The sequence below is a fragment of the Maylandia zebra genome, linkage group LG22 (assembly GCF_041146795.1).
Source record: "Maylandia zebra isolate NMK-2024a linkage group LG22, Mzebra_GT3a, whole genome shotgun sequence".
Lineage (NCBI taxonomy): Eukaryota > Metazoa > Chordata > Actinopteri > Cichliformes > Cichlidae > Maylandia > Maylandia zebra.
The window spans coordinates 15,584,303-15,872,660 of record NC_135187.1 but is presented as its reverse complement, the minus strand read 5'-3'; the positions used below and the strand labels follow the sequence as shown (position 1 = coordinate 15,872,660).

Below are 288,358 nucleotides of genomic sequence, written 5' to 3'. Positions count from 1 at the left end.
AACAATCAGAAATCAGCTTTTCTAATTAAAATTAATTTGGTATGTGAGAGGACAACAGGCTTTAAAAAGTTGTCTCACTAAGCCAAAGTTTTAAACTCATGCAAAATCGTTTACGCCAGACCTTCCCAAAGTGTGGGGCCCACCCCCTGGGGGGGGCGCAGAGCCATTGTAGGGGGGGCGCGGTATGAAAAGGGGGAAAAAAACAAAAAAACAACGCTTAGATACTGTTAGCATAATGGACAAGTTTTTTGACGGGGCTCCCACACAAACGCAAAGCAGGAGATGAAGCATCGCTGACTATGTTTCCAAACCAACTTCATTCTAAGCCAAAGACTAGAAAATATGATGAAGCATATCTTCCCTTTGGTTTCACCTACACAAGTGCCAAGGTAGGTCTCCCCTGCAGAATTGGTTTTCCCTGCATCAGGAGCAGCGCTGGGCTGTTTAAATCACGGACAAACAGTGTCCCACATTCTTGATTTTTAGTTCACAAACACTTGTTGTAAAGACTAACTACTCCTGACATGTTGGAGATGTTAGCTCTTTATACAGTAAAGTTACAGTGGGATACAAATAACATCAGGCTGATCCTGCCACGATTTGTTCCCGTGGTTCAAATCCTGGACAAACAGTATCCCACAGCTGTTTATGTTTTTGAACCCATTTTGCACAGAGGCATTTTTTGAAAAATGTATTGATAGCAATGTTGAATATTATTACACAGGAAAAAAACAACTACATGTAAAATAATCAAACCGTGACGCCTCTGCCTTTGTAAATGGAGGGACAGTAACTGCGTGTGTGTATGTAAGTGTGTAAAACCTGCAGATAGAGAAATACTGTTAATCTGAATATCTGCCATTCTGCAATTCATCTCATGTAAACAATAACGTGGCGCACAGCGTGACGTGAAAAAAGGCACATACCTTTGACATTGCGTGATGAACTCTATATTCCTCGTCCACACGTAAACGCAGAAAAGGAGTTTTTAAAATCTCCGTTTTCGGTGACTCCAAACGCCGTTTACATGTGGACGAAACAGCTGCGTTTTCAAAAATACCAGTGTAGGAGCGGACGTAGCGTAAAAGGGTTAGTAGTTTACTTTCTTACTACCTGTAATTTATTGCAGATCACTTGTATTTGGTTAATTGTTTACTAAATGTTTGAGGTGTGAAATAAACCGCAATGGAGCAAAATATGGGTGTGTGTGGTTGGAGGATGTGTTTGTGCGTGTGCGCGCGTGGGGAGGGGGGGGGGTTTCGAACATTTTTCTTGTAAAACAAAGGGGGGCCCAGCAAAAAAAGTTTGGGAACCACTGGTTTACGCGATAAGAGTGTCCACTCTGTTTCACTACCGTGCAACTCAAAGTGGAATGTCGCAAAAATAAATAAATAAACAAATATATATGTGTGTGTGTTTGTGTGTGTATATACATATATATACAGGATATTTACAGGATATGTCATGTATTTCCTGTGTCATCCATAAAATATTTACAAGATTTGACAAGGGCTTCAGCCAGCTGGCAGAACTGTGAACTGCCATGTTGTCCAAGGACAATGAGAATAGCAAAACAACACCAAAAAACCCCAAACAAACTAAAAGTACTACACATGGAAAATGTTATAATATTGCTGTAGGTGTGTGTGGCAGTACTCTGCACTTAATTCTAAGCAGTAACCACTTATGTGTTTGACAAAATTAAGACACTTTTTAGCCAGTAATTTAAATTTATAGTAAGACGCCTGAGGATTCAGTAGCTTGTAAAACCACCTTGAACAGCAATAACTTGAAGTAATCATTTTCTTTATAACTTTATCAGTGTCTCACAGTCATTGTGGATTTTTGTTTATGCACCACTCTATTAATGTCCTGCCACAGCATTTCAGGCAGGTTAAGCTCTGGACTTTGACAGGATGACAGGACTATTGCAACACCTTTATTTTATTTATTTTTTTTATTGTGTCAACCATTCTGTTGTAGATTTGCTTCTGTGCTGTGAAGCATCATTGTCCTGTTGCATGAATTTCAACCAAGCTTTAACTGTCAGACAGATGGCTTCACATTTGACTAGAAAACCTCGGTGTACAGAGGTGTTTACGGACAACACAATGATTGCAAGGTGCTCAGGTCCTGTGGCTACAAAGCAAGCTCACCCCTCCAGTACCATGCGCAACAACAGGTATGAGGTGTTTGTGCTGAAATACTGTGTTTGGTTTTCTCCAAAAAGTAATGTTGTATACAATTTTCAGTCATCTTCATTTTGGTCTTTTCTGTCCAAAGGACATTGTTGCAGAAATCTTGTGTTTATTATGATGCAACTTTGCAGTCTGATCTCATGGTAAATTTGCTGCTGGGTTGTATCTTTTAATGCACACCTGAATGTTTCAGACAAGTTATCTTATCATATAGAATCCTGTGATTTTTTTTATTTTTTAATAATATAACTGTATAAGTGCTAAAAAACTGTTTGTGTAAATGGTAGATTCTGGTTATGTGAGGAGATATGGTGTTACTGTTTTACAAAAGAAAACAATGTGTCATCAGGAACACTAAGAATATCATAAATACAGTGATTTATTCCAAATCAGCTCCACTGAATAACTATTTGATTTTATTATTTATTGAAACATTTTGTCATTTAATAAATTCTGAACCAATACAAATTTAGATATTCAAGATAATCAGATGTATTTATCTTCCACATCCAATATAATTATGTTAATTGTTAACAATTATTAACATATCCTTATAACAAATACTTCTCAAATTACTGAAAATTTAGGTTTTACAGTTAGTTAAGCTTTCATCTAAAAAGGTTTTGAATTATTTTAAAGGTAGATTGTCTTTATAGTCAAAGTATTTGACATCTAAAATGCAGCTGAAATGAAATGTTTTGCATTGGGAGTATAACCCACATTGCAATTATTTCTACAGATAAATAATTTTTCATCCAACTCTAGGTCAGGCCAACCTGGCACCAAATGAAAAGTTAGTATAACAAAGCATGAAGCTCATAGTGAAACATGATAGAAATATTCAGGTGCGCAGATGCTCTGCCTTTTCAGGAACTGGAGACAAGATGAACTACACACTGACAAGAAAGGAGTTCCACTCCATTCTTCAGTGGCATGCCATCCCCTCTGGCTTGAAATTGTCTGAAAAAAATGATTCATTTTGCAGCCGGACAATTGGCCTAGACATACAGTGACACTGTGCCATGCCTGTTTGAAGTCCTGGGAAGGCAAAGAGTACTGACATGCGTGGCTTTCCCCTTACAGTCAGTAGACATCAGGCTCACCAAACATCTTTGGGAATATTTCAGAAGGCAATAACTAAAAGCTACTCAAATCTGACTTCCAATCAAATGAGCTTGAACTATTTGGATTCCTATTTTCAGAAACTTGTATAATCAACCAGTCTGCTAGGAAAGAGTATTTTAGTGTTATACAGTACTGAGGGATTCAGAATTTTTTGAAAAAGTGAAAGGTTTTTGGAATATTAGAAAAAAAAATCTTTTATTCACTGAATATTTAGATCATTTAAAAAAAGTTAGGCAATCGGTAAAACTCCAACAGATGTAGCAAAACTGCAGACATTCTGTACTTAAGTAAAAGTACAGATACAAGAATTAAAAAATACTAATAAAGCACAGTGGCTCGCAAAAGTATTCGGCCCCCTTGAACTTTCCAGCATTTTGTCACATTACAGCCACAAACATGAATTTTACTGGAATTCCACATGAAAGACCGATACAAAGTGGTGTACACGTGAGAAGTGGAACGAAAATCCTACATGATTCCAAACATTTTTTACAAATAAATAGCTGAAAAGTGGGGTGTGTGTAATTATTCAGCCCCCTGAGTCAATACTTTGTAGAACCACCTTTTGCTGCAATTACAGCTGCCAGTCTTTTAGGGTATGTCTCTACCAGCTTTGCACATCTACAGACTGAAATCCTTGCCCATTCTTCTTTGCAAAACAGCTCCAGCTCAGTCAGATTAGATGGACAGCGTTTGTGAACAGCAGTTTCCAGATCTTGCCACAGATTCTCGATTGGATTTAGATCTGGACTTTGCTGCAGTTGATATTCTTAATGTATAGGCCTAGATCAGCTGACCTGTGCTGCTACTGGTCTCAGGTTTACTGTTACATACAGATTTACAAAACTGTATTTAAGAAGATGTAAACAGATGTTTCATAAGTTGTCCTGGTTGATTTCCATGCTGTTTTAATACTACACTGCATAATGTAGGTATGATGGTGAAATTCAACAAATGAATGTAAGCATCATCAGCTTAGCTTCAAACTCATCTCTCATGTCATTTACTTGATGTAACCTAACTGAAGCACCACAGCCACTGTGCACCAGTAACACACTGTTCTTTACTTTCACTGTACAGCAAACTAACCTGCACTAATTTGCATAGTATTTCATGGAGCATGTAAATAACACACTATAGGGTTTTTTTTGCAGCATATTTCACAACATGAAAAACATAATGTCACATGTACAGACCCAACATCTGATCTAACAAATGAGGACTTACATGTAAGCTTTAAATTTCCAGTTAATCAAATACCACAGAGCAGTCCATAACTCTCTTCTATAACCTCTCTTCTTGCTTTCCTCTTATCTTGCGCTCCCTTTATGTCAGCTCCTCTTTTATAAGGCTGCTACATGCTAAAGTACAGTGACCGCAACCTATGGACATCTGCCGTTCTAGTGTTATGTCAAAAATCAAACAACTTAACTCCTGACTATAACACGTGGTTTTGACTCTTTCATCTCTTTGTATGCCATAACCCCTAGTGATTAATACACAAACAGATTGTCTTTCATGTGTTACTGTTTAGGCTCAAATCGGTTTGAAGTTTGAAGGCCCACAGTGATGTCAAATAATAACTCCCTTCAAATGCGTGAAGCCAAAGGTTTTTAAAGATATAAGGAGTCGAAAGTATAGATACTTTTTTCTCTGTTTTTAATAATTCAGCTCATCCGCATAATGGCCCTTCATATCTCACTTTTGTATTTTTAATGAGACACCAAACAATATTTTGGAGGCTATCAACATGCTAAAAACCTGATGTACACTAGAATCTTGCTAATTCTTTTAACACATTCATCATTTTGATTTGCACAACTGCAAGTGAATGACGGTGTTGCACTAGGACATCCTTGTTAACATGATAATTATATTCCATTAAAATTCCTCATGCATAAACACAACATAAACACGCTTAAGCAAGCTTACCCCACTTGACAGACAACAAATGTCACTTTGTATATTGTCACGTACAATAATGAGTCACTGCATCACAACTATACCTTTTAATACTGCGTGTATGTCACCCTCTGGCCACCAAAATAGTTCTGACATGTCAAAGCATGGACTTCACAAGACCTCTGAAGGTGTCCTGTGCTATCAGTCACAAAGATGTTAGCAGCGGATACTTTAAGTAGCAATCTGGGATCACCATGGATTGGACTTGCTTTTACAGCAAATTCCACAAATGCTCAACTGGATTGAAATATAAGGAATTTGGAGGTCAAGTGAACACCCTGAAGGTTCTGTCAGGTTTGTGGAACTTTTCCTAAATAAGGCTTAAAGTGTCTCTGGGGACATTAGACACCAGTGCCATTAGGGAATATCATTGCCATGAAGTGGACAATATGGTCTGCAACAATGAATAATGGACATGGAGGTGATCACTACAAGTAACATGAATGCAGGACCCCTCATTTCCTAGCAGAATAATTGCTCAGACTAGAGCTCAGAGGTGTCCTGTTTCTGTTTTGTTGTTGTTTTTTAACAGTGCCTCCTGCTGCCATTTTTCCCCATTTTAAAGGACATACCAGCACCCTGCCATGCACATGATGCAAAAGAAAATGTGATCCAACGGAATAAGCTGCTTTCATGGCCGTTTTAGTTACTTGGTCAGTGGGAAGGTGTCAACATGAGCATTTTGGATGGTCCGTGGCTATGTAACGCTAGGTGCAGCAATCTAATACAAATACAAACAATCTAATATCTTTCTATTGTTGCCAGTTCACTGGTCATCCTTTCTTAGACCTTTCAGCACTAACCACAGCATACCAAGAACATTTCACAAGACACATTATCTTGGAGATACTTTATTCACTTAAAGGATTTCAAAAGATACCCATGCAATCAATGATACCTGCTCTGCCTGCCTTACTGTAGTGGTTCTAATGTTGTTTACGTGTTTTATGTCATTTCTTAAAATGCCACAATGTAGCGTTCACAACTTCCATATTGTATTTCACTGGTTGAAATGTGGGTAAATGTTAACAAATATTTGCTTTTGGGAACAATGATATGTCATATCAGACCCTCCCCTTACTATTCATCCTATTAGATTTAAGCTGATTTGGGAACACCTGCATATGTCACAGCCCTGTGTTGTTGTTGTTTTTTGTTTGTTTGTTTTTGTTTTCTGGAGGTTTTGTCGTTATTGGTTTTTTTGTTGGTCAGGTGATTTGAAGACTGTGAATATTTTTGAGTTTGCATGTTTCGGATCTACTGTTATTCAAGATTTTGAAGTTGTCATGAACCGAAGTTCAGTACACAAGCTGGACCCAGAAGCAGAGACAACATGCACAGGAGTACGAAAAATAAACTTTATTTCAACTAAAGGTGTCCCGGAAGGGTCAAAGGAAAACACGCGAGGAACTAGAAAAACCAAGGGACCGGGGGATGATTTACGCAGGAACGCAGTAATCGGGACTGTGGGAGGCTGCAACAGAAAGAGGAAGAGAGTTACTGGGGAGTCTTACAGTCAAAGCGGGGCCGTGGGAGCCGGAGGGAGGGGTGAGGGTCCGCGGGGGAGCTCCAGGAAAGTAGAGGTGATTGGTACCGGAGGCGATCCAAACTCCAGACGGGCAGGTGGACAGGCAGGTGGCTCAAAAACACGCCGAGCTGTTACCTGAGCGCAAAGGAAAAGATTAGCATTTGTTCAGGTAAATGAGGGTTTTCACAACCGCCTTCCCGTGGGTGTACGTTACCACTGTGAGACGACTAACGGACTGGCGTGGAGCAGCTGGCTGGGCTGGATCAAATAGTCCACCTGATAATCGCCTGATAATCACCTGAGATGGGATGCAGGTGTGGAGTTAACAGCCACACCCGTGGGCATCCCATCAGCTCCTCGGACACCGGGCCGCGGACCATGACAGTAGTTCAGTTTTCTGTTTGTTTGTTTTTTAATCTTGGAATTCCTGTTTAGAGTCAGTTCATGCGATTTTGTGTCTGTGATTTTTTTTTATTTTACTCTATGCTTATTTTATTAATGGATTTTACTTTTGGCGTTCCAGTTCTTCTTTTGCCTTTTATTAAATCTAAAATCCAAATCCAATTTATTTATATAGCACAATTAAAAACAGAAGCCAAAGTGCTGTACAGAAACAAAAGGGTAAAACACAAGATAAAACCACTGACACTCACATTAAAACATAATAATACACATAATAAACATTAATATTAGTTTCAGTTCCCTCAGTGTTTCCCCATCCACTCCTACCACTGTCGCATCTTTCTGTGTTTTGTCTTCCCTTGTCTCTATCCATGTTCATTGTGAGATGTCTTGTCTCATGCTTCTTCAGAGTGTGTTACCATTATAGTTATCATCATATTAATCTCATTTTGTTATTTGCTTTTTTTGTTTTAGTTTTGTTCTTTTCCCTTTGCATCAGCTTTTCTTTCTTAACTCCCAAATGAGTCTTGTTTCTTTAAGTAGTCCAGTCTTTCCCTTAGTCTTTGTTGTAAAGTATGTTTTCTACGTTTTTCTTTTCCCTTCATAAGTATCCCTGTGTCTTTGGACTTTGTTTAAATGGGATTTATTTCAGCATTAAAAGAAACATTTTTGCTTCAGCTTTAAGCCTCCTGGGTTGAGGTCCTAGCCTCTACACTCTACACATCTTCACAGTATATGGCTCTGCGCAGAGCTTAAGTAGTCCTGAGGGGTGCACTATGAGGCACGATGAATGGGTTAGCGAGCTATGTCGACCTTAAAGTCAGAGCTTTCTGTGTCATGAAAGTGGCGCTTTTTTTCACCTGGCTAAATCAGCCTGGTAACTTATAACCTGGCCAGGAGCAAGTTATGTTCAGATGATCAGTTTTAAAATGTCTACAAATGTCTGTAATTTCAGTATAGATTCTCTGCTGGGGAAAACCCCCAAAACAAAACAAAACAAAACAAAAAACAGAGCTAATTTGGAATCACCATTTCACCTAACCCCACTAACTGCATGGCAAAAGAGAGGGTGGGTTCAAAACCAGGACCTTGAAATCACAAAACAAACAAAGTCAACCTTCCTGAGCTGCATCGGCCACAATAGTTTAATACATTACCAAGATAAAATGACCTTTTTTGTAAGAAATGACTGCTCACAGTACACCAGAACCAGATATTTTTTCAACTGAAAGGCTCTGCTTACCAGGAAAACTATGTCAAGGTCAGTGTTGCATTCATATTAACCTGAACTGAGAACAAATTCACTCATCTGCAATTTAACTGAAAGCCATAATATCACACATAGATTGTGTTTTAGCTTAAAGTTAGTTAGGCAAAAATAAATAGCCACCCTCTCTCTGTGACACACGTGCATAAGCTCAAGGGTGTAATAGATTTTTCCCATCACATCTGTAGAAAATATTCTGGACATACATGCACATCTTTGATAGGTGATTATTCAACACATATCAGGAGAAAGAGAGTTAGTGCAGATCAGTAAACACCCAAAAAGGGCTGAAGAGGGGAAATAGAAGGACAGAGAAAAAGCAAGGCAGAAATGGAGAATAGGAGAAGATGATTATGAGGTTGTACTGGCAAATGGATATTGTGAGAATCATTCAGTAAATGACAGAGAGACTGGGTAATATTTACCAAACAGTTCAATGATAGATATGCTGAATTATTCAACAAATGGTGTAGTGATGCAGAGCGATGGGAGTGCAGAGTGATGATATAAAGACAAGAAGGGGAGTAGAAGACAGAGCTATTTACAAAATGGTCAAAGGCACGTACAGCAGATGTGTCAAAAATAAGAGGAGCGAGGGCAAGCGAAGAGGAGGAGGAGAGGAAACAGGAGGAGGAGGACTGTGGGGAGGTGTGAGTAAAGGAGACGAGATGGTAATTGGGCCATCATGACTGTCACTGAAAGCAAATAAGCAAAGCCGTAATCGCAACGCACACTTGGAGACAAATTTTGTTCCTCTGCAGCAGTGCTCCTGTGGGTGTGTGGAGGGTATTATTCTCTACCTGTTTATCAATTACAGTTTCTGCTGTGTCATCAAAAGAGTATATAATGGTTTCTTTTTGTCTTTTCACTGTGTGTTTGTGTAGGCTTTTGTGTACAAGTGTGTGTGCACCTTATTGTTGCATACATATTTGCAGCTGAGTATCATACTCTTCTTTTTTGCAATTATATATATTACATAAATTACAGTGGGATGCAAAAGTTTGGGCAACCTTGTTAATAGTCATTGTTTTCCTGTATAAATCGTTGGTTGTTACAATAAAAAATGTCAGTTAAATATATCATATAGGAGACACACACAGTGATATTTGAGAAGTGAAATGAAGTTTATTGGATTTACAGAAAGTGTGCAATAATTGTTTAAACAAAATCAGGCAGGTGCAGAAATTTGGGCACTGTTGTCAGACCAAGAAAAATCTCGGATAGAAAAAAGCGACGAATGGTGAGAACAGTCAGAGTCAACCCACAGACCAGCACCAAAGACCTACAACATCATCTTGCAGCAGATGGAGTCACTGTGCATCGTTCAACCATTCGGCGCACTTTACACAAGGAGATTCTGTATGCGAGAGTGATGCAGAGGAAGCCTTTTCTCCGCCCACAGCACAAACAGAGCCACTTGTGGACTAATGAAACTAAAATTGAGTTACCTGGGCATAACAAGGGGCGTTATGCATGGAGGAAAAAGAACACAGCATTCCAAGAAAAACACCTGCTACCTACAGGAAAATATGGTGGTGGTTCCATCATGCTGTGGGGCTGTGTGGGCAGTGCAGGGACTGGGAATCTTGTCTCATTGTTGAGGGACACATGGATTCCTCTCAGTATCAGCAGATTCTGGAGACCAATGTCCAGGAATCAGTGACAAAGCTGAAGCTGCGCCGGGGCTGGATCTTTCAAGAAGACAACGACCCGAAACACTGCTCAAAATCCACTAAGGCATCATGCAGAGGAACAAGTACAACGTTCTGGAATGGCCATCTCAATCCCCAGACCTGAATATTATTGTAAATCTGTGGTGTGAGTTAAAGAGAGCTGTCCATGCTCGGAAGCCATCAAACCTGAATGAACTAGAGATATTTTGTAAAGAGCAATGGTCCAAAATACCTTCAACCACAATCCAGACTCTCATTGGAACCTACAGGAAGCGTTTAGAGGCTGTAATTTCTGCAAAAGGTGGATCTACTAAATATTGATTTCATTTCTTTTTTTGTGGTGCCCAAATTTCTGCACCTGCCCGATTTTGTTTAAACAAATATTGCACACTTTGTATAAATCCAATAAACTTCATTTCACTTCTTAAATATCACCGTGTGTGTCTCCTATATGATATATTTAACTGACATTTTTTATTGTAACAACCAACGATTTATACAGGAAAATAATGACTATTAACAAGGTTGCCCAAACTTTTGCATCCCACTGTATATTTAAAAAATATATACAGTAAATATATTATAGTTCCCAAGAAGTAAGAAAAGCATTTAGTATTAGAAACAAAATTCAAGCCACTAAAATGAACTCATTATTAGAGCCCTCTGGGGCCAAGTTAAGAAGAATCATTTTTTCCAAGTGTAATCGTTATTTCTTGTACAGTCACTTAGGGTCAAAAAGTATATACTTCATGCAAATCTGCACCAACTTACACTGGAATTTATCCAAAAATACATAAAATTCTTAATTTAAAGTATGTGCAGCATAATGAACATTACTGGGCCTCAAACCTGTTTGATCTCCAACAATTTTGTTTCCTTTTGAGTGTGGAGCAGGGAAATTATTTTACTGCTATTGGTAAATAATCATCATCGTTACCATTGCATTAATAATATAATTTACAGCATTGATATTGTATTCAGAGGTTTAAACAGTGTGTGTGTCTTTCAGAAAGACTAAGTGCAGCAGTTGACAGGAAGTTGCAGAAGTGAAAGCAGAGTCTAAGTTATTCTGAGTAGCAGGTTAGACGAGGCTATTTGAATTACTCAACCCGTTCTCACTCCCAAAGCGTAACATTTTACGCTAGGTGACAAATCGTCACCATATTACGTTTTCGGCTACCCACCACGTTTCTAAATGACGACCTCGGAAAAAGAGGAAATATGAGAACCGTCTGGACTGAACCTACACATGTTCGCTCTTTTTCTTCAAATCGCTTAGAAACACGCTATTTAACATCATTAAAGTCCTGGTTAAGGTCAGGAATAAGGTTATGGTCAGGGCTAGGGATAAGGTTAGGTTTAGGGCTGGAATACAGGGCTGGAACGTCTACTCCCGCGGGAGCATCATTGCACTGGATTCCAGCCATAACCCGCCGCGTACCATAAGAACGCCGAAGGTCTCCTTTCGCGTTCCTCAGGAACGCCGCGGGACGTGACAAAACGTCGCCATGTTACGCCTCGGGAGTGAGAATTACTAGGTTATTCAAATTGTCTGTTATACTTTTATATTCTTTTACTAAGCTCTTAGTAGAGGTTCTTGATTAAAACATTTATTCAACATAGTACATGTAGTTTCAGTTAGGATATTACACATAAGGATGAGCCTCTGGTCTGGTAAAAGGTCAGAAGTGCAACGGGTGAGATGAGAGAGCATGTAAGGTCAACACATACACACACACACACTAGTTAGACCCATTTATAGGTGAGAAGTTGGTCATGTTTGTCTCTGGAAAGAGGAACAGCGTCTGGCAGGATGTGGGGCTCGTGTTCCAGACGAGATAGAAGACAACGTTCTTTTAAACTGTGTTAAAAGTCATTGTGGTTTTGATTTGACGTATGTATGTATTCTGTCTGTGACGTATGAAGGGGCGTCGTTAATTCAAACCCTGATGCTATAAAAATCTGTGTATGCTTTGATTAAGTCGAAGATCAAGTGCTGTCTGCGTACAGTGGTCTTCCCACGCGTGTATTCATTAAAATCAATTGTTTGACCAAGATCTTCTGGACCTGGTTGTTTGTACTCTCCTTCCTCAATTATGTGAACCTTAACATGAGCAATGTGGTTTCTTCTAAATCCGCCTACATTGTAAATAAATGTGTTAATAACCTGCCTTGATGTACAGGGACTGAGGTGGATTTGCAAAGCGAGGCTTTTCTGGAACAAAATGGTAACAAAGAAAGGCGACACTTATGTGTGCAAACATACACTCACAAACACCTTGCTGTTACTAAGTGGAAGTCAGTTCTCTAATTATGTTTCCTCTCTCTGTCTGTCTGATTACCAAAATAACAATTTCAAGATTGAAGCGGTATGCGAATAATGCAGAATGTGTATCTGTGAGTATTTCTGTAATTGTATTTCTGTGTGTGAGAGAGAGATAATCAGATGCCAACCGAGCTGTGAAAGTGATTGCCGTGGAGCACAGTGTAAGAGAGGCAACAATCAAAGAAACACAGTACTTATCACACTCACACATCCACGCGAGCGCAACATACAGTTAGTTAATACAGCAGTTTTGGATCCAAGATTGCAATTTAGGATGTAATTATGATTTAGTCTTTTTCTGGTTTTCAGATGATTATCGGATTTACTTTTATCTTTGAAGAAAAAATATCAACAGCATTATTTAAAAATAGATCACAAGCAGTGACGTCATATTGTGCAATTTAGTCATACTAGAAACAAGCTAAAAAAAAAGTGCTAGGCAGTTGAAAAGGTGTCAAGTTCGCATACTGTTCTGTGTTCATATACAGTGTGCTTAACCAGATGGTGTTTCATCATTCATAGTCATTCTTTCATAAAGGTGTGCCAGCATATGCCAACCGCGATACTAACAAAAAAAGTTTAGTAAAATTTAAAAACCTTTGCAAGAATTTCCTCAGGATTTGCTACCTTGAGAATCAGTGGGTAATAGAGCATTGTAGATAGAAATAGACGAATAGGAATTGGTTTCATCTCACAAACTAAAACTACAGCAACCAAAGCGGATTTTAATCTTTGTATTTTATGATATCCTATGCCAGTGTTTACTTGTAATGCAGGAACAAAAGATTTGTTTGTCAGCTCCTTAGCTAATATGGGGTAAAGTCTCTACTTGGTGGCTTTTTGCCTCTTCAACAACATTTAAAGAAAATAGTCACAGATAAAGATGCTTGAAAATAGGTACTTCATCTATATTTCCCAAGCAGTCGCAACAGCAGATCAATCCTCTTGTTTGAGTTTGCACACATTTTATGTGGGATTACCTTCTGAATCCAGCCGTCCCTGCCCCCTAGGCTGGGTTTGTGTCTCCTCCCAGTCCTAAACTAGGAGAGCTAGACTAAATTCAAACTTCTCCTTTATAACCTTGTTACTTTTATACAATCTGCAACACACAGCATGTCACGGTCTGGCTGGCAGACCGTGGGGATGTGGGGAAAGGAGGACCCAGGCGCGGAGCTCTGAATAAAGACAGTGCGTTTATTTACAGTGAAGGTAAATATTGATGCACAATTAATCCCCGTGCTCCCCAAGACTCCCGTGTGTGTCTTCCAGTGGCGTCCGTGTTCGTGCTCCCCGCTGTCGTGACTGTGCACACCCTGTGCGTGCTGTCCTTCCTCTCCACGCTCCTCCTGCAGGGAAAACAATGGAAGCAGCCGTTAGACACTGACCCCTGCGGGAAAACACGATCAGTACTTCCTGGACTAACACTGACTTGGGAGTCTAACTCAATGATCCCACACCGGTAGGAGCTCCAAGACTCTCCTAAGTAGCTCCTCCAAAGAGCCCTGATCAGCAGCAGGTGTGTGGCTTCGGGTGTGGCCAGTCCCCTAGCAGGGCCACACCCACCAGCCCTGAAAGCGCCTGTAAACAAGTGTTCAGACACACCTGCACCCATACACACACCCACCAACACTCATATCTACAAACACGGAGAAGAGGGGCAGCAACACCAAAAATACATATAATATAACAAGTCCATAACTGGATCAGGGACCGCTCAGACCCAGGACCCTGACACAGCAAGCACACAGCCCATAGCAGAGGCCTCCATTGTGTTGTTTTGGCTGTATTTTTAGCCAGCTGTTTGTTATTTTAGTGTTTTCTCCTGGTGGTGCAAATGCAACAAGATAAAAATCTCTTCTCTTCCCTCAAGCACCTGTTGAGCTGCACATTGAAACTAACTCTCTGACCGATTGTTTCACATGTAAATGTAGCTGAAAATGCAGTTCAACTGTTGCCAAATTATTGGGTGTGGTGAATGACCCAATAATAAAGGATGTTTGTAAAATGTTGGTTACCAGTGTAATTTTAATGGGTACTATTCGGTCAGTATTTCATACTCAATCAATGAATTGATAACCGATAAAAGACAACATTTTTATTGGAAATAAAGAAACAAATGTAAAGGGCTTACACTCAACACATCTGCAAAATGGAGGAAGACACAGTTTTGTACATTTTAATAAAAATGCTTGTACAGGATACACTGTGTAGCCACAAGTATTCACTCACCTATCCAAATGATTGAATGTAGGTGGTCCAATCACTTCCATGGCCACAGGTTTATAAAATCAAGCATCTAAGCATGCAGACTCCTTCTTCAAACATTTCTGAAAGAATGGATCGCTCTCAGGAACTCAGTGAATTCAGGTACTGCGATAGAATGTCAACAAAATATATTACATTAATTAATTCACAGTGAGCTGTTAGTGGTATTTATTAGAACGTGAAAGGAATTGGAAACAACAGCAACTCTGCCATGAAGTGGTAGGCCACGCAACTCACCGAGGGGATCAGTGGATGCTGAGGCGCACAGTGCCCAGTGCCCAAGGTCACCAACTTTCAGCAGAGTCAATATCTACAGACCTCGAAACTTCATGTGGTCTTCAGTGCATAGAGCTTTTCACGGAATGGGTTTCCATGCCTGCCTGAGGCAGTTAAACAACTCCTTGGTGGCAGAGCCCCTGGTGTTGATGAGGTCCGCCCCGAGTTCCTGAAGGCTCTGGACGTTGTAGGGCTGTCCTGGTTGACACGCCTCTGCAATGTTGCGTGGAGATCAGGGGCAGTACCTGTGGACTGGCAGACCGGGGTGGTGGTCCTCATCTTTAAGAAGGGGGACCGGAGGGTGTGTTCCAACTACAGGGGGATCACACTCCTCAGCCTCCCTGGGAAAGTCTATGCCAGGGTGCTGGAAAGGAGAGTTCGTCTGCTAGTCGAACCTCGGATACAGGAGGAACAATGCGGTTTTCGTCCTGGTCGCGGAACACTGGACCAGCTCTTTATCCTCTCGAGGATACTTGAGGGTGCATGGGAGTTTGCCCAACCAGTCTACATGTGTTTTGTGGACTTGGAGAAGGCATTCGACCGTGTCCCTCGGGGTGTCCTGTGGGAGGTGTTGCGGGAGTATGGGGTGCCTGGCTCATTGCTACGGGCCATTCGATCCCTATACAACCGTTGCAAGAGCTTGGTTCGCATTGCCGGCAATAAGTCGGACTCGTTCCCGGTGGGTGATGGGCTCCGCCAGGGCTGCCCTTTGTCTCCGGTTCTGTTCATAATTTTTATGGACAGGATTTCTAGGCGCAGCCAAGTGGCGGAGGGCTTTCGCTTTGGTGGCCTCAGAATCTCACCTCTGATTTTTGCGGATGATGTGGTTCTGTTGGCTTCATCGGGTGAGGGCCTCCAGCTCGCACTGGAACGGTTCGCAGCCGAGTGTGAAGCAGCGGGAATGAGCATCAGCACCTCCAAATCTGAGGCCATGGTTCTCAGCCGGAAAAGGGTGGAGTGCCCACTCCGGGTCGGGAATGAGTTCCTGCCCCAAGTGGAGGAGTTCAAGTATCTCGGGGTCCTGTTCGCGATGATGGGAGAAGGGAGCCGGAGATCGACAGACGGATTGGGGCTGCAGCTGCAGTAATGCAGACGCTGCACCGGTCCGTCGTGGTGAAGAGGGAGCTGAGTGTAAAAGCGAAGCTCCCAATTTACCGGTCGATCTACGTCCCTACCCTCACCTATGGCCACGAGCTGTGGGTAGTGACCGAAAGAACGAGATCGCGGATACAAGCGGCAGAAATGAGCTTCCTCCGAAGGGTGGCTGGCCTCTCCCTTAGAGATAGGGTGAGAAGTTCAGCCATCCGGGAGGGGCTCAGAGTAGAGCAGCTGCTGCTCCACATCGAAAGGAGCCAGCTGAGGTGGTTCGGGCATCTGACAAGGATGCCCCCTGGGCGCCTCCTGGGTGAGGTGTTCCAGGCATGTCCCACCGGGAGGAGGCCCCGGGGCAGACCCAGGACACGCTGGAGAGATTATATCTCTCGGCTGGCCTAGGAACGCCTTGGTATTCCCCCGGATAAGCTGGAGGAGGTGGCTGGGGAGAGGGAGGTCTGGGCCTCTTTGCTTAGGCTGCTGCCCCCGCGACCCGGCCTCGGATAAAGCGGATGAAGATGGATGGATGGGTTTCCATGCCTGAGCAGCTAGATGCAAGCCTTACATCACCAAGCACAATGCAAAGCATTGAATGTATTGCAATCAGAATCTCCCATCGGGAGCACCCAATGCAGCAACCCCTATTTTGTGGGCTTGTTTTTCGAGACCTGGGTTCGACCACTTAGTTCCACTGAAAGGAACTCTTAATGTAATATCAAGACATTTTTGGACAACTTTGTGCACCCAACTTTGTGGGAACAGTTGGGCTTCTTCCTGTTCAAACATGACTGTGCACCAGAGCGCAAAGCAAGATCCTTAAAGACATGAACGAGTGAGTTTGATGTGGAAGAACTTGGCTGGCCTGCTCAGAGTCCTGACCTCAACCTGACAAAACACATCTGGGATTATTAATTAAACTGGAGACTTCAAGTCAAACCTTCTCATCCAACATCAGTGTCTGACCTCACAAATGTGCTTCTGGAAGAATGGTCAATAATCCCCATAAACACACTCCTAAACCTTGTGGAAAGTATTCCCAGAAGAGTGGAAGTTTTTATACCTCCAAAGGGTAGGCTGACATCAAACTAAACCCTGTGGATTAAGAATGTAATGCCACTGAAGTTCATATATGTGTGAAGGTAGATGAGTGAATACCTTTGGCAATCGTCACATCAGTCAAAAATACCTAGGCATATTTTTTTTGTCCATATCACCCAACCCAGTTAAGAATATACCATGATTTACATTCCTGCCTGTAAAAATATTAAAGGTTAGGGTAGAGTTCTGTAACTGTTGAGCAGAAGAAACTTTGTTATCATGTAAATCAAAGACAGCCATGTAAATATTTGTGAGTTAGTTTTGTTTTCATCCTTTTCCTGTGTCTTTTCCTTTGTGTTCCATTTAGCCGAATATGTCGTGAGTTTTGCTTTTTATTGGGTTTATTGGTACAGTGAAAAACAGTTTCACATAGTTTTCTACTCTCTGTTTCTTTCTCTTTTTCTTCTTTTGTTCTAATTCTGCCCTAGGCAATATGGCCTTTTATTTCCTGCCTTTGACAAGGAAAGCTCTGATTTGACCTTGTGCTCAAATGCACATATGACTGTGCAGTAGGTGTGTCTGTGCTACTACTATGCATTACTATGTGTGTTCTCTTTGTCCTGCTCATTTTCTGTGTGTGTGTGTGTGTGTGTGTGTGTGTGTGTGTGTGTGTGTGTGTGTGTGTGTGTGCGTGCGTGCGTGTGTGTGTGTGCGTGTGTGCATGTGTCTCTGTCCGTGATCACTTGACACCCCCCAGGGAGCTGGGAGTCAAAGGTCACATCCCTAACACTTCTCCTCTGTTCTTTCTTCCCCTCCTCGTTAAACACTGGTTAAGAGGTCGTCAATTTAGAGGAGATAATGAGCACAGGTCAATTAAGAGGGGAGATAACAAGGCAAAGTGTGATAGGGGACAACACCTGGGGGCTCCTTCACACATTAATGAGATGAGACATCGCACAGAGAGCAAGCAGTTGAGAGATGGGAGGGGGGTATTTTAGTTAGAGACTCTAACCTTCTTCAGTACAATTGCTATATATAAAAAGGAAGCTCAGATTTGACAAGGAGATTCAGTTTTTACCATGTTCGTAAATTGTTACATGAATGCAGAATATCTAAAGGTCTGGCAATCTGACATCTAGCCCCTGAACTTGTCAATTGCAAAAGATCCAACAGGCACAGCACAAACGAGCTGAATGTTGAATTATACAAATGGATGCTGTGGTAATAGTGGGGCTTATGAGATGCAACTTGAAAACCCACAGCAGTGTAATAGTAAGCATGTCAGAGCAAATGGGTCATGAGTGCATGAAGATTTGTAGAAATGGCTGCTGCAAAGAGGGATTGGTGTACATGGGTAACAACCCCCTTTTTTAAAACAATGACAACAGCTATTTCTGTCAGTTAATTTTTGTCTTTTGGACCATGCAGACAGACACAAAAGACATATATAATTAGACAGGAAGGAAAAATTGTAGTGACATGTATCTTAACCCCATACTTATTTTGTACAATCTCCCTTCTCATGCAAAACCTTTCCCATGAGAGTTGATGGCCTTCTGATGTTACGCCTTGTTATGCCTGTACTGTGGTGGGGTTTAACATGGTATTTAACGTGGCAGAAAACATGGCATTGAAATGGTTACATTTAACAACTTTGACCTTTAAAATAAATAATATATTTTCCTTTTTTAAAATCACAATAAAAAATCTTGAGTATTTAAAATAAATACATTAATTTAGTTATCTATTATCATCAAGTAAAAACTACCACAAGAATGGTGGTGGCAAACATGACAGGCTGATGACTAACACAAGACAAAAACATCAACTTACTTTAACCTACTATTCAATCAGAGTTAAATTTATCATTTCTGGGGTTGATAAAAGCTGAAGGTAAACATACAGATGAATCAGTGAATTGGAAAAAGAGGTGATTTTTGACTCGTATTGCGATTTAATATTGTGTGCAGATATGATGAAGTTTTACATATGTGTGATGAAAGCTCCCACAACAGAAACAAGTCATTTTTCCACTGTTAACCTATATTCTTAACAATCTGTATCACATATCATTCAGTTTTGCTCAAAAACTGTCCTCACATCGTGACATAAATATCACTTTTTAAACTTTTGCTTTACTGACCTTTCAGATATCCATGCTTTCTCCCACTGTGTTAAATGATAGCTTTTCCTATCTTAGAGATGCATGAAAAAAGCAGCATTTGAATACAACGATCCAGCGTAACAGTCTCTGATGCAAAATCTCCCTGTCAACTGTCTTTTCACGGAAACCTATCAAAGACCGAACATTGTGCACAAGATATTCACCGCAGCTGTCAAGATCTTGATCAGACTTACTCCGATTTTAAATACATTGAAATCTAAACATTTCTGTCATTTTTAAGCATAATAGCTGAATATCAAGACACTGCATGACCAATCAGCACTGCATTTTAAGTAGCTATTAGGGCTGCTCCTCTACTGTGTGCCAAGTTTAGGAAAACTGGCAGTATAATTTTGTCTAAACTCCAATACCCTCATGTTGTTATTCATTCCTAAAGTGTAGGGCTGGCACCATCACATTGTTGTAGATAGAGGATCCAGCAGAGTAATGGTACTGCTTTTTATCCATACCGAAACAGTGGGTGTTTTTTTAATTGTGTTTTGTATTATTCAAAAATCTTGTTTGAGGGGGCTAGGAAGTACTGTGTTTCATACTGGCACCTCTTCACATTTGGTGGGCATGTTTTCTTATATGTAGGCAGTATGTTGGGAACACTGTAATGATGGTATAAAGTGTAAAAGACCAACCAGTGAATAATGAAAGATCAGCTTTATATCAGGCAGTAGTTTTGAGTTTGCTTTTAATGAAATGGGGAACCTCATTTTCAGTCATTTTCTTGTTTGACATTCTCAAGCCTTGTAATTCATAAAACTAGAGTAGACCAATTTGCAAATCTTTGTGTATCACAAATTGTACTGAAATGGGATATGCACTGTAGGAAATTTCATCATTATTATCTCACTTGGGCTAAAAGGATTCAAAGTCATGTAGTTAGAAATGGAATTGAATTTTTCTAAAAGGTTTGTGCCAGTCTATGAGTTTCTACTGACATACTGACCTTTCTTCAATGGTGTTCATCAGGGCAAGCAAGGCAAGCATTGCTTGTCCAGTGGAATCTAAAAACAAGCCATTAATTAAGACTTACCAAAGTAAATCACAGTGTTCTGTCATAAAGTTTGATTTTTTTTTTTTCAATGTAGAACAGATGCCAGCTTCTGCCATGTACAACTAAAAAAAACAGGCAAGTTGACACAACCAACATTTGCAGATTAGCTTCTATGAGAAAATGCCTATTCTAATTTTGACACCACACATCCATCCCAGGATAGCTACTGCAAACATAATTTTATAATATATGCATTACTGTAGCTCAAACAGATAAATGCAACTTTAAACATTTGTGGCAATGATATTGCAGTATAGCAGTGGAGAGGACCATTTTTCTGCAAAATAATTACTCCTACTTCTGATTATTTGAGGTGTTTTGATAGTGTTTTACTCCAAGTACGCTAAAGAAAAAAAAACGTAAACACTCACCATTATCAGCGGATTGTAAATATTTTGATGATAACTATAGAATTTGTAATATTTTATAATTCATTAGCTATAAAGGAGTCCTAAAAGGTAAAATTATAGTTCTGCCCTCTCAGGTCCTGATCCACCTTCTCTTTAGGTAACTGTACCTAAAGAGAAGTCTTCCCAGATGCATGCTTGGCTGCCTTCATTTCCATTTGCACATCTTATTCCACTGGTATGTCACTTCGGTCGCTTCTCCATTCTTTGCTGGATTGTTGGCTACATTGAGTGGTAGTGAGATCTAGACCTGGTAGTAGTAGAAGTACGTTTTCTCCTCTTCAGTCGCAGAATTTATCTTGATATCTCGCGCTGACTTTGTACTCCCAAAGTTAGGCAGGGACCTAACCTGTCAGATCTAAATATTCGACCGTGACTAAAACCCATTTTGGATCCTAAGCTGTTGTTTTGGATTTATTTCAGCTGTTTCTTCCAGGGGCCAAAGCTCCATCTCAAACTATCCCTTGCATCATCTTTTGTCACACCAGCCTATATCCTATATATCCATAAACTCTGTCTAAGGTTCTCTTTTCCAGCCTGGTAGCTCCATATTCAACATCTTTTCTCTAATACATCAACTATTCTTCCTCTTCACATGTGCAAACCTAAACCTTGCCTTTTTAACTTTGTCTGGTGTACTTTTATATTGTCATCTTGGCCATCCTGGTCACTTCCAATGAAAATCCAACCATCTTCAACTGTGCCACCTCAGCCTTCTAGGTATTTGTCAATACATATATCTGGATGATGAAGACATCATTGCAAATCTCACTACCATCTTGTAAACTTTTTTGCTATCCTTTTGTCACGATAGGCAGTTGTTTCCACCCAATCCACACTGCCCACACTCTCGTCTTCACCTCTTCCGAGCACTGTTTATTGCTTTGAATGGTTAACACAGCTATTTAAACTGACCTACCTTTATTATCTCTACTCCTCAATTCTTCACTATTACACCTGCTTCCTCGCATTCACACACATGTAACTTGTCTTGATTTTTCAAATTCCATTCCTCTTCTCTCCAGTTCATACCTCCACCTCTCCTAACTCTTTTCAACCTTCTCCCTACTCTCACTAAAGATCACAGTGTCATCTGCAAACATCATAGTCCACAGACACTCCTGCTTGATCTCTTCTGGCCACCTGTCCATTGCAGTCACAAACAAAAATCATAATCCCACCCACATCTTGAACCCATCTGCCACTCCATCCACAAACCTCACCACTGTCTTACCGTCCTAGCACATCCTCTGCACCCCCCTCACATACTTCTCTGTCACTCCTGAATTCCTCATGTAGAACCAAAGTTTTTCTCTTAGTTCCCTATCATATGCTTTATTTAATTTCTCAAAGACACAGTGAAACAACTTTTGACTTTCTGTATGCTTCTTTATCAACACTCTAAGCAAACCTCATCTCCCTGACTATCCCATTTTTTCTTTGCTAAGCTGTTACTTTGAATACATTCCTATACTACTTCTTTCCAACACCAAGTCTTGTTCTGTGTCCTTTGTTTAGATGATACACACTAAACAGCTTCTTGGCAGTTTCCCCCAGAATTCCTTCTTCAGTTTCCACCACTAAATTGCCTCTGCTTTCAATCACTTCCTCTTCTTGATGTCCAAAGTTATCCTGGAGACTACCATCCAATACTGTCTAGCTACCTTCTGACACCACCTTGCAGTCTCCATGTTGGTGTTCAAACTGCACCTTCTCCACTCTTATTTCCCTTTGTTGCTTCTTCTTCTTAAACATCTGTTCATCATAGATATTACCATCCTTGTTTTTTTTCTGTAATCCATCACTATCAGTCCTGCATTTCTCTCCTTAACACCAAACCTTAGCAACACCACCTTGTCACCTCTGTTCCCTTCACCTACATGTCCATTAAAGTCTGCATCAGTAACCAGTTACTCCCTCCTGGTGATCCTATATAATTTCATCCAAGAATTCCTCTTTCTGATACTCTTCCAAGTGGCATACACACTAACAACATTGAACACCACCCCTTCAGTTCCCAAGTTGAACTTATCTAAACCTTCAGCTCCACTACACTTTTTTTATTACTAACCTGTCCAACTATCTTTTGGTTTCACAATCCCATCGAGAGACGATACAAAGTCTGGGAATTCTTTATTTGATTGATTTCTGTTACAGTTTTAACAAATCCAAGTCTCATTTTATTCAATAAAATCTTTGCACCTTTTCCAGGACATCTTGCGATTTGAGTCCTTTTTTGTAAATAATGACAGAAAATGTCAAGGAATAGCATTTCAGCATATATTCAAGAATAAAATTAGGAAATTAGTTAGTTTGTTTTTTATAAATGGGGAGTTTGGGGTGGGGTCTTTTCTGTAAAAATCCTGGCACATCACTGCTTTATTTCTAGTGCCAAGCTGCTGAAGTTGATGGAATTACCATAACATACTAATGTGGAAATGTGGAAGAAAACAAGAAAGAAACAATACTTATTGATGATAACAGTAGTCACAACAATAATATACTTCAAACTAAGATCAAGTATGTGTTAACTGTCTGCTTTTTTATGTGCAGCCACAAAAACCTCTCCATCTGTCCTCTAAAGCACTTTGGTGTTATCAGTTTCATATTCAAATGTTCACAGGGTTTATGAAACCAACTAGCGTTAGACGGCTAATACATCAGAAACAGTGAATTTCAGACCTCATTATCTCTGCCGTTTCAAAAAGGCCATTTCACAGGTCTTCTCATGCCCACTGAGCTGTTCAGATATCACGAATCCCTGAAATAATTAATATTCAGATTTAAGCCCTTTTAATTGCTCTAACAGCTCAATTTCCACTGTTCAGAGTTCCAAGTCAGAGCCAAAACATCAGGGTGTGGTTTCTAAGTCCTTCTAGAGTCATTTATTTCTGGGGTTTTACACTTTTCACGATTTCATGCTTAATTACCTTGAAACTAGGCTGAACATTTGAGAGGCATTCTACTAGGAAAACAGGCGATGACAGAGAACTGCGCTGCAGTTCTGAGACTCACTAAAGGGAAGCCACTGTTATACTGTGAAAGGACATACACATGCACATAAACACACACACATACAAGTGTTAAGGGACTGAGATTTCTCTACCAACTATTAAAAAAACATTTTTGTGTGCAAGTGTGTCACTGATTTAGATCTTGATGACATGTATAAGAAAGGGAATGCATGTGTGTGTGCCTCTTTGTGTGTTATTGCTCCCTGAGATATTTGATATTTAATGAGGGCAGGGAAAAGGGGGAAAGAAAGGACCATCTAGGCTTGAAGTGGTTGTTTTCTCAGTGCATTCCTGAGTATGAAATGTTTAAGGTGATGTTCTCTTTCCCTCGTGTGTGTGTTTGTGTGTTTTGAGTGGAAAGTTATGTAACCGTTTGCTTGTTTGTGACTATAATTTTGTATTATCTGTAGTCATGGGGGCTTAAATGGCTAAATACTTGTGATTTTGGTGGTGCTACTGTAACACGTTTTTTATGTTTCAGGTTAGCACACTTGTGGCGAGGCCATAAAATGACAAGTTGGAGGACATAGTTGTATTCTTGGTTGCTTTTTGTCATGGGATGTTTGCAGTAGAATTATCTTGTTGCACCATCTAATGGCTTAGAGGGGAAAAAAAGCTAGTGAATTGGGGAAAAGATTCACCTTGTAAGTCATTTTAAATTCATGAGCAACTAGAGTGTTAAAAAACTGTAATAAAAATGAATAGTTTTTATAGATTCCAATATAATTGTATTCGATTTATATTCTAAACCACTGACAAGCAACAAACCCAATTAACAAATAGCGTCAAGCAAACGAGAAAACATGTCATTTTGCACTTTGCCTGATTCAGTCACTGTCCTATATTAAAAGACTCGAGTTCTTTAGCAGTTATGAAGCTTCACATGTTCACATATTCAGAGACAATATTCAGCTTAAATCAGATCGACGCAAGCATATATACTGGCACAAAGATCATTTTCACACCTACAGTGGACTTATTTACTCTGATCTGAATCAGTGGATGAGTTTGAAAACTTGTAGCTTTTTCTCATGATTTGATTTTTTTTTTTTGATTTGATTTTCTTTTTCCAAATAGAAAACTCCAAGCAAACCAAAACGTGTCACTACAAATCATATGAGAAAGTTCTATTTGCCTATTGACTGCAGCAGGAGCAATAAAGCTAAATAAAGGCCAAAGATGCTGTGTTGTAGACTACTGGATAACATGAATTTAAATTCATTTTACAGATAATTGCTGCACTTTGTTTATTTGGCATGTCTATTGCACTTTGTTTCATTCCAGAATGAAAAAGCATACCCCCAACAGGAAGGTGTTAAGCTCAAACATGCAGTGTACAAATGGGAGTGGAGTCAGATCGAGGATCACGTTGGACTACGGTAAATTAACCATGCTGCGGTTTGTTTGAAACTACACCTAGACCACCCACCACAGTACATATGGGGAATCAGACTGCAATTACCTTGTTCACATCTGCACAGACAAACCAACTACACATCAGTGCTACTGGCTTCTACTGGCTTGCCAAACAGAGGGGTGGTGCCTCTCTTGAAGCTGTCAGTTGCTTTCAGGGCTGGTATTTTGCACCAGTTGTTCACCAATGGTTGACATACTCCACTATGACAATATCTTTTGGGTTGTACTGTCTTTTTGAGCCTCATATTTGACCTTTCTGTATCACTGTTATTGGCCCTTCTGGGAGCTAATTTCCAAATGGCAACACAAGAGTTTTTACTCTCTTATGTTTTCACCAGAAAACAAGATTGTGCTTTATATGATATTGTGTTTCTATATGACAAATTGATATATACTTTTTTCTAACATATACACTGAAAACTATAGTTTGTATGCACATGTGCAAGCATATTAACTATTGCTATGTAAAGCAACTACCAGTATAGTTGCTTTATATAGTAGAGATCTTTGCTGTCAGGTGTGCTTGGCTCACAGTGCACTTAGCTGTCATTCTAGATCCATCACAGCGATACACGCGAAAACAAAGCAAGAGGGAAAAAGTGACCCAGTGTACAGGCTGATAGAAACACATCACAAACATATTTTAGAACGAGAGAGTGCAATATTTTTCCATTTTGTTTCTTCTTTTGTAAGAGGGGGAAAAGCATACACAGAAATGTGTAAACCACTATATAAGAAGACCAGCCAGACAGGGAGCACACAAATAAGGTCTGAAACAGTTGTAAATGTCCTTTTGTGGGATATATACCTACAACCAACCAAAAAACCTATTCAGAAGTGTTTCAGATTGGCCCAAAGCACCAAAAACATGCACCATGGTGTACTGAACCACTTTCTTAGATTTACATTTAGAAAAATTACACAATAAACTAAGGTGGGGCCAGGTTTCACAATGAGCTCACCCGAAACCCTGGCTGATTGGGACCCACACCCATTTTCACACCTTGGTTCAGGTGATTAGAGGATCATCAGGGGTCCTTTTGTCCCTCTGTGGGGGAATACTCCCACTGGGTTTAAATCTGGGACTCTCCACCATTTGACCTTAGAACTGAAGAAGCTTCTCGGATGAGAGATGAAATGTCTTCAAGCAACAAGAAGTCTTCAAGAAGTCCAGACGCTTTTCTTTCCAAGCTCCTTAGACTACAATGACCTGGATGACTGAGAACCTACACAGACATGAACAATAAACTGTTTCAGCCTATATCTGTTGTTACCTAACAAACATATGGCCAGCTCTATGGTACTATAGCATCTGTATTATCTATGATATTTTTTCTATAATATAATACAGTTCTATGGAAAAGTCTTGCCCTTAATGTCTTCATATTTTGTAAGGAAAATAAGAACTACAGTAGATGCCGTGATTTATTGAAACGTGCAAATATACATAGAAATGTCTGTGAGGGTTCTCAGTCATCCAGGACATCGTAGTCTAAGGAGCTTGGAAAGAAAAAAGCGTCTGGACTTCTTTAAGTTGCTTGAACACATTTCACCTCTCATCTGAGAAGCTTCTTCTAGCCAAGGTGTGAAAACGGGTGTGGGTCACAATGAGCCAAGGTTTCGGGTGAGCTCATTGTGAAACCTAGCCCGAGCAATCATGCGATTTCCTGTGGTCAGATGGCCCAGGATGTGAGTGGGCGTTAAGGCGTCTGGGAAGGGATCTCAAAACTGGATTATAGATGGAAGACAGTTGGCGTCGTAAACCACGTAAAACACCATCTCTGTTCAAAGATGGCCTTTCACAGTGGACATAGATGGCTTCTTTCACGCTTCTTTCACTTCACTTCACCTTTTGAAAGGAGTGAAAGAAGCCGAGGTGGTGGTTTACGTGGTCAAAAGAAACAAAAAATGAGGGATAAAAGAGACTGAATGATAAAAAAAGACTTGATTCTTAAGGTCAAGTGAGTTCAGACATATTATAAATCAGAATTCATAAAGCTTTAAGTAAACTTGTATTATGCCTGACATCAGATTCAGTTCAAAACTCAAAGTCAGTGACTAAGATGAGTCTTCAGCATTGGACATATCAAAGCCCTGACCAAATAACATCCTATTTTATTCCACAGAATTTGCAAATTTGGCTGCTTACTCGCCACGATCGTATACATTTGAATTTAACAGTTCAATCTTTCAAATAACGGACAAATATTTGTGAAATTATGATACATTTGTGAATGTATTTTAACAATCTAAATATGCATATGTACAGACAGATACATTTAAAAAACAAAAAAAATTATGTTTTATTACACTTATAGTGATTTTACGTTAATTTACATTTGAAATGTAAAATCAGTCTATTTATGTGAATTTAATGATATTCTAGAAGAATAGCACAAAACTGTAAAATACACAGTAAAATAATTTTATATTACAATTTTTTTACAGTGTACAGAACATCACTTGGTTGTATTAAATGGTTGCAGACAACATATCACAAGAGTATCACACACAAATAAATATTACTGGAAAAGACGTGGGCATAGCTATTATCCTACTGGACTTAATTTGAATTCAACTATCACATACCGCACACTGTTCCAAAAAATAGTAATGTCAAATAATTTTACTGTGTATTTTACAGTTGTGTACTGTTTTTCTAGAATATCATTACATTTACATAAGTAGACTGTGATCTGACACGTCAAATGTAAAATAACTTAACATCACTGTAAATGTAATAAAACACAATTTACCTGTTTTTTTAATATATTTTTTGTACATATGAATATTTAGATTGTAAAAATACATCCAGAAATGTAGCATAATTTCACGAATATTTGTCTGTTATGTGAGAGAATGATCTGTTAAATTCAAATGTAATACTATGGAAAAATATATAAAATGATCGAAAATTAATGAGAATAATCAATCATTAAAGGAGTATTTGAATTATAATTTTGCTGAAAATTTCATGTCACCTAGGTCTGATTCAATAATTCAGAGGTAACAAGTGAAAATATAATTAATAGGAATAAAAACTAAAAAAAAACATATTGTGGCGTGTTGGGGGAACAGCTAGTTCTCTCCCATCATGCATTGGGACATGTGCTGCTCTTTAGATGTTCTTGTTTTATTGTTTATGGTTACGTTACTTTTAACTGTTATTTTCAATGTTGTGTTTATGCCGTGGTGCAGCGTCACTGACAGTTGTTGTTTTGTAGAGAGAGTGCTGTACCATGAGTGACTTCTGTTGTGCTGTTGTTGAAGCTTGAGGCACATTGTAGCACTGGCAAGTGTTTAGATAAGGAGCTCCCCCTACCAGCTTGGAGTTGAATAACAAGCTCAATCTTTCTCTGTGAGCTTCTTTGTTAAGATTTCTTTGCATGCCACAATGTGCTAATTATATATTTTGGAAAAGAAATGTAGAAGTAGGCATTGCAATTAATATAAATAACATGACGCTAAGTATCGGCCAATGAATGTGAACTAACAACAATAAGGTCGCGGGTATGGCTGCGACTGTAGGAAGAAACCCTAATATGAAGGTATTTTACTGTGCATTTTACAGTAATGTTCTGTTCTTCTAGAATATCATTAAAGTTACGTAAATAGACTTTGACTTCACATTTTGAATGTAAATTAACGTAAAATCACTGTAATGTAATACAAGATAATTTTCATGATTATTAAATGTATCTGTCTGTACATATGCATATTTAGATTGTTAAAATACATTCACAAATGTATCATGATTTCACAAATATCTGTCCATTATTTGAAAGATTGAACTGTTGAATTCAAATGTAATGCTATGGAAAAGCATATAACATGATCCCTATGAGCTTGTGTTACATCACATAAGTATTATTATCATTGCTGGTTAGGGTGATCGTGGCTCAAGAGTTGGCAGTTTGCCTTGTGATCCGAAGGTTGCCGGTTCGCGCCCCGGCTCGGACACTCTCCGTCGTTGTGTCTGTGATGAAGACTCTTCACCTACCTCCTACTAGTGATGGCCAAAGGGGCTGATGGTGTGATATGGCAGCCTCGCCTCTGTCCCAGGGCATGCAGTCCATTATTATTTAAACCAATTGTTAACTGTATATTTCTGTACATTTACGTATTATGATTCATATTGCCACATTCATTGACCTTGTTTATAGGTAATTTCATTGTTTGATCAAGTTAAAATGTTCCTAATTTAATGTCTAAAAGCACTTGGAAAAGGCAGAATCCCATGTAAAATTAGCGCAACAAACTCTATTTTCATTAGTGAAAATGACCATATTTTTATGGGACAGTTATTTTCTGTTATTTTACGGTCGTATTTTGGCGCCCCAGCTGCCGGAATATTACCGTTTTTTTAAGATGTTTTTTTTTTCCTATTTATAGATGATTTCATTGTTTAATGACATTAACATGTTCCTAATTTAATGTTTAGCGGCACTTGAAGAAGGCGAGATTCCATGTCAAATTAGCGCAACTAATTGTATTTTCATTACTGGAAATAACCGTATTTTTATGGGACAGTTATTTTCTGTAATTATACGGTCGTATTTTGGCGCCCCAGCTGCCGGGATATCACCGTTTTTTCAAGATGCATTTTCTAACAGTGCACATGTGCATAGTGAACAAGAAATGAGTACAAGCAGAGCACAGAGACCACATATATTGTGAACTCACTCTGCAGTTCTGCCTGAAAGACTTTTAACTTCTTTTTTTTTTGAGCAAACAGTATCATTAGGTCAGCACCTCTACCCCAATTATGGTGTATGTGATATCAGTGAACCCTTGTAGGACAACAAATACCTCAGTAAAGCTCTGCAATTTGTACCCAACACTTACATGACAACCACAAAAGACCAGTTTGAGCTATCTGGAGAAATCCAAGCACTTTTTTCTCCCCTGTGATGATTTTTTTCCCTAGTGTGTACCTGAGTTGTACAAGCAGTGTTCTTTCACCTGGAGTAACCTCACACGCTCCTTTACAACTTTCTCAACCATTGAGATGAGTCCTGCTGTAGACTGTAAATTTCACACTGTGACTCAGAAAAGGAGTAGTAATTATGTGGGATGTTATTTCACTACTTAAACTGGCAGCAGACAACTTTTTATTCTTATTAAGACTCTTAACATTATTATCTTAATATGTGACGATCATTTAGATAAGTTCCTTATAAGCATTGCTTGCACTGTGCAATTTCTACCATTAAGTATGAAATCTTCTAAGAAAATGAAAAAATATTCCAATGTGCAACCAAAGCATGATGGGATTTTTTTTTCCACTGTAGTAATTTGTAGCTTTCTGCAAAAGGTCAAAATAGCTGATTGTGGAACAACTGGAGTGACTGTGGGGATTCTAGGCAGCAAATGATTAGATTCCTGTTTACAGAGGAGGTGAAGAAAAATAAAAACACACAGGGTTCAAAAGCAACATTCAGTTGCTATTTTCCTACTCAAACAGCTAGTAATAAAATTTGCCCACTCATTAGTGCAATGGAACAAGAAGGTTTGGTCGTTTTAGAACAAAAGGTGATTGGGTACATAGAAAAAGTAAGAACATACCACAAAACAGCCAATAAATGTCAGTATGGATTTGTAGTATTCACAATGTAAATACTCAATGCATGAGTAAATTCTGTAAATGTATTTATTTTAATAATAATCATGTTTAATTTTGTATTTGACACTCTGAAAGGTATAAATATTTGCAATTTAAAAATCTGAGAGGATATGAAAATTCTCACTCAATTATCCTTTAAGATAAAATGGAAGCGCATTAACAATGGGTTTGCTAGTATTGATACACATTGATGTGCCCTTAAGCGAGACAATTAACCCCAAACTGCTTTGGTCACTTGACATTAAAAGACTCTGCAGGGCAGGTCTCTGAGGTTCATGCTGGTATTTGAAGGGCCAATAAGGGCAGAGCTGAAAAGAAAAATAGAAAAGCATGGATGGCTTGATAATAATCCCTGGATTAATAAATGTGGACAACACACACACACACACACACACACACACACACACACACACACACACACACACACACACGGCTGTCCAGTACCACTAGAGCAGACCTCCTTAACCCCGAGCACTTATTAACACTGTACTGAGCAAGATCTGGACAATGCATATCATCAATTCTAATTCTAGTAACCCAGCCTTTGGCTCATGCAGCCACAAAATATGCTCTCATTAAAACTGTTCAGCGTTGGCTTCTCTGTGCTGTTGTTATGGCGAACTTAGGTCAGAGGAGAAATAAGAAAGTAAAAACAAAGACCTATATTTTGAGATAAAATGTTTCATTATTCCGTTTATTCATATGAGGCACAGGCTTTTAAAAAAAAAAAATCCTTTTATCTGCACAGTTTTTTGCAAGACTTTGAAATCTGAAACAACACAAATATCACAAAAGAAATGCAATTAGGTCAGTGTTAAATGAGGCATACCGCATGTTCTAACAATATATTGCCATTACCTGAATAAACAAAGACAACAAAAATGCAACTCATGTCACATAATGACATAAGGCGGCTATTAGAAGCAGCTCTCATGTGTATAAGTTTTTGTTCAGAAGTTTATATTTCATTGCATAACATTTCTGAATTTCAGTATTGTTAAAACCCCAATAAGCTGTGTTTTCTCACTCTCTTCTCGCACCAACATCTTGTTGACTCACAGCAGGATCGTGCATTCTCTTGCCCTCTCACAGTGCTTTTAATGATTGTTTTTGTCAATAGGCTTGTTTTCTTCTTCTTTTTATTAATTCTGAATATGTTATGTCCTCAGTATTGTCTTATAAAATTGGTGTATTCAAGGGCATTGTAGTAAAGATTGAATTCCCTTTACTGTGACAAGATTTGCAGATATATATGCAACTTGTTATTGCGGTGTTATTTAATGTAATATAAGTGCACTGACTGAAGAATTTGCATCCATTTAAAACTCTGTATAACAAGTTAAATTAAAATTTTCTTTAAAATTACTTTTAAAGACAGCTTTGAATCCAATTAGAGACCTATTTGGCATCCATTTTTTTGTCTCAATTTTTTGCATAAAATAACTCTCATCTTAGCATTTTCAGCTGTCTCTAATTTTATTTTTTGTGGTGGTGATTACAATATTTGAGCTTGATAGAGATTAAAAGACCCGATGATTATAATCCTGCCTCCCTACAATATTAAATGCTTGTGACCAAACCAGGAACCTGCATAAATGAGCCGACAGATGACTTCCTCTCTTTGCATGAGTGTTTGAACTATGTGTTTGAATTATGTAAGAACAGGAGGTAGATGCATAATCAAAACTCTGAAGGCATGCAATACATTTTATTCAAAAAGACTTTAATGCACATACACATGCATATGTATGCATGCATGTCACACACTCAGACAACTACTGAAGCCTTGGCACTAGCACTGAAGATAAAGGATATTTATGGACATGGAAAGCGTATTGGAAATGGTTTTGTAATTTATGGCACGTTATGACTGAAAAATATTAAATATATAACGTATTTCACATCAAAGCTTCTTCCAAGTAATCCCGCATGACATTCTACTTGGGACTGATAATAATACAAATATTATTATTACTAATCATTGACTTTCACCGTCACATTGCATGGAAAAAAATCTGTTTTAAAAAAATGAGATGAACCATCATTACAATAGCTTAGAGAAATCTGCTCTGTGTTATATGCTATGCACAGGCCTTTGTTAATATTAAAAAGTACAACTAAACTGATCTCGTTCACTAACAGACTATGATTCTGCCTATTTGTTCTTCTCCTAAGACTGCATGATTTTGTTTACTTCGTGCAGAAGACAATGTTCTTTGGGTTTGAAAATCTTTGAAAACTTCATGCAATTTTGCACAGATAGCAGGTTGATTGTCTAGCAGACAGGTGTCGAACTCCAGGCCTCGCGGGCCAGTGTCCTGCAGGTTTTAGTTGTGTCCTTGATCCAACACAGCTGATTTAAATGGCTAAATTGCCTCCTCAAAGTCTCTTGCAGTTCTCCAGAAGCCTGGTAATGAACTAATCATTTCATTCAGGTGTGTTGACCCAGGGTAATACCTAAAACCTGCAGGACACCGGCCCTCAAGGCCTGGAGTTCGACACCCCTCATTGGAGTTATATATATATATATATATATATATATATTTATATATATTTATATATATATGGTCATAATTTATGCTGAATTGTGCGTGGCTGCATCTTTTCTGAGTGGCATTTTATTGCTTTATTTTTTTAATTTGTAACCGAGTCAACTAAGTCATGCTCCAGAAATAATCTTTTTTCCCCCTAATACTTTGATCCATCATGGGTTTATAAGCTCTGTAGTCTTATTTTGACTTCAAACAGAAAAGGGAAGGAAGTCAAGTTAGATGAGAGGAAAAGAAATCCATAGTGAAGCTTGATTCATGCTTCTCAACATTAAACCTAGCCCTCATCCTTTCTGCAACATTGTGTTTGTGAAGTAAGTACACCTATATGTCTTTTTTTGCTACCAATGCATTTGAAACTACATCTATTTGTTTCCACTTCGAAGAAAAACTGTATGCTTGTCTTCCTTTATAAGAAAGCATTGTTGCAGAATGATTTTCTGTCAATCAGTTTCTCAATTTTTTGACGAACTCTAATACCGTATATCTTATTCTAGTGTTTGACACAGTCTTCCAGGCTGGAACAATTAACCACAAAAAAAATAAATCTGAGAAGGCCATAGATTAACAACATTCTTGTTTCAGCAGGCACAGATTCAAAAATGAACACTTTTCCATGGATTGTCTACTCAACTAAATCAAACAAATCAATCAAACTTCAAATCCAAAACAAGCCACAGAGTTAAACTAAACACAGTCTTGTAAATACATATATACATGCATATATACAATAATACGGGGCTATGATTTTTCTTACTGGTTTGTGAATCATGTTCACAGTTTACAAGCTTATTTGCATTCCAAAGTTATCAGGGTTTTTTTTTAGAATCTTTCTTTTTCTAGGATACTGACATCTGAGGCAGCAACATATGCAAGAGTTGACATGACTGACATCATCACATGCTGACAGAAACAGCATGTGATGATATGAAATCCTCACCTGACTTGTTGGTTTCTTCTTATCCCACCGTTCTAAAGAGATGCACTGGAAGTTTTTATTCCTCCACCTTTGTACTTGAAATCCAGCTAACCTTTCCTCAAAATACTTTTAACTCTCTTCTAGAAAATGCATATTATAAAATCTATGAGCGCCTAAGTTTACATGCACCTACTTGGCAGTTCTTTTCAAGCAGTAAAAACCAAGATAAGAGCTAAGACCCAAGGAAAAGGACAGCATAATCCTATTTATTGATCTGCTTTAAAACAAAATTGAAGTAGCAGATCTCAAGATGACTGATCCATGTATGTGGCATGACTACAGAGTTTTAAGGCTTTGTTTTTATCTGTTGTCAGTGGAAGTTCAGTATTCTGATAAGTGTTTGATTTCTTTTGGATTCTCGAGGGTAAACTGGAGATTTTATTTGTATGTGTGTATGTGTGGAGTGAAACCCTGTAAATGTTGGTGTGGATGCTAATTTGCAAACTCAGCAGAAAGAAACAAAAGAGTGGGGTGGGAAAACAAAGGTGGAGATTGGCTTTAGGCAATGTTATAGTTTATATGGCCAGTGAAGTCCAGCTGCATTGCAGTGTGTCTGTGAGAGCTTGAGTGGAAGTGAACTATTTTAGCACCACACAGAGATGAAGCAAGCTTGCAAGAGAAACAAAACTATATTTGTCTGTGATTTTCTATCGCAGTTTTAACTCCAATATTAGAAACTGGCTAATTGCAGCTTATGTGCCTTCTCAGGTCCTTAACTTTTCATTGAGTTGGCTGCCTTTGTATTAAAATGATTTTAAAAAACTCAACTAAATTATATAAAACTATATTACATATAATCTGTTCATCCCACATGCTGACATGTTAACTCAACAGACTAGAAAAGCATCTATCCTTTTAGCACCACATCTCTGCTCAGCTCCTGCTTTCGCTTAAAAGGCCTATAACTGGTGTTTAGTCAGCAAATGCAAAAAAGGGTCAAAATATATTTAACTGTTGGTCGTTTCAAAGTTACTTAGTACCAGTGTGTAACATCTGGTGTCGATTCACAATAATCTGCACTTGGCAGGAGGCTGAAGTCCTAAAAAGAGATCGCTCGACCATGAGGATGCAGAAATCGTCAGACTGGACACTGCCTCATAACCTAAAGTCATGTGACAAAGAAGGTGCGTCCTCATGGATTTCTAAGGTTTTATGTATCAGGAAATAATAATAATAATAATAATAATAATAATAATAATAATAATAATAATAATAATAATAATAATAAATAAATATATTCCTCACCAGGATCTGAAATAAAAACAAAAATATAAGCAAACAAAATCCCAGATGAACAATGGCACATCACATAGTATTACTGTGATTAATTATTTGTTAATAAACAATAAACTACAAAATGCAGAAACAACGTGAAAAAACAAGCACATCCAGTGATTATTTAAGTTGTAGATCCACCTTAATGAGCAGTAACACACTACCCTACTCTTCTTTACACTGTTGCAGTTCATTAAGATTTACAGCTATTCGTTCATGCACAACTTTCTTAAAGTCCTGTCCCGGCATTTCAATCACGTTGAGGTCTGGACTTTGATCACTGTCCTCCTGCATGACCCAATTTTGACCAAGTTTTAGCTGTGAGATAGATGGCCTCACATTTGACTCTAGAATATTAACAGATGAGTTCATGGTCAACTCATTGACCGCAAGGTGTTTAGGTTCTATGGATGCCAAACAAGCCCAAGTCTCCCTCTACCACCATGGCTGACGTTTAGCAATAACTGCGCTAATATACTGAATTTGGTCAAAGTACATTGCTCCAAATATCTTTTAATTTGTTCAGATGCAACTTTGCCAAACTTTCCCGTCTGCCATGTTCTTTTTTACAAATGAGACACTTTCTCCTGGCAACACTTCCAAACAAGCCATACTTATTCAGCCTTTTTTATTCTACTGTCATGAATTTTAACATTTAACATGCTAACAGAGGCCTGTAGAGTCTGGTCACACTTACTGATGATCAGTTGATCAGGTGCATTTGATTAGCAAGACCTAGCTGCTTTTTTAAATTCCTATAGAAACAGTGAGAATGGATATAATCGTTCTCACACTGCTTCTTGATGTTGTTTTGTTATTTTAGTACATAGTGACACAGTATAGTTGTTTATCTCCAGTTATATTTACCCAACTTTAAGTCCTGCTAACAACGAGGTTATATTTTATCACATTATACATACTCTTGCATGTCTTTAATAAACTGATATTTTTCACTTTCCCTTTCCTTACAAACAATAGAAATCATATCTGAACAGACTGAACGGCCCTAGTGTACCGTAGTTGAAAAAAAAATGTGCAGTGGAGCTTTAAAAACAATGCCATCAAGGGCGTGTTTGGTATGTCATTCAAATTTCATTGCTGTTCAAGGCACATGTCAACACATCAAACATCTCAGATGAGGTTTGTGCAGTGTTCAGGTATGGTGCTGAATGCCTCTGTGACAAGCCCCCTGACAGCAGAGTGATTATTCCAATCACGCCCTGCCTGTAATCAATGACAGAAGGTCACACACACGCCTGAAACACACACATTCACAGACAGATTGATACACAACACGTCCAACCATACACATGCATCAAGAGTCGTGTAGTGCGTCACACCATCAGTCACACACATACATTCTGATGCAAAACAGATACAAAACAACACACAAAGACTCACACACACTGTTGGATCGATACATTAGGTCATAGCCTCAGAGATAAACCATATGGAACATCAATAGGCACATCAATCACACAATCAGAGAAAATGGCAGGGTCACTGAGGGTATGTGTGTGTATTTGAGAAAAAAAATAGAGTTTTTCTCTTGTGTGTGTTGCACTGTATTGCATGTGAGTTCATTTTTAAATGTTATAAAATAAAACTCTGCACAACAGCTGAATCTACAGGCTAATCCCAATAAAACTGTGCCATTTAAGCTGTGTAATTGTGTGACTGCCCTTGATTGTCTTGAATGAGTTGCATCGGCATGTTGGCCCATATTTAAAACTTATGAATAGTTATCAGTTATTGACTATTTGTCTAAGTTGGGGTTTTTGCATACACCTGCAGCTGCTTTCTGATTGTGTGTTTATTTGTTCACAGGTCAGGTATTGGAACGTAATTATTATTTTGACCACTGAAGTAAAGGACCTGTCAAAGTATTTTAACTCTGCAGTTTTAATACAAAGTGGTAGGATATCTTTTGCGTGTGACTTCAGAGGTTACTGGTGGAATGCTGAGAAGCAAACAAATCTTTCAGATCCATAAATCGAGGTGTGAAGGTATCTTTGGCAGGTGCCAAGAATACATATTCCTTCTTGATCCATATTTATAGCTCATAGCCCCATGTCTTTGCATTTTGAAGTGTTCTGTGATGGAGAATGAGTCATAACCGAACTTTGAGAAAAGAAAAAAACAATCAACTTGAATAAACTTATCTTCAGATCACCTTTTAGTTTCCAGTGTAACTAATTAATTAGGGATGCACTGATTGCTATTTTCGTCACGGATTCCAGATGTTTTGTGACTTGACACCACCATTTTGTTCCAATTCTAACTTTCTTTCTAAGAACTAAAATTGGCAGCATATACAAAGAAAGATCAACTTTTCTTCAATGCAACTCCTGAAACAGAGTTTCAGGAGTTTTCTTTTTTAAAGAATTCTGAAACATCCACCTGACATATTTTACCTTTCTAAACAAAAGTAAGATCAACAGATGTATATAACAAAACAACTATGAGGTACTTGCATAATTGTCCGGTATGTTTATAGCTTCACAGATAATAGGACTTTTTACTTGCCTTTATTAGCTTCTTCAAACTGGGCATGTTTAGCTGGGTGTTGGTAATTTAAGTTTCTTATTTCTTATTGTTGTTATGAATCTTTTTGTGATTGTTGCCCTACGGTTTATTTTGTGTCCTCCACACAAACAGTAAAGAACAGACTTATAGTGACAGCCACAAGCTAACTGGCTGTGATTCAGATAAAACTGAGGTTACTGTACTACTTGTAAATCTTAGAAATGTGGTATCTAACCAGATGCTTACTAGGGATGGCAATACCTTGGCCTCCAGTAACACTGTGAGGAATCTTGAAGTTGTTCTTGACCAGGATATGTAATTCAATGCGCATATTAAAAAAATACCTAGGACTGCTTTCTTCCAATATCTCCAAAATTAGAAACATCCTGTCTCAGAGTGACGCTGAAAAACCAGTTTGTGCATTTACTTGAACAGTCAGTGACTGGACTGACACGCAAACACATACCGTCATACATGTCACTACCTCAAGCACTTATCTGCACAATCTCATACACACACACACACACTGGTGTTGGTCTGTTGTTGCACTTAACCGGTTACGGCAGATGGCTGCTCCTCCCTGCCTGAGCCTGGTTCTGCTGGAGGTTTCTTCTTCTTAAAAGGGAGTTTGTCCTTGCCACTGTCACCAAAGTGCTTGCTCATGGGGGGCCATGTCATTGTTGGGGCTTTCTCTGTTTTCTTTGCATTATTGTAGAGTCTTCCACGATTCTGAATAGGTTTTTTTATTTTTATTTATCTATTTATTTTTGAGGTATGTACAGTGGCCTGGGAGGCCAAATGGTCTGTAACTTAAGAAGACACCGGCAATGAAAAAAACGCTGCAAAAGCACACAAAACACAACGGAAATAGGAAAAACGGAACCAGAAATAGGAAAAAACAGATTTCCAAAAGCACAAGGGAAGTCTTTCCGGGGAGACGATAACCCAACGGACCAGTTGCAGGAACCAAAATATGCTAAGAATTGCGCTGGGAGACACTTAAAAGAAGTGGAGGATCTATCGGTTTTGTGAGGAAAGAAAAGATGAGCGGTAAGTGTGTTAGCCTAACTATTAGCCTAAAACTCTGTCATCAGTATTATATGAATCATGATAAAACACGCCTAGCTGGGTTCCTGCAACTGGTCCGTCGGGTTATTGTCTCCCCAGAAACACTTCCATTGTGTTTTTTCCTATTTCTGTTTTCTTTTTTCCTATTTCCATTGTGTTTTGTGTGCTTTTGCAGCATTTTTCTTATTGCTGGTGTTTTCTTAAGTTGCAGTCCGTTTGGCCTCTCAGGCCACCGTAGGTATTGCCTCTTATATGCCAATCCACTGAACATTTAAATGGTTTCCATTCCGTGGAAGAAGTACATAGAACCATGGTTCTATTTTCTTTGATTTTTATTTTAATAATGTTGTGTTGTGTTAAGCTCATGAGACAAAAAATAACGCACTATAAATTTAAACCCAGCGTACCCTAAGGAGATGGAAGGACAGCCGTCATGTATTCGGATGTCACAGTTCTCATCCTCACAGTAAGAGGTGTAGAATCTGTTGTTTCCCACATCTGTCACATAGTTTCACTTGCTTCATTTCTGTTTGTCCTCCCCACTTCCTCTTGATGACTCAATCACTTTCCCCCCTTTTTGCCTTGGTCTGTATCTCACAAACATCTGGGAAACACTCAAGCATATCACATACATCCTTGATGTGGCACGCACACGTTCTGCCCATTGATATCTCCTTTGAACAAACACACTCTTGCTCACACAGTGATCATCCATTTCCCACTGAGACCCTGCGGCCGAGCCACAGTGCATGTTGCCATGGTAACTAAGTACTCTTCAAATGATGAGTTGTCTGGTAATACCACTTCCTAGGGAAAATTCATTGAATGTTTGTATATATGTATGTACTCATGTCCTGATTATGAGCACAGGTGCATCAGGGATATGTTCGCACTTCCCCTACTCTGTGCTCCTCACAGAAATGATTGCCCCTCCTGTGGCCCCTCTGTCAAAGCACTCAAACTCACTGGTGACACCACACCGGCATCAATGCAAGCTGGGTCAGCCGGCTGTCATCGTCTATAGCAGACAAACAAATTGGAACTTAATGTGCAGAAAACTGAGAATCAGGTCCCACACTTTCATAGACTCTCGCCTACTCATGCCCTCCTGGATATTATAGACAGCTGGGTGGACTTGCTATTATAGAGACATCAGTCAAAGAGAAGGATCTGTTTTTCAACCCCAGGCTCTGACCTGAACAGAAGGACCCCATTCTGATCAGTAAAGCATCACATTATAATAAACTAATGTGTGCAGTAGTGAGCATTGGAGCTGTCTTCAGTGCTCAGAATACCCAACTTTAGATAACAGAAATATATAGCCCTATATTTCTCTGTCACTAACAAATACCTAACAAATCCACAGAAATGTTTTTGCATAAATCATCAAAACAATAACCAGTCTGTTTTTCACCTGTTATCTGCTAATCCTCAGAAATCTGTTTTATCTGTCATGCTGATAGGGTCAGTTGTTTCTCTCTATTAAAGACCTGCAGTGTCAGAAAGCTGCAGCAGATTTTCTCATGACTTTTCTCACCTAGCCAAAGACCTGGTTGAGACAGCATCCCTTGGGCAGAAACTACATGTTCTTAACCACTACCACAAAAAAATGTTTCCTAAAGAAAAGTTATCTACTCTTTAAAAGCTTCCTCCAGCTTCCTGCAGCCTATTTTCAGTTTTTATGTGGCAACCAATCTCCACTATTTCTTCATTGTCCATTTTCCATGTGTCATCTTGCATTCACAGTAATTAGACAAGAAATTTAAATGCTATTTTTTCTCTACTCTAGTTCCTTTCTCATCAACAGGGCATAAGGCACTTCTTTGAACATTTAGAAACACTCTGTAAATATCTTTACTTTTGGTCCATTTCCCACTGTAAATCATATCATGGACCACTTCACTGACTATTGATTCTCTTGTCTACAGTATCCATATAGCAAAGATAATACTACTGTGATCTTAATCAAATGCACTTGATTAACTAATCAGCAGCAAGTGTATGCACCTCTATAAACGCAGAGATCTGTCAGCTGCTTTGGAGCATTCAGGTGTGTGTTAACACGATACCAAAAAGGAAAAGACATCAGCAGTGATCTTCTGGAAGCAATTGTTGCTGCCCACCAATCTTGGAAGGGTTATAAGGCCATTTTCAACCAATCTGAAGTCCATCATTCTACAGTGAGAAAGATAATTCAAAAGTAGAAAGCATTCAAGACAGCTCCCAGTCTTCCCAGGAATCAATACCCCAGCAAATTCACCCCAAGATCAGAAAAACTTCAAAAAGAGCTACATCTCAGATTCTACAAGTCTCACTTTAAGGTATTAAATATTAAAGTACATGACAGGACAATTAGAAAAACACTGAACAAGAATGGCAGTATGGCTTATTTGGAAGGGGTGCCAGGAGAAAGTCTTCTCTTTAAAATGAACATGGCAACACAGCTCAGGTTTGCAAACCACAATAATTTTGATGATTATGGCTTGTTTTGTAGCTATCTGGCACCTTGCAGTCACTAAGTTGGCCATGAACTCCTCTGTATACCAAAGCATTGTGGAGCCAAATGTGAGGCTGGGTCATGCAACGGGACATGATCCCAAACATCACAGCATCAAATTTTCAACAGAGTGACTGAAAAAGAATCAAGGTGCTGTAATGTCCCAGTCAAAGCTCAGAACTCAACCCGAATGAAATGCTGTAATGGGACCTTAAAGGCACCAGTATACCCTCTGCATTGGTCACTTCAGCTCTGCAGCAACAACAGATGATCACTTCTACTTATGCCCAAGAAGCAGCTGCAGTATTTTCCTGAATATAGGTGTTGCTACTCAGATGATACTGTCACATAAGTGCTGATATAGTATGAAAATAAGTCCAAATCAGAACCAAAGACTTTGCCAAGTGTTTTTTTACGAAGTGTTTCTTCTACAAAGTCCCTAGTATTCAAATAGTTTTCCAAATCTTCCTCTGAATATCTGTATATCTCTGACCCTATGTACTGGAATGTCATTAAAATGGCAGTAAGAACCGACACGATCACACATTTGATTGTACATAGAATTCAATCAAATTCAAATTATTTCTGCTAAAGGTAGTTAAATGAGCAGTTGAGTCCACAACCAATAATGATTTTTTTATATGTCAGTACAGATGAACAATGCATCTTTTTTTCAATAGGGGACTCGACTCTAAAAGGTAGTCAAATTGTTATGTTCTGATTATATCTCTTTTTTTAGGAATTTCTGTTTCATTTCCACGAGGTTCTGCCTGGACTCTCAATGTAAGTTAATGTAAATTCTGTGCAGGTAGATGACAAGAGATTTGAGATTTTTACCAGTTTATCAACTTAAATGTCATATTATCACAAACAGTTTTCATGTAATTGCCAACCTGACCCCATTCAATTGCAAACTGATGGCAGACTGACTCCATTTTATTGGCATTTTATCGCTGTCTGTCGTTGGTCTTGATGTACTAGACTCACTTTGAGGGTGCAAGCTGATTAAAAGGCATAGTGCCCATATTTGAAGCAACCATTTCAAAGGCAACGAGATTGCAAGTTTATTACACACGATTGCAATCACTTTGGTCATGCTGTGTTATCCCACCACTGTTGGGAATGTTATATCATGCTCCCAGAATTATCACACCTGGATTGACCACCACAGAGTTTGGATCTTAACCCCACTGAGAATCTCTGGAGATTTGCTGGAGATTATTTAGTGGTCCAGCTCTCCCATTACCAATCCAAAACCTGCTGAGAAATACAGGCAAGTTTAGATAGCAATACATGTTATGCATAAGCTTATATGTCATCACATTAAAGTTGAATTGTGCTGCCTGGTATATGTATTCTCAGTGTGTTTTTTGCTTTTGCGACCCTATGGAAAGCAAATCCATATAGTCCAGTTACAGGACCATTAAAGAACAGAAAGCCACTGATTTGTTACTTAAAGGTTACTCAAATAAATTAAAATCACATTTCAGTTACTGAAAATCAATTAAAAAATTATACAATAAAACATATTTTAGTCTTATTAAGCTTCATACCAAAACAAATTTTGCAGAACATCACATTCAGTTTTTACTAAAGATTCTTTTCTTTTTTTTGACAACATAAAGTCAACGCATTAGTGATTCATTCCTGCAGCATAAGTCAAGAAACATGGGTGTCATTACAGTGCATTTCAGCATGTGTTTTGCTTTTGAAGCTGTGTAAGCCATAATCTATCTGTCTACACTTAGTAAAGCTGATACCTTCAGTCTTCTTATTTCACGCCCATTTGACTGAGAAGTGTCACAATTCACTTTAAACACTGGGGGGTAAAAGGAAGCAGTAAGACATCAAGAGAGCTTAGAGCTGTTAAACAATTGTAAATAATAACTGATACAAAGCTCATGCAGACAGATGACATGATGAGCAACGACATACACACAGGACAAACAACAGCAAAGTGAGCAGCATGTGTGCATGAGAGAACATGATAAATGCAGGAAAGGAGGAATAAGAGCCACCACAACTTCCTGAGCTATTTGAGCTATTTGCAATGAATAATGACAATAAGTTATTCAGAGTAACCGACCAGCAAAGACTTCATCGTGTGTAGAGCCGAGGCAGGAAATAAACATCACACCAGGATCACAGAACATTGTAAAGAAGAAAAGAGAAAGGATGGCGGACCATAACAGAGGACTGAGGTGAACACAGAGGCGAGCTGGGGAGAGTGACTCATCCATCCATCTGTCTGTGTTTCTATTCCATATGTGTATCTTTTCTTCATTTTTCACTCTTTGTCTCCATCTTCCTCTTCTCACCTTCTGCCTTTCACCGGTTCACTAGTTGTCTCTTTATTTATGTCTGTGGAACTGCTTGGGTGATATTCAAATATGGAGTTCCTAAAACTGCCAAACACACAGACACACACACACACACATGCCAAACGCAGCACTGCAGACATTGAGGACAGCTACCATTCCTTGCAACTCCCACAGGCAAATGGGAACCACAATGAGGCCACTAGGAAAGCCGCAACCACCAAATACCTGCCGAGATTAAGGCAAGTCCTCAGGAGTCCACTGAATGGAAACAAGAAGATTCAGGCAATTAACACCTATGCCCTGCTGGTGATCAGATATCTTGCTGGGACAATAAGCTGGCCAAAGGAGCAGATAGAAGCCACTGGCATCGAGACAAAGGAGCTCTTTACCATGCATGGAGGTTTTCACCCCAAATCCAGCACCCTGAGACTGCACGCTAAGCAGAATGATGGAGGTCAAGGACTTGTGAGTGTCAAAACCATTGTGCAGGATGACACAATGAACATTCATTAGTGCATCAGGAAGATGGCCCCAACCGACCGTGTGCTTAGTGAATACCTCAGGCACCAGAAACCCAAGAAAGAAGAGGAACCAAGAACCATCATGGATGCACCACCAGCAGATAGAGGAAGTGGCTGACATCCAGAAGTCCTACCAGTGGCTGGACAAAGCTGGACTGGATGACAGCACAGAAGCACTAATCATGGCAGCTCAGGAACAAGCTCTGAGTACAAGATCCATAGAGAGTCTACCACAGCAGGCTGTGTAAAGATGCCCCTGAGACAATCCAGGGGCATCTTTACACAGATACCAGATACAGATGGACAAACTGGTGATGGCTAACCAACCGGACATAGTAGTGGTGGACAAGGAGAGAAAGACGGCTGTAGTGATAGATGTAGCGACACCGAATGACAGCAACATCAGGAAGAAGGAACATAAGAGGCTTGAAAAGTACCAACGGCTGAGAGAAGAACTCGAGAAGATGTGGAGAGTTAAGGAAACAATGGTCGTAGTGGTAACTGGAGCGTTCAGTGCAGTGACGCCCATGGTAGGTGAGCAGCAGATCCCAGGAACAACATCTGCGATTTCTGTCAAGAAGAGCTCAATCCTAGGAACAGCACACACAGTTACCCATTTGTTCACCAAACACACATACCCTTGAGCACATGCACATACAGGTATTCACAGTTTGAGTCACTTGCAGGAGGGACTAATTCTCTCATCATGGGCAAACTTCTCCTCTTTTTTCATCCTCTTTTTTTTCTCCACTTCTGTCTTTAGTTCTAGTACTGTACTGTCAAATTCCCCCCCCCCCTGTAGTCCTCTTTCACAATGTTCTTTTTGTTTTTCCTCCATCTTTCTTCTGGTCTTTCCTCTTCTCCTTCTATTTGTATTTTTCCTCACCTACGTCTGTATGATATTTTCTTGCATGTCCACATTCTCCTTTGTCTGGCATGGCTGGAGAAATTTTACACACAAACAAATACACATAGACACCTTAGGGATGAGAACAGTACGTGTTAGCCAACTCAGTGTAATTATTTTTTAATGAGAGATCACAGTTAAATTGGACACTGTTGAAACTGACTGCAAAGCAGCAGGAGCTGATATGGTCGGTTTTACTTTTCCAAATTTCAGCCATGCTGTCAAGTTCGTCAAACCAGATGTGACAACAATGTGAAACTTATGATTTCAAGTTTTGGAAAATTTTCAAACAGATTTGGCAGATTGTGTGCTCAATGTTCTTTTCTCAGGTTTATCTAACACTGCAAAGGTTAAGAGCCAACAAAATGCTGCTCCGCACAGTGTGCTTGTTTCAGTGCTATCAACAACCCTATGAAACACTCAGATTTTTCAAACACAGTACTTCTGCAGAAAACCAGTTAGTGAGCTTGCCAGGTTTCCTGAACTACAAAAGAAAGAAATTATTTGAAATGTAGCTGTAATTATTGAGGACATTAAGGTTAACGTTACTTATTAATTTTTTTAATCATATCTCTTTTGAAGGTTGATGGAACAATGAAAATGGGGGGAGGGAGTTATTAACATACAGACCATAAGGGGTCTTAATATGAGAGGGACATCCATAATTAGTTGGGTAAGGAGAGGTGGTAGGCAAATTTACCTTCTTCAATTGTCAGAAGGTATCCAGAGTGATTGCATCAAACTGAGAGAGTATGCTGGTGGACTGGAGGGCAACAGAGCCTCAGCAGGCAACAAAACAATAACCTCCTTTGTGATATGGTCACTGGTGTGATTAAAGACCTTTGACACCTTGCAGAGGCTTCAGCAGTGAATACAGATCAGCTGACAGAACCAGCAATAGCTTCTGAATCGGCTACTGCAAACATGGTACATTATTAACATACAGACAAGCAAGTTACATTAGAGACAGAGCTCAGAGTCACACTGAGGGCACTGCTCGCTCTCTGTTGTGCACAAAAGTAGTATCTGGTGGTGTTGTAAGTTATGTGAAACTTCTACCAAAGTGCAGTGTAGTACAGTCACAAGAAAAATTATTTGGAAGGCGATCAGAGGATTGAAATAACCACATTATTCCTTGCCAAGAATATACAAGTTGTTTGACCAAGAATATTGTTCTTCAAAATCCTGGAACTAGAAATCCTGCACAGATTTCTGAACTACATTCACACTAATTGCTTGCAGCAGATGAAATGAAAATCTCTGACTTAAGCTGGACAAAAAAAATAGCTGGTTGACATCAAAGCATGCAGCAACATTTAGTACTACATAGATGTTGGTGTGTGTGCGTGTGTGTGTGTGTGTCAGCTCCTGATTTATTGACCTCCAACAAATCTACCAGCAAACAGAAAAGGGGCTGCAAACATACCTTTTCAAATGATTTTTCATTGGTTTCTCTCAAATATTAAACAGCTCTTCTTGATTGGCAGCTTGTGATAAAATGTTCAAAATTGCCATCTCCTTCATAATAATTGAGGCATCTTTTTGTGCCAGCTGCAGGAAAACTGCTACAAATCTGAGCAGACGTGTTGTATTTTCCTTTTATTTTTACCTGAAGCCATGATGCATTTCACATTACCTGATACAGTATGGGTCATATAGCCTATCGTTGTGCAATAATTTTAAAACAAGGTGTTTACTCCTATTCGATTTGACTATTCCATTCATTCACACTGGAGGAAAGCCTCACAGCTTGCCTGTTTGATAATCACACTAGAAGTTGATTGTGTTGTTAGCTAGTGCTGTGATGGATGGTGTAGATGTCTAGTGTTCTGTTTTTGGTAGAAAGACAGGAAATGAAACATGACACACATAAAAATAAAGAATAAAAACTAGGAAAACGACAATGTCATGTCAGGTAAACCTATTCAGAAAACTGTGGGAAGGCAACTCTGAGGGTTCCTGCTGAGGAGCTCAAGACAGGAAAGTGACGTTTTAAAAGACATTTGGTAATTAATTAATCACACATATGCACACAAGGGACTCACAAAAGACGTCACTTTGCACAGGTGGGTGTATCTCATGTCTTTATAAGAATGCTATAAATTTTAGTGTTAAAGTGTGTAATGAATTCTTTTTAAATGAAATACAGTGTCTTGTCGTCAGATCTTCAGATTCCATTTATTGCAGTATGTTCAATGTAAAATCAATAAATGATATTAGACACAGTGCTCAGTTCTGGTCAGATGTGTAGGTTGCCGTTTGCAACAGTGCCATCTCGGGTCTTGGTTAACTTAATTTGTGTTTTATTTTCAACAGCAGGGATAAAGCACTGAGCAAAAAAAAAAGGTTCGTAATGTTAACGAAGTAGTCATATTCTAAATTTTATGTTGCCAATGCTTTGTTCAGTTTTAAACAAATGGACCCACATTGTTCGCTGCTATTATGCAACAAGAGCTCATTTAAACCCTGAAAAAAATATTCTAAGTGTCTCATCTGTTGATCTGATATTCTTCTCTTCCTCGCCTCTCCAGGAACTGTTTTATGTGCCATCTCTGTTTCTCACACTTGTTATTTCTTTTGCTCTGTCTTGTCTAGCTAACGGAAAGGAGGCAATTGGCAAATTTTTGGATGTGATGATTAATTTATAAACCCAGTTTATTTATCCATTTAGTTTATAGATACAAAAACCTCTCCACTTACTGGTACACATGAACAGATGTTCCTTTGAAATGACTAAATTATTATTGCTATTTACTTTTTGTTTATTATGCTATAATTAACATATTACTTGCAATTAGTTGTTTCCAGTAATGCTGTGCATCATGACAAAATGTATTTGAAGACAACAAGTAAAGAGACTAGTGCTTGTAGATGAAGCAGTCAGAGGCTAATGTTGAGCGTTTTTGCATGCAGGAAAAATATTTTCTATTTTCAAAAGTTTTTATGAAAAACTGGCAAAATGGGCCTTAAGCAGTGCACATGTTGTATTTGTGTTCACTTAATCTCAGTTACTAACAGCAGAGCAACTGCTATGTTAGCTGCAGTTGTACAAATACAGTCCAAACATAGCTTCATACCATACATGTGCAAACGTGTCATGTGTGATGTGCTGCTTATGCCAACAAGGCTTGCAGAGCTAATATTGCATTGGCTAATGACTTTGTGCAAAACAGTCTTGTAATATTTAAAGACTGTTCCACCAAGGTCTCAGTCACTCAGGCCAAGGAACCAGTCGGTGATCAACTGCAAGCAACTTTGCAGCCATTCGGTGAATGCTCCACCAACCAGTCTCTAAGACTGCGTAACTGGACCCTAAAGAATAAACTTTATTCTCATATAGAATAAACTGGGTCAAAATTAAAGAACCTTCTTAATAGAAACATGGTAATGTGTATAAAATAATATATTAATGAGTGTTTGTCTTTCCGTAAGCTTATTAACCTGCTATGCACAACTTGTAAACATGTAATAGAGTAGAGTTGTGGTAGAGTAGGAATAGCTCCCATGATGAAAGAAGGACTAAAGACAACAAAAGGAAAGCAAGTGATAGAAAGTGTAAGGCAGGAAAAGGGAAGCTCTTGAATGACATCATGACAGTGAGTGATAAAGTATGAGAAAATGAGAAAGGAAGTGGGACGAGGCAAGAAAGACCTCCACCTTTCTATCTCTGTTGTCATCTTGTACTCACCATTCATTTCCCTCTGTTTCCTCTTTCTCTGACACTCCCCTCATCCGTCACTCTCCCTATCTCCGCCAATTGCTCCTTCCTAATACTCTCCCCCTTAACTCCTCAAGGATCATTATCATTCCCTGCTTTCTCTTCCTGCTTCATTTATTCACTCTTTAACTCCCTCCGATGCATTTGTTTCCCATTTCTCTCGCCCTGACACCCTTCCCCTCCCGCTCTCACCACCTCTCTTTGATTCATTTATTCATTCTCCCGTCCTCTCCTTGTTCACCACTTGGCCTCTCTCTCTCTCTCTGCTGTATCTCCCACACTCGCTGAAGACATTGAGTAGTTTATTCATATCACTTGGTGGGAGCTTTCATTTTCTTTACAATTCATGTTCTTCCCTCTTTGTCATGCAAGATTTTCTTTTCATTTAATAATTTATGCTCCTCTTTCATTGTCAGCCTCATCTCACCTCTGGACTTTCTTTGCTTTCCACTTTTTGATGTTGAATCTCCTTTTCTTCTTGCTCTCGCTTGCTTTTTTTTTCCATGTTAACTCCTCCTTAATTGGCCATTCACTCCATAACTGGAGTCCATTGAATGTTATCTCACTTTACACTACCTTTATAACACTCTAAGTGTTGTTATTCAAGGCCTTGAACTGTAACAGCATTCTGATTCTCCGTCCCAGAGAGATTATCTAATCATCCATCTGCTGAGTTGAGTTTTTTAAATTCTTTTTCTCCTGATGCCAATACTCTTTCAAGCGTGTTTAGAATTATTTATTGCATGATCTGAAAGTCTTTTCACAGAAGACAAATATCAAATGGGAATTTATGATGTTGTTTCACGTTTTGCTATGTGCTCTTTTTTTTAATTTTCCTTTTTATTTGGAGCCACTTTGTTGTATTCCAGTTGCTTTTATTGCCATTTGTTTTGTTTCACATCCGTTTTGAATACCCACTGTGTTCAATCATGCAGTCAGTTCAGGTAGTTTATTTGCCACACTGTTACTCTCTGGAGCCAAGCATTCAAGTCTGTTTGTTTGTGTTGTCAGGTTTCTCATTAGATTCTGTGTGTGTGATTTTTACTTTGACTTTTAGCTTAATTGTGTGATTTTGTGTTTTTGAACTATTTCTCTTTTGCTTTGTTTTTGTTTTTTTTGCCTTTCAGCTCTAATTGCCTGACTGTCAACTTGTGTTTGGCCCTTGCTGTTTTCACCTTGGCTTTACCTGACCCTCGTGTCCTGTATATCAGTACATCTCCTCTTTTAACCTCATGTATACTGAAAAAACCTCATGGTTACCTGAATGTAAAGTTTGGCACTGCAGTAACGGAAGTAATTACAATTACTCGCAACCTCTCATAGTCATTGACTCCAAGCTTCTTTTTTCATTTGCCAATGTCCACAGTTATGCAGTCCTGTGTCACTCAGCTTTGACAGATATCTAAAATCCACTCATTCTTGTCTTGGCCCAATTTAGAAAAGGTCAGTCCTGCTTTTATTTCCCCCAGACTTGACCACTACATCGCACTTTACTCCAGCATCAGTCATCGTAACATGCACAGGCCACAATTAATTCAAAATGCTGCTGCCAGGCTTTTAACACATAGCAAAAGGAGCAGCCGCATAACACCGGTCCTTGCAGCTGTTCACTGGCTGGTTAGTTTTAGAATTGAATTTCAGATTTTATTCTTTCTTTTTAAAGCCCTGCACTGTCAGGCTCCTGCCTACAACTCTAAACTGTGAATTCTCTATACGCTTGGACATTACCTCAGCCCATCTAACATGGCCTTTTTAGTGGCCCCAAAGACTCGTCTGGTCACTAAAAGTGTTTGAGCTTTTGTAGTTCGGGCCCCACAGCTCCCTGCCAGCATATCTCAGTCAGGCTAACTCTGAATCTTGTTTTAAATCTCTTTTTAAACCCTGCTTTTTTATCATTTGGCTTTTTCAATTCATTAATGCTTACTTATGCTTTGTGTTTAATTAATTCCATTGCTTTAGGTGAATTTGGAACAGCTTTTAATTAAATTTTTTTTAAGTTAGTAAGTTTTTTTAAGTTTTTATTCTTAAGTTTTTATTCTTTTGCACTTGAACTTTTTGATTTTGAAAGGTTTTAGATAAATACAAAAATATAAATGGCCTGTATTTGTATAGCGCTTTACACATCCAGTCATCCACCCACTGGTGATGGCAAGCTACATTGTAGCCACAGCCACCCTGGGGCGCACTGACAGAGGCGAGGCTGCCAGACACTGGCGCCACCGGGCCCCTGTGACCACCACCAGTAGGCAACGGGTGAAGTATCTCGCCCAAGGATACAACAATAGAGACTGTCCAAGCCGGGGCTCGAACTAGCAACCTTCTGATTACAAGGCAAACTCCCAACTCTTGAGCCACGACATACAAGTAAATATGGTATGCATATGTGTGACATCTGCAAATATCTAAAATCTTAGCAGCACATTCATGTAGAACAGCAGAGAAAAATGGACCAAAACTTAGTTGGAGCTTCACAGACCTGCAGTGTTGCGTTACTAGGCCTAAGTTACTTGATTAACAGTAGTACAGTTAGTCTGTAGGAACCCATCTGCGGATATAATATATAAGGCCTCCCTATCAATATTGTTGTGCTCCCTTGAAATAATAAATTAATTGAATAATCCTCAGAAGAAATAATAAATGAATGAATAAACAAATTGAAAAATTAAAACATGGAAATGGAAAGTAAATGAGGGGAAATAATACAATGATAAATCAATACAGAAGAAAATTAAAACGTAAAAAAATCAACATCAGATTTAACAAACCAATGTCATTTTAAAAAATATTTTTATGCAATTTATTTCATATCCAGTTGTTTATCATTTACTTTCCATTTACTTTTGTTTGAGTTTGTTAGTTTGCATCACAGACCATGGATGGGGTCAAGGTGAGGTGAAATGCTGACATCACATATTCTCCATCACCTTGATTTCTGTAGACCGATTCAGCTCAATCTTGTATGGTAACTTTGCTTTAGTATGCAGAAGATAAAAGATGGAAGAAAGACTTATGAGAAATTTGCTGCACAAATCTTGCAGAAATGAAAATGTAGGTACACACATACAGGCTGACTCCATACTTAAATGAAAAAAAATTAAAGTGGCCATTGTTGAATAAAATCTGACACTTTCTGTTCATATGTCTTTTTAAATTTCTTGCTTGTTTCGCTTTGCCCTGACTGTGTAGACAGAGAAAGAAAAAGAAGAGGCCAGCAAGTGATAAAGAACTTTTATTTGATGAAACAGTAATTAATTGATTAGTTTATTAAATTAAAAACCATTTAAAATGTTTACATCTGTGTGCATATGCCTATAATCAACCCTCCTTAATCAAAAAAAAAAAGGGGGGGGGGGGGGGAAGAAAAAAAAAGAATTTATAAAAGTTTGACATTTCACAGTAAGGTCTCTCATCCCAGAGGTCATTTCTGGTGAATATGAAAGGGTGACAGTCAGAGAGATGGAGAAAGGAAAGCTACAGAGCGGGGAGCTGGAGTGGAAGCTGCTGAATATGAGGAGGAGATGGGAAAGATGTCAAGAAGACACTGAGAGTTTGACCTGAAGGTATACTGAATAATGTATGGATGAGGTGGAGGGGAGAGGTAGGAGTTGGCATCACTTCATCCCCACTCTTGTGCTTTTCTTTGTCTCTGCTCATTTACTTTTTGTCCCCCTCTTATTTTTTCCTTTTCCTCTTTTCGTCTCATCAATACCACAAAGCACTATTATTAACAGTTTTTTTTAAGTATATTCTTATTAAAATAATCAAGCTAAAATCTTCTGATACCTGCCATAAATAACACACATTTTTATGCATATAATATTGATGAGATTTTACCACAGGAAATAGTTTTTTTGAATGAAATAAACTTTAACTGAACTAATCAAAACATTGCCTGCAGCTAATAACTTCACTGAAATATTGCTAAACATACACAGCACTGTGGTAAAGTCTTGCACCACCTCTCATTTCTTTATGTATCTCTAAGAAAATTGGTGATAGATTCAGCGATTTATCGAAATGCACAGACTTTGAAGTACAGCATATAAGGCAAAAACAGAGTTTCTATAAATCAATATTTCCATAATTCAATATTTGACCTTCTTTATTCTTCGACACAGCCTGGAATCTCTTCGGAAAACTTTCTTTAAATGTTTTTAAGTAGTCTTTAGGAATAGTTCTCCAGGCGTCTTGAAGTCTCAAAGCTCTTCTTTGGGTGTTGCCTGCTTGTTGTTCTGTTCTCTGTTAAGATGATGCCGCACTGCTTCGATAATGTTGAGGTTTAGGCACCTTAGATATTGCTTTACAAAGAAAACTGGGTGCTGGTGGGAACAAGTTTTGTCTGTTTCCCACTGTTTAGTGTGTTTCTAAAAGCAGGGTAAAGGACTGTTACTCAAAAGCGTATTAAATAACATGCTACATAACCTACATAACAATGTGTCTTTTAAGGTAAGTGAAAATGATGAAATGATTTATGGGGCAAGAAACCCACCACCAACCTTTTTTTATTTTTCTTTCTTTTTTATTTTTTGGAAATCTTCCCTTATCGTTGTTGTCGGCCTGTAAACCATTAAATAATTATAGCTCATCAGGCCTGTCAAAAATACTTCATTACAACATTGTGTGAAGAGAAAATTAGGCTGATTTGAGCACAGCTTGTTAGCATGTAGATTCAACCTTTGATGAGAAGCCACAGGTAGAACTATCTTCATTTTAAGAGATCAAATATAATCATTTATTCTGATTGAAATAACAGATTTTGAAGCCTCAAACAGGCTTTGTCTCCGTTTTCTTGTCCAAATTCCATTTTTATAAAGTGACGATTGATGTAAATCATTTATCAGCTAACTAAATGTAAAGCGTAATAATCCTGATTTTCAAGGTAACTTTGGTAGAACTTCTACCAAAGTTACCTCAGTTTTGTTTTTACTCAAATTTCAGTACAGCTTTGGTGATGCATAGGGATGAACCTTTGCCTGGAGCAGGCTGCCCCATTCACATCATTTGGTTTCAACCTTTTGGTTTCCAGAGGTTTATGCTATCAGTAAGTAGATCTCCCTATTTTTCCTCTAACCTAACTTGAATACATTTGAAATATTTGCTGTAAAACTAGTTGTGGATGTGAAATGTCAATAGCATGAATCTAAGTTAAGATGAATTATCATAAAGGAAGTTAGTGAGTCATGAAGTGAAATTGCCCTCGGCTCTAATTTTTAAACCAGCATTTTTTTCTGTCAGTGCAGTTAGAAGTCTGATAAGCATGAATAGCAGATTAAATAACCCAATAAGTCACTCATTACAGTATTTTGTGGGCTATAGCGGTGCTGTGGAAGGTACACAAGCTCCAATTGTGCTGTTAGAGGAAAGGTTTTACTTACCATATTAATGAACACCCCAGGGAGAAACACAAACGAGAGAAAACATTTGAGCTAATCTGACTAAATTTCTTCACTAAACTATCATAAGGTTATGTCTTAGACTTCATAATCATAAATAAATAACAGTAACCGACTGTTGAGCCATAAAAACAAGTACTTGGTGTGTAAAGATTTGTATTTGTGTTTTATATGTTATTTGTAATTGGCCCAGAAGACATTTTACTTGGCTTTACTTGAGTCTTAAAGCAGTTCTGTTAATGCTACAGTCAGGTCCGTAATTTCTTAACTAAATAAAGTTTTAGTAGTTTTGCCTCTGCACACCACCACAGTGGGTTTTAAATCAAACAATCAAGATGTGATTGAAGTGCAGACTTTCAGCTTTAATTCGAGGGGTTTAACAAAAGTTTTTGCCTTTAGCTGTTTAATGATTGAATTGTGGTGTTTTTATACACAGTCCCACATTGTCCTAAGCTCAAACTAATTAGACAATTATTTGAATTTTATCCAATCGAATTGTTTTTGGTGGATGAAAATATTTTGCAATCAATGACTGCCTGAAGTGTAGGATCCACAGACATCACCAGATGTAATGTTTCCTCCCTGCAGATGCTATGCCAGGCCTTTACTGCAACCACTTCAGTTTGCGTGTCCCTCTGCCTTCAGTTTTATCTTCAAAAACCGAAAGCATGCTGTGATGGGTTAAGACGGACTGGGCCATTGAAGAATCTTTGCTTTGAGATATTCTTGGTTTGCTTTCGCAGAATTTTGGGGTCATTATCCATTTGGACTGTGAGGGACTGACGAATCAGGTTGGCTGTGTTTGACTAACACTGAGCAGAATTGGTACTACTTCTATCAGTATTAACATCATCAATAAATGCTCATGGCTTGGTTCCACTGGCAGTCAAACATAACCATATCGTAACATTGCCTCCAATTTCTTTGACAGACGATGTGATTATGGTTTAGATCATGCCTGGTTTCTCTCCTTGTCCACACATTTATCTTCCCATCAGTCTGGTACCAGTCTCTTTGGTTCTTTTAGATATTTTCTGACAAAGTCTAATCTGGCTTCTATTTTCTTGAGTTTAACCAGTAGTTTGCACCTCACCCTTGAGAGGTGATATCCTTTGATTGGATGTTGTAAAATTGACTTGGTTATGGTTGTGTAATTGTTTTTCTTAACAATGGAAATAATTTTGTCATTGTGCTCTTCAGTGTCCTCCTGTGGTCTGGCAGGCCTTTAGGCACTGCTGAGCTTTGACCACTCCAAAAGTTTTTGCTATTGCTCTTATGGTTTCATTTTATCCTAATGATGGCTTCCTTGACTTGAACTGACCCTATAGGCCTGATATTTCAAATTTACATTGAAAGGCTATGAAATAAAAATTAATCACTTTAAGATGCTATGCCTAATTAATTTGGCATGAAATCGCAGAGTTATAGGGCTTATCTGACCAGGAAACTGCCTAAATCCATCTTTATCGCTCTGAATTGGTTAGCTATAACCTTTAGTTATGGTAATACAAGATTTTACTTGTTACTTACTGTAAACACAGCCTGAATAGGCAGAGTAACATTTTTTATGCATTTTCTTTTAGAACATTTTGAATGTATCCTTCCACCTTGACTTTAGCTTCAACTTTCAAATTTCAAAAACAAGTTATTCCTTCTAAAAGTGCACTATGACTACTAATAAAAAATCTACAACGCACAGTATTAAAAGGGCAAGAAATGCATGAAGCATCCTGTTTGGAAATGTGTCTTAAGAATAGTTTAGGGTCTCTTTTAGGGTTGCTAGAAACCAGTGGTAAGATACATTCATCTCACAAATTGAATCAAGGTCCAATTATTTGGGAGACAGTGCACAATGAGCACATGGATGATTGCAAAGAAAGAGATTGCAGGAGGCAATAAAGTAGAAGGGAGGAGAAGTGTACTCACTGTGTGAGTGTACATCAGAGGTTTCTGCACTGAGAACAAAGGATAATGTGCTAACTGTGACTTAAGAAGATGCAAGACATATCTAACTTTAAGTGTAATAACAATAATGATAATAGTAATTGTACCTAGGGGTGCGCTACACTTAAAGGGTAGAAAACACCTGGTTCAGACTGTGAGTTTCCCTCCAGCTTAATTCTGTTTCTCTTGATAGATAAAGAGAAAGAAATATTATTAATGTTTAAACATCACACACAGTCTGTGCACACACTGAGTTTTTCTTTGATAAAACGCATACACGCACAACACAGATAAACATTCCCATACACACCAAGAACCCTATTAAAGTTTAATATACAATGCAGAGTCATAAGAAGAAACTTTACAGGCTGAAAATATAATCAGAATAACTCAATGAAAAAAGAATAAAGATACCGATAAATACAGACAGAATTACAGCAAACGAAAATCTACCAGACAAAACAGAGAGAAGCTTTTCTTGTGAATTGTTCCGACTGCTTGTCCTGATGTCCTCTCATGTGCTCGGGAGAAAATTAAAATGCTTTCCATTAGAAAAGTGGGGGGGAAGGTTATACGGTGGGGGTGTTGTGGGCTGCAGGTAAGGCTACAGAGCAAAAATCTTATCTGACTTATTCACAGAAATAGAAATAGTCTTTTGAGGACACAAAAACACACACTCACAGCCGCATACCATTATCATTGTTATTGTGGTGAGATATTATTAAGGGAATTATTATTAAAGAACTCCAGAGCCTTTATGTGAAGGACGGGGCAAGGAAAAGCTGTGTGTTTATGATGCAATGTGTGAATAATTGTGTGTGTGAGTGTGTGTGTGTGTGTGTGTAGATGCATAGTTCTATACATCTCCCCTAAAGATTACTTCTACAGAAAAACTGTGTATTTGCATCCTCTATATATACATGTATGTACAGCTAGGTTTTGGTGATAGGTGTAGGTGTTTTGTCCTCATGAAGTCTACTTTGTTCATGTGGGATATAAAAAAGAAGTGGAGGATACCTTTTAGTCTTTTCAGCTCTGACAGTAAGCTTTGAAGAGGAAAGGGCAAATGAACGTCAAAACCAAGAGTTCTCTGTCAAACCTCACTCAGTATTTCAGTAAGGAAAGAGCCTTCTGGCCTAATCACTCACGGAACCTCCATAACCGCTACATCTGTCGAGTCCAGACCAGTCATCTGACCATCTATATAACTGCTGGATGCCCCATATCAGGTATTCTCAGTGTCTTCTTGCATGAAGATCTCCTGAAATTCTCAGCTGCCCTAAAGCTAGCTTAGCCATTTAACTATATACTGACTGGGCCATGGAGATAATCACTGAACTTTGAATATCTCCTGTTAAAATTTGCTTTTGCTAATTCTAGCAGGATAAAAATCACTTATGTCATGTTGGGGCCATTTTTTCTATCAATTCTATTACCATCAAGCTAGAACATCAAAGCAACTGTAGTGTCAATATTAAAAGCCGCCCTTTATCTCTCTGAGCTAGACTCAGGTAGCTCTTACTCACTGAATATGATGGAAAACCCACAGTTGCCATTTCAAGGAAACTTCTAGATCCTGAGTGGGAGCTTGGAATCCAAACGATGCAAAGGAACTGTTCAATGGAAATCCCACTGTGCAACCCTCAGGACCCAAAGGATAAAGATATCCCTGCACCAGACTTCACAGAACATCCCCAGAGGTCTGTGCTGTACAGGTCAGAGCTATCCTTTACATTATTAATGTTGAGGGTGGGTATTTGCCATGTTTTTGTGAGTATATCTACAAAGTAGGAGGGGTATACATAAACCAGCAGGTGGGTAAATTCTCTGTGACTTTACACAGCCTTATTATGTGGAGCAGTAAGCGCCTGTCATTATACACAGTGCACCTAAGCTGAGGTGCATTTGTCTGAGGGGAAGCCACTGCTCAACGAGAAAAGATATATCTCCAAAGTATTTCACCAGCTGTGGGAGAAGAAAGCCTCTACACATTTTTTTATGATGGCTAGTGCTGTGTTTGAGAGATGTTGTGCACACAGGAACACCATTTCTTTTAAGTGCTCTGTCCCACTTCTGGTTCTTGCAGAATTTGCCAGAGAGTGGTAAGATATTTTCCACTATGAAGGCATGCATGGCTGTAATTTGGGCCTGTTGTGTATGCTTTGGTAATATGCCAATAGGTTAGGAATTCATAATAAAGAGGCTTATTAAGGGAGATCATCAGTTGCACCCCGCATCTGAGTCTTTCAAGCCCTTAGAGTGAGCTTACTTCAAGTTATTCACTGAAAAATAAGATAATAACATGTTTAATCTGTGCGTGTGTCCTGTCTGCAGTTTTGCCCAGAATACAGGAATGGGAAGTTGCATCCTGATCCTAACATAGTGAGTCTTCTAACAGCTACTCTGTGCTGGAGTAGAGTGCACATTTATTGTGAGCAGTACAGGTTTCATCCATCTATTTCTCAGTACTATGACTTGGAAATGGTTACCAGTAGTTTTTCTATTAAAATCTTTCTCATAGTTGCTCCACCAGCATCTGTAAAGGATCTCTGTGTAGTTTATGAGCATATTTTCCCAATTTAATTAGGTTTGACGACCGGACATGACCTCTATCAAGAGCTAGAAGTTTAATAAAGAGAACATTTGGTTATAGGGATAACCCTGGTTCTCTGAAAATAGACAAACAAATAGGCAATAGAGTTAGGGAGAGAAAGAGGAAGAAAGATGAGAGATCCTTTTCTCAGATAGACTGCTCTGCTAGTGACATTTGCTAGACTAGAAAGTGCAATTAAATTAATTACATTTTATGTATATAGCACTAAATCACAACAGTCACCTCAACCCAGTTTATATTGTAAGGTATAAAGCGTACAACAATACAGAGAAAGAAAAAAATCAAATGACCCCTTTCAAGCAAGCACTTGGTGACAGTGGGAAGGAAAAACGTCCGTTTTGAAAAACAAAACCTCTGACACAGCCAGGTTTAGGGAGCGGCCATCTGCCTCAAGCAGTTAGGAGTGATGGGAGTTTAAAGATTACAATTATAAAAAAGATGTTGGATATGTAGTGCATGAGGTGTTGCGCAAGTTATCTGTATATTATATATACTGTAAACAAATTGAAGGATAATAATACCGTGTTGATCAAAGTTTATAGATGTTGAACTGGTCCAGGGCAGAAAGTGGTATTCTTGGCCATTACTAGGTTAGGTAGCAGCAGATAAACACTTTTCTGAACTATGAGAGAATTATGTAACAATGAAGTGTAACTTCTATTATTTGTACGCAAAGTCAGCAAACCTTTAGACAAATTTGATTATATTTGACTTACTGTTGACTTAATATATGTCCTGATGACCACTAATATTGAAGTTAATTTAGACAATGTTTGACAATAACAAAAAAGTGCTTAGATATGTTTTAATATGGCTGCTGAGTAACAGGACTTGTTTCAGTAAGGTCTCATCAATCTGAATTTAAGGTCATGAAAGAACACTTATGAAATTGCGCCACTTTACTAACTTTATAATGGCTAAGGGATGGAAAACGACCATAATGGCTAATTTACCATGGGTTCACATTAGAGCTGCTAACGCCGAACGGCGCGATACGTGCTAACTCGCCAACGGTTATGGCGTTAACGTCATTTTAACGAGATTAACGCTGAGAGCACTAGTTCATAAGAAATATTATAAAATGAAGCTAAATGGCAAAATACACAAAGACCCTCAGAACCACCGGCAGGAAAACTCAGCATATCACAGCCTGGAAAAATCTACTGGAAATCACAACAACATTTTATGGGACTTATTTCTAAGTAAGAAATTTTCCCCAACTGCCCCACCATACTGGTTCCTTCACCTGCCACATGACACTTTAACCTGCTTACAATGACGTTCTTACAACATACATAGTGTCCGTTTTTCACCAATTATAGAGTGGAAGAGAAGAGAAGGTGTGCAGATAGTGTAGCTTTTAGACTAGTAAAGAGAAGATTACACAGTAAAACCCTGCGAAGCTGATGATATACAGACGACATACTGAGATGATGCAAAGCAGTAATTATGACTTCACTGAGGACTGGTTAGTTTTTGCTCTTATTGGAGCTGCTCAGATGAGTGGTTTAAGGAATTTCTACCTCTTTTCTATCTGTCTATCCATCCCAGCATAAAATCTAATCTCTCATAAAATGTCAGGTATCAGGTAACATCTCAATCAATGCTTATGACAACATGACATGAATAACAAAAATGCAGGATGATACATAGGCACCTGTACATCAACACACACACACACACATGCAATAGTCTGTTGCAGCCAAGCCTTCTCTCAGTGGTGTAGGTTACTCATACATAAACATGAATTACAATAAACAGAAATGATGTTTGCAAGACGTTTAAACAGGGAGACAGCAAGCTGACAGACAGACCTGCAGGGGCAGACGTTGCATACAGAGGAGATATGCAAGCATGGTGCTGAAAAATAGAAAATTTGAGTGGGTACAGGCATAAATCTTTCATTTGATGCATCTGTCCTCATACTACAGGCAGGTGACGAATTAAAGAAAAACCTCAAACCTGAAAAGAGAGGAATAATAAGAGGAAATAATGATGACATCTCAGAATTTTACAGCCTTTTTTGTCTTGTTTACTGTGAGGGTGTGTTGTTAGAAGGGAGGGTTTCTGCAAATCAGCGCATAATTGTTCAACTTTTTTTGTCTTTTGTTGAGTACTCTACTATGAAAATAACATGATTCATGCTATGGTCTCTTACCAGATCTCAGCCCAGTTCAGACTAACATTCTGTAGAGTAAGAGTGTAAAATAACACTGCTTTGTCAAAGCTGCCTCAGTTTGTGATGATGGAGAAGTCATTCCCCACTCACTCCATGTATTTTAATTCAAACAGCAATGGTGATGGCCAGGCTGACAGTTGAGGGCAGGGAGGAGTCTCCGTGGAATATGAAGTTTGCAGACAACATAATGATCTGGAGGTATGCTGTGGAGAGAAGAAGAAAGAAAGAAACACAGTAGAAGCAAGACTGAATACAGGTGTGTGAATGGGAGAGAGGAAAATAGTCAAGATGCAAGGACTAAAGGTAGTGAAGGTGGATTTAAATTCCTGGGGTCAACCATCCAAAGCAACAGACTGAACAAAGGAGGTAAAGAAGAGAGTGCAGGCAGGCTGGAGTGGATGGGGATGAGTGTCCGGGGTGATTTGTTACAGAAGGAAAGCAACAAGAGTGAAAAAGATTGTAGGTAAACCTGCTGTGATGTATGGTTTGGAAACGGCAGCAATGACAAAAATACAGGAGACAAAGCTGGACGCGACAGAATTGAAAATGATACGATTTTCAATGGAAAACACAGTGGACCAGAAAACACAGAATAAGAAATGAGTACATCAGAGGGACAGCTCAGGCCTGTCCCCATAAGCAGATGAGGATGGATGGATGAGTGGATGGATGGAGAGGCAGTGTTTAAATGGTTCCAAAATTTGCAGTGGAAATACAGTGGATATATTGGAGAAAGGATTCTGAATATGGAGCTGTCGGCAGGAGGAAAAGAGGAAGTCCTCAGAGAAGATTCACGGATGTAGTGAGGGAGTGGAAAAAAAAACCCAACGTGCATAACACAAAGGGCCAAATGTAGCGCAAACTGAGGTCTCCTGGCTGAAAAAAAGTGACTAATCCAGCTTCTTAATCTAGATTTGATAGCTTACCAAAATAATCAGTTATCTCTCTTGCTCATGTGTCAAAGCAACGTCAACTGACACCTAGTGTGTAGGGTATGGGAAGATGTAGGCAGTATCTGACGAAGCTGCATTATGCGATGCCCCGGGATCAGAACACATTCGTTACGCAGCGCTCTCCACCGCCATCATCAAAGGACTGCATAGGGGAATATCTTTTGGAAGTAGAATGACTGGAGTTCAAGAGACACGGAGAAATGATGCCAAGGCACATCGAAACCCGACATCTCGTAACACAATTCGTGTCAGTTTTTTCCTTTCATCGGTAGGTAAATGTGTCTGTAAGTTGTTACATTTCTTCTGTTTTACTGTTTATGATCTTATTGCATCTGTTTTGCCTTGAAAAGCTTTATAATTATTTCGTGTTGAGTGTGTCCATGTCTTGACCTATTCGGTAAACATCATGATGTTTAGCATTCTAGTCTGATACAGACTTTTTGTGGCCAATCAGCTCACACTTGTACACACACACACACACACACACACACACTTAAATGGTGCCCCACTGCTACATAATTTCACTGCAGGCTCAAAGGCAGAGTTAATCGGCTCTTATCAATGTTCTCATTATAAACAGAAAGATAAATTGATAATGCTAAACATAGCATAGACCAAAGATTAGAAGCCTTTGTCTTCTGACATATTGCACTACTTCATGACCCAGGGGAGGGTTGTGAAAAGATTAAAAAAAGGTTCTAAAATAATATTAGTGTGGCGCATGTAGGTGAGAAATAAGCCTCTGGCTTTGTTGCCAATCAGTCTCTTTGATCTTTACAGTGAAATAACAGTAAATTAATTGTTAGTGTCACAAGAACAAAAGATGCAGTGTTCATTATACAAATAATTTTCCTCTAAAATCAGTTAAATTAGTACATGCCATGCCCATGGGGGACATGTTTGTCTGAAAAAGAGACGATAGGAGACACGAGACCATATGTTCCTTATTAGTGTCTTTACCATCACTTATTGGGCCTATTGAAGTGGTAATGAAAATGGAAGAGGAGTTGGTTGCAGTTAAAAGAAGTTGACCAAATCACAACAACAGTTGCCTCAAGGCACTTTATATTGTAAGGTAAAGACCCTACAATAATACATAAAAAACAGAGAAAACCCCAACAATCAGATGTCCCCCTACAAGCATGCGCTTTGGCGACAGTGGGAAGGAAAAACTCCCTTGTAATAGGACGAAACCTCCAGCAGAACCAGGCTCAGGGCTAAGCAGTCATGGTTGGTCAGGGAGGGAAGATAGGACACAGACACAATGTGGAAGAGCACCAGAGACTAATAGTAAGTCATGATTAGAGGTGTATAGACACATCGTGAGTGAGAAAGGTCCCTGAAGAAGAAACACTCATACACTGCACACTGCATCATGGGAATCCACCAGCAGCCAAGACCTATTGTAATGTAACTAAGGGAGGATTCAGGGTCACCTGATCCAGCCCTAACTATATGCTTTATTAAAAAGGAAAGTTTTAAGCTTAATCTTAAAAGGAGAGAGAATGTCTGTGTCCCGAATCCAAAGCTGGTTCCACTGAAGAGGGGCCTCTTCCAACCCAAGCTATGCTGACTAATAAACTGAATCCATCCATTAACCTACTGTCCCCTCTGCTGATCCAATCTAGCAACGACCACTTATGTAGACTTTTCTGTTTTTAACTTGCACACTGACACTATAGGGTTCCCCAGTGTGTTAAAATGTGATGGCTCAGGATCATCCAGCCATTAATATTACAATTTTATATTTCAGATCTGGTAATAAAATCTTCACTTTTATGAGGAGCTTGTCAGTGGGCTCCAAACCAGTAAAAAAATGTATCCTTTTAGGATCATTCACAGCAAATTTTATTAAAGACTTCAGCCATTAGGCTTCAGCATGCTGACCTGTTCAATGTCCAAATCATTAATCCAGCAGAAATCTTGTCATTTGTGTAGCAGAAAATTAAACTAGAAAGTGCATTTTCTGAAGAAACTGCAGTGTGAATGCTTGAATCTGAATGTATGCACTGAAATGAATTAATTGCTGAATTTTAAGTTAAAAATGTTGAATGAGATGAAAAATACAGAAATTTGTACCCAGAAAAAAAAAGTGCTGAACTGCTAAAAGCTGAAAACCACACAGAAGAAGTTGGAAAATAGCTGAAAATGTTTTAAATGTAAATGAGAAAAATCTAAGAAATGAGAAAAGTAATTTAGACTAAAAACAAAAAAGAAAACATCTGAAGGAATATTAAAAGGTCATATTCTTTGAATCACTGAATGACTCAAATGTTATCCCTCCACTTTGATCCACACAGTTTAAAAAGTTTAAATGTCTGAGCTTTGAAAGACACAGTGTTGGGAAGAGAACAATGATGGTGACGTTTTGAGGGTAAAATGATGGCTGTAACACTCTGGACACAGCAGCAGTTGAAAGAGAAGTGTTTAAGATGAATCTTGGCACAGAGTGAGAGAGAGCTCGTTAAGCAGGCAGGTGTGAGCCTGGTTGCTATAGTGACCGCACCCAATGGCTCCATACACACGTACACAGACATGCACCTCACTTTTGCTGCTTAAAATGAACAGAAAAGTCAGGCCCAAACAAATTCTTCCCAAATGAAAAGTACATGTCGTATTTACAAAATTCTTTCACCGTGAGCGACAGCCATGTCTAGTCTACCTAATTCTCAGTTTTCATGCCTGTGGAGCTTATTATATGGACGTGGTGACAGTGTAAAGACACCATGCTCTTCTGATTTTCAAACGAACCTTCTGAGCCATTTTAACATTAGAGTCTATGGAAGAGTTGGAGGGAGGAGGCTGTGCATTGGTGACATTTATGAAAGAACCATAACACCTAGTACAATAGTAAACACATTGGATGAAAGAGGACAGCCATGGCTACGTTTTGAGGGTAAAATCATACCTGTAGAGCAAACGCTGTGGACACAGCAGCAGTTTTAAAAAAGATTTTAAGATTAATTTTTTTGCTCCTCTCACTCTAGCAGTTGAGCTGCCTCACTCTAGCCCCAACATTCCGTCCCATACACACCCATTATAAACTCTGAAACGGGTGAAAAAACATCATGAAACTTAAACTGGAACTGAAGAAAAAGTATAATAGATATTGAAAAGATAAATACAAGTTGAATAGTTGAATGTCTTGTCTTCGTTTTAAAGTTTGAATGGTGGCTCTATGTGAACGTATGTTGAAGTAGTAAGAGTTTAAAAATGAGTAAGTTGAATGAGAATTTGAAGGGTCTCCCCATTGAAATACATGGGAAATTTTTGTTGAATAAAGTTGAATAAAATTAAAAATATAAATGTTAAAAATGAGAAAAATAGAAGCACACCATTCCAAAAGAAGAGGAATCTAATGGTGTTTGAATGGTTTTTCTAAGTTGAACGGTTTTGAAGGAGATAGTCGGCGAAAAACGTACGGAATAGAAAATAATAATAAAGATTAGAAGAACAATACTGTGAATGCTTTTCAAGCATTCACACTAATTATTGGGAATCGACCTTTGGAGAACAGAGTCTTGCACTGTGATGAAATCTTCACTAGCGTATGTTTTGCAAAAGAAAACAGTAAAGTAAGTCTGACACTTAACGGAAAATGGAAAACAAGTTTGGAAAACACAGGAAGACTGCATGAAGAGCAGATCAGGAGAGAAATAAGGACGATATGAGGCTCCTGGCCACAGTCTTGAGAGCGCAGCAGGAGGTAGGTTTGCAGGTTTTATTTTTACCTTCCCCGAAACAAATTCGCCTGACTGGGTATGAAAGCTTTATGTTTAAAAAAATTATATCTCAATATCTGTACCCTCCACAGCTGCTCCTTAAGTCCCCAGCTTGTGTAGGATAAGAACGCATTCATCTAAAACATAATGACAGGCATTTACATCCTGCAGGAAGGCCACAGATAGGCTGTTTTCTCGAGGGAGGATTTATACACAATATAGGTTTCCTCTTCTTCACTGTTTATTAAATAAACACCCAAATGTCCATTTTGAGTACTGTTTGTTATTACTTTTATTAATTATTATCATCATTATCAACATTATTCTTCAAGTTTAGCTGTGTAACAAACTTTTCTTGGCTGTCAAAATATGTTGTTGAAATATGATTTTGCATGAAATAAAACCTAAAAACAATAACGTACAGAAAGGTAGCAGAATAAAATACAACATGAGAGAGAACATAACCTAAAAAAAAAAAAATCCCATTTCTTTTCTATAAAAAGCCATTCAACTGCACAGAGACAAAAATCTACTAAAATATACTGATTAAATGTACATACTTGCTGTGTGTATGCATGCGTGTGTGTGTGTGTGTGTGGCCAAAAATAAACTGGCCTATGTTAACACTGTACACCCCAAAATGTACACTCGATCCGTACCGCTGTTTGTGTGTTTCTTATGTGTGTGGGTGTGTGTTGTCCCTTCCTTGGCAATAAGAACATAATAAATGGAGTGCAAGCAACAGCGTCATTTGTTTCTATAACAAATTCTGACAAAGGCAAAAACATGAAAGCACTTGTTAAGGCCTCCCATTGTAAACGCTGATTTGAAATGCCATCAAACCTAAAACATAAAGTCATTGCTGAAGTAACCCAAGGCCATGTCATGCGTGTCCCGCTTCGATTGATCGGGTTAAAAGTTCCCCCGAGATTCCTCTCACCCCAACATGAACATCTATTTATAATTTAGTTATAAATGTATAAACTCTCAAATGAACAACAGAACAGATATCTGCGGCATACTTAGAGTACAGAAAGTATGAATGAACAAATTTCAATAAAGGTTTCTTTATTTCAACTTAAAAAGAACCCAAGGATTTCACTTCAAAGGAATTAGTGAAACATTATGGCATCTGAAAATACATTTGTCTCCAGTCTACTGAGAAATCCTTTTGAGTCAGATGACATGTAAAGAGAGGTAAGTGAGGAATCCCATGACAATGTTGAGAACCTTTACCAAAGATTTTCTGACTTTCTCAAAGAGTATTTAAACATTTTCTTTTAACCAACCAGAGGCCGATTTAATTTAAAGAAGCTTAACCTAAATAAAGTCTAAATAAACATGTAGATCAGCCTTTTAATGTGTGGGCTAACTGAGTTTAGCTCAGCTTTTGGGGTGCAACATTCCGTAATACAAACGCTTAACTCCCGTTTAAAACCTCCGTATTCTCTTTGTCTACTGAGAACATCTTTGTACATTCATCAAATGATGGGATGCAGGAAAAATGGAGGAGATGCTAGAGTTGTAGCAGGTGAACAAAGAAAAACAAAGGTGGGATGGAGAGGTACAGTGAATAATACATTAAAAAATAATAGATGAGAAGGAAAGAAATAAAGTTGAAGGGAGGTAAAGAGACAATATAGAGGGGATGAATCATCCACTTTAGCCTCATTTGAACTCATCCTCCCTTTATTCATCCACTTCTCTCCACATATTCTTCAAAGGCACCCATCCATCCCTCCCAGCAGGCATCCATCCCTCCTTTTCTTGTGTCTTTTAAGAATGGTGAAGCGTCCTTTCTATTTTTTTCTTTCTTTTTTTTTTGCTACATTTATTAATGTAAACATTTTTTTCATTGTTTTTTTTATCAGCAGCCGATAAAAAAAAGTAACCAAAGAATTCATTCTAAAAAGTTTTAAAAAGCACAAACATAGTTCTGAAAATAACAACAATTAGAACAATCTTTCTGAAAACAAAACAAAAACAATAAACCCCCAGATTCATCAACCACTACCTTTTTGAACTGACCCAACTGGCACGTACAGTAATATGTTAAGACCTGGTCACCGAATGAAAGGCAAACATCAGAACGAGAGATTCATTAGACTTTGTAACTTAAGGAGTTACGATGTTTTCACTTGACACGTGTTATTGGAGAAGTTAAGCAAACCCTTCTTATGCATTATCGTACAGATGATCCACTGGCAGTTTGACTGTAAAATGCAGCATACAGTGCTTAACAAATTTAGAAAAAAAAAATGACCTTACACTACCTAATGTAAAGTTAATGCCACAGCTGTCCTATATTAACAGTGCTGATAATTACCAATGGTTAACCACCGGTACGTGAAAGCTCTTTAATAAAAATATTTTAATGCTAAAATATAATTATTGTTTTTAATCTATAATTTTCAAATGTACTGCTTTAAAAAAAAAAAAAGCAGAAAAAAATAATAAAACACATTATTGTTGCAATGCAAAATTACAGTTATTTACCTGCTTTCTTAAAAAGAAAAAAGGTTTTGTGGTTGAATGATTTGCTTAATTAACTCATTCACTGCCAGCCATTGGCAGTGAATGAGTTAAACCCATTGACTCATTCACTGCAATTGACGGCTATAGACGTCAATGGCAGTGAATGAGTTAATTAATTTCTGACCACTAAGAAGAAGTCTAGTATGTCTGCTTAATAAAAACACAAATTCCTTTTATTTACCAGAAAATTTATGTAATTCTTAACTCTAAACAAGTTTTGCAAAGATTTCCAAAATATTTCCGTTTCTTGTTTGAAAGGTGGACTGATAAATTTGTTAAGTGCTGTATGCAGTTTTTTAAAAGTTAAAATACTGCTTCAAAATGAATTACTGAAGTATTAAAATTAGCCAAAAGTTCAGCTATTTCTTTTTGAGTTTTAAATAGAGAAGAGAATGAATTTTACTTTATAATTCTAAGCCTTACTTTTGGTTTAATTGGATGAGCAATGCTTAGGCTGTTAGCATCCTAGAAACCTATTAGCAGTATACTATCTCTGAAAACTTCAAAATAAAAATAAGTGAACAATTGTAATTCCAAACCAGTGATGGGAATTTTCTGAGGCAATCCACTTGGTAAAAAGAGCTACAACAAGCTACTGACAATGGTTGCAAATGCTCCGACATTCGCATCAAAATAAAACCCAACCTTAATAGCAATCCAATGTAATTTTACAGGGGGAACTATACGTGGTTCTAGTTTTACTTGGCAATGGACTGTTACCAATGCAGTAGAATTTAAAAAAAAAAGAAGCTAATTTAAACTGTTTATCTGGCATAAATGCAAAGTTAGCTGTAATGCTAACCGTCTTAGAATAATGTGTGAATAATTAACATTGCATCCACCATGATATGGGACCTGGTGACATGGCCGTGTCTCTGTTTCAATCTCCAAATTAGGTCCTTTTCTTGGCATTGTGTCTCTCATACAAGTAACTGAGGCATATGGCTCAACATTCTACAAAGTAGTGTAAATATATGCACAAAAATGAAAGTTTAGCACAGCAAGCAAACATGAAAAGTTTGAACAAACACCCGACCGATCGGTCAGGCAGAAATCGTAATCGATGACTCAGATGACTTGGTGGTGTGAGTGCATGGAAAGGAATATATCAGTTTGCTTTCCCACCTTCTGTTCTACACGACTCATTGCTTACATAACATTTTTAATGCAGACAACAAAACATATTGATTTGAAAAGTGGTACAAGTTACCAGGCACTAGGTGGAATATTCGTCATTCATGTCTTTTTGGATAAGCATAGAAAAATAGCTTCCCCCCCCCCCCCTCACATTCTTTAGCTCGTTCCTTCCTGTCTTTTATTTTTATATTGACATATTATGTCCTTCAACAGAGTCCGTTGGTGTTTTCTTCTTTTGTCGCTGTTGTTTTCTAGCAACTAAGGCAACACGGCTAGAGAAGTCATCCCATCTTTATCAAAAATAAACAAGATGGCCACCACTTTGATATAACAGCGGGACTTTCAAGGACATGACTGTTAGAAGTTTCTCACTGATGAAATTTGGTTTAAACTAAGACTCAGTTATGGAAACTGTTCCAAAAAAACAGCAACGAAATCACTGATGATGGCGTAATGTGCGATGGGTCAAATGGAGTTGCAAGCCACGTGAAACTTTTACTTCATTGAATTATTAAAACATAACTTTGCAATGTCATCTCGTGTTCTTTCAGTATTATTTAGGTCTTTCATGTAACACCTCACACCTTTAGGAAAAAAAAGCAACTTATTTTGTAGATTTCGCAGGTGCTAACATGCTACATAGAGGTAACCTAAGTTGTACCAAACTCTCAGTAATATGACATCAAACACTGTAGGCAAAAACATCTGTAGACTCAGTACAGAACAAAGGTTTATACAGTTAACTCAAAACAGTTGTTCCTTTTGATAAGATTTGGGGTTTTACTCCCTAAGTTCCTAAGTCTTTCTGTAAAACTGTGCGACCTAACAATTCGTAGACATAGAAAAAAAAAGTTACATACTGAGACCATGTTGACTTATTAACACATAAAAACACAACAAGAACATATATAAGAGAACATAAGAGAACAATATGTGACATGCTAACACAATTAGGCCATGTACTGTAAAACTGATGTGTCACATGCTATGAAACAGGTGGGTTGGTGTGCAACATGTGTGACCCCTGAGGACTGAAAAACCAACTGCAAGCCTTCATTATGTTTACATCATCATTTGGGGACGGACACATCCTTTGATCCTTACGCGTAGAAATGCAATTACACAAATGCACACATGCACACACACCCCTCCCCCTCCCTCCCTTGTTGTACCATTTCTACTAGGCGGCTGTTATAAATGTAACAAGTCTCATTAAGAAGCTCAAAAACAAGAGAAAAAAACTCACATAGGCTAATTTTTATAGTACCATTTCCTGCAAAAAGCATTTTCCTTTACAAAATACCATATTATATATGAAAGTGTAGCAAATTGCATTTTTTTTGTACGATAGCATCATCATCATCATTATTATTACCGTTATTATTATTATTATTAATATAAATGTTAAGCGGGTACTAGATGGTTGTTGGGCAGGCAGCCAGGCACATAGCTAGTATCATGGCACAGAGGAAGGTAGAAAATAATGTCACTTGGTTTAATCCAAACGGATAGAGAAAACACTTCGGCCCGGAGTTTAACCGGTTTTATCAAGTCAAACTGGCTCAGCAGTTCGAAAAAGTCCCAGCTGACTCAAAACCCGAGAACCAAGAACTTGATCAGTTTCAGAAAAAAACTGGCTAAGTGAAAGAAATCAACTGATCACTTTTTACCGAGGTAACACCAACTCAACTGCAGCCCAGCATAAACTGGTTTCAAACTAACCAGCTTTAATTAGTCAAAAAAAAAGAAAAGAATTTTGGTTTTAGATCTATTTGCACAGAGAAAAAAAACAGTCAAAAACATGCTCTGGACAAGAACAAAGCAATCCTAACCAGATCACATCTGGCTGTACCAAAATAAAACCGTCTTAATGATACATTAGACTAGTTTGGACCAGCTTTTTTTTAGTATGGTGCATAAGTAATCAGCCCAGCTCAGTTCAGTTCAGGTTAATTATTTTGCTTCTAGTTTCTTTTTTTTTTTTTGCTCTCCTTTATGGTGGCCATGCAAGTGCTGAGCTCCCAAAAGTTATCCAAAATATAACCAGTTCAACTTTTAGCCCAGCTTCCAATGCCCTTATGTGGAAATCGCATGAAGTGGCTGCTTATTAAAGGTGATTTCAACTCCATGCCTGTTGTTGAATGCCTGCCACAGAGCTGTCAAGTGGCAGTCACTCAGCAGAGGATTCGGGCAATTTCTTCAACTGCCCCTGCTATAGTTCAGCTGGATCCTACAATGATTTCTGACCATTTGACAGCCGGGTGCTTCCAGCATAAGGATGTGTTCCTTTTAGTGCCCAGGATAGGCCCATTTTGACATGAGCTAGCCTCCAGAAACATGAAGGCATACAGCTTATTCATCCAAGAACAACGCTCTTAAAGGTTTGCATGAGTCAAAGAGATCGATTAATTCCCATCTGTGTTCTCATCTAATATTTTAGAGCCAGCAACAGTTGTGACCTCTGAGCTTCTCGTGACGTCATCGCTGATGTGCGACACCTTTTTGCCTCCCAAGTCCTGGTTTGTCGCGGCATTGTCCTCTCCTTTTGCTTCTTTTTCAGTCTCCGTTTCATTGTCAGTGCCATCGCTGCCTGTGTGTTGTTTTGCTTGGTTGTCATGACACGATTCTACTACATCACCTTCGCCGGTGGTCTCATAATGACCGTCTTCATCGCGTTCCTCCTCTGTCGCAGTTTGACACTCGTGCTCCGACATTCCCGCAGCGTTCTGAATGTTACCGTCTTGCATTTGACATCTCTGTTGCGTCGTTTTGTCTGTGTACCTGTGTAAGCCTCTCTGTATGTGCGTGGTGAAATCGTATCGATCCGCGCACACGTGGAGGCAAAAACTGCACTGGTATGGTCCTTTGTCACCGTGGCAACTCATGTGCAGGGCATACATCACCTCATCTATGAAGTAGATCCCACAGTGGACACATCGATTGGTCAGGTCATCCTGTGTGGCCACCTCCACCATTTTGCGATTAGACGGGACACTTGACTGACATGTTGACAAACATTCTTTTTCTTCCTTCCCTATCTCCTCACCTGGATTCCCTCCTTCGTCTGTCCTCTCCTCCTCCTCTTTCTCTCCTTTCCAGTTACCTCTTAGCCTGTCAGTTAGCGGCGACTCCTGCCTTCGCCTTTCGGCACCATTTGTGGACACGTGCGCGTTTACAGCACTTGTATCTCTTTGTCTTATTGCGAGATCCAAAGGAGCATCGTTTTCTAATGATGATGAAGTAGGGGTTTGGACGTGAAGAGGAGGAGGAGGATAGTGAGTAGGAGCTGGAGGTGGAGGAAGAGGAGAGTAGGGAGAGGCGCAGTAAGGCACCGTGTAGCTTTGCTGATGATGTTGTACTGGAGTCACCATCGCGCTAAGATAATGAGCGTTATTTCCAAGGCTCCCGGGGCTGCTTAGATTACTGATGCTACCAGGAACCCCAGAGGCGGCTGCCATCTTATACTTGGTCCAGAACCTGAGCCAATCTGACTCCGGGGTCAACTCAGGTGAAATGGTTAATGGAAGGGGTAAGGAGAAAAGAGGGTACTGATATTTTTCAATGGGTGAACCTGGAGGTGAATAACTAGACGGTTTGGACGGACGCATGTACTTTTCAATTGGACTGCCTCTTTCCGATCCCCCTCCTCCTTTACCCCCCTCTGCTTTCGATGTTATACCTCCCTCTGTGATACCGCCATTGCCCTCCGCTCCCACTGAGGGGGCATGTGAGGGGAGGAGAAGAGGAGGCATACGCCTGTGGATCTCCAATGTTTGATTGGCCAAGAAGGCTTGCGTGGACCGCGGTGAGCGTGAGCGAGGGGAAGGCTGCTGGTTTTTGACTGACGCACAGCTCCTGTCTGTTTCCTCCCCGTTCATGCGCTCTTCGCTGGTGATGCGTTGTTGCTTGGGGGCAGGGTTTTCAGACGAAAGCGAATCGGGGTTGAGGCGTTTTCGGGTTCGACGGCGGATGATTTGCTCACCGTTGTTCTGCTTGATGATGTTTAGAGGTCTGGGTGTCTGCAAGGCAAAGGAAACACAGAAGAATGAGCAAGAGGGAAGGGAGTTAGACAGTTAGCAATATATGAAGCGGTAATTCGACTTCATCATGCTGATAACTTTGCTGAACTAATTAATAAATGTCAAGCACACATGCCCCGGTATTACTTGACTATGATAAAACTCCTACTTAATGCATAGGTGGTCTCAGAGATTAAATAACCATTGAGTATGCCTTTGGTGCAATCGACTGTGGATAAAAAATAAAGCTCTCTCTACTTTGACTAATCAGCCGAGTATAACAATTATTTAATCATAAAGCTATCATAAGCATATTTGGTGAAACATAGAAAGCAATACGCACCACAGTCAAGATCTAAAACAGTAGCTACTGGTTTTAGGTTCCCCAAAGTTCCCTAAAAAGCCCTTTGTGGCAGATTACAGTCTGACAGTCTTTCTTCTTTTATATAGATTTGAAGTATAACTAAATGCATCGCGATGAAAGAAAGACTGATGAGGTAACATATCCTCCAGATGACTGTGGTTTTTGCCCTCGCCACAAGGGGGTGCGGGCGGACTTACATCTGTTGAAAGTGCAACCCTCTCGCACTTACAGTGCACTCATCTCTTTAATCGAGTCCTATAATATGCTTTGTTTCAGCGTGAAACACTTACTGAAATGTTTTTTTTAATAAAACAGGAAAGCTAGAAACACTACAACCAATTACTAAAGCAGGTTGTGAGCTTCAAAGAAGGCTGTGTTCTGGTTACAAGTGTTTTGGTTAAAAAAAGGCAAAAGTCATGCATAATTCCAAAGAATAAAAACTGCTCATTTGCATCTAAAACACCAGATTTCTAAAACACCCCCCACTTATTTAATTCCCCACTGGGTTTAATAGTGTGAGTATAAAAAAAAATCTGAATGATGATGAAACTTTTTTTTTGATGGTGATGCTAAACACATGCCAAAAACACACACACGCACACACGCACACAGCTTGTCTAATACATTTCCAAACAAATCACTGAAAGGCTGTCTTTGCTCCTAGTAAAATAAACCGTTCAATTTAAACTGTCTTATAAGGTGCCCAATCAAAATAAATGTGTCGCTAACCCGCCATTATTCAAGAAAGACATTCACATTATGAGCAGTGACCTCTGCACAGCAATGTCAAATTCAGTTAGCATACAGGACATGGCTTTTCAAAGCTTCAAAAACAGGTTTGCAGAAATTTGTCTTTGTACTGTGTAACTGTGTTCGTATCTCCAGGTATACTTTTACATATTTAGAAAGAAACTTGTGTGTATACCAATGATGTAGGACCTTGAAATACAAAGTGCATATTTGCGGATGCAAGCCATCCACAGAAGACCGAGCAAGATATTGAGATGGATAGACACTTGGGTACAGGAAAAAAACTCCAATGCCTTCAAAATGTGTCCTGTGCCTATGCTGGGAAACTCTTGGGTGATTTCCAGTAGCCTTTTGTGTATGGAAATGTATTCTTATGTTCGTGTTGATAGCCTGTGACCGAATGTGTGTCTGTCAGAGTATGTGCATTAAGTATGCTTGTGTGGGTGTGCATGTGTGCACGCCAGTGTGTGGGTGAAAAGGGCAAAGACAATGTAATTTTCAGCGTGGAGTTTATCAGTCACTGTAGAGCAGCTACCGAAAATATTTAAGAGCAGAACAGTCACTTCTATTGCAATTTTAATATTATTATAATGATTCGGGGATACTGTGCTGTGCTTATGTAAACATATAATTAGCGCATTAATGTTAACAAGCAAAAACAATCAAATACGCTTATATAAGCAAACTCAGAAGGGCAAAACTCAGATTCAGGGACCTATTAATGCACATGCATTTCAGCGAAGTGTTTTCAGTCCTTCGTTTGGCAAGCTGGTAAAAGTTAATGAGAGAGTTGTCTCGCTGAAACTTCTTGACATATGGATCAATATCAAAAACAAGATTCCATCATTTGGCAGAGTGGCACTCGCAAAATATAGCAGCGAAATCCACAAACATTTCTCTTTTTCTGGCTTTAGAATTTGTGTTTCTAAAGACCGACTGGTGCACAGAAGGACGGATAAAGGGAAGGGGGTGTGAAATAAAGAGGGAATGGAAGACGGAAGCACGAGACACAGTGATTCAGAGCATGATTTAAATCCATTCACACTGAGAGAACCACTGAATAAACTATAAAGATGAGGAAAAGCCTTAATTTCGGAGTGGGATACTCATAATCACATTTATCTCACAATGCAAGACACAAAGCAAAAAAAACAACAACAACTGCATGGAGGTGAGACACCTAGGAAAACATAAATTAGTTTCTTGATTAAAGTTGCAGTTTGACTGACATCCAGCGGCATCCAGTAGCGCATATTCTATGAAGCTCATATGTGGTATGGAATAGGGAAGCAGCACAAGTTTTTGCTACTTCTTCTCACTCAGTCACTCACTGTTTTGTTTTTTTTGCTTCTGTTTTAGCAAGAATTTGACTCGATCTTCCTCCCTGTCCATTCCCTAATTATCCTTTCCTCCTCTTTACTTTGTTTACTTTGTATTGCCAGTGTCTTCTCACAGCAGGTGTGACCACATGGTGTTTTGCCTGTTTTAGATTGGAAAATGAAATCATATGCTTTCCTTTTAAAACTTCCTAGAAAAGCTTTTTATATATCTGTGTTGTATCTTTTCAATTACATGAGCTGTCACCTAAGTAACTGCAGAAAGTGATGCTTATTTATAGGGTTTTAATGTGTCTACAATCCTGTGGGTGCAAGTAACTCAAACAAACAGTGAGACACACACATGGCTGCTGTAATTTTGTGCACTTTTATGGTTGTAGGGGTGGCTTGGTAGAATACCTGGGCTGTGGTTGCTGCTAGCACACATCACATAAATCTGCCTTTCTGTCTGTTCCCTCCTTCTTCCTAAATGTTGCTTCTGCATTCTCTTCTAATCTCTCCCATCTTCCTCCATCTCTCACTCTTCATTCACACCCTGACCCTTCATTATCCCCGTCCTCCTTCTTACCTTAATCTTTTTCCCTTTCTTTGTCTTCCCCCCTTCCTGTTTTTCCCTCCACTTTTTTTCCTGCCCCTTTATTCATAACTCTCCCTTCCCCTCTCTCACTCTCAAGTGTTTTACTAGCTGCTATCCTCTCTAATAATGTGTGTAGAGCATATAAAACTTTTATTATGGGATATAAAATATGGCCGTCGTGAAGATTGCCAAGAGTAGAGGGAGCCGGGACGTGATTGGAGCAGCAGATGAGATGAACGGGTTGAACCAAGGACATCTGCAGGGGCAGGAAGCAGTAAACTTCAATAGCTTGTCATCCTCCGAAAGGTCTTTAAAGCGCCATTGGATAATGGCAGCATATAGCTCAGGGTTGCAACACGGTCAGTCCACTAATGCATTTATTATCACTGTGATCGATCACACAGAAACGTCCGCACTGAACTTTCGCACACTGGAAGCAGGGTTCGGCATATACAGCGACGCTCTGAAGTTGCTTTATGTTGTTAGTATTAGCAAACCGCTGCGATTAATGAGTATGCTGAAGTGTGTAATTGGCTTAAACACCTTAAGAACATATCTGAGGTGAATAATCTTGATATTCTGAAGTCAACTAAATTCCAGGCAAGTTTTTATCTCATCTGTAATTCATGCAGTCTAATTAAATTTGGGATTTCCATAGACTTTCCCTAGGCTTAGATGGTAAAGTTGATTCATTCCATCATATTTCTCACTCCATGGATCTGGCTCCCTGTGACTGCTGAAACGGTCTGTAACTCCCACCAAATCAAATATGCTTTCTCCAAAATATTACACTTTCACAGCAGGACCCACAGAATATATACAAGAATCTACCCGCGGTGTGCAGCATTTTATTTGCTCCGTATGCTAATTGGCCAGACAGGAGGAATGATAATTAGTGGTCAGAACCACCCCCGTGGAGGTAGTATAAAAAGACACCAGCAGGACCTTTATGAGGAAACGTGTATATATAGGAAGTGGATATAAGTTTGGCCATTAAGAGCATATTAACTTCTGTATAACAGGACACTTGTAGGCATTTGCCTACATTTTATTTCCTCTGCTTGCATTGTTTTTTAAAATGTAAGAGTGCAGCTGGTGAAGACAGAAACACCTGTGTGCGACTTACTGAATGTAGTTTTTGGTATAAACCACATGCGTTGCAGACGTAGCCTCCATTGGCATTTTTCCTCCACAGCGATGTCTTGGTGGTCAGACAGTTAGCGCAGAAAACTCCACTACCTCTGCGCCGCTATAGAGGAAGAAGGAGAGAGACATGTTAGAGAGTGAAAATAAAAACATGGTGTAATGAAGAAATTTGGTGAGGATAAGAAAGATGGCAAATCGCTGGAGGGAAAAAAAAGTGGGTGGGGGGGGGACAAAAATGAACTTTTTGATTCCTTTGTAATTTTCATGCCACTCAAGTGCAATAGGCTGGTAGTTAGGGTGGGAGACAGAGGGAGAGAACAGATTGGCTTGGTGGCAGAGAGATGATGGACTCTCATTTATCACACCTAATGGGAAATCCTATTGAGAACATTATTCTTCTCTACAGTGTTTTCCCTGCATAGAACAAGGTTAATAAAAAAAAAAAAAACTACCTCAGTGAAAAGAAAATGATGTAGTCGAGATGACTAAGTTGTTTTCGAATATTCGATAAGATCGAACATGGACTTATCTAAGAAAGACATGAGGCACTGCGGTAATTTTGTCACTTGAAAGACGTGGGAAGAGATGAGTTATGCTTTCACCTTGTAGCATAAAGCGTTTTAGTGTTTATCTGAACTGCAGCAGGTACTTTACAGGCAGGCGTTTGACTTTTACTGTATTAGTGTGCAAGTTCTCATATACACACCTCTGCAGTTCACAGCGCAGTGGTGCATAGAAAAGTAGTGTGTGCAAGGAGGGGTGGGGGGGTGAAAAGGCCAATTGTCGTGGCAACGTGCTCCATCACAGTAATGAGCCAATCACAACGTTTCTCCATCCCATTAAGCCTCTGGCCCCATTCACCACCTTTATGACCCTGAGAGGACAGCATACCTCATCTTTCTCCAGCGGAACTCCTCTGTCAGTTTCTCCCTCTGTCTGCCTATCTATCCTTTCCTGAAACATCCCATAATTATTCCGCTGCGATCTCCGCTCTGATCTCTTTAGCCTTTAAAGTGCTCACTATTCCAGGGTTCTCCTTTTCAGCTTCTTTTTAACTGATAATTTTTAGTTATAAAATTCTTAACTACTTGGAGTTTTCATCGCCTGCAGTACCATATCAAAAAATAATCAAATTATCCTAAAACTGGATATGATTCTGTAGAAGAAATCACAACAGGGCCTCAGGAACACTTCTGAAAACACATGGAGCATGCTGCCATCCGGACGACAACACCAAACAACACTGTGTTCTAAATGAATGTCTCTGTGGTAAAAGAGTCCTTATACTGAATGGGCCCGCCTCATGTCCAGACATGTCACCTGTGAAAAATGTCAGAGGCTTGACGATGCAACAAAGGATGTCCCACAATGCCACCAAGAAAGATGAAGAAATAATTTGGCTTTCAAAACTAGAGCAGCTGCTCTCCTCTGTTTTAAAATGTTTGCAAAGTGTTGTTATATGGAAAGGTGATGTAACACATTGGTAAGCATGGCCCGCTTACAACTTTGTTTGAAATGTGTTTCTGGCATCAAATTCAAAAGTAGCATTTAGCACAATAACATTTCACAGTTTCACAGTCTGACATGTTCACTCTGTGAAATTAAATGTAGGCTTTTAAGGATTTACAAGTCATACAAGCGTGCGGTATGAATGTTGGTAAAATCTGTATATGCAGTTTGTGTATCTGGTCTGCCATCTTCCTCTTGCTGTTGTGTTACTCCGTGTTCCCTCCAACATCATGGGGCTATGGTCCACTGGGACCTTCTCTCTGCTGTTTTGTTTTATGTTTATGACAGTGCTGAGAGCTTAGCATTTTTTAGTTTTAGTTTTTGGGCTCAGAGCATCCACTGTTCGAAGTTAAAGACATTTCAAGTTCTCACAAAAGAGTGCCACACTTCAATCAGGCTTTCTGTAGTCTCAGAGCTGCAGATGGAGGCACTACCGGCACTTCCACCGAGCATCTGTTTTTGAGCTACGAGCTAAAAGCAGAAGAGCCCAGTGGGCACAGCACTGTTCAGTTTATTTTGCAATCTAATGCACCGGAAAGATCACAGCACAATTAACCACTTAACATAACTTTGGGAACAGACGTTACACACTGAATGTGCATGGAGCATTCAGCCTGAGCAATCCAGTGCAAATACTGCACATTTGAATAGAATCATTTGACATGTTAGTGTAGGTGTGTTAAGAGCTATTGTCATAAGGAATATTCCCATTGTTATCCCCAGCAAGAACATGAGATATTCTTTGAAATCCAAGGAAAATATTTAAATCTATTTGCTTTGCTGCAAATTTAAATGCAAAAAAGTCGGATTTTTGCCAATTTGTTTTAGAAGTTTGCAGTTTTAGCTGATAAACACTAATTTATGATGATGTTCTTCATAGTATCTGGATCACACTGGAGAAACATTGTCTCTCAGTTTCAATATGTGTACAAGAATCTTGCTTCCAATGTTTCTGCATGTATTAAACACCTGAGCTAAAACTACCAGTCTTTAGGGTACACGTGTTTTCATCCATCTGACATTAGACAGCACAACACTTACATTAGCAAATCCTCTCAGCGGCACACTGAGCTTGAGTGTGTATGCCTATTCGAGTGTGGTGCACACACCATACGGTCACCACATGTACAGAGACGGAGCCAGGTGATTGATTGATGTATGCTTCCTCTGTGGATGTGTGTGTGTGTGCGTACGCGTGTGTGTATGTGTGTATAGTGTTGCAAGCCAAACAGTGCGTCTGTCATCAGAATTCAGTTTCCCTCTGAGCGCTCAAATCACTCACATATGGCCCCACAGCTGCCCCTGAGAGCAGCACACACACCTGAAAATATTGGCTTCCATTGACTAATGAAGCTAGATTTGGATGAGAAGCGGCAAGAAGTGTATGTGTGTGTGTTGGGGATATTTTGGCTACACCAATAGTAGACTACAATAATACTGCATGGTGTGTGTCTGTGTGTTTGTGTGTGTGAATGAGAGGTTCAAGTGTCAATTACACAGGAAACTACAGAAATAGCCCGCACCACCGTCCAAAATGTGCACGTGCATGCACGAATGCTCTCTCAAAATGTGGCTCCTGATATCCAACTTCCTTTTCAATCATGCATCATCAACACATCAAACGTACATACACACATTTCTATAAACATACTGTACTGTATATATATATCACATACTGCGAATACTTTGTCTGAATTTGTCTTGTTTTTCTCGGACAACTAGTTTTGTGAGCAGGGTAAATTAGTGTGTACCTACAGTGTGGGTGTGCACTTTTTCTGATTCATTACAGATACCTGGCCTCTTCCGCTCACCTCACCCTGCAGAGAAGGGCCGGCTGTAATTAGGGATCGGGGTCTTAATGACATCTATTTATCTGCGGCCTATAACAGCGTTCAATCAGCACCGCAAACAACGCCCTCTGACGCGCACACAGGCAGACAGTGCTCGTCAGAGGATCAGCGGGCCAGGAAATTAAACTCTTTATCGAGTTCTTCCTAATCAAGCCAAATTCAAACCAACAAATGCATTTCAAATTTATTTATTAACCTTTAAGGATATGTTATGGGAGAGTGCCCCGGGCCCAGATAGGATATGAAATGTTGCTATTCTTATGAACCTATAAAGACAGTTGGGACAAATACCTCTCATTAATTAATCGCCCGAGGATAAGGTCACTATAAACAGCGAGTATACATTATAATCTAGCAATGAGAAGTTGACAATATGTTCAGATTTTATCAGTCTCCTGATGCTTGTAAAAAGAAAAAAACTGAAGAAATTAAGAGTACAATCTACTCAGGGAAGGCTGCATATAAAACAACATTTATTGGTTTAATAACTTCCACAATGAGTTCGGTCAGTCAGCGCTCGAATGCACAAGCAGCTCTAGCGGAAAGCTTTTGTCTGGCATTAGAATTAATGCAAGAATGCATAAACGAGGGTACGCGATCCCGCTGCTGTTTGTTTGGGGAAACATGCAACATCTCACCGTAACATGTATATCATGACTTTAATATGTTTGCGATGCCACACCAGCTTCTCATTCAAGAGTTCGAAGTGGCTGCTTTTAAACTCAAATAGAAGTTGGCCGTTTTCATTGCCTTTTTTGGTGACTTTACTCATAAAACGGCCTAGTGAATTATAACTTAATTTTCGAGAATCTGATGTTGTACTCAACATCAAACATATGGTGTAACCACGCTGTGGCTGAGTGCTTCAGCTTTGGCTTCGAGTCCACTCTGATTTTCTCCTGAAGCCATAAATTTACAGATGTTATACCAACTGTTTACATTGCACAGTCTTTTAAATCTTTATGGAAGAAGTAGCCTGAATAGATAAGCATCCAAAGGTTTGGGTCTCATCGCAATACTGAGGCCCTCAGATTTAGTTTAGCATCTGCAACCAATGTGCACCAGCATTTTAAAACTCTGGTGGTGTAGCTTCAGTTGAAGGAATTTGGCGAGGCCAACTGGTGGCCTTCACATGGGCTGCTGTTTAAAAATTCAATGTTTGTCATCTCTCAGCATTTTTCTGTAATTTCTTCATTTTAAACATTGAGCACGGTGAAGTAAAGGTAAACACGCAAAACATTTTAAATGGTCCTTGACGAAATGTGGCGAAACAGAGAGCCACACAAGAGAGGAGACTGGGGAGAGAGAGAAGAAAGGCATCCATTTAGGCGCCCTGTGGTCTAAAATATATTTAAAAAGAGGGCTTTCCAAACAAAGTCTTTCAAAATGACATTACATTTAATTCACTTAAGTAGTAAGTCGGCCTTGCTTTTAACACACAGATGCACACACAAAAGGAGGCGCGTGCACGCACGCACACTTACACTGACTTGCATTAAATCAGTGATTATTTAATCAAGCCAGAAGACCAGCTGGAGGAATTAACTAAATTCCATACTGCCAAGACCAATATCCTATACACTGAATCAGAGAGATAGGCATGCACTCGAACACACACGCAAGTTCTTACATAAAAAGGGGAAGAAATAGTCCTTTGGATGAGGATGCAACGATAGTCTCAGATAAAGATTAGCTAAAATTTATCCTCCAGTCACACACAAACTCACTGAAAAGCATCTGGGTCCAATCTAAGAGAACCCCGTGCAGGTTCTACCCACCATTATCTGTTTGTGTGTGCAGGTCTCAGTACGTCGTTTGCATATGGCTGCAAAAGTCCATCTGTGTGGTTTTGTCTGAAACTACTGTGCCGTAAATGGGTTCTTCTAATAGAATAACTGAATTTAAGTCAAATAAATTTAACTTGGATTTAATGACTTAAATTTTGTTAGTTTATTCTTACTGAACAACGAGAAACAATAAAATGAACAAAGCACATATTTGTGCACATGCACGCTTTCTTAAATATTTATTAAAATAATTCTTTTGCCCCTCAGCAAATATTTTATCAGTTAAGACAGATGAATAACTGAGCAATGTAATTAACTGCCTCTTCACTGAGTCTCATTCTTTGCACGGGTTCCAGTTACACAGTTTCAGACTGCCGCTTGCAATCGTAGCCCTTGTTCTGCTCCACAGCCTCTGTGATCTTGGTGTGGCAGCGCATGAAGCAGTTCTCCTCCAGCTGCAGGTTCAAGGCAGTGGAGTTGGAGTATGTTAAACCAGCAGCTGAGAATCTCTGAAGAAGCAGCTCAATGATATTGTAGATCGCCACAATAGCAATATACTGATATCTTTCATGTTTACTTCTTTTTCTTTCAGCTGCTCATCCTCCTCCATCTCAGCCTACCTCTAACATCCTGTTTTATCTCACAAACTCTCTACACGCTCTCCTTCAATACATCCTGAGGTTTTCCTCTTTTTCTCCTGCCTGGCAGCGTCATCTTCAACATCCTTTGTCCAGTATATCCAATCTGCACATGTGCCCTCTCAGCCTTGCCTCTCTAACTTGGTTTCCAAACTGATCAACATGAGCTGTCCCTCTGATGTACTAATTTCTAATCTTGTCCATTCTGCTCTCTCCCAATGAAAATCATCATCTTCATCTTCAACTCTGCCTCCAGCTCCACCTTCTGTCTTTTTGTCAGTGGCACCTTTTCCAAACCATACATCATAGCAGGTCTTACTACGATCTTGTAAACCTTCCTTTTCACTCTCGCTGCTTTCCTTCTGTCACAAATCACTCCTGACACTCATCACCACCCACTCCACTCTGCCTGCACTCCCTTCTTCACCTCTCTTGTGCCCTGTCCATTGCTTTGAATGGCTGAACCCAGGTATTTAAACTCATCTACCCTCAGTGCCTATCCTTCTTGCATGTTCACCTGTCCACCTGTCTCCCTCTCATTCACACATGTATTCTGACTTGCTATATCTTCAGTGTTTTACCAAGCTCTAACTATATTTTAAGGAAATCAACATGTCAACCTGTGGCCACCAAGAGACAGAAAAACAACTACATCAAAGGGAGTAAATTTACTAACCGAGTCAGACTCCAATGAGCAAAAGCACTTTTAAAAGGACAGCTGTCCAGTAGGAGTCTCAGAGGACAAGGAGTAGTCTCTAAGCCACTTCTGAGGTTAGGGGAAAAAGGTCAAAAAACTTGGGGTAAGCTAAGACGTGCTAGGATTTCAAAGAGGATGAAGTCCTATGATAGTGACAGTGCATCAAACCCCTAGTGAAATATGCTGGTGGGAAAATTCAAATCTGGTTGAACACACGTACAGACCTGACTTCTCTCTGACCAAAAAGAAGAAGCAGGTTCAAAGACAACCTCCACCCTCTGGTTTGCATCTATGTGGAGAAGGATTCGTTCAGCATGAGGATAATATCCCCAAACACACCTCAAAGTGATGCAAGAACTACTTTAAGATCAAAGAAGACCAAGGAGTGATGACTTTCATGGACTTGGGTCCACCTGACCTCAACCCCAACAAACACCTGCAGTGCCACTGAAAAAAGCCACAGATTCCTGACATCACAAGAAGCACTTTGGATCATTGTCAAATAATGTCAGGATAATGAGGGTTGTAAGTTTAAACAAAGTTGTGAGGCATTAAGGTAGAGGGAGATGCAAATAGGGACATTCAATATCTTACAAACACATTAGAATATGACTAACATTTTAAGCGTATGTGTTCATTCTTAAGTCTTTAGCACAAAGTCGATTAAACTGTTTAAAAATCAGTTAATCTTAATCAAGTCAGATGAAATGAGAGAGATTCACACTACCAGCAATCTTTGATTCATTGCTTAAACAAACTAATTACAAGCCAAAGCCTGAGAATGTATTTTTAAGCAGGGAACAAGTTTTTTTCTTAACTTCTTAAGTGAAACCTCCTACATTTTCTGCTGATTATCTGCTCACATGATATTAGCAAGGAGGAAGAAATAGTACAGCATTAAACTTCCAAAAATGCTCTACCCCAGTAGCTCTGTGAAAGGGTACAACCGAAGGACTAATTACCCCTTGAGGAATCAAGAGACCTTTTTAAAAAAAGGATAATGATGACACACTGTAGAAAAACATTATAGTCTGTGGAGTACTTTGCCTTGACTCAGTACCTATAAGCCTGAGAGCCTGAAAGCAACAGGTTTTGCAAGTACACAGTTATGGAGCATTTGAGCAGTTTGCAATTCTAAAAGTACTTATTAAATGAGTTGTACGTGTCACTAAAGCAGCGCGAACTAATGAGGAAAGTTGAGAGGAAAAAGGAATTTGAAAGAAACTGTTGCTAGAATCAAAATTCTCTGTTTCTTATCACAATACCCACTGTTCTGTCACAGTGAGTGTGACCTTGAGCTTCCAAGCACAGCCTGTACCAATAATACGACCATCTGCTTCAGCAGCCCTCAGACACCCACCCCATTCTCCATTATCTCCCCTCTTTAAAAGCAGCACCAACAGAACTTAAAGAAAATCAAATTTCAGAGCAAAAGCGCTCAGCAGTGAGCCTACTGTGGCACTGTTTATGAGCAGAGGTTGGCAGTTAGGATGACTCGCAAGTGAAATTTCCAAATAAAACACATCCTCAGACATTAGCTATGTAGGGAGAGCGGGACCAGAATATTAACATCCTGTTTTTGTAAATATCTAGCGAGATAATGCCAGAGAGGGCACCCCTTGCTGTGAATAAATACATACGGCATGATGACAGCGTTTGAGGCAAAGCCCAGAACTGGCTGACACTAAAGCATTTTCTTTAAAAGGAATGCAAGTGACTGCTTACAATATAGCTATGTGTGGAGATCAAAATCTAAACAGCTGTCATATATCAGACCACACAAGTCACATTCTCACTCCTGCCAAGAAGATTAGGCATAACAAGCCCTTTATCCCCGCTGCCTTAGGCCTCTACGTGACGGTATAAACAGAAGGAAGGCGATGATTGCTTGTCATTGATTGGTATTGATGGCTTTGCAAATTGTGATAATGATGACAATGGTGATTCGTCTCATGGTTGTCGCCTGAAAGTCTGTATCAGCACCTTATACTGGTGACTTTCAGTTTCATGCAAGAAACTATCAATACCCGCCAAAGTGGCAGTGGCCCACCAGCACAAAAATAAGCTTGAAACATATTCTTAGTAACTTTGTTACATGACAGGTTGCGATAGTGGTGAAACTGCAAATACGCATGCGGATGCAACCGCAGAATAAATATTTTAAAAACAGTCTGGACAGCTGAGGTGCTGAATAAGAGTGAAGAAATGACAACCAAGATCCTTTGTTAGTAAGAAATGTCAATACACATACAGTACACGTTCGACTTTGTGTGACAGTGAAATAAAAGGTGTCAGCTTACACAGCCAGTCTTTTATTCTAGGCCCGCATATCTCTCTCTGTGTGTGTGTGTGTGTGTGTGTGTGTGTGTGTGTGTGTGTGTGTGTGTGTGTGTGTGTGTGTGTGTGTGTTTATGTCTATGTGTTTGTGCTGAAGCCAGACGTAAGTGTCTAAAGCAAAAGCAGGGGAGAAGAAAACACCGGAACACGATGACATCACCATTACACGCACACCTACGCAAACACATCTCCAACCGTCAGACGAGAAGAGTGAGGTCAATGCATCTCTCTCTCTCTCACAGACACACACAAACACACACACGCCAGATATGGGTCACACACTGTGGCCCACTTCCCTCATTTCATTCATTCAGCCTTTGCGATCACTCCTTTCCGGATCCTTTTCTCCTTCCCGGCTCTGGTCTATTCATCCTCCCTCCTTTCAGTTAATACGGCACGTTGTTACCTTTGTTACGCTGCAGCGAGACTCTCGATTCCTGTGAAATGTGCAAAAACTGGCCTGTGCACAAACACAGGGCAGGCAACATTGATCTAATTTTGATAAACGATCTCAGTTGCACTGACTTCACAGTTATGTGTTTCGGGTAAAAGTGTGATAACCGGTGGAGTGTATGAGAGGGAGAGAGAGAAAGATAGAGCGCAAGAGATGCAAAGGGAAGAAAGGGAAATCATTCTGCGTTGATCTAATTTTGATAAACAGCCTGAATGTATGCAGACCTGGAGTCCGTAGACCCGGAGATCGGGGCTGTGTGTTTGTGTATCTGTATGAGGTGAGTTTCCATCTGGACTACTGATGAATATCAAGTTCTTTGTACTTCTGTTTATCAAGCAACTCGTTTTATGAAGCTAAAACTCACCGTTTTGATAAGATAGCGTGAGATAGACTGTGTGCATTTTCTTGTATTCCTGATTTAACCTTGGACTTTCTCTGTATGGTGATAGAGGAAGAAAAAAACAAAAAAACAAACAAAAAACAATTCTCTATGTTGTGCTTTTTATCTTGGGAAATACTTCACACTGCCACCTCCTTAAGCATTCCAATTTATTCATTTTAAACAATCTAAGAGTAGAAATAAACATTAAAAAAAACTACATTTTGTTCAACTCAAATCAAACCAAGGGGTTTGCATTTTTTGCCATAATCGACCACTTGCATGTTTTTAATCTGGCAATGTGCAAGACGCTCTCGATTATAAAGCCACACGTGCATTTCCTTATCTAAAATTACATTTTAATTTCCTCCTTTTAAAGCAGAGCACTTCATGACCCACTTCACACTGACCGGTATTCGACGTGTGTGTGAGCAGGATGTATACAAATGAAAGTCGGTGTCTGTGTGTGAATGACTGGGGAGCAAAAGAAAGAGAAAGAGAAAGAAGTGCGTGTGTGTGTGTGTGTGTGTGTGTGTGTGTGTGTGTGTGTGTGTGTGTGTGTGTGTGTGTGTGTGTGTGCGTGTGTGTGGCGTCATGGGAAGGCCCTGTAGGTTGACATAAATACACATGCACGTGTACACGCACACAACACACACACACACACGGGCAATGTGCACATAATCTGGTGTGGAAACCAGGGCACTGAAACCTTAACTCACCCCAAAACGGAAAGAGAGAGGCCTAGAGAGAAAGAGAGAGCGAGAGAGAGATGGAAATATACAAAAGAGCCTCATTATAATGGTCATCCATAATACTTGTTGTTTTATCCACTGGTATTAAGTGTCTTATTAACTGTCTTTAGACTGTTTTTACTGTTTACCTGAGAATAGTTCAGGGGGCTGATTCCCACACAACAAAAAGACCCACCTGATCCACTCAGGTGGTGGACTTTTGCTTTGTAAATTAAGTGAAAGTGTCTGTTTGAGGTGCTGAAAAGCTACACAGCCGGAGTAGTGCCAGCAGCTGATCAGTGCTGTATGTTCGGCTGATCTGCTAGCTTCAGTTTTGTCCGCAATGGACGATGTCCTGTTATCCAGTAGTCATGCAATTGTATAGATATGAATGAGGAGCAAAAAACAACGTAATTTATGTGTGAATAGGTTCAACTCCCATGCACATATAAAGCAATTTACTTGTCATGCATCACTTAGCTGGTTGTTGTAATGGCTATTCTATGCTCCGGGCAGTCAACTGTAAGCTGCGGTTGGTTGCCGCTTCAACCGGTTGCCTCAAATGAGTTTAACTCAGTAATTGCACACAGTGACTCTTCCTGTCATTGCTACAAGACCCTGAATATCACTGGCAATTCAACATAGGTCCTAGTCTTCCTATGAGTACGGCCATGGCTACTCTCAGTAGTTGTTCTTTCAAACTTGTAACCAAAGGCTTCAATCTTTAAGCACATGCATATTGTAACCAGATTTGGACACCCAAAGCTCTGATGTTGTATAGCCGGAAAACTGAGTACATATTCCCATCAGTCACAACATTAAAAGCACCTGCCTAATACTGTCACTAAAAACAGCTCTGACTCCAGTGGGAATGGACACGTGACCTCAGAGATCAGGTAAATCTCAGCACTCGGGTTGTAAAACCACAGTGCCTTGTGGGAAGTCATGCATGGATTAAACTTCTCAGGAAAGCACATTTCTCTCTATTAACAGAGACAGGAAAAGTTTTCTCAGTCCCTAAATGTTCATTTTGAACTGATGAGAATAGCTGTGATGCTAATTGTTTAATACTGCTTTAATTTAAACAAGTTAAAGATGGGCACGAGTGTAAACTTGCACACAGACACACACACAGGCGCTACACATTACAACTTAATTGCTAAACAACCCTGGACAGGCAAGATTTCCCTAAATGACAAGAGCAGAAAGATAAAAAAAAAAAAAAAAAAAAAGACTGAAGAACAAAATACGACTGAGAAGAAAAGGAAAAAGAAGCGAGAGAAGACTCAACCATGCTGCACAGAGCAGCGTATTACACCTCTAAACGACCTCACACAATGCCCTGCACACACACATATTCTTGGCAGAATGACTATCTTCCCAATTAGCTGTAGAGGGGAAGTGTAAAAAAGGGGAGAAGAAGAGGAGGAGGAGGATGAGGAGGCCGGGCTTGAAAAGAGAGAATAGTGAATTGACTAGAAAAGAGGGAAATTTTCACATCATTGTCATTTCTAGTATTGTTAACTCCACAGCGCTAAGTTCTCTTCTTGACAGGTTTTAATTTATGTTCTAACACGGATAAATTAACTATTGTGGTGCACCGCTACATTTACCAATCACTTTCTCTACCAGTCATCCAGTTTAGCCATATGTGTCAACTCCTCACCCACCTGGCCACACGCCTGTCTCTTTCTCTACGCCCTGTCAATCTACTAAGCAAATGCTGCAATTATGAGCACAGAAAAAGAGCAGACGGGAGGAAAAGATAGAGGTTGAGCAAGGTTCAAGACTTTGCTGAAGCTGAAGATTTTCAGATTCTCCTCAAGCTTCAACCTGATTGTAAATAGTGTGTTTTTTTTCTGCTGTGTGTGAGCATCTGCACATGTATTTTAGTGGCAGAGGCCACGGCAGTGGGAAATGAGCAACACAGAGTGGGCACAGAGGTCAAGGTGATGCCTGGGAAGCACAGGTAGTATACAAAACACACACGCACACACACACACACAGGATTCAGTAACACAAGCTTTAGACACAGTGCACAGATACAAACCCACAACAACAGAGTAATAGAGGTAGTGAAATATAGGCAAGCAAAAGAATGGCTTTTCTCTGTGAAGTGTTAATTGGCTAAAGTTGTGATAACTTTTACAAAGCATTAATTGTTTCAATCCCTGTGTTTACTGCAGCGGTACTCTAATAAATTTTAAGCATAATGTATAAAAGTATTAAAAGGTCAAGTTAAAAGAAAAAAGTCAACAGTTTATAACCAAATCTGTTTAAAAAACATAAAAACAATGCTGGAAAAAGTGCAAAAAAAAAAGATTTGTAACACTATATGCTCTGAAGCCCAGTTTGCAGTTGATCAACTTTACCCATCAAACTGAAGCCAAAAGGACAAATAATAAGCTCAGTCAGCTCATTAAGGTCCACTCATAAAAATTCGAAAGCCATACTGGAGTCAAAGCAAACAAATGAACACCACTTCAACAACCTAATGAGAGCTGAGCCAGGTTTTAAATGTGCATATAAAAAACGAGTTTTAAAGAAGATGATGAAATTGAATCTCAATACATCTGCCTGTCTCTATCTATCCAACCAGTTTTTGCTCTGCATTCAGTCACTTGTGGAAGCAATTCACACCAAGAGCTCTACCGCCTGCAATAACGAGTGCCTGAAATTAATGACATTGATTTCTTTGAACCATCATTACTGTGGAAGTGACGGCACTTTATAATTTCTTTATGCTCGTCTCGGTATGAGGTAACTGTTAGCTACTCTTAAACACGCTGCAGTGTTGACGACTGTATGCCGACATTAATGATGGAGAAGACAGTGGGCTGATAAGGTACTGCTGTGTCTGGTCTATTTAAGACAATGTCTGCCATGCCAAAGCTAAGGATTTATTATTATTTATGCGGAGGGACTTAGAGATGGCGAAGTATCTATGCTTGTTACTGCGAAAGAGACGGCTCGGAAAAATGTCCACAGTTTTGGTGCCTGTATACACAGACGCACAGAGAAAGCAGAGAGCATATCTAAGTAGTTTACTATGCTCCCGTATGAAAGACACTCATTTAAATTTGGCTTTTTATTCTGAATTTGAATAGAATTTGCATTCAGATTGATTGTAGACTTGAATTTTTCATAGGGTGTCATCCAGCAACATATTAATCACTAACCATGTGTTGCAGATGAATCATCTCACATGTTCTCTCGACTGACATTTAGCCCATTTTCAGCATGTTCTTCCCGCCATTTGTCTCTGCCCTCACATTAACTTTTATTGAGGGGGAATAAAGCTAACCCTTCTCCTGGTCGGTAGCCACCAGGTAGTCCAACTTCAATAACGATACAAACATTGTTGCTGTTTAGTTTTCTGTCTTGATTTATGTCCAAAGTGATAGCAGGGCTTTATTTTATTGTGACACTGGAAACAATTGTACATCCAGTGTTTGTTTGACTTTGTGACCCAAAGTAGAGTTTGTACCCGAGAATGGCTAATGACGTCAGACTCAGGAAGTGGGTGGGCAAACTGCAATCGGGAAATAAGAGGCAGCCTAACTGGACCTAATGCTACTCAGCATTTTAACACAGGGCAGCTGAGTATGGATGGGAAAATAACTGTGCAGGTATAAACCACAATTGTAGACCACTAAAGCCTCCATGTTTTTTTTCCCTGCCAGTTCACTCAAGAGTCATTAAGAACATTTTCAAGGAAAAAACCATCAGGGGGTTATCAAACCCATAAGAATGAATCCTCTGGGCATCATGAATACTCGCCTTGAAATTTATGTTGATACTACATACAGTTACAATCAACATAGTTCAATTCAGATCATCTGCCCCACAGAGTCATTTCTATACCTATTATGCTAGTGTGGCGCAGTCTAGTGAAAACCGCATATCACTCAGCAATCTGCATGCTTTGGGGTGCACCATTTGCATGCTACAGCATCCCTGTGTTTAGTATGCAAATGAGTATGAGATGCAAATGCTCTCTTGTGTATGTGTTGATGCATCTGCACATTCACGTGGAAGCGATTGTGCCAGGTTATTCTAAATATCTCCGTATTTTAATGTATTCACTTATTCTATGACACCACTGAGGCTCCAGCGATGCTAAATGGTGTGATCATCTCAGGGCCCATTTGACATTTTCCACCAAGACAGGCCCTCAGGGTGGAGTTAGAGACTAAAACATCAATATCTGAATTACTCTAACCCCTTCACCAGCCCTTCCTCCCTTCACTCCTCTCTGTTTCCCAAAGTCCTTTTGCTGCATTGGGGCCACACACAAACACTTGTTTAAAGAAAAAGACACACGCACACACACTCGGGGTGTTGATGGCCATGCTCTAGCTGTCAAGAGGAACGGAAGAGATCAGCTATCCTCCAAGTAGTGTGCGCGTGTGTGTGTAATTGATGTCTCATCTTTGTTCCATTTGCTCCAGACAGAGCCATGTATGATAACCCTTGTTATCGGAGAGCAAGAGAAAGACAGGGCTGCTCGGGGACTATCACCTGACACCCTATTTGTTGAGAGATTTTCATACTGTTTTCACACAGTCTTCCATCTGTCGAGAAAACAGCGTTAACGTGCAGAGGTGTCCTAGCTGACTTAAAGAATTTGATGTCACCTATGGGGCTTTAATTGGATTTGGTGTCTTTTCACACATGGCTCGCAGCCGCTGCCAAAAGTCGGATCTAGCAACAGGTTAGAAACCTGGCTTCAAATCCAACTTGGCTCTGACACCTTCATAGGCAGTGACTACAGCTACATCAAGAGCAGAACTGAAGATATAGATAAGCTTAATTTAGAAGAACTTCACTATTTATGCTCAGTGTATTTCTGCAATCTGTACGTTTCTGCTGACGGAATAAACTCATGTAATTCTGCAGTTAGAATCTCTTTTCAAGTCCTTGTTTATTTTTTTATCATTTCGCATCCCTTTAAATTCCTCTTCTTATTTGTTTTTTTGTGGGAGGGGTACTAGCTAGGCAGCCTGGTGGTGCAGTGGTTAGCACTCATGGCTCACAGCAAGAAGTTCCTGGGTTTGAATTCAGTGGCTGGCTGGGGTTTTCTGTGTGGAGTTTACATGCTCTCCCCATGCTTGTGTGGGTTTTTTCTGGGTACTCCGGCTTCCTTCCACAGCCCAAAAGACATGAATGGGTTATGTTAACTGCCAATTCTAAATTGGCCTTAGGGGTGAATAGTTTCTCTCTCTCAGTGTAAGCTCTGTGATTGGCTGGCGACCTGTCCAGGGTGTACCCTGCCTTTTGCCCTATGACAGTCGAGACAGGCTCCAGTTTCTCAGATGCCTGAATTGAATAAGTGAAAGAAAATGGATAGAAGGTATTTTATCCTATTTTGACAGGACAGTGCAGAGAGCAGACAGGAAAAGGGGAGGGAATAGTTTGGACTAGAAACAAGGTCTCTGCAGCGAGAGCTCTAGCCTTCAGTACATCAGGTCATCAAATTAACCAGGTGATCAGTAGTGGTGCCATATTTTTGCATAATTAAAGTGTTTGAAGTCAGTTCGATGAACTAGCTATAGATGCTACAACAAGTCAGGCTTTTATGTGGGAATGTTTTTTAGGCTACTAAATGTGCTGACTGGAAATTGGTAAAAGAACACAAGGTGCTAATTTAGAAATTTAGCATCTAATACACAATACCTATTTGCAGTAATCAATATCCTGGAAAAGGTACAGAGAAGCAGGATAAAACTGAGCAAAAATTGACCACATTACAAAAAAAACTCCCAACAAAAATCCCTGAAATCAAACCAGTGGTTAGAAAGAACAGTGAAGAGGATTCTTCGTTTACAGCGAGAAATGCAACTGGGTCAGTCAAGGACAAGGAATCTCAATTTTTCTCTCTGTCTCAGCTTCTATACCACCCCTGCAGAAAACAATCTGTTTGAGAAAGAAGCAAAAGAGAGAGAGGGATACAGTGTGGGAGAATAAGAAGGAAACAGAGAGAGAAAAAGAAGGAAAGGGAGTGAGCAAATTACTACTTGTGAATAAAATTTTGTACTAACAGCTTGATATCATCCAACATAGCCACATACACACAGTCACACACACTATCATTCAGCCGGATACAGCCTGAAGGCTGACTTATTCTCCTCAGAGTGCTTCATGCACTCTCATAATGAGACACACACACAAACACTCTTGTAGACTCACTAAAGACACCTACAGCTAGCAAATACCAAGACCTTCAAAGTGATGGTTAGCACTTAGTCATTACTGAGCGATACAAAGAAACAGGGAAAGAGGAATGGGATGAGATAAACTGAGGGAGGTGAGCGTGTGTGTTTTTGAGAGGGAAGTGGAGAGAACAAAAAATATCGAGAAACATTCACAAAAAGAAAGAAAGATCCAAAAACCTGATTTCTCTTCTTTTTTTATTTTATCTTCTGGTACATCTTTTGTCTCATCTCATCACAGCGAAAGAACAAATAACAAAAAAAAGACACCCCACAGGTTGGAGAGGAGTAAACAGGAGGGGAGGAGAAAGAATCACTTCCAACAGTAGCTATAACAACACCAGGAAAATGTGCTTTTACTGTAACTGATACAGAGAGCAGTCGGTCGAGCTCTTGCTCTGCACGTCCGTTGTTTATTAGAGTAAACGCAGAGCCGAATGGACAAGCAATGTCAGTAAAAAACCTATCATCTTACATCACTCATTACTCTCTCTCTTTCTGAATACACACAGAATACCGAATAATCCTTTAGTTTTACTGTGCAGAGAGCCAAAATTCAATGCTCCCTCTAGTGGTTCAAAACTTTACTTGCAGATTCATTTTCATGCGTTAAGTGCCAATTTCTCAGTGGGGCTAAACCTGCAAGTCTGTGACAAGCCTACACTGAGATGATTGTCATCAACAAACAAACAGATCTACGATGAAATTTAGGCAAACTCGTTTTGGAAGGATTATTTCCTGGCAAAGACTTTTTTCCTCCTGTGGGCGTCATGTGTCGGGTCACTGACAGTAAGCAGAGTTGTGGAAGTTAGTCTTTTTTTCCTTTCACATCTCAGCAGAAACTGAAACAAAACCACATTAAGGCTACGTGTGATGGATTATTTGCCATAACAAGTTGTTTATCATAATGTTCATGAGCGTAAAAAGCAAACAGCTTCATCTGCGAGCAAGCAAATGAATCGCTGTAGCGCCTAATTTGCTGACAGCAGGTATAGATATATTGATTCAAACCAGCAATATAATGAAATCTTGAAAGAAGACAGCAATTACACCCTTCAGTGTGGCTTTTTGTGCTGTGCATTGTGTAGTTTGTACAGCAAAAGAGTTGTAAATTATTAAATTAAAAATAATCAAACTATAATAATTATTAGTTAAAATATGAGTGTTTGTTATTAAAAGCCCGCTTTAGCTCGTTTTTTAAGCTGTAAGGAAAAAAAATACATCAATAAACAACATTTATAGTTCAACAATATTTAGCTGCAATCGTGATAATCAGGAGTTATGATAACTGTCAACAGCTAATAATAACTGATTATCAACCGCACACAGTTTAAACCTTAAAGGGCTGACATCATCTTCACAAACTGACAGGACCAAACGTAGCACAGTCTCACTCAGAGCTTTTAGGTGGTAGGCATAACAGTGATCATTTGCTCAAAAGTTTAAGTAAAATTGTAACGTTTCTGCGCAAGGGGGATTCGGCTTTTTGAGACTTTAACTACTCAAACCATCATCTGTCATTTATCGCCCACAGCTGCCAACTTACTCAAACTGCTTCTACCTGCCTGAGAGGAATTTAAGGGGATTTCACAGATTATGTGTAAAAGGACTCGACACTATGTGTTTATGTAGAGCAAAAAGACTCATACAAAACATATCGTTCTCTAAATGTCAAAAAAATTATAGTACTGGCAGAGTATCGCTTCTCTTTAGACACTCTTTATCAAAATGCCACATCAAATTTACGAGTTTCACCAGCTAACGGAGTGTATGAATTACACAGAGGTTCAATGTTTTTATCTAAAGACTGCCATCGCAGCAGGCAGACCAACATGTTCTCGTCCTAGGGCATTGAATACTGCCTATTTCTCAGACGTGGCAGGCATCAAGCAAATCCCTGATGCATTGACTGCAGCAACACTGGATGCAGTGGGCTAACTGCCTGCTTTTGAGGAGCAACAGCGATCTCATCATGAGTCATGAGGGGTAGCCGTGACTTTAAGAGAACTGCATGACCGTATGCCTATCCTACGCAGAGATTAGCAACTTCTAAGGCAAAAAAACCCACCTTTGTAGTGAAGTCAAAGTGAGAAAAACTAAATTACCGCCATTGTGAGCACTGTGTTCTGCACTTCTGTTGTCATTTACTGACAGCTTTTGTGCTTACTTGCGTTTTACTGTTGCCCTCACCTGCTGCTTTGTTAGGTGTAGGAAACGAAAGTACTCAGTCATATTAACGAGTTATGATGTTTAATTTTTTGGTTTTGTTTTTTTCCACACTAACCCCACATATTGGAAAACAATCATGATGCTCAAGGCTACCCAGTGGGTGTTCCAAATTATAATCAAAATCACACTGAACATTGCGCTCTTACAAACCGCTATAGTACACTCTATTTTGACTCTGTGACAGGGCAATCAGACAAAAGACTGTTTGCTATTGATTCCAAATTACTGCCAGCAAGCTAAAAGATACCACCCCAGATGAACAAATAACAGGAGGTGCACATCCTGGACACAGATGGGAGTAAAGAGCGTGTAAATACATGGTGGAGCCAATTACACTGCAGACAATTGACTCTCATGGTTGCTCTTACAGTGTATGCCCATGTGAAGTGTGTGCCTGCATGTGAGAGAGTGTCCTTGTGTTGGCTCTCCATCAGCTTGTAAATAAAGTGTTAGGACAAAGACAGGAAGCAGCGCACAGTAACACCAACCAAGCCGTCTCACACATACACATACACACACACACACGCACGCACACACGGTAAGCAACAATGTTATGACAATAACTCTGAGTTTTACGGCCCACTGTAGCTGCACATCTGGATAGCATCAGGACACACAGGCGCAGATAAAGACGCACGCACACATACGGACACACAAGCAGAGTAAGCGAGAAGCACAGAGATGATGTCGGAGAAGAGAGATGGCCAAAAAAAGACGCACACACTGCCAAGAAAAAGGCAGAAACTGTGTTGCTGCTCTCTCCTGCTCTCGCCGTCTCCCTTCCTTCAACTCATTTTATCCCTCTTTCTATCTGCTTCCCCCCCTTCGTTCTCCCTCTCTCTCTCCTTCCGTCTGTTCTCGTCTCTCCTCTAATCCTATACGACAGAGACACAGAACACAAATCTCCCTGTTGGCAGTGGAAGAACAGCATGTTTCAACTGAGAGAGTCAGAGAGAGAGGGAGCGAGAGAGAATGGAAAAGAGAGAATGGGAGAGAGAGAGACAGAGATTGACTGTTGAACACCAGTTGAGGTGATTTATGAGGCTGGAATCTGTGCTGGAACATATGTAGACACTCCTTGTCTTTTCCTTCGTTCTTTCTAGCTCACACACACACACACACACACACACACACACAAACACACACACAAACACACACAGCTAAAACTCTTTAGCCAAACTGAGAGTGTCTGGCAAGTAGGAGGTTGTTAGCTGGTGTACAGTAGACAGATACACATTGTGCAGTCACACACTACATCTTCTGTAAGTTAACTTGGAGCCTCTGCGTATGAACCCCACACAAACCCATACACACATGTGCGGAAGCATTCGAAGGCAGTTACATTGGGAATCTCAGGGGAGCCACATGTCTTAATCATTTGAGGTGTGATCCAAAAACCTTAGCTAGAAAAGCATCCAACCTTTCAGCATCCAAATTATCGTAACGAGAAAAATCAATCAAGACCGTGTTTTTGTTCCAAACGCACCTCGACTCCCTTGCAAAGCTGTTGGTAATTTATGACGGCGCTAATATTTTTTAATAATAAATGAACAGAAAATATTAGATAAGCAGAATTGTTGCTTCTGCTGTAGCAAATGAAATATCAGCAGAGGAGACATAGAAATATAGATATTTTTTTATGTATTTATATGATTTTATCTTACATGATCAATGTAAAAGAAAAAAAATAATAACAAGAGGTACACTGATCAGATGATATTGGTAGAGTATAGATATGTCTGCATCAATGTTCGCATTATTAGATGTGACAGCATATATATGAGAAAAAATACATTTTAAGGCAATTAAATATTAGATTATGCACTATGATCATAAAGCTGCTTGAATGTACATGTTGTTACATAGCCTGTAAGTATAAACTGTCAATTTGATGGTTAAAATTGGAAGACAATGGGAGAAAGTTGAACTTTGCGAGTCATCAAAGCTTATCAAGTTAGCAGGTATGTCAGTGTTGTTAGCCCAAGTTCACAAAAGGACTGCTCAGGGGTGACTGACAGTGATGAAGCAGAAATGCTGGCAAAACTAGACGAGGTACAGAGGAAAGTTGGCTGTGCTGTTTGAGTTCTCTTTTACAGTAAAAAGGTAAAGGATTGTGGACTGGATTCAACTTTTCCCTGTTGCCTAGGAAGACTGGCCTTTTCCCAAATGATCAGGATGTTAGGTATTAACTCAGGGTAACACAGTGACACCTGATCAGCCTGTCATTTATGACCAATAAATCAGAATCAGAACCGTCTGGGAGTTGGACTTTAACAACTCGATCACTGACTTCATTTCCAGGAACACCAGAAGAAAGTTGGTGCTGTGAGTAGAACATTTTTCACCACGGCTCTGTTTAGATTATAGTGTGTGTTTGACTACTTTAGGTATATATATTGCGCTGTACAAAGCAGGTATTGAGCGGATGTGCCTCAGGAGGTAAAGTGACTCCTCCACTAATCAGAAGGTCAGCAGTCATTGCCAGGTTTGACTGTGAAGTGATAGGTGCAACGCATTTAAAGTTTCAGAATAAAATGTGCTGTGTGAATGTGTGTTTGGATGAGTGAATGTGGACTGTGTTGTAAGAGCATTTTGAGTGCTCAGTAAGAGCAGAAAAACACTATATAATTTCCAGTCCATTTGCCAGTCCAAGGTAACAGAATAGTCATGATTTAATATGGGGCTAATGCACGCTTATATTTTTAAGTTGCCTAGTTTTATAAAGTGACCAAACTAAATAAGTGGTAGCATGCGTAAGTCCTAACAAGTAATAGTAATGATCCTCATAAGTACTAGCCCCCAAAGTATAATTTAGACACTACTAAGGGCAGGGATAGCTCAGTAGGTAGAGTGGTGGCCCCATGATCGGAAGGTCGGGGGTTCGATTCCCCTGAACAGCTACCCTGAGGTACCCCTGAGCAAGATACCGTCCTTATACACTGCTCCCCGGGCGCCCAATGGCTGCCCACTGCTTCACTGAGTGAATGGGTTAAATGCAGAGAGGAATTTCCCCACGAGGATCAATAAAGTACACTTTCTACTTCCTATTGTGAAGTACTTGTACGGCATCATTTCAATCGGGATTTTTCTCTCTCCTTGGAATGAATCAACACCAGAGCTTTATGAACTAGTAAGAATGCATGGTAACATCTGGAGGCAAAACAACATCGACAAAAGCTGCATTAGCAAGACAAACAAACGTCTTTCATATGACACATGAAGAAACTGCCCACAGGTGAGACTGCAGAATAAATCTACATATGATGCTGACGACAAGAGCTGAAACAGCAATTCAGTTAATCAGTTATTTAACAGAAATGAATATTCTACAATTCGACTGAGCAAATATTTATGGTGTCATTTATCAAGCTAAAAGGCCAAATTTCACCATTTATCTTTGTCATATTGCTGAAAAAAATATGCTTAGATTTGCAGTTTTTGATTGTAAAGTTGAGTGTTACAATGAGCCTTTTGACCGATCGGTGGATCATCGGCTGCTCACCCTCTAAACTGAATGCTTCCATTTTATTATACTAAAGCAAAAAAGCAAAACAGTTCTGATATATCTAACTTCTATACTTCATCAGATACAGAACACTATCAACCAATTTGGTGGTAAAAAATGATAAAAGACACATATTTGAAGATTCTACAATAGACTGTAAGAAATGGTGACAGGCAACTAAATATCAGTCTTCTTACTGTGACCTGAGATTGTAGGGAACTAAAGGAAACTACAGGGAACTGGAGTGGGTATTTCATTTATGATGCTCAAAACAAGAACCCCACCTATTTAGTAGCAAGCCAAAATAATCAGCCAATCTGAGCTTTTTGCTAATCTATCAGTATTAGCCTTTATAAGAGCTGGGAGAAACACCCTTCAACCATGTTATGAGTGTTGGTGCCGCAAATTTTGTCCACCAGAGGGCAACGCCTGTTTGAAACGGCGCAGACTGTAGCAGCGTTGTGCAAAGCCTAAAGAAGTAAATCAATGACCACATATAGCAAATTTTAGGGAAATCAGTTTTGGTCTTAAAGTCTTATATCAGTGGGTTTTTACTTAAAACCGATATTAATCAAGAATAATAAAATAACCAATAACAAAAATAATTGTTAGCTGCAGGAATTAAGTAATTTTATGCTTATGATTAAAAAAACAAATAGAGTGCAAATAAACACCAGAAAATGTAACCAGGGGCAATATTGCAAAGGAGTTGGTGGGGGAGCAGTAATGATCCCATAATGGAAATAGTGACGACACTGATAAGAAAATGAAGAAAAGAGTAGGCACATATAGGAGAGCATGGCCAGAAAAAGAAGAAAAACATGAGCAATGACTGAAGAGACTAAGGAGAGACTGAAAAAACAGATAAAAGAAAATAAAAGCGACAGAAATCCCAAACAAACACATACTTTCAGTCTTTGTAAGAATGATTCTGTAATATGACTTTGTCTGTTTTACTTCCCTTTTATTTCCTCCCTATCAGTCGCCCTCCCAGGTTCCCATAGTAATCATTCAAACCTGATTGCTCTGATCCCTCCATTCTATTTGTCATTAAATACGACACACACACGCCAGACACACATTACCACGCATGGGCACCCATACACACCAAGAGACAGAAACAAATGCCATTTAATCAAATTGTATAAATAAATAAAAGGTTTTTATTTCCCATAAGTCCATCTGGTCCCCTGCTTCTCATCACACACAGCCTTCATCTGCTGGTCAATAAAGCTCACACATATACACAAAAATACACACTCTCTAAATCAAAGGCACGGATGACCACACACATTGGCCGGTGAATCTAAATGTAGATGAGTTCAGTCTGCCAGAACGACTGGTGGCAAGAAGAAACCTTTATCAAGCAAATCTATTTGTTTTCTGTTATTTCGCTCACTGCAGTTGACCATCCTATCAATCGGTTTAACAAAATGTTATCGACACGTGTTTCTTCACTTTAATTTCACAGCAATCTGCGATTTGGTTCAAATGTGACTACAGTTGTGATCCAGAGCTTCCACATGACTAACACACGACTGTCAAATGGCAGCGAATAAAAATAAAGCCAAACTTCGCTACCAGACTAAACCCATGCAGGTGGTTAACCAAAGCCAGACACTGTGTTTGAGCTGCTGTTTCTTTTTGTTCTTTTTCTTTTTCAACTTTGTTCCACAGTTAGGGTTAGGCAATAGGGTTAGTACGTACGGACTATTTTACTGTGTATTTCCAGGTATCAAGAAGGAAAACTCGGGAACTTTTTATCAAATTGTCTCCCAAAACAGGAAATATCAGTAGAAGTGCTGAAATACTGGATTAAAAGGGGTTAAAAAGGAAGAACTTAGGAAGAACATCACTGAAGAACTTATACATTTAAAAAAACAGCCTTGAAGGTCAATGACAGAATAACTCACCTGTCTACTGATCCCAAATAATTCACAAGTTAGTGTAATGTATTAAGTACAGAAAGACAGTTAGAAAACTAGAAACAAGAGGCAACTGGACTTCTTTAACTCTGAAGACATTACACCTCTCATTCAAGAGGCTTCTTCAGCCTCCTCAGCCAACTGAAGAAGCCTCTTGAATGCGAGACATAATGTTTTCAAAGACTTAAAGAAGTTCAGTTGCCTCTTGTTTCAAGATCTCTAGACTACCATGACTTGGATGACTGAGAACCTCTACAGAACCTCTACTTCCATTGTGAAGCCGTGGAGGCTCACAAACATTCATAGCATGGGGGAAAAAATTACATCTGACCAATACTCAAGTGTTTCTTGTGAAAATGGAAAAGTGCAAAAAAGGCAAATGTGTATGGAAGCTTGTTGACACCAATGAAAAAAAAGAAAGAAAAATGCCAAGAATAGCTAAGTCAAACGTTCAAGTTACTGTATTTTTCAGACCATAAGGCACACCGGATTATACGGTGCATCAAGGGAAACAAAACTTTACTCAACTCAAACTTCAGTAACCCTACAAAAGTCACTGCTGTTTAGTTTTCTGTCTTCATTTTTGTTGGAAGTGATAACAGAGCTGTACGTTTGAATTTTTTCACAAATCTCTCAGTAAGAACATGCTATATCATGTTTAGGTGGAAACCAGCGAGCTAACTTCCAGGTAACTTCTAACTCCATTAAATTTAATAAATTCTGTTGTCATGGATGCCTGGATGTTAAACTTAGTTGTTACACCTGGTAAAGATGAAATAATTTAGACAGTGTTTAACTCTCAGTGATGCCGCAGTGTTCGTTTGACTTTGGGACATGAAGGAGACCGAGGTTTGGACCCAGATTACTCAGTGTCCGCGAGGCTCCTGACTACAGTAGCCGTAATGCTCCAACAATTTATCAAATGATGTGGCTTTGCAGCTTACCAAAGTTATACTAAAACATTTTTTGACAGATTTTTGAGCGCCGTGTACCACATAAAATCGGTTCGAGGTCAGTAAGAACAACCAGAGTCCATACATAAGGCGCACCAGATTATAAGGCGCACTGTCGATTTTTGACAAAATTAAAGGATTTTAAGTGCGCTTTATAGTGTGGAAAATACGGTATTATTTTTAAAAAAAATTATATTATATAGCTCAAAATTTCGAGTTATTTCTGTTATTTCAGTTGAAATTTCAAGATACTAACCCAAAATTTCAATTTATTTCGAACAAACATTTGTCAGTGGCGGAAACAAACTTCCATAAATATGACCCTGCCTTTAATGAAGACCCTTTCATTGATCACTGTGTGAAGGTTCCATAAAAATCTGACCAATGATTGGAAAAGGCAGACAACGTCTCATTGGTTCATCAGTCAGATGAGCCAAAAACTAGAGTTCTGATGTTAATAATGCGTGACTCTACATACAGAATACAGAAAATGTGATTAGTCATACGCTGTCTATCCCACCATTGTTTTCCTAAAAAGAAAGTTTGAGCATTTTGATAAATTAGAAAACGAGGACCCATTAAACAAGCTGCATTTTTTAACAGTACTCCAGCTACACTTTGCGGAGCCTTTATGTCTCACTTGTTATTAACACTGAGCAGCCCTGATAAGAACCTGTCACATCCTAAGGTTTGGAGATCCTTTTAAGGCCACCGTTCATCCCGATATCCCTACTGATGGTTTTTGTTCACTAGTGCAAAGTTCAGCATCGCAAAGTTCACGGCTCTAGTTCCTAAATTATCTGGAAGTACTATTCAGTGCACCCAGAGAAGATGAAACAGTGGTAGGGGAACTAAATTTCCTCAAAAAGTTCCCCGAGATAGTTAATACTGTAAAAACAGCTTTTAATATCTGGTTTTATTACAAACTTTTATGGGGCCAGCCTAGAGAAATACAAGCTATGCCTAATACTGATCTCCAAATCAAAAATGAAAATAATGGCTCATTAAAGCAGAGCATTAATGAGTCTTCATACTCTGTAACCTTTTACTACACATAAGAACCAATGTGATCTGAAGCAAATATTAAAAGGATAGAAAAAACTTTAGCCAGTTAGCACAGCACTGGGTTTTGTCTTTTTCTTTTTTATGCTTTTGTTGTCGGAGGGAAGGAGGGGTGGGTGAGCTTAGCTTGAATGGTTTGATTAATTCTGATGGGAGATATTGAAAAGTTCTCTCAACCTGCATTTCCTAAACACATATCAAGGCAAGCACGCAAACACACACGCAGGCATGCGCTCACACACTACGCCCGCTACACACACCAACTCCACCCCCTGCTCTTGTCTCTGAATGAATCGTTCCTTGTCTCTGAACTGATGGAGCGATAAAGTTGGTTTAAACAGCCGTAGACACACCGGCACACACTGTCGAGGCAGGAACATGTGTTTTACATCAAGAGCTCCCAGCTATACAAGAGCTAATGTTACCGTCTGCATGCGTGCGCGCGCGTGTGTGTCAGAACAAGAGTGCAACATGTCTTTGCAATCTCCTATCAGCTTTTAATCTCCCTTCAGCAGAGAAGGGGCGACTGAGTGAAGGAGAGAGAGAGGACTACAGCGAGAGAGAGAGAGAAGGCACTCAGTGAGAGAAAGTGATAACCACTCAGTGAATGGCGCGGGGGAGGGGCCTGAAGTTATCCCCTATCTCTCCTTCCTCCCATTACTCACTTTGTTTCGCACGGCTTCTTTACTTTTCCCTGCCTCTGGGGGAGAGGGAGCGTGCGAGCATAAGTTGCCCGCTCTGGTTTAGATGCGCGTGTGTGTGTGTGGGTGGGTGTGTACGCGTGATTTAATTTCTATTGTCTGAATACTGTGAAAGATGATGATATTCATTTTATCTTGTCGGGTTATTTAGGGCGCCTGCGTTGCAGGCAGCAACGTCAACGTTCATTCCTCACTTTGAGCTGACGAGAGCCTCAACAGTTATTATTTAGCTTGGAATGGTTGACTTGCTGAGTTTGTTCAGGCCATCCACAGTATTGGTGCTGTCCAATTTGCAAAGCGGTAGACTTTGTGAAGTTTGTGTTTGTTTAATACTTGTCTTGACGAGTCGTCTACTCGAGGAGACAGCGAGTGGATGAAAACATGGAAGTCAGGCGTGTAATTCCCTGGCCCATGGACTCACTGTACTAGTTTAGCTAAATATAAAGACTGGATCTTTACCAAAACCCGATCGTTCTTTGTCCAATAACCTTCTGCACAATTTTTAAACAGCTGCACTAAACACACAACTACAGAGTGAGCGAAAGAGTAACCTGCAGCTTGCATGTTATAACATTAACACTTTAAAAAGAGATTAAGAACACTCCAATAAGACTGACTCACTAAGAAATGAAGCTCCAAACTAGATCACAACTTATTGCCAAGGTGAGAGATTGTGATTTGCACCCAATTATGGGGCAGATACAGCACGGTTTTCAGTGCGCTAATGTTTAAATAGATTGGAGATGCTTTACAGGGGCTTGTCCTCTAGCTGTTTCAGGAGATAACTAAAGAATGCCCTAGCAGTTTCTTCTTTAATTGAATTCAGAAAGTACACTATATTACTCAAGTATGTGCACTTGAGTGAGGTCCCATTCTTAATTCATAGAGTTTAATATGATGTCAGGTGTCCGCTCATGGTCTCTGCTCTAATTTGTCCCAAAGGTCAGGCCAGTCAAGTTCTTCTACACCAAACTTGCTCATGTCTTTATGGACCTTGCTTTGTGCACTGGTGCCTAGTCATGTTGGAACAGGAAGCGACCATCACCAAACTGTTCCCACAAAGTTGAAATTGTCCAAAATGTCTTGGTACTCTGACACATTAAGAATTCTTTTTACAGGAACTAAGAAGCCGAATCCAACTCCTGAAAACAACCCCACACCTTAATCTCCCCTAGACCAAACTTCACACGTGGCACAATGCAATCAGACGCATACTATTCTCCTGGCAACCAACAAACCTAGTCTCATCCATTGGACTGCCAGACAGAGAAACGTGGGTTACTTTGATAGACAGGTTGGAGGACCCACGAATCCAACCAAGCCTTCTGCCACAGCCTCTCCGGTAAAAAATTATTTAAAAAAATTAAATAATAATACTCGCTATTACCTTTTAATTGAGTGAATTTATGTGAAATTGGCATTACAACCATGAGAAATTTGTTTTGTTTCAACTGGTTAGCTCAACTAATGCCTAAACAACATAAAGGGAACATTTAATCTCAAACCCTTGCGTTTAATGACAGCCATGAGTCATTGCTTTTATTCCTGGAAAAGTTCCCACTATATGATGCATTGCAGACGGAAGCTCTCGCGTTGCAAGTTTTCAGGTTGAAGAGTTTTATAAGAGCCATATAAGACACCAAATTACAGCACAACTAGTCTAATGCGGCACAAAATATAGACAACAGGCCACACACGCTGCTGGCAGGGAAGGAAAGCGATTGCAATCTCGAGCTCAAGTGTGGCTTGATAGATAGCAGGTGAACGCGGCGAAATCAGCAGACAGGATACCTGCTCGTGTTGCAACACATCCTGTGGCCATCAATGTGTGAATAAACTCATAACAATTTTCACTCTTATTATTGCCTCCGCAGGTCTCCTATTATAGCAAAGCAAAGTGCTTTCGTAGTCTTACATTTCCACAAATTCCCCTAAAAGACCCCCATGAATATTAAATGCTATGTGGTTGTTTTTTGTTTGTTTGTTTGTTTTTTTTGTTAGAGGGACGTAACAGTTAGAAAAGACACATGACAACCCGTGTAAATCTACTCGACTTGTAAATGAGCCTACCACAAAAATAGCTTCAAAAACCATGTAGTGTAAGGTCAGCAGAAGAAAACTCCTCCGCAAGATTTCAACATTATGCATCACAACAGCATTCAGCGTCGGAGGCTCTGGGGGCAGATGTGATTTACTGCTTGCTGTTGCTTACTGCAGAAACACAGATTTTGAACACAGGCCAAGTCTGTGTGTATGTGTGTGTCTGCGTGCACACTTTCAGACCTTATTAGGTTGTTCTTGTGGTGATGCTTAACCCCACTCAGAGTTTGGCAGCTGCTCCCCTTTCTCTCTCTGTCTGCCTTTATTTTTTTCCCTCATTCTCCCCGCGTCTTCTGTCTCCTCCTCATATATTTTTTTTTATTATTTTTGCCTCTCACTGCTCTTCCTCTCTCTCTCTCTCTCTCTCTCTCTGACTCTTACTCTCGTGTCCCTTGGTGCTCAATTTCTTTTTCTGCTGCTCACTCAGTGGTCCTGATGTAATGAAACGCTTCTTTCCTGGTTAATCTGAAAATAGCGGGCTTTACATAATACTAATCATTTACAAATGTTTGCAAGGTGTGTGGGAGCGTGCATGTTTCTGTGACGTGTTTGTACGCTTCATTCATATTTATATATAAGGTTCAGCTTTTTTGCAGCATAAAGCATGACACAACAGAAATTCCATTCCTATTTTGGTTGTAAAATGGACATAAAAAAACACAATGACACTAAGTGGAAGGACTAATGTTTCAATAAAAAAAGAGAAAAAATTAGACAAGATCACACTGAGAAAAAAATATATTGACAATTTAGACAGTATATCTAACCAGCCAACTTTGAGGCAATAAAAATATGCAGATTTTTTTTTTTCTACAACTGCTGATTGCACAGGGACTGTCTGCTGCAAAACTCTGCCTGTAGACTGTGAAAGAAAACACATGCAAACCTGCAGCTACCGTTTTACCAAGCATCTGTGCCTTTTCCTCTTCAAAGGTGTGACTTTTTTAAAAATGCATCACTTTAGTCTGACTGCTCATATTTCTTGAACGGTCTGACTTTTCAGCAAGTAACACGGTGGGAAAATGCTGTGCTATTATTACTACATTAATGTGGAATAAGATCCAATTAGTGGGAAAACCAAAGTTTTGAAGACTAAAAAAATACATAAATTGCAGTTGTTTTTATGCGATTTTTTTTGGCGCATTAAAGCTCTGACTACCAGGCTCGTGGCTATGAGAGAGAGAGAGCTGTGTTAGATCAAAGCAATAACAAGGATCCGCTTTCAGAAAGGACTTTCCCTCAAAAATGGGTTTATCCAAGTGACCTAACCCAAAATACACGAATAAATGCTGGTCTGGAAGTGAATCCTATCAGACTTGGCTTAAACATAAGAAAAAAAAAAACATTCTGTTACAGTTGGAAAGATGAATTATAGTTCCAAGATTTCTGAGACGGGGAGATAACAGTGTTGTAATTGTGTTGATCTAGTGGGAAAAGACATATGAGACCAGTCTCTAAGTTTTCCTCTAATGGGTAACATAAACACAGACTGCAGATACAACCAGATGCTATCTGAGTCAAAGTGTGTCTGCTTCGGGACATCTGATTTTAGTGAAGCGATATATCCTCCTTAGATGTTCATAAAGTCTACTTATAAAGACAACTTTGAAAAATAAAAACATTCAAGGACATGTGAGCACATTGGTAACGTACAGTGACACAAAGACGCACACACACACAAACGGGGCATGCGTCCACACACCCATTGTTTGGCTGCACCTGGTCTATTAAGGAACAGGATAGATGGGACTAGGGGACTGTGTGAATGTTTGTGTCAGCATGCACGTGTGTGTGTGTGTGTGTGTGTGTGTATTCATTTGTGACTGTGCACAAGCTCAGAAGCCAAACATCTGCAACAATGACGCATCTTTGAATAAGAGTATACACACGCACACACACAGCATGCATATTATTAAAATGATGTCTCACATTGCGTCTACTTCTTGATTCCTTCACTTTATCTTTATGTGTGCCTTTTAAAGAAAATTACAATTAATTAATTCTTAATGGCATTACCTGACATATAATATGGGGGCTAATTAATGCAATTCAATTTCATTCATTTTATTTATACAGCACCAAATCACAACAACAGTCACCTCGAGGCGCATTATATTGAAAGGTAGACCCTACAATAATACATAGAGAGGAAAATCCCAACAACTCATATGATCTAATATGAGCAAGCACTTTGGCAACAGTGGGAAGGAAAAACTCCCTTTTAACAGGAAGAAACCTCCAGCAGAACCAGGCTCAGCGAGGGGCGGCCAAGTGGTTTAAATCACAGACACTGTGGTGGCAGACTGTTTTATTTAAAACGTTAATAATGTAGAGCGAAATGTTAGGCTTTTTGCTGTGTCACCCGCTTATGTTACTACAAGGTAATTAGCAGGCTAAGAATTATATGTTACCCACTCCATGCATTTGATTTCACAATGGCAATGGTAGCTGCCTCACAAAAACACAATGCTAACATGTATTTCAGAATAACAACAAGAATTTCTACACCCAACTCTTTGGGTTTGTATTGAAAAGTTCAATGTTCTTAACATTGCAAAAAAAATACTAAGAATGCAAACACAGTTAAATCAAGCAGAAAGATTCCAAGTGACTCAAAAAAAACCCACAAAACAAAACCAAAAAACCCATTCATGAATTAATTACCACAAAACCTCAGTGACAAGAGGTTTCAAATTTTTGATTAGAAGACTTGAAAATTTCCTGAGGCTCTATGAATTGATACATTCTAAGCATTTTTGCTCCCTCTGTGTCTGCATTTTTCATCCACTGCAACAGTTCTATACATCCGTTATACAGAGGTGTGAATACCATGCTGATGATGTTCACACTATCATTTCAGTGGCCATTTAGTGCACAGAGAATGACTGAAAATGAAGCCCCAAACATCTGTTCAAGCTGGACAGGAAGTGTCTCATCTGTTTCATATGGGAAAAAAAAACCAGTGAAGGTCTGCAGCCACAGATGCACCGAAGACCAAACTCAGTCAGCTCTCACTAAAACTTCTTAGCTGCAAAGACAAGCAATACAGACAACACAACAGTGTCTTTAGCTTTGGCTCTATCCACTGAGCTACACAGGACAACAAGAACACAATACGAGTCAATATATATATATATATATATATATACTCTAGGAGCAAACAAGTCTGGAACAGTTGAAGCTGTGCTGAGTTGTGTCAGGCCCTGTTGTCTTGTACAGCCAGATAGTGATAAAGGGAGAGAGAGTGAGAAGGAGAACAAAAGAGAAACGCTCTTAAGGGAAATTGAGTGTACAAGATGCATCATGCCAGTGGAGCAGAATTCATAAACGAACTAGCACACAGACACACACACACACAAACATGCACACACTAGTGGAGAATTCCTAATGAGTGAAGACCTCACATGGGACACAATGGGGGAGGCAGAAAGAAGAGGGAGGAGCAAAGGCTGAAAGAGAGAGGGAAAGAGACGGTGAGCGGGAAGGAGAAGAAGTGATGTATCTTTCTCTAGCTTTTACTCCTTATCAAGTATGCATGCCACTGAGCGAGTGTGTATTATAACTTCAGGGGCGGATGTGAGTTTCCACCGAGACGAGTTAAAAGTGAAAATCTCTGCATTCTGCTCGCACACGCACACACTCACACCTTTTTTTTTTTGGTGGGGGGGGGAGAATCGGCGGCCGCACGCACACATGCCCTGGGCGATCTTGCTACCTCGCCAAGAGGTCCTTGGGCCGCCAAGGTTGCCATGGCATTACTTGCCCACAAACACACACATACACACACACATCCACTTCCGCACTCTCTCCCTCTCACTTTCCCTCTCACGCACACCAGAGCAGGGTGTGACTCCATGTCCTTAAGTGAAGTGGATTAAAGTGTCAAGATGACTGGTCGAGCCAGAGTGTGATCGTGCGTACTGTATATTTTTGATTGTGTGTGGGCCTGTGTGGTGTGAATATGAATACGGGTGCTGCACTTTTAAATTCTTCTCTAAATCTACTTTTTCCACTTGCTTTCTCGCAGTGAATTAGGTGCGGCACTGTGATGACGATTTCCGTGTTTAAACACGAGATGTACTTAAAGCGTTTGGGCGCGTCACAGCGAAGTGGTAATTGGCGCACGTCAGCAAAGATGTAGGTGGGAATGAACTCTTATCTTATTTTTTTTTTATTACCTTTTGGGTTTGGCAGGATATCTGTACTGCACTTCTTTTCAAATTTTAAAATGTTCTCTCCTTCTTTTTAACATAGGCGGTTATTTCGTAATGTTCCCTCACCCTGTCTGAACGCTAGAAGAGACACATCCTTTTGTTACAATGCATGGGCGAAGTGTCTCCCCTGGGCAACTCACATGTTAGGCAGAGATCAGAATAAGCCTTGCAAAACACTGAAAAACTGAAGAACTAAAGTTAAAAAAAAACTAATACAACTAATACTACATGTTAATTTATTGCTCCTTACTCCGTGTTTGTGGAAAGACATGCTTTTATTAATGAGCTCAGATACTTGGGTGGATAAAAAGAGAAAAAGTCATTAGTGGTCATTTGTCAGTCAACTTTAAGTCATTTACTGGAAGCACTTTTGGTCAAACTATTTACCGTAATTTTCTCGAGCTTCTTTTTCTCCTATTTGTCAAATTGCATCACTCACTATTATCCAGACAAGGGCCGATTGTGTGGAAGAACTTGTGATTTAAAGAAGAGATGGGGAAAGGAAAGCAGAGGCAAGGCAACAGAGCCAAGAGACAGAGGAGAAGGGGAAGGCAGGCAGGGTTTTCAAATTAACTATTGGTCAGGGGTCAGATGGACATTTAATCTAACCAATCAGCTTCCTAATTACAGAAGTGCTGCCAGATTGGTGTATCCTATGCATTGGTGCGTATGTGTGTGTGTGTGTGTGTGTGTGTGTATGTAGCTGGCTAGAGTTGCGTGTAGAGGTCTTGTTGTAGCAAAATGAACATCTGGCCTTAATATTGGTTCCATGTGTGAACACACACACGTGTGTGTGTCTATGTCCGTGCACATATGTGCACACACACTTAGCCTGCGGTGAATTGCTCCTGCCTTACACCAAAAATGAGAGAGCGAGTGCGGAAGGAAAAGAAGAGAGAGAGAGAGAGAGAGAAAGAGAGCCCCATAAAGAGAAACACACAAGGACCAATGGGCTAGATGTGCAAGCCATGGCAGAAAAACACAGAAATAGAAAAGGACACACATAGCCACACATGCATGCGCACATACACACACTTCCAGTAGTGTGTATGTAAGTTGATTGTAACAGTAATTGATGTAAACGTCTAAATTACAGCTAGGAGCTAAAATAACCACTGTGTTTTACCGTTGCCATGTCGACATGATGAAAAACACCTGGTTGGTTCTCTGCTGGGATGGGTGGAACACATGTTTCACTGGCGCCCAGCTAAACCAATGAAAACGCTCAATGTGTAAGTGACATGCGCCTGAACAAATAATATGCTCCCAACAGCGAGAGGCCATCTGAACAGACGGCATGAATATATTATACACATATAAGATATTATAAGATATTTGTATAGTTCTGCTTTATCAGCAAAAAATATATAAATAAAGAAACAAATCAATCGAAATCTACACTAAAATTATCCAAATTGTTTTAATGGCTTTCCTAAAGCTGTGCCAGAGGGGTGTGGTTTGTAATAAATAGGACAATTCACTGAGTGCCAGTAAAGTTCATACAATCACAGGAAAGTGTTTCTTAATACCCCAGAAGGATCAGTGCCTTATCTCGCTGCTTCCCCTTAACAGGAAGTTCAGCTACATATGGCAGCCCTGGAGCAAATAATAATTCAATGTCAAGGACACTTCAGCAAATGAGACATGTCAGGCACATGGGATGGAGGCTGAATGTCATATTTGAGGAAGCTCTGACTAATCTAAAGTCTAAACCTTGCTGCCAAATCCCGTGATTATAAAGTCAATTATGCGTCCTTTTCTAGGGCTGCTGACTGATTTTACGCTTTTGGAAATGGTGTGATGTGGCAAGCAGGTTGAGAAGAAACATTTCAGATTTTTTTTTCCCTTCTAACCCAAGTCAGACTTAGTCAATCAGACAATTCAAAACAGTCCTAAACAGAGGATTACCATTCGAACACGAGCCAACACCGAGTCAAGGCAAATTCTTGATTTACGCGAGCCAAAAATGCCAAGCTGTCACCTTCGAACTGCGCATGTTGTCAGCTGTAATGTGCGTGTGCGAGCGTGACATGTGTGGAAAACCCAAAATGGGTCTAAATGTGGTTAAAATGGTGTAATTTGTTTTTCAAGCTAAATGTAATATTCCTAGCAGACAACGAGACCGCTGTGAACTGTCACACAGCATAAAGCCGCACACTGGTTTTAACTGTGACACGCACGAACATTCCCATCAGCGGACGGGCGCGCAGCTCACACATGAGGGACGCGCACATGCTCACACATGAGCGTAAAGGCCACTGTTTCCACAGACAGACACATAAACACACGCAGGTAAAAATTATAGCAAACAGGTTGTCCGATTATGTTTCTGTTACGCCAAACACAGCCTGGGTTTTATACACTAGGCACATTACCTCACACACACACAAAGACGGAAACTCAGACACTTGTGTTTTTTTTCTTTCCAACATGGCCTGTGTTTATTTGAGTCTGTGTCCTGATGGGAAATGTGACTGCTACACAAACAAACCGAGCAGCCCAGAAGAGACAACTTGGTGTGAGGGTGTATAAGAGCGAGAGGGAGAGAGAGGGCAAGAGAGAGAATGGATGAATATTAGTATGTCTTCCTTTTTCCTACACGCACACACATCTGCACACAACGCACACAAACTGCAGCAAGACACGGCGAACGCAGCTCTTTTAACCCTTCCAATAATAGAGTATATAGGATGCTAAAAGCGTGCACAAGAGCAGCCTCGTCTATGAGGTGAATTTTGTTAGGATGTCTGTAGGAAAAAAAAAATGTGCCTTTGAGCTTAGACCCCTCTTAACTGCTGTATTGATGTTTAATGGCTGTTGGACCTGTCGATAGTCAGCCGGTACTGAAGCAGTGGGTCGGATATGCAGTTTGCTGCCTCAGCAATGGCCGAATGCGTCGATAAATGAAGAAATCAACTAACCAACATCAAAAGGGTTCTTTCTGTACACTAAATATTGCCTACTGTACACTGCCAGGATTATGAAATAATTTGAAAAGATCAGAGCAGGAATCTGAACCATACTGACCTATATACAGTACTGTGCTGTGTGTCTTGAGTAACAATTCATTGAAATATGTGCAAACATCTATGAAAATATAGTACATAAGGTAAAAACAGTTGTTTGATTCTAACAGCTTGAATGTGACTGTCTGAACTCTCTGAACTCGCTTAAGCAGCTTTCTTGTCATTTCTCTAAGTATTACAAGAAAGTATAGTTCTTGAAGCTTCTTGAAGGACATTTATAGCTTTTCTTTGAATGTTAGTCCTTTTTATTCTGTCAAGATGATCCCACACTGCTTTAATAACATTGAGGTTTGGGCTCTGGGAATGGTTTTGTTGCATTTATCGCCATGGTGTTGCATGGTGGATCGAAATCTGATGATACTTTTCTGCGTTCATAACAAGATCCCCAACACGACTGATTGAAACGCAGCCCCAAGCCGTCACAGAACCTCCACTGTGCTTTACAGGTGGCTGTAGACACTTTTGGTTACGACGGCTTCTGTACATATTTATGACGATCCAAAGATTTCAACCTTGGATTCATCACACAAGACCTGTTGCCACTGGCATTTCTCAGCTTTTCCTTAAAAATGGCTTCTTGACAGCCACCCTTCGACTGGGACTTTACGGCTTTTGGTAACAGCTGAGGGATCACCTGAAGTACCAGATGCATCGCTCAAAAAAAACATTCTTCAAAAAATGTTCAGGTGCAAGGACTAGAAAAGCAACTAATGTGCTGCTTTCACAGAAAAACTTTGAAAGATTCTCAGAAATGTTGGAGAACTACTGTTCAAGACTTTAAAAAAACGAAAAGAGAAGATGACTCCTTGGAAGCGAAATATAAAAAAAGAGTGGGCGTCTCAAGACTTTTTGCAGAGTTCTGTACTTTACATAAACATGTGATAGAAACCGAGATATGTAAAACTTGTCAGTGGCTGTTAGCCTCAAACACGTTCCTTTTTCTAACCTTTGGTGAAATTTGTTGATAATTAGGTGGCGTAAACACAGGAAGAGAGGAGAAGCGATGTGCGTGCAAAAACCATCGTCTGTCGGTGAAATTCAGGAACTTGTGGTGCGGCACAAGTGAAGGGGTACCTTCATGTTAACTACTGTGAGCTTTGAGGTGAGCAATTGCAGCAACAACCACTGGCCACAAGATACACTGTTTATCGACATATAACAGGGAGGGAAATATACAAAAGGGTTATGCACACAACCAGAATGTCCACTAGCATCCAGCTAGAAAACAATGGGCAATGACTGGATAGGTTTATAACTAAACAGGGTTGTTCAGGTGTTTCTCACCTCCTAGACAAGTTTTCCAGCTTTAAAATGAAACCACTTTTTAAAGTACTTTTCTCGACTCTCAAGGGATGTTCCATGAGGTAAACAAAGGTACACAAGTTCTCAAGAAGGAACGGTAAAGTATATCTTTATATCAAAGGCAATTTGAAGTTCACTCTGAGGGGTATTTGTAGAGAGCGAAAAGCACAGTGACAAAAAAAGCTCTAAAACAAAGATAATATTCAGATAACACAGATAAGTCAAAGAACACAATTTTTACTCAGTTTTTGATTTTAAAAAGCATTAAGAATACAAACGCACAGGCTCAGACAAACACACAGTTTCTCTCACACACACACACACTGACTCAAACATAAGCTCTATAATTTCCTGTAGCGGATATAAAGGGATGCTAAATTATCAGCACAGAAAATAAGTTAAATTCACGCTTTAATTTCCTCGCAAAACACACACGCGCACACACAAGTGCTCGGAATGCAAATGGAGACACAATGCACGTAATTAAGTACACAAGCAGGGGTAAGCACGCAGACACACGTGTACACCGAAATGTACGCGGAAGGAAAGAAACAGAAAGAAAGGATAAAAGAAAATTGAAAGCCAAGTAATGAGAACTTTATGGAATTACAGCTCTGTGTGTGCGCGAGCGCGTGTGAGCGTGTGCGTCCTTTAAACATAATTAGCTCCATCGGGCAGAAATGTAAACGAGAGAAACTTTAATGAAACTCTTCTCTGATCTGCTGAAAGCACACATTCCCGTTTATCTCTCTCAGTTCGGTCTCTCTATTTTCTCTCTCTGTCTCTCACATGGAATTGAATGTCACGCATTCAAACCTTTTAAAACCTCAAATGCCCGTGTTTCAATACTGCAATATGACCACACTGTGTTTGTAAGGCCAAATCCACACTTTCTTTTGCTTATGTGCATTTATGCAGTCCGTGTCGTCCTTGAGGTGGAATTCCCCTCGGAAACACAAGCTGGAATTTATTAGATGATGTACGTTTTGGACAGAGTCACACATGTTCGGGTATATCTACATATGTTCACATATGTTTGGCTCGGAGGCAAACCTTTCTCAGCCCTACTTAACTGGAAAAACCGCCATTACTCAAAGTCTGCCTCGTTCCATTTATAAACTCAAACATCAACCGAGCTTTTAGCTTAATTTCATCTCTAAACCTCATTCGCTTTCTATCCTTGTCTCATACAGTCAGTAAAACAGCTAGAAAATAACATTTCAGACTGAGAAAATGTCTTCAATGTAATAAATCACTATGAAAACAAAGCCAATAGTGGGCCAATGTCTCAACAAGGCAATGCTGTGCGGCAATTATAGATCAGGGCTTTCAAAAGAAAATATTCTCTCCCCTCCACCGAGCAAAAAGCCTCACAAAACCGGAATACTAAGAACTGTGGGTTCTTTATGTGTATGTGTGAGTGCACACCTGCGTGGGAGCGTTTGTGCACGTCTGATGGCTTTTGTGTGCGTGAGGTGTGTGTCGATCCCCGCGTATTGGGCGAGTTGTCCTTTGAGGAAAAGAAGGGAAATGAAAGAAAAAGAACGAGAGGAAAAAGGAGGAGGAAGACAGATCGATGCAGCGGACAGTAGAAAGAACAAGTAAGGATGAGGGAAACATACAAAAACCACAGAACCACATGCACACACTCTCACAAACGCACACAGGTTGGGATGAAATATGACTGGCCATTTGTTTCCATATTTGCCGGGTTTTAATCATATACTTCCTCCCTACTAAATCACCCCCTGCATCCCTCCATCACTGCCTTCCGCCTCCTCTTGAACTATTTGGATTTTGGATGGATTTTTAACAGACTCTGCCCTCTTGAGTCCACATGCCACATTTAAATTACACCAAAAGTTTGTTTTTGTGTGTGTTCAAAGCTATTTCTGATTCTTTTTTTTTTTTTTTTGCATTAGTGCCCCTCCCTCACCCCGCCCAGTGATGAGTCAACTCCAGCCCATGTGTCTATGTGTGCCGGGCATATTTATGTTTGTGTGTGTCAGTGCAAGCCATGGAAACTGAGAATAAATACTGTGCAGTGAGAAGAGGAAGAAGAAAAGGCCATACCTTATGAAGCTACTTAAGCAACAAGTCGTGTTCAGCTTCGTCTCTAATAAACTGCTTGTTTCTCATCTCCTTTTATTCTTTTTTTAGTTGTTTTCATCTTCAAAGATTCACTCTGGGTCTTTGTCTGTTTATGTAAACATCTGCTCTTTTCTTTAGGCTCTCATAGGCAGCACAGATGCAAATGGAACAGTCAGAGATGGCTCATACGAAACTTGGTCTTCACAAAACATAGAAGATATTTAAAATGAGCTGCTACCCTTACTGGCCTGCTGATGGGTCGGCCATTGCAAACCTGAAGCAGCCAAATCGTTTTTTAAGTGAGCGGTTCGCAGACGTTTTCAGGCCTGGAAATGGACTGACATTTATACAGCTCTTTTCTGGTCTTACTGACCACTTAACGCACTTTAAGCCACAGGCCACATTTGCCCATACAGAGCTTTAAGCACTTTATCTGCCTCACATCCACAGCAGCGACTCTATTCGCCACGAGCGACATCACCCCCACAGTTTGAGAACTACTGGTTTACATCTAGAGACAGACAACAATTCACGCTCACATTCACACCTCTGAGTAATTTAGAATCACCAGTTAACATAGTCCCACTAACTGCACGTCTCTAAAGCCAGAGTACTTGAAGAGAACCGATGCAGACGCGGGGAGAACATGGAAACTCTCGACAGAAAGGCCCTAGCGAGATGGTGGATTCAAACCCAAGATCTTCTTACTGTGGGGCAACAGTGCTAACCACTGTTCCACCACAATGCCCTCCTCTGAATGTGAATGTGAATGGTTGTGTGTCTCTCAGTGATGGCCCTGCAGTCACAGGGTCCAGGGTGGACCCCCCTCTAAATGAATGGATGAATGGTTTATATCCATAGCTTTGGAGGAAATGTGTATACAATAATGGAAAAAAGAGATAATATTCATCCTGATGGAACGATGATGATTTAAAAAGCCTCAAATGTGAATATTTGACTCTGCAAAAACATTTCATAATATTAGTGAATATCTAAAATAAGCATACATGTCAAACTGTCAGACTGTTAAGAATAACACTGAGTGAGAGTGAAAGTGAAAAACGTGCTCGCCAAATTTACAAATCTGTATTGACCAGTCTCCTTTTGTTCTGTACATTTATAATTTTGAAAAGATTTTCTTGACTAGCTGCTCTTTCCATAAAGAGCAAGCAAGAAAGGGGTGAGTGATTTGTTATACTCTTATCTCCGTCTGACTTTTCCCGTCTACGTCTTTTTATCTTAATCTTCCACTGTTCTCTCTCACGCATGCACGCATGTTCTCTCTATCTGTGCCTCCTTCTTTCAGTCTTAGCCTCCCACTCTCTCACAGAGACACACTGCCCCACCCACGATAATGAGTAAACCTCTTGCTGCCCCACCCTGCCCAGCCTGCCAAGTTACTGCCAACACCTCACACAGACAAACACACATTCACACACATCCAAAAGGCCAAACCCCAAGTCCTACAAAGGGCCCATGGACTCGAATCACACAGCAGCATATCCGTACACACACTAAGAACACAACTTTAACACTCAATACTACTATTTACGCAGCCCCAAGTCAAACCCTGACACCACACACACTCGTACACACACACACTAACTCATACTTATATATATACAGAGAGAGAGAGAAAGTTCAGTCTATTCTGATCTAATGTGATCATAGCCAATAAGCTCTGTGGTGCAGGCAAACCACAGTTTGTTACTGCCAGTCAATGACATCACTGTGAAGTCAAAAGCATTGTGGTCCACAAAGTAGTGTGAGGGAGCTGACTGACACGTGGTAGCCATGGGAACTGTCAGTTTTCCTCCCCGTTTCCATAGCAGCGGGTGGTTTTCTCACTGTTGTGAGTTCAATTTTTTTAAAGAAGATGAATGCCGCCTATGGGAAAGGAAATGATGTCATGGAATCATATGCACAGGGACAGATATGAACACACGCAAGCATTTGGGTACACACTCTGCTAGCCAACCCAAATCTGCTTAAGCCCTCAAAATATGATGGAAGAATAAAAGATTACAGTGTATGGGCTCAATGCATGAGATCTAATCCTCACATCTGAGTGAAAGGAAAGATGAGTTTAAGATGAAAGTGTATTAATAGAAGGTCCCTGATAACTAAGGCTTCTCAGCAGGCAGGATCTGGCTACAGAGGCCTAGCTACAAAGGCTCCCATTCAGAGAGCTACACGCAAAAGTCAGGGTGTAAATGAGACAAAGAAGAAGGATTTTCATCTCATTAGAATGAGATGAAAAGCAGGGGGTTTTTGCATGTTCCACCTTACCCTTAGCAAGGACTGGGATTCCTCTTTATTGGCTCCTCCTTTCCCTTCCTGTCCTCCGCCACCTCCGCCACCACCACCAGTACTTCCTCCTCCTGTGTACTGCTGGGGGGTCATCTGGCTCTGCTTCTCGCCAGCTCCAGCCCCACCTGAAGCGGTTGATCCTGGTCTCCCTCCTCCATACTTGGCATCTGCCAAAAAGGACTTTGTATCTCCCAAAAATGACTTGGTGTCTCCCAGGTAAACCATGCTAGGTGAGGCCACGCCTCTTTTCTGCTGTGAGACTTCGTGATTGGCTGGGACAAAAGACAGCGACAGTGGGGAGGTGAAAAGAGATGGGCTCCCACTTCCTGCACCTCTTTCAGGTCCCATTCGCTCCTTAGGCACCCAAAGTAAGCCGTGGGCCTGCTCACCCCCTCTTTCCCCCAGTCCTCTTGTCTCACCAAGAACCCAGCCCTTTTCCCGTTCTCTTTCTTTCTCCTCAACACCCTCACTTTTTACCAGCCCGCCTGCCTCTTCTCTGCCACCTTCGGCCAACCGTCCCTCAGGCGGCGCCAGGGAGTAGAGGAGGCGGATATCCCCTTTGCTCTCTTCTTTAATGGCTAAAGTAGAAGGCGCTGAGCAGCCATTGGCCAAGAGTGTTAGGGAAGGAGTCAGTGAGGTGGGCAAGGAGGTTGTCGTGAATGAGCCTAACGAGGGAGAGGAGTCGTGACAGTGAGCTGAGTTGAAATGGTCGAGGAGGGCTGATGAATCTGGAGCCGTGAAGTCGCAACGTCGACAGCGACAACACGCGTGGACACGCCTGCCGAGAGAAAAGAGCAGTGTGTAAATTACTCATGAATACAAAACGGACCTTCAGAAGGAACAAAATATTCAGCATTAAAATACACACTAGTACATATTGTTTGCTTTTATGTTAACCATAAAGTAATACTGCTAATTGCAAAAATAAGCAGTTTATTCTTGAGTTGCTCAAACCTTCTCTGAACAAATGCATTGCAAGTCACATCGGAGACGTGACTTTTTTTGTCACGGTCTGCGGAGGCAGACCGTGCGGAAATGTGTGTGGTGGACCCAGGAGCGAACACAAGCGAGGATGCAGGAGTGGAGTTAAACAAAAGCGAGCCTTTTATTCTGGCTGATGAAAGGAACAAAACAGAGTGAGGGCAGCATAAGAGTAATAGTTCAAACAGAAACATAAACTGGACATAAACTAAGGAAAAGCTATGGCTGGAGATCCGGAACACAGGGGGTGGTAACACAGACGACGCGACACAGACTACATGAAACACAGAGACTAAATACACAAGAGGGATGATCAGGGGAAGTGGCCACACATGGGAACACAGCTGACACAGATAAACATAACAAGACATGGCAGGAGTAAACAACACTGACGGGAGACTGTCAAAGTAAAACAGGAAGTACACAGGTGCAAACAGGAGGAGAGAGAGAGCGCGGGCATAGTGGGCTGGGGAAACATGGAATGAAACAAGGAGGGGAGATGAGGGCTCACAGATACATAGAGGGGCACACAGGGGATAAAAGTCACAAGGGGAAGTCAAATAAGGAACAACACAACAGGACAACTTAGGAAACATGGCCTAAATAAGGAACGAAATACAAAAATATAAGAAACTAAGAATACTGGGCCCACATGGCCCAGGACCATGACATTTTTGAAAAGAGATAGAGATAGAGATAACTCTTTATTGTCATTGCACAGTCATACATAGTACAGTAGTACAATGAAATTGGAAAAACTGTCCTACGTCGGCACTACATATAACACAACACGACACGATATGACACATCACAACGTAACAAACAACACAACACAGTATATTAACTTAGTATAAAAAAGAAGAATAAGTGTATGTGTATTGCACACTGTTATTATTGCACATTAATTATTATTGCACCTTGTTATAAATATAAATATTATTGTTATCGTTTTAAACATTGTAAACTCCCCCTAAAAAGTCCAGGGAGGTATCCAGTCAGGTCAGCTATTTACATTGATCAGGGCTATTGCCCTGTTGTAAAAGCTGTCCTTGAGTCTATTTGTTCGGGACCTCAGCAGCCTGAACCTCCTGCCAGACGGCAGCAGCTTAAACACCCGGTGTCCTGAGTGTGTGCAGTCCCGTAGGATGCTGCGTGCCCTCTTGAGACAGCGAGTGCTGTACAGGTCCTTCAGGGAGGGAAGAGGATGTCCAATGATTTTTTGGGCCATGTTGATGACCCTCTGGAGTGCCTTTCTGTGTGCTGTGGTGCAGCTGGAGAACCACACACCGATGCAATATGTCAGCACACTTTCAATGGAGCAGCGGTAGAAGACGGTCAGCAGCTCCTTCTTCAGGTCCATTTTTCTGAGGATTCTCAGAAAGTGGAGACGCTGTTGGGCCTTCTTTAAGACCGCAGAGGTGTTAGAGCTCCATTGGAGGTCTGTGTCTATGTGCACACCCAGAAACTTGAAACTGGAGACCCTTTCCACGCACTCCCCGTTGATGCTGACAGGCTGCAGCTCGGACTTCCTCCTTCTGAAGTCAACTACCAGTTCTTTTGTTTTGGTGGTATTGAGGTCCAGGTTGTTGTCTGCACACCAATCTGACAGCCTCTGAACTTCAGCTCTGTATGCAGTCTCATCTCCCCCTGAGATGAGCCCCACCACAGTGGTATCATCTGCAAACTTGATGACTGTGTTGTCTGGGTGGGAACTAACACAGTCATGTGTGTACAGAGTGTACAGTAGGGGACTCAGTACACAGCCTTGTGGAGAGCCGGTGTTGAGGCTGAGGGCTGAGGAAAGATGAGGCCCCACTCTAACTCTCTGTACACGCTCTGAGAGGAAGTCTCTGATCCAGCGGCAGGTGGTGGAAGGAAGTCCAATTTCCAGCAGTTTATCTATTAGTCTGTCCGGGAGTATTGAAAGCAGAGCTAAAGTCAACAAAGAGCAGCCTGGCGTAACGGCCCTGCACTTCCAGGTGAGAGATGGTGGTGTGGAGCGTTGTAGCAGTGGCATCTTCAGTTGATCTGTTAGCTCTGTATGCAAACTGGAGCGGGTCGAGTGTGGGTGGCAGGCAGGACATGATGTGACGTCGGACCAGTTTCTCAAAGCACTTCATTATAACAGGTGTTAGAGCAACTGGTCGGTAGTCGTTGAGGCTGCTAATGTTAGTACGCTTTGGCAGTGGGACAATTGTGGCTGACTTTAGGCACGGCGGGATGCAGGACTGGGACAGTGAAGTGTTGAAGATCTTAGTGAAGACCCCAGCCAGCTGGTCTGCACACTCTTTTAGGACCTTTGCGGTTACCCCATCTGGTCCGGTGGCCTTCCTGGGGTTCACTGCCCTCAGTGTGCGCCTCACCTCATATTCCTGCACTATGAGGCTTGGGCTGCTGCTGTCCGATGTTTTTGCTGCTGCTGCCTCTGGTCCCTTCACCTCAAAGCGTGCGAAGAAGTGGTTCAGCTCCTCTGCAAGCTCCGCGTTACCCTCAGTCAACGTGGTATTGCCAGGTTTGTAGTTGGGAGATCCCGTCATCAGTGGTTATCTTCACCGTGCATGAGTCACAGTGAAGTCAAAGTAACACTAATAAGGCTGAACGTAAGAGGAAAGACTTAAGTAACTAGTTTTGTTACTGGCAACAAGAAAGTCAGTTCATGTTTGAATCTATTGCTCTAAAATGTAAATACAATTAATTCCAATAGGATTTTCATCACTCACAGTTTGAAGAAAATCCACCCCCTGTACTGACTAAATCTAAAGTGCATTTGCCCCTGCCTAAATTCCCCCAAACACTCAGGTAGAGTTTCACAGAGCTCGAGGCCAACAAAGTGACTCAGTGCCCCACTAAATCACAGTGAATTACTTCAAAATCGTGAGGACCATAAATGAATCTGAATGACATGTACTGGATCGCCCATCAATAAACCACCTTCATTTCCTGCTGGCGAGGGCGACCAGCGATATATCTGATACACAGCGTCAAGATTTTTTCCTGGCACACACAACAGCCGTGATGCTTCTTGTGCAGGCCAACAAGCAAAGCATTAAACCATCTAGAACAAGAACTTGTGTGTTGTTTACAGTGGACCTCGGCAGGCTCGGTTTGCCCCGCAGCTGTCACAGACAGATATACCAACACATGAATAAATGTTTCACAGAATAATGAAGCTGTTCATTTTGTCTGCACTTGGATTATGTAATTGTTTTGCTGGTATATTTATTAATGATGGTAGGCCACAGTTTAACAATTGGTATCTTGTAGTTATTCATATTCCTTTGTCAATATCGTCATTTACCACATAATTCACTTAAATCCAAAATTACACTTGCTTAATTGCTTCACTCAGATGTCATAAGAAAACACCGCTTTTCCCAACACTGCCTGTTTTATTCTTTTAGGCTTTTCCCACCAGTAGGTTATTATCGCTGCATATTACAGCAGAGTGAGGGTTTTACAATAGCAGACAATAAACACGGACCAAAAGTCACTGAAAACAGGGGAAAAAAGCATATCCAGTCATTTTTCTCCATTTTGCGACTCGCATCCTCTGGTTTCTGCTTTGAACCCTACCATAATATTTCCTCATCCAGGAAAAAACAAAAACAAAACATTTAAGGCGTGAATTTGAAAACAATGAGAAGATATTGCAGATCCAGACCCACACAAACATTTACAATACGTCCCGATATATAACCTCTCAGAATACTCTATGTATTCCTCTTTGCTGTCTTGTACGTCTGATGCATGATTTCTATACAACAGCAAGTGAAAATACAGAAATAAATATATACTTCTGACATAAACTTATCTTATTCATCATCCTGCCTCATATTCTCTTTCTCCCTTTATTAGCTGTTGAAGAATATATAAAAGGTCTGCACCTCTAGCAGGTCACAGAGGCTGAAATATTTGCAGAAATCTGTGAGAACGTGTGAATGAAAAAGCATATAGTGTGTCCATTAGACTTATGTCTCCAGATGCTGAACGACACAGCAGCCTTGATTTATCATCAGCATCCACACGTGGACTGGCATACCTACTGATTTCATCATTTACTGGGTCTGTCACTGTTAACACTACTTTCCTACGGGAAATGTTGAAGCAGACATAAAAAATATGCTTCTTCTATCTGTATTTTAATAATAATTTATCCATTTGTAATAAACAGTTTCTAGTTTGCACTAGAATCATGTCCTAAAGCTTGTTTTGATAAATCTGGCACTGTGAATCCGTGGACTGAGCCTGACCAGTGCTGTGCATGTGGCTAATTTGGGGAGTTATAGTGAGTTAATACACAACAGAGCCAGCACAGATTCAAAGTTTTATAGTTTTGCTAATGTTTACGCTCAATGCCGCCATCTTGGATTGTTAACTCTTACTTACTGGGGCCCCTCAGTCTGAGTTCCAGATTCAAATTCTGACTTGGAACTCTGAAATTCCGATTTCTGACTCCTTTAGGATGGCAGCATTGTTCCATCAGTAGGGTAAGAAACAGCGAGACAGTGGGAAAAAAGTCTCTTTTTTTCTCCAAATATCTTATTATAGCAATGCACTCTGCAGCATCCGGAAGCACAATTTGTGTTTTGTAGACTCACTAGCCACTTCATTAGGTTCAGCTGTTCAACTGCTTGTTTATGCAAATGTCTAATCAGCCAATGATCAAGTTCAAACGGAACAAAAATGGGGAAGGAAGGTGATTTAAGAGTGTCTAAATGTGGCACGGTTGTTGAGACACATAGGCTAGTCTGAGTATTTCAGAAACTGCTGATCTGCAGGGACTTTCCCACACAACCATCTCTAGGGTTTACAGAGAGTGGTCTGAAAAAATGTAAAATATCCCATCAGTGGCAGTGCTGTAGGTGAAAATGCCAGACTGCTTCAAAATGATAGGAAGGCAAAAGTAACTCAAATAACCACTTGTTACAACCAAGGTATACAGAAGAGCATCTCTGAATGCACTCCTGCCAGCTAAAAGCAGGTGACCTAGGTGACAATTCACCTGGGCTTACCAAAATTGGACAAGAGAAAATTGGAAAAATGTTGCCTCGTCTGATGAGTTTCAATTTCTACTGCAACATTCGGATGGAAAGCATGGCTCTTGTAGCAATGGTTCAGGCTGGCCATCACGTTATAACCACAGTGTACCCATCTTCTGATGGCTCCTTTGAGCAGGATAACCCATCGTATCAATGCTCAAATCCTCTCAAACTTGAAAATTACAATAAATCTTCTCTACTCAAATGGCTTCTTTGGGATGTGTTGAAAGAGGAGATTCGGATCACAGGATGTGCAGTCGACTGAGGAATGTTTCCACACCGGAATTTAGGCTTGTTTTAAAGGCAAAAGGAAGTCCAAAGTGGTACTAGCAAGGTGTAACTAATAAAAATGACCGGTGAGTGTAGTCCACTGCGGCTTTACCATTGGTTGGCTCCCCATTTGTGGACAAAATCCTTTTTACTGTGACTGGCTCTACCCGGACCAATACATATATATCTGATATGTGGGTAAAGAACCTGTGTGACTGGCTGCTATGGGTGTAATTTTAACATGACCACTGTCAGCCATCAGATTGTACTTAAGGTGTATATTAGCAGCTAGGTGAGAGTTTATCTATAAAACTTATGGATTGATTGGCTTCCCTCAGCTGACAATCTTTTTCGCATTACACAGCAGCATCCTTTGATCTGAACACCCTATAATTACATGCTGCTTTTTGTTTTCTAAGACTTGGCCTTCAGATTAAAAAAAAAAAAAAGGTTGTTTTTAGATGCAGCATGAAACTTTCTGGCTTTATTTCACTTTTATTTGATTTGAGCTCCAAGATTCAGGGCTTAGATTTTGTTAAGGACGTGAATGAACTGTTAAATCCCCTGCAAACTCTGCTTTGTCACCCTTCTCTCTGAATTTCTCTCTCTGTATTTCATTCACCTTCCCTCTTACATTCCTTCTTCTAACCTTCTTTCTTCCCTTCCCGTCTTTCGGTCCTTGCCATCTGCTGTTCTCATCAGGCTGTCAAAAGAGAAAAGTTCTCGAGCCGCAAACTGCGACAGCATTGTTTTTGACTGAGGAAAGGCTCATCTCTGAATGTGCTCCCGATGTGCGTGCTCTAAAACCCTAACTGAGAACCGTTCAGATACTCCTGTGAACATTTGCGCTTGAATTTATGAATCCATCCGTAGCTTAACACACAGGGTGCGCTTTATCATCAATCCAATTTCGTGTAATTAAGTTATCTCAGTGTGTGGGCTCTACGCTCACACACTGAGTATCCATAACATACCTGAGGCAACGACAGAAAAACTAACAGCTAGGCAGACGAAAACTGTGAATTCCTCTGCATTTAATATCTTCGCATATTGCTTGTGTTTCTGCCCTCGCATGGAAAGAAATTGTCTTTGGCATCACTTCTCGTGAGGAGCAACCACATTTAAAAAGAGTTTGAGGCCCTGTGCCTGTGTGTGCTGCATGGTGCTGCAGTTAAAGGGAGTGACAGCTGCCTCTGCCCCAGGCACACAGGCTCAGAGAGGAGGATCTCCATTCTTCATGGGAATAAAGAAAGTGCAGCATATTGTTTTAAAACCCTGACAGCAGAAACAATCACAGCTTATCGATACTTTGTTCTTTGATAATTTAGCCTGATTTAGATACCAATGCCAAGTGACAACATATAATAAAACATTCCGATCAGTAGTGTAGATTAGTAACTGCAAATCTCCACACAACTATCTCCAGTTTTTTGTGTCTTTGGGCCCAGCTTTCCCACGCCACTCCCCTTTTTCCCACCCCACCCCACCCCAACTCATCCTTTCATCTTTTTCTGTCACTAAATCTGAATCTAGAAGACAGGATTGGCTCTGGAGTCCAGTCTAGCCTCTACAGCCTGTAAAAGTGAGTTTTTGGTATTTTTTAGAAAATATACATATAAATTTAGTGTATACATTTACCTGTGCAAATAAAAAGAGAAAATTCCCACCTTCAGGGAAACTTAAATCCTTCTTGCACTTGTCAGTGTGAGACAAATGTAATATTTTTGAAACCTAGATTTCATTTTTTGATTAAGACCTTGTTACTTTATTTTTTCACGTAGTGCAAGACAAACTCAATAGGACCTTTCTGACCACTCACTTTCAGACAGTGAGCAGACGTGGGTGAAATGTCAAAGACTGTAAAGCTTGTTGCAATATTGGGGTTTTGGCTTCACAGGCATCCAAGGTGCATTTAAAGAGGAATGCGTCTTAAGTCGTCTAATCTCCAGCAATGTACGACATGGAGTAACTTTAATGTGAACGTAAGGCCAAAGCCTTTTGCCCCTCGAGAAAACAGCCCATAAGCCACAACATGGTGCTTTCATAGATATTCGACTCATGGACTTCATCACAGATGTGTGTGTGTAATATCAGTTTGAAAATCTGCAACACGGGCTATAAATATGTGATCATATCTGTGCAGCTTCCAGGTGAGAATGTCAACATGGTGTCTGCGAGTAACTTAAGCGTACAATTTTCTTTCTTTTTTTCCTCTCACTGAACATTTACTTGATAAGTGAGTGTAAGAAGGAAGAATCGCAGGGGTCTGAAACAAAGCACAGGAATTTGCGCCTAACTTGAACAAAATTTTTCAGATTCTTGCCTTTTTTTTCCCCATGATGAATTCAATCAAAGTAAATACTCGATCTGTATGAGATTCTATGTCTTAAAAAGTTAACTGACTGCATGCACGGCAAAAAAAAAGCACAGATTTTTGAAAAAGATGGAAAACTGAATGGCTCAACCCTTGCAGAAAAAAACACTACATAATGTAAAAAAACATCATCAAGAAGCTACCTTTGGCTGCTCTCTTATTTACAAGGGCCACAGGGGGTAGCTCTGCATGTTTGATTGAATTGGCAGATTTCTTTTAGGTCAGATGCCCCCCCTACCATGACCCCAAAGGGATTTGTGTCTCCTCCCGGGATCAACTGGGGCACTGTTAGCTTATTAGCTTATTAGGCAGGGGGAAGAAAATACATCCTATCAAATAACACAATTATAATGACCATGCAATCTCACCTGTAGTGTCTAAAAATCTCTTCTTCCACTTCTGTAATGAAGTGACACTTTGTACATGAGTACTCCCTCTCTCCTGCGCCTCCTCGCCCTCCTTCCTTGTCTCCCGCAGCTTCTTCCTCAGCTTTGACATGTGGGGGAGCCCCCTTTAGGTTGATCAGGTTGTGGCAGCTTTCATAGTGTTGCAGCAACACGTCAATGTCAGTGGTAGCAAATGCACACTGGTCACACAAGTGGGTGACGCCTACGACAGGAAAGCGGGACCAATCAGAAGCAAGAAGCGAAGAATTTAGGGTCATGCTGGAAAAGCTCCAGAATCAGGCTTCCGATAAATGTTATATATATATATAAATAACATATGCCTCCAAATACCTTGTGTGACAACAGGATGGGCGGGGTTTGAGGGGTGAAAAGTAGAACCAGAAATCCCACTGTGGTCGCCTCTAGGATTAGGAGGAGTCACGCTGGGTGAGGTGGTGACAGCAGGTTTTGAACCAATGGCGTCCTGCTGTTTGGCGAGTTGAGGGAACTTTGAACAGCATTTGGGGCAGGTGGGCTTCCGACAAGCGAATGGGTGGGATACCTGTTGAAACAAATTAGAAAAAAAGGTAAGAGCAAAAGTGGTTTGAACCTTCAAATTCTTTACTGATTACTGCCGATATAAGAAGAATCTCGTTTTGATGCTGTGGCGTAGCCATGTATTTTCTATGAATCTAATAAAGAAGTGGAAGCCAGCAGTACCAGTATGAATGTGCATTATTAAGTAAATGATGCCACCCTCAATTTTGGATGTTAACCATCCTTTTTGCATTTTTAACAGCTGCAACAGAACTGCTGGCAGCTGGCACAAAAGGAGGGAGGGGAGAATGCGTGGGTAGACTGAGGAAAGCAAGGGAATTTTAACTAGGCAGGAAATTGGAACAATTAACTTTACACTTGTTCCTATATTACATTTTATTTTTCCTTTGCTTGCAAAACAGCTCTTTTTTTCCTTCTAATTAACAAGCAGGCAGCAAAACAAGCAAATAAATATTTCAATATTTTATTTATCTCACCTCCCCTAGGTGTTTTTGTGGCTGACAGAGACCCTGTGGACAATACATGCAGTGTTGAATGCTGCAGCGGTGGATGGAGTGGTTATGCTGGTAGTGCAGTAGTAATGGTGCTACTACGATCACATCCGCACTGTGGGCCATGGAGTACCGGAAATCACACAACTGACAGTTATAACTGGTCACAACTGCTTCTGAATCACTGCTGTTTGGGTCTCCTAGGAGCAAAAAGCAGAACAAAAGTAAATAAAACCTGGGCAGAAATTCAAATATTATCACGTATCATTTCTATTATGATAATCAAGGCAAACAAACATGAGGTGACAAGCACCACAAACAATAATAGAAGACTCATTTATTGAGGGCGATCATTTATCTTCGCTTTAAGCAGATACAATCTACCAGCAGTAACGAACATCATCTTACTGCCACGTTCCAATACATCTTCATTACCTTGGCTGGTGCTGGAGAGGTTGGATGGCTGATCTTTGCGGCCTTTTGATACCATTTGGTCTCTCTCTCCTCCATCTCTCCTTCCTCCTCTTTCTCGCTCTCTGTCGATCCCACCAGGATTAGAGTTGTTGGGGCTCGTAGTACCACCGGTGTTCATTTTGTGTCTTTGCTCATAGTGCTCTAAAAGCCTTGCAGAACCCCCCGACCACTCGCAACTCCAGCTGCAGGATTTACACCAATAATACGTCTGCACGGCGCCTCGACCAACCTCCCCCACCCAGCCCGATGAATCCGAACAAGACCTAACTGGGATGAAGTACCCGACCAAAGAGTCGTCCTCTGCGCGCACCGCAACTCGTTCGGCCCCGTCTAAGGCTTGACTCCGTCCCTTCAGCTGGTTGTCGTGCGTTGCCAGGTTATTTGTGGTCAGCAGGGGTGTGGTTGGCGGTGTTTTGACTTTGTTTGGGTGCGAGGAAAGGAAATGTTGTTCAAGTTCCAAGGAATTACTGCCCATGTACGTGAAGTTGCAGAATTTGCAGCGAAAGTACTTTGTGTTTCCTTGGCAATCCGAGGTCTTCCGACCGATTCCAATGAGCGTGCCACCCAACGTCACCTGTTGATAGGCAGAAAAGAAAAAGACATTAAAGAAGGAATAAAAATATATATTTAATACATAAACAGTTTGATTAAGAGGCAGTCTGCTTGCTTGTTATTGCTTCATGCAAATAAAAGATGTTTTTATTTATTGTCCATTTTCCATTTCCAGATGTCTGCATTTCCTAAAATTGCTGCTGCAAATGAATAACTACATATCAGACTCTTAATCTTGTGAAATAAAGAGCAATGCGGGAATTTCTTTATAATTCTTTAAATAGTTAAAGTTAATGCTAACTTTATTAAAGTACTTTACAGGATTCAGAGAAGGGAAAAAAAAAGACAATGACTGGTTATACTGCCTTTTCCTTCAAACAGACAAACATGAAATAAATTAGATACAAGGCAGTTATTTTTGTGTTCCTAAGCAGCAGATATTTAAAGGACACATGGCACAAGCCACCGATCGTAGAGCTGTGCAGGATAATTATGCCTTAGCTACTCAAACCCACAATGAACATAATCCATCATTTTCCGTATGTAACTGTAGACAATTAAAAGGCAACTCTAAGTCTAACTAACCAACCAATAACAAAACTACTAGGCTCTACTGTAGTGTTTAGGGTCGAGGCCAAGGTTTTATATAACTAAGTCAGCAACCTGGCACTGTTTTTTTTTTATTAAGTTAGCCTCTAGACAGTAGGTGATTACACTGTGCTCATCGTTATGATAGTAATGAGGCAATCTGGCATGCCATACAGTGGCAATGGACTCCCTACTGTACAATATAGATTTGTCTCTAAATCTGAGGTTTTAAGATAACTATGGGCAGTGTGGTAACAGAGCTGCATGCTGCATGTGACATGAGCAAAGATGCAAAGCTCCATAGATAACAGAACGCCAAACAGATGCAATGCTCTTGTTTTTCGTTTCAATACTAGGAATTAGATCTCAGAATCAGCGAATGTGCAGCATGGCAGTTACGTCAATTGGTGTCAAGAACAGATTAGCGGGGAATGTTCTGTTCAGCTTTTATGTCATGTTTCCTAGTATAATGGATTGCTAGCATGCGGGGGTTTTTTGTGTGAGTTTGACAGGTTCTATATGTTTAGATATTTTTCATACTTGGATTTTTTTTAAAATAACAAGAGATACAAGTTTGTGTCTATGTTATACAAATACTGTCTGTTGTTTGGGATTTTTTCCCAAAATCTAACACAGAAATTAGTTTTTAAGACACGCAAAACTATTTAAATTATTTATTTGCCTAGTTTTATGCTTATGGTTAAACTGTATTGGGATTAAAAGTGGGAGTGAAGTTAAGATAAAGGGAAATTTGTAGTTTTTTTTATGATGGTACAAGGACATTTTTGAAGATGAAAGGTGTAAAAGATTTTTTTCTCTCTGTGTGTTTGTTTGTTTGTTTTTTAAAGAAACTACAATCAGTTCATAGGACAGCTGAAAATCTGAACTTTCCTCTTTTCATAAACAACAAGAGTGACAGTAAGGCAATCATTTTGCCAAAAAGGGTGGAAAAAGTAATATTTGTACAAAGAATTAAGCGTGAGATGGTATACGTCAACTCAGCTAAAGAAAATAAATGTTAAAGTCTAAATGAGAGTCATTACTGTACGTGATCTCACGACAGAAATTCAACAATTATCTCATCCAACAGACCCTGCCCAGACAATTAGCAAAGAGCAAAGCATCAAGTAATTTCACCAGGCAGAATGTGCAGGAAGACATGACCGAGAATATGAGACAGGGACAGAGTGAAAGAAAAGAGGCAAAGGGCGAATGGGACAAGATGAAAGAAAAAATTGTAAGTTGAAGAACAGAGCTGCAGAAAAAGAAAGAGGCGAAAGAGAGCCGGGAAGCAAATTGAGAAGTTGGAAAAATGGATTAGATAAAGTAATAGAGACTAAGAAAGACAAATCAAAGAAAGAGGGCAGAGCAGAGGAGAAGGTGAAGGAGAGACAAAGACTTGATAAGAGAGACAAATGGAGAAGCAGGAGAGAAGAAGACAGCTAAATATGTCTGACAGCTGTTTCATTACACTCCCTAACAGCCGATTATAACTACTGGTTCTCCGTCTGCCTCTGTCACTACCTTCTCTCCTTTCCTCCTCCATCTCGAGCACTCTCACTCATTCCTTCTCCCTTTTCTCCACTATGACTTTTTTGGGGGGGGGGTCTGGAATCTCATTGGTTGACATGGAATCTTGTCTTAGCAAATGACAACATGGAATTTTCCAAACGTGGGCGGGAGAGGGAGAAAAAGTGAGTGAGGGATGGAGAGAATAGAGACCCCTTTCATTCGTTTTTTTTTTTTTAAGTATATATATACTTTCACTTTTTCTTCATAATGACGACTTAAGCCCACTGGATTTTCTATTTCTGATTCGGTGTGCGTGTGTGTGTGTGTCTGCACGCGTATGTGTATTACTGTGTCCATTACGTGACTTTAGATCATTACAGGCTGCTGGTTTAAATGAAACTAAACTCCTTCACTATTCTTGACACACACACGCACGTTTGTTGAATCATCCCACTAAATCTTTCACACAAAAACATCACAGTTCATGAATACTCGAAATCCTAATCCTTGACAGTTATTGCCAAAAATGAGCTTATATTTACAGCATATTGTAAACATTTGACGATTAAAGAATTTTTTCCAAGCGAACCTGTAGGTTATTACTGAAAATACTGCTAAACTGATAGGTGATTAGATATCACTGATCTGATTTAAGATCTCATTTAAACTTCGTAGCTCTTGAGGTAAAAATAGCAGACACATGAGCAGTTAGTCTGAGGCTTTAATGTTCAGTACTAACATGCACCGCAAATCAATACTGGCGCTGCTGATTTCACTGATTATGGACGCCTGGTAACACAAAGAACAAAATTATTGAAAACTACTTTTATCCTCCGATTGATTCGGTTCTGTTCTGTTCAATCTGTTGATGTCAGGTACAAAACACATCTCTTTTTTTAAAAATGTTTTTTGATTATTTATGATTAGAAGTTTGAGTACAGCGTCCTAGTATATCTACGACATTCACCTCGTAGAAGGAATTTTTAGTTGCAACTGCAAGTTTGCAGCATCCCCTTCATTCGCCTAGTTTTATAAAATGAGACCTCAATATGGGGATGAGCATTGATTTTATTGAATTATTTAACAGCTATAATCATGCATATGGTGCACATGCGAGCATTTGTCTATGCACGCATTCCCTGCAAAAGATTTGGGAAGTCGACACTATGGCTTTTGTGCGTGCGCGCGCACGTACGCTTGACTATGCATACCCCCATATGCACGACTTGTCTGCCAGGTGCCCCGGTTGTCTCCCTTTCTGTGTCTATCCATCTGTCAGTCTATAAAATTTTATAACTTGCAGCACAATGCCTCCCTGTCCAAATAAGGCACACCCTATGTTACAAATCAGTTGCAGATTGCTCTACCCAATAAATTATTCCATTCAGTTATGAGCCTAACTTTGCAGATTTATTACAACTGTGATTACAGCGAACTGTTAACTAAATCAGTGTTACTTGTATTGGATCAAAGTTTCTAACTATGATTACATAAAATGTTTCATATACAGTATGTCGCACTTCGAGTTATTATGACATACAAATTTAATAACTGGAACTTTGATGTAAATGAAATGAATGCAACATTTTTGAGTTTTCTTTTAGAACTTTACGCCAGTTTTACTAGTGCATGTTGGTGCACACAATGATGCGCATTAAACATATGCAAACAAGACTGAGACTGCATTGCATCCATAAGTGCATATTTCTGATGTTACTGTTTTACCACAAAATAAAAGAAAATTGTTGTATAATTAATTATAAGATTATATCAAATGTGCCGGAGCCCTGCCATAATCTCTAACACCAGTTCTAGTCGAGGCATAAGTGCGTCAACTTGTGTTTGTTATCTTAAAAAAAATCTGTTTCCAAGGTAACCCACGTGGAAAAGAAATACAACAACAACTTTAAAAAGTTTCAGATGATGTCAACGTGGCCACTTTCACATTTTTCTCACACTACATAAAGTTTACTGGATTTATACCTGATCCGCATAAATACGTGGCATGTGCAAAATAAAAGTATATTTAAATAACATCATTTGTACGTGTGTAATAACAGCATTATTATAAGCCTAACAGGAAATACACATCAGAAATACATGTTTCTTTACTATTTCTTTGTGTGGAGCTCACACCCTGATCCTTGTCATTGTTTCTCTACATTTCCACTGCGGTAAAGAAAAGACCAGGCCCATCACTTTAGCTGTTTTAACGTGTGGGATGTCTGAAAAAGTTTAGATGACGTTCCATCGTGCCTCTTTTCCGTGCACATACACACACAGACAGAGCATCCACGGCGGACAGGCTGAAGCCTCCCTTTTGGTTATAAAAAAAAATCTAACCACGCACCTTCCCGTAGGGTTGTGAAACAATATAAGCCTGTTTATCACTACTTCAGAACGCAACCACTGAGAAACAACCAGAAAATAAAGTTTGGTTTGTCTGATTCACGGGTTTGTTCACATTCACTTTCTAGCATGCTTGACCACAACTGCTCAGTCTCTCTCATTCCCTCTCTCGTTCTTGCGCTCTGAATCAGACATGAAGGCCCGAGTTACAATGTGGTATTTACAAGCAATACTCAACAAATTCTGCGGAATACCTTGAAGTAAAAAACCATCTCAAATGACTGTGAGATGAGACAAAACGCTGCAGTTAGGCTACTTGACAAATGGAAATATATTGAGTTTCTAGACCCTGGGAAAAGTTCCTGTGGTGGAAAAACGGCTTATGAGAGCTTCCACGCTGCAGGAACTAACTCCAGGGGCTATTAACAGTTAACAATTTCTACTGTGGGGAAATTATTTTACCCCTGAACAAAAGAAAAGAAAAAAAAACTCCCCGGGAGATTAATACTTTTCAATAGGTACAGAAATTTCTGGGTGAGGCTTGCAGCACTTAACATTTTTGATCGCACACACACGACATTTCAAGGGTTGGAAATATAGAAAGTCAACCGTCTGAAGCATGTCTGGATGGCGTGAGAGAAAAATCCTTGGGAGTTAAATTTCCTGGTACTTTGAGCGGAAGCTCTAAATTAATGGGAAAAGAAATGCCTTTTGCAGTCTGGCATGCTGGCAGGATGAGAGTCACCAAATCTGAGAACATACTGTGGAAAATGGGCCACAGATACCAAAATTGGCAAACTTCAAGAAAAATAGTACTTTGGAATACCACACTGACTTTTATGAAAGCCAATCAGCTCCAAAAATTAAGGCTTTCTGTGGGACTGAGGAGGTTTTTATTTTATTTTATTTTTAACCCCTTTTAAAATTCCTTAAAAGGGCTACTACAGCACATAGTTGTTTTTTTTTTTTTTATATATTCAGTTATTAAAGTATGGAGTATTTTAAACACTTTTATGAGTATTTCACACCCAGGACTTACCTGTACGTCATATGTGCCATTCATCATAACTGTCCTATGCTGCTGACTCTGTATCTCTGGTCTTGTCTTCCCCAAGTCTTTGGCTTGGCTCCTCTGCCCTTGTCCCGCCTGTATGTCTGACATGAGAAATGCAAGAAGGGGTCAGACTGGTAGAAACAGATAAACAAAGAGGGCTCAAGCTGCTTGAGGCAAAAAAAATGTGAGAACTAGCCTGACATCTGGGAAGAAGGAAAACTAGACTCAGAATCAACATGCTGTTTTTCTAAGTAACTGCTATGTCCTTACTGGAAGACAAGTTCAAAGTATATATATGTATATATATATAAAATAGATGAACTCATATGTATTTTTGGCAGTTTTCTCCTGTACTGGTTCATATTTGCTATGACTGTCCAGGTCTTTAGGGTCATACATTTCATTCTCCATTATAAACTCATTTCTATAATAAGCGCTGGACAGAGAAAGCTGAAGTTACCAATAGGTGTGTGTTGGGGAGCCATGTTGTGGAGTGCCAGGATGTGTGTGTCCAGAGCAGCATCCTGCCGTGTGCGGTTGTGCAGGCCCAGGTGATACTTCCGAAAGTGCTTCACCAGGTCAGCCGGGTCGTTGCCATAGTAACCGTAGCCACACACATTGCACTTGAAGTCCTGGAGTTTAGGAGAGGGGCTGGAGGAAAGCGGAGGGGTATCGGTCGTGGTCTCCTCCCCTCCTTCCTGTCTTGGGAGGAGGTGCGGGGCAGAGAGGAGAGCAGGGGTGAGATGATCTGCCTCCCCCCTTTCTCTGTCGCTTCTCTCCCCTTCTTCTACCGCTCTGTCCCCGTCCTCAGGCTCCGACTGGCTCTCCGGCCTGTCCGTCAGCGCTGCTCCTCCTTGCTTTGCCCTTCCCCTGCCTCCTCCTCTCCTCCCCCCTCGCTCCTCATTACCGTAGCGATCGCCAACAGATGAGGGAGAGACAGACGAGGAAATGCACTCGCTCTCTCCCCCCTCCTCCTCCTCCTGCTGCTCCTCATCTCCTCTGACCCGCTCGGAGGATTCCGGCTCGGAGGGTCGGTTTATTCGTTCGGCCTCTGCTCCCACTCTCCCTTCCTCCTCGCCTTCTTCTTCCTCTTCTCCCGCTGGCCTCTTCCCTTCTTCTTCCTCTTCCTCCTCGCCTCCCACACTCCGGATAGGGGGATTCTTCTTCCTCACCATTTCTACAAACATAAAAATAGAAGAAAAAGAAAATTATGATTTGTTACCATGTATTAAGGGAGGAAGAAGAAGGAGCTTGGGGATAAAAAACAGCAAGCTGACTTCCCTCGAGACACTAAAAGATACAGAGCCTTTCAAACTCCAGTAATATTCTGCATATAACGCCACACATGCACACAAATACAATTATGTGACAATGATGTACAGTATGTGCGCAAAATAGCTTTGATTTAATTTACAGACTTCTTTGAACACCAAAATCTGCGACAATCCTCGACCACAAACCTCGTCAAAGAAAAACAGGCGCAACAAATCAGAAACATCTCAGCTGCGAGAGATTTTTTTTTTCTTTTTCAGGATTTTTTTTTTTTTTGGAGGGCGGGTACTTGCTGAAATGTGACAGCCACCCCCCCACCAAAAAAAGCACCCATCGTACAACTTTTTTTTTTTTCCTTTTTCAACCCAACTGGGGAGTGAATCTTTTTATCGTTATGGAAACCATCCGTGAGAATCTTCCAACACGTGACCACATCAAGAACCCAAACCATATCAGAGAGACGGGAGAGACAGCGAGGGGGGAGGAGGGTGAGGCACGGAGAGAAACGGGGGAGACAGATGAAGGAGAGGAGACGGGGAGAATGGCCAACGCACAACCACATCAAACCGAACGCCCCATATCAGAAAGATGGATGAGGGAGGCGGCAGACTGCAATTCATTCCCTCAAGCGCTCCAAATTTCTCCTTCCCATTTTGCTCCTCTGGTTTTTTGCTTTTTTTGGTTGTTTTTTTAACCTTTCATTCATTTTCTGGCTTGCAAATTCTCATTTTCTCATTTCTCACTGTCTCTCACACTTTTATCTGCATCACCTCCTTCGGTTTCCTCTTTTGATTGCCTACTTTTTTCCCCCCATGTCACATTTTGCTTTTGTCCCGCCCCACTCATCCTCTTTCTCTCTCTCGACCTTTCACCTTTTTCCTGCTTGCGCATCCTTGTGTAAAACACAAATATCAAAGAAATGAAGTGCCAAGTCATTTTTTTATTCTGTGTTGCCCTCTTTCACATGCAAGAATAATTGCAACAATAACTTAAGTAATTCCATCATTAAATGTTTTCTTTCTGTTCCTGCCCTCCCCCCCTCCCCTCCTTCCCTTATAATCACTGTACAAAGCCATCAAATAACCAAACATGTGTTTTATGTTAAACCATAATCTTTCTTTTGTTCAAAAGGGGAACAATTGTGGTTGTAGCGTTCACAACAGTCGTGACAGGGAGATGCTGCATGCGTTTTGTTTTTTTGCTCTTTTTTTTGTCTTCCTTGCACAAGTGTGTGCGTGCGTGCGCATACGCGCGCATCTGTGTTTATTTGTGGTCATTCGGTTCATATTCGGGGGTGCACAGTCAACCCGGAGAGCCCGTACACCCATTTCTTTTGGTCATAAACAAAGTCAAACCCAACCGACGCCTGATTGACGCCAAAACTGATCACTTTTAGATCAATGCAATATGAGGGGGGAAGAAACTGGTTGTCTTTGAGGGTTTTATGTGTGAGTAATGCATTATTTGATGATAAACCCAGAAAGCATGTGCACCACCCTGTGAGCATCTGTGAGAGACAAAAGCTTGTTGTTATTTACTGATAGCAACCTGCAAACAGTTAAAGCGTGAGAGAACTGACACACACACACACACACACACACACACACACACACACACACACACACACACACACACACACACAGCTAAAGAAAATATGAGAATACGTTTGAATATCCATAATCGGGTGATGATGCACAGTGACAATACCCATATTTGGGCAGCGTTCTGTTGTTATCTAGAGGATTAGAAAATACTTAATAAACAGAGATAGAGAGGAGAGCAAAACAGAAAATGAGAGAGGGGTGCTGTTTTTGTTGAATCCAATCTCTCCGTGGCCTTTGTAGTATTTGCCTTTTTTCTCCCACTCTCTCTCTCTGCCATACAACTATTAAAATAAAGCATTTATGTCTGCAAGGGCCCACGCCTAGACCAGCCCTGGCACTCGCCCTGTGCGTGTGTGTGTGTGTGTGTGTGTGTGTGTGTGTGTGTGTGTGTGTGTGTGTGTGTGTGTGTGTGTGTGTGTAGGGAAAGAGAGGGAGCGGGAGAGTGTGAGTGAGTGCAGGGAGCAGGGGAAAATCTCATCTGATGTCGACCACACCCAGTCAGAATTCATCATTTACACACACACACACACACACACACACACACACACACACACACACACAGTGGAAAACTACAGATCGTTGTGGTAAAGCAATGAAGCTGAAACCCCAACCTAAGAAGCACTGACTGACCTAAACTATGTTTCCGTATGCCCTGTATGATCCATCCGACTGGTGACTTAGTAAGTTCACCGGTGATGACAATTCTTGCATTAACACAGCAGCAAGTAGAAGGAATTATTCTGTAGCCTTTATTTATTTATGCTGGAATCATTTGGTCTTATGCATACTTCAGTGCCACTTTTATTGGATGCGGGCAGGAAGCAGAGGTGTGTCTTTAAAGGCCCGACTGTGTGTTTTTTGGGTGTAAGCATCTGTATATATGTGTGTGTGTGTGTGTCTCTCAATGTCGCAGCAGAGCTTTTGTCTGATCCAGGCTGTATACACAGACTGGAACCATTACTATCAACTACAATTAGGTACAACCCACCACAACATACCGCATAACAACTACTGCTACTAGCTACAATTAGCCCTTATACACCACACTGGCCTCAATACCTCAGCAAAGATAAATGTGACAGCTAATCATTTCCATCAACTACAATTAGTCCCAACACCAGTGAGGCTTTTATCTAAAATTGCCAATAATCATCCAACGACAACTGCTGAAAGACGCAGCAACAGGAGTATGGTAAGTTTCAGACGCATGTGGCAGACGGAGGACCATGTTGGGGAACTTTGTTGTGAAACTTACTCTTTTGCTACATCTCAGCGTTTCTTTGTGTGGCTCGCTCGTGTTTTCCAGAGAAGCGCTATAAATCAACTTCAAAAATTTCATCGTATTCGAGCAGTTCAAACTCAAACCAGCAGGTATTTTCAACCAAGCGCTCGCATGCACGCTAAACAGCATTTGCTTTTACGTCAGTTATTTACAAGAAGACTTTTCCAGAATCAGAGCTGACGTGTTCAAATTTCTTGTTTTGCCTTCTCATCAGTCAAAAATCCAAAGATATCTGCAACAAACCCTCATATTTGAGGGGCTGTAATCAACAAAGGTTTGTCAATTCTGCTTGTTCACTTACTCCAGTGATTAATTGTCAGCAATTAATTTGGCCATTCATACAATCTTTGTCACAAAAAGAACAAATTAATCAGCTTGTTTTAACGCTACGAACGACAACGGAGGTCACTCCTGTCGTTTGTCATGCGTTTTGTAGGGGTCTAACACATGTTGCTTTAATTAGGTTATATAAACAATATCTTACTCCATTTCAACCACATCATGTTTACAGCATCTTAGTGCACCGCCAGCCTGGCAATGAATTTTCATGCGACTCATAAGAAATCAAAAGAGGCCTTTGTCATTCAGAGAACAAAGTTAGATCTCTCTAATGGAGGAAAACAGATTACGAGTACATCTCAACCATTTTACACAGTGACTCCAAGCTAATTCTCTAAATGCATATTATTGAGTCACGGTAATGGATGGGTTTGATACCGAATCTCAACACATCCACATATCCCTGCTGCCTCCAGATATCTGTGCTCTCTCCCTCCCCGTGGGACAGCTGTAGCTGGCATCTCCATCTTTCATAAACAAAGGATTAATGTGCAACATATGAAGAAATAAAGCTAAAGGCAAGGTCTTATTACAAAGACAGACTTCTCTCTGGCTTTTCTTTCTCTTTCTTGATGCGCTGCTTTCTGGCTCTTCGTGTCATCCTCTCCCCCTCTTTGTCCCTATCTCTCCTGCTCCTCATTATCTGTCCTCGCTTTCTTCTCGCGGTGCCATCTCTGTTCCTCTCTTCTGATTTACTGGAACTTTGTGAGATTTGGAAAAGATAGAACAACTTACGGGTAAGTAAGGTGCACATGAAGGAGAGGTACGAGTCAGGGAGAAAGAAACGCACGAGGGAGATGGTGGGTAAGGACTTTTAATTGGAATAAGAATCCTGGCACTGTGAAAGGGAAGTAAAAGGAAGGAGCGTAGACGTTTGGAGGGGATGAGAGGTTTTAGACGGGAACACAAATGTGTTTTCTTCTTTTAAGAAGGAAAAAATGCTGATTGTCTTGGGAAATGGATAGACAGGAGCAAAGAAAGGGAGAATAGGAGGAGAGAAAAAGGAAAGAGGCAAGGAGCAGATAAGCTCCACATACTAACAAGACACACCCCTCCCCCCCAACACACACACACACACACACATATAAAAAAAAAAAAAACAGTAGATGATTTGAATATAAAGCTTCCTGTGATGTCCAAAACAAGTTCACATTCTGCATGTGGAAAATCAGTGTTTATCATCACTTCATAGGTATATTTCATAAACCACCTTTTATCATCCTTCAAAGTCACTGCATACCCACAAAAGCAAACTCATTACTGAATGCTTTAAAGAGATTCTACCACATTTCGGGCCTATTTTGAACACTGAAGATCGAGTCATGCTACAGGTCAGGCTTCCCGCTGGGCACCCCTCGTACAGCCTGCAATATAATGACTATGGGGTTTAAAACAATTCTGCAAGCCGCAATTTGAACTCAGGTTTATTTTGACTAATTTAGCAAAACAATCGCCTCCCAAATATCTTGGTCTGAGTCTGTGTGTGGAAGTTTAGCTGAGAAAACCACAGACAATGACTGACTTTGCAGAAATGTGAGAGCAGGCTCCTCTGAGCTTCCTCATTAGAGCTGCTGGACTATTCATACATCTTGTGGCTATCAGACACTTGCATTTCCAGCTTCATATCTGAGACTGGATCCGGTATGGCTCATGTATGCATCACACATGGGTGGTTTTAAAGACGTGCTCACTTTCGGGTCCATTACGCAGCAAGGGTTCACACTAAGTCAACATTTCAGAAATTTCCTTTTTAAAACTGCCACTTTGTGTCAGTGTAGAAATGTTTTTTCTTTCAGTAAAAAATTGAAAATAACATGATCACCTTATCATGATGTGCTACTGCCCATAAGAGCAACTCTAACTTCTTAAATAAAAGAATACAAGAAAAATAAAATATGTTAATCGCTTCAATTTTATGTTCAAAAAATGTTGCTGCATTTGTTAAGGCTCTCACGAATGTCTTGTATCACTCAGCAGTCATTTATTTAGACAATTATTTCTTCTAGGAAGTCCACCGATGCACAAAATGGCAGTCACGCTGCAGTGCCTTGTAGCTTTAGGTTATGTGCCAGTGAATGAAAGCAGCTGAAGACAATATTAATGAAAGCGTGCAAGTAAACGGTTTAGTACCCACTGAGACGAAACAGATCAGTCCCCGTGAAACCGAGCCTGTTTAGAGCGGCGGAGCAATAATAGGAAATGGTCGCGAGCGCACGATGCTGCGCTGCGCTCTGTTCGCGTCCTGGATGGGAGGGCGGGCGTGTCTGGCCTCTTCGAGAAACACGGGGATAAGGGAGAGAAAGTTGGCCAAGGAGAGGATTTCTTTTTTCGGGAGAACCAGTAACAGCTGGGAATTGATTTTGCAGAGGCAGGAGTCTAATTGAAAGTAGGGAGGGGGGTTCGAGAGTCAAACAGAAATAGGGAGAAAGAGGAGGACAACATAAAACCACCGCGAGACAGAGTCCACCTGCCATTTTAAGACTAAAAGCTGTCAGCTGACTACCAGGTCCCTAATCAATGCCAGAATCTTTACTTACACACACATTCTCTCTTCGTCTGCTGTGTAGCAGGGGCCCAATTCTTTCCTGCCAAGCAAATCACACACACGTAGACTCAGTTGCAGACCCACTCTACCACAGTGTAGGACTCATTTGTAATGGGGTAACAGCATGCAAAATATGTCATCTTAAATGTCAAACTTAATCAGAGGTTCACATTTCAATACCTTTCTCTCATTATGAGCCTCCCGTTCTCTGTTTCTACCTCTTCTTCACTCTCTAGATGGCTCCCCTCTTACTCCTAGCTATATGGGTCCAATTCTCACTCACGCACACACAAACACACCTCACTTCTCCTCCTCCTCTCCCTATCTATCCATCTTTCAGTCACCATTCTCTCAATTAATCTCTTATCCATTTCCCACCCCCTGCCTGTCGTTCCCTCAATCTCTTTTTCGCTCCTCCCCTCGCTCCTGGCCTATCCTTACGTGAACCTTGATGTGTTGATGTGTTTGTACATGTGCGTGCGTGTAAAGGTGTAATTCTCTAGAGCACAGCAATCCCTTTACGTGACTGACAGGCAGATAGCTATCATTAAATGTAGGAAGATTTTTTTTTGTTGTTTTTTTAAATAAAAGAAGTACGCACTGTATCCCTCGCTGTTCTTTCTGTGCTTGCTATGCACATCTAACTAATCCTTCAAAGATACTTGCTCACTCCACCTTGATTTTGTCTCAAAAACTTTAGATGCAAAACACTTCCAAAAACGGTCCACTGATACGTTAATTGATTAATCCACCCATCATTAATTAGTTTTCTGCCACTTATTCAGCAGTCTCAGCAGCCCAGATTCCAGATTAAAGCAGAGCAAGATGTTGAAATCCAGGCAAAGGTTAGACTGGGGAGGTAGATCAGTCAGTAAATTGTCACTCCAGTTTGTCAATCTCCCTCATTACCTTTCCTCTACTTGTCAACAAAATCCCAACTTCCTTCGCCTTGGATCCAGCAAAGCAACCCAGGCTTCTTTCATTGAAACCAAACGCCTCTGGATTGGAGGTGCCAACTGTCACTCATGCCACTTTGAACCAGCTCAGTGCAAGCTGGAGGTTATCAGTCAGTGAAGCAAACTAGACCACACGGTCGGCAAAATGCAGAGACTTCTAACACCTCTAAAACCAGCACCCTCTATCTTGGCTGTTCCAAGAAATTGTCTCCATAACTAATTTACTGACAGGCTGCTGTTTACACCTTTTGAGCATTTCTGCCTGGCTACCTGATCGCGCTTCTAAACATTATTAGCACGATCTGTACCAAAGGGCACCCCTGGTAAAGTCCAATGCCTACCGGGTACAAGTCCAAGCTCTCGCTACAGTTGCACAGGGGCCATTACAATGAGCCCCTTAGAACAGCCTCGGGGTGCGGTTGCTTCGGAAACGGATTAATTATTGATTGATTATGTATTATGCAATTAACATTAGTCACATGTCTAGGTTGGGTTGACCCATTAAGATCCAGGATACTCATAATACTAATAGTGCCTTCTAGGGCTGTTCGATATAACGATATATATCGGATGACGATATAAAAACGTCTATCGTTTCATTTTATGCTATCGTTTGTTTCGTGGTGTCGCAAAATAAACTGTTTACGGCAATATTTTTTCATGGTTTTGATGGTCACAGTAGTGGCTATATTAATTTCTTAAAGTTCTCTCTTTCTCTTATATTTTATATAACCACACTACGGACGGACAAGCGCCTGTTTTTATGCGTTGTGGCTAGCAACAACGACGGTAACAGCATCGCGTGTCCGCTTGTTTATGTTCCCCATAAACCTTTCACAATAAAGCTCAAGATCCTGTTGAGACTTTTCGAAATAAACTGAATCACGTGAAAGAGCAGATTATTTACGGATGAGAAGTAAAAAAGAGCCGCCAGGTGCTAAAAAAATAAACCTTAGACTCAAACGTTAGAACAGGCTTTTCCCCGCAGCACGCCGTGTAATAAATACTCACAAAGAAAACGGCGGCCGTTACAACTTATTTCTAAAAATGTAGAGTTTCATGCATCGGTTAAAACACTCGACTCCAGCTACATGACGCGCAGCTGGAAACACTTCCCGCAAGACGAGCTGCCCGAGATTCACAGAATTTACAGAAAATGTTACATTTTTGTGGTTTATATCGTTATCGGGACGATAGATGTCTTATATCGGGATATGAGATTTTGGTCATATCGCACAGCCCTAGTGCCTTCTTATCACAACTATCACTGACACTTTTATAGTTTTCTGACAAGTATTCAAATGATATGTCGAGACATCCCAGTTACTGCTATTATAAAATTAATTGTAAAATAAATCTTCTATTATCAAATAAACCAATACTGTTAGGCTGAATTTACCCTGTTATATATTGTGCTAAAACCATCCGCCAGACACAGACTCCAGACGCTCAAATACGACTGTGTCTATCCTGTACACACACAAACAACAGCCCCCCTCCCCTCAACACCCCCCTCCCCCCCAACACAAACTTTATTAAAAGTCTATTAGAGGAGTCTGACCTTGAATAACTACATGGGATTACTGCACCACACAGGGTCTGGGAAACACTGTACTGTGTGTGCTATGTGTATGTGCGTCTGTGTCTAATACTCGGTAGGAGGGCTACCTAACCCTTTGGGGAGGAAAGGCAGAACACTGCTTAACACCACATGCAGACATACAAAAATAACTGGCAGCTGTCCAGTGCAAGCACTATCCTTTGGCTACAAAGCTTTTTGGGATTCAAACCACTGTTCTAGCAGAGAAAATTCAACAAACAAGATTCTTTTAAGTGATCTGTTAATTGAAAAGAGTTAAATTTCTGTCTTCGTGCTCAGCACGCACAAATATTACAAGTCACAGAAATTCTCACTTATGACTCCTGACAGTAAGTCACAGGTGACACACTCTTTTGGTCCATATAAACATTATTTTGAAGTGAACACCAGAAGCCACAGGTGGGTGAAAAAACAGGTTACTCACTTCTTCTAAAGAATGTAAACTGTTTCCTACCGAGATTACTGGAGATTAGGCCTGTGTGCCTCAGTCACACAGACCCAGTCCAGCAACCCCCAAGAGCTTGGTTACGAGGGGAAAAGCTGTAATCCTCAACTTCTTAGTGAGTGGGGCTTGCTTTAGGTTGCTGTCTGTCACTGGGTGAAATTGGTCGCCAAGCAGGTGCTGCACCAAAAACCTAGGAATAGTTTGCTACTAACTAACCACCCAGCGGTACTGAAACTCGAAACAGAGACTATTTGTTTTCAAAGTGAAACCAGCACCTTTTGGAAGATGTTTCTCTGTTTGAGTCACACTTTTCAAAGCTTCTGAACTAATTATTGAGTAGTTGGCAAGTGTTCGGAGACAAGTCATCATCTGCCATGCAAACTACTATTTCGACACGTTCTCACTCCCAAAACGTAATATTTTACGCTAGGTGACAAATCGTCAACATATTACGCTTCCGGGCACCCGACACGTCCCTAAATGACGAGATCGGAAAAAAATGAGGAAACATGAGAACCGTTTGGAATCAATCTACACATGTTCATTCATTTTACTTACATCACTTTGGAAAACACTATTTAACGTCATTAAAGTGCTGGTTAAGGTTAGGGATAAGGTTATGGTTAGGATTATTCTACTGTATTTCACCCATAATGCTAGCACGTAGCATAAGAACGCGGAAGGTCAACTTTTGTGTTCCTCAGGAACGCCGCGGGATGTGACGCTGACTATTTGCCTAAGGTGTTTTTCAGTACAACACCGGATACTTTTTTGCGACCAATTTCGCCTCACAACAGAACCTGGCTAAACAACTTACCAACTGGTCAGGGAACACCAGTGGTTACCAGGTGGTCACTGACCAGTCTCTAGGACTGTGTAACTGAAGCTCAGCAATCGATATCACAGCGAATGACAGCATCCACTACAACTGGTTCGGAAATACGTGTTTTTCCCTAGCAACCAGTGGCTGCCAGGTGGTTGCATGTGGTGCCTAACGCTGTCTGCCTGGGGCCTTAGTAAATCAAACTAAAGTATATTTTGTTAGACTTCCCAACACAAAAAGACATCAAGTGTTATACTACTATAAAAGGTTACCTCCCAGGGCATTGCTGTAAAGTTTTCAGTGCAAGTTTAAATAACACTGAAATAAATCAGTATGACAGCACGGACACACACAAAGATAGAAGATGCATAAACACATACATATCTGCATCCAAATCTTTCTTGCACATCTGCATTATTTCATTATGTCACAGCCATTACCATTCACTTTCACATGTGTTTGGATTTCTGGTTCTTATAAAACAATTTGTGCAGTTTTAGTAAAATAGTGAAACAGAAGGCACACACACAGGCACAGACTATATATCTCTTCTGCTATTTCAATAATCTGTGACCTGAGAGTTTATAAGACTCAATAGTCTGGCCGTTGGAATGGCTGTCTGGATTTTAACTTTATATACACACATACACACTCATATACAGACACGGCTCCCCTGCTATGGTCCTCGGAGCATACTCTGTCTGCGAGCGAATGTGTGTGAGGAGCATACCATGTGTGTGTGGTCACGTCTAAGAAAGCCGCTTTAAAAATGGATCTCTCTCCGTCTCTTTCCCATTACCACTGACGATGTCACCTTTGCCATTTTTTTGTGATGTGCAAATGATGGACTAAAGCTATTTGCTGTGTGTTTCTCTCATTTGTGAATATAAGAATATGTCATACACCTGTCATGAGAGGGAGAGAGAGAGAGCGTGGTTTCAAACATGCAGCAGCATGGAAACCGCCAGCTCACAAGGAGTGCGTGTAATCAATTGTTGCTAACTGGCTGGCAGGAGAAACAGGCTGGCAATGAGACAGACAAAAATGCAAACGCGCAGAAAGGGAAAACACATGTCAACATAGTTAATCACACTTTTGAATTCATCTTCAAAGGGAAAATGTCTCGCAGAGTTTGAAAACTAAAAGATATAAAAGGAAAAGAAAATTTTCAATCGAAGAAACACAATAAATGCACGTTCACACAGCCCTCCAACAGACTGATCAAATGAACAATTACATCTCGCTGAATACGGGATGGCTGTAAATAATCATAAAAAACGATTGTTTTATATCTGCTTAAAAAGATGAGTTCCATCATTTGGCTCTAACATTTACATCATTTAAAAATAATCCAACTTCATTAAAAACTCATTCATATTCTCCCAACGCATCAACTGAACACCACGCACTCCATCCTCCAGTTTAAAATCTAAAGTTAGTAGATAGCGAAAGATTAATATTCTCTAGCGGAATGCATTTAAAACGAATTTTTGAATGCCAATGAAAGGTATGTTACACTGGGATAAAAACATAAATACCTAAGCCTCAATGCCTAATGAAGCACACACATCAAAAGCAGTGTCTGAAAACTAATTAAAGGGCACCCTCGATAGCAAACTCAACTGAAGGGCATCCTCCACATCCTGCAAAACAAAACCAAAAAAAGTTTTCTGCACTGAAAAGACCTTTTAAAGGAAATGTGAAAAAAAAAACGTGCCCTATGAAAAGAGGAGTGAGAAAAAAAGAAATAGTCAATGAGGATGCCTCATGTCAAAACCACAACCCTGTGAAATATGAATACTAATCAAAGACCAAACCACAATATCACGCTACACCAGTGCCAAGAATTGCCTTAATAATACATATTTTATGCCCAAATATCTATTTCACTTGCGCTCACAAATGTGCATATTTGAAAGGCCCACAATTTAGGCTGCATCTCTTGAAGTGTTTCAAAAGTTTCGAAGCAGGAACTCTAGCTTTCTACGCTTGCTTGAAAGACAGAAAAATTGAGTGATATTGATATTGATTTACTGTGAAACTATCAGAAACAGTTTAACTTCACACAGTGAAGGCACACACATCTAACAAACACCAAATGTAGCAGTCGAAAAGCCAAAAAAACACAGTTTGGCTTCCTACGCCGAGGGGACCCACTGCACTGTTCCAAAGCTACACTAAAAGGCAGCATTCGATGCCTGTGGTGTGGGTTCTCCTGCCATCAGCTGCTAGATTTCTTTTTTTACATTTCAAATAACCTGCAGTTGTGCTTTAAACTTTATGCGTCTTAATGATTTCGATTGTGGGGATGAGCTCTTTGACACATGACTGTCACGTTTTCCTGTCGCGGTCTTTGTCATGTGATACCCATAAACACCAATAGAAATGTGAAGTACGTGGCCACAGATTTCTGTAAGCTTCTCTACTTCTCCGGGGTCCTTAACGAGGCTTCTAAGAGCAGCCGATGAATGAAATGCATTCTTTTAGTTTGCTAAGGAGTGCTGCTCTTCACCCTTTCATTCACTCCCCACTACCATTTCTTGTAGAAGTGTGAAAGCGTGGGAGGAGACAGAGGTATGTATGCGCGTGTGTGTGTAGCGGAGAACCGACAACTTCCTCTAATCTTCCTGCGATCATAGCTCAGAGGTTGCTGGGGGACAAACCAGGAAATTACACGCATTCTCACACATACACACAGGATATGGGTCAGTTTAAATGGACACCAAATAAACGTGTAAAAAGTGAATACAGGTAAGTCACACAAAGCAATTATAGCGCTCATGTTATCCCCTGTAGAGTATATATAAGAGAGCCCAACATTGCATCCACTGTATGTACAAACAGAAAGATAGAAATAGATGAAGAACATACAGGGAGACTTTGGGTAAGTATTACAAAGGGCACCATTATTAAAGTCAACACCTCTGATAAGCTCTGACTTGTGATGCGTTATTGCTATTCCCAACCCAGACGAGAGGTCTCTTTCTGTGAAAGTGTGAGGGGTGGGGGCAGCTTATCTCTCATATGCTGCACTGGCACACACAAACAAAGAGGCATGCTGCACTTAAGCTGACAAAACCTAAAAGCAGAAAAGTGTGGTTACATTTCACTGAAATGGGCGCTGACACTGCCTGTTGTCTCAAGTCTTTTGCAAGTTAGGATGGCCTGCACGAGCAGCCTGTCAAAACATCGAGCGAAAGCGCACCACATAAAATAAGAGAAATGCATAGACTTGAACTTTCCAAGCTCGTAAGCCTTTTTTGCACCAGTTGTCTTTATCTGCACCGTCAGCTTAGAGCCCAAACATATCATATAGTTGACAAAATTACAGCTCATTGTAATAAATATCATGCAGTTATTATATATATCTCTATCTATCTCTCTATCTCTATAGATCGATCTATCGATCGATAGATAGATCGATCGATAGATAGATCGATAGATAGATATATAAAATTAACATGTTTAGATTACAATTGAAATCATGATTTTATATATATACAGTAACATTGTGAATAATTCAATTACTTTACACTATCTTACTCTTAAAATATACAAAAATTTAATTTAAACATGTGTTTTAGCTTTCATTTTTATATTCAGGCCAGTTAACATATAGACACACTAATTACCAAATTGTCACTGTGATTTCTATCCAGTAACTGACTAAACTGTAATGTAATCTGACTCAACTCTATGTAATGGTGCATTTATAAATTCTATCTGAAATGGTCTGAGGTGCCATCATCTTAACTGTCACCCAGGAAGTCACAGTTTCAGTTTCAGGCCCCCCGGAGCAGAACGGCTTTAGTTAAAGGCTTAAAAAAAATGCTGTTGCACTTTGTTGCTCTATATGTAAACCTGTGTTCTTTCTGCCACGTTCCTGTCATTTACAACAACGAGGATCGATGCGCGGTATTAGTAAAAGTAGAAGCACAGTTCAAATGTTAATGACACCCCTGCAAAGAGCAAAAAAAAGAGGAAGGAGGTAGCAGCTATGGCCACTATTTCACAATTATAACTGAGATTCATTCACTTCCGTACACTATGTGTGCATCTCTGCATATTTGATTGCATGTAGGGACATGTAGCTGTGTGTGTGTGATGTCAGTATTTGAGTCTAACAAAAGGAGACAAAGAGACGACATGAGTGTATTCTTTTTTTTCTTTTTTCTTTTTTTTTAAGGACACTAACACAGAGACACACAGTCACAGACAAAAACCCAATGCAAAAGACACTGGGGCAGTTTGAAAAGGCTTGGGGCTAAGTCTGAGCTTTCATTTCCTCTATCCTGCATCACAACTGACAGATACACACACATGCACGTAAGCGCACGGATATATAGAGACAGAAGGAGAGTGCATCATTACGAGACTTTTGGCCTGCCCAGAGCAATCGCAGAGGTAGACAGCTCTAAAAGAAATGACTACACAAACCTGCTCTATAGTTAAACATTCAGCTTTTTTCGACAAGTAGAGTCGTTTGGTCCGGAATGAAAAATTACTTGAAAAAAATCAGTGAAAACAAAATTCCAACTTTTTTTTACAATAAAAACAAATCTGCACATTTACTGCTACAGCGATTATATGAGAAAATGAGATGTAATCTTAAAGCGGATGCCGCAAAAAGGCAGACGATAAGTTAATGTAAAGATAAATGTAAGTTTAAGATATTTCTTTTGTTAGCCACAAAGTTCTTGTTTGCTACACTCCATCACACATGCACACGACTACACACACTCAGGAACACAACTGATGTTATGTAAAGTTTTCCAAAAATTCAGTTGATATAGTGTTCCCGGCAGTAATATAAATAAACATGACCAACTTGCTTAACCCTAAGACTAACCTTTACACTACTCTTATCTCAATTCTATTTGTAGCCTAAAGATAGAACCACGTCTACTTTTTAAAATATTATGTTTTACATCACGGGGACTTGCTTGTTGTCCCCACAAGTGAGGTGGTCCCCTCAATCTCACTGTGTGAAGAGATTTGTGTCCCCACAAGATCAGTAAAACGAGTACAGACACACACAGACAAATGTGCAGACTGTTAGCCTTCCTGTGCTAGGGGAAGTTGCAGGTTGTTGCGACATCAGCGCTTGAGATAAAAGCTCTATCACTCTCTCATACACACACACACACATAAACACACAACATGGACTCAGTGGGAAATTTGCTTAGATTTATCATAAATTTGGCTTTTAGGAGATAAGAAATCAGTGTTTAGCCATCGCCCTATCACAGTTCAAAAGAACTTTATTTTCATTTTAAAAGAGCCGTTACCAGCAGAGCACATTATGAAGTGAACCGGTTTTTATGACTGTGATGCTGCGACTTCACTCGCATGTCAATAGATTGCAATGCAGTCATGCGGTTGCCTACATAAACTGTGAGAGATGTTGAGTAAACCCATCACAATCATGAATTTAAATAATGACTTCTCAAACCACTGATATGCACTGAGTTTCAGCCATCATTACACATCACCACAGGGAAAAGAGCACTGTCTTCCTCGGTATTAAATTAAATGTTCGGACAAGATTTCATTTCATGTTTGAAAATTATGTGGAACAAAAAATAAGACTTGAAATAATGAATTCTCAGTATTTTGAGGGTAACTAAGTTTGAAAATTTTGAAATGATTCAATGTTGTTAGAGAATTGTTTAAATATATCTTGTCATTTAAAACTGCTATTCAATTTAATTCGGTTTTATTAAGGTACTTTATGTTGGTAAGGTAAAGACCCTACAGTAATAATGAGAAAACCCCAACAATCGAACAGCCCCCCCTTTGACCAAGCACTTGGCAACAGTGGGAAGGAAAAACTCCCTTTTAACAGAAAGAAACTGTCAACAGAATCAGGCTCAGGGAGGGGCAGCCATCTGCCGCGACTAGCTGGGGGTGAAGGGAGGAAGACAGGACAAAAGACATGCTGTGGAAGAGAGCACAGATCAATAAAAACCTACACATAGTGAGTGAAGAGGAAACACTCAGTGCATTAAACGTCCAACATCCTACATCTACTGCAGCATATTCCAACCTGTCTAGCATCCGCTAAGCATACCAGGTTAAACTAGAATAACTTTATTGCTCCAGCTTTCACATCAAACTGCACAGCTCATACATACCGAGGATGTCACCCTAATGTACGCGGACCCGATTTGATCTAATTCTGCATTCTCAACATGATAAACTGAAATCGATCAACTGTGATTATGTGTCTCAGCGTGCTCTGGATGATTTTATGGAGGAGGGTGAAGCAGAGGCTTTGTGAGCGGGATGAAGGTGGCGATTATTCCAGGAGGGTCATCTTGACTCAAGTCCTCTGGCTGCAATATCGACAGAATGGTATCGACCATTAATCGTGTATTGTGGAGCTAGCGCCAGCATCCCACCTGCAATGCACTTTGGATAATAAGTTATGTAGAAAAAAAAAAGAGAGAAAGAAGTGAATGTAAACAGAGCCTCCTGTAAACACCTGCTAAGGAAATTCACTCTGACCTTAGGGCGGGTTTTCATCATATTCTGGACCTGAGGGTAAATACAGCATTACGCTCGGTCTTGTCTAAAATATGTTTGCCATTTAGAAACTGGCACTGTGAACGGATACAGGGCTCTGATCATTCTGACATCTGGCATCAAAAAGGAGAGGCTACGAGGTAAACTTTCAATATTCCTGTGCATTTATTTTGCATGTCAATTAAAGTGACTACAAAAGACAGCAGTATGCAATGGCTGTCAGCTACAATACCCAAACTCCAAGAAGGCATATTTTGTCACCTACAGCATTGAGCAAACTCTACCCGTGATTACAAAACACTGTCAGAATTCAACAAGGGAGGACTGTTTTCTGAGGGCGTGATTCCAACGCGGTTTAGCTACCAGCTCGCATGGCCTCAAACTAATGACATGATCACATTTGAAAAAGAAGAGCTTAACACACCCTATCCTACCTGTTCTGCCAGAACTTATCAGCCTCTTTCGTGTGTGTGTGTGTTGAGGTCGTGTGTTCTCAACTAGATTAGGACACCTTAAATAGGTCAGAGATTTACAAGAGATTCGGGTGGATCAGTAATAAGAGCACAGGTATGTAATGTTTAGTTCTCACACCCATCTAACTGCTGGTACACCCCTAAAAAATTCCACATGCATACACACAAATACAAGCATGGACGCGCACCAAGCGAAGAGTTCAGCGCCTAAACCTATCTAGCTGATACTACACCCTAAATCCTTTCATCTCTTATTTTATACCCAGCCCCTCCCTCTGTCTTCCCTTCTGTTCGTCTCTTTTTGTTCTCCTCTCTAATCTCTCTGATCTATGATGAATGGCATTAAAAAATGGCGTACCCTTGGTGTGCTGCTGAAAATCTCTTCCTTTTATTTTTTAATATGTTCAATTTTTACTACAATTGGCAGCCTAAGCTGTTCTCCCGATGTTAAAGACTGTCCCATAGACCTGGAGCAACACAACAGGTATAAAATTATCAAATACACATTGGTAGTATCAGGGAAATTGGCAAGCCGAACAGCTATCGGTTACCCTCTATCTGCACCTTTTAGCTAACTTGCTCTCAATATTACCTGTTGTCAGCATTTAATATTTGTACTTGCGCCATTTCATCCCAGTTACGCATGAGTCAAACATAACAAACCACAAGTCTGGCAAGTACTTAAAAAAGTGAAGGCATGCAAAACTGAAATCGCTGAAAATGCTTTGCCATTCACAATTGTTTATCCTCTGGGGTTGATTAACCCAAAAAATAAATCACAAGGCTGTTTGGCAGCTGATCTGAAGGTCTCTGACATCATATCCTTGCACCTCCTAAGACTAATCAACTTGTATTTTGTAAGATGACCTTCTGATGAGAAGACCTACTGACGTTAGAAAAAAAAGGTAGGGAGACTGAGAAAGAGAGCTTTAGAAAGACAGCCTGAAAAGGAAGAGACAGGGAACCAGAAAGAGGATGAAATGTGAATTCATTGCCTTAAAAGCAGCTCTGAGTAAAACAGTTTGATAAGAATCAGACTGCACATGCACATGTGCAAACACACACACACACACACACACACACACAACCATTTACTCTGAACCTCTTTGGACAGATACGCAGATAAGATGTGTTCAATTAGTGTTCAATTATGGTGCGTGTGCGTGTGCGTGTGTGTGTGTGTGTGTGTGTGTGTGTGTGTGTGTGTGTGTGTGTGTGTGTGCAAGAAAAGAAAGCCAGCTTGAGACAGAAGCAGGGATAAGATTCTTTCCACCTATGTGTCATTTCCTCTCTCCCTCTCTTTCTCCCTCTCTCACCAGCTCTATGTGTGCATTACATTATTCCTATCTAACGAGGCTTTCGATCACTCCCTCTCCTTCTCCGCAAGCCTTTCCTTATCATCCCGCGATTCATGGCACATCTCCCTGAAGCAATAATTCAACTATCCTCCAAAAAAAAAGACTTAAAAAAAACACCAAAAAAACTACGCTGTCAATTTCTAGCCATGTGACAGTGTGTCACTAGATGATCACATGAAAAGGAGTCTTGTGTGATGTGATACTCAACTGATCCCTGTAATAAAATTGTCTTTTCTCTTGTCTGGGTTTAACGGGAGGGGTTGGGGGATCAGGATCAGCTGTGAGCTATGCTTCAGAAACTGGCATGTACTCTTTGACCTACTTCAAGTTATGTTAGAAACTGAAAACTTTAAAACAATGGTTCCCAATGTAGGAATTCCAACAAAGAACAGCAGAATAAATCTGGTCCTTGCAAACTTGTGTGTAATGTTCTGTCTTCTAAATGTCAAATAACTCTGACTTGGAATATTATCAATCTAAACTGTTTAAAGTGCTTACACTGTGCTCATTTCCTTTTGTTTTAAGAGTAGCTTTGTATGATTGTCAGATCAAAATAATCCTGAAATGCAAAGCTGTTTTAGGCCTCAGGAAAACAGACCTATAGACTATATGACTAGATTGTACTATATAAACTGGCAAAAAAACTAGTTGCTAGGAAAAAAAAATTACTATTTCGCTGAGTAGTTGTGTGTGGTTTTAAGAGGATTCTTACTGTTGGTAAAATTTGTTGCAAAGAAGTAAACAATGCTGTACTGAAAGTAGGGTGCTGCTGTTGCTAGACGTTTGTAAGGAAGATGCCAACTTGTCTGCAAACACTCATTAACTGCTCGCTAACAGTATTGAAAGCTTAAAAGACGCAAACTGGAAGCGAAATGGCACAACTTACACACTTTTTCATGTTTCACTGCCTTTCAGTGGTTAGTTAAGAACTGTTTGTTTGCAGTGAGTATCTTCCACGCCAATGGCAATTTGCTAAACAGCAAAAACTTGCCAACTGGTCAGGAAATACACAATGTTTCCTAGTGACAGGGTCATTGACCAGCATGTGTGACTGAGGTCTTAGCTCTGTTTCTATTCGTTATTCTACCATCATAGACAGAAGCAGGCATGTCAAGCTTCTGTGCTAGTAGGCAGAGATGTGTGCTGAGTTGACCATATCAGGGATATCCACTGTCTTTGACTTCATACAGAGGCAAGAGTAGAAAAAAAACTGTCTGCATCCTTTCATTTAGAGCAGTGTGAAACCCGAGGGGCTCCTTGCACATATGCTAAACTCATTATTTGAAACCTTGGCTACCTTTAATATAAGCTTCCACCGTTAAGCCGGGAATTAGAGAAAAGCATAATAAGTCAAATTTTTTAAAACCTTTTTATCATATCTATCCATTTGGTTTTCTGAAAATTTGAGAATTCCTGCTTTAAAATTCTAAGCTGTGCAGTAACAGCGTGCAGTCCTTTTCAATCCGTCCCTGCTGAGTGCAGCACAGGGTGGAGCCACTGGTCCCAAAGGTGTTTTTTTCCATGCTGGAAATTTGTCAAGAGTTTATCAAGATAGGGCAGCGTTCAAGCATACAAGCCAAGGGTAGCGGGGAAGGGTGGCAGAGTGACTCAAGAGTAAAGCATCCTTCAACCAGAAGGCTAAGTTATCTCCCTCGTGACTGTGAAAATCCAACCTGCTAAAGTGTCCTTGAGCAAGACACCAAATGCCTACCAGTCCCAGGGGTGCTGTTCTGTAGCGGAGGTTGCAATCTACAGGGGGAGATGAAAAGAGACGATTTCACTACTGGGGATCACTGGAGTATCACAAAAAAGCCTGTGAGCTAAAGTCACCAGTTCCACGCCTCACCTCACCACAAAACACTCTGGTGGCAAATTATCTGCCTCCCCCTCTTTCTGTCTATGTGGCACTCTTTTCTCTTACTGCCTTCCTCTTTCTCTCTCCTCCTGTCCTATTATGGACATAGCAACAGTGTTGCTGTCAGGACGACTAAAGATTTGATTCAGTGTCTGTCCCTGTCTGAATGTGTGTCTGTGTGTGTGTTGTGTGCATGATAGCAGATAAGAGCCATATATAAACAGCACTTAAAAGCAGAAATGTAAATGTTTAGAAGTCACTGCAGAACACAGACCATATCAAGATACCAGAGAGAGCAAGAAAGAGAGAGAAAGGAAGATTAAAGCAGAGTTCACACCGGGAGAACTAGCAGACTGCAGTTGAGACTCAAGTTGGATTCCAGTCATCGAGAAGACTTGGTGGAATTTCACATCTCAAAGCATCCAAACTGTTTAATCTGCTGCTGAAAGTGAAGGAAGTTTTGAAAAACTGACCAGGATGCATTTGCACCTGTGTAGCCTGTTCAATTCAAGGCATCATATTCATAGGTAAAATAGTACAGAAGCCACGCTGGAGTGTCCGGGCAAACAGGAGTATAGGCACGTATCTTTTACAGAGGAGGTTTCTGTATAGGCTTAATGCATCAAACGCTTAAAAAATATCCAAAACGTCATTTAAGACAACTCTTTGATTATTTTATAGACATTTTTAGAAACTACTGCAATGACATAATGACTGAAAAGCCACATAAAGAGCAATTAACCTCAGCAGTTTCACTCATCAGAGAGGGGAAACTATCGTTTTATGCCGTCAATCAAAATTTTAAGCTATGAGACTTAATAGTGACCTAATTTTGAGTGAGTCACACAGGTCTCGAGACGGGTTGGTGGCTCTCTATCAACCATCGTCAACAGGGAAAATTTTCGTTTCCGCAGCTGGTTGGTGAGTGGTCAGTAGAGGTTGCTGGCCATCGCTAGATAAAATTAGTATACAGAAATGAAGAGGTATACGGTTTGCTTTGGTTGCTAGTAGATTGCTGTGGTTGCCCATAGTTACATTTCAACAGCCTTTGTAGTCTACATCTTGGGCAAGATGGTGAACCCCAAGTTGCTCTCTGATGTGTTCCTCGGACTATGAATGTTGAATAGAGAGCTCTTCAGCATAAGGAAAAGTGCTTATACACATAAGTGAATGAGGCATGTTCTATAAAGTGCTTTGTGTGCGTTAGATGAGAACCAGTCCACTACCACTTGGTGAATAGTTGGCGAGTGTTTGCAGGCATGTTGGCATCTTTCATGTGAGTGAGAAAAGCAATAACAACAGACACCTTCAGATAGCGAACAAATTCTACAAACAGCTTCACATCAGAAACGTTGGGAGTTTCTCTTTAATTTCTATTTAACTTTTCTACTTAGAGACAGTGATATATGAGCATTTCTCAACACATCTGACAAAAACCCAACACAAATTATTTATTGAAACATGGCCCTTTAGACTGATTGGCCTTTTTGCTTACAAATTCACTGTAACTTTGGATCCAACACTCGAACCGAAGCTGTAAAGAACTTCATGAATCAAACATGACATGTTTCTTTACCATAATATAAAAGCTTGCACATTTTGTGAAAGGCTGCTGCAGATGAGGCTTCAGTGTGCGAATCCTCGAAGGAACAAGCAGGAACAAGTCCATTTTCACATATATATGTGATCTAAATGTACTTATTGTGCTTGGTTGAGAGTTTGTGTTTGGTTACACAAGTGTGTGGCTGCGCAAGCAAGTGAGTGATTGTTAGCAGAAGCTCGTTAACCTCAGAAGTCATTACCACAGCCTCGAGGTTTACGGCAATTAGACAAAATAAACGGCAAACGAAAAACAAAAAAAAAGGATAAATGAAAAACAAGAGGAGAGAAGAAAGTGATTACTGGAGAAAAAATTAAAGTGATTATTTTCACCAATTTGAGAAAACAATAACCCTCCCCCATCAGCTCTATCCCCCATGAGAGCGGCTAAACACAATTGCTGAAAAGAAAGTAATAATTGGAGAAAAATAGAAAGCGATCATTAGAGTTAAGAAGAAAAAAAACACATTCGTTTTGATAATTTCTAATATAGCTAATGCGAAAGAGGAAAAAAAAGGCAAATGTTGTAATTTATGAGAGACGAAAAAGGAAGTGCAGTGAATACGCATGTATGTGTGTGTGAGTCGGAGGAAAAGGGGTAGTAGTTGACATCACTGCTCCTATGTAGACTTCTTTTTTTCTCTTTTCTCAAGACGTTTTTGTTTTTACAGCTTCACTCTGGGCAGACCAGACCGTTGTACACACGTTCATGCGCACAAACACACACACCCTCGCTCGCTCTCCCTCTATCTCTCTCTCGCTCACATACACACATGCACACTCCCATACATATTCCCATACGCACAGACCCCTAAAGGGGCCTTTTTTCCACATTGGACCATATGGTGCAGACAGGCGCACGGAAACAATTCTCTAAAAACAACACACATTCTACACTTATAAACCTACCACACACACACACACACACACACACACACAGGCTCATAGATTTTCCCTCTCGCTCTCTCTCTTTCAAACACACACACATACACATGCACACACCAGACAGTTAAATCTGCTGAATGAATTGCTGCCTTGTTCAGCAGTGCACTAATGGCAAGAACCTGCTATGGCGATTACCACACACACGCACACACACACACACACACACACACACACACCAGGGCTTAGCATTAGGCATTCTAGGGCACTTATCCATTAGAGAGGTTAGTTATTTTCCTCACTCCAAATGTAGGTATTCAGCTTAATATTCCAACAGCGGTGGTTGTAAATCTGCTCGGTTAAGGAGCTGGGGCAGATCTCTCCGAAAAGCTGGATCTCCTTAGTACACCAGGATGGAGCTCAACCAATTATACAAGCTAATAAAAAGGCTGATATTTTACTTGTTTTTATTTTTATTTTACTATAAAAACCTGACGGTGAAGCCTTGAAATCTTTATTTTAAAAAAAGTTGTAATTATGATGTATTCAGTTGCGTATCCTCGTAGCTTTCTTTCTGTTTCAGTAAGTCTTGCTTACCATTTCCATTAGCTTACTCTACTTAAAAAAATCTTCCCACATATCCTCTAGGTCACAGTTTTGTTTTCTCTCACAGTCGGTAAATCCACTTTTCTGCCAGTCTCTCTAGTTCCCTTTTTCTCTCGTGTAATCAAAGACGCAGCAGGTTCTCCATTATTCTTTAAATTTGGCACTTTTCATCTTTCATTTCAGAGTCAAATTTAACAGTGTTTGTTATTGCAGTCAAATGTATCCGATGGACTCAAAGCAGCTGGAGACAAGAATGCCCAATTTTTCAGCTCCACTTACTCAGCATTGATTTGTTAAGACTGAAAAAAGTGACTTCTGTAATGCGCGATGCCGAGAAAGAGAGCACTGAGTCATCTCACTCAGAGGGAAACTTCCTTTCATACTAATGGGGAAGAAACTGCACATAATAAAGAAACGTTTCCATAATGTAAAAGTTAGGGTTACAAACATTACTGTCACAATTATTTTCATTCTTAGTCATTTGCTATTTTATCCTGTGATTGTTTATTTCTAAGTAATACCATTAACTGCTATTAACAGCTTTGTGTTTTCAGCTGAACAGAACCAATGTCAAACCTACTTTGTCAAAAAAAAACAAGAGATTTTGCATGAAAATACTTAAAAGGCCACCCCCAAAGACACCAAAACTAAAGCAAGGCAGAGGCTGTTTAAGCATAAGGCAAGTATGTCTTGCATAAGTAATAATCAACAACGCACTGCTCGACATAGACTAGCAAATCTAGGATACCCCACGTTGTAATGTTTTTAGAAATGCCATGTTAGACCCATAAAAGTTCCTGAAAAGTTCCTGCAGCTGATTTAAACCACACCTTTACACGTTTAGTTCTCTCTAGCATTGTCACTATGAGCAAGGACTATGCGTGTGCATCAGTCTGTGTGCTCTGCAGTGATTGACAGCTGCCGTTGCCGATGCTATACATCCTTCATGAGAGCACTCTGTCTTCTGGATCAAGGAAGCGAGATAATGCATCATGGACAAAATGTCTTAATCTCACTTAATCTTACTTGACATTGTCCACTTTTTTTGGGGGGGGGGGCACAAGTGAGAGCCACTGCACAGTTGTAATTTTGTCACACAGACTTTTGTTGTAAATGACACATTAATGTTATCAGAACATAAAAAGGTGTCTGGGGTGCTTTTTTAGTCACAAAGCATCATGTTCAGATGCCATCAAGCTAGTATTAAAAAAAAGGATTTGAGGTTGAAAGTGGCTTTAGTCAGTTTATCTTTAATGACAATTTTGCTCCTGCATTGTTCCACACAACAGCAAGCAGTCCCTCGCCACTTGCACTGGCATTCCAGTCAAACAAACACAGCCATGTGCTGTGAAACTCATTGCATCGTGGTGACTGTCTGGGTTGCATTTGGCTTCAGTGAGCACCTGAAAAAACTACCGTTTGGAACTATCTGTCAGCCCCCAGCTACTCTGTTTTTATTGTTCTGGCAACTTGTTCTGCTGCTGCCAGGCACCCTGGATCCTTTGGATGGCTGTGCTGGCTGCTAGTTTTAGCATCACCACCAGCAACTGGCCTGTCAGCTCCCAGCAACTCTGTCTTTAGCGTCCTGGGTAAGGGTTCTGGTGCTGCCGGCCTGGCAGGAGTACTATCAGCAGCAGCCTGAGCTTCTGTCTTCCCCTTTGTTGTTTCTCATCAGTGGACTCTCTACAGAGTCTGTCAACAGTTGAAAATTTGATGTAATTCACAAAATCAACTCCGTATTAAAAAAACGAGTGTGGTCGTTAATTTTGTCCAAACTTCCAATACGATGTCATGTTATATAAATGAGTGGGTCAAAGCTGCTACAGAGCACTGCGGTGATAAAACATTTACAAGCAATGCCAGTAAAGACACAGCATTCCTACGACTAATACATGGGTGGAAAAAACTGAATATCAGCAACATTTGATTACAGAAAAAAATGACAGTATGCAGTATTTTGGGGGAGAAACTTCATTCAAGCTGACTTCAAACTTTCTGCAACTCCGTCAAGGCTGCAACTGCAAAGAGATTTTTCCTTCCAGACATACTGGGGCAGCACGCAGCTGTATAGTTCACCAGCATATGGATTAAATAAATACAGTCTGCACAGAGCTTGTTAACACTTGTTCACTTGGATCCAGCACAAGTTTTAGGCAAACCCAACAAAAAAAACATGCACTCACATCTGTGCACACCCAGACCAAAGCGTACATGTAACTTATATGCACACAAAGAAGTATGACACACACATGCAAACATCCTTAAAGGAGTAAATGTGTAGGTAAGTATTGTGAATCCACACATAAATATATAGAGAAACTGGAGGGAACCTTTTGATAAATACTAAGTAGCATGTTAGTGATTAGCAAAAACTCCATTTACCACACTAAGGCAAGTCTGTTTGTATGTCTGAATCCAATTTAACCAGTTTTCGAATCAGCATAAATTAACTGTATGGGAGTTTCATCTAATCATACACTTGGTTGGATATAAAAAGAATAAATTGTACATTTTAGCTGAATCTTTTATCTTTTACATGCGCACTAACATCTTACGTGTATCCAACAGTTACTTGGAAGTGCTTCAGTTGAGATAGCACAACTCTCTCTCACACACACACACAAAACTGTTGGTTGGGGTCTGATCTACTTCTGGCTATGTAGTCAGTTGCTAACAAAATCTGATTAATGGATTTCAACTCAGTCTCTCCAACAAACACAGAAGCAGACTGAGAGGAAGATGAATTGGTACAAGCTTTGAAAACTAGGTTGGGTCCACTGCCTCAGCTTTGCCTAGTTACCGTTCTTAATCTGATTAATCAAATTTTTTTCCTCCTAGAAAGGCTTTGGAAAATGAGCGCACCAAGCACCGAATGCTAGTCAGGTTTTGCTGTGTGAATCTGACCCTCCAAACAATTTGGATACGAGGAGAAACAAACATGAACTGTGCCATGCGTGCCTGCATTAATGATAACATTTCTTCAAGCCTTCAACTTGTTCCAGCATCAGTTTATGTCGTAAGATATACGATATGCCATCTCGATCCAAATGTTAACCAGGCTTATAGGCCTACCCCAAATCTAGGCATATTATGCCTAGATTTGGGGGTTGCAAGCCTGCTGGCATCTGGGCTGCAATGCGGTAGTATGGACAGCTCTGGGCACAGTTATATAAGCTAATGAACCATCTTAAGAGCCATTGGAGAATTTTTTGTAAACCAAATGCTACATTTATAAACTAACAGCCAATATACAGTACACTGTTGGTCGAGTTTTATCAATATATTACAGACAATGCAATCAATTCCTAAACAGCAACTATTATTGGCCAACTATGTCCTGCCTTGTACTTTGATTGCTCAGAAAGCAAACTCAGAATAAACAGGTCAAAACAGCTGCACCATAAAAAGATAATTATTCAGTGTGACAATGCAATCAGGTCTGCTTTCTCAATGTAGTTACAAACAGAGTTACTGCAAGCATGCAAACAGACCATAATTGAGATAAAACAGACTTATGCAAAGAATTAACACGCATCTGTCACCCTGATCTTTGATTGATTCGGTGTCCTTTAAAGTAGTCGATCATTAACAAACTGACAAATTAAGCCATTAATAGCAATGACACCTGGTGACACCTCCTTTATTAATCTTTGCCTGGCTAAATAATAAGTCTTAATTGGAATCTATTAGAATGAATTGTTAGTTGGGATGTCAGGGACAAAGAAAAAGACTTGTGTGCATGAGTTTGTCCATGTACGTCTTTGCGAGAAGATAAAGGTTTAATGCCCTCTCTACTTATTGATGAATGGGTATGTCTCGACGTCCTACACACACATACGCACACGGAAACACTGAAAAGGGAAAAAAAAAAAACGCGCATATGTGTGTGTATGTGTGTGGAAAACTAACAGCGGCAGAGCGCGCTGTAAAGCTGCGAGAAGATGAGATCATCACACACACTGAGCTACCTTCTGACCCATTTTGGCAACAGTCAACAGGTAGTTTACACGCGGATGTTCAAACGTTTTCTAAACCAGGCTCTGCTCTGACTTTTGCTGTTTGAGGCCGACACACACAGACAGTAAGAGGGTGACGCAAAAAGAGAGAGAAAGATCTGCTGACAGACAATGGGGAAGGAACACATCAGGAATCACCACCTCAGAGGAGCGAAACTCTTTTGTGGGCTACTATGTCACAGAAACAAAAAAAAAAAGTCTTTATATGTGCACACTGCGCTGTGTGTTGCGTGCAGGATCAAATTCAAATGGCTCTAACTCTACTCAACATTGCTCAGTTTTTTTAAAGCCTCAAGAAAAAACCAAAAAAAACCTGGCACATGTGACTAACATATCAAAGACTAGGAGATAACCCAACATGCACGCACACCACTGCATCTATGAGAACATTTGTATATACACATTTGAAGGCATGCAATCATGCACATGCATACACACAATTGAATAGACACACACACACATGACCACAGCTAAAAGCATCAAGCAGCTCAAAGTAATCCGCCCTGCTGAATAACATCACCAAGCAAAGCCACCGCACCGCATAATGAAAAACATGCTAACACACACACAGATGCTCGCACACTGTGCAAAAGGACATACGCAAATTTGCATATCCATTATCATTCACTATGGTGCATGCAAAATAGCTACGTAGAAAGATATTCATAAAGACGCACCAAAAGTACAGAGACAGTCTCAAAGACACTCTGCAATGATCGTGCATTTACAGTTAAAGGGTCATTTCACCAAAAAAGACCTGCGTTTTTTAGCCTTCCAGGCTGCTTGGAGTTCACTTTAAAGAGATTTCAACAAAGCTGCTAGTACTCATATACTGAGCTATACAAATAAAGAGGATTCATACACTTCCTAAAAAATCAACTTATCTTACATAACTCAATGTATAAGAAACCTTGTTCTGGAGAGTTTTGAACGGTTGAAACAGTTCCCAATAAAAACTGTTGAGACAGCAGAAAGAGCACGAGAGTGTGTGAGAGAAAGAGAAAGGAAGCAGACGTCGAGAGCTTCAGCGTGCGTTGTGACACAGGTAAAGGAGGATACACAGCAGCTGTTTGTGCACCTTTGTTTGTGTGTCTTTGTGTGTGCTCAGCACAGCTGATGGCTGGTGAAAAATGGAAATAAATAAATTCACAAATTTAAAGCGTGTCAGTTCTTGCAGCTCGTTAGTAACACAAAAGCCCCGATAAGGCAAAATACAGTGCGGTTAAATTACCGTATGTTAGCGTCACAATGCATACAAATGTACACGCCCACATATATACATATATACACACACATCTAGACGAGAATAATTCTCTATTTACATGGCATAATTCAACAATATGGTTGTATGTACCGTATGTGAAAAATATTTCTTGATTTGCGAGCGTTTGGATAAAGGCAGACAGTTCGGCACATACGGTATTTAAACCGAAATAAAAGAATACAGCACTGCTATAATTATAATGTATGCTACACCACAAACCACTGCAGCTTTTTGCACATGCTTACATAATAACCTCAGCTGTAAATATATGTACTTCCTGCAGTACAATAACCTGTGCAGTGCCATTACGTTCTAGGATCCATGAATGCACATAGCAAAAGGAAAAAGTAACCTTTTCAGTTCAAACACTCTCATATCTGAACAAACAGATCATGTTTTGGTGTTGTACAAAACTCAGCATTTAATTGAACAGGCACTCTTATTCATATGTTACCATCCCCTAATTGCAGGCTCACCATTAACGGTCTCTATGTAGCATGTGGGCTTCTGTAAAGCCTTGGAGATCACTGGTACTAATCGACATTGCTAGTAGTTTGCTGTGGTGGTGCTGGAGTCGACGTTTGAAAGCGTATTTATGGGATCTGAAGAGCGAAATTAAAGCAGCTGTGTCAGAAATCTCTTGTTAACAGACATCCCTGGTAACAATTGCATATTTTGGAAGCAAACCAATCAAACAGTAGATCAAGTTGCTCCCTCTAAACTTTACAAAGTGTGAGGAACTAATGAGCTCTGCTAATGAGGTCTACTGAACCAGAATACAGCAGATGCTTACTGGAAGAGCAGGTAATGTTTCGCTATGAGTAAACTGCTCCACTGCTTGATGGCAAAAACAATCTTTTAACTTTTATTTCTGCATAGGAATCATTTGAAACAGCGCAGTATTCGAGCAATATTTAAACAGTTTTCCACCCTCACTGGGTGCCACCAGGCAAACATTAAATACCACAGCGTATGGAGGAGCGATTCAAGGCAACGTGCACAGTCACTTCCTCCACAAGTGATGACTAAGAGCAGTTTTTCATAATACTTCGTTGTTCTGCGTGTACGCCATTTTATCTGCAGTCGCTTAGTAAACTACCCCCCTGTACCCGCTTTGGCTTGAGGTGGTTACATCAGACCCACAAACTGGCCGAGCTCTGAGAACGACGGATGCCTGTTAAAGCTTTTATTTTTTTATTTCTCGTGAAATTGTTTGCTTTCATAGTTTAAAGCAAGACTTGCTGTGCACACACACACCACAAAAACACGCTGAGTTACTGCAGAAAAAGTATATTAATTTTTTTTTTTCAAGGAATGAACGCTGATGCTGCAGAAAAAAAGTGAATTATTGTTTTATTTCTAATGAAAAATAATTCATAAACAATTATTAGCACTTTAATTTAATGTAAAAAAATAAATCCCATTAACATTTGTATTAATATTGTATTAAAGATTAGTGTCTAATTAAAAAGTGTATAATATACATTTAATTATTAAATGTTACACTTGATAAACTGACTTTGTAAATATTCACGGTAGTTTTGTCAGAACATGTAGGACAGAAAGCAGCAGAATCCTGAATATCAGCAGTAAAAACATTAAGTTTAAAGTTGTTCACTTTCCTATTGAGGGATTGAAAGTGAAAACATATATGTCCTACCTCTGCTGATCATCGGGTTATATAAACATCATGGCTGGCTCCTGGCTTTGGCATCGGTTCTGATGAAATGGCTCGGTTTAACCCTACGCCGCAGCGGTCCGTCCAGCAGCGCAGTTCGGCTACTGGCCTTCTGTACTCCACAGCGTAATGGAAAGCAGAAACCAGGTGTCAGACCAGAGCTAGTATCCTTCCATTTCTTAATCAGGTCCACACAACTCCTCGCAGGTCCGTGAGCATCCGCGCTGAAATTCTTCGGCTTCTTTGACTTTTGCTTGTGAAGGTCTTCAACTGTAAGTCGCATCAGCTACTTTTAGTCCACGGCTGCTGCCCCCCCCCCCCCCTCTCGTACGCTTAACAGCTGGCCATTACAGCTTTGAGTTTGATCAAGTGTGTGTTCTGCGTAAGAGCTGTTATGCAAGCTGTCACGTTTGCTGTCCGGTCCTTTATTTTTTGTTTTGTTTTTTCGTAATTCAATTCTGGTTAAGGTCCTCAGTCATGGTTGTCAGAGTCCACTATCATCTTAACAACCTGCAAAAAGACAGAAAGACAAATACTGTTAGAAATGGGCACATGCTGCAGAAGTTAATGAAACCTATTGGAGCCAGATTTCAGACATTTTTTCCATACTTTACGTTTACGGGAAACAATTTTGCCTGGACTTTAGACGTCTACATTAAAATGGTTGATCAAAGGTGCACAATAGCCAAGAAAACATTCAGTGCCCTGCTCAGACCCCGGCCGGTTTGAGGGTTTTTTTCTTTTCTTTTCCCATATGTGACAGCTGACAATGCCTTTCACATGTGAAGTCAGTTTTGAGGTCTTTTTAAAGTTGGGGCCACGGGTAATTTACAGTACAATTTAAAAAATAAAATAATAATAATAATAATAAATGTGATTCTTTCACAGTGAGCATTGTCAGCTTTCCGTGAACTGAGAAAAAAAAGTTCAATTTTCAACCAAAATCTACAATTAACAAACATGTCTGTGTTTGACAACTGTAAACTCGTTGCTTTTTTGCTTTTTCATGTCAAATTATATTTTCTTTGTACCACCACAGAAGGACGTGAAGCACAACAAACAGCCCGGACATTAACAGTCAGGTAAATAATAAGAAAAGACTGTGCAGGCGCAAAACTACTGGGGAAAAAAAAAAGGTCACTAATAATATCCCAAGGATATAATTAACAGTAGAACCCAGCATCTCGCTGTCTTCTTCTTCAAGTATGATTTGCTCACTTTCAATTGTGATTGCTTAATGAATCACAACAAGGCCGTCATTGATGAATAACTTCCAGGAATCAATAAAATAAATGATCACATATTGGATTTCCAGCGGCTGTGCCCGCTGACGAGTCTATTTTTCTTCATTCTGTAATTCTAACTGTTACAAGTTACACTCTAGTTCTCAGTTCCCCCTTTTGTTGCCCCAACCACAAAAATAACCCCACCCTCTGTGTCAGTAACACTCCTCTCCCGCTCTCTTTTTTTTTTTTTCATTCTCACTCTGCCACCCTGTCTCCTTCTTTCCATCCATCTCGGCTCTCTCTACCTCGTCCCGCAAATCAAAATGTTAGTCTGTATTTATAATAAACAGTTTTCCTCCAGTGCCTGCATCAACAGTGGATAAAGATTCAATACCTGTTCAGCGGTCTTGACCACTTCCACAGACAGTTCTAACTTTGTTTGGGCTATAGATAGAAAGTTAGCACACCAGAACTGGAGGCTATCATTATCTGAAAATGGATATCTGCTGTTTCGCAAGAAAAAAAATTGCTGGCAATAAAAGCCAAGAACATTATGAGTCATTACTGAAATTATGAGTCATTTTAAAGACCCTCCCATCTTAAAACAGTGCTGTTTTTCAGGATTAAAAACAAACTTCTCAGAAAAAAAACACGATGATTTCCAGGTAGGCACTTGGAAAAAAGTTGTCCATAGGTAACCTTGTGAAAGTGTCCACACCACAAAAAAACAAACAAAAAACAAACAAACAAAGAACACAACAAACAAACAAAAAAAGAAGGTGAGAACTCCAGTATCACATCAAGCAGACATGCTTCCGGTTATTACATGATCGACCACATCATGTAATAACAGCGTTATAACGGAGAGGACAAATGTTCTTTTCAAAGCAGAAAAAGAGAAATCTAAGAATCAACTTATTCATTAGCAGTTCTCACAAAAGGAAAAGAAAAGAGGAAAGAAAAGTTTTCTTTATCTTAAGAGTGAGTATAGCTTTAAATATTTTTTTTCCTGTGGAACTCTGACTCAGTCAGCCCCTGCTTACTCATTTTCTCAATCACTGTTTTTTGCTTCTTTGGTGTTTTTCTCTGTATTCTCTGTTTCTTTTTCTTCCTTTCTTTTTTTTTTAACTTCCACTATGACTTTTCTTGTTTTCTTGCATTCATTCATCTCTTTTTCTAGTATAACTTCCATTTCCCAAGCTCACGTCCATCAACTTCACGTTTTTCTCCCTCTCTCCGTTCCATGTCTCTCTCCCATCAATTCATCACTGAGCTCGCTGTCACATTAATGTGTTTCTTCTGACTGTTTTTCCAACTGTCATTGTGGCTGAGATACCCCCCACCTCCCAACCACCGCCACAGCCCCCCCATCCCTTCTGCGCTCACTCCCGCAGCCCCCCACCCCCCCATACACACACACTTTGTGAATGCGTGTGGTCCAGTCCGGCCATAGACTGTTACATTGTCCCAGACAGGTTGGACTGCGCCACTAGCCAGCAGACGAGGGGGGGATGGGGGGAGGTGGAAAGCGGGGGTTCCTAGGCAATGTTTGTTTTTCTGTTTCCAATTTGGTCCAGCCTGAGGAACTCCACACTCCGCTCTGTCTCAAACACACCATTCATGACGGCCTGACGTACATGATTACACACACATGCCCACTCGCCAGCTCTCCGCTCGCTCCGAAGCACGCACGCACATGCAAACAGACGCACACACGCGTTACATGCTCTCACTGCCTCCAACAGACGCACAGACTTAGTGTAAATCCACGACGACAAACATAGCACTCGAGTTCATTTACAATCATTTTTGTCACGAAACACAAGACCCTCAATTTATCTTTGTCCTCATCTTTTATTGTTTTCTGATTTGTTATTGCTAATGCCGGCTCAAATGACATGGTGGTCAAACTAATTACACTCGTTTCTTCCTCATCTTTCGGCAATTTTTTTTCCTCTGCTGTCCCAAGGAAAATAATTGTCTTTGAAGGGCCGTTTTGATGTGTCTTGTTGCCTTTTCAGATCTTATGTAGGCAGAGTTATGCTCCATTGTTTGATATTCAGCTCAACTCAACCGTTCCAGCTTAAATGGATTATTGTGGTCATTTTTGCTGTTAGGATTTTAAATACACTAACTAAAGATCTTTCTATGTACTAGTAAAATCGTTATCTTGGATCAATACAGACAAACTGTGCTGACAGGTAGTTATCAGTCTTTTCAGATGTCATGGAATTATCGTCCCCCTGTTTGGTTTAAGCATCAACGATGTACAAGCAGGCACTGTATGCAAATGAGGTTTACTATGATTCAGTGCTCTCCGGCCGGTTCCCTGCAGATCATACCAAAAAAGCAGTGCAAAAGCAGCAAGAGCTGCACGCAGAGCTTTGCCGTTCTATCCGCGGCATAAAACGTACTGAGTAGCAGGTGCAAAACCATAAAGCTGGATGTGGAGCTTTCCAATTTTACTGTCAGGTAAACAAAGGAAACTATTAAACTACTCTTGAGATTCTCATAATAATTTGTTTAGTGATTGCAAACAGCTTGTCAATCAAAGAAAGTTGTCTTCTTCCAAAATCGTAAATTAAATTAATATTAGGAGAAGAGACGAAGCAAGTGTTAATCAAAGCAGTCAATGCCCCAACAGAGCAGATCATACAAAGTGCAGACAATCTTGTACAGTGACGAGACAATGATTGGCCTATGGAGAACATCAAATAACCTTAACCATAAGGTCCTGATGGAACAAAAAATGAACTCCATTAAGATCAGGTAAAATACAGCCAGACACTTTTGTGTTGGCATGCATGACAAAAACAATGTTCTGATGACTACGTCTAAGGTAACAAAAAGAATATTTCCATGTTCCTAACAGATCACTAAAATTCACACTGTTAAATAAAAGCAGAGCTGAAAAAGTCAATTATCTGATAAGCTGATCACCGCAGTGTGTGACCATTCAAACGTTCCAATTCCTTGGTTCCCCCTTCCCTAATCTGAGAATTGATTTTTTTTTCCACAGTGAATTGAATATTTAGGTGGATTGACTAACAAATCAAGAAAAGTGACGGCAGATTAACTAAAATAATAGTTAATAGATAGATAGATAGTTAATAGCTAGTTAATAGACAGATAGATAGGAACATCATCCTATCAAGCATGCACATGTTCAACCACACCAAAGAACACAATTAAAACTTCTGCTCTACATTTTGCATTGATCTGACCGTCTGCACGGCAAGCGAGCAAACACACTGTGCCAGTGCTTCTGCTCTCTTGTGAATCACACCACTAAGTGACCTTGATCAACCAGATCTTTCAGCTGCTGAGGTTAAAGCTGAGGGAGTGGCTTACCTATTCATTACTGTATGCAACACCCACAGCTTTTAGACTTTTCTCTGACACATATGCACGTGCAAGTTGCTGACATAGCACAGCTTTCCTGTGATACATAGGTTCCCCCTGAGTGGATAAATAAACAGTTGTAGGACTGATATTAGTCCACTTCTTCCTGTGGGGTTTGGAAATTAGTCTAAAACAGCATCACCGTTGCCACCAGTAACACTATTAATATAAAGAAAACTATACTTTACTACATAGTGTTACAAGTGGTTTTGAAACTGCTGAGCAAATTAATCTGCTACATCTTAGAAAACAAGAAAAGAGAAAGCTCAACTAATTACTAGTTAACTGCAGTTGAGGCTGGTAGAGGAGACAAACTTACCAACCACAGTCAAATGAGTATCCACATTTGCCTCGTGGACAGTGCTAATGTCCCGCCTTGATGTACGATAGTAGCAGGAAACCGGGAGATGCATAAATCAACAGGGGACTGTTGATTCTGACCTTGCTCTCCACAGCTAAGACTCTCATACATCAAAAATAATGGAGAACAAACTCTGCTTCAGTGGTAGTTGTAGGCGTAATGGAAGGAACTAGTAGCTGCATAAATCAACAAGTTGATTGTTGACTCTTGCCTAGCTGTCTTTTCCCCCAAAATACGGAAAACAAACTACAGCTCTGCCAGAAACACACACGCATTACACACATGCATTCCACGAGCCTGCCGAAGTCTGCCAGACATATCTGATGATTTTGAGTACACGCACACACCCATGCATGCTTGTGTTTGTGTGCCTTGGTTTGGTTTGTCTGTCTGGGTAGGCTCAAACATTACATCAGTCATACACACTCACATCCACAAACTGAAACAGACAAATACACTAGATCATGCACGCACTGCGCCACATTCGCTATTCAACACTCTGTCTCTCAGGAATACACACACATGCACACAAAGACAACCACACACACACACACACACACACACACAATATTTCCACTGCTGGAGAATCGGACGTTTCCTGCAAGCGGCCGGGAAAAATGTCTGGACAAACTTAAGACGCACACACGTACACACAACGGAACATTTTCAACCCACAATGTTGACATTATATTCCTTTCCAGAGCCCTTCTATCTACAAGCTGGCCAAGTGAAGCAGCGTTTCTCCATTGAGCAGTATCGGGAAGCAAGACTGGAAGACTGTCAGTGATGTCAATCCAGGGCTGGGCTCAATTAAAAGAAAAAAAGGGCTTTAATCAAATCTCAAAAACAAGTATAATCAACTTCTCATAATGGCTTGCTGTAATTTTTTATACGGGATAATTTTCACTGCAGTAAAAACATCTTTAATGAATCTTTTTTTCAGTGTCTCAATCAAAGATATTACTAGTGCCTAAGAGATGCTGTATTAACTTACCTTTGATATAATGCGTGTATGAGGGTGCAAAAACTGATCTCCACTGAAGGCCAAAGCATCTTTCATTTTCTTAGACTGCAGCAAGGTTACATTTTCAGTGATGCAGTGTTCATTTGCAAAGAGATAGAAAAAGTGACGTACTGCCTTAGAGTCATATCATCGCCTTACATAGCTGAGGTTAACAATTCAGATTCAGCAAACCACATTTAAAAAGCACTTGGTAAAAATTTTAAACATACTAATAAGAGTGCCCCTCTTTTTACCATCTTTTCCTCACAACGCATTAATCAACTCAGCTGGTCGTTATCAATTTAGTCACATTAAAGTTATCTGCATAAACTCTAGTAAACTGTTGTTATCACTGAAAAACTGCAGTTGTCCCTGGTCGTGCAATGTGTTAGAGGTGGAATCGGTCTAAAGGACAATGATAAATACATACCTATAAGCCAAATGAGCAATCAGACCAGTTCTGTTAATGTGCATGACTGCTCAAATATATTAAAAGCAAGCTAGCATTAGCTGACACAAGCTATAAATTCTGTATTGATCCCCAAAGCAAAGGTTCCTAGTTTTCCCCAAATTTTGGTAAAATTCCAGTTTGAACAAACAGACTTCACTGTTTAAAACTGACTTTATTTTGAGTGTTCTCTAAGGCATAAATTGGCTAAGCTGGCTAAGCCCCATCCCTTCCTTGCCAATGCTCTTGATCACAAAGTTGAAAAAAATTATAATTTTCTTTTACCTTATATGGAGTTTGTTTTGAAGCCTGTATTACTTGTTTATGCTGACAGCAAGATTAATGGGCTTTCCAAGATAATATTAGCTAGTGCCTCTTACTGGTGGCGCTATGGTGGAGCAGAAGATTGGCACTGACATAGACACTCAGGACATAGCACAAATATATCATTGCTATAACTGTCACAGAAAATTCCACCCTTGACAAAGAAAATCACACAGGCCTACAGGACGGTTGGCAGCCCTCTGGCAACAATGTGTTGCAAGGGAAAAAGATGTATATCTCAAAGGTTAGCAAGCGGTTGTTGACAGTCGCTACTTGAAACAGGTCACAGAGTGGTACGCAGTGCTACACAAAAACCTGCTTGGGATTGCTTTAGCCACTTGCATATTGCCACAGTGGCGGTAGTTTGTGTGAAAAATCCTGACATGTCTGCAAACAGTTGCTAACTAGTCTAGGAACAATGGTGCCACTGTGAAAAGTGCAACACAAAATGGAAATGGAGACCGTTTGCCTTCAAAGTAAAATCTGTGCCTTTTGAAACTCACCCGCAAATGGCGAGGCACTTTCAAAGGCAAACACTTTCCGTTAGCGTCACACTTTTTCAAGTTTCACCAATCTTTGGCAGGTTCTTGGATGAAAATTTGCAAATGACAGCTATCTGCTAGCGACCAAAGCAATCCCAAGGAGGTTTTTGGCATCACACATCACCCCAACTTCCAGGAGCCAACACCGGGAGTATACAATTTTCCCTGTCAACCGTGGGTTGCTGACTGTTTTCTAGACTGAGCTCTAACAGACTATAAAAGACAACATTTATGATGACATTATTAAGTTATGTTACCATCTGTTTTAAAGCATGAAAAATGCTACAGACAGATTCTTTTAACCACAACAGGTGTGACACCAAACAAGTAACCCAAACCAGCACTAACTAGTACAGCAGGGAGGTTCATGTACAACAGGCAAACTTTTCTCATCATTTAACAGAAACTATTCAAAAGGATTTTCTCAGTGCACAAATGGCTGTACTTTCCTGTGGTGCCGATATTCGACACATCTTCAAAGATGATCTCTAATGAGTTTCAACATCATTGCAATGCTCCTAACTTCTCTCTGCTGTTCTATCACCTCCTAGTCCTCATGCTGGTTTTCTCAATTCTCTTTGCTTTCTCTATCTCCTCCATAATAATCTGTAAATCAGACACTGTCACAGTTGCCTCCTTCCTAAGTGTTATTCAGAAGGGACATTTTAAATCTCTGTAACTCCTTGCTTTATCATCTTATATTTTAAGTGAAGCTGTCAGTCCACGGTGTAAATCCACTCGACTGCAACAAGAATATATTTAGGAAACAAATCAAGAGAACTTTGTTTTATGTTAACCTTTATAACATGGCTTCAGTGTTTAAGCTGATTTACGTACCTCTAAAGATAAGGTACATTTTTACTATTTTAAAAAAAAAAAATCTTTATCATAATGTAGAACAGACAAAAAAAACTGGGGTGTTGGGTAATCTGACACATCAAATGGATATCAAGTATCAGAAAGAGCAAGTTTTACACAGGTGTTAACTGAAAGAATACATAGCAGCGAAGGGAGTGGCCACTTGAAGAGATTACAAATCTCTCATCGCCCAACATTCATCCTGATTTTGTAAACCTCCTCCCAAAGAAGGTAGTTCACGCATTAAACTGACATTTTTTTTTATGTGGCACATGGGAATCTGATCATTTCACTGACTCACTGACTTTTCTAAAAGAGCAAAAGGGAGGGGCGAAAAAGAGCGAAAGAGAGAGTGGAGGCGAGAGAGAGATTCTCACAGCTAGATGAAATCAGCCTGTAAAGAAAAGGGAGAGGACAACTTGTGTGTGAAGCACTAAAAAGCCCAAAAGCCATGTTTCAGAACAAACACCATGCCCCCCACTGTGCTTTTCCACCCACCGCAACTCACACACATTGGCCTGAAGAAAATTTAACTGTCAGCCGTAAAGTTTTCAACCACAGTAAGTGATCTTTTGCCCCCTTTCTCGCCCCACTTTTCCCCCTTCCTCCTCCTGCCTATGCAAAACAGTCCCCATCTATCTTTCTGTTGTTCATCCTTCTTTCCTCCTTTCCATTTCTCTTCTTATTCTATCTCTATTCTATTGTTGCTGTACATATTGAGCTTCATCTCCTTCTCTATTAATGTCCATCGCAGCCTCCTTTTATTTCCTTTCCTTTCGCCATCAGTGTGTCCATTCATCCATCCATCATTCTATGAGGACCAAACCACTGTCCAACACAGACAGGCAGACACCCTCGCTATCCTATTTTCCTTATAAACTCTTTCCTACCACAAAAAATGAGAAACTATCCCTTTCTCTGTCCATTCTTTATCACACCAACCCCCCACTTACTGCATCCACACATATATCCACACACTTCTGACTGTGGGCCTCTGACACCCACCTCTTCGTCTCCCTTCACAAAAGTCTCAAAGACCCCCAGATGTGTGCCCCCTTAATTTCCATTTCAAAAAAGAACCACCTCCCTCCCTCCATCATCCATCTATCCGTTCATCCACTTCTTCAAACACACTATTACACACAGCTTATCAATGACAAGCCTTTTTTTAAAGAAACAAAGAAAAAGAAAAAGCTGCCAATGAAAAATATCAGATCTTTGAAAGGGGAGTATAGGAATGTTGCAGATACAGACATATATGTTTATGCTGACCATCACAAATACCATTTATCCATAAGGAGAAACATGCTGATGGTAACAAATTCTCTTTGCATTTCAAATACTTGTTTGGGACCCAAAGGTGAGCCCTGAGAAAACAATCCATTTAGGTTACTTCCACAGTAAACGCAATAATCTTGCATTTGAGCACAGGTTCATCGTTAGGTGACGTTAATTAAACTGATAACCTTTTTCTTCTTTAACAATACGACTTGCTATTTGCATTCACAATAACTTTTACTGAATTTTTTCTGCACTCAAGGTAACAGTATAATTTAATAGTGAAACTGCAGGCACTAAGGTTATTTCATTTTGCTGGGGGGGGGGTTCATTTTTTTAGTTGTTGTTTGTTCGACGGAAACGATGAAAACTGTGTTATAGAAAGTCACTGAACTGTTTCAAGTTTTTTATATTCACAGCCAATTTATAGGTATACATTTTAAAAAAAAAATTAAAACAATACTTGTGCAGTACTGCAAATTTATTCATCTAATTCCCTGTTTATTTTCTACACTTCTGGTGACTCGGCACCATATTTCTGTTGCTAACTTACCAAATACAATTGCTAAGTTCAGCTACCGCGTTCCTGTTTAGCTGCTAGTAGACTTTTCTCATCTTCGGCCTACTGAACTATGAATAGTTGCGTTATCCTGTCAAATGAATACTGTCTGTCCACATTACAGGAGTGATAACACTTGTTACCTAGCTCAGAATTTCATCATTTTAATAATTAGCCACTGCCACCAGATGCTACATTAATAATAAATTAGCAGATGGCTAATGTTGTTATCAGGCAATTGCTAATAGCTAAATAGCTAAATTTAGTGTTCATTAGTATTTTTATACATTTTTTTCAAAATTCTATTCAGTACTTACATTGACTATGGTACTTACAGTCAAAAAAAAATACTGTTACATTTTTAGAATTTTAGAATTTTGGTATCAATAAAGAGTGCTAACTATCCATTCCATTACTATCCAAAATAGTAATAGCTGGTACCAATCCCTATTGCATGATACACGATACCCAATTTTACATCAGCCCGAAATCCCTTTAAAACAATATTATTCTTAGATCACATCATTTAAAGCCATTAACCACAAAGCATGTTCAATGGCTATATCTAACCATTAACCATTCAACATTGTCAAACAGCCACAAGACAACCCTGCTACCCCACAGATATAAAATTCCAAATGGAGGGAGGGAGTACCTCAGCCAAAAGGTTGTGGCTTGGTGCCCAAAGTCAAGTGTTTCATTTTAACTCAAACAATTTACTGCATTAGATTTCATACATTTAAAAAGTCCTTGTACCAGAACAAGCTACAACACCTTCAAATGTGCTGATTAAGCACTCTTCACTGCTGGGAGAGAAGATTAGTCCCTGCCTTTTCAACGTTTATGTGGCTTGAAGAGAAGCCCTGAGGGCATCTGCTCTAACTGTCTGCAGGGGTGTACCCTCTAAAGCCCAAAGCTGCTATCGCACAATTACTTTACAATATCAAAAACCAAGCCCAGCACCATCCTGCAGAGAACAGGTGAGGCAGTTAGCTATGTCTAACTTCATTTTTCTGCTTCTTTCAGAAATGTCAAGCCAGACCAGAAGCAAGTTGAAAGGGTGTCATATCTCCCTGTGCTTCTTGCTGCCTTCTGTTATAGGGCAACCAGCCAGGGATACATGAATAAAATAACACATCAGGCCAGGCTAGACTGGCCCTTCATGAAATACAGTTACAGCAGAATTACAGTTCCACTCCTAATCCGTATTCCCTCATCTTTATTTTCTACAGACTAAATAGTCCACACGGCCACAGGCAGAAGAAAAGAACGAGAAAAAATAAATCAGGAGAAGCAACGTGTGGCTATGTGCTTTAATGAAAAAAACAATGTTAGTCGCTTAAATCATAGTTTTAATTTGACGGGACGCCATAAAAAGTCTGCCCCTTCTAACACACAACCACGCAGAGAAAAGCGCACAGTGAGAGACACACGCATACATGCACCAGAGTGAGGACAAAGACTACTTTGAAAAGTTACTCAGCCACCAGATGTTTTAGTCTGATCCCAGACTACAATACTAATGGGGCTGTACGCGCGTGTGTGTGTGTGTGTGTGTGTGTGTGTGTGCAGAGAGGAGAGGGGAGAGAGACAAGCCGATAGTTTTAAGACAGTAGAAGTAAAGTTTGTTCCTCAGCAGGTCTATAGTAGTAACAAGGACATGCAAACACTTTCAAGGTAAACAAACTGCTTGGCTGCAGATAATCACAGAAGAGAAACTACAGATTCACATATAACAAAATGGCAATTTTTATATTGGACAGACTTGAAACTGTAAGCATATGTCAATGCAATGAGAGCTTAAGAGTACATCACACATACAATTACACCCATCCATAAAATAAACAGGCATTAGGCAGCAGTACTGTTGTATGACTACAAGACAAGCACTGGATCGAGCGTCAAACGCTGCCACAGAAAAGTGTGCCTCATCAAACCTCAAAAGAATCACGATTGCGAATGAGAGAGCGCACAAGAGCAAACAAATGTCAGCTGAAGTGAAAGTTAAACGCAATCTTCAAGCAAGTAAATTAAGTGTTTTGACAGTGATTACAGGATGATTGGGCACACATGACACTAACAGTCCTTCTTGTCTTGCATTACAGTAAAAATAGGAGGCAGAGATTTGGAGATAATGAAACAGAAAGAGGCACTTCAAGAGCTAAGAAATCTAAGCTGTGCGTACATGTTGTGCAGGTTCTTGATTTGACTGTTGACAGAGCAGACAGTTAACCTTCAGTGTAGAAATAAACAATCAGTGAGTCAATTCAATCATAGCCATGCAGCGAATGAGATAGATCTGACCTCAAGAGGAGAAGATAAGCGCCAGTGGGCTCCTACAATAACTGATAGCTATCTATCAACAACGCTGAACTGTCTGGAGATGAATGTTTATTGATACTGCAGGCCAAGCATGCGAAGATGTGCAAAGATATGCTGCAGGAACGGATGCCATATTAAAACTATATAGTGAACAGTAAACAGTCAACAACCACATCAAAAATACTGTAGTTATCACGCAGAAAATTATCTGTCGAATTAGCCCAGATTGTACTAAACTAAAAACTGATGAGACATGAAATACAGTTATTGTAACACAAATGTGCCGCCCACTTTAGAACTTGTTAAGAGAAAGCAAATCTCCAACCCTGAACACTGGAAAAAGCTTGATCTTACAATTTCTTACTACAAAACAGGTGGATTTTGTTCTTATTTACAGCCATGAAAAAATATATAGAATGACTTCTCATTCACAATCAATCTTTCCTCCCTTCGGAGCAAGATAACTCGTTTCCAAGCAGCTTCCTTGATTTAAAAAAAAAAAAGACACTTCTTCTACTTGAGAAAAGTCTCACTGAATTACGCATACAGTACTTGAGAAAAATGGTACAGCACCCTCCATCTGCGTGTTGCACAGCCGCTTCAGCTTCAACACAAAGAAGCTTACAACATAAATCACATTCAGATTCCTGCCACTTATGCCACTGTCACAATTTCCATAGTTAATTTTCGCTGTCTGCCTGCTGGGTGCTGTGTGAAAACGGCAAGAAATTACAGACGGAGCCATGCTCGTTACTTAAGACCGTTAAGAAAAACAGTAAAGAAACGCACTCGTAATGTTGTATTTGTGATGTTTGCAATTGAAGTTTGCAACGATCAAAATCATCCAGCAAAGTAAGTCTAAATGCAGACAACATGTACTTACTTTTTGAAATTAAATTGATGTTTACATTTAAATCAGTGTATTACAGTATGGATGTCTCTACTCTGTCCCTTATACAATGGTGACTGTTTGAGGTATACTTAACTTTACATTTTTATACAGAAATTAAGGATTTTATAGAAATGCACTATTTTACGTGAAGCATGTGAGTTTCCACATTTTAAGTGATTAGACCGTATCCTCTCTTCCTGATCTCTCTGTTAGTGTCAAGATACAGACTAGCAGCAAAGCTTTACATAATGTGTCCTCTAATATGTGCATACAATGAGATAAACCTAAAAACACCTACAAACGCCTCAACCTGCACGTTTCCTGTGATGGATCGTCTCGCTCTTGACCCTATGTCAAATCGGCCCGGGTTGCTTTTTCACATTGCGCGCTAATAAATCAAGTTAGCAAAAGAAAATGACGAATGTAAATGAAATGCAATGACAGCAGCAAGTATCGTAGAGCCACTACAGTAAGAGCCAAGGAGAAACTGGTTTTGCAAGGGACAGCTCACTGATGATTCACTGCAATTACAACTTTTATTCTTTGTTGATTGCAACAGGTAATTGTCACCTTTCACCCTTTCTGGACTTTTATGCAACTTTCACATGTGAAACTATTTGGTTGCTTTCTCAAGGAAACTACAAAAATCTACCATATTAACTTTTAACACAAGAGTGTACATAGCTTGATGGAATATGCAAGTCCCAATAAAAGACATTTTGCTCCTATCTTGTTTTGCAGAGTTATCAAAGGTCTTTGAGGGACCAAGATTTAAAACACATTAAGGTCTTTTTCATTCAAGTAAACCTGATCAGACTTCCAGGCTCTTTACTTATTCTCCAGAGCATCACTGACAGCTGTTTATAGGCTACAATTCTCTCTTAATGACATATGGCTGTCAACTTTTTTTTTCTTCAAACCAATGGGAGCGCCTGCTGTAAACCTCGAGAAAAGGTAGAAGTCGAGGCAGCATTTTCAAGCCACACAATGACTGTCTGTATGAGTAAAGCATAAGGTCAAATCTCTCCAACATCTGAAATGTTCAACAACTTTTGTGGAATAAAATTAACAATGTTCCACACTTGATGTACATATTTTATAGAGCAGCATGTGAGCTCTTTGTTTTTTAACTTGGAACTTGTTTAGAACTTCATTTATCAAAGGGTTGGATCAAATGTTCCACAGCGTTTTGCACAACTTTGACGCTCAAATGAAATGTGATTGATATCTGAACGCACGGGTGTATGGGAGGCATCAGTGTGATACTGCTGAGTCAAAGCAGGCAGGGCTCGCCACTCACTCAACCTGTAGGTTTCATTTACCAACTGCCCTGACACAACTAACAAGCCAAAGATGGGTTTCGTAATTAAAGTCTGATCATGGGAAAGACAGATTTAGAACAACTGCTGTCTACGGCACAGTTGAGACATTTAAGTGATGCACGGGAATTCGCATGGTGTCTGTGAGTTTAAAAGTTACGCGTCTTTTGGAAACAGGAAAGCCTTTATAACCACAGGGCTGTACTGCTGCTTTATCACTACTTTCGGCGGGTACACGTCTTAATCTTCTGCCCCACTACTTCATCGGTCTTTACAGTAACGTGGCAGAAGGATTTTTATTATCTTAGATCAAAGGAAGGCAAAAATGCCCCATATTTAGGATTCGTATCCCCCCTCCACCCCACCCCCAAATAAATCTAAATACTAAGAGAGAAAAAAGAATCATTTCACCCTAAACCAAGACCATGTGCTCGTTATCTGAAGCAGGCGGTCTAAAAAGACAGACTTAAAAGTCTAAAATAGACCAAAGACATTAGAGACAAAGTCAAGCCTAAACAAGACTGCAGTAACCACAGACAGAGTGGGGATGACATTTTGGGCATTTAGCAGACACTCTTTTCCAGACTGACTTCCAGTAAATGCAACGAGAGAATAAGCTCAAATCCCTGTATAACCAATGCTGCAAGCACTGAATATAAGCAATAATAGACCCAAAATATGCACACACAGTAAAATAATTTAAAAACAATTGTGTCCTGAGGATATGAGCAAAACAGAAGACTTGTTAATAAAAAAAAAACAAAACAAAAAAAATGTGCTAGCTAGAGAACTCTGAGCCAAAGAGCCAGAAGCCTTACAGAAAGCCTTGTTTTTCTTTAAGTAAACTATCAGTGACAAATGGATGTTTCCTTTAAATGAACTGCAGGCAGGCTCGAGATGAATAACGACTGAATCTCTAATAGATGCTATCTTTTCCTGCTATTGGAAACAGTGAATGTTGGGAGTAGTTCAACATTTGCCATAAAGTATTTAAGAAAGAGTTTCCTTATTTTTTTAAAATTTGCAAAAAGTGAAAGAAAAAGTGTTCTCACAGACTGATTCGTAGTGGTCAACAGGTCAACATCTATTTTTTAAACTATTCAATATTAAAACAAAACTACAATTACAATTACAAATTACTACAATCAGCTCTTTGTTAGTTATGATGTACAGTTTAACAAAATGCCGCAAAAGCTCGGAGAAAGGACGCACATCAGTCCGGACCAGAAGGAGAGAGACAGCAACAACGGATTAGAGGTCAAATTATTACACTGCATTCCCTTTAGTAGTGTTAGACCTCAGCGTTAGGCAAACATACTTTACTTCCCCCCGAAAAGCTTTTACTGTAGAGGAGAAACAGCGGGGGCTTCGCTGAAAGTTTTACAAACTTGCATCAATCCTGTTAACGTTTTTTAGGGTAGGCAAGATTGTCGATTTTACTTTGGAAAATTCACAGCCGCGTCAGGTTTGTACAGCTTCCCTGGATCAACAAAATCAATCACACGTCTACCAGTTTAATCACTACTTCAAAAAAACCCACTTGCTCTAAGTTAAAGTCTCCCTTTACACTCCATTTCGCACTGGCCTTTTTTCCCCCCATGTAATGCGGCACCGCTTTGAAACGACCAAAGACAAATGCATGGCAGCCCACAAAATCACTACAGTTGTTCCTCATGTCTTACAGAACATCAAACCATCAATAAAACACAGGAGATACATTCCAGCTAGTTGAACAGGACATTTCTGACTTCCCTCGCTCCATGTGTGCTCTCTCTCTCTCCCTCTCTCTCCCCGTCTCTACAAACTTTCTCTGTTGCGAGTTCCACCACAGAGAGACTTCACATATTGCAGCCATATGAGCGAAGCCATGGCTGTCTCCACAGCACATACAGACGCACAGGAAAAAGTGCTGCGCTGTCTCCCGCTCTGTCTCACACACACACGGGAATGAGTTTTACAAGCAGGGGGGGTTCTCTTTAGGAAGTTCTCAACTGTTTTGACATTTAATAGCGGCTATGAACAAAGCTGTACGATACAATAATATCCAGTGTCTGGAGAGCGGAAAATGTTTTAACGTTACGGAGCTGGATTGACACATCGGCGGATAAAGTGTTTTAACTAATTTTACAGAACATTGGTTGAAGTTATAAAAAGTTTGACAGGGACTCATTACATGCACGATGTCTTCGGTTATAGGAACACGTTTTTTGTTTTTCTTTTTTGGTGGGGGGGGGGTTTGGACTGTCTGCAGCGACTATACCCAAAGCTGAAGTGTAGCGGATCTAAAGCAAAAAAGATATAGTGACACAATATGGCATAAAAATGTTACCTTCATCTTTAAAAAAGATTTAAAGTAGGATTTCTTTTCTGATAAAAATCACTTCATCCAAGTTTATTTATGTGCTGTGATAAAACTAACTGAATCGTCCCATTCAGACTTTTTCACTATAATAAAGAGCAGAAGACAAACTTGATTGCGCATACTGGAATTTGTGGAACTGTTAAAAAAAACACCAATGTTATGCATGCATGCATTGGAAAGCAGATGTGAAAGCACTGCTAGAAAATGTTACCCATGAAGCTGATTAAATCACATTAATGTACTTTTTTCCCCCCAAAGTAAAAATAATCTGTCATAATCCCATATCTTACAGAATACGTGTGACTTACGATGCTGCCAATCGCTCGTGCATGAAGGAACGGCTTTTCTGCTGAAGAAGTCCAAACAAATGCTCAATATTTGAAGTTTCAGAATCAGCCGTGTGTCAGACTGCTGCGGGAAATGCAAACTAAACCTTAAAAGTTTCACAAGTTGTATTATTTTACTTTTTTTCCCCCTCAAACGGTCCACACAGTTTTGAGTTGAAGGGAAACGACTGTGAAACTTTTCCACCGTGTCGTGGCCAAGAAGTTGGGCATTTAAGATACAAATAAAAACTCAAGATATCAACTTGAAATTGCTTTTTAAAGTCTTTGCAGTGGCTTTTAAGCATTTTCTGCTTAACGCTGAAATGCCATGGAGCTACATTTAAAGGGCTGTGGGACAATTTTGAAAGGGCCCAATGAATAAATTAATTGCTTCATAAAAAAACAAAGTGTAACCTCAGACAGCTGTGAACAAGTGTCACAGTTAAGTCTCAGGGTCTTGCTTTTCTTTAAGGAAAAAGAAGTGGGGGGGGGGGGGGGGTGAAAAAAAAAAAGCCCACTGAGGTTATCTGCTGAATAAAAGTTGCTCCACGCATAAGGGGTTCTTTGGGGGCCAGAACTGGAGAACTCTGCTGAAGGACTATGTAAAAAGCTTCCTTGCAGTGTGTGCCTCATTGTGCTGGCTTCACATACTCTGCTCTCCCCACAGAGTTGTCATGCCTACCCAGCTCCCCTTATCTCAAAGGAACATCACAGTTTCTTACGACCGAAGAGCGAGAGAGAGAAAGAGAGGGGGGGGAAACTTTTTCAAAGTTAAGTGGAAATGCAACTCATGCCTTCCCGGCATCACTCGTGAAACGTCCAACAGCGAGGAAACCAATAAATTCGCAAAGATTTGAGCTAAGAGGCACTTGTTTTCTTCAAAAGTTGATAAGAGAGAGGATGATCGGGGAGGGGGGGGGGGGGGGTTAGAGGAGGAGGAGGAGGGGGGGGGGGGGTATCCTTTACGACAATTCACATCCACCATGCGCTCGCGAGTTTCCTAACAATGAAAGAGGTGCAAAACAAACAACATAAGAACAAACAAACAAACAAACAGCGCCAAACGGTCTTTGAACCGGTTGATAAACGCAATCTCTGTGATGTGGACTCACGCTTCTTTCCGCTTTAAGTCCAGAAAACAACAAGCAAGTTAACTGCGTTCATCTTTCGGGCTTCAAAACCCCCTTTTCCCCCCTCTCTCTGTCCGTCTCTGTGTCTCTGCGACGTGCGTCATTCAGAGAAGCAAGAAATCTGAACTTGAGTATCAAGTTTGCAGTCAGAATAGCAATGAAAAAAAAAAAGTTATCAATGAAAATAACCAAGAGGTAAGCGTGCAGTTTTACAAGAGTTACCCTGTGCTGACACAAAAATAAATAAATCACTCCAAGTCACTGGCTTCTAGGAAATCGGTGTCATTTAACGTGACTTGACGCGACATACGTAAATAAATAAAATCAAGAAACAAAACTTTGAGAAAGGAGAATACACAAACCTACTTGAGGCGACTAAGTCACTCCACGTCCCCTTGTTGCTGGCTTCAAACTCAGTCTTAAAATCAGAGCGGTTCCCCCAGTAGCCCCCCAATTTGTATTTGTGTGGCGTTTGGGTGTCCTAACCTAAATGTAAATTGCCATGTGAATTCAAAGCGGTGCTGCTCTTTTCCCTCTCTCTCATTCAGCAGATCCCTCTTTCCTTACCGACGCCGCTCAGGCCGTTAGTTACATAAGACGCAAACCGACTGCTGCCCGTCGTAAAACTACCAACAGCTAACAGAGCGATATTTCGCCTCCTAATCGCACACGGCTTCCCTTTTAAGACGAACACGTTACATCTTCCCACTTGTCCGAGAGCATGCATTTCGCCGTGTACAACTCCAAAGCGTTCATCGCCGATGCATTTTTTTGCTTTCCCTCACTCTCTCTCTCTTCTTCTTTTGCCGTTTACAATGCCTCTGCACCAACAGAGAGGGCTGTATGCATGGTGTGCATTTGTGCTGGAAGTGTTTCTTTTGGTGCTGCTTACCTGTTGATCAAAAATAAGCATTAGCCTCTGTTCTCTCTGTGTGTGTCTCTTTCAGCAGCCTGTTAAGATGGTGGCTGGCTGGCTGCTTGGCTGGCTGCTTCGTCTCTTTGTGGGGTTTTTGTTTGTTGATGATGTCGGACGGGGTGACTGTGTCTTGGCTGTCTCTCTCTTTCTTTTCTTTTTTTTCCTCTTTGGTCTGAGAGGGAAAGAGAGATAGTTAAGGCTTCGCGGTAGCACATGAAACTAGGCTAATACCGACTCATTACTGAGTGAGTTTGGCTCAGGTATTGCAATATTCCGAAGGTATAGTTATGTTATTCAGCCGTGGATGGGTTTGCTGGGCACAGCAAACAAAAGTAGATAAGCTGAAAAATCTGTAATTTTTTTTCAGACTAGTGTTATCGCTTTGCTGTGACAGGACCTCTCTGCCTGTCTCTCTGTAGGCTGTGGGCATTACGTCAGAGGAGGAAGACACAGCAGCTCTATTAATATCAAGAAGCCATCCGAAGACTGACTCTTAAAGTGACACACACTGTAATCACACTTATTTACACAGTTAGTACCAAACTGAATGTACTACTCGAGCGAAATCAAAAACACAGATTCTTAAAGCGAAAGTTTGCTGTAATCTCAGGATTGCATTTACACAGTAAACCCAAGTAACCGCTCGGTCGACATCATGAAACCCGTCGTAAAACGATATACTGTAATGTCACTTGTTTGGTTATTGGGAAACTGACATAAGATCACATGAAAATGGAACAAAGCGACTTTAACAGTTAATCTGTTCAAGCAGAAATCATAAAACTGCTAAAGGAAAATCCAAATACTAAAGTCGAGGTGAATGGCACAAACTCCAGTGTGTGTAGTAAAAATGTATTCTGGTATTTTTCATATCATTTCTGGCATTTATTTCAGTTGAGTTTTAACCAAAACTCAATGTTTCTTTTTTTTGAAAGTATGTTTAATGCATTTCAATGTTTTAATATCTACATTGTAATCTACATTTCTTATTATTTTTGTATGCATTTCTTTCTTTATATGGTTTATAAATTTGCATGACTATACTCTCTGCATTAACCATAGAAACTATTTGTGTCACAACGACCAGTTTTTAAATGCATTGTTCTACAGCGCCTCTAGTGGTGAAATCTCCACAAGGAAGCTTTAAGTCTCCATTAGAAAAGTAATTAAACTGACCCTATTAACGCAGAATTTTACAGAATTTTAACGAAGTACAAAAATACAACATTAAAATATCCCATGATGGGATATAATGTAATAATCCAATAATCACTGCAGTTATTACAGATGGCCAAAGCAGGTGTGACCAGTTTTAAAGAGAGTGTTCTACAGCGCCTCTAGTGGTTAAATCTCCACAAGTTAGCGTGAAGTCTTCATTGCAAAAGTAATTCGATTGAGGCTATTGAGACTGATGAAGATTTGCATTCTTTAATTAAGAATAAAAGAAAGAATGCAATATTTAAATACTCAATTTGGCTTAAAATTTGCATGTAATAATCCAAATTTTTAAAAAGCCGTTTCTAGACAGCTTGTTTGCAATCTTTACAGATGATTTTGTAACATCATGCACTTGATATGTCTAATTTCTAAGTTTAAGGAGAGTTTGTTAAATGAGACAACTGCAGGTGAGTTATTAATTATTTTATTACTCAGCTGAATGACAGCTTTAGCTGACTAGATACTATGTTTTTTTTCCTTACATCTAAACACAACAGCCAAAAGAAAATCTATTCACACTAAGATCTTGCATAGTTTTATTTATTTATATAATCAACAAATGTAACAAACTCCCAAAATAAGTCAGGTACAAATATTCTGCATCTACCACATTCACTAGTATTGAAAATTTAAATATATCATTCACAGTCTCAAAATACATGAAAAACTTGAGCATTCATGAGCAGTCCAAAGTCATATTTTAAATTAAAAAAAACCTTGGGCAATTTAACATTTGAGGGAAATTGTATTTCATCATAACCAAATTTGATGTGGTTTCCTTCTACACTGTAAGATCCCAAGTGTAATAGCTGTTATCTGGTACCACTACCTATTCAACCAGGGGGCAAATGAAACACTTGCCAGTATGATCAAAATCTTCATCAGTAAATGCACAGATAAGATGATAATTAAGCTTGTCAAGGGAACAGTGCATCTACTGAGGACCACTGCATATCCGGTTTAGGCAATGCAACAGATTTTAAATCTCATCCTTCGTTGTCTACTCTTTAATAAAAAAGAGAGCGCTGGCATTTTATTATGCAAGCAGCTTTTCTCTGTCATGAGTGCATGCACATGTTTAGTGTGGGTGGTGACATGGATACTAGGAAACATAAAGACAAGATGAATGTTTGTTTCTGTGGGATTTAATATCGGATTTTCAGTAATGCTTTAGATTTGTTATTGTGGCAAATAATCAAAGAATTGTTTACGAGGATGTTATGGGAGTGACATATATAATGAATTTGCCCTCGTGTGAAGTCCCTCACCATTCTTTTCAGTCCTTCTCCCGCCATCTCATAAATAAGCGGAAGAGACTGTGAACTTTTTAGTTTCTTTTTAAAACGCTGTCCTTAAAAAGCCAAAGGTAAGGATTTTTTACTAAGAAAAGCAATACTGTAGCCTCCAGGCAAACACATTTCTATATCCACCTCCTCCAGAGCAGTGTGGGCTTTTTCATAGACCACAGAGAAAAAGTCTGGAGAAATAATACATCTGCTACCTGCCATAAGTCTACTACATAAAGCTCCCATTGCTTTCTTTTTGAAATTTCATTTTTCCCCCTACCTTCCTCTGCTGTTTTTCTGTTTTCAACTTGTTTGCTAAGAGAGTGTATATTTTTTATCCTCTAGTCTAAGATCTGCCACAGACATCATCTTTTGTACTGTGTTAGAAAATCCCAATAATTTGTGTTATCACTGTTTGAATTCTTTTTCTCACAAACTTCATGGTGGTGGCTGACGTATATTTTAGTCTGACTGATTATCACTTTGTCAAATGTTACTTAAACACTCGCGTCCATTTGCACAAATGCTGATTTTTCAAGTGAATTACAATTCAGAAGTGTATTGTTTGGCGTTCATAGTAGTAATTTAGTCATTGCCTCTCATTCGTCTCTACTGTTAGAGGAGAACTGTTCTAATCATCAGCATCAAGTGGCAGGGGTATATTTATTTTAGTGCAACAGTCCAAATTTAGAACAGTGGCTTTTTTCATCTGTTATATTCATCAACATGACAGTTTATTGATTTGAAAATTAAAAAAAGACTTAGCATTGGTATCAGATCACTTCCAGATATCACCACACACCCCAAACTGTGGTGTCGAATCAGTCAAAAATGTATACATACATAATTATGTAGGTGTAATTGTTCACTAAGTAACCACTTTGCTCGGGTTTAATGTTCCCAAACACTAAAAAAATTAGTTTAATTAAATAACGAAGTTTTTTTTTAATTTTTTATATATATATGAGATTTTTTAAGGGCTCGAGTACATTTCAATACTTTATTTATTGAAGACTGAAGCCAAAGGCTGATACTTGATCACAAAAAAATACAGTCTGAGGATGAAGTATGATAAAGTTATTAGTCAGTCTTAGATCAATGCTGCTTTTATCCTTGCTGCCAAGTTTTGGCTCTAGGCGACCTTAATCAGAGAGGACAATGAAGTGTGTATATACATAACAACTAACCATATCCCAGTAATCAGCAATAGGGATAATCCCTGTGAGAACAAGAGCCCCTGAGTCAGCGTATTTCAAAAATGGCATTTGTTTAGTCCATAATCTTTAAATACTTTACCAAATTTCCAAATAAACCTTAAATATATCCAAAGCAAGCAATAGCTAACACTCTTGTTCTAAAACACAGGAAATTGTGAATAAAAATATATGAAAAATAAAGAAACTTCAGTGGAATTTGATTTGTATTTGCTTTAGCAAAGGGTAGCAGATATCACGTTCATACTCTGTGTGTGCCCAATTTTGTGTATGCCATTATTTAATGTCTGTTTGGGATTTTTTTGTGTGTCATCATTAGTAAATGCTGTGTTATAATGTCTTTACTTATAACTTTAATCTTATAAGAATAAACCTTATAATCTGGAAAACCTGATTAAACCACAATGACATACAAGACAAAAGTTTATTTTCAGTGTCACCAGCCTTTCATGTTTAGTCCTTAGTGCTGCTTTTATATCGCCTATGCAAAGACACTGAAAGGCATACCCACACGGATAGACCATCAAACAGACAGAAGTGTCAGCAAAAGCTAGTTCCCCAGGTGTTTAAGTATCTCTTTTTGTGTGTGTGTGTATGTATATATATATATATATATATATATATATATATATATATATATATATATATATATATATGACTAGAGCGTACCTTGTTGTTCTTAGTCTCTTACATTACTTGACTTTTTTTGTTCTCGCTCTTTCCACAGTTTGTCTGGAGGCAGCTTGCTGATTTTTTCCAGTTGGTCAGTGTGGCTCACTGGGAGACTTGTGGACATGCACTTACTTAAACAAAATGCTGCTTTCAGCCACTTTTCTTATGCAACACCCTGGTGATTTAGAGTGCTTTTCATAACGGCTTTATCCATTTTCACTTATTTATTTATTGTAATTTAAATGTTAATAGGCACACTTTGCTTTCTGGATAGTCTGATAGTTTGATAGTCTGGGAATACCAAAGTTACAACATTGGTCTTCAAAATGGTTGAAACTTTAAACTACTGAGTCCCCATCCTATTTATTTAATATTTTCCACATTAGACTTTGTTTGTTGTTGGACTTTCTCAGATCGCTGTTTGCCAAAATAAATTTGTTTTAAAAACTTATTCATAACTCTAACATATTCCTATCCATGACCCTCATATTCCCACTGTTAAAAGGATAATTAATTCTGACAATAATAGTAGTGTAATCTTTAACCTTGGCAACAGAAACAGCAAGCAGAATAATGAGCTGTGAAAACATTTAAGTAAAAGCTGAAGACTACCATGTGTGACATAATGTGCAATCCTTTTGCAACTCTGAAATACTGGAATGATGATTTGAGTATAATTCAATTAACAGTCAAGCGACACTGTTGTTTCAAGATAGAAAAACTTCATTATATTAGTCATAAAGTCATTCTTGCAGTGCAAAACAGAGGGGCTGCAGAGTCGAGCTATCAGCCACAACAACTGTCAGCCAGACTGCAAGTTTTACCATGGTTTCTGAGAGCAAGATACGCTTTCATGTTCAGTTCTTGCCAAGTGCTTTATCTGCAAGCTGGGTTGCGCCCACAGAGGCTAAAAAAATAGATGACTATTCCCCGTGGTGGTCCAGCTAAGCGACTGTAGACAGGATCATAACCACAACCATCATTATCAGTGGAAGGAATGAGCCAAAATCCGTGGTTACCATTTCAATGTAATTGTTCCTTATCACCACAGAAAAGAAGGGCATTATGTGTTTAAAGTCTTTCTTTCTGTGTTTTCTTCATTCCTGCTCAGATGAAACAAGCCAGCATGAGAGAAAAGGCAAGGAAAGGAAAGTCTGAAATGTTTTATGTCAAAGCTGAATCTGCCTGTAAGTCAACAAGATAACAACTAAGGACTCAAAAATCTATGTTTTTATCTCTGAAGTGTTTGACCTTCTATCTAATATCCAAGGGGAGCTCTATCTTGTTGTCAACTGACCTTGAGTAAAGGATGCTCTTTGTGAACAGGATTACATCAACAGTGAGCACAAAGCCTGAGCCGCACTCAAGTCAGCCTTCGTTAAATGTGACGGGTAGCTATTTCTGCAGAACTTCCAGAAAGGTGTTTTCTTCCTTCATCATGAAGTCATTGAATAGTTTCCAGCTTTGCTGATTAAGTTCCACTTAAAAAAAAAAAAAAAGAACATGAGTGGACTCTCACCCCGTTGCGTAAGAAGCCACTAATGCAACGACTGTACCACTGCAACTTGACAAGACTGTTACCGGGCCAGTAATCCAAGGAATTATGTTTACACTGGGTGATTATGCAGGGCACTGTTTACATCTACATGCTCACATTCAGTGACAGTGCAAGAAGTAGAGTACTCTTTATGTAGTTTAAAACAAAAAGTCAGTATGAGTCAGTGAAGAAAAACAATCCCAGGCCAGGGGTATGAATAAGCATATCCACCGACACGTAATTCCCACTCTGATTAAACAGAACCATTCCTTATGTAAAATATAGTTTTGAAATAGTGAATATATCACTTATTGTCCTGTTGGGGGCTTGCAAAGTTGTCCATTCTTCTACTGTGTCTTGATAGTATGTTAGATGCTCAGTGAGATGGTATGGATCACCTGTCCTGTGCAAGAAACTACAGCAGAATCTGTTTTTAAGTCTTCCCCGTGTTCTTGTGTTGTGATTTGGAGTTCAGTTTCACAGAGGAATACTTACTATGAGCAAGTTAGAAAAATTGCGATCAAATTGCAAATATGTTTCTCGCCATATTGGTTGGTGAAGATTCATAAGCTGTTCAGGTGTACTACTTTATTTCGCTGTGTATTTGTTCTGTCAGACTCGGTTAAGACGGATGACTAAAAAACGTAGCCGAAACACTTTCTCTGTGTGCATAGCTCGAGTGTAGTGCTTCACTGGAGATGCAGCCCTGTAATGAGTAACTTTCATTCTGCTAGCCACTGAAAAACTTTGGTGTTGTCCCTGTAAAGAGCAGCTCCTTTAATGTTGAACACCATCATCTTGGCTGGATGTCTGGGCAAATACATACCAATTTTAGTGCAGTTAAAGAGACTTGCTTTTCCTGCCATACGCTTTGAAGGCAGATTTGGAACTGCAGAAGTCTATCGCCACTCGCTAAAACTCTCTCACAGCATCAGAGATGAGCCCTACTCCTGTGGAGATGAGAGCAGTGGGAAAACATTTGGATTATATTCCTTGGGTCAGTATTGCACTGGAAATGGAAGTGGCCAAGAGGACTGATGTATCTATGCTGCAGGTGGTCCAACTACTACAAAATGATGACATTTGACAGTGAGACCAGTCACCTGATGGAACTGAACATCCTCCCTGAGGTTAACATAATGAGCCTGCCCAAACTCAGCGTGGCTTCTACCAACGACTGTGTGGTGTGACAGGATGTTAAAGAGGATCTAGCAGCAAAGGTAGGTGAAAGGTTTTAGGGACATCCTCATATGGCCTCTCTTCTCATCATCAGTGGCAAAAAAAAGCTGTTTATTTATTCATTTATTTATTTTTTAACATTTAAATAAATAAATACGCTTCCTTTCATATCTGAATATTTGAAATGTAATCACATATTTTGATACATTTTCTATGAGCTGATTATTCCACTGACTTCTTTAAATGCCACCATGTAATGAAAGACACTTATGACTAAAGCACAGCAATAGATGCAAATGCACAATGTTACTCACATTATTATGTGTTTCATCAGATCAGATGTATTGTGAAGTGTAGTCATACATTTGTTGAACTCTCCCGTGAAAGGCTTTTATGAGCTTCTTCTTCACTGGACTGTGGTAGTTTGAATATTTTTAGATAGCCCCGTTGACTTACTGTTGTGACCACTTTGATTTCACATCTGGACCTCAGACTTGCACAGAAAGCAAAAATCAACTCAGGCCAACTGCAACCAACCTTTACAATGAGGACCATCACTGGTAATGAGCGTCAGGCCTTTGTCCAATAGAAATTTGCCACCCAGTGTGAGTCAGTTAACTCAAAGCTCTGCTGTAACACCCTGAATGTTTGACACAAATCACCCAAACTGTGGTTATGCCATCACACCATTGTGCCATCATTTGCTAGCACATAATACACCGAAAACAACACTATTTACCTGATCGGTAGTTCTGAAAAAGTTGAGATACTTTATAGATTCTCCTTTTGTACCCAATCATCTTAATCACCAGTCACCAACTAACCCAATTGTTTCTTTATTATTACCTTTATTTCTTTCACAGTCTCTTTTACAAGAGACACCTGGCCAAAGTAGCAACCATACAACCCAAATATCTCAAATACAACATAAAATATAAATCCACAACAGAATACACAATATAAAAATACCTTTAACATAAAACATTAAAACATTAAGTGGCTTCTCAAAAAAACAACAACTATCAATTCTCCTTCACTGTATTCCTCATTATCTTTTCAGTAGCACTTACTTTTGCAGCCTTCTGTTGACCCTGTCACAACTTTTTGGAAGGTGTGTTGCTGCCATTAAATTCTTCAGAATGAGCTAATATTTTTCCTAAAATGTTACCTCCTCCCTGTGACCTTATGTTCTGCCCCAAATAGAAATCTGAGTTGCAGAGTTTCCCTTTTAGCACACTGGAGGAGTTCCATTGCACTTTGCAGAGGTACGTGTGTAACAGGTCAGAATTGGACTTGGCAGTGCTGCCCTAGTAGTCTACCTTGAAGGGGAGAAGAGCCTATTTAAATTTGATGTTTGACTTTTCTGAGCAAAGCTGAAGAACCGTACAGTCACATGTTGTACCTAATTCAAAGGTGAATCAAAAACTTTGAGGAATTGGCTTCATTTTTTTTGATAACCTCACAAAGTCATCTAAAATGTATCTGTTCATTATCAAGAAATCAGGACACTGTACTCGGGTGGCAGCAAGGTTGTCATTTACTCCCTTGTAAACATTAGCCGCTTGAATTCACAGCGGTTACATTAAATATAGTCTATGGTACAGTTCAAAACAAAATAATAATAACAGGTAAGGCATTTCACTTTCTATTGTGCAATAAACGTCTGCCTGTGCAGAAGCTTTGTGGCTTTGCAATAAGCAAATGCATTGAGGGGAAAAGTATTTGCACCACAGGGTGCGTCTTGTAAAAAGGCCTTGATCATTATGACCATGCAGAGCACTCATATAGTGTAATGACGCTCATGAGGTGGTCTCCGTGCTGTGACAAATCTACCATTATGCCAAACAATGTTGCAGATACTTGTTTCACAGCATCTTTCCTCCCACCAGAATCTAAATCCAACTACAAAAGGGTGAAAGAGCAAAAAAAGGTTACGTTTTTTTTTTCTTCCCCCCACTGCTCAAAAGTCCAGGTGGTCTCTTTATGTGATGCAAATGTGCGCGCTTGTTCCTTAATGCAATTTGTCTACAGCTTTGCTAAGCCCAAGTTCTGTTTATACAGTATGTGTCAGTCAGTGAGCTTCATAATGCTTTTACCCTGTGCTTCTTGTTACGTGATGACACGGGTGTGTTTTCAGTCGTGATTGATCGTGGTTACACGATCATTCTATAGGGTAGTCGTGTAGAAATACAAACCAGTAGCTTAGGGTTGAACTTATTTTAGAGACTAATTTGCACAGAACTGTTTGCTGACAATGCATTTTATTTGTTTTCTGCGCAAATATGGAATCTTTTAATGCAATATCAGCTCATAAAGACCACAGTACTTGTTGTTTATACATGCCGGCGGGATTTGGTTCAGGAGAGATTGTGGTTTTGAATGCAAAAAGAAAAAAAAAGTCAACACACATTAAAATGGTTAACAGTTAACAGAATCCATGAGCTCTATCGAGCCTTAAACAGAAAGCTTTTTGGTGCCTTAATCCTTGACTTCACCTCTGGACACAACCCAGGCTGCAAAGCATTTAGCAAATTGTATATTTAGTAAGTTGTCTTGAATGCTCTGGTATTTTGTTGTCAACCGATTTGTGATATTTGTCCTGAAAGGTGCTATAGAAGTAAAAATTTACTTACTTAATTAGAAAAAGAGACCCAGATATATGGTATGGTAACATTTGTAGTGTATATGAACATGCACAAAAAGATGTTTCATAAATATTTAAATGCATGCTACATGTAGAAATACATAAATGGTATTTTATTTTCTTTAACATAATTGCTCTCATATCAAAATCCTGCTGTATTACTTATGCATGAAACACTGCAAATCTCTATTTAAATTTATGCTTTACTGTACTCACACTGCAGCACAGAAACTGGTCTGCTTAATTACCTAGTTGGAGCTCTCATACAAATTAAATTAAAGGGATTTATGTACCTAGAATATATGTCAGCTTATATTTTGAAGCTTTTTGCTGCTCTCTGGCCTCACAAAGAGAGCAGCTCGGGTTTGAATGACAGCAGCTGGGATGACTGTTTGATTTGTAACAAACTGGATGTAACTTAGAAAAGAGAACTGGAAGAAATGTAATCTCCCAAGCATAAACATATTTCAGTTCAGTTTGGTGATACCAAATAAAGATGTGTTCTCTTGTATTTTGAATTAATTTGAGAGAAGAGGAAAGAACAAACTTCCCCCTTTATGTTTTAATAATCAAAGATTATCATGTATAGGCTAGCTATATTAATATTCTAAATCTAAGGAATTTTTTTATTAATACACTTAGTGTCTGTGGGTATTCTGTATCTTCTGAAAATAAATTAGCGTAATACAATAAATATTTATTCACACATTATATTGTTAACGATACTTTTTTCGAAAGGCACTTAGCCGTGAGAGGTTTCAGTTTCACACTCATCCATCATAAAAGGCCCAATCAAATAACACCCATCCCACAGAGTGTGATAATATCAGAATATTTGTTCATCTGCAGTAAAATAAAGAGTTTCTCAATAATCTCACCGAAACTGAGAACAGAACAATTTCCATAAAACAAATTCATACACTGGAGTTAATAAAGGTTTTAGTAGATTTCAGATAAAAAGGGGAGGTGGACAGAGGAATAACGTGAGATGCTATTTAATGGCGAGCATAACTTCTGGTTTCAGTTTACATGCTGCCTGGCTGCTGGTCCTCCCATATGTCACTGTAACATTTATAGATTTTACATACACACTTCTGGTCACAAATCATCAGCCTGCCTGTCTTTTTCTCCCTCCTCTGTCTGTTTTTCCTTCTCTTCAGTGCCGTACTCCTCTTCAATTTGCTCATTGTGTCCTCTAGCTTTTACACACAAGGGGGCCGCACAAACACGCGCACGCACACACATACAGACTCTAAGTCTGAATTAGGATGAGATTATAAAGAGTTGCTTTAAAAATTTGAAGCTATTAGTAAAAGTATTGATCTAAATCTATCTTGGTCCCACTGTGACACCGAGAGTTAACAAGACAGAGACATAGAAGCTCCTGTCTGAAAATGTATTAAATGTTGTCTTTGTGTTATTAAAAGCTTATTTATTTGAACAGAGAGTGAAAAAAAAATGACAGACAGAGTTGATACTTACAGTTTTTATCCCAGTTGCTCGAGTTACCCAGTTTGGTGCTGTTGCCGGTCACATGCACGACTCCTCTGCATGTAATGCGGCAACCCTCCACCTGCATGCGCCAGTCACAGAATGTACACAAAGAATTATCTGTTTAAACTTGGATTCTTATGTTACCTGCCTTTGGACATACATCGGTAACACAAGTCTCTCAGAATAAGCCAGTTAAGACCATTATAAGATTATTAGAAAGCAAGTGGGCATGCTTGACTGTCACTTTTAATCAGTTTAATAAATAGACATTTCTTTTTTGCTGTTAGTTCAAATGTAAACATTATCCACTTTCATTACATTTGCTTCCTTTGTGTAAGTTTGTTGGCACAGTCCAGGTTGGTGGGGTTGAGACTGGCAGACTTTCTTTTTTTCCTTTTGTTGCTGTTATTCGATTACTACAGTTATTCGATTACTACATTGATGTGGCATTGATGTGGCAAAAGAATAGGCCTGCAAGTTGTGACTCCATACACATCTATCTATCTATCTATCTATCTATCTATCTATCTATCTATCTATCTATCTATCTATCTATCTATCTATCTATCTATCTATATATATATATATATATATATATATATATATATATATATATATATATATATATATATATAAGTAAAAACCCTCCTCTGACTTTTACTTCCCACCACTGGGATCATCACTGTTTTCCACTGTATTATGAGTTGCCTCCTGCTCAGTCAGAGAGGGGAGCTGGCAGACCCATCTTCTTTAGAGACATTTGTTCTGGCAGCCTGGCTCTCGGAGAGCAGGACACCACAGCTGGACTGGAATATTCAGTTTACAGGTTTATTCATGGTGACAGGCAAGCGCAATGGCGTGGTATTAAAGGTGCACGAAAACAGCGAATGCCAAGTGAAGAGAGTTTTTCCACTCAGTTTCAGTCCAGAAAGGGTAATCATCACACAGGAGGCATGATTACACTGTATATTAGCACATAAACTATCCAAGTTTTATTTCATTAGAAGAAGAAAAACTGCTTTTGAATATGGTGTTTATATTTCTGTCAGGCAGGCTTAAACTGTGAGCGCAAAAGAATCACACCTGCAGGATTAAAGATCATATCTCATAGTCTGTCAGCATGTTAAATTCAGTGTATTTGAAACATCACCATCATCATCATCACTATCATCAACGCTGTTACGATTTCCCAGGAGTCATTATGTTTTCTGTCTCATATTAATGTTCCGTCTAGCTCCGTGGTTATTTACACAGGCACACATGCACTAGAATTTACTAGTGCTTCATGACGATCATGACAACAACACAGCTGCATGTTGGTGTGTGTGCGTGTGCGTACGTGCGCGTGTGTGTCTCTTGTGCTCAGTCTCTGGTAGACTCAGACAAAAGGACAGTTATACTGGTGAAACCACCAACTCAGCCCCGGCCTGCTCCTCACATTTTCCATCTCGGTATATTCATTTGGTTTGCTCCTTCTTCCCCTCGTCTTCGCTTTCTGCTCAAGGGAGTGAGAGAGCATTCGTTTATACAGAACTGAGCTGCGAATCTAGTTCTTTCTTTCTTTCTTTCTTTCTTTCTTTCTTTCTTTCTTTCTTTCTTTCTTTCTTTCTTTCTTTCTTTCTTTCATAAAACCCACTATTTCTGACAATATCAAAAAAACTGATTGGCAAGATATTTTCTTACATTTATGCCAGTAACATGCTGTTCTCATTTTTCTAAAATATAGTTGGTTGTTCTAAAAAAGAAAAAACCAAAAACAATAAAATAAACATTAAAAATCTGGAGGCTGCCCAAGCGTCCTGGGTTTATAAAACTTAATACACTTATTGTAATTGGTCTTCAGAAATGATTTTTTATTGTGTGGCATTTAAGATTTGTTTATTGTTTTGTCCAAATACTGGATGTGCTCAAGTTAGAGACTATTGTGTAACTAATCACTCATGGCTCCTTTGATTGTGTTTTATCTGCCCTGCAGCCTCATTTATAAAAGCATCGCATAAACAAATTTAATGAAACCAATATACACAGAGTATCAAAGTATTTCTCTTTTTTCCTCTGAAGTCGACGCAGTAGGAGTCGGTGCACACACACGGATCCAAGACGTTTGGGACTGAAAGAAGTTCAGCGTATGGAGGCAAAACCTAAAATGACTCTACTGTACTGGTAGCTTTTTTAAATTGAGAATAACTGGAAATAATCCCTCTAACTGAAAGCTGCTCTCTAACAGTATGAATCTGTCAATAACGTACAACAAGGTTTTATTAAAGTTAAATCTTTATTAGAGTCTGTAGAAAAAGAAGAAATGAACAGCAGTGCTAAATCTGTTTCCAGACCTTGATAGACACATCCAAACATTTGTTCAGAAAAGATCCACCCTTTTTGTAATTAGGTAAACAAGGAATGGAATTGTGTAAGTAGTTTTTATACATATATATATTTCTGGCTGGCCGCTTTAGTGAAATTGATTTAACTGATTGTGATGTTTAAAAAAAAAAAAAAGCTGCACTGAGACCTTTTTATCTCAAAGTGTCTTCGATAGCCAAACTCAGTCCTACACTACAGAAATGAACTATGAAACAATTTGCAAACTCCTGCGATTAAAAAGTTTTATTCTGAATTTGCTTTTGTTTAGAAAACACCTTATGGTCTCAGACACATAAAGACTGGTTGGCAACCCCAGGCAGCCTCTGGTCACTAGAGAAAAATGGATAGTCCCCAAGTAGTTGTTAGAGTTTGCTGCTAGCTACTGGGTGAAAAAAGAGGGTGGAGCACCAAAACCTTCTTTGAGATTGCTTTGGTTGCCAGTACACTGCTGCAGCTGCCTGTAGTTTGCATGGAATAATGCGGTCTTGCCTGTTAACACTTGCTAACTGCTAGCTTAGCAGTAGTAGAATCTGAAAAAGTGTGACGCAAACTGGAAGTGTCCCCCTGCATACACATTGCACATGTTGAAGCCAGCACATTTCAAAAGGCACAACTTTTACTTTAAAAGTAAACATTCTCAGTTTCCAGGTTGCGTTGCACTTTTCAGTTTCACTGCCCCTGGCGAAATCGTTGACGAGTGTCTGCATCTTCTTTGCAAATAACCTGCTGGTGACAAAAGTACCCTCTTCCAGTTCCCTCAACCGATTTCGCATGCATTTCCCGAATGCACATTTTTCCCTAGCACAGTATGGACCGACCGATCTGTATGTCTGCATGACTGAAGCTTTAGTAATCAGCCTCCAGCAACCACTTTCCTGCTCATTGAGGAATAGCTATTTCTCCCTCGTGACTGGGGGTTCCCAGATGGTCACCAACTGGTCTCTAGGCCTGTGTCATTGGGGCCTTAATTCCTTATAATAGAATTGTCCATATCTTAAACAAAATCATCTTTTCTTCGTGTTCCACAATTTGCAACTATTCAAATGTGGTATAAATGAGACACATGCCTCTCTGGAAATTCTCCAGGAGGTCAATAAAACACCAAAGCCACACTTCCTTGGATACACCCAGCCCTGTAAGATTACTGCTTGCTTCCTGCCCTCTCAGTAAAGACTTTGATACCATACCGGGTCTACTTGAGAAAAGTGTTATTTATTGGACTTAGAATCAATAAATAATTATCCAACATATCAGTCTGACTTTTCTGAATAAACAGAACTCACTGAGTAAATGTGAAAAAACACATCTTTACGACATCCTCCTGTGTCTTAGACGTTGTTTGATCAGTTCGCATCACTTAAAGAAAATGTTGAAATTCTGTGTCGATATCGCCTGTGTTAGGTGCCAACTGAACCCTGCCACATATTTTGAGACTGAAGATAGATTTTTTTTTAAAAATTTGTTTGTTTTGGGGTTGTATTTTCGAAACCTTTAGACATAGTATATGAGTACTGAACCAAACCCAATTACTGCTGTTTCTGCAGTTCCAAGTTAAAGCACGACATCATGAAACCCTCAGCTAACTTTATGGTATTTGCTTCATTTGAGCCCCAGGGACCTGCTGGAAGTCTGACAAATTGCTTCAAAGTGGTCTCCTTCGTTCCATTAGAAAGAAAATCAGATGAAACAGATGCAAGCTCTGTCAGAAAATTGAAAAAAGCTTGATGCAGTCTATTGATTTCAACTTTTCTGTAAATAGTCTAATAGATTTACACCCTCCAAATTAAGTACCATTTTTATCTTTTATTCTTTTTATTTGTTCTTTGTGTCGAGCTAGTGAGTGGTTCCAACTGTAGCAAATCAATTATTTCATGCAAGTTTATAATTTTATTTATTAATTATCTAATTTTTTTACTATCATATAGAATTAGATGAAAAGCAAGAAGGAATAGATTGAATTGGAATTTTTATAGAAACACTCAGGCAGTTATTTGTAGTTACAGTTTTATTATGGTAATATCTGGGCTTGGAAGTATAATATTTTTAGAAGTGCATTTAAAAAGATAGAAACATATTTTTTTGTAGTGTGTCAGTAGGCTAAAGAATCAATATGTATGCTGTCTTTTACTCCTCTTCATGATTGAAGTGGATCTGGGAGGTGAAATCAATACAAGAGCCAGAGCTTTAACCTCCGTCCTCCACCAGGTCAGTGCAGCTATGTGAAACAAGCAGCAGGTCTTTTATATGTTGTCCACTCAGTTAATGACGCCAAGCAACAGTTTGGTTACTATTTCCTCAACAAACATTTTGCAATTCCAGGAATCCAACCAACTAAATCACAAGAAGATTAATAAATCCAGACCTCCTCAAAAATAACTTTATACACGGAGCACAGCAAGGTTGGTCGAGTGTGCAATAAACAAAGTTGATGAGGGGAACAATGGCATAATTCATAATTGCACACACACACACACGTACTGGCAAGATCATATACCCACTTTAACATGTAATGCCCCAGTCCTCCGTAGTGAACGCACGCACACACACATGCACATACACACTCATTCATATTCCAACTTATCTAAACACAGCCCAATGTAGTCCTGTGCACTATGGAAATGTATATGCGGAACAAATTTGATTCATAAATGGGCAGGTTTCAATTTGAATCCTAAGCCACTCTCATATGGCTGGCTGCTAAAATAGAGCTCAGCCCGTGGAACTGGAGAGAGTGAAGGAGGGAAGGGGAGACAGACAGACAGACGGAGAGGGAGAGAGAGAGAATCCCCATTCAAGGTGATTTGAACGATAGTTTCTGGCACTACAAGGCTGGTTGAGTGAATATGAGCAGCCAGCCAGCGAAGCCAATTTTATACATGGCTAGGTTTTCTCTTATACTATGTACCTGAGTGCCCACACACTCACATACACAAACACACAGACACACACACACACACATTCAAAACACACACACACACACACACAGACAATTTACATATGTACAAACAGACACACACAGATTTTTTATTTTTTACTTTGCATGACCCAAGCCTTGCTCTTTTTTTATCCTCGTGATGACCACCGCGGCAAAAATTTAAACACACACACACACACACACACACACACACACACACACACACACACACACACACACACACACACACACACACATGCACCAAAACTCGTCATCTTTTAATGGTTTGTACTGGCAGGTGTCCTCGTCCAATGATTACACGCAGTAAAGGGAAAAGAACCAATGGGCATATAGAATTTATTAGGTACACCTGTTCAATTGCTCGTTATGAAATGATTGAATCAGTCAACCACATGGCAGCAGCTCGATGTATTTAGGCATGTAGGCATGGTCAAGATGACCTACTGAAGTTCAAACTGAGCAACTGCTGATCTCTTGGGATTGTGCCCAAACAACCATCTCTAAGGTTTACAGAGGATGATCTGAAAACGATAAAAATCCAGTGAGTGGGAGTTCTCTGTGTGAAAATGCCCCATTGGTGTCAGAGGTCAAAAGAGAGTGGCTACAGTTCTCACAGGGTCACCGAAATTGGACAATGGAAGACTTGAAAAATATTGTCTGGTCTGATGAGTCTCAATTTCAGCTGCAATGTGGTGTAAACATGAAAGCATGGATCCATCCTGCCTTGTATCAGTGGTTCAACGGCTACTAGTGGTGGTGTAATGTGGTTAGTAGGGAGCATCACTAAAACACCACAACCACCCCTTTATGACCATAGTGTCCTCTCATGGCTGCTTTCAGCAGGATCATGTCACAAAGGTTCAATCACCTTGAAATGTTGAGTTCACTGTACTCAAATGGTCTCCACGGTCACCGTATCCCAATCTAACACAGCACCTTTGGGATGTGCTGGCGTGGGAGATTCGTATCATGGATGTGCAGGAGACAAATCTGCACCAACTGTGTGATACCATCATGTCAATGTGGACCAAAACCTCTGATGAATGTTTCCAGCACCTTGTTGAATCTGTGCCATGAGGAATTAAGACACTTCTGAAGGAAAACGTGGGTCCAAACTGGTCCTAGCAAGGTGTACCTAACAAAGTGGCTGCTGGTGTAAATGTAATTGGGTTTTCCAACTACATGTGGAGACAGTCAGATCCCCTTATATGTGACTGCTGGCTGTGTAAACATCTACAAACATGCATACTCTACATGTGTTTAATTTTTTATCCTTATTTAACCTAAATGAGGCAGAAGCCACTATAAATTAGTTTTGGACAAAGGAAACCACACCAGCATCAAAAATGAAATACAGTATTTATTGCAAAAAAAATGTGCATGAGACGTAATAATAACAGAGAAAACTATTTCTGAACTTGACAGCTGAACAAAAAGCAGGCGCTTATGTGAGTGTGGAACTCACTGCTTGCTGGTACTCTAGGTTCAGCTTGTTCAACTATGACTGTGACTGTTTTTCTTTTACCACTAATCTAATGTGGAAGTAAAACAGAAATGGGAAAAAAATCCATATTTAGGGTGCAGATAAATGGTATTTGCCAAGGAGTGCCCTGTACTCTCTCCTTGTTTCAGTAAGGGTGTGGTTCGACAGACAGGAAACAGTCCCCTCTGCTTTTAGCTGGGGCCCTACACAGGGTGCACGTGTACGTCTGTGTGTTTGTTTGTGTGGGTCCCTGCGTGTGCGTGTCTGGGAGTAGTGTGCCCACTCGAACACGTCAATAAGTAAAGAAATACTCTTTCGTCAGTGTGAAGCGAAGCCTTCAGTGTGTTTGTGTTTCCGAGCTTCAGCCCTATCTAAGCGTTTCCTAAAACTGAGATTTATCTCGATATATTTCGTGTTTACTGTGAAGAAAGCACACAGCTGGCTAGAATGCAAGCATGAATAGAAACAGCCTTAAAAAAAACTGTGTTTTGTGCTCACCGAACCAACTGTTTCAAAAAACTTCTTTAATCATTGTGAAATTATGAAATATAAAACACAGGGACGAAATTAATATTTTACTCCGCTCCACAAGCTCTATTCGGCTCTATTCTACTATTTGTGTGTGTTTGTGTGCATGTGTGTGTCCAGACGGACGTCAAAGTGGTCAGTTCATCTTGGCTATGTTGCCAAGGGCTGGACCACTGTGGTTTTGTTTGAGCTCGGTGCCAATACGCTGTGCATGTGTGTCTGTGTGTGTGTGTGTAGAGTTGACTTGTCCTCGGGCTAAAATGAGCACCAACCACAACAGACAAACAGATCGACTGATAGACAAAAAGAAGGAAAGAAATTGAGGGACTGACCACAGAAAAGAGAAAGGGCCTCCCTGTAAAATCTAGTTTCCAAACACAACAACTCCCTCACACACAGAGCTTTTTAAACATAAAGGCCGGAGCTCTGCTCTGCTGCGCCAGCTCTGCCAGGAGATTCTGAGGTGTACGGATTTCTTTTGTTATTTTGTTAGGTGAATGTTAATGGGGTTATAGCAGCAGTATGCTTGGCTTAGCCACTCTTCAATATGTCTGTTAAATCTGAATTTAATGTGAACAAGAGGTCCCAGAGCAGAACACGTGACCTTATTTGACTTGCAACAGATAAAGCGTAAGAGCTGAGATCCCTGTCGAGGGCACTTTTTAGGTGGCATGTGAAGGACGATTTCTGGGTTTTTTCTATAGCTGAGGTGGTTTTGAATCACCGTGGTAACAGAAGAAAGCAAATGAGAGGAAAGAGGGAAAGTTCAGATTTACAGCTGTGCAAAAGTATTAAGTCATTTCTTTATATTTATCTAGGAACATGGGAAATAAGTGCAGTGACTTATTGAAGCATACATGGAAATACAGTATTTAAGGCAAAAACAGAATATATTATTTTAACAAGCATGAAAGTTAATATTTCCTATGAGCTTTGATCAATCAGTACAGCCTGAACTCTCTTAATCAAGCTTTCTTGATTAATAATTCATGTCATTTTTTTAGTACTCTTCAGGAACAGTTCTCCAGGTTTCCTGAAGGACATTCAGAGCTCTTATTTGGATGTTGGCTGCTTTTTGTTCTGTTCTCTGTCAAGATGATCCCACACTGCTGCTGTAATGTTGATGTTTGGAATATGGGGAGGCCAATCCATGTCTGATAGTTTTCCATTGTCCGTTTGATTTTACTGCATTGGCAATATGTTTGGGATCACTGTCATGCTGAAAAAGGAAGCTGTTGCCAGCCAAAAATTTAAAATCTGGATTCATCACTCCAAAAGGCCTGTTGTCGCTCATTTTCTGTCCAATTCCTGTGCAAATTGGCATACCTCAGCCCTATAACTCATCAAATACTCATTTAAACTTTTTCCAAATCCGGATACTTCTATTAGTGCTCTTACACACCGAGCAACATCCACAGTGTGAATTTTGACAGTGTAGTGGGTCCCAAACAGAGATGGGCAGTAACGCGTTACTTGTAACGCATTACTTTAATCTGATTACTTTTTCAGGTAACGAGTACCGTAAAGTAAGGGATTACTACTATTGCAAAAATGGTAATTAGATTACCGTTACTTTCTCGTAGGAATGCTGCGTTACTGTGTTACTAAAACCGTGATTTTTTTGCGAGAATGTCTCATGACAATGACGTAAGCGAGTGCGACGTTCGTGACAACAGCTGTGTGCAGATCAACAGTGGATCATCGAGTGCGGGAGAGAGTATGAGCGTGCAGCGTTTAAAGCGTGGAAGTACTGACCTTATTTTGAGTTTGATTCCATAAAAAGTGACAAAAACATTAGTGTCCGCTGTGCGTGGGAAGAAAACTTCTTTTTACAGCGAAAAAAAACCCCTAAACTTCCAAGCAAGCACTGGGAGTGTGCTACCACATAATGGGAAACTCACAGAGAAACTCGCGGATTCTTCAACTGACCGCTGCGGCACACCTGCACCAGGGTAAACCTCCGCCTAACCCACTCCTGCTTTATAGGTGAAAATAGAGCAACAGGACTGCTAGTCTTTTATTTGATTTATTTTCTGCTGTGTTTTACTTGCATCTATTTGAAAGAGTGAGTGTAAACACAAAAAAATATATTTTATGTGCTGGAATGTGCAGAAAATACTTTTCCTTTTCCATTTGATTACATTTTGTATGATGGATTATGCAGAAAAAGTAGAATTGGGCTGAAAGATCTATCGCTTTATCACCTATTCAGGTTGTAAATCGTGTTTTTAAAAAGTAACTAAGTAACTAATTACTTTTGAAAATAAGTAATCAGTAAAGTAATGTGATTACTTTTTTGGGGAAGTAATCGGTAATTAGTTACTGATTACTTTTTTCAAGTAACTTGACCAACACTGGTCCCAAACACACTACTTTGCATTTCAGCAGGCCATCAATGATGTTTTGGGGACTTTTTCACCTTCAAAGTTTACTTGGACTATAACATCCAAGTGTGTCTGAAGGAGAAAACTTTAATTTCAGACAAGTATCTACATATTTTACTTTAATTAAATTTTTTATTTTCAATTATGAAAATTTCACTTGTAATTGGGGCCATGGACTGGAGATGACTTAGACAAAAGTGTCGTATATAACTGAGATGATTTGCATTTTCATGCCTCAGAACCGGCTCGCCACTATCATAGCTTTTGGCTTCAGAGCTTCCCGACCGCAGGACCAAAGTCCAACCAGTCCTCTGCCCTGCTAAAGACATTATCGCTTAGAATAACCCTTTTCTGAGTGTGTCGGGATCGGCATGCATGCATGGATGTGTGTGTGTGAGTGCATATGCATGTGTAGTTGTTTTGACCAGCAGTTAAAGTTCTGAACATGCAATCGGCTCTCTGTGGTAAAGTTCCCTCTTTTTCTTTTTAACTTTTTTTTTGTTGTTGTTTTCATGCCGGCCTCCGCCCCTTCCTCCCTCCCTCTGTCTGATTCTTTTTTGCTTCATGTCTTCATAAAACTGTTTTTAAACTTTGTATATCCTTTTTCCCCCACTTTTTTTTTGATGAGGTTTTATCCTCCCTTCTGTCTCTGTGCCCTTCTGTTGTCTGTTTTTACTCTTATTCTCATCTGACTCTCTCTTTGTCTGTGCTTTTTGACAATGAACCTTTGTGACCTCATAGACTGGTCTTATTTTATAGGAATACCACTCAGCTTAAAACCTGGAATAGCTTTTGCATCCTGCAGAAGATTTGTTTTCATCAGTGGACCACAATGGCTTAACTGCTCTTCCAAGGTCAAGCAACACCATTAGAACACAGTAACAGCTTTCAGTTCTTAACACCCTACTGTAACAAATTACAACAAAGACATTTCTGTCACACTGCCACTCACTTAATATTCCTGCAAAATAAAGGGAAAAAGCCTTAGAATTTAGCATGCCTTGCATGTCATTCTAAAGCACTGCTCATCAATAGACTTAAAAGTGATTTACCCCCATGTGCCTTTTGTGCCCCACATTCACACGGGATAAACTAAGTCTATGTTTCACTCAGACTTACAAAGCAAATCCCAAGGATTATCTCTGGATACAATTGAAATACTGTGAGATGAGCCTTTTTAATTTGCACCCAAAATACTCTATTTTTAACCCCCCACAAAGCAATGAGAAGCCTGAAACCAAGACCGCAAATGCAAAAAACTCAAGTTACAGAGGTTCCTTCAAGTTGTGTGACACTATTAGATGGACAAAACTGTAGTAATACTACATTTGCATGGGATTAACAATGCAAACAACTTCTATAACCATCCCAAATCAAATCAATAGCAGTAAATTGCTACACATAGGCCTGGAGAAAAGCTTTCCTGTCTAGGGATATCAGTTAACACCAAATACCAGCTAATCGCTACGCTTGGTCCATGTTCTTATGTTGCAGTTCTGTCAGCTAGACCCACTCTCACTGCTGTAAAGCTCTCATTATGCTGATAATAGGGGTACTAATAGGACATAGAGACGCTGTAAAAGTTAAGTGCAGCAACCCAGTGTCTGAATGTACACACAGACAGCCATGGCAGTTAGCTACATTTCATCAATATAGCTAATGTAGCTGGTGCGTTAGCCAAACTTAGCGGTGGAATACACAGTCAGCTTAAGCTTCTTTTTAAATATATTTATCGTGTTATATATTTTAAATGCATATTGTAACTGAATTAGTCAGAAATACAAATGCCAGTTTTGTAAACACAAATAAATGCTCAAATAATGCCCGAACAGTAACAGAGCTAGTTTTTTTCACGATACAGTAAAAGAAAAATAGGTATGAACTGAAGTTGTAATATATAAAGCTTTTATAAAAACCATTTTTCTAACTCTCCTCTGCACCTTGGAATCGTTCTATAATCGATCAACCGAAACATTTGAAGTAACAGTGAGTTCAAACGACAAATGTCTTGAGCCTAACGATTTGACAGAATTGATAAATAATTGTTATTTTGTGGATTTGTTTGAAAAGTCTAGTTTATTGAAGAGTTAAAAACACAACACAATACACACGATACAATAACACACTAAAAACACAACCAGTTTGAGGTAATTCTAGTCGTATTGGCACAAAAAAAGGACCATTCCGTTAGGTTTTTGGTGAAATGTATTGCTGGAATATCTAACTGTACACTCACTTAAGACTTTATTAGATACAGCTTGCTAGTGTTGGGTTTCACTCCTCTTTTGCCCTCAGAACTGTCTTAATATTTCGTGGCATAGATTCAATAAGGTGCTTGAAAGATTCCTAAGAGATTTTGGCTCATATTGACATGATATCATCACACAGTTGCTGCAGATTCTCAATCCAATAAAGAACATCCATGATGTGGATCCATGCTGTGGTTTATTAGATTGAGACTGTGGAGGCCATCTGAGTACAGTGAAGTCAAGAAACCAGTTCGAGATGATTTGAGCTTTGTGACAGCAGCCATCAGAAGATGTTAATCCATATTGTGACTCTACCATCTAAATATCACAGCAGAAATGGTAAATGGCCTGTATTTGTATAGCGCTTTACTAGTCCCTAAGGACCCCAAAGCGCTTTACACATCCAGTCACCCACCCATTCACACACACATTCACACACTGGTGATGGTAAGCTACATTGTAGCCACAGCCACCCTGGGGCGCACTGACAGAGGCAAGGCTGCCGGACACTGGCGCCACCGGGCCCTCTGACCACCACCAGTAGGCAACGGGTAAAGTGTCTTGCCCAAGGACACAACGACTGAGACTGTTCAAGCCGGGGCTCGAACCGGCAACCTTCCGCTTACAAGGCGAACTCCCAACTCTTGAAATCAGGACTCATCAGACAACTACATTTTTCTGATCTTCTATTATCCAAGTTTGGTCTGCATATGTGAATTATAGCCTCAGTTTCCTTTTCTTAGCTGACAGGAGAGTCCTGCTGTAGCCCGTGTGCTTCAAGGTTGTGATGCTCTTCTGCATACCTTGATTTTAACACGTGATTATTTTAGTTACTGTTGCCGCCAAAAAGCAGTCTAACGGCTCTGTTCTGATCACTGTGCTGCTTATTGGATATTTTATCTTTTTCAGCCCATTCTCTGTAAACTCTAGAAGTGCTTGTATGGGGAAAAACCTTGTAGATCAGCAGTTTCTGAAATCCTCAGATCAGTCATCAACTTGCACCAACAACGATGCCACATTCAAAGTCACTTAAATCACTTTTTTCCTCATTCTGACAACCTCAGTTTGAACCTCAGCAGTTAACCATGTCTACATGCCTAAGTATTAAGTTGCTGTCATGTGACTGGCTGATTAACTGCTATAAAAAGCAACAGTATCTAATCAAGTGTATGGTGAGTATATATCACATATAGAGATGAGAGAGAAAATAAGAGATGAGAAGAGCTGAGAAGTCACCTTTGTGTTATTGCCAGCCACCGATTGGGTGTTGTTACTCGAATTCGAGTGAGATGTTGGCAGCCAGGTCTTAATCCAATGGTCCATAAGACATCCACTGTAAAGGGCTTATGAACAGCTGAGTAAGCCTGTGTACCACTTGCAAACACAAGGAATGTTGCATTCAGTGAAAAGGAGATGAAGTCATCAAGTGGCTTAATGAAAACGGAGATCAAGGTCATACTCCCAGATGTGGACAAGATGAGGTGGAGAGAATAGCTGATTACAGATGACAGCGGTGGCCTTTTAGAGTGAGGAACATAAAAAGAGAGGAAGAAAAGATGGAAATGGAAGCATAACACTGGTGGTGAGATGAGAAAAGTTGGAGGAAGCAAGTAAATATGCAGAAGGTAATAAATAAAAGCAGAAAGAAGGGCCGTTTGTCTTTCTAATTGGAAATCAAAGAACAAAGACAATTTTCTCGCACACGAAAAGATTGAAGAACGCCGGGCAAGTGAAAACACACACACGCATGCACACACACAGACACACAAAGAAACACAACAGCTGGGAAATGACCCAGAGGGAAATCAGAGCTCTGATTGACATGCCGACCAATCAATTAAAACTTTTGCATCATTGTGTGTGTATGTGTGTACACAGGTGTGCATCCACGTATGAGAGTGTTTGTAGACACCAGGAAGGCAAGATAACAGAGAAAGGAAAAGAAATTAAGGAAAAGGTTCTGAACATTAGAATTCACGGTTTGGCCAGGAGAGATTCTGATTGCCTCCTGGTTAAGTGGGAGAACAGAGTTTACTATTATTTTTGCTCTTTTCTCTTTCTGTTTTTACCACAAGACAGGGGTAGGCATAATAATGAGAGCGTTGCTCGCTATCCCAAAAGAGATTCAAATTCAAGCTTTTCTTCCATTTCATATGCATTAGCAGAGACTGAATGAAACAGAGACAGAGCGAGAAAACAAAGGGGAGACAAGCGTATCAGTGAAACCGTGCTAGAGTTTGTAATTATGATCCACACATTTACTGTATGCATGCATGTAAATGAGAGGGATCATTGAGTAGAAAGCTGTAATATCCACATTTAAGAATCTTGATATTGTTTAAGATTTGCTGTATTTTCCATAATTTACCATATTCACGGTGACTTTTCCATAATTGTATGTGTGTGATTCATGCCAGATGATCAAACTCAAGAGTGACAGTGCAAACAAGCCTGATTCAGAGATCATGCTACACAAAAGCACTGTTAATATGATTGACAGGTTTCAGGCAACAGTGCACGGACTGAACACAGAAGGAGAAAACTCTGAATTTTTCTCTCAGCAGCCTCAGACGAAGCCCGGGGTAACAATTCTTTTTGGTGTTGAACCTATTATTACAGCCTTGAGGACAAGTCAAAGTCATGTTTTTGTGGAACGTGTTGACAGATTTATCTGTTCTATCGGCAGACAATGTGGAGACTGAATTAGTCAGCAAAAGCCTGAATTTGGTTTTGTTTTCTTCTTTTGTTTGTGTTTCTATTGTCAATCACCACGGCAGATCATCTTCCTTCATCTCAACTTATCTCTAACATCCTCTGCTGTCACATGTGGGGTTGCTGTAGTTCTGGACGTAGAGCAGATCATCTACTAATTGAAAGGTTGGTGCTGCTCCAGTCTTAAAGTTTAAGTATGCATGGGCAATTCCCATGGGCAATTGTTGTTTTTTGTTCTTCAAACCATCCATCACAGCAGGTCTCACTATCATCTTGCAGACCTTCCCTTTCACTACTTAAGGCTAAAGTAACAGAACCCCCCCTATATTCCCCCTCCTAACAGGGAACACTGCTCTCTGCACTGACATTAAACATTGGCAAATAATTAAAAACTATCCTCAAAGAATATGAATATAAGGGTAGTAACCATACAGGGGGAGAATTCCACTCGAAATCTAATAGTTATGAATAGTTAGTTATGAAAACTGACCGTCTTTAATCTTTTTTCTTGCATTATGTGTTTATTGTTCAAGTTAGATACCAGCTTATGTTGCAGCTCAAACCTTCATGGTATTTGTTATGTGTTCAGGAAAGATCTTCACTTTACTGACTTGAAAATAAGGGAAATGGGACTCTGTGGTTTTTGATCTGCTGAGGAAAGCGATTTCATTTCTCAGTAATGCAACCTTACTAAACATCTAACATCTGAGCATATTCCTGTCTTGAGGCTTTCACATCCTTGCCTTCACTACTTTGTAGGCAAAGCGAGCGATTAAAAGGCACGTTATGAGTAAAAGATTTGGTGCTATTGAGTTGAAAAGGGAAGAAATGGGTGAGTGCCATACCGACTGCTCTTACTAGATAGTTTTGCTCAGTGCCACTCACACCCAAACATGTAATACATTTTACTCATCTTAACCGTTCATGATGAAGGCATGTGAGGCTGTATGTTACAGATTGTTGGACTCAGCAGTGAAGATGTGCTTCCTGAAAAGCGTGTGAGTGTTTTCAAAAGAGCACATATTTCTGCAGGTATCGTTTTGATTTGGAGACGTCCTCCATTTTCTAATAATCTGCCGAGATGCCATTACTTTCACATTCACAGATACAAGCTCACTAAACAGACTGCATGGTTAGAAAGTTTCAGAGCTCCTCTGTTACCTCGGTGGCTGCTGAGCTGCTGGCATTGATCATCGACTTTCGCAGGTGTCCCCACTCATAAATTACGTCCATTTGGTGCAAAGAGCCATTGAAATATTACTGATTGCACCTTTAACATCAGCTTCCAGCAATCATTAGCATGCCCGTGGCATAAATCCCATTAGGACAGTATGGCATCATTTAGCATTTTTGCATCAGCTAACCTGAGACACTGTGTAGCACATTAGAATGAGCTAGGCTGGAGGAAGGATGAGAAAATAATGACAGAGATGAAAGATTAGTACGTGTTTGTGTGGGGGAATGCGTGTGTTGTCTGTTTATATTTGAGTTACATTGCAGTTTATTTAAGTTGAGTTTGCTGGGCAGGTGTTTATGTGAGTACATAAAATCTGTGTGTGTGTGTGTTTGTGCGATCTGCCCAAAGACAGCAAGTGTCTTGTAGCAGAGCTTTTTTATTTTCCAGAGATTCTGTTGTCAGAATTACGACGAGCCACTGCAGGACAAATATCTGATTAATAATTTGTTTGTGTGTGTGTGTCTCTGTGTGTGTGTATGTTTGCATGTGTGCCACTATAAATCATATCTGATTATCGTGATCAGGCAGGCAGAGAAGTGAGCTATGAGAAGGAGTAGGAAAAGAAGACTTAAACAGGGGAGGAGAGAGAGACACACACACACATTTAAATGAGAAGAAAACTAGATGGAGGGAGGATGGAGGGAAAACAGAGAGTGGTAGATGGATGGCGTTACAGAGGTCATAATTCATAACTACAAACTTCTGCACTCCACTGAAAAATGATGACGCTTCGATAGCATTAAGTTACTAATCACTCATCTACACAGATGTGCATGTGTGTGTGTTTACATGCATTTGCTTTTAAAGACTATGCATACATTAGACTTCCAATAATGTGTGTGTGTGTGTGTGTGTGTGTGTGTGTGTGTGTGTGTGTGTGTGTGTGTGTGTGTGTCCATATATGTTTGTCTGTGCTTGCTTGCCCAAACTGTAGGCCAAAGAACGGGAGAGAGGGGCCGCTGTTTTGCTGACTTTGGAACGTTTTCACATGAGGACTCATTTATCTATGTTAATTTAGGATGGTAGTTCTGACTTCATACAGTATACAGCATCGGTGTGTGTAACTGCAAAGCTCAGATACATAAGCAGGAAGAAATGCATAAGCATAAACAGAAAATGGCATATGAATTTTTTAAGTCAGTAAGTAAGTTATGGTATTGAAAAATGCTCTTGATACATTATTACAAAAATATTAACATATTTTTACAATTGCCAAAAGGAAGGTAATATAAAATGTATCAGATTACACTCAATAATGTTTACACTTTCAGAAACGCATGTACACAAACCATTGACATATACTTGTCACACCTGGCCCTTAGGTGACACGTCGTCATTATACTCCCATTATATTCATTATATATGTCACACTTTAGTTTTGCTATCATTCCCATGTTAAACTATGTTTTTACATTTTTGTTTGGTCCATTTTTTTCTGCAGGGCACTTCTTGTTTTCATACACATGGTGATGATACCTTTATTTATTTATTTATTTTTACCACGACCAGGACTCACACACGTAATCCTTCATTTCCTGATGGTCTTGCAGAATGTCATATATCATATCTGGCTGTTTCGTATTCAGTATCAATTGCTACACTGAATATGATGGGACCCACTAAACTCCTGGATCGTCCTTATTTTACCGTGTACATTATAACATACCATAATAGACCCATTTCTGTAATATACTCACATATCTATATTATTGCTAATATATATTGTAATATATCTATATAACTAAAGCACTTCTGGATGGATGCAAACTGCATTTCGTTGCCCTGTACCTGTGCATGTGCAATGACAATAAAGTTGAATTCTATTCTATTCTATTTTGACCTACATTTTTGAGATGGACATTCCGTGTGATACCACTATTTCCTTTAAAAATAAACTATTAGGTTTTCACGGCTTCGTTGTTTACAGAAGTCACGTGCACATAAAAGTGCCTCCAGAAGCAAGAAAGCTTCTTTTGGCTACTCATTTATTCGTAAGGTTTCACCACAGAAGTTGGACTGGAATCTGATTTGGTACAGATTTCCAGCTCTGATCTCTTTCCTGAAATAGCCCTCAGAGATTTGTGTCTCTTCCCAGTCTGGAACCTGATATCTTGTGTGCGTCGGGTGAATGTGTTAACCATCAAGTTAATGTTTTTGTTAAAATGGCTACAATAATATAACATGACCTGCATGCTATTATTACAAAAGAACACATTAAGAGACAGAAAACAAAAACCTTCCTCTTACCCAAGTCCAAGTTGATACATTTTAAGTTGTTCTTAAAATAACGAATCTCTTTACAGTTAAGGTGAGCTTAAAAAGTGAAATGTCCTAAAAGTGTCACGTTTTTTTATGCTTTTACATAATGCTGCTTTATGGAAAACGCCTTTGTTAGCTTCATTATTTAGCCCCTCACTTTGTAGCTTGACATACCTACTACTCTATGATAATGTGAGGAATCTTCCCATGTTAATGAACACTATTACAGTAAAACAAATGTAAAACACCAAACGTTGTTAAATTATTCAAAAATCTGTGGTAGAATCTCCCAGATGGATGCACTTCCATATTTTCTAATATCCTCCAGCTGAGGCATTTTATTACCGCTATTATTTTTGTTGATTTTCTTTTTATCAATCAAGACATAACAATGACATTTTTAATTGCCCAAAGATGAAGCCTTTGAATATGCCTCAGCTAAATACACAATAAGTTGTGTTTTTCACTCTTATATAACACAGAGTCAAAGAACCAACAGAAGCTGAGCTCTGCCAGCTTGAGTCTCTCATGCAGCTGTCTCCAAGAAGCTAATGGCTTTACTGTGGCTAATGTAATTTCAAAAGGCTCTCCTCTGGCAAACATTACTTGCCAGATTTACAAAAATATTCATAGCATCTCACATTAAATGTAATGGTTGAGAAAATATTCCCTAACACAAAGTCAGCAGTCTTTAGCTCAGCCCTTAAGATATTTTCTAGAGTTTCCTAGAGAATCAGAATCAAGAATTGAGCCTTTTTCCTTCTTTCTCGATGGAGACTAAAAAGGTTAAGATCTAAAAAACTGACACCAGAAGCTTTGGAAAGGACAGCCTGTCTTACCTGCTCAGGTAAAATGAGAATCACTTTGTGTCACTGTCCTGAAAAGAGTCCTGTAAGAAATCTTTGCTGATAAAATCATTTAATGTTTCACATAAATAACATAAAGCTTATGTTGTAAGCTGATATTTTTTGAATTACGATGAAGTTCTGCATTCATATCTTCATCTGTGGGACACTATGTCAGATATTATTCTGTGACTATTATTTATATACTAAAAAACAGAACAAAACGTGCCTTCAGTTCTGTGTTGCTTGTTTTTCTGACCAAAAAGCTGTGCCCTTGAGCAAAATACTCATGGTCTACAGCTCCAGGGGAGCAGTTTTTTAGCCGACCCTGCGGTTTGACCTTCCTTTTGAGGAGGCAAGCGCAGAGATGAATTAGCCCTTTGGGGATCAATAGAGAAAATAAGAAAGAAGGAAAGCAAGGTTGTCTGTGTCCAAAAGACAAAACCCAAAGTAGCTGTAAAACATAGTGGGATGTGTTGCCATTAACACATGTTGAATCCTTCAAACCGGGCCTGAGTCTGCAGCATTTCATTTTTTCAAAAATCATCTCGTGGCTTTGCGTGCACGTGGGCGTGCGTGTCAGCCTGCATCTGTGCTTGATGACCATAGCCATCTACACAAAGGCAGATGACTACAGACATACTCACCTGCTTACAGCTGTGGCGCGCATTCTACATGTATGCGCTGTGTGTTGTCGATGACAGCTGCTGATCACTAACCTGTGTGTTGATTGCAGACTAATAGTCTGCGAGAGAGATGTCGAGAGAGCGTATGTGTGTTGATTGCAAGGTGTGTGTATGCGTGTGCCCGTCTGTGTCTGCTGATTGCAGAGTAATGCAGATCAGATGAAGCAAGAAATCGGCTTTTTGGCTCCATCAATCATCTCTCGCTTTCTTTCCTCTCTCCCTTCCCTTCTTCTCTGGTTCACCCATTTTCTGTCTGTCTGTCTTTTCTCTTTCTCTTACGCTCTCTTCATCGCCCGTTTTTCTTTCTCGTACACGCTTTATTTCCTCCTTTGAATTTGCCACTGAACCGTTGAATTTCACACACAACACAGTTATGCCTCACAGTTCCAGGTGACATTTTGTACTTTTTCCTTTTCTCTCTCTCTCTCTCTCTCTCTCTCTCTCTCTCTCTCTCTCTTTTGAGAGTCAAACACAAATTCAGAGGTAAATGAAAGACATTTTGAATTCATTAAAATCACTTTTGATTGATTTTTGTTGCTAGGTTAGCCATTAGTACACTAAAGCCATGTTTGGATTAAAGTATAACATAAATAGTTACACTTCAGTCTTTGTTCGCTGAGTGCAACACTGTTCCATCATGCATTGGAGAATTGGGCAAATGACAAAAAAAGAACACATAAGTGGGTTAAACTGTACAGACTAGCTAGATTGTATATATTAAATCATGAAAAACACATCAAACAGCTTTTGCCTTTTGATCCCACATTGGTTACACAGACTTTAACCCAAAGGGGTAATGCCAGGAGACAAAAAGCGACACATTAGACACGTTGGAAGTAAGTTTGCTCTGCTCTGCAGTACCCAGATCTGTCAGCAGGAATCATTAGGTATTAACTGCAAGTCAAAGCTGGGATTGCCTTTTAGCATTTGGTGTACGCGCATGGAGATTCATGTGGAAGTTCACAGGATGCTTGCCGGACTGTCTTTTCAATATTCTGGATGAGTCGCGAAAGGGGTTCCTTTGTATTCATCCAGAGTTATTTAAATGGAATTAGTCATTTGCTGTGGTCTAAATCGATAAAGAGACAGCCATAGAGGGTCAAAGAGAGAGGGGGTGAGGAAAAATGCATTCCACACACCTGAAGATAATGATGCACACAGACAAGAGAAGCATTCCTGCTTCTAAAAGAGAAGCAAGAATGCCTCTCCTTCAGATCAGCGAATTTTATAATCCTGTTATCTTGCTCTGATGGGTTTATATGATCCAATTTAATTTTTTTTTTGCTGATCCTGAATACATCCTGTTTCTTGTGTTAGTGTAACTGATTGTTGATTTTATGATTTGCCTTTTTGAAAAAGAAAAATATACTAATGTGGCATCTGCTCTGGTGAACGTTTTGTGTTAAATGCTTTAGCGGATTTGTCCATTGATGCATTGTTAATGCAGGGTTTTTTTATCAGAAGGTTTTTTTTGGGTGGTGGTGATCAAATTAGCTTAAAATACCTTATAGTTAACCAAAGAGTATGTAGGAAGGTCCTAAATGTCAGAACATCACTGGAAGATGAGAAGTTAATGAACTGGAAGTAAGCAAAATAAGATCAGCATCAAACGGCATCCAAATGGGGAAGAAAAGTGACTTTCAATGTGGCATAATTGTTGGTGCAAAATGGGCTGGTCTGATCTACTGGGAGTTTCCCACACAATCATCTCGACGCTTTATAGCAAATGGTATAAAAACAGAAAACATCCAGTGAGCAACAGTTCTCTGGGTGAAAAACGACTGGTTAATGGCAGCAGTAAGATGAAAATGACCAGATTTCTAAGAAACATGGTACGCAGAAGAGCGTTTCTGAACATGTCGAACCATGAAGCAGATGGGCTACGGCAGCAGACATCTGTCAGAAAAGGAAGTGGAAGTTAATAAATTGCATGGCTTCCAAAATCTGACAACAAGTGTTGCTTTGTCTGATGAGCCTCGATTTCTTCTGCTATATTCAAATTGTAGGGTCAAAGTGGCATAAAATCTATGAAAGCAGGGATTAAACCAGACTTATATCAACAATTCAGGCTGATAGCAGTGTAATAGGTGATATTTTCTTGGCACACTTTGTCCCCCTTAGTACTAAATGAACGTGTTTAACTGCCTCAGCGCCACCTGAGTATTGCTTCTGACCGTATCCATCCCTTTATAGCCACAGTGTACCCGTCTTCTGATGGCCTCTTCCAGTAGGCAAGCACACCATGTCATAAAGAAAGCGTGAAACAAAAACAGAGAAAGAGATACAGATGAATGATTTAGAGCACTGTGCAAAAGTTTGGTTTTAATGACACCAAAAAGAGTTTCTAAAGTGCAATTTTTGTTGTGATCAGGTACACATGCGCACCGTTTTCGAGGTACATGGCAGGTGGGTTGTTTCCAGTACCTTGGAGTTTATTGTGGATTTAGTCTGTCTCTTCGTGTGATCACAGACTGTCTCCGATAGGCTGAGATCATGCCATCTGTTGCAGGACTCCTTGTTCTTCTTGTCGCAAAGTATCATGCTGCATAATGAATTTTGGAGCCCAGTCAGATGCCTCCCTCGCGATACTATGCGCTGGATAAGAATCAATGAATCAACAGTGCCTAAAATTTTTACACAGTACTGCATCTAGTGGGCTCGCACGTACACGCAATACAAAGACACGCGACTCTGTCTCTGCACAAGCAGCAGAGATAAGGACAGTGTAATGGAAGATAAACAAGGGCAGGAGGAATAATTAGAAACATAAATGTTTGGTATTTGTGATGGTGATATGATGATATACGAGTTCTGCTGCCTGCTGGCCCTTCCGAGGAGTTCACAGAGGTCATTTCGGAAAGTTCTAGAACATTCCACCGCATTCTGATGGGAATCCCAGATCTGCCAGTGTAGCTGTCAATTATATCCAGATTTTCAACTTTACTGGGGCCTCAATGCCACATCAATACTGCAATACCATCCCTTCATCTATCTCTGTCCCTCCTCCCTTCTTTCCACACTGGCACAATAGCAAGAACAATGCCAGGGTGCCACCACATCAAACACCGACGGGAGAGCGAGAGAGAGCTAGAGGGACAGACAGGGAGAGACAGAGAATTACAGTGTGGGTCGAAATCTGATTGTGCATCAAAGCAAAACTGAGGGGAAAAACTTCCTCTTAAACTGATTATATATCCATGAGAAGAAAAACCACAATGTCTCTCTCTCTCTTCTCTCTCTCTCAATGTGTTGCTCTTTCTCTGTGTCTTTGTCTGTCTCATGGTGCCGATTGTCTACACGCTACCAGTGTCTACTTTTACACATTGCTATCAAAGCCATTTCTGTGGGATTGAATCCAGCGTTCCATACGGTTTTTCACTCGCCTTGCTTTTTCTTCATTAGTACTTTTGATGCTGCATTTTCTAGCATGCTCTGAGCCAGTGAAAATGTTTAGATTCCGCATTCAGAAAGCGACGCAGTTAGCAGTTTTAAAGGGTTAATACACTCTAAAGGAAACTTGACATGCTTTCCTTAATCTCTGACAGCTTATTTCATATTTGAGGACATCAGCCGTGTCAGTTTTGGGGGATAAGGACATATTTTCCTCATTAGAACAGTTGGCAAAGCTGTGAATTACATTTTAGATTCATGGAAAAGCACAAACAGGCTTTTTTTTCCATCCAAAAAGTTGATCATCGTCGACGATTCGCGAGAGAACTGGTGATGCTCAGATAAAGCTCAGCCTGTGTGCATTAAATTTTAAGAGACATGCACGAGAAGCAAAAAATATGTATTTTGTGCATTAAATGTGTTTGTTTGGTACAATAAAAGCATGAGAAGTGACAAGATACAATACAACAGAACAACAAAAGCAAATAAGAAATAACATTACCTTCTTATTGATTAATAATACCATACTAATGACATTTTTACAGTTTAATAAGGTTTCAAATTGCCTCAAGGACAGATTAAAAAAAGGCTTTAGACTGTGCATTTATATCAGCAGGTTAGTGATCAAAATCACTATTATGAAGGAGTCAGAAGTTTAGAAGAAGAAGTTTGTCAATTTAATATAAGATTTATTTGTTGTAAGAACTCCTATTTCATTTCTGAAAGTATTTTTTTTTGTGAGGCTGTGGAGGAGCATTGTGAAGACAGCGAGTCATCCTTTGATAGGGTTAGTTCTGACCAGTAGTTAGCACAGTCACCCCACAGCAGGAAGTTTCCTGTTTCAAATCCTGACTGAGCTGTTATGTGTGCCTGCGTGGGCTTCCCAGAGTCCAAAGACCTGCATGTGTGATAGATAAAGTGGTTAACTTATTCACTATATACTAAAACACTGTTTGAATGTACAGTTATATGGGGCTTGCAATCTTCTGGTGGTGTCTAGTCATACGGAGTGGTCAGTCTGACTAGTAAAGCACTAATGCAAGTCTGTAATTAGTGCTAATGTAATGAACCAGAATTTTACTCACTAAAATGGAAGCACAGCGGGTTGTACTACACAGGCAGGACACATTATTTAGTTTGATAATTGCTATAATTGCTTCAAATGGCACCAACACCACAAATATAGATGTGAGTTTGAGTTTCTCATAGTAGTGGACACGAGGCCAGCAGACAGTGATCAGCTCAAGCTGCCTGTATTGGTACGTCTATGATTCAAAAACCCTTCACTTTAACCCTCAACCAAATCAAAAGGAATGACTGGTTATATTAGTCACTCACTCTTACCCTCTGAAAAGGCCCATGCAGATTTCCTAAAAGAGAACATTAAACATTAAGGCACTGAAAAAGGAGGCAAATAGCGTAGTCGCTTTAAGCGTTTAAGGGTGCCACAGCTTCTTGATTGGAAGGAAAATATGCTTTGCTTTAAAGTATACAGGTTAGAAAGCTCATTTTTCTAGCTTACTTCTGTGCCATTTTCCAACCCGACTAATGGTGAGTGCAGCAGTTCACATTTTGAATGCACCTATTCAATCTCCAGAGGTCACATAACTTAAAATGTAATTATAGGTCGTAATAAGAAATTTCATAAACAACCTATGTTGTCATTTTCCGGGGTAGGACTATCTCACATAACTGTAAAAAACACACAGCCACTCATGCGCTCTTACAGACCAACAACACCCTCTCTAGCAGCTCCAGCCTGAAGCAGTGTCCTTGACTGTGAGGGCTGTTATAAATCCTCCAAAGGGGTTGTATATTCCTTGCAAATCACATTCAAGTTTTGGCTACAACTAGCTACCAATCATCTATCGCTGTGCACAACAGGTTGAGAAGAAATTTGTCCGCACAAGACCAGGTCCCCTGACTTCTACCTCACCACTGTAACTGTTTTAATCTGGATTCACAGGTGAGAATCAGTGATATTTACAGAAAGCTCCCCCATTCCCCCCTTTGGCAATAAGCTCACGATATGACTTTTCACCATTACTATTTTTTGTTTTAGCTCGTGAAGTTTTTTTTTTAAAATATTGCCATTCATTGTTCTGATCTGATTTACATATCTAAGGACATGACATCACAGTAACAGATTCATTCAAGGAAAACAGAAACACAGACACAACACAAACATGGGGGATATTGATCATCTGACACATTTGACAAATCACTTCCTTCTCCAACCTGCTTTATTCCTCAATGATGCCAATCACATCAAAAAACAGGAAATAAAGATTTATGCTTAATGTTTAATTAATGCATAATGGTATGAGTTATCTTTATAACTCTATATCGCCTAAAGTATTGCCTCACCTGCCTACACACACACACACACACACACAGTCCTCAGTGACATACCATTCTTAATCCACAGGGTTTAAAATGATGACTGTGCAGGCCAGTCAAGTTCTTCCACATCAAACTTGCTCCTTTGTGTCTTTATGGATCTTGCTTTGTGCACTGGTGCACAGTCATGTTGGAACAGGAAGGGAGCATCCCCAAACATGAAATTCTCCAGAACATCTTTCTATGCTGGAGCATTAAGAGCTGCTTTCACTGGAACTAATAACAACCCTTCTACCAAACTTTGCACTTGCCACAATGCAGTCAGACAAATACTGTTCTCCTGGCAAACACCAAACCTAGACTCGTCTGTTGGCTTGCCAGACGTACACGTATGATTCGTCACTCCAGAGAACATCTCCAGTACTTGACCCAGTGGCAGCATGCTTTATATCACTGCCACTAATGCTTTGCATTGCGCTTGTTGACGTACGACTTAGATACTCGCCTCTGTCAGTGCGCCCCAGGGCAGCTGTGGCTAGTGTAGCTTGCCATCACCAGTGTGTGAACGTGTGTGTAAATGTGTGTGTGATTGGGTGGATGACTGAATGTAGTGTAAAGCGCTTTGGGGTCCTTAGGGACTAAGTAAAGCGCTATACAAATACAGGCCATTTACCATTTGTCTCAGAACTAAATTGGGTTAATTCTGGTTGGATACAAATATATAACACATATATAACATAATATAAATAAATATATCTTATTTAAACTAACAAGACCACACAAACTGTGATAATCTTTGTGATTTTGCAATGTATGAAATAATTTTGACCACTGTTAATTTGGTTAGTTTTGTTGCATTTAGTTTCTCCTGTCACCTGTGTTCCCAAGTATTTATTGCAATGTTTGTTTTCCTCTAGTTTCCTTCTAGTGGAATTTTCTCCCTCATCCTCTTTACCTTCACCTGTTTTGTTTGCTTTCACCTGGATCTTTGCTCCCAAATGTTTATTTGGGGGGAAGATTTTATTTTTTTTGTTCATTTTTTAAACTTAAATTTCACATTTTACACCGTCAGCTGTGTTCGTTGTCTGTATTTGGGTCACCTCTGAACTTTTCATAACATCTATAACAATAGCAGGGTTTATGTGTGTAACCGTTAAAAAAACAAAGCAGACTTCAAATCCATAAAAACAAAATTATACATATTTGCACGCTCACAAGCCAGAAACGCACAAGTTGTTCTGCTTTAGTCGGTTTCACACAGACATAAGCAAACACACATACAAAGACTTATTTTTGCCTATAAACCGCGCTCATCCATCATCTTAGCTAATGTCACATGGGTAAACTGTCTATGACGACACATGATGTTAATTTATCATTCCTCCCTCAGTGTGTGTGTGTAGTGTACTCTATTCTTCTCTCATCTTCTCTCTTTGTATCTCTGGGAGCTCTGTCTTTCCATTTATATGACATTAAATCACACGTATACATAAACAAGAAAGATTTGGTGTGGTCTGGGTTCATCTCATTGCTGTGGTCCGACTAGATGTGTGTGTTCACATGTATATGTATTTAATAACTGAAAATAAAATTCCAGTTTTCATTCAGAAAGCACGTAACAAGACAGCTTTTAAAGACGCAGTTCTAAAATTGTTTTATAAAATTTCTCTTATATTCAGAAGCAAACAAAAAAAGCCAACTTGAACGCAGCAATAATTCAAAACAAGCCAACAACAGCTTCTTCTTTTTTTACCTTCGCAGATATTTACAGGAAGAAAAGATCAATCTTAGTGAAACTGAACTGTTCTTTTCCTCCTCAACAAAAGTCACTGAAAACATTTTGTGTGAACTATCGTAATTCTGTCCATTTCGTGTACTTTATCTTTTCTTTCTGCTTGAAAGAAACTCTCGTCCTTTGACTTTATGACATAAATAAATGTCATCGAAAGGGAAAATTGAATAGCGCGAGGCAGATCTACTTCAATTAATTCAAGGTTAATCAAATGTAATATCGTCTGCTCCTTTGCATCCATAAAATGCTCCATGAATCCCTTCATTTGCCTTTTGTTGTGGGAAAATGATTAAGACCTTGGCTGACAACATTTTGACACATTAACAGGATCCTTCATTGTAATAATAATAATGAGAATTTCCTCACAGTGGAAATTACACATTTCGTTTTTGGCACGAGGATGTTATTTCTCCAATCTGCGTCATTTCTTTTTTCGAAAGTAAATTTTTATAATTTAGCAAGCCTGCTATTCATGTCATTGTCATTATCGATGCTTTTTTTCTTCTCTTTGTTTGTACTATGTGTTAAAGCAGTTTATTTTTACACATGTGGTGAAACTTGGTCAAAGTACTTGAAGATACAGTGTTACACTAATGTGCAAAAGTCCTGAGCCATCCCTTGTGTCTTTATATTTTGTTTCCAAGGAGACAGACTTGCAGTTTTTTCATGTGGTCTTGAGCAACAGTTCTCCAGGCTTTCTGACTGTCTTGCAGAGTTTTTCTTTGGACAATGAGTTCTTTTTCCACTCATTTTCAGTCCAGACCTTGTGCCTGTTTTTAGATGCATGTTATGTATTTATTTTTTGTTAAGCGACTGAACCAGAGAAGAAACCAGCGTTATGCCTACACATTACAGACAACTTAGCAAAGAACCAATTTTAAATGGTATCTTTATGTACTTTGTTAATAGTAAACTGTTGCAAAACTGTGGGGTGTTCAGTGTGTCCTTAAAAAATAAGAAAAAACTGGATAAATGGAGAACAAGTCAAAGTCAGCTTTATTGTCAAAAACCATATTTACAGGTCATATACAGGAATTTGAAATTGCAGTGCTCCCGCGGCCCTCAGTGTACACTAAAACAGCGGTCCCCAACCCTCGGGCCACGTTTGGTACCGCACTGCGAGAGTTGAGGCTCGGGTGTCAAATTCATGGTTTTTAGGGTTTTTAGTGTTCTTTTTTTAAATCGTTTTTATCGTTTACTTGGTTTCCCTGAGTCTTTTCCCGTGTATTATGAATAAATAGATCTGTGGTGCAAAAAAAGTTGGGGACCGCTGCACTAAAACAATATAAAGATAAAAAGATAAAAATAAAACAAAATAAAAGTCTTACGTACAACACAATACAACACAAAATCTTACATAGACAACAACAGTGTCCAACAACATCCGAGTGCTTGTGGGCAAGAGTTTGTGTGGAAGTGGGGTGGGGGAGTCAGTGACAATATCAGTATCTCAAAGTTATGTGCCGTCAAAATAGGAAAAAGATCCAGCGAAGACCTAAAATAGGACCTGAAAAATGCATCTGGACCTTGAGTTGATCTGTCTATCAGAAATGGTCTCAGTGGCTGTTAAGATGCCATTCTTAACCTCCTGAGACCCGAACTCTTTCATGGCATGCATTTTTAATTTTTCTTTGCTATTTGGGCTGACTGGGACCTGATGAATGTAAAAAAGAATTACCAGATTTTTATTTTTACCTAATTTTTGTTTCTGAGAAAAATAAGATCAACATATGTTTTAAATTTTGATAGAACAGTGGCAGTATAATGTCCTCGTAACTGGATATCAGGCCCTTGTAGAGTAAGATTAGGTATTTTGATCTAGACAATCCAAAATGTGATGTTCACATATGTGGACGCCAGGTCCTAGGAGGTTAAGAAAGGGAACCGGGGAGAAAAGGTGAACAACTGCACAAGAACCGGATTGAAAATCATTGGCAACAGGCCTTACGAAGGAATGAATCAATGCAAATTTGAAAATCAAAATCTCATCATTACCTGCAGAAGAGCTCAGGAGAGATGTACAACAGTGAGACGCGGTGGAGGCTCTGTCATGGTTTGGGCCTGTATTTCAGCCATCAGATTTTGAGCCACTATACAATATCAAGCATACACACAGTCATAGATTGGCCTCAGCAGAGTCTGGAACTCAACATTATTGAAGCAGTGTGGGATCATGTTGACTGATAACACAACAAATGTTGATGAATAAAGACTGTCATATCAAATATTGACTTTCAAGATCATTAGAACTACACACTTTTGCCTTATATACTGTATTTTTATGCACGTTTACACGTTTCAATAAATTCCTGCATCTATTTCCCATTTTCCACCCAAAATCTAAAGAAATGACGTGTGGTTCAATTGTCACAGCACTGTATGTGTATATAAAGTGGTGAGTGGATCACTCTCCCTTTCCTCTCCATCACTGTCTCTTTTCTTCTTCCCCTTCTTTCTACTTCAACCCACCCAAATGTTATCATCCTCTCTATTGGTCAGAAGCAGTGACACCGATACGCAGGCTGGGCTTTTGCATGTCAATAGAAATGTATATTTGTGTGTGTGTGTGTGTGTGTGTGTGTGTGTGTGTGTGTGTGTGTGTGTGTGTGTGTGTGTGTGTGTGTGTGTGTGTGAGAGAGAGAGAGAGAGAAAAGGGTGATGATGATGATGAATAAGGCTCAGGAGAGGAGAGAGAGAATTACCTCTGAGCATGAGGGAGTGAAATATAGATGGAAAATAGGCAGGGGGAAAAAAGACACTGAACTGGAGAGAGAAGAAGTGATAACACGAAGTGAGTTGAGTGAGAAGGAAAAATGAATTAAAAGGGAATGGAAGGGAGGCGAAAAAAGAGGGCGGGGTATGGCGAGAGAAACAGGAGACAAGACAGAGAGAAAGAGAAGTACTTCAGTCTGAGGTGTGAGCACGTTTCATGATTCCCAAGTTGTTTTGGATAGCGAGACAGAAGAATGGAAAGAGAGATGGATAGGCTATAATCGCATTTTCTGTGGTGTCTGCACGTTTCATGAATCCCATGTTGCTTTTTGGCTCTGGGCAACAAATTGAGGGTAAAACTAGCAGCAGAGATGAGGAATGAAAAATTTAAGATAATATTCAGAGCTGCTCCCCACGGAAACCTATTCTGATTCGCAGCATATGCAGACACAGGGAAGGAGGGTGAGAGAGTGAAACACTGGAGAGGGGGAGTGAGGCATGGCTAGATGGAGAGAGGCTCGTATGGAGAAAGACAAAGACGGGGAAGGAGAAAGATGAGGACGATGGGACGCGAGGGACCTGGAAAGATTTGAAGGGAGTGAATGAGAAGGTAAGACAGAATGGGGCATGAAGCAAAGAGAATAATAAAAGAAGGAAGCAAATGGAGTGAAGCGTACAAAAAGTTTCACCTTTAGCACATTCTCTACAGCTTCTTCCAAAACCATCACCTGAGCGCAGCAACATATCTGATTACCTGGTGAGTCTTCACAGATACGCCAGCTTTCACACACTTGTCTCAATCACAAGCCCTGCGAAAGACCTCATACACGAAATTCTATCCTACGCTCAAATAAAATGGGTGAAATGCTTGCCAGGAGGCACACAAAATGGCTGCCTTAAAAATGGCTCCAGATGGAGTTGTGACATCAAACCCAATATGGTGAGGGACAAGTTTCTCAACTTGAGGGGCTTGTGGGGATGCTGGCCAGGTCTCCATTAGACTGTAATGAGTCCCAACGGCCTCTGCTCTTCTCATAAATTATTCATGTGCAGGAAGGCGGTCAGGTTGTGATGTATTCTGTGCTAATGTCAAGTCAGCCTTTGCACCAAAACTTTGAGAACTTTTACACACCTGTATAACAGGCCTGCTATACTGGTCCACTCAAGCACTGAGTAATGTTTGAGTATCCAGTGCATACAGAGCATGTAAATAAATGGAATCCTCTCTAAAGCCACCTTTTTATAACTATGCAAAGATGCTCTAATCTGTGGGCTAGTTTGGATGCCTTCTCTAGCACCACCAGGGCAAGAAGCAAGGACTGAGAAATACTTCTCTGCACTCATTGCATGCTGTTGGGTTGTGCTTGACTGGCATCAAAGACTCAGTGAATTTGTTTTCACCTGTCATGAGTTTTTCTTTCTCTCTTCCTGCTTCTGAACTCTTCAGGCCTTTAGTCTCCTTCACTGGAAAGTGCTGTTTTCTTTCTGGAAAACAGCCAGAGAGCCAACTCACCTCACTAGTGATGATCAGCGAAATAAAGGTTGGGTCAGTTTGACCCAGTATTTGATGTTTGCTCTCTATGTAAGGCAGTGGTGTGCAGTGATTTTTACAGTAAAGCCAGCAGAGTCGATGACCCCCAACCCCCGGCCCGTCTTTTCCATGCTGAGAGTCTCTTCCCAGCATCTCTCTGCTCTCTGCTTTTACCTTTCTGCACTTCCTGACTCAAGAAGTGTCAGAATTAGTTTTGCCACAATGTCCAGTAGTGGAAGGTTCGCCATAATGGAAAGTGTTATTATAGTATTGTTACCATATTTTACAAAATAAAAGTATTTACTCAGGTAGAAGTATCTATTCTGCAGGTTTTAGTATCCACTGTCAGTGGTGTATTCATATGTAAAAGCCTTGAGTAAAGTGTGGCAGTGTCATGGTCCTGGGCCGTGTTGGCCCAGTATTCTTAGTTCTCTTGTATTTTTGTATTCATTTCCCTGTTTAGGTTCTGTTTCCTGAGTTGCCCTGTTATGTGGTTCCCTGTGTGCTTTCCCTTTGTGACTCTCACCCCCTGTGTGCCCCTCTATGTATTCATGAGCCCTTGTCCCCTTTCGTGTTTTATTCCATGTTTTCCCCAGCCTGTTATGTCTGTGTTCTCCCCGTGCTCTCTCCTCCTGTCTGAACCTCTGTACTTCCTGTTTTACTTTGACAGTCTCTCGTCAGTATGCGTCATGTTGTGTTCACTCCTGCCCTGTCTCGTTATGATTATCTGTGTCAGCTGTGTTCCCCGTGTGCTCCCACTTCCCTCGTTAACCCTCTGTGTATTTATGTCTGCGTCTCCCTCAGTTCTGTGTCGTAGTCTCCCTCATGCTGCGTGGATTTCCCTGTGTCTCTCTCCAAGTATTAGTTTATTGTGCCCAGTTTAAGTTTTGTATTTTCCTGTCATCTTGTCAGCAATAAAGCTGCCTTTTGAGTTCATCCCTTGAGTCCGTGAGTTTTGCGATTGGGTCCTCATCCTGCCTGCCACACAGCAGACCATGACAGGCAGGGTCTGAGTAATCACATTACTGTACTAACGTAGAGTCATCAAATTACAAAGTTACCATAACACTAAATCACACCCATTGTCACCTCGAGGTGGTTTATATTGTACGGTAAAGACCCTTCAATAATACCACCCCACAACTGTTTACCACACTGTGCCTCTCTGTTATTTAATAATGCATAGGATGAGAACTTGGGCAGTGAAAAATCTATTTCATATTCAACACATAGTTTTACTCAACCAGAAAGAGATATGAAGTGATGTGGCACTACATCTACAATTATTTTGAGACTCTTCCTCCTCTGCCTCCTGAAAATTAAATTCAACAGTGCAGAATAAATAAACTCTTCAGTCTTTTTCCTCTCACATTTCTGGGATCATCTGTCTCCATGAACCACAAATAAAACTCCTAACTCCTTCTGACTCACACGGTGACTGTGACCGACCACGGTCATCTTTAGTCACGTTGCATGGTTGTCATGGTTCTAGGTCAGTTGTTATGTTAGGTGTGTTTTTTGCATTATGGATTGTTTTCTTATTCTCTTGTAGTGCTTGTGTTGGTGATGATGATTATTATTAGAGTTTCATGTTTCTGTTTATCCGTGTTTAAGGATTTGTTATCTCATGTATTGTTTGAGTTCCGTGTGTTATATTCTGTCTGCCTCTCAGTGTCGAGTCTGCGTCTTTGTGTGTGATGGTTTCCTGTTTTATTGTGAAGGTCTGCGTCTCATGTGAGTGTGTTTTACCTCTCGTGTCTCGTCTCGTTTATTACTCCCAGCTGTGGCCCCCACCTGTGTGTAATCTCCCTGTGTTTCTCTGAGTGTATTTAAGTCGTGTCTTCTGTTGTGGTAGTCGCTGGTCCGTCTGTGTTTCTACCATGTGCCATTCGTGTGTTCTCCCTGCTGGCAACATCATATACCATCGTCTACCTTCCTTCATGTTCTGGTTCGTGTCAGTAGTTAGTTGTTCCCAGTATAGTTTAGTTCATTCTCCGTTTGTCTATTTTTATTTTGTGTTTAATAAACCACCTTCACAAAAGCCTGCGTTTGGATCCTCCTTTATTACTCCCACACGGCTCATCTCACTCGCCGTGACAATGGTTTCCTTCAACATTTCATCAGTCTCAGCAGAGAGGGACCCAGAGTGCAACCCTGGAAAAACTTCTCTTACTTTTAAAAGTAACTTCACCAAAATCTGTGATTTAGCTCTGTTTTCACCTTAAGTTTTGTGTGCCCGTCCATGGGTGACACCAAACGTGTTACAGAACTGCTGGCTCATGAGAGGATCCAAGAACTGCTGAGTCATCGCATGATATGGCTCATTTACTGCTAACAATATTCTTTATAGCCCAATTATGACTTTGCATTTTCGATTCTCCTTTCCACCCCTCTCGGTTTCTTTCTCTTTTCTCTGGAGCATTGTGATTACTGCTCTGTTCCTTCAGAATTATAAGACAAATCTATGGTGATGATAATAAAGATTTATGTGGAGCATAGATGGTGACATGATATTTTACTTGATGTGCTGGCATAAATGGCTTCTCCCTGACCTACAGGCAAGTGTCACAATCCTTGTTGTAAGGATAGCACAAGAGTAAGAAGGTGAGCATTTCATTCTCTTTTCTTTATATGATTTTTATACAATTATGCAGGACATTCTGAGGTTTTTAATAAAAATGCAGAGAAAAACTTTTTTTTTTGCCAACAAAGTTTCCATCCTATATAAACCTACAAACGGCCCATTCGAAGACTTTTAGCAGATTTTTAGTAGATGCGATGTTTTTAATCGTATTATTAGTCTATGTGATAATGTTGGTGCTGTACCTTCACCAAGTATGCTCTGTGTGCTCAGCTGTTATGGAGCAGTTTGAGCTTGTTTCCTTGAGTGAATTATGGTAGTTCATCGTCCCAGATCATCACACTACCCGTCAAATTGTCTTACCCCCAGTCTGCTAAAAATATTTTGATACTCCTGGCCCTTTTATCCAGACGTTAATTAACACTTCCCTTGTTACAGGATGCGTCCCATCATGTTTTAAACAGGCTATAGTTCAAGAGCCCCTTAAAAAACACAGTCTGGGCCCAACTTTTGTGGCTAATTACAGGCCAATTTTAAAGCTTTCTTTCAAAAGATTTTGAGAAAACGGTTTACTCACAGTTGAAGGCCCATCTTGATCTTCATGAGATCTTTGTTAAGTTTCAATCTGCTTTTAAATCACTACATAGCATGGACACAGTACTTTTAAGGGTTTTCAGTGATATTCATTTAACTCTGGACTCTTGTTAAGCCCTGCTGCCCTCTTGTTGTTTGATATCCTCCTATCATGCTCCTGCTTATCTGGAAGGACCTTTATTTGTGATCCTGGGCCCCTACAGCTCGAAAATAGCTCGTCTTAGTTATGTTGTGCCTCAAGGCGCAATTTTGGTTCCCGCCTTGCTTGCACTGTATGTGCATGTTGCCAGTGGGGTTGGTATAACTTTTTCTTTCGCTGTTTTGCAGATAAATTGAAAATTCATTTGCCTTTAAAAGCCGGGACAGTCTCATTTCAGCTGTTTTTGCTTTAGATGTTAAACAGTGGATATCCTTTTATTTTTTAAAACTAAATGAAAACAAAACAGACATTTTCATTTCTGGCAACTCTGTTAGTAAACAGTGCTCTGGGCCCTTTATCCGCTCATTGTAAGACAAATGTTAAAACCACAATGTGTATGTTGATGGTTCCCTTAAACTGTGTAGGCAGGTTGGTGCAGTAGTCCAATCTAGCTTTTTCCATCTGAGACAGATAGTCAAGGTAAAGCCATGGATTCCAGGTAATGTCTTTGAACATGTTATTCATCTGTTTATTACTTGCAGATTCTCTGTAATGTGGTTTGGACTAGTCCTGTATTTATCATCTCCAGTTGGTCCAAAATACAGCTACTTGTTTGCTTACTGGTACGAAATGGAAGGAGCATAAAACCCCAGTGTTGGCCTCTTTACACAGTCTTCCCATTACCTACAGAATCCGATTTAAAATGTTGCTTTTTGTTTTTAAATCACTAAATGGCCAAGCCCTTTCTTACCTATACCTATTTTTCTGGACTGGGTTTTTGCACATGTTGACTTAAACCTTTTTTTTTTTTTTTTTCCCCCTCAGTCATTGTTGTTCTTAGTTTTTTTATTGTCTTATCTTGTAGTTCTATTTTCTTTACATTTTTATTCCACCACTGTTGTGCATTTTCCTTGTTTAACTCCATTTTAGGTTGTTTGGCATTTTGTACAGCATGAGCTGTTGAAAACGTGCTATATAAAAAAAACTGACATTGACCTTTAAGGTGAAGGGGTGATGGTTTGGGCGTGTTTACAGCCACAAGACCTGCAAGACTGCAGTCCTTGAGTTGATCAAGAACTCCACCATAGTCCAGAATCAAGCGTGAGACCATCTGTCTGAGAGCTAATGCTCGGCTGAAATTCCATTATGCAACAGGACAATGATCCCAAAGCAGCAAAGCAGCAAATCTGCAACAGAATGGCAGAAAAAGAAAAAAGTCCAGACCTCAACCCATCAGAAATGCTGTGACTGGACCTTAAGGAACTGAAGCAACATTGCAAAGAAGAGATGACCAAAATTCTTCCAGAGCAATGTGAGAAACACATAATAATGTAGTCCTGTCAAAACTCTATTTTTCAGATGGCTGTATGTGGAATGTCAGGCATTGGTCATGATAACTAGAAATAACTCCTTTAATATACTGATATGGGTTAGCTAATATTTAAAGAGACACGATGACTGATTACTAGAAGATCTGTACACACAGTCCTCCAAACCAGTGTCTCTTACATAAGGTGTGTTCTGTCTAGCATCAGAACATCTATGACAAAGTGCTGTATAGCAGAAAAACATCGCAGTTCATTCCTTAAGGTTGCAAAAGGGCATTTCTCATAAACATAATCCCAATATGTTATATTGTCATGGTGAAAGACTGAACACAAAGCTAGGACAGATATGCAGACGTTTGTAAATCACACAGCCTTGTCTGTCTGCTTTACACTGGCTCTCTTGAGTCCTCTGATGTCTAAAAGTTATATTGAATTTTCTCTATTAAATGAGTGTCTGTCTGTGTGTGTTTGTGTGTCAGAGTAAAGCACTGATATTGGATCTGTCCTCTTTATCAGCAGACACAGAGGAGGTCTGAGTAAAAATGACTTTACTCATTCTGCAACATTATCTTGTTATTGCCATAATATAGTTACAGGGAGAAAGAGTGGATATAAAAGCTTTGTGGGTTGCTGGTCTAAAGATCAGACTATGTGGTTGTGACACTCTAGGGGTTGAATTTGTATCAGGACTTTTGTCACATGCCCTCTTGTCTCATATCTTTCCGGCTCTCCTCTGTAAACAATAATTATTAACTTCTTGAAGGAACATTTTAATCCCATTACATCTGCATCTGGACAAATGTGCTTCCTCTGCTGACTCGGTTTTGATTTCCTGTAACCACACAAGTATTTAGACTATCATGTCTAGACAAAAAAAGGCCTTTTTCCCTCCCTGCGTGGAGAGTTGGTAAATATGGCCACATCCCTCAGACCAAAAGTGTTTCTGGGGTGAGACAGCTTCAGTAAATGAGCTGAAATGTTTCTTCAGAAATCATGAGTCAATCTTGTAACCTAGAAACTTTTAGAGTTGAATTACAAGGTGGCTAAAAAGCTCTGCTTTACAAGCTAATGTTGTTCCTATGGGGTCCTCTGGACTTCAGGACTTGGACCATTTTTATAGATTGGCTTTTATATATTTTAGAGACAACTAATGATGAACTAGGTGATGAATTATTAGAAGAAATGGATCAATGTTCACGGTGAGATCCTTCAGTTAGATTTGCTGTTGGGAGCTGAGCAAGTGATTCATCAATAGAACCAAACTTAACTGTTTAACTTGTAGGCACACAGTTCTCACTCCTTATATCCATAATTCTAACTTGTTTCTGAAATAGCATAAACCATGAAGTCCTCAAGTCAGCTCAAGCTCCCCATTCTCATTTGGGGTCAGCAGTTTTTACCCCTGATTAAAAAAATAATGGAGACATGGAAAGAAAAAAAAGAAGAAATTCAAGTCTTCTGTGAGGCACCAGTAAAAATGAAGGAAGAAAAGCCCATTTCTGATGGCCCTTTTCAAAAGTGTCCCATTAGCAGCAGAAACCCAATATTCCAGTCTTTCCCCCTTTCTCTGCGAGGTTAAGAGGTTCACAGAAAAGCATGATTGGAGAATAGAGAAATGAGGATTGAAACGAGACAGAGAATGAGAGAAAGAAAATTTGTGCAAGGCCTGGAGGTAAAAGAGCTTTATATTACCACATCTTTCTTATTATATAAGACCTCCCACGCGACAATATCTTGACAACCTATCACCACTCAAACCGCAGCTGTATGATGGACTAGCATCGCCCCTTTGCTTTTTACCGATTTGCCACTGAGAATCATGAATTACAGTTAAATATATATGGACAAACTTGCAAGCAACAAGCAACTTGTCTTGTGAATAATGTGTTTATGCTGATTCTGCATGCAAGCCTCTTCCCACCTTTTTGAATTTGGGGATTTCATCATCCAGTGTACGTGATATCTTTTAAAAGAAATTCAGAGAATCCAGAGAGAAATCACTGTGCCTAAGGGACAAAGTCTAAAACCAGCATTTGCATTAAAAACAGACACAGTTCTGTAATCACTGCTAGGATTGTCATAATACTAGAATTTCAAAACTGATACCTAAGAGAAATGTTTAAAAAGTACTGCATTTTTTAAATTTTGGTGGAGAGAAGTAGCATAAGTATTGGTTCTGGTGCCATCGCTAATCACTGTATATGCTCTGAAAGCAATGGGTAACTTACACATCTGGCACCATTAGAACTGAGCATCATATTCAGGTTTTTACTGCCAGCATATCCACCATCCAACAGATGTCTTCTTGTTTTTTCAAGGCTTAACATTGGTCTTGATTATGTTTTCTGTGTCTTCTCGTCCACTTGGGGTTGAGTGGCTTCAATTTTGGCATAAAAAAATTGAATACCTGCCAGTATTTGTATTAGTATAGTACAGACTTTATTTCACTGGTGCACCATCTACACATGCGCCACAGGTATCTGACTTTCAAAGGAATATAACAGCAAAGACCAGTCAGTCTTGGTGTCTCCAGCTGTGTCCATGTCCACAGAAGAGCGCTTGTAAAATGAGCAGTGGGCCCATTTTACTAGCTCTCTTTAATGACCTTAATTCTGTTACTGTTTGTTCAAGAGATGAAATTCAAATGGTTCAGGAAAGAAGACATTGTGGGGATATTTGGTATTTACGGGAGCACAAAGCATTCATAAAGTACTGGTGTCTGAACAAAGACAGAAAAATTCATTCATTTTACCATGTGCGCCTAAAATTACAACTCCTCAACCATTTTAGGCTAGAGAGAATATTCAAATGGTCCCTGAAAGATGAGAATTATTTTGTAATTTTACTATCAAAATTGCAAATCAAGTAAAATACTTTTTACAATACAAGGTTGGGTGCTAAACTGTTCTCCCTGCAGTTCAGACGTGTCATTCTTTTTAAAAGGAAAAGGTTTTATTTGTTTCATTCATAATGATTTTATAACTCTACATAGGAGCTGTCTTGGAGCCAAAATCTTAGCAAGAATGCGAAAACACTGGTCTCCTCACGTGTTGTAGAAAAAGGATAATAAAAATCTAATAAAAATATCAATATTTCAACAAATGACATGTTGTCTTTGTCTGTTCAGCCATTTTTGTAGTCACTTATCCATCTTAGGGCAACAGCAATTTTTAAGTCATATGGTTTGATGTATGGAGTTTAAACAAAAGCAAGGCTTTAATGCTTAATTAAATGCATAAATAAAAATAAAAATCCAAGGGTGTCTACAAAAATCCAAAGAAGCACAGGCGATGAGGGAAAAGCCCCTGTGCTGCACGTGAGGATCAAACGCAGGAAACATAACAGACACTTTAGCCAAAGATGAAAAACAGCCTTATTTATACACAGAGGGGTGATTAGGTAACGATCAAGAAATACTCAGCCTGGAGACAAGAGGCAAAGAGACACTGGAGGACAAATAGAAACAAAGAATTCACAGCTACTTCTATAGCAGCTAATCATCAACAGTCATCCACAACTCTATGAACATTATTCAGGAACCACAACTCCACTAATACAATAAGGCTACAACTCAGCATACTAACTGTTAAATCATGAATGAAAGCGCGCAATAACCAAACAGAAACGTCTTCGTTTGAGAACCCTGCTGTAAAGACAGAAATCAAAGACCCAATAAAATCACAAGGAATCAGACTCTCAATTATTAAAAGACAAAAGAACAGAAATCTAAAACTCAGAAAACTTCAGACAGCTGAAATAATAATATAATTTCAACAGAAGCCCAAAATCAATTCAATTCATAAATAATTGAAAAAAAACCCAGAAAAACTTGTTCTGTTCATTCTGTTTTTGTTTACATTTCATGCATAAGCACCTTTAAAAAAGGGGGTGGATGCAGTGATGTAACTCTAGTCAGTAAATCAAATGTTTATCGCATGCAGAAGTACTGCTTAAAACTCGTGAACAGGCTTTGATGTGTAAAAATTCATTTGGCATTTATTCAGCTATTTACATGCAACAAAAGAAAACACGCTGCAACCTTACAACATCAATAAACTTTAATAAATAAGTGCCTAGATTAATAAAACAGATAAAAACATAAAAGCTTTGATCCCTGCATCTACTCCCGCTTGGCTTTAGGAACACAGTTACAACGTCTTTCATATGTATGTGTCATGTATATCTACTTAGATGTAAAACAAAACTTTTGCATTTAAAAAAAAAAACAAGTTGCATTAATTCCGCCACTGAAATTTTTTGCTCTGCAAAAACAACTTTTTTGTGTGTGTGTGTGTGAACACGGCATCTGAGAACATCAGTGAATTTATATTCATAATTAGTCTGAGTGCTTTTAGACCACTAATGGATTCTCAATGGAAGTTTCTCTAAGTGCAGCAAAGAGCAGAATCCTAATGTTTGTGTTTGTGTGTATATGACGTGTCTGGCTACACAGACAACATTATCTGAAGCAGAAAGTATTGAACAAGGCAGAGTGGAGAAACAGCAGCAAGGGAAGAAGAGATGCTGTAATTGCAGAATGCAGTTGTTCATCCTAAACGACTGGAACATCCTAATCACTTATCACTAATTACACTTCTCCCTGTCTGTCTTACTGGCTGGCTGTTTTTGGCCAGTAGGCTGAGTAGATAATTTATTAATTGGCTTGCTGGCAACTGTTTGGCTGGATGTTTTGCTGGATAACTGACTGACTGGTTGGCACATGGAGCAAATACATAAATGGATGACTAGCTGGCTTTCAGCCTAGCTGTCTGACTTGCTGACTGACTTATTGACTTGCTAGATAACAGACACTTTCATTAAAATGATATTTATAGAGTGCAAAGGGGAATTTGAATTGCACTCACCTCACTATGTATTTAGTAATACCTTGCTCGCTGTTGAGAGGGAGCGAATCACACTCTTGTTCTGACAACTGAATGGATGGATGTGAAGGGTGTAATGGGTGTAGCTGTGCAATAATAAGTAGAAATGCAATGGGGAAATGGAAATGGAAGATTTGATTACCTGCAGTAGTGGTGCAAGTGAGAATAGCATAATGTGCATTATCAATAACGTCAGAGAGCCTAACAGCAACAGCAATGAGGTAATGTAGGTTAGGAAGTAGGTTAAAAGGTGTAATTAGTGTAAATGGAAAGAACACTAATATATATTAATCGCTGCAGACTGTTGATGTGGGTAACAGCAGGAGACAATGACCACATGACCATCAGTGGACAATCAAATCTGATGTAGATTTAAAATACATTACCGAAGATTTGCTGTAAAATGAGATTACACTGTAAACAGTTACTTTAGTTGGCGTCTGTATTTTTGCTAATGTCAGCGAATCACAGAAAAAGTTCACAGAAAAGAAAAAAAAGACAATTCATTTGTCCTGCCAACTTGAACTGGGTATGTGTCCACAGTCTAATTCAGCTTATTACTCCCTACTATAGAGTTAAAAAAGATATTAAGGGCACATTATTGCACTACACTGTGGCACCAGTGTGACTGATACACCATATGGACAAAAGAGCTGAACCATGTACATAGAAGCTGCTTAGCCATGGTTCCTAAATGGCTCCAGCATTTTGCAATGACAATGACTTCAAGCAAAATATGTGAAATAACTGCTGGCAAGCCAATTTTGAGGCAAGAAATTGATGCCCATACCAATTAGAGCACAGGATACCACTAATAGTAAGTAAGAGTGTTGGTGAGCAGCAATAACTAAAGAATTGATGCATGATTAGTGGATGGGTTGTAGTCCATAACTGTACCAAACAACTAAGAGTATAGGTCATTCAATGAATGGTGTTATTATACTGTAATGATGTAACTCTTTGAAGTAACTGTGAAAAGGAAATAGGTTCGTAACTGATAGACTTATGTACATATGTATGTATTTTAATTCTTTAAGCTAAGGTTTATTAACAACAGCTCTGCACAAAAAGCGCTGAAAGTGACAAACAAGGAACAAGAACAGCAACTGCAGGATCCAGAACCTATGAATAATCACTAGATCCAGACAATCAAAGAAGCAATCATAAGACAAAAAAAAGCACTTTTTTTTTATCTTAAAATACAGTGGGTGTGTTACACATATACACGTGCAAACAGGCACAAACACACACATGCACAGAGACTGATGTTCAGGAACTTAGATTGATGCAGTGTTTGAAGGAGTCCAGATGGTGTGTGTGTTAAACAGTACTCCCCGCAGAGAGACATCCTCTCAAATATGCACACGCTAACACACACAGTAAACAAACATTATCATATATCGTTGTTCAGTTGACTGCAAATTAGCTCCTTAAGGACTTCATTCAGATGGTTTGCAAAATGATATTTTTCTACACATCCTACAAGGGTCCGCTATATTTATGTGGTTAGCGTCAGCACATTGTAATTAAAGGAAAAGCTTCAAAATCCAATGCAAATTTAATCTCTTTAAAAGTGTGTTTTACAAATGTTGAGTTATAACAGGTTGTGAATACACATATTTGTGTAAAAATCACCAGAGGATCTAAAGTTTTTACAGCAATACACAGACCACAGGTCCCAAATCATCAGTTTAATGAATAATTAGCAACACATTTTAGAAAGTTAATTAAAGTTCTCTAAGTCATCATTCACTGAATAAACAAATCAGTTATTTTTTCTGAAATTAATCATTTTTTTCTGAACTAAGGATACTTGGAAGAGTTTGACAACAGCAACAAAAGCACATGGGTGTATTTGAAATATGTAAAAAGGTCAGAGATAGCACAAGGTGGTATCTAAAGTAGTCAGGCTGTCTTTCATGAGCCACTGCAGTTTTAAGAAAATTTATGCGGGTAATAATATTAAAATACAGCTCTGAAATAAAGTGGTAATAGCAGCGTCACAAGGATGATACAAGAACATAATAAAGTGGTAATTTCTAAGTTATTACCACTTAATTAGCCATGGTAGTTTATGTGTAAAAAACAGAAAACAGAGCTTCAAAATGTAGACATGCCTGTTTCTCTTTATTAAAATAGGAATTTTATATATATTATTACCGAGCTGTAATAGAAAGTGCTTTTTTTTAAATGATTTGGACCTTTTCTTTTATAGAAATTGATGCAGAGGGTTTGTTTTTTCTGAGTGAGGAGTCCTATCATTCAGGAACAAGGCTGCAGCATGTTTGAAACTGTGGTGACATCACACAACGGATGTGGTCACCAGAAACCAGGTATTAGTGACACCATGTTACTGGTTTCCTTATGAGATTTAAAAAGAAAATAACCATTTCACCCAGTGAATAGTTTTTATTTATTCTGGGAGTTTTGTTTCTGTGGCCTATGCATAGTCATTGTATTATCTACAATAGGCTGCTGTATTTATGACATTTAGAATAGCTCTTTTTGTTAGGAAACAGGAACTATATGAGCATTACAATGGATTCTTCAATGCTTCATTTTTTATCTCACAGATAATGGAAGTTCCATATTTCATATTTATTCCTCAATTAGTTTGCTGTTGCTTTTGTGTGACTTTGGGTGTTTTATAAGGTTATACTGAATTTATAGTCCCTGGTGTCCACTGGTGAAGATCTTTGTCTAAAAAAGGAGAGACATTGTGAGAATAGAACCAGAATGTTTGCAGAAAATCAATGCAGAATGGGAGATCCAGTGCTCCAAAAGGCCAATAGTGTGTAGCCCGACATGTTACATTATGTAGTTCAGAACGCAAAAGAAAAAGCATGAAAAGAACTTCAAAGGTCAAAAAACATGCATGAGAAGCCCAGACAAAGGCTGAAAGAAAGAAGTCAAGACACTGTTTTTAGGAGATTCTTGACTTCTGCCAAACTCGACTTCTGTCTTCTCCACAACTGGATTTACGCTAAAGGACCACCAGCAGTTCCAGCCTTAACAAGATTAGCTGACATTACTAATGTTGCACATAAGTGCTGCCAAATGCTGATAGTACACATTTACAATATGTACAGTACTTTGAGTTGCAGTGAAAGCCAGCATGGTGCCATGACCTTCTTTGACCCTCTGTTTATTTCTAATGTATGCAAAGTCGAGCACCACTAATTCTTATGCTTGACTGTTGCTCTGCTGTTTGATTAAAATTAGATGATTGAAGTACGTATGAGACATTTCTGATCAGTGATACTAAAGATTTTACAGTCAAGTAATACACACGATGTTTTGCTAACAGCTTGCTCAAGGCCTCTATAAAAATAAAGGCTCTATATAACTCTATGCTAACTTAAATAAATAAATACGTCCGGTCAACCGAATTTGCATCCATCAGATCAGATGCCTTTTTTTCTTCCAGCAACTCTTTACTGTTCAAACTGGACTTTAATCTTAGATAGGTTTTTATATTAGGATGCGTGCCCATTTTATAGTACAAAAATTGGACTTCACAGATTTCACCCTCCAGCTGTGTGAATTTCTAAATATGCAGACTGTGTGTTGGACTCCTGCTGAGAAACTCTGCCTATGTGTGTCAGTACAAATTACACTCAAGTTAAGCACAGACTTATTTTGTCACAGATTTATTATGCTTTTTATTTATAGTTTATTTTCAAACTTAAAATTGAAAGAACAAAAGAAAACAGAGCAGGGTTATGACATGTATCCTGGCTAGGAATTGAACTGGGAACTCACTGCTTATGTGGTCACCGGTAGCTGGAAACTCGACAGCTAAGAGGTCATTCCTATTATACGTAGTTGGTGCATTGTAATATAAATTCTCCATGTACAAGTCCACATGGTCACTAAGAACAGTCTGTAGATGTCCCCATTGACCCTCATACTCACTGTCTTTGCGTGGAAGACCCCAACTTGCATGCAAACACTTGCCAGGTGCTCACCAATTAAGTAGAGCAATTGTGAAAGGTGCAAAGAAAACCAATAATTAAGAGTGTTCAAGTAAAACTTGTTCCTTTTAAACTGGGTTGGATGCAGCTGTAAAACACAACCTTTACTTAAAGGATAACCATATCAGTTTCCAGTTAGCATCACACTTCAGGTTTGACTACAGCTGTCTTATGCAAACTACAGGTGACTGTGCTTGAGACCAAAACAGTCACCTGTAGTTTGTTGGCACAGATTGAATTTCACCAGGAGTCAACCATTAATCAATTGGTCGTCGACCGATCTCTAGGCCTGTGTGACTGAGGCCTTAATGAGCAGGTCAACACATAATCAGGGTTTTACTGATCCATGAGTGTGTGAGAAAGTCAATAATAACCCCTGCCTTTTCTCACAAAAGAAAGGAGGACAGAAAAAAACTGTGCAAGAACATATTTCACGTATATATATCAAATATATATATATGTACTGAAACGCAGGAACAATTATAGCCATAAAAAAATAATGAAAAGGGTAAAATTGCAGAGAAACAAAAAAACAAGCAAAGCAGGAAATCTTATTTTAAGAAGAGGAAAAGCAAGATGTAATCAAAATTGCCCTTTAGAATCAACGCTGCCTCTTAGACATGCATCAGTGCTGACTGCGTTTGTTTGCAATTTAGCAATGTGCATGCAAATTACTTCAAGGTGTATTACTACAGCGCTGATATCTTTGATTCTCCAGTTAGAGTTAGAGTAATGGGACCCGCATTGTTTTACTGGAACCAAATCGAGCCCAAGTAGGAATTTATTTGATTTAATATCAAAAAAGGCTGTCCGGTTACGAATGGTTTTCATGTGAGGGTGAAAACATTCGAATAGTTATTTAAGAAAGGCATTGGCTCTGGTAAAACTTAAAAGTATTTCCCCATATTATCCATTTGAAACAACTGCTTATAGTGCATAGGACATATCACCGATTTAAACATAGTAACAAGCCCTGCGCTGTCTACACACATGCACACAAACACACCTGTTGCTTAAGGAAATAATCTTGTACAGTCGTTCATTACTAGATTAAATCAACGTATGCCTGCGTGTGTGTTTAGAAACACAATAACTTCAACAGATATAATATGAGAGTTTAATCACAAAGCATTAGAAAGATAAGCATATTTCAGTGAGATACTGTTTTTACACAACTAGCCATTTATGTATACTGAGCTAAACTATATTTTCAAATCCAGCTATCAGAATCTATGATTAGTATATGTGCTCACTGCACTAATGATAGAAAGCAAATGCTCTTCCTCGCTTAAGGGTGAACAGGTAACAAATCATTCATGATTAGCAGTTCATATCAATACATTAACAGGTCTAATGTTAATGTCTACAGTGTATGTAAATTTACATTAATGTCTGATTTTCGGATTTTATGCCCGTGTGGGTACATTTAGCATATGACGCCGGATGACTGTTTTCCATTATCAGCTCCGTCCTACACTCCATCCCAGCGGTCCCCTACAAAAAAAAAAAAAGGTTTTACTCTCAAGCCACTAATTTGTTACAAACAAACACACACACACACGCACACATAAAGTCAGTTTGCCATCACATGTGATTTGAGCGCAGTAAAAACTCACTGGCCTTGTAAATCGAAAACGACTACTTAACACAGAGGGAGAGCGAGGGCGCGAGAGAGATTACGGAATAACTTAAACTGCCAATCAAATCGCAGGAAGAAAAAAAAAAGCTCATAAAAATTCAATGTAACAGCATGCATGTGTGCACGCTGGTCTGAACGAGACCATCAGATGTCACGGCTACTGGCTGGCAAAGCGTCTCAGAAGAATGAAAATGAGTGAACTTGTTACACTGCGGCTGTTTAATCCTTTTCCTTTCTTCTGATGCCTAAATGGCTTTTGAAGAGGGCCTGGGAGATGTTTAAATATCAAGGAGCTTTGAAACCAGGACATAAGTTTCTTTTTAAGTACAAGCGGGGAGGTGGGGACACGCTGCTGCAGCTGCTGCTAAAGCCACTGCTAAAGTCTCAGTCCTCTTTGTGCGGCATGTGTTATATTTTCTTTAACACTTCTCCCTTCAGACTTGCTTTATGCTCACGGTGATAGTGGGTACTCAACCTTGAACCTGTTAGCAAGAGACTTGACCCGCCGAGCTGCAAAGTCACCAGAAGCCACCCTTTGTTGCTGATGTCACCCACATAAAAATTGCACTTACCGTCCTGCAAGGTGTGCCGGATAAAACCTCTCACCTCTTTACCGGTCAGTTCGGCAGATTGGGACACGGACCAGGTAATTTGGCCGCTGACTAATGGTGGTTAATGGTGTCATTCCAGTGTGAAATCAGGGAAACAAGAGACACAATCTTTAAAAATGGAAATTCCAGCCACATTCTTCCATTCCCCTTTGGATATTGTAAAGCTTTAAGACATGACGTTTTTTTATGACCCCTGTAATAGCTTTTAATGAGTATTTGTTGCTTTTAGTTGTCTGACTCTATATGGGTTGTTTTCCGTATGTGGTTGTGTGACTGTGACTGCTTTTGTTCTCAGGTCTTGCTTGTCCAAAAAAAAAACTTTATCTCAGTGGGAGTATCTGATTAAATAAAGCTGCTAATGGAAAGTTTTATTTATTTATTTGCCTGGATAAACCTAAAAACAGGCTTCCATTTAGAGTGTTTTTTTTTAAAACCTCAAGTGCATTCATTCGATTGAAACACCAAAGATCCTTAAACAAATCTTTAAAATGCCTTCATGTGTAAATGTAATTTTTTTTTAAAAGTTTTTTTCTTTTCCTCCCCCCCGTAGTTGATTGCATACAATTATATGTGCTAGAAATAGAGCCAGTAAAGCTACAATATACACGCCTACATGCTAAGACTGTAATACAGTCTGAATCAAAGATCAGTTATTTAAAAATGTCACCAGTTTAGTATCTGATCATATGTGAGGCATAGTCATAGTTACGGTACTGACGAGTGGCCAGAAACGTGTTTTTGCATAACATTTTAATGTCACGGTGACCTTTAACTTTGACCAACCACCAACATCTAAACAGTTCCTCCTTTAGTGCACGGACAGACGGATGACAACATTATACGCCTGCAGGCATGTTGCAGAACAAAAACCCAGCCGTCCACCTAACGGCATACAAATGCGTGCCGCTTTGGGAAAAACCTTCAGATGTCATGGGTACTAGTTGGCAAACTGTCTCAAAAGGAAAACGAGTGAAGTTTTATTTTAGGCATTAATTAGAGACATGATGAATCTTTGATTTTCTTTTCAAAACTAATTTAAAAAATGGGAAAGTATGTCTCAAGAAAACGTACATATGAATCCATGTCAATGTTGAAGGCATTCAGTGCAAATTTAAAGATTATGAAGCGCAGCAGCCAGTCTGGATAAATGCTTTCTGTCATTCAACTGAGTGATTGTTAGACTTTTCAGCTTTCGTAGCAAATCAGCTACGACTGAAGAAATGAAAATGACATTATTTTATGAGATTTTTCAGGAGTCTTTTGGCGGTAATTTAACTATCGCTTCATCTTCTATCCACTCATCTCTCCTCCATCTTTCCATCCCTCAATCAGAAGACTGAGAGAGAGAACTTTCCTCCATTTCACAGTAAAAGCCCTCTGAACAAAAACTTGACTGTACAGGTCATTAAGTTAAACCACGCACATACACAAACGCAAAATTTGGGCCAGACCAGTTACCGCTCGTTAGTTGAGGTAATGTTTATATAGCATTATGCCCCCCCACCCCCACCCGTTCTACACACTCGCACACACTTACTCACATAAGCAGACACACAAATGGTTATACACGACTCCAACATGAGTGCTCAACAGTAAGAAAGGCAGGGTAAGAAGGAAAAGAGGGGAGATCGAGTAAGATGCAGACACACAGCGAGAGAGAGAGAGCGAGAGACCAAGATGTAAAGTTATATTTGAGTCAGATGTAATAGCTGTAATTATATTGCCGATATGGAAGGCCTGAGTCTGGGTCTGCAGCGAGTGTGTGTGTGTGTGTGTGTGTGTGTGCGTCTGTATTCGAACAAAGGGCCGCTTGTGTCAGGGGCCTGCTCACTGCAGCTCTTACCGTAATGATATTCCAACGCTTGCTGGGTGTGTGTGTATGTGTGTGTATCTGCATGATGTTGAGTCTAGAAGGGAAATGACTACGATGCCGTGCCAGAACACACCACCCCCTACCACACACACACGCACACAGCCACACCCCATGCTCCAGTCTTACACACACACACACACACACATAGAGGATTAGCTGTACCTGCATAAAATAGTTTGATATTTATGTATGAGAGGGGGAAATGGGATCAGGGTGGTCATATACAGACTGATTAGGTGTGTGCGTGCGTGCAACGTCGGACTCACAAGCCTTTCGTGCCATCTTTGGCTTCAGTCATCTGTCTTTCTTTACATCTATCTGATTCCCTTCTTCTCCTCTTTTATCTTTTTCTTCTTGTCATTTTCTCATCTTCCTTCTTTCTTACCCGATTTCCCTCCGCTCTGGTTCAGCGAGTTTAGTCTGTGCAACTTTTACTTCCAACTTGGAAACAAAACTAAAACGCTTCTGCATGGTGTGTGTGTGTGACATCATTAGGTGTGTGTGTGTTAGCCAGATGGATTTTCCACAGTGCTCTGCTTGACGGGTGGGTCATAGAGGTGGACGAGGTAGCATGCCAGCTTGCTTGCTTTCACACGTGCATGCATACGCACACACACACACACACAGACTACTGTTTTTTTTTTTTTCCCCTTAATTCCTGGACATATGATTCCCTTCATGGTGTTTTGAGTCAAGGAGAAATATTTATCCTCCATCTGTAACCATCATCTATCTGTTTCTTTGCTACTTAATAAGTGTCTGCTCCTTTTGTACGGCCTTTGTAGATTAAAAACAACTTTTAAAAACATATTCTTACAGTTTTATGTATTAAAATGATCTGAATTTTATTCAGTAACATAACTGCTCACCAACATCTATATTTAGCTGAGGTTTTACATTACTCCAATATTTGTACTTTGAAATTTGAAATTACCATTTATTATTTTAGTCATTATGCGCAGTTAATATTTCAGGATGTCTAAATGTTTTTTTTCCTCACACTGAGTGTTTGCTAATGCACTTTAATGCAGAATATCACACTTTTTTCTTTTTTTGCTGATGTAACCAGAAAAGTTAGCAGAGAAATCCTCTCATTACCTGCAGAAAATTCATACCTATTACCATAAATGCTGTAAATAAAGAAAGGACAGATGCAACCAAATTTAGAAGACAACCTGAGAAGGACACAAAACCTTCACAAATACAGAGATTTAAAGGTTGGGAGAAATTAGGGAAAAACAAATTTACAGAACCCTGAGAGGGAAAAGAAGAAAATAGAGCCCAGTGTGGTCGATCCTTTTAGACTCTTTTAATGCTCTCCTTTCCCGTAAAAAGATGTTTTCCTCTGTGTGGTTTACATGTTGTCAATATTCTGTCTCCAGTTTAAATGGTTTCAATTCTCTCTCACTACACAAGATGTAACTCAGAGCTTCAGTAGCCTTCCAGCAAAGTACAAACACACAGATGGATCCAGCACGGAGATAAAATCTCTTTCTTAGATCTTATCTGGTCAAAAATATAAACAGCACTTTATTTGGCGTAGATTCCACAGTTTTCTAATATTTTTAGGTCAAAGTGTTGACATTTTAACAAATTGTCCTTTCTAACTCTGCTTACTTTTACGCATGCAAATGGTAATGGTTATTCTTCGCTGTAAAAATGTTTTTTTTTTAAATAGTACGGGGCCGTTATTACACTCCGTGATACGTAAACATTGCTGTGCATACAGAGAGGATAATCTCCAGGATTTTTTTAATTAATCTTTTTTAAAGAAGAAATAAAAAGGACTTGGATTAATTCTCTTGTGGCCAGCTCAATGCAGAACAGAACTTTTAGCATGAACTGCAGAACTCCCAATCCTAATGGATACAAAAAATAAATAAATAAAAATACAATGAACAATTTAATGAATTAAATATTAACCTTACATACCGGTCTGCTAGATCCACAGCAGTGTTTGGCTTCTATCAAAACAGGTGGTTAACTTCATTTACCTGCTGTGATGCATTTGACTCATTTCTGGATTCACTGACTCAAATGAAAACCAGCAGGACACCCAATTCCTGAGGAGCAGCATCAAAAACTACTGAACTAATTCAAGGTCACTGTCCAGTGCTTAGTATGTTTAAAAATATGCAAAGTGAAGCATAACCTCTATATTTTAAAATTAATGTATATTACGATATACATAATGTGGTATTAGCAAGACAGGCAAGATGAAAAACTGAAGGTATTTCTTGAAAAGTATTAAAAGCAGTATATATTTGAAAAAAAAAAAACTAAACAAAAGGAAAAAGACAATAGGTGCCATAAGTTTTGATTGCAAAAATGATGACACTTTTCCAAACTGCAGCCCCTAAATTTAAGAGATATTGAATGATGGTCATAACTTTTTGTCTCTCCCAAAATACCTGAAATGTACTTTCCAGTCACAGAGGAGAAGGCCTCAGACTGCAAATCATGCAAACAGTCAACTTGAAGCAGATAACGCTATTTTTCCTGACACTGGGCGTGAATGGTACTTACCTGAAAAGATTGCTACCGGATGTTACCATGGTAATCAATCATCACTCCACCTACCTCTGTGCTGTGGTTGGTTTGTTGACAGACAACCACCCTGAAATCAATCCCAGGTTCCGTTGCTGCAGCATCCATCAGATCAGAGAACATCTTTCTTTCTTAGTTTACGTTCATGTGTTTGTTTCGTTCTTGTTCAATTTCCCTCTTCAACTTTTACTTTTCCCTTTGCTGTTTTTTTTTCTCTCTTGCTCCCAGTTTTACACTTGTTTCAAATGAATAACTTCACTGGATGTCAAAAATAGTTTGCATAAAGCAGACACACAGTTTGAAATTATAAAAACCAACAAAGAACTGTTCATATATTGATACTGACACAGTTAAGCGTGTGGATCAAATCTCAGATATTTTCTCTGTAAGTCTTGAGAACAAGTTTTAAAATAGATGCTTCCCATGAACCATCCATGCCTTTTTTATGACTACAATAGAAGAATCACAGTGGAGGATACCAACTTTTTCTTGTTGCATTCAAGGATACTGAGCACTTAATCCCATCTGCACTGACACATCTTGAATATTGCATAACACGCAGTACAGTAGTAAATTTGAGGCACTAAAAGTACAGTGAAGATGCATTAAAAAATAATGTCACAAATGAATGCATACTAGTTATTTCACTGCCTCGGTTGCTTCTGCATCTTTATGAATCACGACTCCTTGTGCTTCTTGTTGCTGAAGACAGTTTTTTATCACTCTTGCATTACATTTGAATGACTTTGGGATCAGTCAGACACCTCCCTGATGGTACTGTGTCACAAATAAAAACATGAATGCATAAATTATGATGGGCTGCATTGAATGATCTTTCAAGCAGTTGTTGAATAAAATAAAATAAAAAAATGCCTTTGACAATTTCCAAGAGCCTAAATTTATGTCTGAAAAACAGTCTAAAATCCACATATGTTAGGTTTGCATGGGAAAAAGAAATCCTCATACTCGTCAAGCCAGAATTGCTATTTATCCTTAAAGAAATTGTGATTGTTAAAAAAAAGTCATTTAATTTTCTGTTGGCCAGATACTTAATAAACTAATTTAAGTCTAATTTGTTTCCCTTCAAACAAAATTGTGCCAAAGACTCCAACAGTCTGAAGCTGCTGGAGATCGTAAACATTACAAAACAGGCTTTTGTCAACTCATTGCTCCAGCTAGCACCATCAAAAGGTGCAAATACATAAAAATAATGAACAATGAACAGTGCCTGTCCCCACTGGCTGCTCTGCATGAATGCTGGCGTTAATGTCATGTCAACAACTTAATTTTAACACGTTTTCGTAGCATTTATTGGAAAGTACAGTGATTCTAATCACATCTGAATAGGAACATGAAAGCAGCGTCGCCCATTGTTAGCAATTATATCTCAGACATGGTTCAGGAAACTAAGCCCAACCAAAGAGGGCTTTTTGTCTCTTTCACATTCTGTCTGTGTCTCCCTTTCACCCCACTTCAAGAACACCAAATGAAGACCATATTAGCAGTGATGTATGCGCTGATGCATGATGTCATCATTCATGCAGTGATGTTAAGGGAACAATACAGCTCATAATGATCATGATTGATAACGAGTGGGTGAGGTTTGTGTGTGTGTGTGCGTGAGTGATCGTACGTGTGACGAAGTAGGATTAAAAGTCAAAGAGAGGCAAGACGGAGACAAGGCGGTGGAAAAGGCAGAGGTATGGTGCGAGTAGAGAGCGGGACTACGGAGATTTAGGGTGAGAGTACACAAGGAAGTAAGATTAAGAGACAGAGAGGGGGCGAACAAGGGAATAAAAGAGAAAAACAGTGAGGGAATGAGAGAATGAGACAGAGTTGTCCGGCACTCTATCACACCAAACAAGAGTAATGTTAAGGCCTTAAGGATCTTTCACACACTTGATGGATGATTTTGTGTGTGTCAGTGAGAGTGCGCATGTGTCTCTGTGAGGCAGAGAGAGAGAGAGAGGGAGAAAGGGAGGAGGCGTGTCTGTGTGTGAGCCACTGCTGCCTCCAGTGGCAGAAGATGAAGAGAACAATGACTGTCTGCTGCATATCCTTCAGTTCATTACACACAAACACACACACACACACAGTTGTGTATACCTGACCTCAAAAAACATCTACATTATTTTTTGTAAACCTTAGTTTAACCTTAAAATACGTCTTCACCTTAAGAATTCATGATTTACTTCATGATTGCTTCCTCTGTGTGTTCATAAGGAAGACACATCTCTTTATAATGTAACTGTGTAACACACAATCACGCCCAAGTCAGAAGCAAATGCACCATGAAATCATGAAATGCACACGCTATCCTGTCTGCACAGTCTTTTCGTAGTATGTGTATCATTGCACCTTTCTTTTTTTTTCTTTAACATGGCATGACTCAATAAATAATTAAGTTTTATTTCCTTTCACAAACTCTCAAAAGCTTTCCATTGTACTGAGAGGCAAAGCACAAGGTCTTTAATAATCACCCAAAAAACACATTAGAAAATAAAGTTGTTTTTTTTTAAATGAAACATTATCATACAAATAAATGTGAAATTCACTATCATCTTTTTTAACTTGGAAAAATTTGAACTGACACACTTAAGCGTGTGGATCAAATCTCAGATATTTTCTCTGTAAGTCTTGAGAATAAGTTTTAAAATAGATGTTTCCCATGAACCATCCATGCCTTTTTTAAGGAAAATAGCAAAAAGAATCGTGACAGTTGTACTTCCATTTAAAAAAAAAAAAAGGGTTGTTTGGGGGTTTTTTTAGAATTTCAATATATGTAGATACTGATGCCCAATAAAATACTCAATATTCAAAAGCACTTTCAGTACCCTGAGGGGAAAAAGACTAAATCAAGCGGTAAAATTTGTTTGAAATAAAAATTAAAAGTATACTGGACTGTGCAAATGTATTCTGGTCTAAAGTCCTGTGTTTCCTGTGCTTCTGGTGACTTGCCACCATATTTTTATTGCTGATCAAAGGGGGTAATGTGGATTGCTACAATTTCTGTCTGGGTGCTGGTACTCTTTCCTCGGCTTCAGTCATTTACTTTAACACTATTTTAGATACCTGAACAGATGTAGATTAACCCTATTAAGTTTACAGACAGGCAGAGCTGATAAGGTTTGCTGTTCAGTGCTGATGTTAATGTTATCATTTTACTAGCTATTACTGCTAGCCTGCTACCTGCTAAACCTGCTAATGACAACTTAACACAAAGCTAATATGGACAATTGCAAATAGTTAAAAAACTAGCATAAACACATGTGCCAGTGAGGTTGCAGCTATGCTGTGTGAAGTTGTGTCACCTGGAGGAGGCCGAGACAGCACTGAAGGTATTCTATAGTACTCAAATATCTTTTTTGTACCTACTCAGTACATATGCTATGCTACTGGTACTATATATACAGCACATGAATTTAAAACGAATGCCCGTTTGAGAGAAGCCATTTAGGCATGTCTAGTTTGTTTAAAAAAATCACCAAATATATGTCTGACCTCTCCTGTAAACTTAGTGTACTTCAAATTCAAATTCAAATTGGATGCAGTGTAGTAATACTACCGTACAGCATATCTTTAGGTTTTAAAGTAGCTAATGTCACCATTTCTATGTAATCTATATTTTGCACACTTACTTATTCCTTTTCAGTGAATATGTTACAGTGCTAGTCAACACACTTTTCTACTCTGCTTGTTAAGTAATGATGTATAGATCTGCTGATAAGTCTTTCTGGCTCTGTGACTTTCCTGCTTTCCCCGAGGCTCCTGTTTTTTCACCTGAATCAGTGTTGTGCCATTTGGGTTTTGAATAGGCATGTCAAAACTCTCTGTGTGTACTAATGGCATCCAGAGTCACAGTATTCCGGACACCAAGACTTCAAGGCTTGAGAAGTTAATGTAATGTAATGCTAATGTAATGTTATATATGGGATAATTTCACACTACATTAGACACTCAATGACTGACCCTCAATTATAGGTCCCAACTTTTAAAACACACTGTCTTTATTTACTGCCAAAGCTATAGCAGTGCTGGAGATTTGTTAAGTAAAACTTATAAAATATCACAGCATAGCAGCTTTAAACTTAACTAGCTAGTTAGCCTTCTGCTAACCTTCAACTTCATTTAACCTTTAAAATGTACTTTTTCGTGGTTAGCTCGGCTCCAAGCTTTAATGCCTGAATGAGCACACACTCTGGTCACTACAGAGAACATAAAATGAGTTCAGCTGTCATTATTAGGTCAGTTTTTATAAATTAAAACTAATAAGATTCCAGCCAAGCTCAGCTGTGCTAACTGGTAACAGATAGCACAGCTAAAACGTATTATCAATTAGCTTATTTGCATGAAGGATATTTAAAGAAAGAGACATGACAGTCATCGGGTGAATCCTATGTAGGAAACACTTTAAAAAAAAAAAAAACTATTTCAAAAAAGGTCAGAAAACTTTTAAGTGACTCACTCGGTTTACTTTATACTCCACTACATTTATTCTCTTCTCTTTCACACATTTTTATGCATTTACATTCATCCATTTTGGTGCCATCAAAACTTTCCAAAGCAGAAAAAAACAAAAGTAATGTCAATGATGTCAATGCACATGGAGAGCAATGAATAACCTATTATTTATGTTAAATATATTGCAAATTTATCATGTGACCGATTTTACTGATAATAAAAAAAATTATGGTAATTCCTAAATGTCCATAAATTTAGCGAGCAGTAAAGGATTCTAGTCAGCTGAATTCAAGGTCTCTCTTTCTCTTGTGCAAGTGTGAAGTTGTTTAGAAGTCTATAATTTTCTGGCTTAGTTGTACTGCCACTGGCCCAAAACTCTGCTCATTCATCAAAATGTCTCTTTTAAACAACCCTCTCTGTCTTTCCCTCTCCGTCTCTCTTTCTCTCTCTTTGTGTTTTGTTCTCTCATCTTGTTTCTCTCCTGTCTGCTGCTCTTATTTTATTTTTTATTTTTTGGCTTAGTGTGTACTAATAAGAGTTTCTTAATTTTCGCATCAAAGGTGGTTTCTGATACCATTGTAAGAAAAACTTTAATTTCCTAAGCTGTTTTGATTGCAGTGTAGTTTTATATTCAAATATGAAGAACTAAAGGACGAAACTGAATACGTCATTCATTAAAAATAAATTTTTTGTCTGTTTTCAGCTTTTGGTAAAACTTTTTTTGTAATTGGACTAAATTAAACCGCGATGGCTTGATATCTTGCAGCACAGCTATCTAATATTAGTCACATAACAAGAATTTAATGTTTTTCTCATTCTCGCTGCAATTTTATTTATATATTTATTCATTTTGTCACACGAGTTAAATCTCGAACTATCTGTATTCTCTTTGCCTGTTTCCCTCTCTTCAGCTGTGGCAGGAATTTGTAATTATTTTTCCTTCGAAACTCATAAAACATGTTCGGCTTCAGCCCTTGTGACATAAACACATACACACACATATAAGTCTTGTCCTGTTTGTAATTATCAATCCATTGGGGGATTTGAGGATTTTCTCTGTAAAACTTAAAGGCTTGTTTTTCTGTTGAACAAAACCACATCAGAAAGCATGCGCACATAAGAAGGCACACACGCACGATGACACACACACAAAAACTTCATTGTCTTGCATGGAAATCATATGCAGAAGCTCACGCACTTAACCCACACACATTAACGCACACAGGCGCCACAAGAATCTCCAGGGAGTGGAAGCCACAGCGTTTGAAGATAAGGATTTTTCCTCTTCTTCTTCTTCTCCTTCTTCTTCTTCTTCTTCTTGTATGCCTGTTTGTATCTGCATGTGGCTCTTGGGCATATGAAATATGACATTTGAGGAATTTAACTTCACAAAACATGTTTGTCACAAATTGGCGCACTGCAGGAACTTATTCTTGCTTATCATTTTACTGTTGCACATGATGGATACACTCTCGTGTACAACAGCTCATACACACATTTTTAAGTGGAAAGTGCATTTTTCAGGTAAATAAAAGTTCAGTGATTAAAAACACATTGCATAGCTGATCATGATTCTTTAGAGATTGGGCTCAACACTAATTTTAGCGTTTCACTGAATTACCTAGAGTGAAATATATATAAAAACAAATGCGTAAAATTGATGGGCTGTTTCTTATGTGTGTGTTTGTGTGTTTTTTTATATGTTTTAAAGCTTGACGTGACATTGACAAAAGGCTGCTGTGATAGGCGATCAACTAAGCCTGGTACAAGGTACCATCCAGAAATCTCTTATCAGTATGAGTTAACACAAAGGGTGACCATAGTGAACAAAAGTTCAATGACTAAAATTAGCAGACATAACCTTTAGCTTAACACTATTTAATTAGGCATGTTGCATAAAACTTTTTACTCTATATGATTCTTATAGCAAACATGATTAGTAGCTTTCTGAGAGAACAGGAATCTTCTGAAAACAAAAGTGGTAACAATTAAATGTTTATGTAAAATTTTAAAATATTGGGGTGTCCCCAGAAGAATAGTTTGTCTGCATCACCTGACATTATAGTGACAGGAAGATAATGCTCCCTTTTATAATTTTAATTTTGGTAAACTTAATGTCCTGCATTTATCTGAAGGTAACTGAAAACAGCATTGCAGCATACTGTAGCTGTGAACACACTCAAACACTCACAGCGTTGGCCTCTAGACACATAAAAACAATGTCCAATTGGCGTGCACATGTGTCAGTGTGAGTTTCCAAAACCATTTGTCAACCGTGTTCCATGTTTCCCCCCAAAAAATGACATCCGGAGCACCCCAGGGTTTTCGTCCATATAGTGGCATGAATACACAGTACACTCAACACGCACAAAAAAGAAACAAAAAGGTTTCCAAATGTAAATGAACACATATAAGTGTGTGTGTGTGTGTGTGTGTGTGCGTGTGTGTATAAGTTCTGCTCCAACTTATATAGCAGAAGCTGTAATTTCCAGCAAATAGGTGGCAAATTTCTTGCGGTAGGCCCCACCATAGCCTCTGATGTCAGTGGTTACGAATTTGGGAGCAGTAATTTTGCAGAGACTTGTCAGTGCCAGCTTTTTGTCACTTTTTTTCAGTGGAAATTTATAGATTTGGTTTCTAAACCAGGTGCTGGGATCCATGTCCATGTAGCTTGCCTTTAATAAATAACTTCTAGGCATATAGATTCTCTTATCCACAATAATTTCTGATAGAATAATATTATTAACAGGAAACACATCCAGTAAATAAAAAGGTAAAGTAAACAGTCTGCTACCTTAATCTGAAACTCTTCTCCTTCTTAGACAGAAATATTATTCCTTTTGCATAGTCAGTGGCTCTACATGGGTCACAGGGTGATACTGCAAAGTCTCTACATGACACAAGTGCCATTACAATTTAATGAGACTGAGTCCCACGGTGAGAGACCACATTTGCTCATCTAAGCTCTAATGCTGAGAACTGAAACTCTTTCTCAAATGATTTCTTCACTGGCTGAGTCAGCTCACTATTGATAGAACAGAAAGCTCCTGTTTGTATATATACAGTATATATTCAAAAGGAAGAAACCAAAGACAGATCTGTCAGTATTATTTTTGATAAAAACTTCACAGTGTCAAGTTCTAGTTCATCTCCAATCACAAAAGCCTCATTTCCTGACTAAAGACTGATGAATTCATATCATATTAGAACATTTAGGCCAGATAAGCCATATATTCCCAGGTCACTGAAGAGAAACTCATTTATCACTGTAATTGCTGAAAGCAATTTTAATAATATGAGACCAGTGGCAACTCTTATTTGACACTACGGGGCACCATTCCACAGAGTTCATCGAGTTTCACTACGTAAACCATCAACCAGTGGTAATTATGTAATTTTAGCCCTTTAGTGTCATTGTACTTGTACAACAAAATTGTTTAGTTTCCTCTGAAATACAAATTAAAATGTAGTTGTACAGGTATTTTTTGAAAGAGTGGGTCGCTTTAAGGCAGAGGAACAGCGTATTAAACAAATATGAGCTAGCCTACTTTAGCCTTCTCTAACATTTAGAGTATTGAAGTCCATTTTTGGTAACAGCTGTTAAATCAGTGTTTTCATTTCACCCTGAGCCAGTGGGACATTATGGCACTGAATCTAAAAGATGCATGCATGTGGCACTTAAATCACTGTCTAAATGGAGGAGTCAGGAAAAAAAACACCATCTACCAGTATACACTCACCAGACTTCATTAGGTACATGTTGCTAGTAGTGGGTTGGACTCCCTTTTTATCTTCAAAAAGGCCTTAATTCTTCATGGCATAGATTCAGCGGGGTCCAGGAAACATTCCTCAGAGATTTCAGTGCATATTGATGTGATAGTGTCACTTAGTTGCTGCAGTTTTGTCAGCTGCACATTCATTATGTAAATCTCCCGTTCCACCATATCCCAAAGGTGCTGTATTGGACTGAGATCTGGTGACTGTGGAGGATATCTGAATACAGTCATTGGCATTTTCAAGTAACCGGTTTGAGAAAATTTGAGCTTTGTGACACGGTGCTTTATCCTGCTTGAAGCAGCCAGCAGAAAATGGATACACTGTGGTCATAAAGGGATGGAAATGTTCAGCAACAATTCTGTTAGGCTGTACTCTTTCAATAATATTCACTTAGTAGAAAGTAGGCAAGAACATATCACAAAGTTACATCATCACCACCTGTCTCTATCCGTCACAGTAAGGCCTGTGACCTCTAAACATACTATCAGCACTTAGATGTGTTGTGTTGTGCACATTGTTGACATATTCGTCAAGACATCCTAAAAAAAAGTCTTCTACAAGAACTGAAACAAGATTACTAGAATGAAGTAAAATTAAAAGAGGAACCCAAAAATCCAACTGAACTGAAATTTCAGACAATCTGAATAATAATAATAAAAAACCCAAACTGAGATATACTTGAAGAATTCAAAACTACAAAGACAAAGAAAACCCAAGAACCTTGGTAAATATATACACATATATTTATTATAATATAGTATTTGTTTACTTTGCCGCTCAGTGCACTCTCTGTCCTGTTTATTTCTAAGACAATCTATCCTATTAGAGTTTTATATATTACTTGATATTTACATTGCTTTCTGTTTATTACAACATAACATTAATATTGCTGAAAGGGGTGGCATTATAAGCATTTGACCAATTACAAATAGATAAACCTTACAATATTAGAAAAAAATATATTAAACATGTTACAGACTAAAAGCAACACAGCTCTGTGAGTGTGCATTAGAGCTGAAAAGCACTGTATGAATGTGTAAGGGCTTTAAATGTTTTGTTCAGTAAGACTGAAGAAGAGTTACTATATTAATAAAGTTAAGCCTATGTGAAGCCAGAAGGGAAAGCTGTCAAAAGTGCCAACTCTGAAAGTTAACAGACTTGTTAGTTTGACAGCTCTATCATTAAGACTGATGGATTATAATCGAGAATTTGATTGATGTTTAAATACAAATACTTTAAATCCAATGCTAATCAAAGACTAAAATGAATTCTTAAATGTGAGGAAGACAGTATTAGATTTTATTCTTTCAGTTTCTTTCAATTTCTGTGGTGTTTAACTGTCTGAGGACATGCAAAGAATAAATACAATCAAGGCTCAGACTGGGCTACATGCAAGTACAAACAGGTGCTCTTTTTATGGTCTTGTATTCAAACTTATAAAACAATAAAATTGTTGAAATATTGTTTACAGTCAGCAGGGGGGGAAATCAAGGAATAAAGCTGTGTACAATTGAATTTAGTTTTATTTATATAGCCCCAATTCAGAACAACAACTGCCTCGTGGTGCTGTGCACTGAAAGGTAAAGACCCTACAATATTAGAAAGAAACTTGGTGACATTAGGAAGGAAAAACTCAGTTTTAACAGTAAGAATCCTGCAGAAACCAAGGTCGGTATAGGGGCAGCCATCTGCCACAACCAGTTGAGGTGAGACCAAAGGGAAGAGAGAAAAGAGAGAACAAGAGAGAAAGACAGGACAAAATGCAAACTATAGGAGAGACAGACAATATTAGTATTTAAAGAGAGATGAGTCAAGAAGAAACTCTCAGAGCAGCAATACTGAAGCATTAATGGTGAAATTTGTCTATTGGTTAACATTCATTAGTCATTACTAGTTAAAGGTAAAGAATTAGTTGGCTCAATGAGAAACTTGGGGTTGTTCCTGTTTTCTTCAATCAGTGACCAATCATGTGATTGACAGAAGCCTTTTTTATAGAGTAACAAACTCTATTAAAATGGCCAAATGTAGATGGAAATGAATATGGAAGTATATCATATAAGAATCTGTATTCATAATAAACACAAAGACTTTAGATACTGTTTTTGATCTTCATACCTGTTGATCCATAATTTGCTCCCTAGCAGGTTTGGCCTACAGCACAAGTTGCCATGAAGATGTACCTCAGTAACAAGTGTACCCTGAATAAGATGAAATCCTGCTTCGCAGTGCAGGCCTCAGGTTATGTTTTCAGCTTTACTGTGATGATCTAGCTTGACGTACCTCACTAACACATTAGTCTTGCTTCACAGTACACCCTTTAGCTTTTACCAATTACAAAAACACATTTAAAAAAAAAATCCCGTGACCCATTTTTACTTTATATAGACATTTCTTTTTTTATTCATATTTATATTTCATAATCATCTGCTGGAACTTGCCTTTGGCAGTGATCATTAACTTGGGTGCAAATAAGTACCTTGGACAGCTCCTTTGATGCTGAGAGCAATAATATAAAGGTCTTGGTTAGCACCATGATTAAAAAAAAAAAAGACAAATAGTTGTATTGAAAATACGCCGAATTGCTCTCATAACACTGGCATCTGACTGGCAGAATTTTTCATCTGAGGTACAAATAAGACTTCTGCTACAGGACTCTATAACAAACTTGTTAAAATGGAGATTTGTTGCACGTCTGCACTGCAAAGTGAAAAAGGGATTTGTGACATCCAAAATGAAAGGTGCCACAGCCAGACAAACACCTCAGCAGATGTGAAGCTTGTCACACTTTAAAGGCAGATTAGCAGTGCACTGGTTCCCCTGGATTTTAAAAATATCAAATACACGAGTGAACTACCAATTAAATATGAGAACATAGCAATCCCATTTTCCTCCATCTCTCTTTTGCACCTACATTTCTCTCTCGCCATTTCTCTGCCCTTTAGTGTCAGTTCTCTGTTCTGGCATTTACGAGACAAATGCTAGTGTGTCACACCTTGTCACTCATACCGCACACACTCGCACACTCACACACACGCATGCAGGGCTAAATGCTAGCGTGTCAGCAGGCCTGTCAAATCGAGTGTCATTGTGCATGGACCTCGCGACTTGGCAGGACACACATACACAGGCGTCGACGCAAATCGCATAGAAACATGCAGGGAAGCACAGCCGGACACAGTGAGAGGGGGAAATTAACAATATGCAAACAAGTAGCCCACCATGAGTTGTTGACACCTAAACAATGGAAACACAATTATTCTTGCACACACATGCACACACATACGCAAACACAGATACTAAACAACAGCAGGCTTCAAAGGCTGGGTAGAAGTGAGACAAAGATTAAATTCCCCTGGCATTTGGGACCAGAAGCAGATGGTGACAGAACCTGGCAGCAGAAGCACTTTGGTACAAGAGTGATATATGGACACTCTCTGCTATTACTTTATTCTAGACAGTTTTAACCATTACGCTTTGAGTAATCGTTGCCCTACTTTTTTCAGCATTTTATTTGTGGTTGCTCTTCAGTTTTTCTTCTTGAGTTTTTGAAAAGGACCGCAAATGTGCTGTTTAGCTCTTTTGCCACACTTCACATTGCTGCAGACTGTTTTGCAAACTATAATTGTAGCTGTACTTTAAATGAATGCTTCAAAGGCTGTGCAGAAAATGAGACAAAGGTTTAATTCCTCTGGCATGTGAGGCCAGAAGCAGATGACAGACAGTCATTAAATTACACACATTTCAATTTAGAGTGTGGCAAATGGAAATTCAGAAATCAGGTATTCCACACCATGTGCACCTTTAAAAAGATCTACAGAACATGTAGTTAAAAAGTTCAAGTTCAGAAACAAAAACAAGAAGCTGAAGCCCCTCCCACCGTCTAGAAGGCAGCTCTGGCCTATTCTTGCTGACAGCTGGCTTACACGGGAGGGTCGTCTGCTAATGCAGTTCACCTGTGCATCAGGCTATAAAAAGCTGGCCCAGATAAATGGCTCATGGGTTCTCTCTTCCATTGGCTTAACAGCAACCCTGTTTGGTGTTTGTGTTTTGTTAGTTTATTCTTCCGTTGTAAAGCCCATGTATGAGCTTTCTTGTTGTCACATTTAAAAAGGGAGCCTGAGCTGGTTTGTGACAGTCTTCAAAGATATTAGACTAAAGCTTCTAAGAAGAAAAACATCTGCAGATATACATGCTATATTATGGCTAGATGAAAGCCAAGGATCAAAATTCATTGGTCTTGGGAGAGAAAAAAAGACGAAAAGTTGTTGCTGTTGTATTGACTTCTTTTGACTTTCTCCCTTCCTCCACTCACCTTTGAAGTAGGTAAAGCTCGTCCAGAAAACCCTACACAGCTTCTGCACGATTTGAAAACTGGCAGCAGTAAGTCTGTTTACACTGTCTTTTTGTTCGAAAACAGGTCTGGCTTGATTGCATTTGAAGCACTACTGCATCAGCAAAGAATAGAGACTGAATAGTGAATACTAACCAGGAGCATTTCACTCAAGCTGCAGTCCTTCTCTTGCACTGTCAGCTGTCTGCTGAATACCGTCTTTGTCAATGATTAAAAACTGGTCACCATGTTTTATTTAACATGCAGTATTGCAAATGCCCCTTCTTTTGGCACTCTAATTAAATCACCCTGATATTAGTCTGCAATATTTTTACACCAGGCAGAACAAGATGTCGACACGGATATGTGTTAACGTTTTGATTTTACAAACAGCTTCAGGAGCCAAACTTTTAATTTTACAAACACGTCCACTGCTTTTTTTTTGGGGGGGGGGGGGCCTCAGCCCTCTCCCTCATTCTCTCCCTTTGTCTCTATCTCTCTCGGGAAGCTGAAGTTGACAAGTGGAAGACAAATCGGGCCATCACCACTCTAAACGGAGAACCCACTTCAAGTTGGCATAGAGGTTATAGCACCCACACACCAAAGACACACACATGGAGGCACACGCACACAGATCAGAGTGTCATCAGTTGGCATATGCAATCTGACAGCCTTCAGGGAAGGAGAGAGAGAGAGACATGCAGGGGGACATGGAGAGAGACAAATGCAGCACTGTACAGTATGTGTGTGCCGAGAGTCACAGCCAGTCATCTAATAAACTAACTCTAACAACACACAAAAAGAAACTTTTACGCTTCTTCTCTTTCACTGTCTCCAGTTCTCTCTAGACTTTAGGGCAGCTCTTATATAATAATGTATTATTCATATGAAGAACTCTGGGTGTGATGGTGTGTGTGCGTGTGTAGATATGATAATGTGAGAGGAAGACAGGATATGTAAGCTGGTGCACATATTGGCAAAAGCAAGTACAGTGTATGTTGGCGTTTCTGTGTGTGCATGTGTACGTGTGGGTACTTGTAGGGTGACGCTACATTTAGAGGCAAGCGGCAGGTAAATTGAGGTCAGGTGAAGTCAAAAGAAAAAAACAGAAAAGTCAGGCACCTACCAAACACACACACACACCCATGGTCACACACGCAGAGAGCTGTAAATCTATAATTATAAACAGCGGTTGGCTTAGTTCATTGGCTCAGCATATTTTGGAGTACAGAGTCAGAAGAGCACTCTCCATCACCTTTGAAAGTTTGTGTATATATTTTATTCTTTTTACTGTGTGCATGTGCTCGGCGTGTTGGAGTGAAAAACATCATGGGAGGTCAAAGAAGAGAAAAGAATTTGCAACAGTAAATGTCAATTTTTGAATTGCAAAAAGACGAAAGCTGAAAAAAGACAATAACACTAAATTTTAGCATATTCTTTAATAATTCTTGTTATGAAGTGCACTTTAGAAGCCATTTTGGAGCAGTCAAATGCCAGAAAAAGATCAATTTTTATAAGTGTTTTGTCATTTGAGCACAAAATGCAGTTTAATCAGAACCACTTTGTTTTGGTGGCATGGCTCTGTTAGGGGACATGAACTCCTTGTGAAAGGAGGCGCTGGGCTGGAAGTGGATTGCAAAGCAGCTTAATTGGTAACTCGAAATTGCCCATAGGTGTGAATGTGAGTGCAAATGGTTGTCTGTGTCTATTTGTTAGCTATGCGACAGACTGGCAACCTGTCCAGGGTGCACCCTGCCTCTGGCCCTAAGACAGCTGGGAAAGGTTCTTGGTATTTTGCTTGACGCACTAATGCCTATTTGTGACACTGGGCACACTAACAATCAACTTATCTTATAGTAATTTATTAACTTGTGTTGTTTATGTTTTTGTTAGCTCATTACCTTAGAGTATAGACAATTTTATTTTAATTTTAAATGTGAAAATATAACAGCATTACACAGGGGTGTGTGTAGAGGGGGGTACGAGATGGCACCAGCCCCTGCCCCGGATCTCATTTGAGTAGCGGGCTCTTAATCTTAAAATGATCAACACTGTCGTATGAGAGGATGAAAGGAGTAGTCAGAGTATGTGCTGCCTTCTGCTTTTATACCACTATATGTTGGATGCCAATATTTTATTTTGTAACCCATACCAATTAATTTAAAGCTTTAGTTTCTTGTTATTGTTCTGATTAATTGCATTATTATAGCTCAAGCTACCCAGCAATATATAAGTAATTAAAATTGTCAACAGCTGGTGCATCAAAGTATTTGTACATCAATGAACCGACAATTTTTATACAATAATATTCATGTAGTACTGTATATTTCACTCAAATGTGTGTACATAATTCTGCTTACTTTTGATCCTTCAAATATATTTTCATTATAAGTATATAACTATACTATATAACTATTATACAACTGGTGCACTATGAATTACCTATTATTTAATAATTCATTAATTAATTTGTGACCATTAAGTCACTTAAGTATTATTATATCTTAAATGCCTAAATACTTTTTTTTTTACACAAAAACAGTTATTCAACACAAAATTATATTTAAATTCTTCTGCTGCTCCACTTCAGTAAGAGAATCAGTAATAGAGCTGCAGTATGAATATTAAGTCCAATGCTTTTATACCAATTTTTTTTATTTATTTTAATTCTGATGAAATGTTCTGGTTCCAGAATATAACAAAGCACCCCTGCTTTGTTATTAGAATTACATGCCAGCCCATTTTAAAAGATCCTGGTCTGTCAGTCACTGTAGTACTTGGCTTTGATGTGCCCGACAGAACGACTGAGGATGGCCCATGCACCAAAAGGAACGCCATCTCCTCTGTAGCTTTTTGACCACGGTCTGCACAAATAAGCACATGCTTGTACTGTCATTCATGCACAAGTGCATAAGTGGTCCTTTCAGAGCAGACAAAATCATAAATATTCACATTTCATATCTTGTTAAAACGCTGGTGGTCATTTCCTGCTTCCATCATTCATCATGTATGTTTTGTTTTTTTCCTCTATTTATTTCAGTTTTTCCTCTTTTTTTTCCAAATATCTGAATATATTAAAAAAACACACACACACAGGCAGTGATTGCCTTAAAGTACCGTGTAAGCATTAAGTGCAGTTTTAGGGCATAATGACATCATTGCTTCCATTTACTAATATCGTATGTTTTCCATGGGTCACATGTGAAAAGTTTATGACTTTTTTTTCTATCAGCTTTTTTTCACTTACTGTCACGGTTGGTGCTGGGTGAATAACTGCAATAATCTTGAGTCCTGTAACGCAGAGATTCAAAGATTGAATGGGAGGGGTGAAAAGTCCTAACAGCCATGATAAACACTGAGAGGAAAAGATTGGATGGAGATATAAGGGCATCGACCGACACTTAAGCTTCAACGGGACAAATAAACACTCCTCAGTGGCAATCGTGAAGCTGGGCAGTAGAGGTGGGAACGGGGGAGTTTACAAGATAAAACACCACCAAAGATGGTGAGAGCAGAGGAGAGCCTGCTTGATGATTCCATGAGAGCGAGATGGATCAGTGTTTTAAAAGCAGTAGCAGAGACACACAGCCGTGGCAAAATATGCGGGTGTGATTGTGTTGCCGACCATAAACCTGTGAGACAACTGTTGTTATTGAGCTGTCACCGCAGAGGTAAACTCAGTACCACAAAGTGTGTACATGTGCAGGAAAAATCAAAATAAACCTCAGCATTTGGAACATTCAAACCCATACTGCTGACTTTCCACACCACTAAAAAGAAGAACAGGGTAAGAGTGGCATACATCAGCTGATGTGTCACCGCTTAACAGAAAACAGACCTTGACAGAAAGGACTTCTTTTGCTGTTCTTATCTCCCCTCCACGCCTCCTCCTCATGCCAACCCCCTGTCATGTCTTGTAGCATACACGAGGATATTATTTAGAGGCTGCTGAAACTATTACAGTTGTTAAATTCATTGCTGGACTCTAAACTTTCAACTCTACCCAAGAAAAGTATAGAAATTGTAAACCTGTTATATGGAATATGAATCCTGCTGTTCCCCTCAGTCGAAGGCTCACGTGCAATTTTACTTTGTACTGACCTTTCCACACACGTTCATAAAGAAAATGTAACTTTGTTATTATAGTAAAAGGTCAATGTGAATGGATTGCACATGCTTTATGACTGTGGAGTGCATGCACACCTGTGTGTGTGCACCTGGATGGGGGAAAAGGCACGGTCAGGATCCTGTTTCTTGACTTTTCCAGTGCCTTTAATACCATCCGGCCCTGTATGCTTCAAGAAAAACTGAACAGGATGGAGGTGGACCCCTGCCTGGTGGCTTGGATCTCCGACTACCTCACCGACAGACCACAGTACGTCAGGCTGAAGGACATCACGTCTGACACAGTGGTCAGCAGCACAGGAGCACCACAGGGAACTGTGCTGTCCCCTCTTCTCTTCACCCTGTACACCTCTGACTTCTGCTACAACTCTGAATTATGCCACATTCAGAAGTTTGCAGACGACACGGCCATCATGGGGTGTATCTGGGATGATCAGGAAGAGGAGTACAGAAGTCTGGTGAGGAACTTTGTCGCATGGAGTCACACAAACCACCTGCAACTCAACACCTCAAAGACTAAGGAACTGGTTGTGGACTTCGGGAGGTCTAGAGCAGGTCCACTGCCGGTTCAGATAGAGGGGGAGGAGGTGGAGGTGGTCAACAAGTACAAGTACCTCGGGCTGTGGGTGGACAATAAACTGGACTGGTCATGCAACACAGAGTACCTGTATAAAAAAGCCCAAAGCCGACTGTACTTCCTCAGGAGGCTGAGGTCTTTTAACATCTGCAGGAAGCTCCTGAGGATGTTTTACCAGTCGGTGGTTGCTGGAGTACTTTTCTATGCTGTGGTGTGCTGGGGGAGCAGCACAGCAAAGAAGGACTCATCCAGGCTGGAGAAACTGATCAGGAGGGCTAGCTCTGTGGTCGGCATGAAGCTGGACACTCTGGTGACAGTGGCAGAGAAAAGGACATTAAAGAAACTGATGGACATTATGGACAATGCCAGGCATCCTCTGCACACGGCCATTAACAACCAGAAGAGTCTGTTCAGTGACAGGTTGCTTCTCCCAAAGACAAGAACTAACAGACTTAAAAACTCCTTTGTCCCACACGCCATCAGACTGTTTAACTCCTCTCTGGAGGGGAGAGGGAGGGGAAACAGGAGGACAAAGGAGGGGGGAACAACTAAGCTGTAGTGCCTCTTCACCTCACTGTGCAATACCTTTTGTGCAATACTTTTGTAAATAGTCAACGGTGCAATAGACTCAATACTTGAAATGTGCAATTCACTTGTATTTTTATTTTTATTCCTATTTATTCTATTTATCCCCTTCGTATATTTTATTTATATTGTCTCTGTATTTATATATATGTGTGTGTGTATAACTCTGTAACTTCTGTCGGTGCTGTGCTTTTTTGGAAATCGAATTTCCCAGAGGAACCCACCCGAGGGATTAATAAAGTTCTATCTTATCTTATCTTATCTTATCTTATCTTATGAGATTGCCCACATAGATTCTGGGTCACTGCAAACAGCCTCATAAATCGTTTTGTTGTGTTTCGTAACTTTTTTCTCTGATGTGAGTAAATGATTGTGAGGTTCAGGTTTAGACCTGTAATTGCACTGCTCCTGAGAAAAATAATGTCTCGATGCAGGTAAAAAGAATCAGAAATACATCAAACACCACTGATATCTCTTCATTTTTTAGTGCACTAAATGTGTGTATACTGAGCACCTCTCTCTCTCTTTGACACATGCCGATGCTGTAATATATATCGGGGGAATTTCCACAGTCACAAACACAAGGACTTGCACACAGTGTCTCGTACACACACATACACACACACACAGACACGCACACACTGCTAAAACAGCATTTTTGTCCATAAAGTCTATTTCCATGGTTAAGTTGTGATGAATGGGACTCAGTTGAAGTCAATGAGATAGCGCAGCGCCATAATTCAATTCAAAACACACAGCCACGCACACGCAGACACACACACAGCGGGTACCATAATTCAACACTTATGCATATACACACTAAGAGACACGCACTCACATTTGTGCACAGAGTCAATGAGACCGCAGTGTACCATAATTCACTGTAAAGATAAATGCCCAGTGTGCATTATCACAGAGACTTTGCGGCTGGTTGCTAGTGTGTGTGTGTGTGAGCGTGTGTGTGTGTGTCTGTTTCTTATAGAAAGTGAGAAAATGTGTTGTTCCTGTGCTCCCTGATGGGATGACATCAGCACACCAGAATAAACATGCATGCATATTTATGGTACAAATGTTAGAAAGTAGTTTCTATTGAATATTTTGGTCACAAGCTTTTCCACATATTAACTTTTATAAAATGTCTGACTTAATTTTAGGATTTGTGTTTATTCTTTGATGGATACAGTACATAATGCTAGGAAAAAGAAACTCATTTCCAGTGAAGTGCGTAGGTTACGGGTTGAACTCTCCTGGGGATGCCATGTCACTTCCAAACTTCCAAAAGCTCAAATAAATTAGCCTTTAATGAGGGCTTGTGGGGAAATAGTATCTTGAAACAGCAATAACTGAGGGTAAGCGGTTTAGGTTAAAGAGAGGCTGCTCTTTATATTTTTTTCTTCATGAAATGTTTGTAAGGCTGTTTGTGAAATGCAATTGCAAGTCCCAAATTGGTGTTTATAAGTTCATTCTATCATCCAAAGGTTATGTTTGGCAGTTCTATATTATGACTGCCAGGAAAGATGGTGGGAAATCTGAAAAGACTGAAGTGATGTTATTGAAAAAGCGTCAGGCCCCTGAGATCAGGGTCTGTTACTTAACACACATCGCCAAAACACTAAAATGCAAAAGCTTTTCAGACATGTGCGCATATCGGTGACTAATGCAGAATCCTAGGGATTGAATAGCGAGCTTAAAAGCAGTGTTTCACTACTGGAAAAACTCATTAACAAATTCAAAAGTCTGTTCAATCTTTGGCAGTTTTCCCATCTTTGCAAGACAATGTCAATAGTAATAATGGAGCTCTCACAGCTTGTTTAGGTTAGAGTGAAAATAGGTAAATGGTCAGTTTAAAAGATTTAAAACGGCCAAGTAAAAGGATTTTCAGCAGTGAAGCTCAAATAATGAAAGCAAATATTAAAAAGAAAAAAAGAGGAGGTTGTTACATCAATCAAGAGTGCCGTGTTGCTATGTTTTGGTAGCAATGAGGATAAAACTTTCCAGCCGAGAATCAAACAATAAAGCCACTGAAGTCATATTACTCTGACACATTTGGTTTACACTGCGAGATCGCTGCAGTGTTGAGAGGAGTTTAACCACTGAAAGTTTAACCACTGCAAAAACATTTTCCACAAGTGTTTAGGTGCACTTCAACCAGGGGAGCTGGCTTTCCTTTTTGTCACTTGTTGTCAGTCCAACATTTGATGCTGTTCTAGTGCACTGATGCCTTTTTAGCACTTTTTTCTTCCTATAAGCAGTTAGGAGTTACTATGCAATTACAATTACAACAATTACTGTTATTCTGTGTTTTATCCAGGTCCTGGTTGCAAGGAGAGATGGCCAAACCTCCCTCTCCCTGGCCACCTCATCCAGCTCCTCAAGGGAAGCACCAAAGCATTCCTACATGTAAGCAAGTCGAGAGCAATAACCTATCCAGGATATATCCTGGGTCTGTCCCAAGGCCTCTTCCCAGCAGGACATGTTCAAAACACCTCATCTAGGAGTGTCCCTAGTCAGAATCACCTCATGTAGCTTCTTTTGACGTGGAGGAGAAGCAGCTCTACTATGAGACCCTCCTCAGCCTCTAAGGGGGAAGTTTGTTTCACCCACTTGTATCCACAATCCTATTATGTCTGTCACTACCCACAGCTCATATCAACAGGTGAGGATAGGGATGCACATCAAACAGTAAATCAACAACTTTGCTGCCATGCGCAGCTCTCTCATCACTGCTGGTGTCAGCAGTTCATAACGCTGGTTCATAACCAGTCCATTTCATGTTATGTAGCTAAAAGTAACAACTAACCAGTTCCCCCATTGTGAGTTATGTCTAGACATTCAGAATGATGATCTGCAGGTTTAGATCATGAAAGCTCATTTTAGGTCGTTCTTGTTTTCCTGGCTGTAGTGAGCTGTGTTGTTCGCTCTTGGTACACAATTCTCTTCGTTCCAGCGAAACGCAAAATGAGAACAAGTATAATTTAACAGTTGTATAAGAAATACTTGATGTTTATGTCATGTTCAGCTGTAAATCATCACCAGCTATCCCAACCAATCGACAATACAGTCTGTAATAAAGCAAGCCACATGTGTCAATTATAAAACAGAGTGACATTAAGATTTGATGCTGTCACAGCATGCTCGTTAAGAAGACATGTGGTTATTCCTCCATGTAGATTCTTCTTCTTCTTCTTGATTTGAATTCTGAAGGATTTTACTGTACACCCGGGGACTCCTGTTTTCATCACGCCATAGATCTGCCTTAATTACAAAAAGCCACATAAATAAATGTATCACTCAAACAAATTACAAAGAGTAATAAATGAATGCATATGCAACGCATGAATTCATCATCTCAGTCTCATCTAAACCACTTGTCCAAAATATGTGCATTCACAAGAGGCATGTGCAAAGTGTTTGTGCCTGCACAGACAACACCCTCCTCTCTTTGGCTGTGGCAGCCACAGTAAATATAGTATCACTTTCCTCCTGGAAAACACAATTTAGCTGAACTGCTGTCAGTGAAAACAAACAATAAATGGGACAACAACTCTTTTCCTCTGGGTTTGAAAAAAACAACAACAAATGAGGTCATGCTGTTTTACCCTGCGGCTCTGGAAGACATGCAACTCGGAGTATTTAGTTGAACTTTTATACGCAGAGCGTGATACCAGATCCTGCCGTTCAGAGGTGGCTGATCCAGGCCAAAGGTTCAGAAACAGAAGCTGTTAATCACACTTCTCTGTTGGCAGCTCTTCATTTTCCTCCACTCATTAGCCCTCTCTGTCAGTTTCTGCCTTCTCCGAGGATAAACTTTATTACCTCTGTAGGGAAATTCTGTTGTTCAAATGCAATAAAAAAAAGGAACACAATGAATTATGGAGCAATCTAAACCCACTCTTCACTCCCACTCATACATGAATCACATGCTCACCCGCGTACACACATGACCTCACGCCACCACACGCACACGCACACACACACACATTAAGATTGGGCTTCAGTAAATCTCAAACCATCTGAAAACAAATGTAAAATACAATGCCAGCTCCCCTCTCACACTATCTCATTCCTCTATCCATCGGCCCTCTATTAAATCTCATGTCTCAAACTGTGACCACAGAGCCAGTCTTCATTCCCAAGCCTTGAAATCCAGCTGTTTTGTGAAAGCGTTTTGGCGTATAAGAGATACAAACGAGGTGTACTTTTTTTGACGATGCCGTGACACACCGGTTACATCTATAACGAGACAGGTGTTTGCTGGATACTTTTTTGGTGCCTCTGCCTAACAAAGAGAAAAGAGAAGGAAGCACATAGCTGTCAGAAACCACCAACCTCTGGGTTGTACACTGTGTGATTTACGCCACCACCACCACCCCTAAAACCTCTATATGCAAACTTTGTCACTCTCTCAAAGAGCACCATTTGTTCTTGGCAAAAACCCCAAAGGACAATGTGTGCATATCTTTGTAATGCCAGCAGCTTCCGACAAAACCTCAGTATGGCTGCGAAAGAGCTGGACCTCACTGAGTCAGCAAATATTGAAAATTGCATTTGCACATTTTTGTGTCATTTCATGAAAGTCTACTGACCTAAAAGGACAGCTAAATTGCTCCCCCTCTACATCCAAAGCTGCGGACACACAAAAAATAAACAAACTGTGCATCAGAGTTAGCATCTGGTAAGGAGTGTGATACACAACATAATTATTGTGCTGAGTCACAGCTGGTTAAGGCTCTGCTTTGTCACCTCCTTCTTCTCATGATCATTCATACTGGTTTTTGAGCCAAACTGAGGATTAAGCTCTTTCCATTAGTATATTTCTGTTTCTGTTTTCAGTAAACGACCTATATGAGACACACATTTGAGACTTGATAAAGAAATTGTAACTTTATTTACAACTTTGTAAACCTGGTTGAGTGCTGCTGCACTGAGACAATGAACAATCCATTGGTGATTCATTCATATTTTCCTTTTGACATTCTAAAAAATAAAGTGTGTTAACCCTGTTTTTGAGAGCTAGATGTGGGTTAACACCAGTGTTGGTTACTTTAAATTAGTAACTTAGTTACATTGCTAGTTACTTCTATCAAAAGTAACTCAGTTACTTCAAGTTACTTTCAAAGTAACTAGTTACTAGGGAAAGTAACTTTGGTTTTACTCAGAATTCTCTTATTAATGTGTTGCTTCCCTAACTGAATGTGCATATTTCCACGAGAGAAATCCCACGCCTGGACCGTCGTCGACTACAGATTCTAGCCTACGTCACAGCGTCACTTGCGCTTTTTATGACCAACAGGGAAACTGCAGTCGTGGTGCTTTTGATTGTACTCGGAACTCAAGGTCCGTGTTCCGATTTCGGAGGTAAGTCAAACGCAACGCATGAAGTAACAAATAACGAATCTAAATCCCAGTAACGATAAACGCATTCCTGATTTTGGCATAGTAACTAGTTACCGTGCTCATTACCACAATAATAACGTAGTTACTGTAACGCGTTACTTAATAACACGTTAGTCCCTACACTGGTTAACACACGTGTGGACTTATAGAGTGATGAAAAGTAAAAGTAATAAAGATTTTAGTTTTAAATGATTACTTTGTTTATTAAGGAAAAAAGCTATCCAAATCTACCTGTGTGGAAAATTTTCCCCCTAAACCTAATAACTGGTTGTGCCACCACTGGCAGCAAGAATTGCAATCAAGAATTTCCAATAGCTGACAATGGAATTGTCTCCCACTCATCTTTGCAGAATTGTTATAATTCAGCTACACTGGATGGTTTTAAAGTACGAACAGCCTGTTTAACGTTGTGCCAAAACATGACTAGGCCACTCCAAAACCTTTTCTTTCTTTTTTTTGAGCCACTTGCAGGTGTGTTTCAGATCATTGTACTGTGCTTTTCAGCTTCAGGACACAAGCTGATGGCTGGAAATTCTCCTTCAGGATTTTCTGGTTCCATCAATTACAGCAGTCGTCCAGGTCCAGGAGGCTCAGCACAGTCCCAGACCATCACACTAGCGCCACCATGTTTTACTGTTGGTATGTTGTTCCTTTTATGAAATGTTGTATTAGTTTTACATCAGATGGAACAAAACCAAAACCTTCAGAAAAGTTTGGCTTTTGTCTCGTCAGGCCACGCAACACTTTCCCAAAAGTCTTGAAGATCATCAAGATGTGAGACAAGAGTTTGGGACCTTGTTGGTCAATATTGGTTTTCTCTTTGGAATCCTACCATGGATTCCTTTTTAATAAATGAAATCATCATTTAAAAACTGTTTTTTGCATTTACTCTGGTTCTCTTTGTCTAATATTAACATTTCTTTGATGATCTGAAACATGTAAGAACATGTAAGAGTGACAAATATGCTAAATAATGAGCAATCATGACAAACACTTGTTCGCAGCACTGTACATAAGCCTGTGTCCAAAACACAAAGAAAAATGCCACCACTTCCAAGACAGACAAAGTTTCTGTAACAGCGTGAAGGGTTTTACGGGAGGTTATGTACCTCAGGTTTTTACCAGCACACAGATTTCTTGATTTTTAAAACCAGATACTTTCTATCAGTGACCAGACTCCAGGGTTTACTGTGGTTTTTTAGTTTTATCAAATCACAGGGCATGTAAGATCATTAAAACCATACTGAACAACTTGGCACCTCATTTCTATCTAATGGCAACATTTACTCACAAAAATCATCAGTAAGTATGTAAAGTTGTCTTGGTAAATAAATCTTTAGGTATATCAAAGACAGACACAGCTCATGGCTTTGTGTTTACATTTAAGCTTTGAGTGTGGCGTGTTGGCATCTTTTTCTCCTTCTTTCCTTTTTTGAAAACAGACATGCCAGGCAAGAGGTGGATTTAACTGAGGGAATGAGGACACTACACACTCAAAGTGATGACTTAAGTCAAGCTGCAAACTATATCTTACTTTATCTTCCACTCTAAATGCTACCATAATTTACAAAATGTTTACGGCCGCCTTCTCTAAATTAGCCTGTGGGTGTGTCTTGTCGTCCCCGCTCTTCTTTAGGCAACGCCCCTGCCAGCTGTCTCCACTCAGCAGTTTGAGCTAAGAGCTCTTAACATCGGGGAGGCGAGGACTTTGCCCTATAGTGTGTTAGCTGTGCGTTTATGATGGTTCACTCATGCTCACTGAAAAGGTACATATTTTTCAGCCTTTTCTCTAGTTTCTTGACAGTCTTTTCTCTCTCTCACCTGATGATCATGTCTTCTCTGTTTTTTGATTTTTTTTAGTTTATTTAAGAATATAATCCTTAATTTTATTGCTTCCATCATGTTGGCTTTTAGTGTTACTTTCCCTCATCCCCCTTGTGTTTTGGGGAACATAACACAAAAGAGACATCATGTTGTTTTGGATCAAACTTTTAACAGGTGACTGTGACAGACCAACTGTTAATTTGCTCATTTTAATTAACTTTAATGTTTCAGATAAACTTAGAATATGATCTTTAAAAAACTGCCAGTTTCAGTGTAAAAACATTAAAGCTCATCCAGTAATTTTTAAGAAGCTAACCGCACTCGTGTGCTGGGTGGCAAAGAGAGACTAACATGACTTTTCAGCGTTATCCTGACACTGTCGACTGCTCTCATTTTTAAGCGATCTACCTGTCTATCTCTGTCCTAAACTATTCCACCTACTTCTGTCACTCCAGTTGCATATTTTACTTTTTTACTTCTTCGTTCACCCTCTCGTAGTCTTTCCCTCATAGCCTACACATATTTCTGCTTCTCTCTCTAGCTTCTAGCAATGGCAGCTTGTCTGTTCAAACTCAGCTCCCATCAGTACCACGTGGAAACAAACACACACACACACATATATACATCATTGGAGGAGAAACAAATTATTTCAGGACAGCAGAACTGTTTTGTTTGGTTCACCCTTGTTTGGTTTTTTTTTCTCGCTCTCCCTCCCTTTCCTCCCTTTCTCTCTCTCTCTCTCCCTCTCTGTCTCTTTCACCCTCTCTCCCACTCCAACAGATGGGGTATTTTAATGAAATCAGCCTTGCCTGTTCCCATCTGTGTGAGAAATGAATTTCACCATTTTTTAAATGAGGGAATTTACAATGAGACAGGCTGGAACGAAGGGGAACCCAGCGCAAAGGTTTTTTTTACTTCCCCCCGACACCCCCATCTCTTGAACCTATTAGACTTTCACTGCATTTGTCTCTGCGAACCTGTCAGTCCTTTTCTTTCTGTTTAATATGTTTCATGTTTTTATAACTGCGCGGTGCTAAAACGGCGCAGTGATAGCGACGCTGCGTTTGCAGTAAAACACGTTTCTCGTAGTTTAAAAAGCATAACTGTGGCTTTCACTTTTAATTGTGACAACGTTTTCACCCTCTCTCATGCTTGCTATAAACAAATAAACTCAATGCGAAGGCAATGGATAGTCTCTGCTGAATCACATGCTAGTACTTCTCATTTATTTCTCCTAATTAAAATGTTAATTTTCTCTTTTGCTTGCCAGCAGATAATTAGGGAAGTCGTTTTCCCTTCCGTTCTCAAAAACTTTCCACCTGTGCACGAAATCTTAAAAAGTTTGGCTTATTCTAACCATGCAGCATCTTTCCCCTGCTTTGTCAGTTAATGCAACCAGTAGAGCAAATTTTACCTGTAAGTGGACCTCAGGGCACACGGTGGTTTAATTAGTGCAACAGAAGGCGAAAGAAACAATCAGAACTGTTGATGATAGCCTCATTAGTAGAAACACTCCAGCTTAGCAGCTTGGTTTATATAAAACCCTGACTGTTCTGTTTATTTGTGTACATTACGAGCTTATTATAATACACGCTGTCCAAACAAAGGCAGACCTTTGGCTGGATCAGCAGATCTTTTTGGAACGTTCTTCTATTATCCACCATTTAGGGGTCACTGAGCAAGGCACAAGACATCAAACTTCTCCAGTGGGGCTGCACACCGGTCAAAAGTTCAGACTGCAGTTGTATTGGGCAGCTACCATGTGCCACGATGTGTAATCCCTTAAGGCTACCGGTTGCATCACTGACATATTGTAGCTGTGTCACGGCTAAGAAATGCTTTTTTGAAGGGAAGCTCCTGTTTACCTGTCTCCTTCACCTTGTTTTTTCTCTTACAGGAGAAAAAAAGTGTTACTACACTGTAAAATGCATTCACAAGTGAATTTCACACTTCAGAGAAGCAAGTGGATCGAGCTAAAATATATCAAACTTCATATAGCAGAGTGAAAAACAGTGCTGACTTGCAAAATTTCAAAAAATCCCATACTGTGTAAAAATCTTGAGCCACCCCTATTTTTTTCTATTATGCTAGGAGCATGAAAAATCAGTGCAGCCATTTATTTATGTGAAAACATAAGGGAAAGAAATTTAGTACAACTGTAATGAGCTTGAATTAAAATCAATTTGTTGTGACAACATTTATTCCTCAGTTCAGACTGAACTCTCTTAGGCATGCTGTCTTGCTGTCTTGTAATTTCTACAAGTAGTCTTCAGGAAAAGTTTCCAGGCTTCTTGAAGGACATACTAAAACTCTCCTTTCTCGACAGTGTTCAAATAATGTTGAAGTGCAGACTCAGAGGAGGTCAAAACATCACCGATAAAATAAGTGCTCTTGTGTAATTTTGCATACCTCAGTGATTTCTTGTTAAATACCTCCTTAAGAATGGCTATTTGGTAGACACCCTTCCACCGTGACCATTCTGATGAGGCTTTAGTGAACAGTAGATAGATCAGCTGAGGAGCCAGATGTGTCACCCCTCCCCCCCCCCCCCCCCCCCCCCCCCCACACACACACACACACACACACAAAGTAATGAAATTAGATTTGCGTAGATATCACACGGGTTCACGTTATAGCTAATGTTGAATTGATTAACAAAAAAAAGAAAGAAAATTCTTCTTCTCAAAATGGCTGAAAAGAAAAAACAGCCAATGTCTAAAGAAAAGACAAGAAAAAACACAAACAAAACACAACAAAAACAAAAAAGCGGTGAACTATTTCTCAAGAGCACTTTAAAAAATTACAAGTCTGGCTCTTTGAAAACAAAATATAAAAAATACAACAAAATCATCTGTATTGCTTTTGGTACAAATAGTAAGACAGCGGGGGGCGGGGGGGCGGGTGTTAATTGCAGTGGTGTTTTAAGTGTTCCTGGTTTGAGAAGCAGAAAACAACAGTACACATGCCCGTTTCCCAACTATTTGCCACATACTGCTGTCTTTATTTGACAGAAGCTGATATAAGTTCAAAATTGAAGAGCATTATCTTTGTCTTCTGCAGGTTGGAACAAGTAAACTGCTGCCTCTTCATTGTTGTATTATATGGAACATCTATCTAACAACTATCCTGGACTTTCATTAGCTCAAAGACAATTGTTCTACTATGTTTGACCCCAGAGGTGCCTGAACTCCAGTATGAGACACTGGATATTTTGGATATCAAAACTACTGTATGTGTAACTGCATAGTAATTCTGAATATTCGTGTTGTGCATCAGTTGAAAGCAGTTTTTCCATATAAAAACAGCTACATGATAAAGCAGACTGAACTAAACAAAGACAAAAAAAAACCAACCAAAAAAAGTATTCTCCTAAAATTTCTGTTTGTATTTTAATATACAGGCTCATTAAATTTTTGCTTTAAAAAAAGTATCACAATGTGTTGTTTTTGTTGTGCTTCTGACATTTAAAAACAGGTTTCTTAACACTGTGTGAGCTCTGAGTGGTAGGACTCACCACTGCACCCTTTCCAAACTTTCCAAACTGTAGTTTCACAAGCAAGGCTATCAATCAGAAAAGGTTGCAGACTGAAATGTTGACATTTTGGCGACGTCAGGTTTTCATCTGTCAGCAGCACGCGGTGTGTGTTATCTTTTCGTAAGAGAGTGTTTGCATGCCTGTTTGCTTGTACACATGCATCTGTGCCTGTGGAAATCCATGCATGCGTTTGCAAGGGCCTGCGCTTGCCGCCACATATGTGAATGGCAGCGTGTGTTTTCTTAGGTGTATTTTCAGGAAGGGAGCTGTCAGACATGATGACTAACGTCGCCCTTATTATACGCACGCACGCAAACACACCCACACACACAGGCATGTAAGTTGGCAGGTTAAAGCAGTTAGCTACTCAGAAAACAGAGAAGTCATTCAGACAAACTGCACCTGCTTTTGAAATAGCTTAACAAGCAATTACACATGGGGAGTGAGACACAACACGTGCGTGCCCTCACACACACACACACACACACACACACACACACACACACACACACAGATAGCTAAATTCAATTCCAGGCAGACTAGTGGGAAGTAGCCTGAATAATTACTGATATTACCAGCAAAGTGAAATAAAGAAACCGAGAGGCTGAGAGACAAGCGACTGAAAGGAACTGATCCTAAACACCTAAATTCTACTTTATGTGCCACAGCACCTGTGTATGTGTGTGTTTGTGGGTCTGTGCAAGAGGCAGGTGATGTGTCAGTAATACACTTGTTGAGGCAGCAATTAAAATATGCAAATCCAGGAATGCCAGGGCAGAATCTGATAGGCTATGCTTAACTGCACTCCGTGTTGATTAAACATGAATATACATGAGCCAAAGGCAACAATAGATAGATAGATAGATAGATAGATAGATAGATAGATAGATAGATAGATAGATAGATAGATAGATAGATAGATAGATAGATAGATAGATAGATAGACGGACGGACGGACGGACGGACGGACGGACGGACGGACGGACGGACAGATAGATAGATAGATAGATAGATAGATAGATAGATAGATAGATAGATAGATAGATAGATAGATAGATAGATAGATAGATAGATAGATAGATAGATAGATAGATAGATAGATAGATGTGTGAGTGTGTCTCTTTGTGTTTTGTGAAAGTAAACAAATATGTAAGTGTGCATCCTTCCTATACCCTCATCATCCAGGCTAGGTGCCCGGAAAAAATGCAAATAGTTTTTATTCCGAAAATATGTTAATGAAGTTTGAGAACAGAATTAATTAGACCTCCAACGTTCTACAAAATCTACCAGCCGTCAAACTGTGTGAAGTGTGATTATGAGACCATTTGCATATTTGTCCCATTAAGGGACATTAGCAATCCCCTCGGTTGTATTAGACCTAAGAAACTGGTGTTTACTTGTTACATTAATGAGGGATGTGAAAGTTCAACAAGTCAAAATCAAGTCAGAAACATCAGCTGGGAAAGTCTGGGCAGGAGCATGAATAAATTACTCACTGGTGTTTAAGCAAAGAAAGTGTTGTGGGACAAAGAGTCGGCCGACATAAGATGATATTTTGTAGGAACAGCACTGCGACAAAGTTACTATAGCAACTAGATTGTAAGACCTGCGGAGATTTGTCTGCATTTGAAAGCAGCAAAGGAACAATACCACACGGGGAATAGTTATTTGGGATATTTTACATCAGAGTAATTAAAAACTTCACTAATCATGTTTGTAAATGATGAACGCCTCGTAACTGTATTATGTGAGAGGTCATTTGTAGTAATAAGCCCACAGAGAGTGAACATCCCTCAGTACTCCTCGGTTCTGCAGATCATTTTAGCAATTTATATCCCACTGTTTTGGTTTAATCTAGATAACGTTTAGCCTTTGCTTCACTCACATCAGTGTCGTTGTTGTTATAAAACATCAGAAAAACCCGACTGTGAGCTTTTAGTCCTTTTCCACCGACTTTGTGGCAGTGCAAGAAACTAATCTAGAGCTGCTTCCATAGATTTTCACCTTTAAAAGACTGGTGCCAGTGCAAAAAGCTGGAACCAATGATGTCAGCGGCTATGGGAAGGGCCACCACAAGATATTCATAAATGATTTGCAGTCACAAACTATTTCTCCCAATGGGGGCGGTTTCTGGAAAAGCGCCAAGGCAAAGGCGGCCCACGCAAGCACCTGCAGCTCGGTGGAAAAGAGGTATACATGGAGCGTTTTTCAGCTGCAGAGCCAAAAATATCTCTAGGTGGTAAAGATCAAAGCAAATCTAAACTGACAATGACAGCAACAAGTTATGTCATCTCACCACAAGCATGATGACAAATAAAAGGTGACGTTGCTCCCTTTTTTCTTGATAAGGAGAAAGACATGATTAGCATAATCAGGCCAAAACACGTGACACTTGTATGTTCTCTGTAAAAGTCTTTATTCTAACTGCACTTTATGTGGAGTTGTTTATTTATTCTGTGCTAAAACTGATAAAAGAATGCTTTTTCAGGGTGAGGATATAACCTAGGTAAGATGATTTGGGACAAAAGAAAAGGTTTAACATCTTATTTAAACTTTGTTGGGTTTTTTTGTTCTTGTTTTTTGAATATAAAGATTGCATCACTTGCCACAGGACTTTTTGTTTTGATGTGTTACCCTTTCCAGTAGCCCTGCATTATTGATGGAGTTATTTTTGCAGCCTCTACAATACATATTAATTATGCTGCCGTTTTACTTGAGGTGCTCTCTCCTGAAAACCACATGGGTCTTCAGCTCTTAAGTCGCTTGTCTTCATTTTCTGCCTGCTGCTCATCACTGGGCAGGTAGAATGAGTTTATCAAAGAAGTCCTTGCCTGTGTTGACTGATGAGACTGTCTGAGACGGAAACGTATAGCGGATGCATCGACCAAAGAACCAAAACAATAAGCTTTAAGAAGCTTAAAGAGCTCCAGATCAACTGAATTTGTGCGTCACTCAATTCAACGCTGAAGTCAAATATCTGCTCGTTTAATTCTCTACAATGCGCCTCGAAGGTTTAATGAATCCTCTCTGGTGAAGGAGCTGCTACAGAGCAGAAATCTCTCAAGAAGACGCTGGACTTTTAGCAAACAGCTGCTGGGTAAATAAAGGAATCCCAAATACTGATTAGGATTGAGATTTCCTTCTTAACGTGGTTGCGGTTGGCTTATCTTGTGTCTCTGTGTCATTACGTTCGCCATCTATAGTCTCCGTGTGTCATTTAGCAAGTTTCAGGTCAGTGGGCTCCAAGCTGGCTTTCAGCAGTACGCACGCATTCAAATTACAGGCAGGAATATGCAGACGTGAATGACAACCAGCGACAAGCCCTGTGTTCATAGAGAGAACAAACAGCGTGCACTAATATCTGCATGTTTGTGTGTTAGTGTGTGTTTAAAGGTGTGATAATAAGCTCCATTAATTATGTTTTTTTTCCTGTAATCTGTTTCTGCTGTGAATTAACTTGTGTGTTTGTATGTGTGTGTGATTGTGCATAAGTTGTGCAGATTTATCACAGCAAAGCATAATGCTTGTGTGTGTTTGGGAGGATAAAATGAATCATTACTAAAGTCTGCCATTACAGCTACTTTAGGGCCTGAACTTTTAAAGCTGAATTAGACCAAATGAATTCAAGCATCTCTTCAGGGGGCTAATCTACGAGCTTCTGTTTTCGCTGCAGCTCATTTGAATTGGCATTTTCCACCTTAGTTAAATAAACACAGTAAGTTGTATCTTTCACTTTTGCCAAAGCTGTTGCTGCCCGCTATGGCAGAGATGTAATAAAACGGAGTTGTTTGTAGGATTAGACAGTGTCACTGCACTTGAAAATGGAGGCCTCTGGTTTCACAGCATAGCTCAATTAATCCTCTTAGCTTAGTTTGTTACTGCCAGGCTTTCTGTGCTGTTTTACACTGCTGACAAAGTAAGACTTTGAATTGTATATTACCATCTGTTAGTGCTGACTGGTGAACAAATTTAGGCTGATAAATCAGGCTTTTGATTTTCAGGAAATGACTTTATCTGATATTACAGTCATTTCTGTGTCTGCTGCTAGAAACCTGCCCTGGCACTTTAATTTTTGTTTATGCAAAAGTACACTCTGTCTCTTAAATGATCAGACCGTGGTTATACAACCACGATCCTTTCTGCATGGCACAGGTCATACACAAACAAAACTGCAAGAAACACGAAGGAAGGCAGATATTTGGAAATAAAATACAAGGAAGTAAATTTTGGAAATATAACACAGAGAAATGTCTTAGAGTAAAAAGACAATGGGAAGGTGAACCATGAGTGGTTTACATGTACCGGGACTGAGATTGATTAGTTAACCGAACTGGGAAAAAGAACAAAGTGAAGTCAAACTGACAGGAATGCATGAAAATAGAAACATTATTAGAGGAAGACATGGCACTGACGGAATAACCAATATACTTCAATCAGGGAATTTTGAAGTGGTAAACATAGTGATTGTCCCATCCAGGCCCCACCAAACAGCCAATCAACAGCTAAGACATAAAACATACTAGCCAATCATGTTGCTATTGTAATGCTCGCACAGAGTTGAGATTCATGACGTTTTAGCTGCGTGGTGGCATAAATGTCTAATCATTGTTGTAATAAAGATGTACACACATCTTTATACTCATCTCATATTCATCTATGCACGGCATAAAAATGACCACACAGAGTAATTCCAACACGGCTGCTTAGTTGTGAGATTTGCCTGTAGATGCAAGAAATGAAAGAACAAAATCCAGGTAAAAGCTTGCCTCTGACACATGCACTTCATACGATAATAATTAAGAAGACTAAAGCACTCTAAGTAATAAAAATGTGATTAAAAGAAAACATAGTCTAAAGAGCTTGGGAAGAAAGCTCCAGCAAGATTACCTGAGTGACCGAGAGCATTAACAGACATTAAAACTAAATATTTTCAATCATTAAAAACTGCAACAAGATAATTCACTCTGGAAACTAACTGAATTAAAACAAACAGTCAAAATCAAATAAAAATAACTAATTAGAAAATACAAAACTATAATAAGTCTTTTAATATAAATTTGATTTGGAGTTTTGTGTTATTTGTGGCGTGCCTTACACTGGATGGCACAGAGTACCAGGGTTTTCATTGCCTATGAAATCTCAGTTTTCTGTGAAATTGATGCAGCTTATGGCTTCATCTTCCAGGCTGAAGTCAACTGGTTGAGCTAAACTCTGAAAGGAAAAGAGGAAGAAGTGATGCACATAATTTACACTATCATTCTGTTCAAAGTCCAAGTGGGACAAATGGGAGACTTACGCACTTCCCAAACCAAAATGTCAGATAATAAACTCCAAAGCGTTCTCAGATAAAGTGGCATCTGAGAGGCATTTTCTGTACATGCACAAAAAGGAGGACAAAGCAAAAATTCTTCACATGAATTTTTCTTTCCACTGACATCGATGCTGTATGTGTCAGGTTGCATTTTCTTTACCAAATGGACAATGCAATAATTAAACCGCAAAGTGACACTGAAATGTGAGCCTCGGCAAAGGACGGCAACTTTTCAGGACTTTCCTCGCCGCTCCTCCTGTGCACTGAAGGTCAAAGTCTATTTTGGCTCCACCTATCTCTGTGAGCTGGCCTTTTCACAAAAGAAGATAATCAAAACAAAAGCACAGAAGCCGGCTGACTGACAGGCACCTTACTGACTGTGGGCCTCTAACTAAGAGTTCAGGTGCAGAGGACTTAATGATCGTGTGCAGTCATAGGTGTCGCACGGACGGAGGTTTTTGAACACTTTTTATAGAAAAAATGTGACCAGTTCCTGATTATTTCCTTTTTGTTGTCATTGCTGAATGTTTCCAATGCTACATAATAATTGTAGCATGCATTGGACTCATTTATATTTCTTGAAATATTTCTTTTTGTTGCCTTTGTGAGTGAGATCGATGGTGAGGGTCTTTCAGCATGCTTTGACAACACAAACAGTCGTCATAACTGTGTTGAATTTGGTTGGTCAAAGTAAAAATAAAAGCAGCTGCATCATGCAGTATTTGAAAATCTGAATGATTGATTATTTCTAACATTTCTAATCAGGCCAATATTTGAACAAACCTTGGAAAAGTTTGGTAACCAGGGTTAAAAATATACTAGTATTTTTTTTATATCAATTTTCTACTCTTACTGAGCACTCACACTGCTTTTCACCCAATGAGTCATGTTCACCCATTCACACCCATTCATACAGCGCTCTATTCTGCGCTTTTAAGTGCTTTTTACCTCTCACATGCACCCTCAAACCCTGCTTTGGGGCAATATGGAGTTCAGTGTCTTGCCTAAGAACACTTATACATGTAGAGAAGCTGTGGATCAAACCACTGGCCTTCTAGTTTGTAGACAATCCACTCCTGACCTAAGGTGCCCTGGCATATGCTATAAAGGACTTGTACAAGAGTATTAAGGACTAAAAGTACAGTGAGGATAGTTTCAGAAGTAGTGCCAAGAATAGTTTCACTGGGTAACTTCATAAAACAAAAAGTTCAGCAAAACTGAAAAACAAACAAAATGAAAATCATTTTTTGTGGATGGCTCTGTAGTGCAGTGGATAGCGCTCTGGATTCCAACCCACTGGTGGGCATGTTCTTCCTGCGGTTGTGTGGGTTGTCTTTGAGTACTCTGGCTCCCTTGGAGAGTTTGAATTAATGTAAGCATGGATGGTTGGCTTTCTCTATGTGTTAGCCCTGTGATAGCGTGGTGACCTATCCATGGTGTACACTGCCTTATGCACTGTGAAAGCTGGCATAGTGGATGAGCAGTTGAAAATATTTGATCATCCATTGCACCGTCAGTCACTCTTGTTCTGAGTGCCATGGCATGCTTGCTAAATTACTTTGATTTAGATCCATGTCAGTTGTTTCTATCTCATCATGGAAGCTCAGTCTGACTCAGTGATGGTTAGATTGGGTCTTTGGGGGAGGATAGCGCAGAGTGAATTCTTTCGGTTTATTGATGTAGACGGTAAACCGAAACTCCAAAAATAAATGTTTTGTTCCGATAAACAGTTTCAACAGGCTGCAGTATAAAGGTGCTATGGATGCTGTGTAGACCTCCACTGAACCCGTCATCTTCAACACATCCACTAAAGTAATCACGCAAATGAACCACAGCAGTATATCACTCCTCACACATACATATAAAACGTAAACGATTCCCTCAAGAAAACTGTGTCATTACAGAAGCAGGCTTTGTCTCAGGAGCTCTTACCAAAAACAAGTGCAAGAAATATGCGTGTTTCCATCCCTGTCCCCGTAAAGCATGACTGCTAAATCTGTCTTTTAATGAATTTAATAGTTCCATCATTTCTCTATCAACCATCAACGCTGGTGTTCCACACACACACTCACACCCACAATCATGCACACATACACACACACGTGCTGATTCGACGTTGGTGTTCCTTGTTATTTACTGCAATTGGAGAAACATGCCAAGTGGAAAAGTGACTAAGCAGATGTGCATGTGCACCCTGGTGTTTATATGTGCATATACCTCGATCTCTGAGGAATTTGTTAAGTAATCTGAGTGTGGAATTGAATTATGTCGTCATAGAAACAAGGATTAGGTTATAGGATGTTTAAGAATGTTCAATTAGTGTTACTACCGCAACACATGTGAGCGGAAAACAAGGAAGGCAGGGAAGCATGCCGAGGGAGGAAGAAAGAAGTTTTTTCTGTTTTTTTCTTTTCTTTTCTTTCCTTTTTTTTGGTCTATGCTAAAGAATCTCCATACTGTAATATGTGCTCATCTTGACCTTTAACCCACTTAGAGAAGTGAAAGGAGAATAACCTTTCAGAGATCAATGCGGGGAGAAAAAAAAACATATTTTCTGGATTCCAGCTGTAAACAAGATCAGTAGCTTGTTGGTGAGATGTCTGGCCCAACAAAAAAAATATGAAATCCAAAAACGCACACCGACATACAGAGGAAAAAAAGTCAAGAGACAGCAACAAGAAGAAAAAGAAAGAAAGGGGGAGAAGTGAAACAGTGATCAGACTTCAAAGCGTCCTTTTATCCTATCTGTTTAGAATTTTAAATCGGCAGTCCAGATTCACCAAAACAAAAGATGAAACGATAATCCGATAATCGTTACAATGTTTCACAGAGGGAAAATATTTCTCAATATATTTACGTGTTTATGTCATCGCTGGAGCGAAATGTGCTTAAAGCATGATAAAATGTTTAATTTCGATTTAACTGGATTCATGTTTGTTCCTTTTGTTTGTTACATTGGGCTTTTTCTGCTTACAGAGGGCATTTGCACATATATGTATGTATGTGTGTGTGTGTTTGTGTGTGTGTGTGTATAAAAGCAAGAGTAAATGGAATAAAGAGCTATTGTTTGCATGTGTGTTTGTGTACTTTCACTGTTATATACATACCATCTGATCTGACTTCAGGGTATACAAAACTGCATCTCTACTTAAGTCAGAAGACTCAATTAGCTCATACTAAAACAATTACAGTCAGCTACTGTCACTCACCATGTTGTTTATGTATGTGTTATTCTAGAGGTGCCCACACACTGAGTTGACTGCTGGCCTCTTTTTTATATTTTCATAAAGCAAAGGAGACTTTCATACACCGCGCTGCACTTTGGGAAGTCGTTACTGCAGAGGACAGGGGGACCATTTCGACGCCTGCATTCTCATCTCTTTAAAAAGGCACATTTATTGTTAAGTCAATCTGCTAGAAATCCAATGTGGTTTTTTTGTAACAGCTGTTATGCTTGACACTGGTAAGTGCTTTGGTGAAGATAGGCTGCTTTGTTCATATATCCTCATTTACATGGAAATGTCTGTCGAGCATTTAAAAACAAGGTCATGTAATCTTACTCAAACTGGGCAAGGTTATTTTTTTCCATTCTTGAGGTTAATCATATGTTAGTGTGGCAAGATGGAGGGACAGAGAATGAAAGAGAGAAAAGGGATTAAAGAAAAAGGAAAAAGAAGGAAAAAGAAAAACCAGGACCAACTGAGGAAGATAAATATAATTTAAAAAAATAAAATAAAGAAGGCAACTGGACATGTCTGAAAGGGCATTTTCTGATATGCCTCCACTTACATGCACTCCAGTATATTGCCTATCTGCAAGGATTACTCACAAGACCACTGTGAAAATTGCCCCTGTGACCACAGGATGTCTCAGCCTGAGCAGTACTGAAGGTGAGACCACTGGCGTTAACAGGCCCCTGGGCACAGCATGAGTATTACAAACCAAAAATGTGTGTGTCAGTTTAGCTCTTGAACCTCAGTGAATAAATCATAGTATTATGTTGTTGGTGTGCCCAGAGCCGTTGTTCCCAACAGTGGAGGTCAGGGCTTGCCAAAGAAATAATAAAGGAGAAAAAAGATTTTCTCTTGCACGCATTATACTGGCTTTTCTATTTTTCTAATTTTCTCCAGAAATGTTTGAAATCAATCTTAAAAAGAAAAAAAAATCTGTATTTTATGACTCATGTCCGCATATCAAGCCTCAACTTTGTAAGGACTCCCAATTATCTTGACTCTAAGAAGTCAGCGTTGAACTGGTTTGACATTGAAGAGACGCATCAAACTCAAAATCAAGACCAAACATGACCATGCATGTTAATAGCGCAAGGCGGATTTCCTTAAACGGCGTAATCACACTCTATGCTACACATCTACTGTTGCATCCAGGCAAGATTAAGACAGTGTTTTTACCTACAGCCTGAAAAGAGAGTCTGCCATGTCCGTCTCACAAAAATTAGATAATGGAGGCACTCTTGAGCCTTGGGGCCTCAGACACAGATTAAGAGATGTCTCTGAACACGCCCTGGGTCATTTGCAGACGCGAGGTCATCACATCCTCACAAGAGGCTCCGCAGTGTGCTACGTGCATGACCTTTGAGGACAGGCAGCCCGCGGGGCCAAAGCATGTGTATATACTAGATTTTAAGGGGGGGTTTAAAATTTAAACACAAAAGC

The 288,358-nt window shown here is 39.7% G+C and overlaps 1 protein-coding gene across 4 annotated transcripts; it reads right to left on the bottom strand.

Moving 5' to 3' along the window:
• Positions 1-66,282: 66,282 nt before the first annotated feature.
• On the bottom strand, positions 66,283-187,319 carry trps1 (trichorhinophalangeal syndrome I). 4 transcript variants are annotated; one of them, XM_004549141.3, is made up of 11 exons: positions 186,880-187,319; positions 167,618-168,145; positions 136,974-137,690; positions 136,499-136,614; positions 130,420-131,032; positions 129,970-130,184; positions 129,287-129,497; positions 128,918-129,158; positions 119,865-120,663; positions 77,854-77,976; positions 66,283-73,699 (listed from the first exon to the last, which is right to left on the bottom strand). In XM_004549141.3, the coding sequence occupies exons 2-11, from the start codon at positions 167,628-167,630 to the stop codon at positions 72,086-72,088; spliced, it is 4,662 nt and encodes a 1,553-aa protein (XP_004549198.3). In that variant the 5' UTR covers positions 167,631-168,145; positions 186,880-187,319; the 3' UTR covers positions 66,283-72,085. The 4 variants fall into 4 exon arrangements, with proteins under 4 accessions (XP_004549198.3, XP_004549199.3, XP_004549200.3 ...); XM_004549142.3 differs by lacking the exon at positions 186,880-187,319 and adding an exon at positions 186,350-186,774; XM_004549143.3 differs by lacking the exon at positions 186,880-187,319 and adding an exon at positions 186,354-186,774.
• Between the last annotated feature and the right edge of the window lie 101,039 nt (positions 187,320-288,358).

Bases quoted from the DNA above. Each gene is read 5' to 3' on its own strand.
- trps1 (XM_004549141.3), bottom strand. The intron at 136,615-136,973 runs GTAACTTCAGCT...TTCTCATGTCAG, and splicing joins TCCCCAACACACACCTATTG to ACATACAGGCGGGACAAGGG. The intron at 77,977-119,864 runs GTAAGGTGGAAC...CTTCCTCTATAG, and splicing joins AATCCCAGTCCTTGCTAAGG to CGGCGCAGAGGTAGTGGAGT.